At 43.6% G+C, this 288,358-nt stretch overlaps 3 protein-coding genes and 1 long non-coding RNA gene across 11 annotated transcripts; 2 read left to right on the top strand and 2 right to left on the bottom strand.

The window, feature by feature from the left end:
- The first annotated feature begins 46,428 nt into the window (after positions 1-46,428).
- MITF (melanocyte inducing transcription factor) lies at positions 46,429-190,012 on the top strand. Of its 8 annotated transcripts, none has more exons than XM_082210096.1 (10): positions 46,429-46,704; positions 143,373-143,619; positions 169,446-169,673; positions 173,664-173,750; positions 174,715-174,810; positions 177,563-177,680; positions 179,545-179,601; positions 181,120-181,195; positions 182,610-182,757; positions 185,227-190,012. In XM_082210096.1, the coding sequence occupies exons 1-10, from the start codon at positions 46,601-46,603 to the stop codon at positions 185,629-185,631; spliced, it is 1,566 nt and encodes a 521-aa protein (XP_082066222.1). In that variant the 5' UTR covers positions 46,429-46,600; the 3' UTR covers positions 185,632-190,012. The 8 variants fall into 8 exon arrangements, with proteins under 8 accessions (XP_082066222.1, XP_082066221.1, XP_082066220.1 ...); XM_082210095.1 differs by having other exon boundaries at positions 46,430-46,704; positions 143,376-143,619; positions 179,527-179,601; XM_082210094.1 differs by having other exon boundaries at positions 46,430-46,704; positions 179,527-179,601.
- Positions 125,020-135,322, bottom strand: LOC309526315. The gene is made up of 3 exons (XR_014216723.1): positions 134,742-135,322; positions 132,456-132,504; positions 125,020-126,504 (listed from the first exon to the last, which is right to left on the bottom strand). It is a non-coding gene; the product is annotated as an uncharacterized lncRNA (long non-coding RNA).
- A 5,588-nt stretch (positions 190,013-195,600) lies between the features above and the next one.
- Positions 195,601-206,733, bottom strand: LOC309524986 (2-epi-5-epi-valiolone synthase-like). The gene is made up of 5 exons (XM_082210275.1): positions 206,430-206,733; positions 202,805-203,438; positions 201,046-201,279; positions 198,981-199,233; positions 195,601-196,924 (listed from the first exon to the last, which is right to left on the bottom strand). The coding sequence occupies exons 1-5, from the start codon at positions 206,594-206,596 to the stop codon at positions 196,842-196,844; spliced, it is 1,371 nt and encodes a 456-aa protein (XP_082066401.1). The 5' UTR covers positions 206,597-206,733; the 3' UTR covers positions 195,601-196,841.
- A 2,394-nt stretch (positions 206,734-209,127) lies between these two features.
- Positions 209,128-261,972, top strand: LOC309524879 (uncharacterized protein). Its single transcript, XM_082210041.1, has 11 exons — positions 209,128-209,236; positions 212,009-212,168; positions 214,591-214,682; positions 218,287-218,519; positions 225,783-226,019; positions 227,711-227,788; positions 229,557-229,770; positions 235,775-235,983; positions 238,501-238,573; positions 249,292-249,409; positions 261,015-261,972. Exons 1-11 carry the CDS (start codon positions 209,221-209,223, stop codon positions 261,208-261,210), a joined length of 1,626 nt encoding a protein of 541 aa, XP_082066167.1. The 5' UTR covers positions 209,128-209,220; the 3' UTR covers positions 261,211-261,972.
- Positions 261,973-288,358: the final 26,386 nt, after the last annotated feature.

Raw genomic sequence — 288,358 nt, 5'->3', positions numbered from 1 at the left:
TTTTCTATGTTGAAGAGATGTTCTTGGAAGACCTTTGTACCTCTTACTCATGTCAACCATTTGAATTATTTCCAGAGAAATTATTTCTCTATTTCGGCCGCTACCGTTGGAAACTCCTGGAAGAGGACAATAGTATGTAGGAAAGTGTTCGGGACTTTTATTTTAAGGGGAGAGGGTTGTATCCAGTGCTAGTCCCACAAAGAGTAGGCCCATGGTAACTTGGGTCCATTTTTTAAAATGGCTCTACTCTGAATAGAACAGATTATCTTTGCGCCACCTTGGCCACGTACATCTGATCTGAGTTATGGACCCCAACTTTGGGTCAGATTCTATCAATTGCCAATTTCTGCTTATATGTGACAGCTTGAGAGAGGGATCTGCTAACTGAGGGACACTCTAGAACAGCCTTTCTCAGCTTTGGATCTGCAGATGTTTTTGAACTACAACTCCCATCATTGCATACCACTGGTCATGCTGGCTAGGAATGATGGGAGTTGTAGTCCAACAAACATCTTGGGACCCAAGGTTGAGAAAAGGTGCAGAAGCACCATTGTGTTGATAGAATACAAGATGTGCCACTACTCTCTTCCCTTCACCTTCGGAGGGAGGGTTGTCAAGCCTTTGTTCTTCCCATTCCATCATGTGAAATCTACTAGCAAGGAGGTCTAAGTTAGATGCTCTAAGCTTAGACCATGTAGCTTAACCAAACCATCTTTGTGTTTCTATGCGGATAATTCAGAAATTCTCACCACTTTGGAACCTCAGTCTCACTGCCTGTGTTTTCTTACAGCTGTATGGAAAAGCACATGAATTTGACCTTTGAAGAGTTTGTAAGTAAACCATTTTTAATTTACCAAACATGGTCTCTTTCTATGCTAAGGGAAGTGGGGAACCTTGGAAGCAACTTAGAAGGGGATATTTCAAAGGTCTAACAGTCTACATTTCCATACTTAACTTTGCTGCACATTTTGTGATTTTAAATCTCTGCTGTGGTTCTATCACCAAAGAGTACTTGCCCCCAACCTGGATATAGGCATCCAGGGAACTCCTCTTTTATTATTATACCTAGCATTTAACCAAAACACAAAACAAAGACGAACAATTACTTGGCTGGAGAACCGCACTAGAAAATTTGTAGAAGTACATATTTTGAAGGATGCCTGTATTTCAGTTCTTATATTGTTTTGGAAAGTGGAAATTCCATTGGCTTGCCTTTAAATGTGTACTGAATCAAATTTCTCCCCCATCCCTTGTGGCAAGAGGCAATATTTCTCTGGCTCAGGTCACACTCACAGGGAGACCCTCTGGTGACTGGAATCTATTGGGGGAAAGGCACTTTGAGCACAAAGAGAGCACTTTGCCCAAAAGAGCCTGGTACTACAACTCACATGGGAACTTGAGCAGATTGCTAATGCTCCATTGCCTAGAATCTTTACAGGTGCCTTGCCTTGAGGGCTTAAGACACAAACACCATATCCTCCAACATGAAAATACAGTGGTACCTCAGGTTAAGTACTTAATTCGTTCCGGAGGCCCGTTCTTAACATGAAACTGTTCTTAACCTGAAGCACCACCTTGGCTAATGGGGCCTCCTGCTGCCGCTGCACCACCGGAGCACAATTTCTGTTCTCATCCTGAAGCGAAGTTCTTAACCCAAGGTAATATTTCTGGGTTAGCGGAGTCTGTAACCTGAAGCATATGTAACCCGAGGTACAGCTGGAGGGACATCTCTCACTCACTCCCAGATGACCCTCCTTTTGCCCCGTGCAGAGAATTTCAACCACCACTATACCAATGGGACACAGCAAACACCCCCTCCACTGTCCTGAGAAAAGCCCTCAATCCCAATTTTATTTTATTCTTTGGCAGATTTACAAAAAAGAAACACACACACCAACAAACTTTTTTTTTGAAAGGGGCAGACACACAAAGTTTTTCTTTTTAAAAAAATCCAGACTCCTTGTGCTCTGCTTTGCTCCCCCTTTTCTCCCACCCAGGGCAGCCCTGCTCTCTGCCTGCACCTCAGGGCCTCAGCGACACAGCCTCTCCTCTTCCTCACCTGCTCTCCAGAAGCCGCTACGAGTTGCTCAAGAAAGGAGGCCAGTGGCATAGGAGGGGGGTGCGGTGGGTGTGGGTCGCCCCGGGTGTCATCACTGAGGGGTGGTGGTGACAACATGGCAAAAATATGTGTTTTTGAAAAAATAACTCCTGCACCCACCGCATTGCCCTTCCTTCGCCACTGCAGGAGCATGCTCCCTTTGAGTTATTTCCAGAAACCAGAAGCATTGCTGCCTCCAAATTTGCAGGCAGAACACAGCCTTTATGGCTAGTAGCCTTCGACAGCCCTCTCCTCCATGAATCTGCCTAATCCAGAGGCCGGGGGCACTGGGCGTCACACAATGTAGTGTCAGAAAATGCTTCAGCAGTACTATCTACCTGGTAACCTGTCACCATCAGTGTGTCTGCTGGGTTTGCACCAACCAAATTCAGCCTGGTTAATACATCAGCAATTTTCTGTGCTTGGTGTACCAGAAAATTACCTGCTTGGTCCCTCTCCACCTGCAGAGAAAGATAGTTGGATACCTCACTAAGATCCTTCATGTCAAAGTGCTCCTTCAGCTGAGCTAGGGTGCTTTGGTACAAAGCCTGACTCTTCCAAAACAGAAGAAGATCATCAACAAAGCATAAACAATACAGTTTGTTTTGCCCCTCCTCTTTGACAAACACACATGGATCAGCTTTGCCTTGGTGAAAACCTAGAGAAAGCAATGTCTCTGTTAGTTTGGTGTTCCAACACCTGGCACTCTGTTTGAGACCATCTAGGGATTTCTGTAGCTTTCAGACTATTCCCTTCGGTATCTGCACTCCATCAGGTGGAAGCATGTACAGCTCCTCCCCCAGAACCCCGTACAAAAAAGCCGTGTTCGTGTCATGATGTGAAACATGAAGCTTTTCTTCTGCAGCAATCTTGAGCATAAGCGTGTTTCTCCTGAGGTGCCTGCAAGCTCCATGCTGCTTTTTCGAGCTGTGCAGGGCTTATGTCTGCCCCCCGCCTCAGCTGCCCTACAGCTGAGGAGGAGGCTGCAGAGAGGCTCCACACAGAGCGCCCTGCCTTGGCTCGCCCCACCCCCATGGGCAGCTCGCTCCACCCCTGGCTGCAGGGCAAGCGCCTCGCCCCAGGAACCCCAAGCAGCTAGCTACGCCGGTGGCTGTGGCAGGCCTGGAGAGGCCATGGACAGGCAACAGAATGCTTCCTTGCAGCCCCCTCTGCCACAGCAGCTGACAAGTGCTGGCTCATCCTCCTCCCTCAGCTTGGTGGTGGCACTGGTGGGGGAAATAGGGGTCAAATCAGGATCAAATCAGAAAGCCAGATGGCATTTGTAATTCTGGGGTTGTCCCTGGAAAACAGAGACACTTGGAGAGTATGAAATATCCAGCACTCAGTTCCACCCACCCCATGTGATGGCCTGGGAATCTGATTCAGAAGTTGAATCTGAGGAGTCCCAGCCTGCACAGGAGTCCCCGCCTCCAGGGCCGGCTGAGCTGGGGCAGGGGCTTGAATCTGAAGGGCCTGCACCTGTGCCGGATCCTCAGGAGCAGGCACCAGGTGAATCCACTCTGGCTCCGGAGGTGATTGAGGACCCATTTCCTGCAGGTGCGCCTCTCCCAGCCCTGTCAGGGGAAGGTGAAGCTGCTCCTGGGTCCAGTAACCCTCCAGCCTCTCCTGAGCTGCAGAGGCTCAGGGCAGAGAGGCGGAGGGAACTAAGTGCTCCCAGGAGGAGTGCTCGCCTTAAGCCGGGACCGCCCCTGGCCTCAGAGGACATAAAGGCCAGTCAGCCCAGTCCTAGGCTGCGGGAGCAACGATGTTGGAAACCTGTTTCTGCCAGCACCCAGACCTGTTTTTCCGGAGTTCCCGACCACGCCCAGCTTCTTGCTTTGGACCCCGCTTCCCCCTTGGTGGACAGTCTCCACACCCTCGGCCCAGGACCAGACTTTGACCACACCTCACAGTAAACCCCCCCCCCCGTGAACCAGCACACCCCAGCTAGTTGAAAGGTGCTTCTGGGTGCACAGACATACCTTTGGAGTACAATGTAAAATGGCATATTAAAATTGTAATATGCCCTAAGGCCTAGAGGTGGAATGAAATAACTATTGATTTATCCTCATACTTCATGTAAAAACTGGTTAAAAGTTGACTTAGAAACAAAATCATATATCTATATATCTAGTGACACTACCATAAAATAAAAAATACGCCGCAATCGTTGAGTGGTCTAACTAACTATTCGCTTGTTGCATTTGGAAACCAATGAGATTATCACCTGCTCTCCGCGAGAGAGCTTTATTAGAGAGGACTAATGTGACTCTGTTCCTTCACTCCTCGGATCGTATGAAATATCATTAGTATTCTAAAGCAGTCGAGGATAAGTGCCATTAAAATGTGGTGCAACAGACCATATCCAATAAAAAGTATCTCTGGTACATAAAATAAGTTCTATGAGTGTTTTCATTTCAGCAATTTGGATTGTTATCAAAGTCACGTAGGAATAGAGAAAACATAGGGTAGCACTTCAGGCGCTGAATTCAGCAGACCTGGTTCACGAAAGCTTAGAGCCTTAGGCCAGTATAAATTACCCTATTGGCCCGAATATAAGCCGCACCTGAATATAAGCCGTACCTTTAAAATTGGGGGGGGGGGGAGAGAGAGAAAGAAAAAATACCTGAATATAAGCCACTCCATTCCTTGCTGCTCCTGGGGGGGGGGACTGCACTGTGTTGCCAGCGGCCTTTCCCCTTCCTCACTCTCTCCCTTCCTGGCCTTGGGGGAGAGGATGGGGGACTACACATGGGGCAGCCCGGTTTGCCACACTCCTGGTGCTGTTTACGCCATGCTCCTGTTTGCATACCATAAGGTCGCAAATATAAACCACATTTTAACTTTTCATGGTCGTAATTTGGGGGGAAAGTGAGGCTTCTATTCAGGCCAATACGGTAGATAGCCTTCAAATTGCTGCAAGACTATTCATTGTTTGCATGACGGGTGATATCCATGGGTGTTAGTCATAGAGCAAATCTACTGAAATCAATGGGTCTACTAAGTATGGCTTAGTTGGCTATCACCCATAGATCTGGTCCTGGTATCATGGCATTTCAGGGTCCCACAGCAGCACAGTCCTATTTTCTGGCTGTAGATAAGTCTTTCCTCTTCATATACTGTATCTGTTTTCATCTCATTGTCCCTTTTGTCCTAACTGAGGCTCTGTGTTTTGTACAGTTTCTTTAAAATTAAACACGTCACAGGCAGACATGTTGCCTCACCCCATAAAAGGATCTTAAAGGAGTTCAGAATAAATACTAAAATATTATTTATGTTTTACATGAAGTTCTGTAGCAGTCAGGAAGTCTAGGAGGAAGATGCCTACTGAAAACCTATGCCAGAAAGCTGCAGTTAACTGCACCCGTCATGGCTAGTAAACATTGAAAGCCTTGTCCTGCATAAATTTGTCCAAAGTGTGCATTTGATGCATGTTTCCAGATATGTATTGTTACACACGTGCCATAGAACATGTGTGGGCACACATGTACACGAGTCCCTTGAAACATGCTTCCTAGAGAGGTGAGTCCTGTTGTGTGGAGAAACAGCTCTACAAATGTGTGCCAAATAATACCTTTTTACCCAAGGATCTCTCTCACACAGATCTCCATGAAAGATCAGTTTATTACAAGGAAAAGAGCACAGGGAGCTAGATGCACATTAATAGATACAAGCTAACTATATAAAAGATATGTGGGTCAGCACTTATGACTAATGCATTCAACACTTTACTAATTCTGTAAAAATAAGGTGACCTAATCTAAAAGAGGAAAATAAAGCAGGGGAGTTAAAACACTCCTAGAAAATAGAGAAAGGCTGCATATCTTGTGCCTGAAGAAACTTTTTGCAGCTTTAATGGTGTTGTGCACATGTGTAACTGTCAGAGTCAGCAACTTAGGCTAAGGTCTCTATGTCTAGAGTTTCTTTAAGGGGCCCACACTAAACTGTGGTTTGGTCAAACTCCATATTGCCAATCACTATTCTGTTGTAAAGGTAAAGGGACCCCTGACCATTAGGTCCAGTTGTGACCGACTCTGGGGTTGCAGCGATCATCTTGCTTTATTGGCTGAGGGAGCCGGCGTACAGCTTCCGGGTTGTGTGGCCAGCATGACTAAGCCACTTCTGGCGAACCAGAACACCATTTACCTTCTCGCCAGAGACCTATTTATCTACTTGCACTTGACGTGCTTTCGAACTGCTAGGTTGGCAGGAGCAGGGACCGAGCAATGGGAGCTCACCCCATCACTGGGATTTGAACCGCCAACCTTCTGATCGGCAAGTCCTAGGCTCTGTGGTTAAACCCACAGCGCCACCCGTGTCATCACCAGCATTAGCTGCCCCAGAGGAAAGAATGTTGTTGTTGTTGTTGTTTAGTCGTGTCTGACTCTTCGTGACCCCATGGACCAGAGCATGCCAGGCACTTCTGTCCTCCACTGCCTCCCGCAGTTTGATCAAACTCATGCTGGCAGCTTCAAGAACACCATCTGTAATGGGTATGAGTTACTCGTGCGTAAACTGGTGCCTTTCTCGGTTAATTTGCCTTGTTAAAACTTTCTGACTGCGCAGCCCCTTCTCATGGTGGCTGCCTCAGTCACTGGCAGAATCCGTCAGTGGGCGTTTCTTGAACCTCTTCCAACATAAAAGTTGTTTGACACCCAGTCTCCTCCTCCTTTCACTGCGCGGGAGTCTTCTGCGCAGGGAAGGCGTGGGTAGCGGAGGACCTGGGTTCTCCTCACTGATGTCCAGTGAAGCGTCCCTGAGCCCTCTCTCCACTTCCCCCGTCTGCCTCCCTTTATCCCCGGTGTTGCGCTGATTGGCTTCCCCCTCTACTGAGCTGTTTCTCCCCCTGCTGCTGGGTCCTTCGCCCGCATCATCTGGGAGCCTCCCCTTCGCCTCTCGCTCCGATGTCAATTCCCTGACACCATCCAACCATCTCATCCTCTGTCGTCCCCTTCTCCTTGTGCCCTCCATCTTTCCCAACATCAGGGTCTTTTCCAGGGAGTCTTCTCTTCTCATGAGGTGGCCAAAGTACTGGAGCCTCAGCTTCAGGATCTGTCCTTCCAGTGAGCACTCAGGGCTGATTTCCTTAAGAATGGATACGTTTGATCTTCTTGCAGTCCATGGGACTCTCAAGAGTCTCCTCCAGCACCATAATTCAAAAGCATCAATTCTTTGGCGATCAGCCTTCTTTATGGTCCAGCTCTCACTTCTATACATCACTACTGGGAAAACCATAGCTTTAACTATACGGACCTTTGTTGGCAAGGTGACGTCTCTACTCCTTAAGATGCTGTCCAGGTTTGTCATTGCTTTTCTCCCAAGAAGCAGGCGTCTTTTAATTTCATGACTGCTGTCACCATCTGCAGTGATCATGGAGCCCAAGAAAGTAAAATCTCTTACTGCCTCCATTTCTTCCCCTTCTATTTGCCAGGAGGTGATGGGCTCAGTGGCCATGATCTTCGTTTTTTTGATGTTGAGCTTCAGACCATATTTTGCGCTCTCCTCTTTCACCCTCAATAAAAGGTTCTTTAATTCCTCCTCACTTATATCTGAGGTTGTTGATATTTCTTCCAGCAATCTTAATTCCGGTTTCGGATTCATCCACCCCAGCCTTTCACATAATGAATTCTGCATATAAGTTAAATAAGCAGGGAGACAATATACAGCCTTGTCGTACTCCTTTCCCAATTTTGAACCAATCAGTTGTTCCATATCCAGTTCTAACTGTAGCTTCTTGTCCCACATAGAGATTTCTTAGGAGACAGATGAGGTGATCAGGCACTCCCATTTCTTTAAGAACTTTCCATAGTTTGCTGTGGTCGACACAGTCAAAGGTTTTTGCATAGTCAATGAAGCAGAAGTAGATGTCTTTCTGGAACTCTCTAGCTTTCTCCATAATCCAGAGCATGTTTGCAATTTGGTCTCTGGTTCCTCTGCCTCTTCTAAATCCAGCTTGCACTTCTGGGAGTTCTCGGTCCACATACTGCTTGAGCCTTCCTTGTAGAATTTTAAGCATAACCTTGCTAGCGTGTGAAATGAGTGAAATTGTGTGGTAGTTGGAGCATTCTTTGGCACTGCCCTTCTTTGGGATTGGGATGTAGACTGATCTTCTCCAATCCTTTGGCCACTGCTGAGTTTTCCAAACTTGTTGGCATATTGAGTGTAGCACCTTAACAGCATCATCTTTTAAAATTTTAAATAGTTCAGCTGGAATACCATCACTTCCACTGGCCTTGTTATTAGCAGTGCTTTCTAAGGCCCATTTGACTTCACTCTCCAGGATGTCTGGCTTAAGGTCAGCGACCACACTACCTGGGGTGTACGAGACATCCATATCTTTCTGGTTTAATTCCTCTGAGTATTCTTGCCACCTCTTCTTGATGTCTTCTGCTTCTGTTAGGTCCTTACCACTTTTGTCCTTTATTATGGTAATCTTTGTACGAAATGTTCCTTTCATATTTCCGATTTTCTTGAACAGATCTCTGGTTCTTCCCATTCTGTTGTTTTCCTCTATTTCTTTGCATTGCTCGTTTAAGAAGCCCTTCTTGTCTCTCCTTGCTATTCTTTGGAAATCTGCATTCAATTTCCTGTATCTTTCACTATTTCCCTTGCATTTTGCTTGCCTTCTCTCTCCCGCTATTTGTAAGGCCTTGTTGGACAGCCACTTTGCTTTCTTGCATTTCTTTTTCTTTGGGATGGTTTTAGTTGCTGCCTCCTGTATAATGTTGCGAGTTGTAAGCCTCCACCCATAGTTCTTCAGGCACTCTGTCCAGCAAATCTAAATCCTTAAACCTGTTCCTCACTTCCACTGTGTATTCATAAGGGATTTGGTTTAGATTGTATCTCCAACCCAGTGGTTTTTCCTACTTTCTTCAGTTTAAGCTTGAATTTTGCTATAAGAAGCTGATGATCTGAGCCACAGTCAGCTCCAGGTCTTGTTTTCGCTGACTGTATAGAGCTTCTCCATCTTTGGCTGCAGAGAATATAATCAATCTGATTTCGATGTTGCCCATCTGGGGATGTCCATGTGTAGAGTCGTTTCTTGTGTTGTTGGAAAAGCGTGTTTGTGATGACCAGCTTGTTCTCTTGACAGAACTCTATTAGCCTTTGCCCTGCTTCATTTGGATTTCCAAGGCCAAACTTGCCAGTTGTTCCTTTTATCTCTTGATTCCCTACTTTAGCATTCCAATCCCCTATAATGAGAAGAACATCCTTCTTTGGTGTAACTTCTATAAGGTCTTGTAAGTCTTCATAGAATTGGTCAATTTCAGTTTCTTCAGCACCAGTAGTTGGTGCATAAACTTGGATTACTGTGATGTTAAAAGGTCTGCCTTGGATTCGTATTGAGATCATTCTATCATTTTTGAGATTGCATCCCAGTACAGCTTTCACCACTCTTTTGTTGACTATGAGGGCCACTCCATTTCTTTTACGGGTTTCTTGCCCACAGTAGTAGATATGATAGTCATCCGAACTGAATTCGCCCATTCCCGTCTATTTTAGTTCACTGATGCCCAGGATGTCAATATTTATTCTTGCCATCTCATTTTCGACCACATCCAACTTACCCAGGTTCATGGTTCTTACATTCCAGGTTCCTATGCAATATTTTTCTTTACAGCATTGGACTTTCCTTTCGCTTCCAGGCATATCCGCAACTGAGCGTCCTTTCGGCTTTGGCCCAGCCGCTTCATCAGCTCTGGATCTACTTGTACTTGTCCTCCGCTCTTCCCCAGTAACATGTTGGACGCCTTCTGACCTGAGGGGCTCATCTTCCAGCGTCATAACTTTCATATGCCTGTTGTCTTTGTCCATGGAATTTTCTTGGCAGGGATACTGGAGTGGCTTGCTGGTTCCTCCTCCAGGTGGATCACGTTTGGTCAAAACTCTCCACTATGACCTGTCCAGCTTGGGTGGCCCTGCTCGGCATAGTTCATAGCCGGCAAGGCAGTGATTCATGAAGGGGGAGGAAAGAATATCCACCCACTATAAACTTCAATGAAGGCCTGATTCTCCTGTACTTAGAAGCAGGCTCTCTCTCTCTCTCTCTCTCTCTCTCTCTCTCTCTCTGTGTGTGTGTGTGTGTGTACTCATTACTATCATTACCAAAACAAGCTGCAGGTGGGGGTTGTCATGCCCTCTCCCTGAAATATCTCCTTACGTTTATTTTGTATTTTAAGTATCCAGCCCGAGAAAGACTTCTGCATAATTTGGAAACTCCCATGCTCTATCCTAGTACAGATATTATTTTACTGCCCCTGTGATTATTTATTTAGCATTGAGATGGGATATTAGGGTGACTCGTTAGCAACTTCTTGAATGTTTCCTTATATGGTTATGTTCACATCTGTTACCAGTGCATTTTGTGGGAAATTCAATTAAGTTTCCAAGTGGCCATTTGGCTTTTCATGCTCCTTGGCCAAGTTTATTACTGGCAGGGATTCCTTGTCATACAAAAGTGGATTTTTTTTTAATTCTTGGTACATTATTTCCCCTTGAATAATCTTGTTGCTAAATTAAGCCGCAGGTCAACAATGGCTTAGCAAGTACTCTGTATAAAATGATGGTTCAGTTCACAGCATCTCCAGGAATAGAGATACTAGCAACTCCTTTTTCAAAGAATGCCACCAGGCTGATATTTATTCCTTTCCTCCCCTGTGGCTCCTCTGTGTACTATCCTCTGTCAAAATGATGCTAGCCGGTGCTTTTTTTCTAGAAAAATAGGTACTCACCAGGAAGTTGTTAAAATAAGTACCACGCTTTTTAACAACAACAAATAGAAGTGCCGGTACTGCAGCACCCCCATTTTTTAAAAAAGCACTGATGCTACAAATAGAATATATCCAAATGTTGTTGTTTAGTCGTTTGTGACTCTTCGTGACCCCATGGACCAGAGCACGCCAGGCACTCCTGTCTTCCACTGCCTCCCGCAGTTTGGTCAAACTCATGCTGGTAGCTTCGAGAACACTGTCCAACCATCTCGTCCTCTGTCGTCCCCTTCTCTTTGTGACCTCCATCTTTCCAAAGTATTGGAGCCTCAGCTTCAGGATCTGTCCTTCCAGTGAGCACTCAGGGCTGATTTCCTTAAGAATGGATACGTTTGATCTTCTTGCAGTCCATGGGACTCTCAAGAGTCTCCTCCAGCACCATAATTCAAAAGGATCAATTCTTCGGCGATCAGCCTTCTTGATGGTCCAGCTCTCACTTCCATACATCGCTACTGGGAAAACCATGGCTTTAACTATACGGACCTTTGTTGGTAAGGTGATGTCTCTGCTTTTTAAGATGCTGTCTAGATTTGCCATTGCCTTTCTCCCAAGGAGCAGACGTCTTTTAATTTCGTGACTGCTGTCACCGCTGTCACCATCTGCAGTGTATATCCAAATAGCTTTCTATTAATCACACAGAGTAGCCAGCGAATGTTAGTGCAGTGGTACCTCCAGTTACGAACTTAATTCGTTCTGGAGGTCCATTCTTAACCCGAAACCGTTCTTAACCTGAGGTACCACTTTAGCTAATGGGGCCTCCCACTGCCGCTGCACGATTTCTGTTCTCATCCTGAAGCAAAGTTCACAACCTGAGTCAAAATAAAAAAAATTCCTTCCAGTAGCACCATACAGTGCTTCAGATACAGTGTATCTGAAGAAGTGTGCATGCACACGAAAGCTCATACCAAGAACTAACTTAGTTGGTCTTTAAGGTGCTACTGGAAGGAAAAAAATTTTATTTTGACTATGGCAGACCAACACGGCTACCTATCTGTAACATTCACAACCTGAGGTACTGCTTCTGGGTTAGCAGAGTTTGTAACCCAAATTGTTTGTAACCCAAAGCATTTGTAACCTGAGGTACTACTGTAATTGGATGAAATATGATTTGCCTGAATGACTACCATTCCCCTGATAAACATAGAATGGGTTCACTGACTGGAGGAGAAGTTTGGTGCACATGCTCAACTCCATGAGACAGAATGGCAGAGGAGTGGCACTGGCAGCAGCGCTGGTTTCAAGGGAGATCTTGCCAAAATCTCAGGGAGCCCACAAGATCTCATGAGATTTTGGTGAGAACTCACGAGTTCTCGCTGGACACTGCTGTTGTGAGTGCCACTGCACAACCCTAGTAAGGGCAGGGGTGGGTGGGGAGGCACATTCCTGCTTTGTCTCAGGTGGCAAAATAGGCCGCACCACCCCTGCTTAATGCTTCCATTGAATTTAAATCTCAGAGTTTGAAACTGCCTAATCTAGGGCTTCATGATGCCCGAGTCTCCCTCCTCGCAACAAGTTACATATCATAGGTAGACTGCCATGTTCCACTTGGTCATAAAGTGTGGTAACAGTGCTTTTTCCCCTGGGGAGGGGTATGCATAGGGTATGCATACCGCTAAACATTTTGTGAATCTTCGTACTTTTGTCCATTTACTGCATTTATTTTTCCCAATTTGAACTATAAAATAGTGAGTCAAAATGAGAGTACCCCTAAACATTTTTAAAGAAAAATAGCACTGGTGTTAAGTATCCATGATTGTTTATGTTTTTAAAAATGCTGGTTCTTTAGAAAAATATATAAATCATCAACCTTTTTGAAATTTCCTCCTTCCGAAGGATTTGGTAGGCATTCAGAGTCTGTTAAAAGGAACACTGAGTAAAATATCAACTGTTGCTTAAACATGTGGATGTTTAAACCAAGAATACCTTTAACAATTAAAAAAGAAACATGTAGATGTTTACTGGACATACTGGTGAATATATAGGAAGCTGCCTACAGTGGTACCTCTGGATGCGAACGCAACCTGCGTCAATGCATCTGCGCATGCGCAGGTTGCGATTTTCCGCTTCCGTGCATGCGCATGATGTAATTTTGAGCGTCTGCACATGCACGAGCGGCGAAACCCAGAAGTAGCACGCTCCATTACTTCCAGGTTGCCGCAGAGCGCAACCCGAAAAGGCTTAACCTAAAGCAACTTCAACCCGAGGTATGACTGTATTAGAATAAATCAGACCACTAGTCCACCTAGCTCAATATTGTATACACTGATTGGCAGCAGCTGTCTGGGGCCTCAGCAGGAGCCCCTTCCTGGAGATGCCTGGGACTGAACCTGAGAAAACATGTCCTCTGTCTACCACATCTGCTTAGCATTTCCATTGTGGACAATGAGCAGGGCTGGATTTAGGTTTGATGAGGCCCTAAGCTCCTGAAGGTAATGGGGCCCTTTATATGTCCAGCTGTCCCTTGTCAACAACAAATTGTCGCTGTTTTTTGTGTTGAATATATGCTATATGGTAATTTATGGACCTAATAGGTATCTAAAGCCATTTGCACATAACAGTCCATGCAGAATGTAGGCACCCTATATATAGAAATGAGCAAACCAGTGATATTTTAGGGAGGAGGCTAGCAGGCGAGGCCCATTACTTACAACATAGGAGCCAACACAACACTAAACACTGTTGCTGTATGTACGTTTTATTTTATTTGTTTTTTAACTTGTATTTTGGAAATGTACATCCAGGTGTTTTTTTCCTTTAAATTGTTTTGGGCCCCCCAAGAGAATGGGGCCCTAAGCTATAGCTTGTTTAGCTTATACGTAAATCCGGCACTGACAATGAGCAAGGAAAGCGTGACCTGTCCCACCTAGTAGGAAACAGTGTCTAACTACTCACGGGCAGAGCTTGAGCAGCTGCAAGTAGATAAAAGTGTAACCCTCAGGATTTCTCTGGATCAGTGTGGAGCAAGGAGGGCAAAACTGTCCTTAAACAGAGCTTGAATTGTAAACTGGAGTGTAGAAAACAGGCTGCTGGAAAACATCTAACTGATGTTTTGACGCAAACCCCAATACTGCTAAAGATCATTCTACTTCCTCTCAAAATAATTGATATAAATGAAATGGTCCTGAAATGCACCCTTTCCTTTTTCTTCTAAGTTTCTGCTCTTAAGAACCAGAGTCAATCCTAGACCTGCACTGCCACCTGCTGATAGAATTGCCAAATAGCAACTGTCTTCTTTCACTAGGCTGAACGTCAAGCAACGCTAAGCGAGTTCGAGGCTGCAATCTCTTATGCACACTTTCGTGTGAGAGATTCCCACTGCACATAATGGGATATACTCCTGTGCAAGCTTCGTGGATTTCAGAAGAAGACTTCAGCGTGTGCTCCGATCTTTCCTGCTGCAAACAATCTGCCCCAATTCTCTTTACAGTCATAATGCACGCAGGTAACTTGGGTCCGGACTTGGGGTACTCTGTGGCCCTCCAGATGTTGCTGGACTAGAACTCCCACTATCCCAGTCCACCTGAGTTTGATGGGAGCTGGAAACCAACAACATCAGGAGGGTTCTCTAGCCCAGGTTTGGACTCTGGGCCTTAGGGCCTCCTCTTTAGATGGCAAGGTGTACGACTTCCTCAGCCCTGCTGCATCTGAGGGCCTCCCCTGATCAAATGGGGCTCTGGATTTATATCCCCAAGCCCTGCCCTGATGACACAGACCCCAAAGAATGCATGAATTGACTTTCCTTTCTGGTTTAGACCAACACTCTTCCATTCTGTCTCCAACAGCAGTGAGAGAGAGATGTCTCTGAGAAGCTCACAATGAAGAGCGTGAGTGGACATTATAGTGGGGATGGGGGAGCATTATTGGTTTGGTTTGTTCCTGTCCTCATTATGTTACGTTCATTATGTTATTCTTGTTTTCACTATGTTCCTATTTCATTTTGTGTTTTTATCTTGCGTTTTTATCTCGCGAACCACTCTGAGATCTTCAGATGAAGCTTGGCAGAGAAATTTAATAAATAATCCTAACCCTAATATCTCATCTTTGTACCGAGCATCTGATACTCAGAGTATATTGACCTTGAACATGGAGTTTCTATTTGCCCGTCGTGTCTAAGTAGGAATGGTAGATCAATCTTTCCCGAAGATTGTTAGAGACCCATCTTCCCCATCTTTGTTAGAGACCACCACTGAACCTTGTGGTGATGGAGTCCAACACAAACTATGCAGTGTGCGATGAAGAGCTGGAAGGGACCTTGGAGGACATTTAGTCAAACCCTGGCTGGATGCAGGATGGAACTACAGCATCCTTGAAAGATGAGTGGTCCAGCCCCTGCTTAAACACCTTCAGTGAATAAGAGCTTGCCACCTCCCAAGGAAGTCTAACATTCCCATGTGATTTAAACCACGAAGGGGATTAAAAAGCCTGAATAGGACTTACATTGCCCTTCAAGTTGGGCTTCCTTTGGCAGGGAGAAATGTGCTGCCAATCTCCCCCTCCATTTTTAGGATGCAGCACCCTAAGCAAAATTCATATGGTAGGGAAAAAAATATTCATGTGCTTAAATTTACCTTTCCTGCTGTGCCCCATTGCCCAATTTCCCACTGACTCTGCCTAGCAAGTGCAGGCAAACTGTTTCCCATCACTCTGTATGAAAGGAAAATCTTTCCTGGCTAACTTTTTGCATGCCATTCTGCATGGAAACCTTAAAGGTATGTGGATAGCGCCATTATATAGTTTCGTCACTAGGTGGCACTGGCTTTAATTGTAACTGGGTGGACTAGGGAGTCTCCTGTCCATTCTGTACTTGTTGGAAAGATAATCAAGTTCGGGTCTAGCATCCTTGCTGATACTGACGCCAGCAACTCTGCTAGAGAATGCTAAATAAAATTTGAAAAGTCTGAAGAGAGAAAGAGGGAGCACAGAGATGCATTAAGACTCCTCGTGGGGTTCTAAAATACAACATGAATGAGAAACTGCATTTAGTATAACAAACAAGCGCACCTCAGTTTTTGCTATTTTGCCTGAGGGTGTTTCTAAACAGCATGTGATTAAAACACGCCATATGCTCTGCAGTTTTGCATAGTTTTTTTGGCGTCCGGATCTCTATGAATCAAATACACAGGGATATGGGGAAGTCAGGAGCCAGCAAAAGAGGAAGCTGACATTTCACTTATTTGCAGAGTTTGTTTGTTTCTTCACACAAGACACATTTTGCTCATGTCATGTCCCTGGGGATTAGCGTTCGTTGTCAAAGCTCAAAAATGTTTCAAAAGATGACCAAATTGTGTCAAAGATACATACATTTTTAGAATAAAAGAAGCAGTTAAAATAACCCCCAAATTTATATACCTGTGAGACAGCATGATGGACCAGACAATTAAAATGTAACTTAATGGGTGGGTTTAAAGTAGCACTAGAGAGAATGTTCTGTCAGAGCAAGGATTTCTCCTGTGTGATGAAATGTTTCTCCTCTTCCTCCCCCTCTGCCGCCTAAATCTGTTCTGGGGGTGGTTTGGGACACATGTAGGGGAAGTACAGAGGGGAAATCTCATTGCAATAGTGCTAATCCTCCCACATTTGGAGTTATTTTCCTGCTTCTCAGTTGCAGGTTATATAGAATCTCTCTCTCTCTCTCTCTCTCTCTCTCTCTCTCTCTCACACACACACACACACACACTTAATGCTTTGCTAATCTTGTAAGAAAACACTGCAAATCCTCAATAAAGAAGTAAAAATAAAAATACACCGATGTGTATATGGATTCGATGTACGTGCCATATTAGAGTTCATGGTAGGAATATTCACATGTTATATCCAGCGAGTGTACAATCTGCGTACACAAATAGTTGAACTGTACACTCATACGTTTTAACATTCATCAAGTGTGCCGTCTGTATACCTGAGATGAACAAATCAACTGTTGTACATGCTTCCACACGAGCACTTGTATACGTGGTACGTGTACAGGCAGCTTGCCCATGGGCTCCGTGTAACACGTGGACAAGCCCCCTGTATTTAGGGTAATAATAAAAAAAAGAGTTGCTGAAAAAAGGAAGCACAAAGTGTTTATGCTTCCTGTCCCCATGGCACTTCTTCCACACCCAAAACCATTCTCAGTCTTTCTGAGGGAGCACTGGGGACCTCAGCACCCTGCCTCATCTTGCGGAAAGAAAGTAAACTCAAGACCGTATGTGTGAGGGAGATGGTCTAAGTGTGCCACAACCAAAGCACTTGAATAGAAGATGAAAAATAATATCCAGAAACATATATTCTGACCAGAGAGTCAGGGTGGTGTAGTAACTGGAATGTATCCCAGGTTTTAAATTCCCACTCGGCCATGAACCTCAGGATGCCTGTCCCTGTCTCTCAGCCTAATTTACCTCACAGTATTCTTGTGAGGATAAAATGGGGAGGCATGAAACATATATGGTGCCTTAAAAAAAAGAAGAATTCTTTTCCTTCATTCTCATTAAAATATTAAAAAAAACCTTGAACCACAACAAACACAATTAACATTCCTCCTCCTCATACAAATACCCAAATAATATTTCATATAAAACAAAGGAAGTTCAAAATAATTCAAAAAATAATGTTTTTAACCACTTGGTGAAAGGTAATATGGTGTGCACCTTTAAAGGTCAGAATTATTTTCTTTTCCCTTTTATACCACCATGTAATTGGAGGAAAGGTAATGATAATAATTCTTATTATTCCAAATCAGCCATGAATCCCACTAGATCTTACTCTTATTATTATTATTATTATTATTATTAATATTCTGGAGCAGGATCAGATTTGTTAATGGCTGGTTTGCAATAATTTTTTTCTTGCGCATGTGGCGTTCTCCTCAAGTTAAACTAAATGCATTGCCCTTATTTGCTGTGTTGTTGTGGAAGTGCAAGGAATTGTACTGTGTATAAATAGTTGTAAGAGGACAAATAAAAACCCATTTGTTTTATTTACTTCACACCCAAGCCAAATGAAGAGTGCGTTTTGGGAAGATTTCCACCTCACCTATGCAATGAAATTTTCAGGTACTAATTTAGATTCAAGTGTTGTTGATGTTAGAATGACACAGGGGTGTGCTTTTTTCCTTTTTATAAATGAAAGCTATGAATAGACTGTTTGAAAATAGAACTCTAGAGCAGTGTTTCCCAACCTTTTTTGGGCAAAGGCACACTTGTTTCATGAAAAAAATCTCGAGGCACACCACCATTAGAAAATGTTTAAAAAATTAACTCTGTGCCTATATTGACTATATATAAAGTAACTCTCTTTAATAGGAATCAAATAAACACAAAGAAAGTATTTTATAATTACTTTATTATGAAATAGTAAGTAAACAGAAATATGAAAAATTATAAAATACTTTATTCAGTGCGCAACCTGGGCCTGTTTGGCTGAACACAAAGCTGATATTCTGGCTGGAATCGAAGAAAGACACACACGTAGCTCTTCGTCAACAGCTCCCAGTCTCTCTCTGTATTTAGTTTTTATAGCAAATGAAGGAAGAGTAAGCAGGCTGGGGAGGGTTAAGTAAGGGCTGAAAGTGCCTAGATGAAGTGGGGGAAGCTAGAGAGGAGGTACATTCTGACGTTTGAGGATAGACTAGGTTCTTTATGTGAATGATAGGTGAGTTATTTGACAGATCGAACTGAGAGCAAGGTGTGGCTTGTGTAGCTGGGGTGGACATGAATGTTTGGGGTGCAAACCCCAGGCCGGCCAGGTCCGAGGGGGGGCAGGGAGAGACGGGCCTGCCTGCCTCTGCCTGCGCTGTGGTGTGTTTTGCCCCGACCGACGGACGGACCGACCTGCCAGCTGTCTCCGCAGTAGCAGCGCGGACTGGAGCTCCGTCATTCTCCCCGCCGGTGCCCGGGGAGGGGAGTGTGGGGCGGCCGCTGTGGAAGCGACGGCGTGCTCCTCCTCCTCCTCCTCCTCTTGCCGGGCTAGAGCCAGCCGGCTAGCGCTCGCCCCTCCTTGCTCGAGCCGACCCCGCCGCCGGGGGCCTTCCCGTCCTCTCAGCGGCGCCGCCTCGCGTCCCTCGTCCGGGGGTTGGGAGGGGGCTGGGGGGAGGAAGGGGGCAAGGGGGAGCAGCCGCCGCCGCTCCTGAGGAGATTCTGAGGCGGTGGCGGGCGACGCGTGGCGGAAAAGGAGGGGTCCCGCCAGCCCCGCGTTTCTCTCTCTCTCCCTCACGGAAACCTTCCCCTCAGCTTCTGCCGCTTTTTCTCTTCTTTCCCTCTTCCTTTTTTTTTTTTAAAAAAAATGAAAAATCTTTCCTTTCTCTCTTTTCCAGCCCCCCCTCCCCTCTTCACGGAATTTCGCTGCACTCGGGCGCCGCGGCGCGCAGGCGCACTGCTCGCTCCTCTTTCCGCGCAGGCGCCTTCTCTCGCTCTTTTGCCTCCTTTTCTTTCTCTCTCGATGGTCCGCCTACAAAGGAGCGAGGGAGGCGCCCGCCATGTTTGGATTTGCATCCAGCAGGAGATGCCGCCGCCGCCCCGCCTCTCGCCGCCCGACTCGCCCGCCTCCCTCCCACGGAACACAAGGCAACGTTCCACGGCACACTAGTGTGCCGCGGAACACCGGTTGGGAAACACTGCTCTAGAGGGTGATAGGAATACATCTCATTCAAATGGCTGCTGGCGACTTGGTGCTGCTGTGTTGCATTGGGCAATTAGCTTTACTGTTGAGAATGCAAAACGAATTCCTAATTTTGAACCTGCACTGATGCCTTTACCAAGCTAGGAAATACAGTGGAACCCTGGAAGCTGGAAGTCTTTAAACTTGAACGTTTTGGCTCCCAAACAATCAAAAACCGGAAGTGATTGTTCCAGTTTTCAAAGATTCTTTGGAATCCGAACATCCGACACGACTTCTGTGGCTTCCGATTGGCTCCTGCAGCCAATCAGAAGCTGCGCCTTGGTTTCCAGATTCCGTTCAACTTCCAAGGTACCACTGTACTTAAGACAAAAAGGCAGTTTCTCCAACTGCCTATAGGGGGAGGTGTCCTATTTCTGATTTGAGGGCTTCTGCATTGGTCCAAGTCTCCACCAGTGGGATGTGTCTCTGAGGGCCTAAACCAGGTGTGGGAAACCTGTAGTCCCTGAGATATTGCTGGAATATAACTCCCATTATCCATGACTTTTGACCATGCTGGCTGGGACTGATGGGAGCTGGAGTCCAATCTGGAGAGCCATTGGTTGCCCAGGCCTGGCTTAACCATTGCAACATGCCTTCTGGTGGCCAGTTCTACTGCTCTGAACTGGTGGTTGCTGATTTTAAAGGAGAGCTCTTCCCAACTTAGCTCTGGCCCCAATCTCTTGCCACTACTCCTTCCAGATCGCCTCTCTTCTCCTCTTTCATATTGTCTTTATGGTATCCAGTGGTGGCGAACCTTGGCACTCCAGATATTTTGGAACTGCAACTCCCATCATCCTTAGCTAACAGGACCAGTGGTCAGGGATGATGGGAGTTGTAGTTCCAAAACATCTGGAGTGCCAAGGTTTGCCACCACTGGTTGGCAGTGAACCTCTGGCCTACAGGCCTAAGTCAGTCAACCAGGCTTGAGGGGCTGGCCTGCCAGGCTGTTCAGGGCTTTCCATGCTCACTTTTCTCTGGCCTGGTACCAGATGATGTCAGCTGCAGGAAACTTCAAGGAAGACTCTTTCTTTGCACTTGCAGATTGAATTTAAGTGGTGGCTGGCTCTTCCTTTGCAGCAGAAGGAGACAAATCTCAAAAGTACAGGAGCACTCGGAATGAAAATGTGAGATTTACAGCATGTATGGCTTTGAAAGAAAATGTAATGAAGATGATGTGTAGATGGTATTTGACACCTGTAAAGTTAGCTAAAATGTATAGGATGAGAGATAAAGCATGCTGGAAATGTAAAGATTCAGATGGTGATTTTTATCATATGTGATGGACTTGTGATAAAATAAAAACATTTTGGGAGTCGATCTAGAATGAACTAAAGAAGATTTTTAGATATACATTCCCAAAAAAACCGGAAGCATTTTTGCTAGGTTTGATGGGAAATGAGATTGAAAAGGTGGATCAAAGACTATTTATGTATGCCACAGTTGCAGCGAGGACTTTGCTGGCCCAAAAATGGAAGTTACAAGAAATACCTACTATTGCGGAGTGGCAGGCGAAGATGATGGACTTTGCAGAGTTGGCCAAACCGACTTGCAGGATCCGAGACCAGGACGATCAGAAATTCCAAAGAGACTGGAGTAAATTTATTGCATATTTGAATGATAATTGTAAAAACTTGAAGACACTAGCAGGATTGAAATAAATCCTACAATGTGGATATATAGCAAAGATTTAAATTGCACAATTGGATGTGATATGGGATACCTGTTGAAGGGAAGGAAGGAAGTCGTAAGCTCGGCAGAGCAAAAAGGTTGCTTTGTGTTTGTTATTGTAATGTTGGAAATGCTGTTTAAAGAAAAATAATAAAAATTTGGGGGGGGGGAATAAAAGTACAGAAGCACTCTTTCTGGTCCCAATGCTTCCTTGAATTCAAGCAGAGGATGCAAATGATCTTCTTTACAGTCCCAGCTCAACTTTTTTTATTCACAAGGGAGAATAAATACTTGGAAGCATTAATCTGAAGGCTTTGTAAGTGTATTGAACCCTGCACTCCTACACAAACTTACCTGGGAGTAAGACCCACTGAAGTTAAAGAGTTTGCTACCAATATAGGATTGCACTGTGAATGTATTCTTCTTTTTAAAACGTTAAAACAAAATTTCTGTATTTCCCCCCTCACTTTTTGTAAAGTTCCCTGGATGCAAACTTATCTTTTCAACAAATAAATATTGGGTATATTAATGGAAGCGAAGTCTGCTTAGGGGAGAACTGGGGGGGATTAATGTTTTGGAGAGAAATGACTTTTGGAGGAAATCTCTCAGGGAAAGGAATGTTAGCAGAAAAGGATTTTGAAAAGAGAGGAAATGAGGTGAGGAATAATTTTTGAGGAAAATTAATTGTTGGAAAGGGAAATGATTTGGCAGGAGGGTCTGGAAGGGAAATGTGTGAGTGTGTGTGTGTGTGTGTGTGTGTGTGTGTGTGTGTATATATATATATATATGCAGGTTTTGGTGTCTTCGGGTGTCTTCCCGTGTAAGAGTCGGGGTGTCTGTGCGACGTTTCGACGAGGTCTCACTCGTCATCTTCAGGCTGGTGCTTTCGGCTTCTTGTTACTGGAACAGAGCAGAGTCTGGTGTTTGAGTTCCTATAAATACTGTTGAGGGGTGTGGTGTATAGCCTCCAACGTTCTGGGCAGAGAGGAAGTTCCTAGATTAGTGTGCCTTTTCTTCTTTTGTTCCTTAATTACTTGAGGGATATCTTGGGTGATTTCATGAGTGATATTCTGAATATCACTGGGTGGGTCATTAAGTGTAGATTAGTTGCTAAAGCTTTCGTGTCTTGACCTCTTGAGCTTGTGAAGAGTTTTTCTGAGAAGATGGCTGTGCTGCATTTAGTTGTGCTCTGGCTTGGCTTCGTGTATAGGGGCGAGCTATGGTTTTGTGCCTTGTGCCAGCCAGATCTGTGTAGGGATTGCAGGGGGGTGCAGCATCCGGAGGTGCCACTATAGTTTGGCTACTGGATGGAGTCTGTAATATGTCTGTGGAGAGGGTCTGGGTTTGGGTCTGGTGTGGTTGATTGGTGACGGCGTTCTGTGTGCCTCTGGTTCTGGTGTCGGTTTTTGTGGGGAGGGCTAATTTCCAGATGTCTGGCAGGCGGGACGTGTCGTCACGCTTGTTCATGTTGTGAGGGTGTTTCTCTATCTCGATGGCTTCCATGATTATTCTCTTGTGGTGATGTTCCATGTTAAAGAGCAATTTGGAATCTGCAAAATTAATTTCGTGTCCTGTTTCTTTCATGTGTTGGAAAAGAGAGGAAGTTTTTTCTTCTTTTTTGACGGCATTCTTGTGTTCTGCGATACGTGCATTTATTCGTCTGTTTGTTTGTCCAATGTACGTGGCTGGGCAGACTTTGCAGGGTATTTCATAGACCCCTTGGTTTTCCAGCTGGATTTTGTCTTTTGGGTTTCTGAGGATATTGGCTATTTTTTGGTTGGTGCAGAAGGCTGTTTTGATATTGTGTTTATGGAGGATTTTGCTGATTTTGTCTGTAGTGCCCTTGATATAAGGAAGGAGGGCCATGCCATTGTTTTCTTCTGTGTCTTGGTTTTTGGGGGGTGTTTCTTTTTGGATTAGCTTCGTAACCCTGTTTTTCTGGTATCCATTGGCGATTAACACATTTGAGAGATTCTGTAACTCAGTTGTCAAGTGGTCTTTGTCAGCCAGGCGTTTGGTTCTGGAGATGAGAGTCTTGGCTACGGAGTTTATTTGTGCAGGGTGGTGGTGTGATTGTGCATGTAAGTAGCGGTTGGTGTGTGTTTTTTTCCGGTAGATAGTGTGTCCTAGGGAGCCATCAGGTTTTTTGTAGATTAGGACGTCAAGAAAGGGGAGTTGGTTGTTGTCTTCTATTTCCATAGTGAATTGTATTTTGGGGTGTAGGCTGTTGAGATGTGTGAGGAAGCTATCTAGTTTTTCTTTCCCGTGTGGCCAAATTACAAAGGTGTCGTCAACATATCTGAGCCAAAGTTTGGGTTTGTGTTCTGACTTGTCTAAAGCATTGGTTTCAAAGTGTTCCATGTACAAATTTGCGATGACCGGTGAGAGGGGTGATCCCATAGGTGCTCCTTCTATCTGTTTGTATCTTTGTCCATTGTGGATGAAGTACGTGTTGGTTAGGCAGTGGTTGGTCAGGTCCAGGATGTATTTGGGGGGGTTGTATTTGTTTTGAATGGCTGTCAAGGCTTCATTAATGGGCACTTGAGTGAAGAGAGATACAACATCGAAGCTCACAAGTAGGTCATCGGGATGTAGGTATTGTTTCTTTATTGTTTCTATGAACTGGAAGGAGTTAGTAACGTGTGAAGCGATGGATTCTGCATAGGGCTGAAGTTGCTTAGCGAGAAATTTAGCGAGATTTTGTAGAGGTGAGCCTATGGAGCTGACTATTGGTCTGAGTGGTGTTCCTTCTTTGTGTATCTTGGGGAGACCGTAGAGTTTGGGGCATCTGGATGATTTTTCTCTGGGGATGATTCTTAGCTGGATTTCTTCACTGATAGGAGAGGCTTTTATTTTGGATTTGGTGGTTTTTTCCAGATAGGTGGTGGGATCTGTTTTTATAGGTTGGTAGGTAGGGTCTTGGAGTAGATTTGATAGTTTTGCTTGGTAGTCCGATGTGTTCATCACAACAGTGGCGTTGCCTTTGTCTGCTGGGAGAATGATTATGTTGTTGTCTTTCCTTAGGTTGGTGAGTGCTTTCTGTTCTTCTTTGTGTAAATTGCTTCTGGGTGGTTTGCTGGAGCAGAGGATGTTGGTGACTTCAAGTCTGATTTTATTGGCTTCATCTGGGTCGATTTTGGTCAGGCTAGCTTCGACTCCGCATATGATGTTTTCCGTGGGGATGCGTCTCGGGGCGACTGCAAAGTTGAAACCTTTGGAGAGTACTTTGGTTTCAGTTGGGGTGAGGATCCTGTTTGATATGTTATGTACTGTTTGTTTCATGGGTTGTTGTGGAGGGTGGCTGGGCTTCTGGCGTTTCTCTAGTTTGTAGAGTTTGTTGGTGTGTCTGTCTGTCTTATGTGAGGTCTCAGTTTCAGCTCTCCAGACGGCTAGTTGTTTGCATTTGTCCCAGAGTGCAGGGTGGATTTTGTTACATAGTTTGAGGTGAAGAGTGAGCAGATCTTTGTTGGTTTGGTTTAGTAGGTATCTTTTCTTATGTATTTCGTTTCTGATTAGGGATAGTTCAGTTCGTTTCAGGATCCTTTCGGTAGCTGGGGTTTTAGAGTGGAATTTAAGTTGGAAGCATGTGGGAGTTAAGTTGTTGTCTCGGCAGTTGCGTAGGAACAGGAGATCACATAAGATGGTGGCTCTTCGGATTTCTAGTTTCTCGTAGGTTCTTGTCAGCTGGAAGGTTTCCTCCCCGTAGAGGTGAGATATTTGCTTTCGTAGATTTTCACGGGTACAGGAATGCAGGTTTTGGTGTCTTCGGGTGTCTTCCCGTGTAAGAGTCGGGGTGTCTGTGCGACGTTTCGACGAGGTCTCACTCGTCATCTTCAGGCTGGTGCTTTCGGCTTCTTGTTACTGGAACAGAGCAGAGTCTGGTGTTTGAGTTCCTATAAATACTGTTGAGGGGTGTGGTGTATAGCCTCCAACGTTCTGGGCAGAGAGGAAGTTCCTAGATTAGTGTGCCTTTTCTTCTTTTGTTCCTTAATTACTTGAGGGATATCTTGGGTGATTTCATGAGTGATATTCTGAATATCACTGGGTGGGTCATTAAGTGTAGATTAGTTGCTAAAGCTTTCGTGTCTTGACCTCTTGAGCTTGTGAAGAGTTTTTCTGAGAAGATATCCCTCAAGTAATTAAGGAACAAAAGAAGAAAAGGCACACTAATCTAGGAACTTCCTCTCTGCCCAGAACGTTGGAGGCTATACACCACACCCCTCAACAGTATTTATAGGAACTCAAACACCAGACTCTGCTCTGTTCCAGTAACAAGAAGCCGAAAGCACCAGCCTGAAGATGACGAGTGAGACCTCGTCGAAACGTCGCACAGACACCCCGACTCTTACACGGGAAGACACCCGAAGACACCAAAACCTGCATTCCTGTACCCGTGAAAATCTACGAAAGCATATATATATATATATATATATATATGCAGGTCCTGGTGTCCTCGGGTGTCTTCCCGTGTAAGAGTCGGGGTGTCTGTGCGACGTTTCGACGAGGTCTCACTCGTCATCTTCAGGCTGGTGTTTTCGGCTTCTTGTTACTGGAACAGAGCAGAGTCTGGTGTTTGAGTTCCTATAAATACTGTTGAGGGGTGTGGTGTATAGCCTCCAACGTTCTGGGTAGAGAGGAAGTTCCTAGATTAGTGTGCCTTTTCTTCTTTTGTTCCTTAATTACTTGAGGGATATCTTGGGTGATTTCATGAGTGATATTCTGAATATCACTGGGTGGGTCATTAAGTGTAGATTAGATTGCTAAAGCTCTCGTGTCTTGACCTCTTGAGCTTGTGAAGAGTTTTTCTGAGAAGATGGCTGTGCTGCATTTAGTTGTGCTCTGGCTTGGCTTCGTGTATAGGGGCGAGCTATGGTTTTGTGCCTTGTGCCAGCCAGATCTGTGTAGGGATTGCAGGGGGGTGCAGCATCCGGAGGTGCCACTATAGTTTGGTTGCTGGATGGAGTCTGTAATATGTCTGTGGAGAGGGTCTGGGTTTGGGTCTGGTGTGGTTGATTGGTGACGGCGTTCTGTGTGCCTCTGGTTCTGGTGTCGGTTTTTGTGGGGAGGGCTAATTTCCAGATGTCTGGCAGGCGGGACGTGTCGTCACGCTTGTTCATGTTGTGAGGGTGTTTCTCTATCTCGATGGCTTCCATGATTATTCTCTTGTGGTGATGTTCCATGTTAAAGAGCAATTTGGAATCTGCAAAATTAATTTCGTGTCCTGTTTCTTTCATGTGTTGGAAAAGAGAGGAAGTTTTTTCTTCTTTTTTGACGGCATTCTTGTGTTCTGCGATACGTGCATTTATTCGTCTGTTTGTTTGTCCAATGTACGTGGCTGGGCAGACTTTGCAGGGTATTTCATAGACCCCTTGGTTTTCCAGCTGGATTTTGTCTTTTGGGTTTCTGAGGATATTGGCTATTTTTTGGTTGGTGCAGAAGGCTGTTTTGATATTGTGTTTATGGAGGATTTTGCTGATTTTGTCTGTAGTGCCCTTGATATAAGGAAGGAGGGCCATGCCATTGTTTTCTTCTGTGTCTTGGTTTTTGGGGGGTGTTTCTTTTTGGATTAGCTTCGTAACCCTGTTTTTCTGGTATCCATTGGCGATTAACACATTTGAGAGATTCTGTAACTCAGTTGTCAAGTGGTCTTTGTCAGCCAGGCGTTTGGTTCTGGAGATGAGAGTCTTGGCTACGGAGTTTATTTGTGCAGGGTGGTGGTGTGATTGTGCATGTAAGTAACGGTTGGTGTGTGTTTTTTTCCGGTAGATAGTGTGTCCTAGGGAGCCATCAGGTTTTTTGTAGATTAGGACGTCAAGAAAGGGGAGTTGGTTGTTGTCTCTCATCTCCAGAACCAAACGCCTGGCTGACAAAGACCACTTGACAACTGAGTTACAGAATCTCTCAAATGTGTTAATCGCCAATGGATACCAGAAAAACAGGGTTACGAAGCTAATCCAAAAAGAAACACCCCCCAAAAACCAAGACACAGAAGAAAACAATGGCATGGCCCTCCTTCCTTATATCAAGGGCACTACAGACAAAATCAGCAAAATCCTCCATAAACACAATATCAAAACAGCCTTCTGCACCAACCAAAAAATAGCCAATATCCTCAGAAACCCAAAAGACAAAATCCAGCTGGAAAACCAAGGGGTCTATGAAATACCCTGCAAAGTCTGCCCAGCCACGTACATTGGACAAACAAACAGACGAATAAATGCACGTATCGCAGAACACAAGAATGCCGTCAAAAAAGAAGAAAAAACTTCCTCTCTTTTCCAACACATGAAAGAAACAGGACACGAAATTAATTTTGCAGATTCCAAATTGCTCTTTAACATGGAACATCACCACAAGAGAATAATCATGGAAGCCATCGAGATAGAGAAACACCCTCACAACATGAACAAGCGTGACGACACGTCCCGCCTGCCAGACATCTGGAAATTAGCCCTCCCCACAAAAACCGACACCAGAACCAGAGGCACACAGAACGCCGTCACCAATCAACCACACCAGACCCAAACCCAGACCCTCTCCACAGACATATTACAGACTCCATCCAGCAACCAAACTATAGTGGCACCTCCGGATGCTGCACCCCCCTGCAATCCCTACACAGATCTGGCTGGCACAAGGCACAAAACCATAGCTCGCCCCTATACACGAAGCCAAGCCAGAGCACAACTAAATGCAGCACAGCCATCTTCTCAGAAAAACTCTTCACAAGCTCAAGAGGTCAAGACACGAGAGCTTTAGCAATCTAATCTACACTTAATGACCCACCCAGTGATATTCAGAATATCACTCATGAAATCACCCAAGATATCCCTCAAGTAATTAATGACCCACCCAGTGATATTCAGAATATCACTCATGAAATCACCCAAGATATCCCTCAAGTAATTAAGGAACAAAAGAAGAAAAGGCACACTAATCTAGGAACTTCCTCTCTACCCAGAACGTTGGAGGCTATACACCACACCCCTCAACAGTATTTATAGGAACTCAAACACCAGACTCTGCTCTGTTCCAGTAACAAGAAGCCGAAAACACCAGCCTGAAGATGACGAGTGAGACCTCGTCGAAACGTCGCACAGACACCCCGACTCTTACACGGGAAGACACCCGAGGACACCAGGACCTGCATTCCTGTGCCCGTGAAAATCTACGAAAGCAAATATATATATATATATATATATATATATATATATATATATATATATATTCCCCCTGACTACATTCATTATGGAACAGCCAAAGTGTCATTTGTTCCAGATCACTGTGTGCAGATCTGCCAAGAAATACCGCAGAACCTCCTTTGAGATAAATAGTTGTACCCAACTGCCCATTCACAGTAGCAGAAGTTGTCCCTGGTGATGAATGGTGAATCTGTGATTGACAGTTACTTAGACTTGGCTAGAATGCAAGCCCGACGCACCTTCCTTGGGAAAATATGTAAATCAACAGAATATTTACCTTGATCTCAACCAATCAGTGTCTTTTGCGACCAGCATGACGCAGGAGCTAAATCAGCAGTAATGAACGATTTGTACGTGTGGAGTCCCTGGCAATAGAACGCAGCGATTTCTTCTGCAATGGCATCAAAGGAACAATCTTCTGTTTGGTAGATGAAAAGAGGCATTGTTCAGGTTTTTTTTAAAAAAATAAATTACCTAGGAGCCAGATTACCTGGAGTTTCATCCTACCTCTGATACCGATTATTTTTATGGCTCTTGGCAATTCATTTTGCTTCATTTCATTCTTCCTGTAAAATCCCATGGGAATAATGTTTCTGTCCTTGGCAGGCTGAGGGTCTGTTTACACAACTGTTTTAAAAGAACTGATTTGCCAGAGGATTAGCAAATCTTCACGTAACCTTGTGGGATTTAAAAAGTTACAGGAAAAAGATCATTTGTGACAAATAATGCTAGCCACATGCAAATAATTATAATTTTTGCTGGCAGTTTCTAACTGTGGCGATCACACAGGGTCCCCGGACGTTTGACGGTCTTTTGATCCCTGTGCCACCACTGCGATTGCTTCCCTGCTGCCACCAACCCGTTTCTCTCGGGTTCACACAGAGTCCAGACAGTTGTTAACATTAAATCAAATAAGCAAGTTTATTTTATAAGCCTTAACAAGTTTATGGTTTCAGATAATTTTTCTTGTCAGTTTCTTAATCTTAGTTTCTATACCGGCCTATACCTTTCCTAATAACTGCTAACTAATTATCCCAACTGTCTATCTGACTCCTCCTATCAGTTTCTCTCACTCCCTCACAACACAACTCGACCAACCCGCAGACTTATCCTCCCTCTTCCTTCTCCAACTCCCAACTGACTTCCACACAACTCCAACTCTAACTCTAACTCCTCCCCTTGGGTTCCCACTGGCCAATCACTTCACACTCATTTAACCCTTTCCTTATGACCCACCTAGGAGGGCAAACGCCACACTAACCAAGTCAGATCATTGGTCCATATTGCTTAGTTTTGCCAATACAGTCGTACCTTGGATCCCGAACGCCTTGCGAATCGAACGTTTTAGCTCCTGAATGCCGCAAACCCAGAAGTGAGTATTCTGGTCCAACATGGCTTCCATGGCTTCCTATTGGCTGCAGGAGCTTCCTGCAGCAAATCAGAAGCCACGCCTTGGTTTCCTAATGTTTTGGAAGTTGAACGGACTTCTGGAATTGATTCCGTTACCAGCCCTTCCTGGAGATGCCAGGGATTGAACCCAGAACCTTTGGTAAGCAAAACAGTTGCAGATTACCCATAGCTTTTCACAGTAAAAAAGGGTAATTTTTATTTCTGTTTTAGAGCTTGAAGATCCGCAAGTGACTGACAATGATTCATGCATGCAATTCTATGCCCTAGCCCACCCCTTTAAAAGTCCATTTGCAGAAATGTGTACGGCTAGCAGGCTTGCAACTTAGAATAAATTGTGTGGAGGAGCCAGTTGTATGACGTAGAGCCTCCTAGTCTTTAATTGACCAACTGCAATCACACAAATGAAGAAACTGAATCAACAGTCCTTGTATGGAGGACCAGACTGGCAATTCTCACCTGGGCATAGGCCTTTTAGCTGCCCTGAACATTTCCACAGGTGAGGGCTATAGGAAGCCAGGTTATTACAATTTTTAAGAAGTTAAGAAGAATTGCTGGATCAGGCCAAAGGCCCATTTAAGTGCAGCACTCTGTTCTCACAGTAGCCAACCAAACCTGCAATTCCTAGCAATGGGGATTCACAGGCAAATCTAAATCGGGAAAAGATTGAACTCTAAACATGTGTAGACACTATTGTGTAATATTTCCAGGACTTTGCTATGACACTGAAAGAAGGATTTAATTCTGAGCTGGAAACGAGCCCAAACAATGATGAGTTAAGTGCACAGAGTATTTTCATTTATCAAGGTTGGCATTAAAATAAAACAAAATTGTTTGCTGAGACTTGTGAAACTGTTCAGAGGTGTGTGGGTTTTTTTTGGTAGATAATGAAAGGTTATGACATTATAAATGGGTTAATGCTGAATAAACTTTCGTGGTACCTTATTTCCTACATTCCTTTGGGGGAAAGGCAGATCCTATTTTGAAAATTGCAGCAGGACCCCTTGCAACCACCTCAGTCCGGCCTTCCCCCTCTACCTCACCCCACATTCAGTATATGCGGAGAAGGATCCAATCTGCAATACTTGCTTTCCATGGCAATTGGGGCTGCTTTTGGTAGTTTTTGTTTTTTGTTTAAATATCCCACTCGGATTCAGTCGTAATTGCATTTTGCTTACCGACTGGAAAGCTACCTAATTAAAAAAAAAAAAAGTATAAAGCAACGAGCACCTGCTGTAAGAAATAAAGTATTTCAAGTGACTCAGCAATAGCAGCATTTTTAGTTGTTGTTTTTTAATAAAAAAATCCTGATTAGCCAGGTGTGTCCCTCCCAGGCAGGCAATGAAAAGCTGTTGCCAGTATGAAGGTGTAATGCACACCTTGTGCTGCTGTGGAAATGAGGAATGAAATGAACATTTCAGGTCCTAGCTAATGAGGATAGAAAGAGAGAAGCAGCATCTTGCTTTGGCGCCAGCTGCACTGTGTGACATTATGGCAACAACACAGGCAATTTCTATAATGTATTTGAATGCAATCATGAAGATACTTTTGCCTTTGCAGCGGCGGGTGCATTCATATGGAATGTTTCAGGTGACGGTGCTTGGACTTACTGAATGTGGCAATCCAAATTTTGATAAAAATGCCTTCTGCTGAATCAGACCATTGGTCTATCTGACCCAGTATTTTCTGTTTTACTGGCAGGATCTCTCTGCTTTGGGCAGGGCCTGTAGCTGGGGAGGCCAAGGATGTGGGATGTTGCACATGCAGAGCACATGTACCATCATGAGAGCTGTGTGGCCCATCCAAACAGAAAACTTTTTAGTTTTGACTCCCTCAGAGATAGAATATTTGACATAGCATTTAGTTGAACCTCGATTTCAGCTTGGAACACCAACCTTACTGTATGCTTGTGAAACATGGACCACTTATAAACGCCATCTCCAACTCCTCGAAAGATTCCATCAACGGTATCTCCAAAAAGTTTTATACATCACTTGGGAAGACAGGCGAACTAATATCAGTGTACTGGAAGAAGCAAAGATCACCAGTGTTGAAGCAATGATTCTCCAACATCAACTTCGTTGGACTGGTCATGTTGTGTGGCTGCCTGATTATTGTCTTCCAAAGCAACTACTCTATTCCGAACTTAAAAATGGAAAGTGTAATGCTAGTGGTCAACAAAAGAGGTTTAAAGACTGTCTCAAGGAATTTTTTAAAAAATGTACTGTAAACACCAACAATTGGGAAACACTGGCCTGTGAATGCTCCAGTTGGAAAACAGCCTTTACCAAAGGTGTAATGGGCTTTGAAGACACTCGAACTTAGGACGCAAAAGAGAAATGTGCTAGGAGGAAGGTATGCTTGGAAAATCCACACTGTGGTCAACTCCTGCCCGGAAACCAATGTCCCCACTGTGGAAGGACATGTGGATCCATAATTGGTCTCCACAGTCACTTACAGACTCATTGTTAAAACCGTGTTTATGCAAGACAATCTTACTAGGCTACGTGTGATCACTAAAGAAGATTATGACTTTGGAAATGCAGCTTTGGAAAAAGAGCCCCCTGGTACAAATTGGGAAGGCTTCACGGTATAATTAGGGTTACAGGTTGAAGGTTCTTCAGGACCTGTAGCATCACTGAGGTTTACTGTATGAGGACCTTTTCCTGTCTGGAGACATAAATAAATATGCTTCAAACAAACAATATCTAGATATTTAAAGTAAATGCAGGTATATAAATGGAGGAGTGAGGCATTTATGGTTATGGACCCCCCCCCCCCGTGAGAGATCAGTGCCTATTTACTGCTTTTGGATTAGTATAATAAAAGTGTTTGCAGAATTATGTTGGAGTAGGTCTCAGCCAGAGTATCCATGCCTTTACTAGAGTAGCTGCAATGTTGGAACACGTAATGAGAGGCGAGGCTGATAGACCTGCTCATTCCTAGCCCAGAAAAGAAAACTAAGGGCTCCAGCGGACACCTTGGATGTCAAGTGCTGCTGAATATTCCCATACCCTTGTGGTTAGGATGGATTCTGTGGCATGCTAGTGATACCTCATGCGTTGGTGATGGTGGTATTGCTAGCATGCTACAGGCCATGATGATCTACCCTGCTTAATCATTTACACAGAGCTTACAGGTGTTTTTTGGGATCAGTCACAGGGTGGGGAAATGTATTAAACATTTCCTAAGATTATGTTAAATTCTTGCTGGCAACAGTTGTTCTCTGCAGTGCTTAATGCTAACATAAACACTTGATGTCCCTAGAAGCTGAGACTATCCCTCTGCGCTCGTTTTCCTTTCGATTGTGCTTGGGGAAGTTTGTACAGTACTTGGCTGTTTCCTATTCATTTGGGAGCCGGCATCCTTCCACTTTCCACCGTGAGGTATCTGTGAGCTATCAGCAATCACGTCAGCAAGAATCAGTACAGCTCTGAGAATAGCACTGGGTGGCTCACACTATATTGGCAGAATGCTGGCGTGAGGTTGCCTATTTGGCTGTGCAACGTTCAGAACAAGATCCCATTCCCTCAGCATAAAGGAGTAATGGTTTGCTGAGAGAAAAAGCCAAAGGGAAAGTGCTGTAAAGTGGCTAGATGCATTATGCTTTCACAGCATAGAGAGCATTGCAATACACATAGCTGTCAACTTTCAGATTTGAAAATAAGGGACCAGCAGCCTCGAAAATAAGGGATCAGCAGCCAAAATAAGGGATTTTGGTCAACCAGCTGAAATATTAAGTTAAAAGGGACCAGATAATTTTGGAGAGCAGCGTCGGTTTTTAGCCCTTTGTTTCCAGAGGTTGCTGCTCAAGACACCAACTGATGAAACACTGCAATTAAATAACTACAAGCAGCAACCACTTTTCACGCAAAACAAAGTCCAAGCTACGAAGATGCTGCTGCAGTTCTGTATCTTTTCTCTCGTGCTTCATCTGCAGCTCTCAGTTCCATCAGGCAGGGCGGGAGGAAGGGGGGGGGGAATAGTGCCTGAAGTAAACCCGCAGATCAGACCATCTATGCTAGTCTACCACTACAAATCTATGGGAGAAGTGCTTGTGGTCCTTCCTCCGCTTTCCCCCTCTATGGTTAGCCCTTGGAACACCTGCCCGTGCCTCCGCCTCTGCCTCCTCCTCCTCTCTCTGAACTGCTTTCTCTATGGTTGGCCTCGCTCTCCTCTCAAGGCTCCTCAGCAATTCATAGGCCACGCCAGGCTGCCCATCTCATCGGGGTCCTTCGGCGGTGCAGCCACAGTACGGCCTAGCGGGAGCAGCGGCGGTGGCGGTGGGCAGAGGGGAGGCCCCAGGCAGAGACGCTCAGTTCAGCGGCCGTGAGGAGGATGGCGGCGGAAATGCCCGAGGCTCCCGCCAGTCCCGGCGGGGAGGGGCTCCCGGGGGCCGAGGCTGGTGAGAGGAGGCTGGAGGGGGGCGGGCCAGGCAGTCAAGCAATACAGTTGGAACCTTCCTCCTCCTTGGCCGGCAGGGAGGGAGGGAGAGGAGCTGCTTCCTTTGAAACCCGGGAAATTTAAGGAACATCATCAATAAGGGACAGCAGCGGGACACGGCGCTGGGATAAGGGAGTTTCCCACCAAAGAAGGGACGGTTGACAGCTATGGCAAGACATCTACCTTTAAATGAAAGAGTGTAAGTATTTGTTCTACCAGAAGGGAGATGCTGGGGAGCTGATATGTGCCACACAGGTGATCTGTACCTCTAGTTCTGTTTTACAATTTGTTGTTAGTTGTCCTATTGTGACAGCTGAGATATAAATACACTCCCATGTGTTGTTTCAACAAAAATGGTGCAGCTTAGTTAAAAAAACAACAGTCCTCTTGCCTCCTTTGCATCTGGTCACCCCACGTTTGTTCTTGTGAATGCTTGACTGGCAAAGTTCTGTGTGACCCACACATATTGTCAGTTTACCAGCAGATGCAAAATCATGTTGGCAGACTGTAGGAGTGCTTGGAAGTAGAGATGGGTAAGAGGTAGAATAATTTCCTTCTGAAGATGGTCCTGGGAGCCTGGTGGGAACCCAGGTTTGGTGGCCATCTATTTTCCAGGCTAGGAAGGAGATTCCAACATAATAATTGCCCACAATCTGAGAACCACTCCCTGCCCATATTATACCTCTCTCCTAAATCTCAGTTAAGGCCAATTACAAACACATAAAAACACAACAAACAAAAAACTAAACCCTCCCTCAGTTTAAAAGGCCATAGATTGTTTAAATAGCCAAGGGCCTGGAGGAAGAGGAATGTATTTGCCTGGGGCCTAAAGTTATGTAACGAAGGTACCAGGCGAGCTTCCCTGGGGAGAGCATTCCATAAATACGAAACCACCACAGAAAAGGCCTGTTGCCACCCTCCGGACCTCTCATGGAGAGGGCACATGAAAAATGATCATTATCACAGGGTCCTGGCTGGTTCACATGAGGCTTTTTTTCAGCCAGAACTTGCCGAAACTCAGTTCCGGCACCTCTCAGGTGGGCGCCATTGCCATTATAAGAGGATAAGGGAGGCATTCATGGTGAGTTCCAGAAAAATAGCATTGGGGAGAGGCAATGAGGTATTGTGGTCTTGAGCTATTTAAGGCTTTGTAAGTCAAAATCAGCAGTTCAGATTGGGCCTGGAAGCTAGTTGGCAATCAGTGAAGTTGGGCCAGGATTGGTGTTATATGCTCAAACTGTCTTGATCCATTGAGCAGCTTGGCTGCCAAATTCTGCACCAGCTGAAGTTTCTGGACCGTCTTCAGAGGCAGCCCAATGTATAATGCACTGCAGCAATGTTTCCTTGTGATACCTATAGGGTGCAATACCGTGAATAACTCTTCCCCCCCCCCAGGTGGTCCAAAAGATCTAGCAGGTCTAGTCAGGGGCAGGCACACTTAATAAGCTACTGTTCCCAGGTTTCTTTGGAGAGGAAGCCCTGACTGTTAAAGTGGGATAGGTTTCATTTAAACATATGGTGTGGATGTGGCTTCCTTTGCCCTGAATGTCCTATTATGCAACATTTGATGGCTGATGGCTACAAGAAACCCTAAATCTGGAAGACATCAGAAGTATGACAGTGCCTCTATAAATGTATTTACCATATACAAGGCTACTGAAAAACACCCCCACGCACCATTTGCCTCTGGCACGGAAATGTTGAAATCACTTTAATAGGCTGCTTCGAAAACAGTGAAAAATAAAGCAATCTGCCCACAACATTAACAGTGTGATATGGCTTACAGGAGAATTTGTTACCTGTGTGAGCTTTGCTCTTAAGTCTTCCGTGGTGACTTGGTAGTTTGGTTTAGTCTTTCACCAGATGACCTGTTTTATTGAATGTCCATCTTTATTTGCTTGCACACAAAGCCTATGTGGGAGTTGTGCAATGCCCAGTCATTACTGAGCATCCGTACGGATTTGTTTTCAGGGAAGTTATAGGACACTGAGCATTTATCCTGATTTGCTTGCGCAATATTCGTACGTCTTCCCATAAATCCATAGCTTATCCCACACTTTCTAGTGTATTTCCCTGCTACTTTCATAACCAGTAAAGGTGGTTAATCCAGTTAATTTCACAAACCTAAATTTCTCGTATGCAGTTGAATCTCTCCCACAAAATATAGACAGTCTGGAAGCGACCATAGTTCTCTCTGAGGTGGTAAAATGTGCTTGCATATGGAGAAGTGTATAGTCACGTGAGCCACCTGTACTCTAAAGTGGTACAACCTAGGCACAGGTTTATCATCTCTGTGGAGATTAGGCCTTTGCCGGAAAGAAATTGCCTCCAGTTTGCCCTGAAAAGCAAAAATGTATCGCCACGCACAGTTTAACAATAGGTTCCTATTTATGCACCGAACCTATTTCTGGCACAAAATCGTTAACCTACACAAAGCATGCCTGTATGACTATTCTAATAAATCTCATGGGAAAGGAGTAGGAGCTAATAGCTACTTTGTTCCAATCTTTACAAAGGAGCTGCATTCCTATGGAACATTAAATGGTGCTGAAATTCACATTACTGAGGGTTTCTGGTTTTTTTGGTGGGTGCGGGGGGGGGGAGGGAGGTTGGGAATTAATCAGAACTTGGCTTTTGCCATCATATTCATGGCAAAACTTCTTGAGATTCTCCCATATCAACCATCTGCTTTCTACTCAGCAGTGGTTTTTGACATCCAAAGATTATGCAGCAGCAGTCGATATTGGACAGTATCTGACTGCTAGCATGCTGTCACAGCCAGTTTTCCAATGTCTGACACGTATTACTCAACATTTGATGATAGACGACATGTGGCAATCAAGGATTGACGGTTTCTAACAGCTGGCTTGCCGTAGCACTCGGTATTTGCCTGACATGTACCAGTTATCTTTGTGGTAGTTTTTCAACAGCTGACATGCAGAGGTTGTCGACATTAACGGTACCTGGCAGTTGCAGAAGGTATCTGACAGGCAGCAGTCAATATGTGACAATAGGAATACATTCAGAGAAGTGGGAGATAAAGAAATGAAGCCACGAACACTGAAATATTTACTCAGGTGAATCTCCGAATGATTTGCTACTGTATATGTGAACTCGCATTGAATGAAACAGGTCTCAGAATTTAAAATTCACTTTCCATTTATGTAAGTGGAAAGTTGCCCCAAAGTCCAAACCCCGTCATAACTGATTGCAAAAAAGGAAACTTCTCAGAAATAAGGGAATTAATTAAAATGGAAATAGTCAAGGGAAGTAAATGTCGTTTGAAAGTTGTTTAAGACTGAAATAAACAATTATTTCACAGATGAGGAAAGGTGAAACAGTGGGTGTTATTGACCGCATGTCCTGCTTTCAAAGTTCTCAGAAACTTCTGGTTAGTCTCTATGTGAAAACGAGATGTTAGATAAGATGGACCTTTGATCCAACCCAGCAAGAAATACATGCTCCGGTGGAGGAAAACATCTATAACCTCTTACCTTAATAAAGGAAAGAGGAATTGATGTGATTTTTATAGTCCCAAAAGTTACGAGCAATTCAGTGTACAGAGAATCAGAGTGTACCAAATGGTTGGGGTGGTCAGCATGGATGTATTAAAAACAAGCTGTATTCTTAATTTCCTTATTGGATAGAATTACCAATTAAGTGTGTGCTTGTGTGTGTGTGTGCGTGTGTGCATGTGTATGTACATGCGTAAAATCACTAATAGAGGAATGCATCAGCTTTGTGTGTACCCTGAATAATGAGGTGAATGGGATGATTCAGGATAGTCTTCACATTACCGATTGCACTATTAACAAGGAGAGCTGGTTAGGATTGTTGAACCAGGACTTGGAAGACCAGGGTACGAATCCCCACTCAGCCATGAGGTAACCTTGGGCCAGTCACTGCCCCTTGGCCTAATGTACCTCACAGGGTTGTTGTGGGGATTAAATCAGGAGGGGGAGAACTATCTGTGCCACCTTGAGCACCTGCGTGAGGCAGAGGAAAAGGTGCAATCTAAAAGGAAGGAAGGACAGATCAGGTTTTTCCATAAAGTTAAACACATAGGGCTATTCTTCCTCCCTATAGCCATGCCCCCATCCTCCCTGAGAAGTAAAACCCAAACTGAATGAGAAATGCTCAAAGCCTGTGATGGGACAGGGTGTAGAAAGAAGGGAGAGGGTGGAGAGGCTGAGATATTTCATTTTCGCAGACAGGTCTAGCTTTTAATCACGGCAAACTGTTTCCCCAACGCACCCCAGTCACAGTGGTTTGGGGAAAGGAGCTTGGACTACTGCAATGCGCTCTACGTGGGGCTACCTTTGAAGGAGTCCGGGAAACTACAACTAATCCAGAATGCAGCAGCTAGACTGGTGACTGGGAGTGGCTGCCGAGACCACATAACACCGGTCTTGAAAGACCTACATTGGCTCCCAGTACGTTTCCGAGCACAATTCAAAGTGTTGCCACTGACTTTTAAAGCCCTAAACAGCCTTGGCCCAGTATACCTGAAAGAGCGTCTCAACCCCCATTGTTCAGTCCGAACACTGAGGTCCAGTTCTGAGGGTCTTCTGGCGGTTCCCTCCCTGCAAGAAGTGAGGTTACAGGGAACCAGGCAGAGGGCCTTCTCGGTAGTGGCGCCCACCCTGTGGAATGCCCTCCCACCAGATGTCAAAGAGAAAAACATCTATCTGACTTTTAGAAGACATCTGAAGGCAGCTCTGTTTAGGGAGGTTTTTAATGTTTGATGTTTTATTCTGTTTAATATTCTATTGGGAGCTGCCCAGCCAGACGTGTGGGGTATAAATAATGAATTATTATTATTATTATTATTATTATTATTATTATTATTATTATTATTATTAACTTTGGCTGTGAGAGCAGGGAAGACATGGAGTGGTTCTGAAACACATCAGGTTGCTTCCAAACACAGCTACAGCTACAGATCTGCTTACACATACAAGGTGAATTGTTGTGATTGCTGCACACCTCTAACACACATTGAATATTTTTAAACACTGAGTCATACCATTGGACCAACTGGTATTTCTCTGACCTGTTGCCTCCCCCTGAGACATTTTGGATCCGTGTGGTCATAAACTGAAGCTGGAATCTCCTGCACACCACAGAGAGCATCCTAGCTACTAAGAGTGAACTCATTCTCCACGTGTAGATCCTTATGCAACCAAAATAGTGCCACCCACACACAAGAGGAAGGTATCAGCAAGCCTGGGGAAACCCCAAAGGTTTGCAGAAGTACAACAGTTGTGGGAAGGTGGAGAACTTAAGTGTGGGGTGGGGAGGGATGACTCCAAAGGAGCTCAATAAAGATTAAGCATGATCAGCAGGCATGGAATGTTGACTGAAAGGGAGCGGAATGGAGTTTTGCGGCTGGCTGGAACACGGGCCACGAATACTCCACAGTGCAAACTTTTCTTACTGCTGAGCTCTGATGACCATTCGCCAGAGCAAAAGGCTTCTCCTTGCAGTTGAATACATATGGATTTTAATATATAGTTGAATGCCACCCCAATCTCTGAGCCGTGCAGGGTTCCAGGGGTTCCAGATGCTTACCAAGGCTTCATGTTACCTTTTGGAATGAGGCACAGCGGAGACCGCGATGTCTTTAGGATATATGGTTTTATTTACACATTTATACAACCTGAGCCCCCCAAAGCACCTTGTTTCTCCCATAGCCACAGTTTTGGATTCCAGTAGAGATCCAGCATGGCGCTCTCTCTCTTTCTCCCTGCCCCTGCTTGCTGCTTTGCTTCAAAGCCCCTCAAATTCTACTTCAAACTCTGGCTTTGTCTGTTGAGGGAGCCCCCCCCCCACTGAACCCCTTAATCCTTTCTTCTCTTAATGGACCATCACCCAGGCAATCACCTCAACACAGGAAGATAGCCTGGCTTATATTTTAGCACTTGCTATATCCAGGGGTTCAGGAAGCTAAGCTAGCCTGGCTTATATTTCAACACATGCTGGGTCCAGGGGTTACAAGGGGCTAAACTTTCCCCCATCCCAAAACTCATAACGCTATGAAGATTTCATGAGGGTTCCCCACCATTTGACCCCATCCCATGTGACACGTTCCTAAGCGACAGACAGTTTGTCTGCAACACAGAAATGGGAAGCCAATGGCAGCATGACTGCCTCGTGCTTCTTCTTCTCCCACCTCGGCTTATCACGTGGGAAGTGGGGCTTTTTTACATGTAAATAACCCGTCCCCACTTCCCACGTTTAAGCGCAGAAGCAGGGAGACAAGAAGTGCTGAGTCACTCTCCCTGTTCTTTTTGTACTCTCCGCTTCTGCGTGAACATATGAGGATGTGGGAGGTACATGCGGGGCACTCCCCCTTGATAAAAATGTTGGCTATCTCATCCAAGACCAAATCAAATGTGTTCCTCCATATTTCGCACCCTCAGTTTCTTATATTTCTTGCTTGCTTGCTCTTTCTTTCTTCTTGGCTGTAGAGCATTGCATCTGAATTATTCTCTCTCTCTCCCCACCCCCTCGCTGCCAAATGTTAACTAATGAACAATCACAAATTTTTAAATTGGAAAGAGAACATTCATGTTGTATAATCAAAGATGACGGCCTTTTTCGTTGTTATGCAATCTGTTCCACCTGTGTTGTGGCTCATTTGTTTGGGGGAACTCCTTAACATCTTGCACAGCCAAACTTAGTAGGTGGCTGCTGTTCCCTTTCAGAGGAATCATAATTTCATTACCAAGTTGTACAAAACACATTGTCAAAGGCGAAGCTCTGGAAGCAGAACTTGCCTTCAAGCTCATCGAAATGCTATGTCACCATCAGCTCATTATGTGCCTGTTAGCACTCTGGACTGCAAGCTGTTAACTATTAAATCATCGCCATCATCATAATAGTATTACATAGAAGGGAGAGAGCAGGATGGTTGTGCCATTGCATCATAACATTGCAGCGGATGTCAGGAAGCATACCTAAAATATGTAGACATATCCTTTCCCCCTATACAAAACAGTAAAGTGGTATGGTTTACTGAGCCAACATTCATAGACAATTGAGTGTGTATAGATTCAAGTTATTCAAAATGTATTGCTGTACACTCTCCAATCTCTGAGGGTTTGATTTCGTTGGGATGAAAGTCACTGGAGACAGTGATATCTTTAGAACATATGGTTTTATTTATTTACACATGTATACAAACCCCAGCATAAGTTGGAAGGACTCACGGCATACACACTCCAACAGACCTTGCTTCCTCATTAGGTTTCTAGCCAAAGCTTTGGATTTAGCACAGTGAGCAAGTCAAGCCTCTATGTCTTCTCACCTCTAGAGCTTGCTAGACAAAGGCTAGCTCCTGGCCTATAGGAATGAGGTGGCCTCCAGCCAGGTGAGTGCTTGTGAAAATACATCACTAGGCAGTTGTTCCTATGGCAACACATCTGTACTTGACCAAGTCTTTAGCCATGTAAATGGATGCCTAACAGACCCATTAAAAAAGAGGCTTATTTGTCTACTTTACCATTCTCCAACTACAGACTACAAACTTATTGATACAAAATCACAGGCTTGATTGGGACCCAAAGTTATCCATACCAACCCCCCTCAGTCCTATAACTATTGATTTCTCAGCTATGCAGAGTTGCCACAATCTAGTAATGATCAAGGGTGGCAGTTATTATTTATTTTGACATTTTATGGAGTAACATGGTGTTACAGAATTGAGGGGGGGGATGTCCCCCTAAACACTAAAATTAATAAATGCTAGGATTTTAGGTTATTTGTGATATGAAGGGAGAATATAAGCTGCAAAGGAATTCCTGGATAGCCTGGCCAAACTAGGGCCCCTAAGAGAGCCATTGTGGGTCGTTAACAAGACAATGGAACTTCTTGCCCTAGATGTGACCAGAGACTTGAGATTTGGAATGTTGCCAGGAGTTGCCAGAAAGAGGTGTACAAGCATAGCTGTCAACGGTTCCCTTTTTTTAAGGGAAGTTCCCTTATTCCAAATAGGATTCCCTGCAAGAAAAGGGAAAAGTTGACAGCTATGTGTACAAGACGCCATCCAACCATTTTAGGGAGTCCAGATTTTTGTAGGGTTTACTCCTTAGTTAGCCCTTTCTTCTCCCAAAGATATCCCAGAAGGCAGCGGAGACTGAGGATCAGAGTTTTCCTTCTAGATGGGCTACCTTCCCAGGTTGATGAGCCCCATCTGCCCCTCACTTCCCTCTACAGCAAATGCAGAAACCACTTAATTGACCATTGGACCCATTATTGGTCTCATCTACATGCTGGGGAAATCCTCAACTCACTGAGTGTTTGAGTCCCACTGGCTACCACTCAGTCAAAGCGGCTTCCTGGGGCAGGGCTGCTGTCGCATGCTGGCAGCTTCTCGGAAGCACAGGTGAGAGCTGAATGCAAGGGGTGGAAAATGTGGACAAGCTACCCCAGAAGGAGCATGATGTGTCCCCCCACCAGAGGTACTACCCCTACCCTAACACCCCATACGCCCTACGTTTTGTAGCAATACCATCAAATATACTCTTTCTCTTTCGGGGACACCACCACGAACATGGTTTAACCTGTTATGTTCTGTATTTCCTAGGATATTTCTTGAGTCCCCAGCCATTGCAACTGAAAGTCTGCTGCTATCTGCATGCATAGCTGCACCCTAGATTTTGTTTCTGGGCACAATAGAAGTGAGTGGGAATACTGGCATCTGGCTTTTATATGCCTATTACACTCTTTATTATATTGAAGAACACAATAGTGATGCAGAGCAAGTTGTTAGCTTTTCCCATTTTACAGGGGGCAGGGAGGGGGGAGGAGGAATTGAGGCAGCACTGATGTGACTGGCCCCAAACCGTGCAGCATTTTTAGAGCCAGAACTCTACTCCCACCCTACTCACCAGACCACACTTGCCCGATAAGGAAACTCTGTGTAAAATCAAACATTTGCACATGTCATATCCAAATATAAATTATCCCAGTGCAGGATATATTACATCATCTACTTTGAATTCAAAATAAGATTAGTCACTTTGGAGAGACACGGCCACATCACTAAAGAAGTTGTCCCTTGATGAAAACCAGGAGCGTTAAAAGAAATGGAGGGATGGACACTAACTCTTCCCGAAATAAGCTGCTCCTTGAAAATGTTTGTAGAACATCTGAAGCATCATTGTAAACAGGTCAAAATGTTAGCAATGTAAATTCAGCAGTGTAAATTAACCAGAGATACAATGAGAAAGGGAAATTTTAAAAATATGGAGTAATTAGAATTTGCAGTAGTAATAGATAATTAAAATGAACCATGGAAGAGGGAAGGGAAGTCAATGTATGGGTCTAATGGTTAATGTATGAATTTGAAAAAAAATGTAATTGAGAATTAAAAAGAAGTTGTTCCTCCCCCACTGAATCATGACCTCCTGGCTCTGTAACACACACACCTCTCCCGGAGTCTGCTTCATAAAAGAGAGGTTCCAAGTCTCAAAAGCACATGGAAACCACTTCCTGTCATCTACTTATTCTGTCCCATTACTCATTTCATTTGTGTGTTGGATGCCTGTGACCCCATTTAGCTACTCTGTGCTACTTTCTGTAGGATCAGCTTGCCTGGTATCATCTGTTCTGATTGGCAGCAGCTCTCCAGGGTCCTTGGTAGATGTCCTTCCCAGCCCTGATACCTGGGGTCCTTTTGTAACTGGACATGCAGGCTGTGGGATAATAGAAATCTAGAGTTGGAAGGTCATCCAGTTCAACCCCCCTGCAAATGCAGGAATCTCAGCTAAAGCATCCATGACCAACCTCTGCCGCCCAACCTTCAATGTAATGTTAAAATATGTTAAACTGGAACCTTTGTCCCTGCAAGCACACATGTACACTGAGCTGGGTAGTTGGGACTGCTTGTATGAGATGGAAAAAGGGTTTTCAAAAGCTGTTTTGGGAGCAAGGATTTGGAAGAGGAATCAATATTTGACTGAATGGTTTTCTCTCTTAGGGCTCCCCCCCCCCGCTAATGTTCTGTTGTACTTCTGCAAACCTTGAGGCTTCCCCAGTCCTCCTTGTTTTGGGTGGATGGTGCCATTTTGCTGCATAAGGAATGGCAATCACCTCTGGGTATCAGAAATTAGCGGGAGTAACTGCCTGCTTCTAGAACACGCATTACGGATCATTTAACAGTCAGAGCAGGTACATTTTTTTGATCACATTCCAGGGTGCTTAGAAGGATCAATATAGAATCCTACTTATCGAGAGAAAACTTATCATATATTGATATCACCGTGTAGTTATATGGATAATTTTACCCTATTTCCACCCACGGTCAGAAATCTGTAGAAGTGGAAGCTAAATTCTCCCTTGCCAGGAGGATCTGAACAAGTGGTTTGTTGAGCAAGAGGTGAAGTGCAAATTGTAGTAAGTTACTGTGATATGTGGTCATTCGCATTTACCCAAAGAAGGGTTAAAAGGGTGGTTTTGTTTATGCTGGAATAGAAGCATTCTGACCCTTGTTTGATTGTTAAATAGTTCGTGATGATTATTCTGGATTAATCCAAAGTAAAAAGGAGTGAGCTTGCGATCTTTTAAATATGTCAACACACTCATCTATTTTCAGCAAGCAGGATTTAAGCATCAAGCTATGCCAAATCTTTTCAGGAAAAAATCACCTGCAGCCTTTAGCCTGAGTTCACTCTGCTGGAACTAGATAGTCCCAAAAGGTGGGGCAGAGGGGGAAGAGGACACTTTGCAGGACTAGAATTTACAGGCAGGCTTGGCCTGGACTGCAAGCCCATTACCACAAGGTTGAAAAATTCAGGCTAACATGCTAGACATGGAACTAAATGGAAATCCTCCAGTATTTCAAAACAGGCCTTTTTGTAGCATGGTTGGGGAGGTGGTTACAAGTTTGCATTGGACTCCACGCTTGGGCACTGAAAAGCCTTTCTATTCCTAGGCTGGCCAACTTGCTGGGAAATGCATCTGGCCAGAGGACAGAAGCCCCGTTGAGCTCATGAAGCAAGCATTATTCAGTGTGTTCATGGATGCATTTGTGACAAAATAATACCCAAAACGTTTCAGGATGGAGAGCTTTCCCACCCCCACCCAACGGCAGGTCTAAATGCGAACGAAGCAGGGCTTTACCATGCATCCTTTGCTGAGCAACCAACTTTCAGTGCGGACTACACGGCAGACAGTGGCGATCAAAGCGCAGAGCAAGTGTTCACATTGCCATGTGGGAACGCTGCCAGGCAAACAGAAGTGTTTCCAGACAGGCTTTTTGAGCATGACTCCTGACACACCTCACGAAAGTGAAGGTGCCTCTGAGCATTCTTCTTCTTATTTTGTTGTTGTTTAGTCGTGTCCGACTCTTCGTGACCCCATGGACCAGAGCATGCCAGGCACTCCTGGTCTTCCACTGCCTCCCGCAGTTTGGTCAAACTCATGCTGGTAGCTTCGAGAACACTGTCTAACAATCTCGTCCTCTGTCGTTCCCCTTCTCCTTGTGCCCTCCATCTTTCTCAACATCAGGGTCTTTTCCAGGGAGTCTTCTCTTCTCATGAGGTGGCCAAAGTATTGGAGCCTCAGTTTCAGGATCTGTCCTTCCAGTGAGCACCCAGGGCTGATTTCCTTCAGAATGGATACATTTGATCTTCTGGCAGTCCATGGGACTCTCAAGAGTCTCCTCCAGCACCATAATTCAAAAGCATAATTCAAATTATTTACTGAATTTATATACCGCCCTATATCCGGAGGTCTCAGGGCATGTTCAGAGCGCCTTGGCTTTGCCGGTGTGTGAACATGGACCAGCAGCCCGTAGAATGTAGCGAAGGCGAGGGCACGTCTGAGCACGTGCAGAGTGCAAGCACCTCGGGCCCTGAGAACGATGACCGCCGCCGCCGCCAGCCTTGTTCGTGGGAACAAGGCCCGATTGCCCGGCGGGCCTGAGCCCCGGCGCCTCCCGCGTCCGAAGCGGGGCGCTGCCGCCGCCGCGGCCGCCGCTGTACCCTTGGCGAGCGGCTTTCTGCTGACATTGACAGGGCGCGCGCCGGTGCCTCTCCGCGCCCCGCCCTCCCAGGCCTTGCGTCACGGCCGCTCGGCTTTATGGGAGTCGTAGTGCGGCGGGCGATCGGGCTTGGTAGGCAGCGCCCCCGCGAAGAACTACAAATCCCAGGCGGCGCCGGGAGGAAGGTGTGCGCGGAGCTGTGCTGTGGGCAGAGCAGAGCAGAGCCCAGCCGAGTCCATCCAAGCCGGGAGTGTCGGGGCTGGAGAGCTGCTGCCGCTTCTGCGAGCCGCGGGGCGCACAGACAGGGCTCAGGGCTGCGCTGCTTGGGGCGGGCGCGGCTCGCCTCCCTCGCCTCTCCGTCCTTCCCTCGCTCCCTCGCCTCGCCGGAGACATGCAGGCGGAGTCGGGGATCGTGCCGGACTTTGAGGTCGGCGAGGAGTTCCACGAGGAGCCCAAGACCTACTATGAGCTGAAGAGCCAGCCGCTGAAGAACAGGTGAGCGGGGGGGCTCTGCGGTCCGGGGCGCGATCCTCCGTCCGTCGCCACCCCCACCCTTTCCCTCCAATCGTATACAGTATATAGTTATCTTCCTTTGCCCTTCTTGCCAGAGCAGGACCGTCCAGCCTCTTCTCCCCACCCCCTCCCTGCGCCACTCTGGACTAAATCTGGAAGGGCGACCTGGCCCTGCTTGTGTGAACTCGAGGACGCGGGTGCAGATCCGCAGCCCATCGCCAACCTTTCTGGAGGAATTGCGGGTGGGAGAGTGCTACAGCAACCGGGCGCCTTTTTTTTTACTGCCCTAAGCCGCTCCTTTCTCTTTCTCTTTCTCTCTGCAAATTCCCCCTTCCTTCCAACTTTCCTCTCTCTTGCACCTCCCTCTGCCTTTTCCCCATCTTTCCGACGCCCCCCTCCCCTTACAACGCCGTGTCTCCCCATCCCACTCTCCCCACCCCGTCAAATAATCTCCTCTCGCTTCTCCGGGTCGAGGCGCCTCGCCTTCTGCGCAGGACCTCCTGTCCCAGCTGTCATTCAAGCCCCTTGACCGAAGTCGGGGTGTGTTGTTGTTGTTGTTTGCAAACCCGAGCCGTTGCCCGGTGTCCGGGAGTCCCCCTCCCTACGACCCCCTTCTCCTCTTCTGCCTCCGGGGAGAAAGAAGGAGAAACTTCACCGCAGGACGACGACGACAACAACAACAACGCACACGCATGCTTCGCTCACTTGGCGGGTGGGGGAAATGACAGGTCGTCGTTTGCCCTCCGCCCCCTTCCTCCCTGGCAGCGCCTGTGGAGAGTATCCCTCTCCGCCTCTGGCTCCACTTCTTTTGCTCCGACACCTCAGAGCAGTTTGCATAGGCTCCCCCACCTCCCCTTTTGGGTTTTCTTTTCTTTGCAAAGGGGTGTGTGTGTAAGTAATGTGTGTGGGCTGGCACGGCTCCGCAGGGTGCCAAGGCGTCGGCGTCGGCGTCGGCGCACATTTCACTTAGGTGCGAGAAGCGTGCGTGGCAAAACAGAGCGAGGGTGTCAGCAGCTCGTGAGCACGCCTGCTCCCCCCCCCCCGCGTTGGGGCTATTTGTTGGTGTCTCTTTTGGGGGGGATGAAGAGAAGAGGAGGAGGAGAAAAGAGGGGAATGTTACAGAAGAAATATATACCCAGCAACTATGTGCCTGCTGTTTACTTCTGTGCTGCTGAATCAGGCTGTTTGTAAAAGTTTTTTTTTTTTTTTTGCTAAATACATTGAAATGAAACATCTTTTTACAGATTGAAGCTATATAAAGGCAGCCATTTAGCGAGTGGTTCCTGCCATAATAGCAGTTTTGTTTAGTGTGTGTTACTGTTTGGGCGAGGGAGGAGGGGCCAAGCCCTGTGGCTGGTATTATGTAAAGGGTATTGTTAGACATTCTCACCAGAGGCATTATCTGGCCTTGACTAGGAGTTACAGACTTCCACTAATAGTTAAATGGGTATGGAGCAAAGCAGAGTGGAGAAGGAACGGCTCATCTTCCCCCACCCCCCACCCCCTTTCCTTGTAGTGAATGCCCCGGACTGGCTGATTCGGGCAGATTTTTGAATTGCAATAATTTTCTATATTGTTGAATTGTGAGCTTTCCATCCAGGAGTGGCCATGTAAATAAACACTGTGGTTTTTTTGGTTTTTTTTTAGGGGGGTGGGTAAGGCAAGGTTCTGGAATGTTTCAGATGGATGGGCCAGGTTGTATTGTATGAGGATAATGAGCCAGAGCCATGAAACTAAATAGTGCTCTTTACTTTCTTCCAAAGTATGCATTACACTGACTATTACATTTGTGCTCCGTGTAAATGTTGCTAACTCACGGCAGATTGAAAACTAGAAGCGCATGCACTTGCATTATAGGTAGATTGAAGCTCAAGTAAATATAAAGTCAAGCGTTTTAAAACTCTCTTAGAATTGCTGCAAAGCGGAAATAAAAAGGGGCTGGTTAGTCAGCTTCTCTTTTTGTGCAGGTCCACAATAAATATAATAGACCTTATATCTGGTGCATATTTAGATGTTCTGCTGTTGCTGCTCCTATTCCTGTTACTCCGATGTGAATGGAGGGATGTTTGTGGAACTGTTTTGTTTGGCATAATGGAGAGGAGCAACTTTGTATGGCATGGCCACATTCCGTACTGTGCCTGGGAGTATTAGAGGAAGGCCAGGCAAAGCTATGTTACTGGGGAGGGGGCAAACTTTTCCAGCTCAAAGGCTGCATTCCCTCCTGTGCAATCATGGGTACAGGGTACATCCCAGTGGCGGGTACAGAAGTGGTGTGACTTCTATCTCTGTACTGTTACACAAAAGCCACAGGTTTCTATACACACACATTGTATCCAGGCAAGCAATAGGTATTATCGTACTTAAAAGGCACATTCTAGACAGGCAACGCGTTCCAGGAAGGCATGCCCAATTGGTAGTTTGAGCCCCATGTTGGACAAAATATTCTTGCATGGGGGGGGGGTTGGACGAGATGACTCTCGTGGTCCCTTCCAACTCTACAATTCTATAATTCTACTTCAGGCATGTCCAAAGTCTGTTTTGGGGGCCTAATCCGGCCCGCTGGTCGATTTAGTCCAGCCCCTGCGGCAGTATATGTCCTGGGGTAAAATCCTAAAAAAAGCTCAGCAACTTCAATCCTTTAAAAAGTCAACAACTTTGTGGAAAAATTGTAAAAAAAAAAATCAGCAACTTCAGTCCTAAAAAAAGCTCACAACAACTTTGGTCGGCCCTCATGCATGTTCACTTCATGAAATCTGGCCCTCTTTGAAAAATGTTTGGGCACCCCTGTATGCAACCTCTCTTTCCGATGTGTCATCACCTCTCCTTTCCCCACCCTTTTGATCCCGATTTGCATTGGGGATTTTTTTTTTTTTGGTGCCATATGCATGGATCAGGCCTATCTATGGCTTTCGAGTTTGGCTGTTTTGTGATCTCCTCTCCCTGTGCGTTTTACACCTGGCAGTGTCAGTGTGGGTTTGAAGGGTAGTGTTAAGCCCCAGGAGAGTGAAAGCAGTTTCCTCCAGACCAGCTATTGTGCCCAGAGGGATCTGGGACAGGAACGCCTTTGTGGACTTGCAGCCTAACCACCTTGGGGTTAACTTGGATAGGCCTTCTGTGCAGATCTTGAATATGCAGGCCTGGAGGAGCCAACTACCCCATGACACTAAGCCAGGCATGGACTACAATTCCCAGCAACCCTAGCATGTACAGCGCCTATGGCCAATGGTTGGGGTGATATGAGTCAACACCTGAATGCCCTCTTGGTAGCTATCCCTGGCCTACCCCTACTGGCACAGCTCTTTGTGATTCTGGACAAGAATATTTTCCAGCCTTACCTGGAGATGCTATGGATTGAGTTGAGGACTTTTTGTGTGTGTACGCATAAGTTGGTCTACTGCTGGGCAACATTCCTTGAAGAAAGGTGGAACCTGTTTTTGTAATTGTGATCTATTTGCTGAAATTTAAATACAATTATTATTATTATTATTATTATTATTATTATTATTATTATTATTCTGTGAACCACCCTGAGACCTGTGGTTATAGGTTGGTATATGAATTCAATAAAATAAATAAATAAATAAATATAAAATTTATTTTTCAGTTTAACAACAACAATTCTACATAAAACAATACATACATATATACATACATACAGACTGATTTTGACTTCCCTCCTCCCATTGCCTGGTTTCTTGTAAAATCATTTTCAAAACTACATCGCCCCCCTAAATACATTATTAAAACAAAGGATTGAAATAAATGAAATTTACTACCTTCTCTACGAACATGCATGTGTTTCATGTTCTAAGAGCACTATGAAAGGAGGGGGGCCCCTTGTTGAATGTTTCAAGATTCTACTTTGCAGCGTTTTCTTCTTGGCAAGCATGCCGCTTTCAATTGCTTCCTGAATTAAAAGCTGCAGATAGATCTGTCGTGTTCGTGCTGCGCTTGTTTTCCATGGCTTCCTGTTAGATGATCTTGGATAATTCCCCACATATCACTAAACTATGTGCAAAATATTAGGTCCTTTGTAACCAAAGTGTGCTATAGTGTTACATACTGTGTAAAAAAAGAAAGAAAGATTGGGAATGCTTTTTCTTCAAACGCAAAGAAAAATTAAAATACTTTGTAATACTCCTGCAGTATCCTTGGTCTTCTTTTGAAGGAGAGCGATTCTCATGCTGGAGGTTTTTCCTTTGACTGTGTGGTCTGGGGGTTGAGGTGTGTGTGTGGGGGGGGACAATGAGGAAAGGAGGGCTTATGATGAATTTCATTTAGGCCATAGACTGGGGGCCTACAATCTCATGCTAATGTTGGGGAACTGTGATAAGAACTTAAGCTTGTTAGTTTGTGAAACTTCCCTATAAAGCCTGTAACTTCCTAAAGCAGAGATAGAGAATCTGTGGCCATGTGCTTGGGACTGTACTGCCCATCACCACCAGCCAGCATGGCCATTGGTCAGGGATGATGGGAGTTGTAGTCCAACATTTAGAGAGACATGGTTCATCATCTGGAGGTGCCTATCATGGCCCAAAAGCCAAGAAGAGAAATGTGATCTCAGTATGACATATCCAAGTAATGAATAAGATGAGAACAGCAAAGCACTTCGTTTATTTAAAAAAAGTGCTGTAGAAATTAATAACAATGATAAATATGGATCTTTTTTGTTGTCAGCAGTCTCTAAATCTGATCTGAAAGCAAGCCAAGTCGCTATGTTGTTTTTGTAATTACTAACTCTTTTGAAGTATTGCTGTTTCTGGGAGTACGTTTTCAATTAAAAACTGGGTACCTGGGCTACACGAAACTCTTTGAGACAGCAATCTGCTCTCTGAACATTCTGAAAAAGAGCCACACACTGATGATGCTGTATAAATGGAAAATATTGCAGACTTGAATCAATATAAATGCTGACTGACTTAATTTGGCAGTTGTTAAGTAGGCTCACTGTGGGAAACGAACAACTCATCAGAGCTGTACTTTTCACCCACCCCTTCCCCCCAAAATCTCAACTGCATTGGAAATTACAGTGGTACCTTAGGTTAAGTACCTAATTCGTTCCGGAGGTCTGTTCTTAACCTGAAACTGTTCTTAACCTGAAGCACCACTTTAGCTAATGGGGCCTCCCGCTGCTGCCGCGCCGCCAGAGCACGATTTCTGTTCTCATCCTGAAGCAAAGTTCTTAACCCGAGGTACTATTTCAGGGTTAGCGGAGTCTGTAACCTGAAGCATATGTAACCCAAGGTACCACTGTATTATGAAAACACTTGATGTATTCATATTATTAATCAACAAATTTCTGTGAAGCTTTTCTTTGTGCTCAAAGCAGTTTACTTCAAAATAATAAAACACATCAGGACAAAATCAGTGCTGCCAACAACATCAAAACAGCACATTGTTGCTTCTCATAAGAATCTGGTTTGCCACTGCAAGAGACAGGGACCTGGGCTTGTTGAAACTTTTCTCCAGCATGCCTCTCTTAATTTTCTTAGGATTCTAGTGATGCATCGCAGGAGACTTTAAAGTCCCCTGTTTTCAGAACTAAGGGTGGGTTGCTCTTTATCTGAGCTGTTCTCACTGTAGAACAAGAATGGAGAACCTGCGGCCATCTAGAGCTTGCTGGTCTCCAACTCACATCAGCCTCAGCCAACATGGCCAATGGTCAGGGGTTCTGCCCTTGCCCAGGTCGGCAGAATCAAATAGCTAATAGTTTCAGGGATGCAGTCACTGACACTTGTGCTTTGTTTGAGAATTAGAGCATCAGTTGATTTTCAACTGCCCACTCGCACAACCATGTTCAGGGGTTGAAACCTGAATATTCAGTGTCAGTAACATTTAACAATGAGGAGGGTTTTTTTTTTTTGTTAATCAAGGTTTTTTCTTGCTAGAGTTTTGCCTGTGACGCACGCCTGCCATCAAAACCTATCTTTCCTTTCACCTTTCAGAAGCTGCACTGTTCATCTATCAACTGTTGTTTATTGATGGCTTTATTCTGGGAATTGGTGTGCTTGTAAACACTCCATGACATAAACTGAAGCGTAGCCAATGGCTAAAGGGGCTTAGTGGTGGGCCATTTTAGCCAGGCATGCTTCCATGGGGAGAGCATTCAACAAACAGGAAGCCACCGCTGAAAAGGACCATTCTTGTGTCTTCAGCATCAACATCTCCCTTGGTGAAGCCACACAAAGAAAGATCGGGGCCTCAGAGGATGAAAAGCAATGGCCCTGCTGGTCCTGAGCTATATAAGGCTTTATAGGTCAATTTAATTAGTTGGTTTTTGTCATACTCTTTACTCCCCTGTTCCCCAGTAGCCAGAATTACAGCTTTCTACTGCTTTCAGCATGATATATTATTGCTGTCTTCAGCATGAGCATACTCATCTATTGATAGTGCAAAGAGTTGCAAGGCTTCTGCAAAAATCTAAAGTCCCTTAGCCAGTGTAACACAGATGAGGATTACATCTTAATATATTTAACTCATTTATCAATACTAAACTCTCCCTCCCTCCCTCTCTTTGACACACATTGTAAGGGCTTCACCAGAGTTCCAGAAAACTATTGTTGAGCATCTACCATTTTTATTCTTTCTAACTAAATGCTTTTTATTTTCTTCAGTCCTTTGTAAAATGTAAGTCTTGTAGTACAATATAATTCTTATTTCCATTGTGAATATGTTTTTGTGTGCCCAGAAGCAGATTCATGTAACACTGATATGAAGCTCCGATCAGCACATACAATTGGTTCAATATTGAATTCTAAAACATTGCCTATCAGTTTTTCAGAAATTAAAAACAATGTGTTTGAGAATGTGATTTGTGAGAAGGTGAAGTACCATCTTTCATATCTGGATGTTTGAGCCTTGAAGTATCCTTAATCTAAAGCAGTTCTACCCCTTCCAGAAAGACCTTGATAAAGTGTCTTGTTCTATCCATTCTGGAGCCTACTTCTTCATTCATTATCTTCTGCAAAATCTAATATTCATAGTGTTAGGAATTCATGGGTGATAGACCACTGTGATCACCGGATCAAACAAATGTCAGAATATAATTGATACTTTGAGTGTTAAAACTGGGAAATAGCAAAACTCGTGTGTATTAGCCTCATGTGTATTAGGCCAGACCAGTAAGTATCAAACTGTGTGCTAGACAATGGTAACCCTCTGGAATCAGCATGTGTTAAGCCAGGCTGGCTTCCCGTGTGACGTGATAACCTGGGAATGCGGCATTAATAAGAACACAAAGCATCAAAGGGGTGAGGCCCCTTTACAGATAAAGCTAAAGGTTAGAGAAATGGAGAAGATGTGATGTGACAGAGACACCAAGCAGCTGGCAGGGCATGATGGTTGATGTCTGTTTGAATCCAAGGGAGGAGGCAAGACCCTTTTGGAGTGTAATGCTGGGAACCCCTCTGTCATAGGTACAGGTTGTATATATGTGTAAGTAAGCCATATTATCATAAAGACATCACTGTCTCTGCTGTACCTCTTTTTCAAAAGAAAACAAGGACCCTGGGTAGATGCCCCTGGAAGTCCCTGCAATCTCGCACTGCTGTGGAGATTGGGCTGGTATGCAATAATAGTTTAAGATCACTAATGAAAAGTTCTGTCCTCAAAAAGTAACAACAGAAGTAGAAGTTGTTCTGTGAAGTTCTGCTTAAAATTAGCAATAGAAAAGTCCCAAAGATGTCTAAGTGCGATCTTTCAACAATTACGGGCTCTGAAACTTAACCAAGCTACCGTAGTTTAAATTGTTTTACTATGCTAGTGATTAATTGTAATGTGTGATTAGATTTCATAGAATTGCATTTGTTAAATGACATTAGTATAATCAATAATTTGATCTAATGTGATTCCATATATATATATATATGACACACTATCTACCGGAAAAAAACACACACCAACCGCTACTTACATGCACAATCACACCACCACCCTGCACAAATAAACTCCGTAGCCAAGACTCTCATCTCCAGAACCAAACGCCTGGCTGACAAAGACCACTTGACAACTGAGTTACAGAATCTCTCAAATGTGTTAATCGCCAATGGATACCAGAAAAACAGGGTTACGAAGCTAATCCAAAAAGAAACACCCCCCAAAAACCAAGACACAGAAGAAAACAATGGCATGGCCCTCCTTCCTTATATCAAGGGCACTACAGACAAAATCAGCAAAATCCTCCATAAACACAATATCAAAACAGCCTTCTGCACCAACCAAAAAATAGCCAATATCCTCAGAAACCCAAAAGACAAAATCCAGCTGGAAAACCAAGGGGTCTATGAAATACCCTGCAAAGTCTGCCCAGCCACGTACATTGGACAAACAAACAGACGAATAAATGCACGTATCGCAGAACACAAGAATGCCGTCAAAAAAGAAGAAAAAACTTCCTCTCTTTTCCAACACATGAAAGAAACAGGACACGAAATTAATTTTGCAGATTCCAAATTGCTCTTTAACATGGAACATCACCACAAGAGAATAATCATGGAAGCCATCGAGATAGAGAAACACCCTCACAACATGAACAAGCGTGACGACACGTCCCGCCTGCCAGACATCTGGAAATTAGCCCTCCCCACAAAAACCGACACCAGAACCAGAGGCACACAGAACGCCGTCACCAATCAACCACACCAGACCCAAACCCAGACCCTCTCCACAGACATATTACAGACTCCATCCAGTAGCCAAACTATAGTGGCACCTCCGGATGCTGCACCCCCCTGCAATCCCTACACAGATCTGGCTGGCACAAGGCACAAAACCACAGCTTGCCCCTATACACGAAGCCAAACCAGAGCACAACTAAATGCAGCACAGCCATCTTCTCAGAAAAACTCTTCACAAGCTCAAGAGGTCAAGACACAAAAGCTTTAGCAACTAATCTACACTTAATGACCCACCCAGTGGTATTCAGAATATCACTCATGAAATCACTCAAGATATCCCTCAAGTAATTAAGGAACAAAAGAAGAAGAGGCACACTAATCTAGGAACTTCCTCTCTGCCCAGAACGTTGGAGGCTATACACCACACCCCTCAACAGTATTTATAGGAACTCAAACACCAGATTCTGCTCTGTTCCAGTAACAAGAAGCCGAAAGCACCAGCCTGAAGATGACGAGTGAGACCTCGTCGAAACGTCGCACAGACACCCCGACTCTTACACGGGAAGACACCCGAAGACACCAAAACCTGCATTCCTGTACCCGTGAAAATCTACGAAAGCATATATATATATATATATATATATATATATATATATATATATAATTTTTTAAATTGGCCTTGGTGGAGCCTCTTCCTCTTGAGTAGCTTTGCACTGCAGTTTGTCCAGGCTACTGTTTATATCTGTTCCAGTTGTGCAAGAAGTGGAAAATATCCTTTATTTAGAACAGGTCACATGTGCTTTATATTGAGGAACAGAGCCACAGTGTAACAAAATGTGTCTTCGTAAGGGAACAGAAGCAAAAGCTGAGGTCCCCCCCCCAAAAAAAATCCCTTGTTACCATTTAACGTTGTTATAATGAACTCTTTATGAATGCAGTAGTTGGGCAGAAGGGCTATTTAATGAGAAACTTTCTTTATTAGTTACATTAAAGAGAAGTAGTGGCTCCAATACTTTGGCTACCTCTTGAGAAGAAAAGACTCCCTGGAAAAGACCCTGATGTTGGGAAAGATTGAGGATACAAGGAGAAGGGGATGACAGAGGACGAGATGGTTGGGCAGTGTTCTCAAAGCTGCGAACATGAGTTTGACCAAGCTGCAGGAGGCAGTGGAAGACAGGAGTGCCTGGCGTGCTCTGGTCTATGGGGTCATGAAGAGTCAGACACGACTAAACAACTAAACAACAACAACAACAAGTGGCTTATATCTTCAGTGGCAGTAAAATGATGCCTAAAGTGAGCACTCCAGAGCTTCATGGTGTCTAGGAAAATGAATTTCTCTAGATACATGCTGCAGTTACAAATAAAAATGTTGCCATCACCTTTCCTCTGCTGCTGCTTTCATTCTGAATTCAGGGATTGAAAATGTTCTTCTCCTGAGAACTTTTAATGCTCTGCAAGTGGGAAACAGGAATACAGTGGTACCTCGAGTTACATACGCTTCAGGTTACAGACTCTGCTAACCCAGAAATAATACCTCGGGTTAAGAACTTTGCTTCAGGATGAGAACAGAAATTGTGCTCTGGTGGTGCAGCAGCAGCAGCAGGAGGCCCCATTAGCTAAAGTCCTGCTTCAGGTTAAGAACAGTTTCAGGTTAAGAACAGACCTCCGGAATAAATTAAGTACTTTACCCGAGGTACCACTGTACCTGGCTTCTCAAATAAACCCTGATGAATTAGTAGCAAGTAATGTTGGGTGGTGAGACTAGAATGCAGAAATGCAGGAGGCATCAAATCACAGGGCCTGTCTAGTCTGGGGTTTTTTTGGCAGATACATTCTGCAGCATGTTTATTGACACAGTAATAGTGCATTAGTAGTACTGTATATTTATAATGGACAGTCCACACATTCTTTATCATCATCATCATCATCATCATTATTCCACACCTTTTCCCCTGACGGACTCAAGGAAGCCTGCAGATAAAATATTAATAGGAAAAAACCTCCCTACAATCATTAAACAACAATTAAATGTTAATAGAAATAAAACTACATATAAATATAAAATATCTATTAAAAACATACCAATGATTACAATAAAAGCATCACAGTCCTTTCATTAAAAGCAGTCAGTTCCCAAAAACCTGTTTGAACGAGAAGGTCTTCCCCCTGCTGGACAACGGTGGTTCTGTCATGCTTTGCTGATGTTACTACATTATTGATGTCTGGAGGAGCCACTCTTGCACTATAGTACAACAAGAGTTGTAAACAAGAACATGAGTGGTATAAAAGGTTACAGGATTTCAGCAGGAAGGACGTGCACTGATTGGAAATGAAGCAGCGTGTCTGCCCTCAAACCTTTTGCAGGCACAAAGCAATATTGGAAGCATAGCTGCCCGTCGTGAGCACAAATAATCATGAGTGAACAGTGGAAAAAGAATGTGGGGGGACCCTGATTTCTGTTGTGGTGGTTTCACATTCTCCACCCTTTCACACACTTTTAGCAGCAGGGAGGGCGACTGGGTTCCAACACCCTCTCCTTCGCCTTCCAAAGGAAACTCTGTCCCTGGAACTTCTCATTGCTCAGAGCGATAAGATGATGTGATTCAAAGAACTGAGGCAGAAGTTGCTGCAACCAGCTAGCCCATGCACTGAAGGAGGGGGAACTCAAAGAAGCTTGTGCTTCCTCCTCCATGGCTTGAAGAATCACAAGATCGGTGATTAGAAATATTGCGTCTTTCTCGATAGCCCTCCCTCCACCCTGATGTTACAGAGTAGATCACTCATGTGCCTGTGAGCTGGCTTCAGTACTGCACCTCCCAGCTCTAAGCAGAAGTATTTCGTGTGTGCCTCTCTCCAGGGGCTTTTACAGAATCATGGCTTTTGTGTGTGGATGTGTATATTGCAGGAAGGGGAGGGGTGGCCTTCTTAAGCCCAAGAGCCACGTGGCTTTAGGTTGCATGGCAGTGAGAAAGGTTGGAGCCAGCAGTAGGTGGAGCCATTCACCCACTCATGGGGAGCATGCATTTGGGGAGGAGAGGATTAGCAGCCGCACACCCATGCGCCATCCTGCCCATGCACATTCTTCTTCCTCTTGGCCTGTCAAGCGGTGGGATCGTGGGCTGAGTGAGCATGCTTGCGACGGGGCATGTGGCACCTGGGCGAGGGCCATGCTCCATTCTACCTATCGCAGCAGCGCTGCAGAATCCAGCAGCCATGGCAGGAAATGTTCAGGAGCCAGCAAGGAAGATTTGAGGGGAAATATCATTTGCAAAACCATCCGTTAGAAGGATACAATGGTGATATCCTCCTATAAAGAGCAGAGCCACACTTGGGATATCTGCACAAGGGGGATAAGGAACGAGCACAAATCCCAAGTGTGGCTTCCTTCTCTATATTATTCTAAATACTGAAGATGTATTACAGTGCGCAGAAGACAGTAGTGGTTTTCTACCAGTGGTGATTCACAGGGATGGCCCTGTACCAGTGCCACCTACCTCTTTAGTCTGGGCAGCAGATTCCTGTTAGGGAAAAAGGTGTGGGAGTTAGTAATAGTTTCATTCATGTTGCTGAATGCCCCAAGGAGCGCAACTGTTTAATGTTCAATTGTCCCTAATCAACATAGTTCAGTTATTGCTTCATAACAGTGCCTGCTACCCTTAAGAGTATCTGCTTCTGCCTAATATCCCCTTTTCAGTTTCTTAAGCATCCACTCACTTTAAAATCATTTCTTTCCTTTGGGCCTCTGACATAGCTTATAGTTGCTGTGGTTATTTCTAATCCAGAAACTTTGCTAGGTTTTCTTCACATCTCCCTGCATTTCCAGTTGCTCTTCTCTCTCTCTCTCAACCTGCCCATCAAGCATGGAGAGCTTGACTAATTCCACATGTCAATTACCACTTCCGGCATGAGTCAACATAAGTACTTGTTGTGTTGATTGCTTCATTTAAATGTTGATCATAAGAGAATTGCATTCAGTGCACATGCTCTCTTTGGGTACAGCCTTGTGATGGTTTATGCGCATATACATATACATATACATATACATATACATATACATACAGTGGTACCTCAGGTTACAAACACCTCAGCTTACAAACACTTTACCTCAGGATGAGAACAGAAATTGCATGGCGGCGGCAGTGAGAGGTCCCATTAGCTAAAGTGGTACCTCAGGTTAAGAACGGACCTCCAGAACGAATTAAGTTCATAACCAGACGTACCACTGTATATATATGCGCATACATAGGATAACATTCAAGAATTTTAACCCTACTTTTGTGTGTCTGGGCTATATCCGATGAAGTTGTCCTGTTCATGTCAGGACGTCTGTCTGCACAACAGGACTTCCTCTCCCCTAAACCTTCTCCAGAATTTTAGGGGAATCCCCAGAACAGATTGGGGGCACAGAGAGGTGTGGGGGATGGGTAAATTCTTATGCTAACAGGACAACTTTGTTGGGTACAGGGCTTTGTGGCTTTTAGCTCATTATTTATTTTTGATGGTGAATTGCTTCCCATGAGACTTTTTGAAGCAATATATAGCAATAATAAGAATAAAAAACAATAGCCAGCAAAAACACATGCAAAACAGTTTAAAACAGGTATAGGCTGGGATATTTATTTTATTTTATTTTTTCTGAAACAAGCACCTGAAATGCTTGTTGAAAAAGCACGGTCATTAATAATAATTGCTAAAAAGGACCACAGAGGCAGTACCTTTCTGATATGTAATGGGACGGGCGTTCCAAGATTCGGTGCTGCCACAATGAAGGTCCAATTGCCCCATCGCATAGAAGGGAACTCTTGATAAGATGATGTCTGCAGGAGCCCCTCTTCTCTTCTTTTACTGGGAAGGTTTTTTTTTTAATGTTTGGCATTTTATTATGCCTTTATATGTGCTGGGAACCCCCCAGAGTGGCTGGGGAAACCCAGCCAGATGGGTGGGGTATAAATCTAATAGCAATAACAATAATAAATGTGAATATTTTGTTAGCTCTGTTCTTTTGGTAAAGTGACCTGGGAATTTGATAGAAAGATGGTATGGAAATAGGGAGTGTGCTTAAATAACTAAAAGTTGTTCTGTAATAAACTGAAAAAAGACAATTAAAATAAAACCCTGTTCAGAGTGTGTGAAGGGGAGGGAGGTGGGAGGGAAATCAGAATACCTGGTTGGTTCAAGGCATGGTGCAGACAGAAGGTCTTCAAATTTTGTCCAGTTGTCCGATTGTTGCTGCCTTACTGTTAACAGTGATTGAAACTGGAAGCAGATTATACAGGGGGGGGGCCTCTTTGGGGAATCATAGAATCATAGAGTTGGAAGAGACCACAAGGGCCATCGAGTCCAACCCCCTGCCAAGCAGGAAACACCATCAGAGCACTCCTGACATAGGGTTGTCAAGCCTCTGCTTAAAGACCTCCAAAGTAGGAGACTCCACCACACTCCTTGGCAGCAAATTCCACTGTTGAACAGCTCTTACTGTCAGGAAGTTCTTCCTAATGTTTAGGTGGAATCTTCTTTCTTGTAGTTTGGATCCATTGCTCCGTGTCCGCTTCTCTGGAGCAGCAGAAAACAACCTTTCTCCCTCCTCTATGTGACATCCTTTTATATATTTGAACATGGGAAGTTTGATACTGGCGCACGAAACTTATAGGAAGCTTTAATGAGACTCGAGAAAACCCTGATTCACTGGTTCACAGCTCTTTTCTGCCACCTCAGTGAGGCAAGACAGCTATAAATCTGGCTTCCTCAGGCTATTAGGCTTTGTTTACGGCCACACTGAATCATCATAAGAACTAGATAAAGAAACCTCAGACGATAAATATAGAGCGTAGAGCATAAAGCAGCTGAACAAAAGGCAGATGTAAGCATATCCAGATTTCAAAATCCAAAGGGTGTGCACACCCCATCTTCTCAGAAAAAGAGCTGGATGGAGGGGATAGGTCGTGTCATTTAGAAGGGGAGCTCTGTACAGAGTGGGTCGGGTTGCTAGATTTACTGTGGCTTGCTCAGATTCAACGCTGTACATTCCTCAGTGTTACAAGAATGAGCCTGGTGCTTTATCTCCCTCCCTTCCTCCTGTACAGCCGCAAGGAGGAGTTTAGCAGCTTTCCCCTTCCATCTTTGATTAGGTGTAGCTGGTCTCGATGTCCAAACATGGGTGGGTAAACCCCGCTTAATCATAGCTTTGGTTTGTTACGAGAAGCCACTTAGAAGGTTTTGACAATTTATTTGTTAAATAAAAAAATAAGATGAAAAAGAAGCCATAGTTTTACAAAGGATGAGGAGCTCTCTTCAGGCATTCGCCCTGGACATATGAAGGTGGAAGTGTGAAGAGGGATAGGGACATGCCTACAAATGATGGTTTGTTGAGGCTACCTTAGCTTCTCAGGCATTTGGCATGGAACTGTAAGGGCAAAAGCATACAGAGGGTTGGGGGCATGTATGTCGGTTCCACCCCCAATACAGTGGTACCTCGGGTTACAAACACCTCGGGTTACAGACACTTCAGGTTACAGACTCCGCTAACCTGGAAGTAGTACCTTGGGTTAAGAACTTTACCTCAGGATGAGAACAGAAATTGCACGGCGGCAGCGGGAGGCCCCATTAGCCAAAGTGGTACCTCAGGTTAAGAATGGCTTCAGGTTAAGAACAGACCTCCAGAACGAATTAAGTTCGTAACCAGAGGTACCACTGTATTTCATGCATGCTTACTTTATCCTGCACCCCACCTTTGTATATTTGGCGCAGAGGGCTGAAGGCAGCCTTTAAGTACATCCGCCCACCAGTTGTGTATTTGAATCTTCATTGGGAGCTATACTTCTACACGGTTTATTTTGTAAATTGCATTTCTATTCTGCCTTTTCCTCCAAGGAGCTAAAGGTTGGCCTACGTGGTTTCCGCCCCTCCTCATGTAACCCCCACGACAACCCTGTGAGGAGGAGGCTTGTGAGCACCTTCAGGCAAAGGTGTTATCAAACCCTCTACATCCATATCCCTTTACAGCAATTCTATGATTCTTCAGTCTTCACAGGTCTATGTTAAATCCCCGAAGAGGGCTAGGGTTGTCTCAGGAAACCATAGTTAACACTAACAATCATTGAAGGTTTGGATAACATGTTAACCCCACTAAATATAAGGGATCTCTCCCCTCAACCCTCCCCCCCCGAAACTGCAACTCTCAGCCAAAGAGGGGAGGTTTAATTTCTCTGATCTAAACATGGATCCCCTGTGTATTTTTTCCCACTGTTCTCCAGTTTAAGCGCATTATTGACTGCTTTGCCTCTGTTTTAAATTAACATTCAGCGTTGATTCGTTTTGTTTTAAAGCTATATGCAGTGAGGTCTCTGCAACTTGATTATATTGTTCTTTTGTGTGTGTGTCTGAATCGGATCGTCCAGCTGTGCCTGGAACACAGAGCTCCGGGGTCATTGCCTGTTGTTAATAATTATTGAAACTAGCAAATGTATTTTTAATTTCTCTTATTTATTTATTTATTGCTCAAAAAATGTATATGCCGTCCAATCATCCAAGCTTCAGCTTTGTTAACAATACTAATGATTAGCACAATAAAACCCAAACTGGTAAGCAGCAGAATAAAAAAAATAAATTATGCAAAAAGCAGAATACCTTCCACCATGGAATAAGACCAAATTTCGGGTATCACTTAAAAAAGTCTCTGCCTGGTGCTGAAAATGAAAGAGTGATATGATAGGTAGACTCCTGGAAATGGGGTGCAAGGTCTGAAAAGGCCCTCTCTATGTCTCTTATTAGAGCTCTTTTGTAACGCTTTATTTTGAAATCTTTAAGATAATATTAGTTTCTTGTTAGCTATGTTGCTTTGATTTGTATACTTTATCTTTGACTTTCTTCAGCAATGTTTTATTCTGGGTGGTTTTATTCAATGTTTTGATGTGTTGTAAACTGAGACTTTTTATTTACAATATAAAGTGACATAGAAATGAAATGAATAAATAAAAATAAAATCTATAAACTCTAAGAAACTTAAGATCTTGCTGCACAGAGCTGATCCACATTGTGAGTTCATTCATCTCTAAATGGGCTAAAGTACAAGCAGGATTAGGTCCAAAAGCTAAAAATACAAATGCAAATTGCCTGATAATGGGTGTGGATAAGACATTCCTCCTATATATATATAAAAAGTCCCTCTAGTAGACTGACTCATCTCTCCTTGTGGAGCAAGCAAGAAAGCATAGCTGGTGAAAAGTGTGTCTCTGCCTTTGGTGAGTAAATAATCAAATGAGAAATGACTTGATTCCCTTCAATAGCAAGAACCACTCCTACAGACACAGTTAGGTTGTTTCCACTGGCCTTCCAAAAGTGGTGGAAAGGGGATGTAGGGAGGATGCTATGGGGCCCACACAGTTTGGGAGGTTAAAAATAGCTGTGTAATTAATGTGTGAAGTGTCATCGTGAGCACATGGCTTTGACAAGCATGAGTCACCTTGTAGGATTGCATTTAAACTTGGTAATGACTTCCCCTTGGCTTCCTCGGTTGTTGTGGAAGTTATGATAACCTCTGAAATGTAAACTTCATAATCTGTTGCTTAAGTTGCTTCACCTGTTGCAGGTGGAGTTAGTGGAGTTTGCAATATGCTCTGAGTCTGCTCTATAGTTTAATGCATTTCTGGATCAGAGTCAACATCAAAAGTTCCATTGCTCTTGTAGCTAGGACCTAGCTCTCCATACAGAGTGCTGGCAAGAGGTTTCCGTTTCTCCCAGCCACACTTGTTCAAGAAGAAAATGTGGAGGTGCCAAATAACTCGCTAGGATCCTGCATGTACCAGAGATAGCAGACTACTGAGTTTGCAATTGGGTTCAACATTTGTGGCAGAAGCCCTGTGCCTTAAATGGCTGCATGATGGAGACAGCTTCAAATGGTTCACCTTATCATGATTTCCCATAGCGTGAAAAATGCCACAGTTTACCTCTGAAAGTCAGTTGCTGGGGATCAACAGCAGAGAGGCCTTGTGGTCTTCCTGCAGGCAGCACTTATTTTTGTAACTATGGTTCAGTTGCTGATGTTCTGAACGTCAGCAACTGAACCATAGTTACAAAAATAAGTGATTGCTCTCCACAGTGGTGAACCAGATGCTTCTGAGAAGCCCACCAGCTAGACCTGAGCACAATGGCAATGGCCCTTTCATGTTTCTCAACATCTTGTATTCAGAGGGAAATTGTCCCTTGAACCGAGAGAGAGAGAGAGAGAGAGAGAGAGAGAGAGAGAAAGTATGTAACTGTCATGACTTGCATCCGCTGATTGCTTTAAAATGAGCTTAGAAAAATTCAAAGAAGATAAATAGAACTTAGTTTTATCTTCCTTGAATTTTTCTGTCTCTAATGAGCGTAGCAGTGAATCAAATGCTAGCAGAACATTGCCTCATCACTTGCTGACACCTCATCCTCTTCCTGCTCTGACTGGGGAGAATTAGTAACATGCCCTGCAGCCAGGAGCCTGAGATGGGAAGCTCCCATCTCAGGCACCTGTTAGTAAGGTAGACCGGGAGAGCATGGAAGGATTGGGCGGGGAAGGCAAGACTGACAACTTGAAATGTTCCACCAGTCAATTCAGTTGTGACGGTGAGCTCCGGTTTCTGTGAATGTATCGCGCGAGCTTTGATTTATAGCTGTCTTCGTGGTTTTGAAGGTATGTAACGTCTCAGCTTGTCACTTGTATTTATTGTAGTCCTATCCGGACGCATTTAAATGGAAAGAGTCTCTTGGATTGTCTTGGCACCAAACTGAAATCTGATTTATATAAATCCTCCTCCATATGTTACCTGTGAACCAAGATACAGTACTTTTATCTGATTACAGGATGTATGCTTTGTTCAACAAGAATTTCAACGGAGAGGAAAAGGGGAAGGCCTGAGGTGTCCCTAATTGTTTCCAGGGTATTATAATGCTACTGAGCTCTGCTGTACCAGTCTAATACCACGTATTATAGCCAGTCTGGGTAGAACTATATTGCTATAGCATGCCTTTTGTTTCTAACAGCCCCTGCATTTTATCATGGCGGTATATTTCAGTGGGTTATGTTTATCTCAAATATGTATAATGCCTGCTGGCTTTAATATGGTGTAAATCTAGCACGGATGGAGACCCTGTGACTCTCCAGACTTCTCCTCATATGAACCTACTTGCCCCCTGAGATCATCACCTGAGGCCCTTTTTCTTGTGCCTCCTCTACAAGAGGTCCAGAGGATAGCAACATGAGAAAGGGCCCTTTTCTGCAGTGGCTCTCTGTTTGTGGAATACTCTTCCGAAGGCAGCTTGTCTGGCACCTTCATTACATATCTTTAGGTACCAGGCAAAAATGTTTCTCTTTAACCAGACCTTTGGCTTGTTGCATGGCCTTCTAGATGTGTTTGTGGGAAGGGGATTATTTGTTTGTTTTTGTTTTATTATGTATTATGTATTTTTATGTTGTGAATCACCCCGCAATCCTTGGATGAAGAGCAGTGTACCAATTTAATTAATAGTAATAATAGTAATGTTGCTGGACTCCCGCTCTCATCAGTGTCAGCTGGCATGAGCAGTGGTTAGGAATTATGGGAGTTGTAGTCCAGTAACATCTGGAGGGTCACAGATTTCCTAGCCTTGGTGTAGTAGAGAAAGCACAAAGGAGGAAAGCTAATGAGAGGTTTTCAGGACAACTTTGGGTTCAAACAAAACAAAATCTAATACTATTTGGGGCATATCTTAAGTGTAGCACTATTAAGAGATGTATGAATGTACTGTGAATTATAGAGCCATTAAATTTTGATTTATTAAATTATTTAAATGCATATATAAACTGTATAATATGTAAAAATCTCTAAGTCAGTCTTCCTCAACCCTCCAGAGGTTTTGGCCTACAACTCCCATGATCCCTAGCTAGCAGGACCAGTGTTCAGGGATGATGGGAATTGTAGTCTTAAAACATCTGGAGGGCCGAGGTTGAGGAAGCCTGCTCTAAGTGGTGTATATGGTTATTTGGTGTGGTTCTGTGGAGGCCTTCTGAAGATAGATTTGGGTCAATCACTTTAAATCCAGTTCAGAACCAATCACAATGCTGTACCTTTACAATAAATGTAAACTAGACTGTAGAAAGGAAAACTGGTTTGGGGTGGGTTTTTCCCCATCAGTGGACTCTTTCTGTGAGGTAGGATTCTTGTGTTTGTGAATGGTTGTAAAATCTACCTCTGAGCTTGATCGATTGGAAAAGGGAAAGTTGGGTTAGCTTAGTCGGTAGAACATGAGACTCTTAATCTCAGGGTTGTGGGTCTGGGCAAAAGATCCCTGCACTGCAGTGGGTTGGACTAGATGACCCTAATGGTTCCTTCCAACTCTACAATTCTGTGATTCTGTAATATGCCAGAAGCTTCAAACTGGTCTGAATAATGCAATAATGGTCTTAAAAAGTGCTTGGGTTTCATAGTTGCTGTATGCAACTTTTGTTTGGTGTCTGCTTTGAGTGGTTCAGCACCTGGTTTGGTGTTCTGAAGGCTATTGCCGAATGGCTTTTTTTTACTGTTCCTGTGAGAACAAAAATATGGTGGGCTCAGCGCTTGCACTTTGATTTTTCATTTATTTTTTTTGAAAATTCCATCCTCTGCAACATGTTCATATACTGTTTTCTATGGAATGAGAGGAACCATTTGGACATTTCCTGCCTCGCCCCACCCTGCTTTTTGGCTAACAGGCCATGTTTTGTTCTGTCATCATATTTAATTTCCAAATCTGTGAAAGGGAGTATAAGCCCAAAGGTTGGCCTGTTTTCTGGAGCAGTAGAAGCAACTTGCAGGCTTTACAGGCTCTACATTTGGGAAATAATCATATTACTTGCTTTTTGCATACAGAAATTAAATACAGAAAAGTATTTAGTTGGGGGGGGGGCAGAAAATAATAATCTGGCTGTAGAAGAGGAATTGGGAGCCTTTAGGCTACTGTGAAATTGGGGGCAAGTTTTAAACACAGGAGTTGCTAAACAAAAACAGATTGTCTAGGGTGACTGTGGAGAAACTGAAGATCAAGGAGACCTGAACAGGTCTATCTGTTGTGTGATGCTGAGATATTGTGACAGAGCACCCATACCTACTCCTCCAGGTGTTATATTGGATGATAGATAGCCTTGCTACCCATCACCCCATTCTTAAACTTTGATTTCCAAATTAGACTCACACTATTTCCTTTTTTTAAAAAAATGACACACATCCAAAAATTGTAGAGAACTTGGCTTCCTATATGATTGATTTTTCTACTGTCAGATCAGTGGTCCTTTTATCCCAGCCTGGTAGATGCTGACCAAGTCACAGGGCAGGGGTTGAAACGTGGGACCCTGCTTAAGTGGAAATGCCAGGGATGGCTCCTTTTTGCAAGCAAAGCAAGTTGTAGCCTGCACCTGCCATGACCTAGCCCAGGGAACTGGATCTTGAGGAGATAACCCCGTCCTAGGTATCTCTATACACTCCTTAGAAGTAGTTCCACACCCCGTGGACCAGAGGAAATAAGGCTTCATTGGAATTCTGTGAGTAACTTTTGAGAATCAAACCTTTCTGGTTTCCGGTTTTGAAACTTGATGTGGCTGGGTTTCTGTTTCTTTGGCAATAGAAGGTAGGAGGCAGATGGTTATTGAATCACCTGGTTTAATTCAAGGTGTCTGTTCTCCTGATTTCATATGGTGTTGGGAAAAGCTAAACAGTTCTTACTTCATAGTCAGTGTCTGGTGCCTGCTATTTGTAAAACGGGCAAGGAAGTTTATCCCAGGTCCAGTTAGGAGCGGCAGTGTGTTTCCTTTCTCTGCAAGCACATCACTTAGCTTTCTTCTTTGGCACAGTTTATGAAATGCAGGGAAGATAATGCAGTCATTAAGACAATACTTGCCTATCCAGCCTGTTGTTGGTAGCTTTGGAACTCTGTCTGCTTTACGTACTCTGCTCCTTATGCAGAAAAAGAGCACACCATAAATGTTTTGCTAGTACTTCACTGAAGCGAGATGCTTTGGATTCACCAACAAATGTGGCTGTGTTCCCATAGCTTTCTCCTGGAGTGATGGAATCAATGGTCAGGTTGAGGACCTTGTTTTCTGTACAGTACAGTGTATGTATAAACCCTGTGTCCCTTGTGTGGAAGACCATGCTACCAAGTCCTCATAATAATAATAATAATAATAATAATAATAATAATAATAATAATAATAATTTATTATTATTTATACCCCGCCCATCTGGCTGGGCTTCCCCAGCCACTCTGGGCGGCTTCCAAAAGAATATTAAAATACTATAATACATCAAACATTAAAAGCTTCCCGAAACAGGGCTGCCTTCAGATGTCTTCTAAAAGCCTGGTAGTTGTTGTTCTCTTTGACATCTGGTGGGAGGGTGTTCCACAGGGAAGGTGCCACTACCGAGAAGGCCCTCTGCCTGGTTCCCTGTAACTTGGCTTCTTGCAGTGAGGGAACCACCAGAAGGCCCTCGGTGCTGGACCTCAGTGTCTGGGTAGAACGATGGGGGTGGAGACGCTCCTTCAGATATACTGGACCAAGGCCGTTTAGGGCTTTAAAGGTCAGCACCAACACTTTGAATTGTGCTCGGAAACGTACTGGGAGCCAATGTAGGTCTTTCAAGACCGGTGTTATGTGGTCTCGGCAGCCGCTCCCAGTCACCAGTCTAGCTGCCGCATTCTGGATTAGTTGTAGTTTCCGGGTCACCTTCAAAGGTAGCCCCACGTAGAGCGCATTGCAGTAGTCCAAGCGGGAGATAACCAGAGCATGCACCACTCTGGTGAGGCAGTCCGCAGGCAGATAGGGTCTCAGCCTGCGTAGATGGAGCTGGTAAACAGCTGCCCTGGACACAGATTTGACCTGTGCCTCCATGGACAGCTGTGAGTCCAAAATGACTCCCAGGCTGCGCACCTGGTCCTTCAAAGAATGCTTTTATCGATATATTTTGCTTGGAGAAGAGATGTTTAAGAGACCATCTTCTAATATTTCAAGGACTAGGACCTGGACCAAGGGGTTCAAATTTCAAGAAGGAACACTGTAGTTAAACATTAGGAAGAGCTAATGACAAGGGAACGGGCAGCCTTGAAAGGCGATGGGCACTTTCAAAATTTCCTGTATCAGCAAGATGTTCAACCTTTGTGGTCCCTTGTCACTTTACGAACTGTTGAAAGTGTTCTTGGCTTTTCTACTTCTTCCAAAATGGGGGGCGGAATGGAAGGCCGTTTTGGGCTATGGATGTTTTGAGCTCTGTATACTTCATGATGCTTTGCAGTGGGTGGATGAGAGATGTTCAGGATTGGTGTGGTTTTTTTTTAAGGCACGGCCTCACTCTTGAGGTTCTCTTTTGTTTACATTTTTGTGGAGTGACTTGTCCTTGTGGTTGCAACAGTGGAGCTGAGGCTCCTGCTAGGTGTTAATGTCTGGAGCCCAAAGGCAAAATAGCTGTATGACAATATAACCAAAGACTCATCTAGTCCAGCTTCATGTTCCCGCCATAACCAACCAGATGCTTGTGGAAAGGCCGTAAGCAGGATCTCTGTTGGCAGTTCTGGAGGAAGATAAGTGTTGTTATTCAACTGTCCTTCTTTTCTTGCCTGTGCAACATACTCCCTTTCTTGAAGTTCCCAATCACCAGCCCCTATCTATTCTGTAGACACGAGGGCAAAGTGATGCCCATGCTTCCGTAGACATGAGGGAATAGTGATGCGGTCCCATGTTGCACACCTTATCAAGTAAACTGTGCTCCCTTCTTGGGGTTTATATGCTAGTGGTGTTGCCGTTGGCTCCTGAACTGGAGCTGCATGTTCTGATGTTCGTTGGGAACGGAGAAGTCATTTGTAGGTGTCTCAACTGATGGAATAAAAATGGCAGTGTTTTTACTTAAGCATGGCATTACTGTGTTGTATGTGGTGGAACTGAGTTCTGAGTGTCGCTACTCTTCCCGGCACTTCTTCAACTCTCCTTATTTTTGCTCCTTTCTGTGCACTATTGGTATTGTGTTACTGTTCCATCAACGGTACCCAACACCAGGAGAAATCTGCAGCGCCAGGGTAACATTATGTTCAGCCAGTGCAATGGAATGCATTTGGAATTCTATTCTGTTCCCTGCCCAGCAGGTGCCTCTCAATGACAGGCTCTCTGTGTTAGCAGGGTATGCTCAGAAGAACAAATACATGCTTCTGCGATCGCTGCTCCAGTGCCTTTACAATTATTATTATTCATGACATTAGCTTTCTGGCTGAAGTGTGCATCATAATGCAGAGGTGTTAATGAAAGTACTTGAGCTATTTGAGCGAGCACTAACTTGTCTGTTTTAATGGTTCTCAATAGCAAGTGTGTGTGTGTGTGTGTGTATACAGCTATATATATATAGCTATAGCACATAAGCCACAGCAGCATTTCTGTAGCACTGCTGAAATGACTTGACAATAACGTAAGTGTAGCCTTTGGCTTTTTGTATTGCATATTAAGTCTTTTTTTCCCTTTTGAGAGGTACACTGAAGACTCCTTTTGTAAATGGGGAGCCAAATTTTCATAAAGAATGTTTTCATACTTCCATCTCATGCTATAAATCCAAGCAAGGGAGGAGCTCATAAGGCTTTAGGCAACTTTGTGTGCCAGCTCTTAAACTCCATACCCTCTCACTATAAGGACCCTGATGGCTTGTTTTGTAATTATTATTCAGTTTTAGGCAGCATGGAAATAATAAAAATAAATGAAAATGGAACTGCAGGGGCCCTCTTCAAGGTGTGATCATGCAGTGGCCATTGACCTGTTGCTGCCCCCATGGTTATACGTCTTCTCTTGACCCAGTCCTTCATATCAATACATTAGTCATGGGTTAATGCTATAGTCAGTGTTCAAAACTCCCATTGTTCAAAACACTAGGCGCATTTTGCGACAGGGAATTTCATTAGTGTGGGATGTTTCTGAGCTCTGGGCGCAGTACTGCGCCTAAGATTTCAGATTAAAACTGCAGAGTTCAAGGAAAGGAGTTCCTTTTTCTGCCTCCCCACTTCCAGTTACTCTCTGAAGACTGGAGAATAGACCTTCTGAAAAATATTTGGTGGGTGGGCAGGGGAAGGACTAGACTATGTGAAAAAGGAACATAGTATTTTAGTTACAGTTCATTCATTTTCAGCTTTGTATTCTTATTAGAAAGCGTGCCTAGACATTCCATTGTTGCGCCCATAACCTAGGTTTAAGGTGCCATTTAGCTCCTAGCTTTCGTATCTCAGTTTTTAACACTGGCTGTAGCTCAGTGGTAGCTCGTATGCTTTACATGCACTGGGTCTCTCTGGTTCAATTCTCAATTGGCCCTGTTCAGTCCTGAATTCAATCCCTGGCCTCTCCACCTCTGTTCTTCTGAAGTTGTGATTATGCATTTTTACAGTTTGTACTGGTTGGTTGACTGTAATAAATATTTGATTTGCTGCATACAGAACAACATAGGCAACAAGCTAAGAGCTAACAATCATAGAAGGTCTAAGAGATATGGCCACATCCAGACAGACTGCTACCTTAATAATTGTAATAATATTTATACCCATCCCATCTGGCTGGGTTGCATGCAAAGCGCTGAACAATGACTTATTCCTCAAAGCATTTAGAAGAGTGAATGCATTGTCACTTTTTAAAATTTTGCTTTTTTTGTGTTATTAGTATCTGTTATTGTGGTGGTAGTGGTGGTTTTAATGTATATCTTGTGCATGTTAAGAAATATTTTCAACAATGATCTATTAGAAAAAGCTGTGTCATTAGCCCTAATCTTCCATTTTGATCGTTAAGTATTCTGGGTTTTTTTTGACAGTCTGACAGAGAGGGGGAAATCCTTCCACCCTTTTTTCCATTCAAGGTTGGCCACACAATGAAAGCTTCACCTTCAGGCAGGACCTCATCATTGTAGGAACGCTAACTCTCTGCAGCACTTGACTTCATGCAATTAGCTTCTCAGTCTTTGCACTGCTTTAGGCTTTTTAAATTAAGAGTTTTGCTCTCACTTTTATAAACCTGCTGTAGTAATTAGCCTGCCTTTTTATATTAGGTACCAGATTGGTGTGTCAAATCTAATATCGTGAGAATTAAAACATGAAAGCTTTTGGAGATGAGACAGAGTCACAGAGAGGATATGTCTGACATTTGGCCTGTGGTGCAGAGTGGTCAGAAATGAGGCGGGGTTTTTTAAAGTGACTATTAATGACAGCCGGAACAGACTTTCATTTGATAACATGGACTCGTATCTCATTTTTGCACCATTTCATGGTATTTGGAAGCAAGTTAAATAAAGGAGATGGATACTGGAGAGGTATTGGCACACCATCTTCAGACTTCGACATCCAGAATCACATTATTAGTGAATGAGGTTGGACTCGCCTGGGGGTTGTTGGGACGGTGTCTGTAGGGGCTCTTGCACCCATAGAGGTCTTTCCTGGTGCCTTCTGGGTTCCCTCCCCACTGAAATTGGGCTTAAAAGAAGTTTTTGATTGTAGCCAGTAGAACATGTGATATGCCCTTTGTTGCAATGTGTGTTTGGTGCCCATGGCAACTATCCAGTTTGTAAATGTGCCCCTAGGCCCAAAATGTTTGATGACACCAGGACAGTATATGTGAAACTCACTGGGTTACTTTGGGCAGTCATAATTTTTCAGCCCTAGTTACTTCATAGCCCATTATTATTATTATTATTATTATTATTATTATTATTATTATTAACTACTTTTATTTTTACTTGTGTCACATTGCGAATATTAATATCTATACAGTGGTACCTCGGATTAAGAACTTAATTTGTTCTGGAGGTCTGTTCTTAACCTGAAACTGCTCTTAACCTGAAGCACCACTTTAGCTAATGGGGCCTCCCACTGCCACCATGCTGCTGCTGCTGCACGATTTCTGTTCTCATCCTGAAGCAAAGTTCTTAACCCGAGGTAATATTTCTGGGTTAGCGGAGTCTGTAACCTGAAGCATATGTAACCTGAAGCGTATGTACCACTGTATTGATAATACAAGATACCCATAAAAATATTACAATGATGTGAAAGAAGACAAATTAAATATTGACTAAATGTATTCAGATTAATTGTCTGTTCAGTTTAGTACCAAATATATTGCTATAATATTCAGACTGCTAGCCTACATTGCTGTTTAGTGTGGAAGGAGGGAGAGGGGAAAACCATCTCTACAAGATGGCACAACACTCTGTGAAGGGGATTAAATTAAGCAGCCGCAAGTATATTGAGCCACACTTTTCTGGTGAGGGGGGAAGGCAGAGGTGCTGCACTGGGATATAAGAAATGTTGCAGTGTCCGCTCTAGATAAGTCAGTAGATTTTGCTCACAAGCTGCTGCTACAGCCCTGGGTCAAAGGCACTGTGATGTAACCAGGAAAACATTGCCAAGGAAGCAGCCTTATACAAACTTACTTGGGAGTAAGTCCTCTTGAATTCAGGGTGACTATTTCTGAGTAGACACAGCGCGAGTCTTAATTTATCGCACGGATAAGGGTTCCTAATCTTTTTTTGTCACTGACTCGCATTGTTTGCATCAATTTAGGGCTGTGACCTAATTCAATATGCTGTATATTGATTAATTGACTTGAGTCTGAATTTATCTGCCTATGATTAAACAAGAGTGCGCCTCCTCTACGAGGGGTCCGGATGGTGGCAACACGAGAACTGGCCTGTTCCACAGCGGCTCCCCAATTTGTGGAATGTTCTCCCCAGGGAGTTTCATTTGGCATGGCACCTCCATTATATATCTTTAGGCACCAGGCAACAATGTTCCTCTTCAACCAGACCTTTGGCTGATTAATACTCTGTGGTGTTTGGGGAAGCGTTTTTGTTTTCTTTTGGCTATTTATTATGTGCTTTTACCCTGTATTTTTTTATCCTGTGGACCGCTCTGAGATCTCTGGAATGAATGGCAGTATATAAATTTAATTAATTAATTAAACACCAAAATTCTTTGTGGTGCAGGTCCCCATTATCCTCTGGAATGCCCCTCACAAACCTACGCTTCTTCTGATGCCCTTCTCCAAGTCCCACCTCTGAGGGAGGCTTGGAGGGTGATGGCAAGGAAAGAGGACTTTTTCAACTGCGGATTTTCATCTGTGTTAAGCCCATGGGTATAGCCAAGGGGGTGACAGGCGAGGCAGCTGCCCCAAGATCAATTAAAACCATAGAAATACTTCACTAACTGACCACTCCCATCTGTTCTGCCCCCCCTAATAAAAGTGCTGCTCCCCTAATGAAATTCCTGGCTACACCCATGCTGAAAGCCCTCACTAAAACTTTATGTCAACTTGATTCCAATATTTCAAATTTTGTTTGAAGGCATCATGATATCAATATGCTGTCTGCCCACTAGGGGCGGTTAAGTCTGCTTATTCATGCTTCTCAGCAGGTGGTGCCAAAATACTTAGCATGTTATGTCACTGTCTGCATTTTCCTCCAGAACAATTACATCTGAATCTAAAAATTGTTTCAACACAGTGGGGCAGAGATCATGATGTTGCACACTCCAGAATTGTGTTGGTTGAAGATAATTTGTGGCTGAAGAGTTTATTGCTGGCATATAATAAAGCCCTAAACAACTTGGGACCAGCTTTCCCCATTCCCTCTCTGGTTGATCTCTCAGGTCTCCCAGTAAGGCCTTGCTGACTATACCACAGTTGGCAGGATGCCGTCTTGCACCTTCTTAGAAGGGGGGCTTCTCAGTAGCAGCACCCACTCTCTGTTTCATCCTCCCACGTGCTGTTTGTAAGATTCACTACAGTGCTCTGTTCTGTTGTTTGCTGATATTTTACTTAATGTTCTATTTTTATTCTTTAATGTTGTTCGTACACATGTGTTTAATGGTCATTTCTGTTTCATATATACCGTTTTGGCTCTAGGAGGGGAATAGAGGTCTCCTAACAACTGTCGGAACCCTTAACACACTACAGCCCCCACGTTTATTTGGGGGAAGCAATGTCTGCTTAAAGTGGCATCACAGTGCTGTAAATGCATGTTGTGAATGGTGGCCTACAACTCCCATCATTCCAGACCATTGGCTGGTGCTGATGGAAGTTGGAGTCCGACAACATCTGGAGGTCCCTGCAGCTGGAGGCTACCTGTGCTTGATATATTTCAAAACTGCATTGGCAGAGCTATTAGAACTTACATCAAAGCAAGAATGCTTGCATCCTTTTTCTTTTTAAAATCAAACTAACTTGGATGCTGTACATTTCCTGTGATAGTACTTGATTCACAGTGCCAGCATTTAGTGTAGGCTTGCTTGGTGCAAATCAACAACGAAAGAAAACGGGTAAGCATGAGGGTATTGTATATCAAAATTATAAAGTCTCTGAGGCTGTTTGATTGGCTCATCATTGGATGTACGTATACAAGAAAGAAGAAGGTAGCATTTGCGTATGTCTATCAGGACTGGGCAGCCTTCAGGCTTCCAGGATCTACCCAGGTCCACCAACTAGAGCAAGGTGCAAGATAGTGGCTTGGGGTGGGCAATTAAGGAGCAGGGCATCTGTGAGCACATGCTCAATCCAGGAATTTGTTTTCGGTATCAGAACTGAGCTCACAGTCCTGCCCCACTGCTTTCCCTTCAACCTTTCTCTAGCTCAGCAACCTCCTTCATAAAGGGATTTCTTGCTACTGTAGAAAAGGGATCAGAAAGCCTTGCTGATCTGTTGCAAACCATCTGGAGACCTATTGGTTGATGCTGATCTACTTTCTGCTCACCCCAATTCATATCACTTGCATCACATTCTCATTCTCACACATCACATTCTTTTGGAGAGGCGATCCATTGTCATAGCTCCCTTGCCAATATGCTTGCCCAGCTCCTCCATTGTCTCTGAAGACAGACGGGTACCAAATAACAACAACAACAACAACATCTGAGCCTAGGGGTGGCTTCATGAGAGTCTTGGTACCATGACAGAGACACTCTGCCCTTTTTCAGGGAATTATTCTTGGGGAGACTTGCAGCTCGTTTCACTTCAGCCAGCACAAGGAACCCCCACGGGATGGGAAGGCTCACTGGGGAGGCTGCTATCCTATGAATTCATGGGAAGTGACATTACCAGGGTCCTTTCATCTACCAGAAGACAGGAAACTTTTCAGTGTTGAGTTAGAAGCTGCTGAAATGGCACTCAGGGAAGGTGTCACTGGGGTTGAGGAATGTGCGCCTTATAACCTAACTCCCACCCTCCATGGGCTTGTCACAAAGAGAGAGCCTCCTTTAGCAGCCTAAAAGAATAGCCGTCAACACGACGTCTGTGGCTGCCTGCTTATTTTTTCTTCCTTGTTCCATGGCTTCTGCTGCCCTGGCCACCAATTCTCCCTTTAGATAGCCTCATAATGTGCTCTGATTTTTCTCGTATCCCAACCTCTGCTGGATATCTGATGTCTTTCCTCCCCTCCTTTCCAGCTGCCCAGAAAAACAACTCTAGTTAATGAGAAGTATGAGACCATAAAGGGACTTTTTCAGAGCACAAACAAATCCCTGTTTTACCTGTACGCCATCAGGTGGAAGCATATAAAGTGATTCACCTAGAGATCCGTACAAAAACGCTGTATTCACGTCGTGGTGACTAATGTGTAGATTTTCCTCTGTAGCTAGCTTGAGCATAAGCCTAATGCTCTCATATCTCACAGTGGCTGAGTAGGTCTCGTGATAGTCTTCACCCGGTACCTGTGCAAAACCTCTGGCTACCAATCTGGCTTTGTGTCTGACTATCTTGCCATTTTGATCAGTCTTCGCTTTGAAGACCCATTTGCTTCCAAGCAGTTTCATTCCTGGAACTACTGGAACTAGCCCCCAAGTTTTGTTCCTTTCTAAGGAATCAAGCTCAGCCTTCATAGCATTTAACCATGGCTCAGCTTCCTTAGAATCCAAATCCTGGATTTCTTGGAAACTTGAAGGTTCAAAAACCTTCTTGGAGCTTTTAACAGCTGCTACTGCTGTCTTAGCAAATTCATCAGCAAATCTCTTTGGAGGTCTGCCTTTTGTGGCTCTTTGTGACCTGCGAATCAGCCTTTGGTCTTCAACACTCTCCTCTTCCTTCTTAGGAGAAAAGTGACCTATTGTGAACAATGGTTCTTCTAATTCCTGATCAGAGCTTTCAGAGGGTCGCATAGAGGCTTTCGCACTCTTGAAATCCTCTGAATTATCCGATTCAGTTTCAGACTCAGAACCAGAACCTTCATCAGTGGGTGTGGGTTGCTGTTGCTTATCCTCAGTCTCATTACTGTCACCAGGATAACATTGGAAAATTCCCACATTCTCCCCCCACTTGGCATTGTACTCAACACTTCTTGTGAGTTTAATTGTCTTAGAGTCAGTCATCATTATTCTGTAAGAACCTTTCTGATAACCTAGAAAGATACCATGCAATCCACGTTTGCCTAATTTGGAGCTTTGTGGTGAGCGAATCCACATGTCAGAACCAAATATTCTCATGTGTTTGATGTATGGTTTCTTGCCAAACATCTTCTCATAGGGGGTACAACCAATCGCTGAAGATAACCCGCGATTGTAACTGTAAACAAAACACGAGAGAGCTTCAGCCCAATAACTCTCTGGAAGATTGGCATCATGCAGCAAGGTTTTTAACCCTTGAAGCAATGTTTGATTTGCCCTTTCGCAAAGCCCATTCTGCCATGGCGAGCGAGGACTGGACAAATCGTGTTGAATTCCTTTATCAGTCAGAAAAGCTTCAAACTGCTGAGAAGTGAATTCTCCCCCGCGATCTGTGAAAAGAATTTTTATCTTCTTACCATGCACATTTTCCAACCAAGCACAGAATTCCTTGAACCTTGGAAAAGCCTCTGATTTCTGCTTGAGATTATACACATAAATGTACCTGGAAAATGCATCAATGAGAACCATGAAGAACCTATTGCCACCCAAAGAGGGCGATAGTGGACCAACTAAATCAGCATGAACAACCTGGTATGGTTCTGTAGCTTGCCTACTAGACACCTTACCTTTCGCAGCCATTTTCACCTTGTTTGCTGCGCATGCCTTGCACTTCATGTGGTACCTGCAGGGTTTAATAGTCATACCTTCAACCAAGGTAGGCATTTTAGATACTGCCTCAAAATGCAAATGACCAAATTTCCTGTGAAAATCATGAATACATCCTGCATGCAAACTTTTGTTAGAACCTGCAATGCAACAAGTATCATTCTGCACAACATCATCATAATACAAAACAAACAAACGATCAACACATTCAGCATGCAAAACATAATCGTCTTTCTTTGTGATGGTGCATTTCTTGTTCTTGAAGGAAACGTCAATGTTCCGTTCATTCAGCTGCATAACGCTGAGAAGATTGTGTGTGGCATCCGGAACGTAAAGTACATCATGTATCTCTAAGTCCAAACTGTGAAGAACAACAGTTCCGTAGCCTTGACTGGGGATCGTGTGGTCATCCGCCTGGTGAATCGCACCTTCCTGCGGTGTAAAAGACACGAACAGTCTCTTATCGTTGCACATGTGGTGGGTAGCTGCTGAATCAACAACGAAGAAAGATCTAGACGTCTTCTGGACCTTTGCGACGTTTGGAGTGAAGCGTGAGACCATTGCCTTGTGCTGCGTTGTCCTGGACACCGGACCTTTGCCTTTGCTCTGGCCTTTTCCACGCGATGAGCTTCCGCTGCGCTGCTCTGTCTTGGCCCTGGGATATTTGCATTCCCTCTTCATATGGCCTAGACGTCCACACGAGTAGCATTTCACTGCCTTCAAAGCTTTGGCGCCCTCTGGTGGTTCCACTGCACTCTGGGATGACGTCTGTGAAGACTCCCCCTTACCCATGCAGCTAGCACCCCGGCGATCTGCTTCATTCTGGATCACGGCAGTAACATAGGCTACTGTGAGCTGAGCAGTTGGTTGAACAGCAATCTGAGTGGCAACGGACTCCCAACTTGAACCCAAAGAATGTAGTATCATAAAGGAATACACAGCCTCTGGAAAGGTCAGTCCTCTCTGTTGCAACTCATGTCTCAGATTTTGCATCTCCATCAGGTGTTTACGCACATCTCCACCTTCAGCAAGAGCCATATCATGCAGCTTGGCATAGTAGTACATTGAGGAGCCAGCTTCTGTCCTCAAGTGAGCCTCTCTTAAAGTGTCCCAAAATTCTCTGGCTGTGGTCTTTCCACGCAACAGACAGAGCTCTACTGGGGATACTATCAACGTAAGTGTTCCCCGTGCTTTGGAATCCTTAGCAGTCCATTCAGCTGTAATTGGAGCTGGGGGGTTGTCTGTAATAACATTAAACAGACCTTCTTTCCGCAGAATTGCCTCTGCATAAAGTACCCACTCCGTGTAATTTTTCTTATTGAGCTTAGGAATCCCAAAAGCATCAACCAGCTTTGCATTATCCATCATTGCTGCTTTTAATCAAGCTGCGTCACAGTACTGCAGCTTCTTCCAAAAGCACTTTTAAAAAGTACTTTCGCTTTCTCAGCCATTGCCTGTATCGCGGCAAAACGGCTTTAAAAGTTCAAAGTCCAGCCATAAAGCCATAAACTAGAAACTGGCAGGCTGCTCCGGGCAGCATGAGCACATACCTTCATCAATCAAACTTGACGCGCAGAGCAGATAACGCGATCCGTTTCTCTGTTCCTCTGCCGGCATTCCGACTCGGCTTCTCAGTTTGATTTACGTCTTTCTGGGCCCATAACCAAAATGTTGATATTGCAGAGTCCTTTGCACAACGGAATGATGAACAGTACGTGCCACATACTTAATGTTGCTTTATTTTCAGTTCAAAGTTGAGAAATTACAAACATGCATCTTGCCTCTGCGGGAGCAGAGAAGCAACCATCCTTCTCCTCGGAATGAAGAACACCGAGAGATCAGTGAAAAACAGGAAACCAGTGTACGTCACATCCAGCTTCCCATTCCCGTGGGAAAACCCAACAGTGCTCTGACTGTGGAATGTAAACATTGTCTTGTGACAAGCACTTCGCTGTACAGTGAAGGAAGCAGAAACCAACATAAAGCACAGCTGTACCATAGTTTCGCCAGGATGAAACATGCTAATGTGAGTCTTGTGGTCTTTCTTCTGTGTACCAGAAGCAGTGCTGCAGGAGAGGGCAGTTTTCTCTGCAGTTGTGGGAACTGCATTGACATGTGCTCCATGTCTAATGGAAGATGCTACGCAAATTTTGACCTGTTCTCCTCAATTTTTTCCCCTCAATTGGCTCTTAAATAGCTTTTTTATTTAGACCTTGAACAGGGAACGCCTCAGAGCTAGGCTAATGAATCATCCAAATAACTCTAATGTGTTGGCAGGTCCTTGCCAACCTGTTTCACATTCTGTTCTCCCGCCATGAATTAAAGAAACGATGCAAAAGTCTTTCCATGGGTATGAAAACTGATATACAGCTTTCCTGCGATCCAGCCTTGGTGGGTTTTGCTGTTGGGCAGTTACATCATAAACTACATTGCAACTCAGAATGTCTCACTTCAGGTGATGGGAACTCAATACATGCTTTGGGGGGAATTCTTTGGTAAATGAGCAAACAGAATCTTGTTTTGGGTAAAAGATGTTCATACTGTCCCCTCTGGGACTGGCATTAGTCATTACATTCACAGTTGTTATGGCTATTTGTTTCAATTTGGCGCTTGTCTAGGTAGCTCCTGCCAACATTGTCACTTAATATGGTCTTTTACATGCAAGACGAGAATTATTACTACTTGTCCAAGTAGTATTTTTAGCTACTGCCCGTGATGCTATCTTGCATTTTCTTTGGCTAAGAGAGGCTATTTCAATGGAGAGGTTCAAACATTCCAGTTCAGGCGTAATGTCCCTGGCTTAATAGTTTATTAAGTTGGCTGCAAGCACTGAGTTTGCTAACCTCTGCCTTGGCACTTGCTTGACCCTACACCCTACAGTACACTTTGCTTCATCGATACTGATGTGTTTAAACCACAGTTTCCCATTTTTGGATGGAACAGGGGAACTGCAGCTTAAACAGTTCATCTTTGATTCAACTGTGAGTTTAGAACAACCCGTAATCTAAAACCATGGTTTGCTCCTGGCTCGTTCTAGCACTATAGCTTAAATAAACAACAATTTGCAGAATTTCAGTGTATTCCAGGGAACTGTGGTTAGTTTAAAAGAGGAGTGGATGCTCCCAATTCCCTCCTGGTATATGAATGAGAGCAAGGGGAAGAACATGAGTCTGAGTTTCACGACAGTCAGGGCACAAAGAGGGAAGCTACATTGGATCTGGTACGTTGTCTTATTTGTTTATATATAACTATCAATCTGAAAAGGGGTCTCCCTTTTATAATTCAAAGACTTGAGAAGTGAAGGTTGGGTGCATGGCGTAGACAATGGAGAAAGGGTATAGGAAGCTGCCTTGTACCAGATATGCTTATTTGTCCATCTAGCCCATTAGTGTCTACTTAGAATGACCATGGCTGTCCAGGGTCTTGGGCAACTGCTACTTAATCCTTTTGCCTGGCCATGGCAGTGACTGAATCTGAGACCTTGTGCAAATTGTGTGCTCCCCTACTAAATTATGACCCCATCTCTATAACCATAACCATGTCAGGGAGATGCGAGACAAAATGTCTTTCTCAAGGTGTGAGAATTTGACCCCATCTCTATCCAGTCTAAATCCAGTATGCCACACTGGAAGCAGAAGCTCAGTGCACCGGTAGCAGACACTTGATAATGCATGGAGCTTTCATCCCTGTGCCACATCTGTCTGCTTCATTCATGGTACTGTTAGAATGCCAAATATGGCGTTACACGACCTGCCTTCACCTTCTGCGTCAGGTCACTTAGTTGTTGCTGTTGTTTTGCTTGCTGCTGCAATTCTTCTCTTCCCTTTCTTGCCCTGATTTTTCCGGGATCGAGCTACTCGCTTAGGGAAAATGCTCGTGCTAGATTTTATGTGCACCTGTCTCAGAGAGGATCGGTGCCTCCTGGCTTCTATGAATTTGAAATATTATGTCGAACCCAGTCTGCACAGAGCTGGTCTCCGGGCATACTGCTGCTTTTTATAGTACTGCGTTTGGGCCATCTGGGATCCATTTACCAAATGTATTCCTTTTATGTCTTCTGCTTTATCTTTTGAAAATAGTGTTCCTTGCTCAGTTCTCTCCCCCCGCCCCCACCTTGCATTTTGCTATGCAATGGCTTTCTCCATCAGATGGGTCCTTCCCCAATTATACAGTTGAACTGAATGGTCATCCAAGCATGTTTCGCAACCCCACCTTGTTTTATAATCTGTAATAGTGACCTTAAAAAACAAACAAAAAACCCTCTGGGTTGTGGGTGTTCCTGCGCCAACAAAAGCAGAAGTTTGGAACCAAAGGAAGTAGAATACTGCTGTTGGAGTCGTTTGCGGGCAAATCTTTTAACACATCTGCATCTGTGATTCAGAACAATCAAAAAATTTCCACTGAGAATTGGAATGGCAGAGAAACCATGGAAAGAAAGAAGGCTGTGGCAAAGGAACCACTAGGAGTATCCATGCCAGAAAGAATAGAGTGTATTAATGCCTCACTTCTGACTTCTGCAAATCTTGCCCAGCCTTGCTCCTTCCCACACCTTCCATCATTTACAAGCAACTGCAAGGACAGATGCTTTTTAAATTGAGTGCCTACCAGATTTAGATCTCTCACTTGCCTGCTGCCACAGATAGAACGAAATCAAAGGGGAATCAGAATCTAAATTGTGTAGAATTAAATAAGCTTTTGAGAACAAATTCAGCTTAGAGTTAGGGAGGTACTGTAGCCACAAGTGTACATTTCGTTTGCACCAATGGTGCTTGAAGCATTTGTATGCTAATTGTAGTTGTGCTGTGAAAAAAGAACAAAGATGTGCTCTGGTACACGAATGACTTTTCAAATAATGTTTGTTATGCCAGAGTATTGCAACATGTTGCCCTCCAAATGTTGTACTACAAATTCCATCATCCCTGGCCATTGGCCATGGTGGGTGGGGCTGATGGGAGTTGCAGTTAAAAACATCTGGAAGCCACCAGCTTGGGGAAGGTTGCCTTACACCAGTGGCCATTTTGGACATCACATTTTGTTTTTCAATTTGAGCACCTTCTGGTATTTACCAATATACTTCTTCAGACCCCACTGCAGCAAGTAAAACCTTGGGATTGGGATAAAGCCCGAGCCTCCAAGGAATCTCTCAGGAATAAACAATAGCAAAACTTGCCACCCTCTGATAATCCACCCATGAACCTTTCTCACAATTCTGGGGGGGAGTGGGGGGGGGTTGGCAGGTTTGCTATGTCATGATAGCTCTGCTGCCTTCATTTCTGTGTGCTGTAGTGTCAGAAAAGGAGAGAATTAAATCTGTGTTCCATGTCCCTCTCTAAATTTAGACATCCTTAAAAGTTTCAGAGGGGAAAATATCTTCAGTGGCTCCAAAGCTGGTTTTGAAATCGAGGGAAATATACTCGACGTTGCCAGATTTTGCAGTCATCCTGGAGGCTTGTGAAACACAGTTATGCCAAACATTTCAATCTGGAGATGTAACAAAGCTGTTGACATGTGCCTGGGTTATTGAAGGGTATTTCTGACTGTTGCCATGAGGACTGACAAAGCAGGGAACAAAAATATTGTCGCCTTTTTTTTTTTTTTTTTGCAAATAAAGGGTAGTCTTGCGCTGCTATCTTTCTGGCAGAACTCTGGAAGGACGGCAGTAAATGCTGTGGTTACAACGGTTTCCACAGTGGTCTCTGAATGTCAGATGATATAAATCTCTTCGGTTGCGAGCAATAGAAACCAATATTTCACCAGCATCTGTTTTGCTGGTGGAAGAGAAACCCAGCCTCTGTTAATGGTGTGCAGCCACAAATTCATGCACATTGCAAGATTTGTGCCTAAAGCAGGGGGGTTGTTGTGGTGTGTTGTGCTTCGTTTTTCTAGATCGGGCTATGCTACTGGAATACATCAGCCATACAGAAAAGTTAATTATTAAGACGTGATAATAAGACAGTGGGGCACCTCTGTTCAACAGTATCATCCTGACTGCATGCTCTTCTTAACTTGGATTTATTAAGAGCCTTTTTTTTTCTTTCTATCCTCAGGCTCTCAGAGCATCTTACAAAGATAGGTAACAAGACAATCCCTGGGCTCAGTTTTGTGATCTAAAAGATACGACACAAAAGGAAAAGGGATTGGGAAGGAGGAATGGGAGGGGAAGCAAGCTCAGGCACTAATTCTTAGTTATAAAGTTCTTATAATGACCAGCTGGAGCAGAAAGAACTTGAAGGGAGGAGTCGAAAGTTGCCCATCTTTCAGCTGAGCCACTTGAGTGGCCCTGCTTCACTTATTCATTTATTTGCTGGATTTATATCCCCTCTTTCCAGCTCAAGGTGGCATACAGTGGTGTCCCACAAGACGAATGCCTCACAAGACGAAAAACTCGCTAGACGAAAGGGTTTTGTGGTTTTTGAGCTGCTTCGCAAGACGAATTTCCCTATGGGCTTGCTTCTCAAGACGAAAACGTCTTGCGTTTTTTGCAAGTTTGTTTCCTTTTTCTTAACACCGTTAATACAGTTGCGACTTGACTTCGAGGAGCAACTCATAGAACGCGGTGTGGTAGCCTTTTTTGAGGTTTTTGGCGATTTTTGAAGCTTTTCCAAAACTTTTCCGACACCGTGCTTCGCAAGACAATCAATTCGCTAGATGAAAATCTTGCGGAACGAATTAATTTCGTCTTGCGAGGCACCACTGTACATGGTTCTGTAGGGATGCGGGTGGTGCTGCCATCTAAACCACTAAGCCTCTTGGGCTTACTGATCAGAAGTTCGGCGTTTCAAATCTGCAAAACGGGGTGAGCTCCCGTTGCTCTGTCCCAGCTCCTGCCTACCTAGCAGTTTGAAATCATGCCAGTGCAAGTAGATAAATAGGTACCGCTTCTGCGGGAAGGTAAACGGCGTTTCCATGCTCTCTGGTTTCCGTCACAGTGTTCCGTTGTGTCAGAAGGGGTTAAGCAATGCTGGCCACATGACCCGGAAAGCTGTCTGACGACAAACACCAGCTCCTTCGGCCTGAAAGCAAGATGAGCGCTGCAACCCCATAGTCACATTTGACTGGACTTAACCATCCAGGGGTCCTTTACCTTCCCTTTTTACATAGTTCTCCCCCTTCCGGATTTATAGCCCCACAAACAACCCTGCACGGAAGGTTAGGCCGAGAGGCAGCGACTGGCCCAAAGTCACCCAGTGGGGATTTGAACCCTGGGCTCCCACAGTCTTAACCACTACACCACACTACCTCCCCTCTTCATCTGCTGAGTGAGGATGGAGTGGCAGCTACTGCTGCTGGATGACAACTGAGGGAGACAAAAGCCTGCCGGAGCTGGCTTCTTGCTAGAGCTGGGGGGAGCGGTCCGTTTCTCTCCTCTCTTTTGCTGCAGCTGGTTGGCTTTGCCACAGCCTAATGATTACCAGCTTGTATTAACATGGAGGTGGGCTTTTCTACTGGTGGCACCCGTGTTGTGGAATTTCCACTCTGCTAAAATATGAGAGGCTTCATCAGCACTGGCATTTTTTTGGGTCCCAAAGACACACGTGTTTAAGCAAGTGTTGCCCTGAGTGGAACTTGTGGTTTTGTTGTTGTGCTATGCATGTTACTGTTCGATAATTATTATAGATTTTAATTAGGTATGTTTTAATGCCCCGATGGATTTATTATTGTATATTTCCATTATGTATTGGTTTTTAGAGTTGTGAACTGCCATTTTGTCATATAAGCAGTATATCAATTAATTAAAAATATTCATCGTCTCATCCTACTTTTGCCATTTCCTAGGTCCTAGCGATTCCTGTCATGGCCCTGTACCCTGTTTTTAATAGCTTGTCAAAGTTTTGGAAACTTTAGTTGTCCCCCTTACTGAACACAGCCATGCAATGTATGCACTGTATTGTGAAAATATACAACTTACATTTTAGGTATGCCTTTGCACCAGGGTTGCTGGAGCTGTGCTTAAGAATCTCTGATAATGGCAACACGGCTGGCAAGTAGCGATTCCTCTGTTCTTCCAGGTTCTCCCCACCCCGTACCCTGTTCTCTGTTTCCTGTCCTTATTTTTCATCTTTGCTTTCAGAGCTGAAGTTTTGAAAAGAATAATTTTTTAGAATAGGGCTTGCAGTATTTACGAGTGACTCACTGTTTGCTAAAGGTGGGTCATATAGGCTGATTCTGGAAATCTGATCCTCTCTCTGCCCCACAGCTGCCTGTTGTGTTAGGATCAGTATCCCACAGATCCAGGTTTTCTCTCCCCTCATGGCTGAGGCACACACACACACAAAAACGAATATTCAATTGTTCCTGTGAAACTTCCAGCAAAGTGTTTGGTGCCAAGGAAGACAGTCCCCCCCCCCGAGGGGGGGAGGGACAATCCATTGAGATTGCTTTCCTTTAAGTGATGGCGGGTATTTGCTTAAGTGCAGAGGATTATTGGTATTGTACCTATGCTGGGATTGTGGGAAGCCATATCCAAATACCCAACCTAATGTCTCTCGGGTTGGTTGCTTTGGCTGGAAACTTTTGTACAGTGACCAAAATGCACTACTCCTTTGACCAGAATGCTAATGTCCTAGTATTTATTGGGGGCAGAGTTTCAATTTTCATGCCAAAACATAGCACACACTAAGGTTGAATCTTTTGTTAAACTTCTCATCCAGACCACTAAACATGACAGCTTGGATGGGGCTATGCAGAAGCCTGCAAAGAGTAATTCTTATTTTATTTTATTATTTTATTTTACTTCAAGGAACTGTGCGGTCTCTGAACGAACCTTTGTCCACAATTTCCCAAGCTTTGAGAGAAAGGCGGCAGTGAAATTCCTGACTTTGATATAGCTGAGGCCAAATTCCTTTTTACATACTTACTCTCCACAGAGCCCTCTGAACGACCTGTCCCAGCCCTGTCTAGAATTGCATGACTAAGTCATGAAGTTAAGGGTTGCCTTGCTCCTCTCCATGATAGATATACAGATGTGGCCTTTTGTAAAATATATATTGCTGTAAAAAAATATCAATCTTTATGGTGGATGTGAGACTATATGCACTTTTGGGGCTACAGAAAGGAAGTCCCACTCTCACAATGCTGACACTACATTCTGATTCAGATTGGAACTGTATTTTTTTCTTTTTTTGCATTGGTCCTTTGAGGAGTGTCACGGCATTGAACATTCAGAAGATGGAAAAACCACACATTTTTGCTCAGAACATGTTGCACAATATGTTTTCACTGTCTGATTTGCTTACTGATGTTGTAGATTTCATCTCACACAACTGGTAGAGAAGTGTGTGTGTATGCAAAATGTGTATTTTTCTGCACTGTGTTTTGGACTTCACAGCAAGGGCCATTAAGATGCTCCCTGAAGGAGTGTCTCCGCCTCCATCATTCTGCCCGGACACTGAGGTCCAGTTCTGAGGGTCTTCTGGCAGTTCCCTCACTGTGAGAAGTGAAGTTACAGGGGACCAGGCAGAGGGCCTTCTTGGTAGTGGCGCCCACCCTGTGGAACGCCCTCCCATCAGATGTCAAGGAAATAAACAACTATCTGACTTTTAGAAACCCTGTTTAGGGAAGTTTTTAATGCCTGACATTTTATTATTTTGTGTATTTTGCTGGAAGTTGCCCAGAGTGGCTGGGAAACCCATCTGGATGGGCAGGGTATAAAGAATAAAATTTGTTGTTATTATTATTATTTACCGTATTTTTTGCTCTATAAGGCTCACTTTTTCCCTCCTAAAAAGTAAGGGGAAATGTGTGTGCGTCTTATGGAGCGAATTCAGGCTGCGCAGCTATCCCAGAAGCCAGAACAGCAAGAGGGATTGCTGCTTTCGCTGCGCAGCGATCCCTCTTGCTGTTCTGGCTTCTGAGATTCAGAATATATTTTTTCTTGTTTTCCTCCTCCAAAAACTAGGTCCGTCTTGTGGTCTGGTGCGTCTTATAGAGCAAAAAATACGGTACTATATTTATGTATAGCTGCTCTGTCCTTAGTAATAATGCCCTTTCTGCTTTGTCACACAGTTTCTCTTACGTATGTTCTGTTGAATCTGCAATAAATATGAGCAGACAAATAACTGGCCCTGTGTGCATGGTGGCTGGTACAACAGAGAACTCTGAAACTTATGCTGTTTCTTTTAAAACATTTTTTTTTAAAGAACGTCCTTCATTTGTATCGTCTCCCCTGTCAAACAGCTACACTTACTGGCAAGATTAGGAACAGCAGCCTTTTCTTCCTGTTCACTGCCTTAAGTTGTTGCAGCAAAAGCATCAGTGTCTTATGACAGTGTAAAGACAAGGGGTGATCTCCAGCTAAATAATACTTGGGGCAGATCTGTTGAAACCAGTGGACTTGGTTTCATTCATTTAATGTATTTAAGGCTACTTCGTTAGATGGGAAATTTCCTCTGGTCTACTAAGGCTTAGGTCATAGAATCATAGAGTTGGACGGGTCATTTGGTCCAAACCCTGCAATGCAATGTGGGGCTTGAACCCTTGACCCTGAGATTTAAGACTGAGCTATCCTAACTAGTCTTTAAGGTGCCACAAGAATCTTTGTTGCATTCGCTACAGCAGACTATAAAGGCTGCCCATCTGGAAATTAAGTTGCTGCAGTTCTTTGAAATAATAAATTTCTTCCTGTTCTCGTACTACTTGCTAAAAACACATGTTAACTGGCGTTGTCCCTCCCTCCCAACTCTTCTGGCACAAAGCAATATCCTACGGAAACTCTTTGCTATAGAACTTGTTTGCTGTTACCTCAGTGGCTTGAATCTGGAACTTCATCAGCGACAAAGGGCCATATTGGCAATAAAGCCTAAGCTGTGTGTGAAAAGGAGAAACGTGTACAGTGGTAGCTCGGGTTACATACGCTTCAGGTTACAGACTCCGCTAACCCAGAAATAGTACTTCAGGTTAAGAACTTTGCTTCAATATGAGAACAGAAATCGTGCTCTGGCGGCGCGGCGGCAGCGGGAGGCCCCATTAGCTAAAGTGGTGCTTCAGGTTAAGAACAGTTTCAGGTTAAGAACGGACCTCCGGAACGAATTAAGTACGTAACCAGAGGTACCACTGGATGTGCATGTTAAATGACTGAGCAGACAAACACAAATGATTCCCTTTTGGTGAGCCCATTGATAGAATAATGCTATCTTTGCGTAGGATCAAATTAAATCTCGAATTAGGGTTGCCAAATTTTTGGGCCTGTGGGTACATTTGCAAACTGAGGAAGCTGTTTTGGGCACCATATAAACACAGATGCACACACACACTCTCCCTACTTCACTAGTAATGCGCTACAGCTCACCAGTAGTTGGTTGCCATAGAAGGCTTTTTGCAAGCCAAATATATTTTTGTAGAGAGATAGGAGGACGCCGTGGGCACCTGGGAAGAAGTCCTTCATGGCACGTGTTCTGCCACATGGGCAACCCATGTCTTGCATATTTATTTTAAGCATTGATGCACTCATGGCCAATTTTAGTTCAGCCTTTTTTGTAGTGGTTAGATTAGGTGAATGGCAAATGAAACTCATTTTATAATACTGTAACCTGCACATTCTTCAACTGTGGGCGCTTCTTCAGTAGGGTTCAGTAGGGTTCCACAGTGCCCTATGAAGAAAGACAATGGTGAACCCTGAACCTTTTGTTCGTTTTTATTCTATGCAGATGAATCTTCCTTGTGTGTGTGTTTCTTCAGTTTTTTAGCCTGTGGAAATGTACTTGGTTTACTTTTTAAAGAAGTTGCTAGGTACTGAAATAGTGTTTTCCCCTAACATGGCTTAGGTTGGCTGACTTCTTCCATGTACCTGAAATTTGTTTCCTGAATTTGAGGACTTGAACCTAATTTGGTCTTGCCTGTTTCTGGTTGCTTTTTCAACGTGACAGAAAAAAACAAAATGTAGATAGCATCATTGGCAAACATTAATATTAATAGTTTTTAAAAATCATTTTCAGCCTTCAGAGGCTCAAACTTAATTGTCCCATAATCTGGATGGAATAGGATTTGTATGCAGACTTTTGCATAACAAGGGAGCCAATGGGCCACCCAGATCGATTCCTCTCCGAGTTGGAATATCAGTAATAAGTAGGCATTCCAATGATAGTCTTGTTTACGTGCTGCAGGCTCAAGATAATGATTTCAGATGTGAGTATTGCATTAGAAACCGGGTACAAATTTCTCAATTCGAGAAGATCAGCCTTTTGGAGTAGTTTGCTTGATGTGAGTCATGCATTCCTCTTGAAGGCACCTTCCCCATTCCAACCCCCATTTCTTTTAGCATGCCAGAAACATTTAGACCTTTGACTTATAATTTTGATTTCATAGATCTGGCATGGAAGAATTCAAATTATGAAGGGGGTGGGGAGCAAATTCATGCATGCCAGGGTGTGGAGCTGTTCATTCTGCCACAGTAAACCAGCATTTTTAATAGCGGGGGGTACAGGTACGGGACACAAAAATTTATTTGCTGTTGCTGAACAATTGGTAATTTTAAACCATTTCTGAAAAGGCAAAGTTGACACTAGAGTTCATTGGGAAGGGGGATGGAAAATAAAACCACCCATTTATCATAGTACTGTTATATAAAACTATGGCTTGGAGTACTGCAGGCACAGGGAAACTCGGCCCTCCAGATGTTTTGGGACTACAACTCCTATGATCCCTAGCTAACAGGACCAGTGGTCAGGAATGATGGGAATTTTTTCGTCTAGCGAATTTTTCGTCTTGCGAAGCACGGTTTCCCATAGGAATGCATTGAAAATGAATTAATGTGTTCCTATGGTAAAAAAAAGTCCAAACAAAGCCAAATTTGGTACAACAAGAGTTTATTAAGTGCTCTTTAAAGTCACACATACTGTAAAGAGCATTTCAAAATTCAAACCCAGATTTTTTTTAAAAAAACAGCAGAGTGGCCCAATGGTCACAGAAAATCATAAAAATGCAGAAAAAAACAAGCTTCCAGATTCTTGCAAACCCCTCCCCAACACCAAGTCCTTGAATTCCAAACACCCCAACCCAAAATCCAACCCCCCCAAAAAAAAGTTTTAAAAGCTTAACTTACCAAATGGCTGCAAAAGAAGTTTTGGAAAAGCTTCAAAAATCACCAAAGTCTTTAAAAACCTCAAAAAAGGCTACTATGTACACTGCGTTCTATGAGTTGCTCCTCGAAGCCAAGTCGCAACTGTATTAATGGTGTTAAGAAAAAGGAAACAAACTTGCAAGACGTTTTCGTCTTGCGAAGCAAGCCCATAGGGAAATTCGTCTTGCGAAGCAGCTCAAAAACGGAAAACCCTTTCGTCTAGCGAGTTTTCCGTCTTGCGAGGCATTCGCCTTGCGGGGCACCACTGTAAATACATGTTTCTGGCTATCTCCTTTCCCTGCCGGGGGAGCAGGAGCGAGTGGGTGTGCTCTTCCCACGCCGGGAAGTGTCGCCTATCGAGACCTCGCCTGAGCTTGCTGGGGAATGCAGCCAGGGAGGTCACCGGAGACCAAGCCGGGTGCCTGGGAGAGTTGCCAGCTTCTCCCGATAGAGGCTTGATTTCCAACATATTCTACCTCTACTGTCAGAGGGAGCATGCCTTTGAAGAGCAGTTGTTGGAGAAGGCAAGTGGGGGAAATGCTGTTGCACCCAGGCCCTGCTTTTGCGGGTTTCCCATCGGTATCTAGCTGGCCACTGTGAAAACGGAATGCTGAACTAGATAGGCCAATGGCCTGATCCAGCAGATCACTGCTTACGTTCTTGGGTTCAGTCAATGGCTGTGGACGGATACAGTGGTACCTCGGGTTAAGAACTTAATTTGTTCTGGAGGTCTGTTCTTAACCTGAAACTGTTCTTAACCTGAGGTACCACTTCAGCTAATGGGGCCTCGCGCCGCCGCCGCACGATTTCTGTTCTCATCCTGAAGCAAAGTTCTTAACCCAAGGTAGTCTTTCTGGGTTAGTGGAGTCTGTAACCTGAAGCGTCTGTAACCCGAGGTACCACTCTACAGGCAATGGGTTGTGTTGTATTGAACAAAGAGCTGCTGTGGCACATGCCCTTGCCACAAGGCCCTAAGCCAGAGGTTTTCAACCTTGTTGAGTCCACGGCTCCCTTGACCGACTACATTCTTTCTGCGGCAGCCCTGTGGGTCTCAGGAGCCTAGTTATGTTACCCCTTGCCTGCGGAGCTGGCAGCCTCTCACCCTTTTCTGAACACGCTCCCTTGTGGAGTATTCCATCAGCCTCCTCTTTCCCTTCTCCCAGTCTCTGGGCTGCCTCCCCCACCCCAAAGAGAGGTGCCGCCTCACACTGCCCCACAGAGGCCTGGGCCTTGTCTGTCCATTACCAACAGCAAGGGCTGGCGGACTAACTGGCTGGGCTCCCTCGCCCACTTGCTTGCTTACTCTGAGACCACCTCAGCTCCTGGCAACCAGCACCCCCTGGCCAGCCCCAGAGGCACCATTCGCCTGGGGAGCTTGTAGCCAGGGCTGTTACAACAAACAGCCGTGCAAGCCTTTGGGAGGCAGAGACACGAGAGGCCATCAGAGGAGGGAGGGAAGGAAAAAGGGACAGAGACCAGGGTTGCCCGTGGCACCCCGACCATCATTCATTGAAAACCACTGCCCTACGCTGGTCTACTGCCCTCGGGTGCTGAACATGTTTGGTTTGTGCCTCTCTTCCCTTTATAAAAAAACAACGAGGACATTACCTACCTCCTAGGATTGCTGTGAGGAGTAGTAATGAAGTAAGTAAGGACTTAGTGATCAGCTGGTGGTTGATCACAGGATTCTGTAAAGTGACACATTTGGTTTGTTTTAGTTGTTGTTGCTCCTATCCCTATGTACATCTAGCAGTTCCATGGTAATGTTGCTTAATAAAGTTCTGAAGAAATAGACTTGCAATAGCCATGGTATCAAAATTATGCACTTTAGGAGTACATGTTCCTGGGACATGTTGTACTACTTAAATTTTATGTTTTACATGCAAAAGTGCTGTGCCAGGACATATAATTTCCTTTAGCAAAGGTTTCCATTAATAATTGCACTATTTAAGAACTCAAGGAGACACCATGGAACCTTGTTTCTCTTTTAAAATGGGTGGATAATTTTGTTTCTCAGTGGAGGATGGGCCTATATATTGGGAAGTCCCCTTGTTAGAAACTCTGCATCATCAAGGGTGCGCTATACTCTTACTCAATTAAGAGTCTGTATCTGGGCTGCAGAGACAAATATAGTTGCATGTATAATTAAGGGGAAATGTGTGTCAGGCTCCCAGACAGACCTTTTAAGAGACAGTAATGGAAATGCTACCTAATAAAGACCACAGCACACGGAAAACATGAATCATCGATTTATTATTGACTAGTGTAGCTGAAGAGTATGGCTGCATGGATTGGCTGGGTGCTACAAAACTGTATGGAATTAAGCCAACTTTTCAGACCACTCAGAACTGTGAGATCTTTCATTGGAGAGGGGGATTCCCTCCCCTTCCACAAAGAGAAATGTGGACTTATTCCACCCCCCCATCCAATTGAAAATGAAACTATATAAGAGAGCGATGGTTTAAGTTGCTTCTTCTGGAATTTGCTTGGAAGATCACATGTACCTCTTCTCTGCCCAAATTAGGGTGATAATTAAATTGGGACCCAGCAGTGGCTCATAGGGCAGGGGAAGAGGCAGGGGAATGGAGTAGAGGAAGGTGGTGGCAAGGTTGGGAGAGCCCCATAGATTCATGCACACCACTGACAGCTTCTCCAACATCGCTCTCTCTTCTCGTCCCATCATTGTTTTGATGAGTGTAGTGACACTTCTGGGAGGATGCTACTCTTGGCTCTCTTTTCATTTCTCATGAGCCAGTGCTGGGCAGGTTTCCAGATCTAACTGCTGTGGGGCAGGCCATGAGACTGAGACAAATCTACCCCCTAATTCTGGCTCCAGTTTTTTGGGGACCTCTCCCTCTGGGCCCAAGCCACACAACTGCCTAGAGTTCAAGGCATGTGATGGATGCCACACCTGTTCCCTCGCTGTTGTAGCGGACTGGCAAACATCCAGAACGTGCTTTAGAAAATGAGTGAGTCCATGAGTTACAAGGAGGCAGCCATGTGGGATCAATTCTACATAAGGTCTCCGCCCAAGGCATGATAGAGAACAACAACAACTGGGAAAAGACAAACGTAACATTTTACAAGGACAGGAAGAAACATCACAGACAGAATAGTTGCCACACACAGGAAGAACATGGATATAGTTTGAGTGCCTCACTTGCAGTTCTATAAATCATTTAATGTGTCAACACAAATGGAAGTTATTAATATTGAAGCTGTTGTATAAGGGATTATTATTTTGACCGGAATGTAATTGAAATTAATAAGATTTTGGAACGTAGAAATAAAGAAAACCATCAAATCTAGCACATGGGGGGCCATCTAAATTTGGTATTTGAATGATTGGTATTAGTAATTGTATTATAATTTGGTATTGTTATAATGAGGCTATTATTGGATTGTAATTGAAAATTAAAGTATTATATATAAAAAGCTACATAAGGTGACAAAGTTGTAGGTGGATGCCATCCTAAAAACAATGTTGAAATAATTTTTCACTCCTCACTATGCACAAATCACTGAACAGCATGGGTAAGGCTACTTTCAGGAAAGCTGTCGCGGTTCAGAAAGTAATAAACTAATGTTGACTTTCCACACAGCAATATTAAGGGGCTTTGCTACAAAACACATACTGCGTATATATAAATATATATATAAACCAGTGATGGTTTGAGTGAGAAAAATGCCAGAAACTATGCCCCAAACATGGCTTCAGAATGATGTGGCATTTAAACCATGCCACACAACTATTTCAAGCCTATTACATATTTGTTGCCCTACTCATTTCCTATAACTTCCAAGTGTGGAATGTCCAAATTGGATAGATATTTACAAATTGAGATAATAAACAGGAGGCAGCCACACACACACGATAATTGTAGGTCAGCTGCAGAGTCATGTTTTAATTGTACTGGTGTCTGCTTGTTATAAGCAGGCTTCCATGCGAGATCAATTGTATACAGGGTGACAAAAATGCGGCTGGATGCTACTCTAAAAAAAAAGGGGGGGAAACACTGAAAGGCAGGGAAACTTGTATCACAAAGCAATCCCTGCAGAAAAGCAGAGTTGAAGTCAGCACCCATCAGCTGGTGGGCGGTGAGTTCAAGCTTGCTGGATTCACTGTGTGGCAGATTTTCCAGCCAATCCCTGAAGAAAGTAGCTTTGCCAGCCCCATGCTGGGCACTTTTTCTAAGCAGCCAAGAACCAGTTGGCTGTGATGCTGAGCAAGCAACTTTTCTTCTGAGCAAGCGCCTTAGACACTTTGGTTGCCTGACAATCATCTGACGTCAAGTGATTGATAGGTGGGCTGTCCCACCCACCTGTCAAAGTTGACCCACAGGGGCGGGGACTGTTAAGGAGCTGGCTGTCTAAATCAAAGAGGTTCCCCCACGCATGCTATACAGCAAAATGGAGGCAAGGAGCCATGTTGCCAAATATGCCTTTGACAAGTGCTGTGGAGCCCTGAGCCAGACGGCTTCACCATTTTAAGCAATTAAAGCCGCATTATAACTCCCAAAATGATTATACATTCTTTATCAATCTTCTGTGAAAAATACAAAACCTTATGCAAAGGCTAAGCAAATCATTCTCTTAAGCTTAAGCCAAGAAATAGTATTCTCTATGAAATTGGGAGTGTGGTACCTGCAAGCCCCAGTGTGCTGGTCCCGAGGGCTAACTGTGCGGTGAGGTCCGAATCCAGTCCAAGGTCAAGGTATGGAGGCTGTCCGTCAAAGCTGAAGCAGGGCCCAAGGCAGGGAGTTGGGTGAGGTCAGGAACTCTGGCAGAAGAGCAGGACAGGGTGCAGGCAGGAACAGGCTACCAACAATGTTGCTCCCACAACCTGTGACTGGGGCTGGCTGGCTTTTATCTGCCCCGAGGCATAGGGCAGCCCCGGTCCACAGGTGATTGCCTCTCCTGGCCTGGAGGCAAGCACTCCTCCTGCGGGAACTTAGTTCCCTCCGCCTCTCTGCCCTGAGCCTCTGCAGCTCAGGAGAGGTTGGAGGGTTACTGGATCCAGAGGCAACCTCAGCTTCCCCTGGCAGGGCTGAGAGTGGAGCACCGGCAGGCAATGGGCCCTCCATCACCTCAGGGGCCAGAGCAGACTCAGCTGGTGCCTGCACCTGAGGATCCAGCACAGGTGAGGACCCTGTAGGCTCAGGCCCCAGCCCCGGCTCAGCTGGTTCTGGAGGCGGGGACTCCTTTGCAGGCTGGGATTCCTCAGGTTCAGCCTCTGAGTCCGAATCCCAGGCCATCACACCTAGTAAAAGGGCCCCATCAGGGGAGAACGGTGGCCTCTCGATTACTTGGACTGCCAGGGCGAAACAGGTGCAAAACACCGGCACCCTGTCTACAACTTCATTAACTTCCAGTGTGGTGTAGTGGTTAAGAGCGGCAGACTTGTAATCTGGGGAACCGGGTTCGCGTCTCCGCTCCTCCACATGCAGCTGTTGGGTGACCTTGGGCCAGTCACACTTCTCCGAAGTCTCTCAGCCCCACTCACCTCACAGAGTGTTTGTTGTGGGGGAGGAAGGGAAAGGAGAATGTTAGCTGCTTTGAGACTCCTTCGGGTAGTGATAAAGCAGGATATCAAATCCAAACTCCTCTTCTTCTTCTTCTTCTTCTTCTTCTTCTTCTTCTTCTTCTTCTACAACTTCACTAGTGTCTCTCGGTATTGTGAACAACACCGAGCTTACCTTTTGTTGGTATCTTCATGAACTTACCTAAAAAGATAAAGAAAACAAAAGACTGAGTTAAGCACTTGAAAGATCCATTGAAATCAGACATTATAAGTTCATCTTAGGTTGGGTAGTTCGCAAGTCCCTGTGGCTTTGCATAAGGTTTTGTATTTTTCTCAGAAGATTAATAAAGAATGTATAATCATTTTGGTAATTATCGTCTGTATATTAGTCGCCAACGTGTTGCATGAGTCCTACTACTTCTATTAACAGCACAGGTTGCAGTTTTCTAACACTATAACTCCTGGCAATTGGCCAGCATCTCAGCAGATGCCCAACAGTGCTTGCCACTGGAACAGACTGTGCACCTAACCAAAGGTCTGGTGGTGTTTTGAAGCTGGGAGAAGGGCTATCAGCCTAGCCTTAACAAGTGACAAAACAGCCAGTGGCTTCTCAGAGAAGTCGGAACCATCTGCACATATAGTTGCTGACTGCTAGCTTGCAACTAGTTCAAACACTTGCCCAGTTGTGTACCTCTCCATTACTACCATTTACAGATGCTTGTATGTGGGATGTCTCAACTTGCGTGATTTGTCCTCCTCAGAAAAAAAAAAGATGAGGGAGATTATATGTATGGAGCCATCATGTCGTGTGATAAGGCAATTTCTTATCTGTTTTTGTTAAATTTATCTTTTGAAAAGTTGTTTAAAAGCTGCTTGTTGTGCGTCTTATGTCTGTTTTATACTCTACCGCTTGTCTTTGGGAGACTCAAACGAGACGAGAGATAATTAAGACGAGGGTGGCAGGGAACATCAGCAGCTGAGGTTCAAGAGTCAAGAGTTACAGCTTGAAAGAAAAGGGACAGGGAGAGCCCAGGAAGAAGACATATTTGCTGTGAACAAGGTATTGATGAAGAGGAGGAAGAACCTGCCTGAGGACTGGTTGCAATTTTTGTTCCTGGTATGTCTATGCTTCGATTTCCTCTGTGAAAACATACAGAGAGCCCTGCTAGATCAGACCAAAGGCCCCTCTAGTCCAGTGTCCTGATCTCTTGGTGGCAAACCACTTGCCTGTGGGAAGCAGGGCCTGGGTGCGAGAGCACTCCCTCAGCTCACGATCCCCAGCAACTGACACATAATTGGGAATGGGGTTCTGGTTTCCTTCTCCTAATATTTAAGATGATGCTGGATGTTTTGTGAAAGCCTCCTTACATTTCAATGAAGCATGTGATATTTTGGAACCTGGACAAGCTGGATATGGTAGCCTTTCGATGATTTCCTTCTCCCCTATCCCATTATTCCGTATTACATAGATTTCCTGGATCTTGGGAATTTATTTATGTGAATGTCTGATTGTGAAGCTGGGATTGCTTGTGTGCATATTTTGGACTTTTGTGTCTATGAGTTGCGCCTAATGCTGCCGTTCTGCTTGTGCAACATACTTCGGCTTGTGCAACAGAACTTCCCCCTCCTTTCCTTTCCCCTGTAGCCCCCTGTGCAACCTCAAAATATGCTTCTGGGAGTTGCGGGGGGGGGGGGATGCAGGGAGAGGGAAGAGGAAGGGGAAGTCTATTGCATAAGTGAAACTCTGTGGGTCCATTGTTGGATACAGCCCTATGTACACATTCCCCCAAATTCTAATGGATTGCAGCATTCAACATGTACATAAACATATCTTGTAAAATACATATTGTCAGAGCTGCTTGAAGATCCTAGCTCACAGAGGATCACGCTAGCCAGCGATCATTTAGTAAAAGTCTTTATTGAATTACAGTTTCCATTCTCACGCTGCTGCGCGCAACTCTACGTCTAGTAGCTAGATCGACGAAGCTCCGTCTGAGTCTCCGCCCCGTGCGCACCAACTTAATATCCTAGCCCTGCTCCACCTTTTCCGCCTGACTGTCCTCCTCTGGGTCCCTCTACCCCCCGGGGCTTCTTCCTTCCGGGATTCTTCTGACGCTGACCCGGACCCTCCTGCCTCCTTGCGTCGGGCTTTAGGACCTGGCTCCCTTTCCGGGCTGCTTACTGCGCCGCCTTCCTCTGCATTTGAACTTGGCGCGCGCGCCCAACCTTCCACTTTCCTCTTAACCGTTTCTTCGCTCCCCGATGGAGGTGTGGCCACTCCTGACTCATGCCCTCCCTCCTGTGGTGAGCTGCCAGCGCTTGCCCCCTGGCTCCCTTCCTCTTCCCTGCTCTCTGGCGGTGACGCTGGTCCCGATTTCCAACTGCTCTCCTCTGAGTCCCCTCTGGCTCTATCTTCCTGGGGTGCCCCCCTAGACTCCCCCCTTGCCCTGGCCACTGGTGCTCCTTTCTGTGAATCCTCTGATTCACTGGAAAGACTCGGAGATCTCGGGTCGTCGTCATCACTCATCTTTTCTTCTGCCTCCTCCCCTTCGCTCTCTGTTTCCTCCCTTGCCCTTGCCTCTGCTCCTAAACCCCTGACACATATTAAATGTTGAGGGTCTGAGATTTAATAAATAGTAATAAATCTATGGCCTTTTAAACTGTGCGTGTGTAGCAGGGGTTGGTCATTGCTTCTGTTTGCTGCTATGTTATGTATTTTTGTGTTTTTATATTGTAAACCGCTCAGTATGATCCTCAGGTAAAAGGTAGTATAGAAATTCAATAAGCAAATGAATAATAAGCCAGAAGTGCCTTGTGTGCAAATTCTGAAAATTCACCTTTTGTGCTGCATCCCCTAGCAGTGTTGCATAATGGTTAGAGTGTTGGACTATGACCTGGAAGACCAGGGTTCGAACCCCCTTACTTAGTTATGAAGCTCACAGGTCATAACCAACACCATCTGTTAGTCTAACCTCCCTCACAGAGTTGTAGTGAGGATAAATGGGGGGGGGGGAGAGAACCATGTACAGCACACTGAGCTCCTTGGAAGATAAAGCTGGTATATAAACGTAATGAATTAATTCCATAGTACTCTGGAGGGGCCCTGTACCCATCAAGGGCAGATTTTCAGGAGATGCAAGTGGTTACAACACAGGGTGTTAGAAAAGCCCCATTGCAAGAGTGGAATTTTTCTCACACTACCCTGAATCAAACTCAGTAATTGAAAATCCACCCAAGCATATAATAATAATAATAATAATAATAATAATAATAATAATAATAAATAAATTTATTATTTATACTCCGCCCATCTGGCTGGGTAGTTGTTCCTCTCTTTGACATCTGATGGGAGGGCGTTCCACAGGGCGGGTGCCACTACCGAGAAGGCCCTCTGCCTGGTTCCCTGTAACTTGGCTTCTCGCAGTGAGGGAACCGCCAGAAGACCCTTGGTGCTAGACCTCAGTGTCCGGGCAGAACAGTGGGGGTGGAGACGCTCCTTTAGGTATACTGGCTCATGTAATTCATAGGAAAAAGGCTTGGGTATGCAGAGTCTAAGAAGTTTATCTGGCAGCTTGATTTGTATAAAAAACAACAAAAAACAAAACAAAAACCCAACAACAATAGGGAGTGCAGACCTTAAAGCACCTATAAGTTGCAGTCTCCTAAATAATAAACAAATGGCTTTGAAATTCTGGCGTCTTTGATAACAAGTGGTGGCGGTTTTATGTGCTTTGTAGCATGAATGGAACTCTTTATTTTCTTGTGACTGCAGGGCTGGCCCTCCCTTTCATTTCCCCACCCGTTCCAAAAAGGGTGAAACTAATTTTGGGAGGCAGTTTCCTAAACCATTTGCTAGGCCTATTTTCCTAATGTTTTGAAATGTCAAATCAGAATTTGATTATTTGCGCTTCAAAATACTGTGGTGCCTCTTTGTGAATGGAAAAGACCATGGACCCAAGCGGGCAGGGACTTGTGTGCTGTTATGAATTGCACTTGTGTGCTAGATTTTTCATGGAACTCTTTAGAAATTGTGTTTTCTGAAACCGCCGATGCCTACATCAAAGTGCCCTATATGTATTTTTAAAGCCTCTGTTTGATGCCTTTTTTTGCTTTTGTATGTATGTCTGCCTTGAAGAAGTTCCAGGTATCTTTTGAACTCTAGGCAGGACTGGCCCACCCATGAGGCAAGGAGAGGCAACCACCTCAAGGCGGCAAAATCCACAGGGACGGCAGATCCCAATGTAGATTTTTATTCTTCTCTTGTTCGAGATGTAGATCTTCAATCACACCTCCGTCTCTGAAAGGGGATGGGGGCACCATTTTGTGGTTCGCCTCAAGTGCCAAAGTGTCGTGTGGTGGCCCTGACTCTAGGCATTTACTTGAGATGCTGGTGAAATTCTCCAGTTTACACAGCTTCCTCTGTTGCTGCCCCATAACCCCCCACCTCAAGCCACTTCTCTTCATTTGTAAATGGCCGGTGCTGAAGGGCATGCGTTCCCCCATCTTCAAGGGTTTTCACCCCCTCAATAAATTGTGGAATTTTTTATTTATACTGGTGATTGCCAGAACTCCACCTGGAACCTATGGAAATACAGTGGTACCTTGGTTTGCAACTGCTTTGGATTACAATTGCTTTGGATTACAACCACGTCAAACCCGGATGTGTGTGTTCCTTTTTTTGGATTACAACCCACTTTTGGGGTATTACAACCAATTTTTTTTGGGGGGGAGGCCCCATTGGCGAAAGCGCGCCTTGGGTTACAACGTGTTTTGGTTTACAACCGGACCTATGGAATGGATTATGGTTGTAAACCAAGGTACCACTGTGTATTATTTCATACAAGGCCTAAGCTCTGGTAGCTGTAATCCTAAAGCATAACAAGCATTCTCCTCTGGTGGTCTATGATACTGCTAGGCTTGCCATATTTCAAAAAGTAAAATTCCTGACACCCCCAAAGTTGTTGCACTTAGAAAACCACCACAGTTGTTGAGCTTCACACAGATGTTGAGAGAAGGAGGACTTCCCTGTGGTACCCCTGACCAACTGGCAAATCCCACAAGGGCGCCATGGCAACTATTGTCCTAGGCCTTGAGCCTTTGGGGAGAACAACATAAGTCATAATGAAGAGGGTAGTATAAACACGTAAAGGGGCTTGCACAAACCTCTCACCTAGATTTTGATGCATGTTTCAGCCATATCCTCAGTCAATGCATGATCGGCGTTACTGTGGAGTCGGCCCTACGCTTACATGTGTGTAGGGCTCCCACCGAGGAGTACACAAATCCCGGTCAATGGGTTTTTGTATCGTCCGCCGAGGGAGTTCTATGCATGTATATTTACACACCTGTAAGGCTTCAGACAGAAGCCTTTTTCTGAAGTGTTATTTTGTGAAAGCCACAGAAGTTGCGGTTATTTAAAGTCTGGGTCAGATGAAGAAACAGTTTGTGCTCCAGAGGGGAAGTGGGGTATTTCCACGAGTTTTGCAAATACACCGATGTGCAAGCTCATACTTCATTCTGAAAGAGAAACTGAAGTGGGTTAAGTACCTTCCACCATTCCACCTTCGTGCATTCAATTTTTTTCTTCTTCCCCTGACAAGGAGGTCTGTCGCTTGAAGGAATTTTTCAACAGTGAGATTATCGTGGAAGCTACTGACCTGAGACTTCCTTTCTTCCTTTGTAGTTCATGTTTATGGGGTGTCTTACTCTTCATTCCTCAAAAGGACTCCCACTGAAGTTTTAAAAACAAAGAGCAAATGAAAGAAAAAATAAGATCACATTAAAATGAACAATGCAGTGTGATAAATTAAATTAAATAAAAATATAAAATGAATCATTAGCATGATCTGCTGCTGCCTAAGAAATCCCATTTTACACCTGCCCTGTCCTCAAATGCATTGACTTATAAATCCTAAGGAAAGAGTAAGAGCATGTAGGACTGGTGCTTTGCAATGGAATGACTGGGATATCTCTGAAGCCCCAGTGGCTTGGAAGGGCCTGCCCTGGAGGTGCTGCCCCAATGCCATTGGGATCCTTGCACCTATCAGAGTTGCAGTATGGTATTGCGCTTCTATTGCTGCCTCCACCACCAGACGCCTTCTCCCCACTGATGTGGTTCTATGGGGGGCAGTGCTTGTTATTATGAGCTTGGCTCTGTTTGAGGCAGACACCCTGCCATGGTAGATTCTCCAGCATGCAGTGTGTCAGGCACTTCATCTTAGAAAAACTAACATGGCGGTAGCCCTTCAGGGAATGGAGCCACCTATAAATGCCGCTGGCTACAGAGAACACTTAGAATGTCGTGTACAATTCTGGTTGCCACACCTTCAAAAAGGATATTCTGGAGTTGGAAAAGGGCAATCAAATCGGCCAAAGGGATGGAGCCAACTCCCCTTTGAGGAAAGGTTACCATGTTTGGGACTTTTTAGCTTGGAGAAAAGGCAAGTATGAAGCAACGCGAGAAAGGTATATGTAAAATTATGCATGGCATGAATAGGAGAAAGTCCCCTCATCCCCTGTCTCATAACATAAGAACTTGGGGACATTCAATGAAGCTGGGATGTTGGGAGGTCCAGGACAGGTGGATGAAAAGTACTTATTCACACAGTGCGTATTCCCACGAGAGACCACAATGGCCGCCAACTTGGATGGCTTTCAAAGAGGAATAGACAAATTCAGGGAGGGATTCTGTGGCTTCTAAACCTGGGGCTACATTCTACCTCCATTGTGGTTCTGAATGCCAGTTGCTGGGAAGGGCAGAGCGCTATTGCATGCTTGCCATAGCCACCTGTTCAGCCACTGTAAGAACAAGGATGCTGGACTCTATGGACCATCGACCTTGATCCAGCATGCTCGTGTATTGCTTTTATGTTCAGCTACTGATTGATGGATTGTGTGATTGCAGTACATTGTTCATTGCTTTCATTTTATGGATCAATGGTCTCGTTAGATAGTAAAAAAAATATGTTAAATTGCTGTTTTAGGGGTTGTTTTTAAGTCTGGAACGGATTAATCCATTTTGCATTACTTTCTGTGGGAAAGCGCACTTTGGTTTTGGAACGCTTTGGTTTTGGAACGGACTTCTGGAACGGGTTAAGTTTGAGAACCAAGGTACCACTGTAATGCGTTTTCCAGCCCTCTGTCTCCCTCTCCTTAAGTGGTTGCCTAAATATGTCTTGGTACAAACAGTGGTAATGTGGCAGAAATGTTCTGTAGGCCTCATAATTTTAGTGAATAACTCTCTGTTGTAGGAAGGAGTTGAGAAAGTGAATGACCATTTAAAGCCTGTAGACTCAAGTACTGTTCACCTAATTTGAAACACATTTATGTTTTGGACTTCATGACCTTCATGGCCAGCCGCATTGCACTGTTATTGCCCTTTCAAGTCCACTTCTTAGTATTGGCTTTCTCTTCTATTTCATGGTTTCTCATGAATGGAGTTCCCCCACTTTATTGCTGAATCACTTCTGCCTTTTACATCCCTATGCCTTATTTCCTCTGTGCACAGAGATGGGCAAATCTGTCCATTTCAGTTTCTCTCAATCTCTCATTTTTCCAGTCTTAAATTCAGTTCTCCACATTTCCATATCAGTTTACCTTAAAAAAAATCCCCATAAAAATTCTTCAGCATTTTAGTGTCAATTGCTCCTAATATACACATATTTATATGCAATATTGCAGTTTGTGAGGGGCTCAGTAAGCCTCCTGTTTTTGATGCCTGACGGGACTGCAAAAATGGGAGGTTTCTTCTTTCTATCACCTAGTGGTTGTTGGCATCAATCTGTCTCGAGAGACAATCAAGTGTGCCTCCGTAGGCCACCACATATGATGGCAGCATGTTCACCAATTATTGTCAGATATCTGCTTGTTTGGGTTACCAAACAAGTTTGGGTTACCAAAAATAAAATAAAATGGTAAACTAAACCAAAAATGCAAATTCGTACATATTGTCTCTCCAGCCCATGACAGATTTCTGATGTGAGCCATGAGCAAAATATTCCTTTTCCTCCCTTTATTTTGAGTTGCATGTAATCTGACCGCATCCTTGCTGTTGACTTGTTCTGTTTTTAGAAGCAAACGCTTTCCACAGTGGTCCTGTACAGATAGTATGAGTAACAAAATGGGCAGATAATGAATCAGTGTTAGGCGTACTTATAGTGCAATTGCTTTTAAACTCTCCTTTTAAAATGACACAACATCAAATATTTATATTTTGCTGGAAATGTGTGCGCTTAAGAATGTTGAGCACATCAGGGTTTTGTTTTTTTCCTTAGAGCCTATAAAATTGCTTATGTTCTGGTCATTTTCCACATACAATACTATTTTATTCATTCTTAGCTAGCGGATGCTTCCTTTGGCTAGCATCAACAGTTGATTCAAAATATCATGTTCTGTGTTGGAACAGCCAAGTCTGTTTTTTAAAAAAACAAAAATCCAAAATCCTGTGAACCAAACATGCCATGCACAAAACAAAATGGTAACTGTTTGGGGCATTTTATGTGCTTTTGTTCATGTAGCATAACTTATTTGCTTTTGCACGCTTTGTGAAGTATGTAGGATTTAAGGATTCTCATAATTTGGAAGGTATGTGTTGACGGGAAGAGGCAGTTCTGTGAAATTGATGGATCGAAGAACACCAGGAGTTTTGAAGTGGATCAGCTAGTCCAACGAGCACAGAAGTTGTGAAACAGGCTGATCTAGACCAGGCATAGGCAAACTCGGCCCTCCAGATGTTTTGGGACTACAACTCCCATCATCCCTGTTAGCTAGGGATGATGGGAGTTGTAGTCCCAAAACATCTGGAGGGCCGAGTTTGCCTATGCCTGATCTAGACACTGCATCCTCAAAACGTGCATGCAGGTTGTCCTGTTCATTTAAGCATCACTTTTTTTCTTACATCACCAAAGCTGCAATTAATTTCAGTATTGTGGTCTGCACTATGTATGTAGAGGTGAATGGGGGTCCCCTTTGTGGGTGGAGAAGCACTAGGTGTATATTGGGGGGCCTGCAGCTATATCTGGGTAGAGGAAATTCCCACATGCTTCAAATGAGCAACCATGGCAATTAATTTTAAGAAGCAAGGTCTTGGTTTTGAGGGAGAGCTGAGATTCTTCATGGTTAGTCATGCTAAAGGAGGTGAAGGGGATTTTTTTTTTAATAAGATATTTATTAAGATTTTTGTAAGTTATTACAATACAAAATGAAGAAAAAAAAATACAAAATAAAAATGATTAAAAACCACTCCATTTTTCTATTACTTATTTTCCTTAGCTTGTTTCCCAAACCTCCTCATACCTCCCTTTTTTGTATTCCAGTTCAATTTGTTGGCTCAGCAAATCCTTACCCTCTTTGTTTATCCTAATCTTTGGTCTTAAAATAGTAACATTAGATTTTTCCCTATTAACAACCCATTTTTCATATTCCCTTAAAGCATTACAGCTGGAAACCACTTAATTTCTATCCAACATCATTCTAACATTCATTAATTTTACAATATTTCTGTAGATAGTCTTTAAATTTCTTCCAATCTTCTTCCACCGACTCTTCTCCCTGGTCTCGGATTCTGCCAGTCATTTCTGCCAGTTCCATATAGTCCATTAGCTTCATCTGCCATTCTTCCAGAGTGGGTAAATCTTGTGTCTTCCAATACTTTGCAATGAGTATTCTTGCTGCTGTTGTAGCGTACATAAAAAAAGTTCTATCCTTCTTTGGCACCAATTGGCCGACTATGCCCAGGAGGAAGGCCTCTGGTTTCTTCAAGAAGGTATATTTAAATACCTTTTTCAGTTCATTATATATCATTTCCCAGAAAGTCTTAATCCTTGGGCACGTCCACCAAGGGCGAAAGAATGTACCTTCAGTTTCTTTACATTTCCAACATTTATTGTCGGGGAAATGATAGATTTTTGCAAGCTTGACTGGGGTCATGTACCACCTGTAAATCATTTTCATAATATTCTCTCTCAAGGCATTACATGCCGTAAACTTCATACCTGTGGTCCACAATTGTTCCCAGTCAGCAAACATAATGTTATGTCCAACATCTTGTCCTCATTTAATCATAGCAGATTTCACCATTTCATCCTGAGTATTCCATTTCAACAGCAAGTTATACATTTTTGACAAAATCTTAGTTTTAGGTTCTAACAGTTCTGAAGGGGATTTTTAAAGGCCTGAAAACTCTGTTGGTCTGAAGCAGTCGGGTTGCAGCAAGAGAATATACAGCAAGAGTGATTTCCCACCACCACCACCACCACATCAGGAATTACAAAAGAGAAGAGACTTCTCGCTCCTAGTAATACTCCTTTTCCAATTGGTTCTCCTAGCTGGGAGGTGAATGGAGGAATGCAAGTCCCCATCTACAATGTACTCTTGCTTTGCTACGGAAAGGGAGATGGGCAAGGGTGCCAACTTGGCCCTGGCACTGAAATTTGTGGGTGCCCAGCCCCTTCATGGGGAATTTTGTAAATTTTGTATATTGGAGGCTAGTAAGTTCTCTCCCTGGCTTGGAAGTATGAAACCCGTATGAATGATATACGTACTTAGAGTTTTGGTTTTCTTTTTTCTTTCCCTAAAAAATAAAAACATGGTAGTAGCATTTATTGGAGCCATGTTGTGGAAGCCTTGGCCCTTAATCTTAATGGGGGCGTTGGGTGTGCACAATGCATTTGGTCAGAGGATCTCTCAGTATTACCAGTTTCCCAAACTCAGGATATGATCATCAAATGAACTTTGGGACGCATTTTAGCCCCGGTTTGAGCCTAGATTAATCATTTTTTTATATAACAAGGAGGTAGAACATTCATTTCAGCATAAGCTTAGAATGTGAATCCTGATATAAACCGACCTGCAACTTCCAGACTAATGCAGACTAGAGCTTTGTGGTGTGAATGCTCTGACATGGCTCAAAGTGCATTTAGAAATGCATGTGTTGAGATTGACATGCATCTTTAAATTCATGATATTTGTGTGCAGATTAAACACACACACATATATATGTAGAAAAAGGGTTGGGATGGACTTAACAGTGAAGACATGTGAAAGTGATACATAGATTGGAGACAGGCTGGTTCATCCGTGCCTCCTTTAGAAGCTATTACCTAGTTACAATGCATGCTTTCCTTTTTATAATTAAATGCCATATGCAAAAAGGACAGGTTTTTAATGGATTGGATTGTGCTACATGTTATATGTAAATACACCTAATAGTTGCTTAATGGCCGCTTTACTGTTGGAAAAACTTCTGTGTAAGGAAGTGGCTGGGATCTTGAGGACATGTTAGTATTTATCCATCTACTTCTCTTCTTCCAACCATCCCATTCTAAGCCGTTTCCCTGATAGTAAAAAGGGCTGTTGAGCTGCCATTGTACATCTTTGCATCTAATGTGTAGTTTAATGGGAAATTAATCATGAACACCAAATGAAGCCAAGTCTTTTGTTTCACAAGAATTAAGGATCTTAATAGTATATACCAGGGACATCCAACTCGCAATCTATAGTGTGATCTACTCACACTATAAAAAAAAAACTGGCAGTGATCTGCCCATTGTTGTTGGATGGACCAAAGCTGTTGAGCTTCTTTTAGGAGGCCAAAGTTGTTGAGTTTTGTTTTTTGTTTTTGGCTGTGGGGGTGAGGAAATCACTGAGGGGCCTGAGATTTACCAGGAGCTCCCGTTGTTCAGTCCCTGCTCCTGCTAACCTAGCACGTCAAAGTGCAAGTAGATAAATAGGTACCGCTCCAGCGGGAAGATAAACAGTGTTTCCGTGTGCTGCTCTGGTTCGCCAGAAGCGGCTTAGTCATGCTGGCCACATGACCTAGAAGCTGTCTGTGGACAAGCGCCAGCTCCCTCGGCCAGTAAAGCGAGATGAGCGCTGCAACCCCAGAGTCGTCCGCGACTGGTCCCTTTACCTTTACCAGAAGATCATGATCTACCTGTTGGACATGCCTGGTATATACTATTGCCCTTGGTGAGCAGCCAACTTTTTGAGAGTGCTTGGGGTGGAGGGAAATGCTCTTTCGTAGAATCATGGAATTGCATGGTTGATAGGGCATCCATTCCAACCCCCTGCAAGGCAGGAATCTCAGCTAAAGCATCCATGACAGATGGCCACCCAACATCTGCTGAAGAACTTCCAATGAAGGAAAGCCCACCACTTTCCAAGGGAATCCATTCCACTGTCAAACAGCTCTTACTGTCAGAAAGATTTACCTGATGTTTAGTCTGAACCTCCTCTCTTGTTACTTGAAGCCACTGGTTCAATTCCCACCCTCCAGAGAGCCCCTGCTGTTTAGGAAATAACCCCACCCCATCCCAGTGTCTCGTAAGCATGGTAACAATGATCATGACCTTTAAATTCAGGTAGGTAGCCATGTTGGTCTGACGCAGTCGAAATCACCTTTAAAATCACCTATGGCAAAGGCAGCCAAAGGGGTGTCCTCCAGATTTGATAGGACTACAGTTCTGCCTGCCCCCTCCCCATTTGGCATAGGGGAGTTCAAGTACAACAGCAGCAGGCTACTCAGGCACCTAGGGGAATCAATAGTCATGTTGGTGGGAAATAAAAGAAAATAATGTTTTTTTTTAAATTGGATATGTTCATCTTCCAAAAAACCATTCTACTTCTTCATCTGAAGCAGCCATGCCTGTTTTTTGTTTGGTATGGCAAACCAGGACTTCAGTATGGCCTCGTTACAGGTTTCCTCTCAAAGAGGTGAGCTCTCTAGAACAGAGCTGAGGTAGCATCCTGGCCAAGCATTTAAACTTTAGACTTATAAGCCACATTTCTGCAAATTATCGTAACCGGACAATCAGAGTGCATTTACTGAAAAGTCTGCCGCGCTGCATGAATCACACTCTGCTTTTGTGTGAAGAGAGCTTTGCTCATGGTTTTCCAGTGTCTCTCATCCTTACATTCTCATTTCATCCATCACTTTGAACACACACAGATGTTTAGAGAGCCGTTCCTTTTCTGCATTTCCCCCTCCAGTCTTCCTATCAGGAAGCAGAGCCACTTTTGTTAAAAGCACAATCCCTCTTCTTCAATTAGGTTGTGGTCAAAATCAGGCGTGGGAACAGTTTATGCATACAGGTGGCATGTTTCCTTTAAAACATTATTGTGACAAATCCCCAAATTCTGACTTATTTTTGCTTTTCCAGCATTGGGGGACTTTAAAGAGCCATTTGTGGTCACTGAGTGTGGATGCATGGCAAGCAACAGAAATTATTTCGAAATTCTGCTAAAAACGTGGGTGCGTTTGCAACCTGAAACAAGCACAAAAAATCCACAAAAGTTAAAGCTGTGAATCAAACAGGAAATATTAAGCCTGTGTTTCTCTACAGATATTAGTGATACTTTTATGAGTTATGCTTTGTTAGATGTGCTGGAATCCATCTGACTCTGGAGACAGTGGAGGAGTGCGCCATCGGGAGTGAAGTCAAACTGTTGAAACGTTGTAGCACCTGCTGTGGGTATATGGGAGAGACATGTTTTCTTGCAGCTGGAGCGGATAAATGTCCAATGATGATCTGCTTATTTTCAAACACTTCTAGGATGCAAACCAAGCAGTATGGTATATGCAAGCACTGCTGTCTTATAGAGGGCTTATTTGGGGGGGGCAGCGGGGGGGGGAAGGGAAATTGTATTAAGTAGGATTGGAGGAAAGTAGTTAGGCCCTTTTACAGGAAGACGTTTGCACTGCATTACCTCTGCTTTTAAAATGGTAAAAACAGTATATTGAATTAGTGTTTTTTTTTTTAAAAAAAACATACTTGCACACCTGATATTTTGCATTACAGAACGATGCACCAAAGCTGAAATGGCATTTTGAAAAATATGATGTGGTTTACTATTTTGTTAATATGGGTTTCCGAGTCTTTCTTTGGCCAAGGATCAAATAGATAAGGCTTTGTGCTTTTGAAAAGAATATTTTGAGGTCTAATGCATACCCTCCAACATTTCTCCCATGAAAATGGGGACGTCCCATTCCATAATGATAATTTTACTATTTATACCCCACACATCTTACTGGGTTGCCCCAGGTACTCTGGACGGTTTCCAACATATATAAAAAACATAATAAAACATTAAACATTTTTTTTTAAACCTCCCCTATACAGGATTGCTTCAGATGGCTCAGGGGTTGAATAACTCCATACCCTCCAGCGTTTCTCCAACAAAAATAGGGACATCTTAAGGAAAAGTGGGACATTCTGGGATAAAATCAGAAACCAGGATGGCTTCTTTAAATCAGGGACGTCCCTGGAAAACAGGGACACTTGGAGGGTCTGCTAATTGTAAGAATGAAGGACAATTACTAGCACTGAGTTTTCTGAGTTTTTTTTGTTGTGGTTGTAAAGCAGCATGCATTAGTCATCTATTTTCGTTTTGCAGAAGTTCTCTCTTATAGTAACGGAGGTTAAGGGGTGGGCAGTAGGAGCGAGAGCAGACAGTTAGTGGAAGCTAGTGCTTAGTGAGACTTTACAGTGCAGATGCTGGAATTGGGCCATTGGAAACAGAACCACAGGGTCAGAGTTAAGGCTTCCTTGCTGGATTCAAAGAATGGCTTCTCAGGGTAAGTTAGGAAAGAGTTGTATACTGAGTTTGGAAATTAGAGCAGCAATCCTTAAAGCAGGCCTTTCCTTTATATCCCAGCATTCTGTATTTTGTGTTTGTGCTTTCCTATGCATGGGAGGATTTTTTTTTTCAATAGATCTGGCAGCTGGTTAATGGCAATGTTTGTGATGGCAAATCTGTGCTACTTACAGGTCTATGAAATAAGTAATATCCACCAGATTCTATGAAGCTATCGTCCGGAAGACTAGATGATGGACCTTTTTTCAACCTTTTTTATAGAAGGGAGAATTTGTGGGGGGTGGGGGGAGGAATCACAACACATGAGGGGGTGGAGGGTTAACTCTCCCCACCTCATGTACTGCAACTTCCTTCCAAAAATCACCTCTTGGGGAGGCAGTCTTTGTGGAGATGCAGCTGAATGGGGAAGAATTCATGCCTCTCTCCCCATATGCTGAGATTTTCATTGGCTGAGATCACCTTCCTTTGGAAATTAGGTATGGAGGGAAACTTATAGTGCTGTAGATGTTGGGTGCCTGGGCCTCTGTGTATGTATATGTATGTGTGTGTGTGTGTGTGTGTGAGAGAGAGAGAGAGAGAGAGAGAGAATGTGGCACCACCTGTATTTTGTATTGCCCCTACCCTGAATAGTTAGCTCAGGGCCCACAGTGCTTTGTAAGAAAATAATAGTAATTCTCATCCCTAACAAATAGGTAGTTTGTGCTTTATTGAGGGCACCGGTAGAAAGTTTCACTACCACACAGGAAAAAGTATTTCTGCAAACATATGAAACATCTGTTTAGAAACAAAAGTTTGTATGTATACATTTGCCCTTGTATGTATGAAAAAATATTGATATGTGGGTTTGGTTTATTCCCTTTAGCAGTTAAAAAGAATATCTTGCCGTTAGGATCAACCCAAATTGAAAGGATAAATAAGATGCCACTTGAGGCATAAATGGCCTTGTTTCCAAGAATGCCAGTTACCACCTGTGGCTGGTGCACCAACCATGCCCTTTCCTGGGCAGGGAGAGTTTGTCCACAGTGATCCATGCACTGGCAACGTCCCATGTGGATTACTTTGAGATTTTTTTCTAATGCAAGAGGCGAAGAAACATTATTACATAAGTAAATAGAATGATATAACTGGCTATGTTTCACCTGCAGAATGGAAAATGGTAAGCGGAGGTCTGCTACATATAAGGGAACAAAAGTAAAAGAAAATATCTGTTGCGCCCAAGAACAGGACTACATCTATGGGACTTAAATCACAGAAAGGTAGATTTCGGTGGGATAGTAACAGAAATGTTTTCATTTCCCCATATTTCTGCAAAACAGCTTAAAATGCACAGGCATGGCACAGGCTGAACAAACTAACCTCCCATCATTACTAGAAACAGGAGTCCGTGCTGTAGAATTTTTTAATTTGCTTGTTTTCCTCTAAGGAACATGTTTTAATTTTCATAAAGCTGACTCGGTCAAAGTTAACTTTGGCAACAGTACATGTTTGAACAGGATGTGGAACAGGGACTGAGGAATCTCAAAGAAAGATTCCTAAACATCTGAATGTTAATTCACAGCTATGGGATGTGCTAATGACATGTTAATCCACTCGCTAAATATTATGTGTGTATTCAGGGCTTTATTTTCTTTCTTTCTTTTTACCAGCTGATGCTGAGGCCACATTCGCACTATACATTTAAAGCACTATGACGCCACTTTAAGAGTCTGCTTCCCTTGAACATTTCTGGAAGCTATAGTCCAGGCTTCCTCCACCTCGGCCCTCCAGATGTTTTTGGCCTACAACTCCCATGATCCCTAGCTAGCAGGACCAGTGATCAGGGATGATGGGAATTGAAGTCTCAAAACATCTGGAGGACCAAGGTTGAGGAAGCCTGCGATAGTCTGTTAAGTGTGCTGAGAGGAGTTAGGAAATGCTTGTTCCCCTTACACAGCCACAATTTCCAGAGTTCTCTGGGAAGAAGTATTGATTGTTAAACCACTATGGGATATGGCCTGGGAAGTTTGCAGCAAATGGTATTCAGAGGCTTACTGCCTCTAACAATGCTTTGCACCTCAGATTTGTGTGATGGCATTATGGTATTGGCAGTTTTAATTTTGACCCCATTCCTAATGAGTCTTAAGATGGGATTTGCCATTTTCACAGCTGACATGCATCTTGATTGACTTATCCACCACAATCCCAGACACCGTTAGTTGGGAACCCATTAAGGGTATCTATGAAATTAGGGTGGGGTGGGGTTTTTTGCCCCAAAGTGCATTAGTTTACACTTGCTTGTAGCACCCCACAATCCATTTTGTTTAACCACAATTAGGTGCCATCGGCAAACTTGTTTATCTCATCTACCTTGCTGCTCAACTCTAACTCAAGCCATTTGTGTTAGTATTAAACACAGTGCGGTATTAAGTGACATTAGTCCTGTGTTGCTTCAAGAAGCACTGTATTATGGAGCATAAAAACAAACCCATAAAATTTGCACTTGTGATACAGTACCTGTGGCACTAATAGCAATTGCTACATCACTGTGGTATTACGGTTCCTTTAAAATCAGCACTGGTGCCTGAAACTCGTATGAGAGGGATATTGGCCCCTTGTCCTCTGCCAATCTCTTCTGCTGTCTCATCTTTCCTTCCCAGCTTCCACTGGACTCCCTTCACCGTATCTGTTACCGTAGATCATAGGAGCCAACTCCAGGGGGCCGTGGGTGCTTGGGCACTCGCAATAATATAATTGTGGGGGCGGGCATCCACAAAGTCAATGAAAAAAGCTAGCAGACGACAGCGGTGTGGCATCTGAGAGAGAAGCAGTTCAGCCAGTTTCTGTGGGATGTGGCTCAGAGGCAGAGCTCCTCTCCACGGAAAAGGGGGCCTCGCTGGCTGTAGATAGGAGGAAGAGGAGTCACTGTTGCGGATGTGTGATGTCATATGCACATGCCTGTAAATTACCGTGCAAGCCTGTGTGTGTGTGTGTGTGTGTGTGTGTGTGTGTGTGTGTGACATCGCATGTCCACGTTGCAGTGGTGGGCACCTACAATCCTGAGGGTGAGATGGCGCCCCTGCCATAGATGCTATGTTTCATAAATTGCAATGCAAAACCATGGCGTTCTCCCTCCCCCTGCCAATCCCCTCTGTTGTATTCCCTATTCTTGCTCCCCAGAAGATTGGCAGATAAAACAATTAGTAAAAAATAGTGTAGATAGCCCTTTAACAACTGTGCATCTCCTTTTTAATCACACCAGGTCTTTAAAGGATTAGTAAATGAGACATTGCAGTGACAATAGTAACAGGGGATAGTCTGCTGCAGGTAACTTGCGGTAAAGGAACAGAGCTAGCGAGAAAGTGGAATGTTACTTGCCCTAAGGGAGTTGTAAATTGCATGGGTGGTGTAAAGTAATGAATAAAAACAATTGCAAGAGATCATCTCTTGTTCCATAAGATTATTAGTTTGTACTCCCTACCAACTTCTTTTGGCACAAGCTATCTTCTGAGGAAATCTAAAACTTCAGCAAGCTTGATTTAAATAGAAATTAATAACTATTTATTTTGCAAGTGGTGTAACATCTAATGCTTCCAGATGTTTGAGTTTCAGTTAATACTTGTCCAAGCATGACACCCTGAAGACTAACAGAACCACCCAAACACTCATCAGATACTGAATCAATACGGGATGTTGGGTTATGTTTTAAAACATACCATTGTTGCTGATTTTGTGTGTTAATCTCTGTTTTGAAACGGTTTATTGTTTTATAGGATTATTCTGCTGCAGTTGATGTATGATTTTTGGGAATGGTGGTTTTGAATTAGTTTTTAATTGATTCATAGAATCACAGAATTGCAGAGTTGGAAGGGTTCCTGAGGGTCATCTAGTCCAACCCCTTGCAATGCAGAAATCTCAACTAGGATCCAGTACAGATGGCCTGCTTAGAAACCTCCATGAAAGGAGACTCCCCCACCTTCTGAGAGAGTCCATTTCACTGCCAGAAAGCTCTTACCATCAGACAGTTCCTCCTGGTGTTTAGTCAGAATCTCCTTTCTTGTAACTTGTATCCAGTGCTTTTCCCCTAAAAATATGTTTAGGGGTACTCTTATTTTCCTACTCATATTGAAATACTGCCCCTCAATGAGGCCAAACTTAGATTCACAAAATGTGACCAATGCTTGTATCCATTGGTTTGAGTCCCTCTTCCATGTGACAATCCTAGACATACTTGAAGATGGCTATCATATCTCCTCTCAGTCTCCTCTTTTCCAGGCTAAACATACCCAGTTCCCTCAATCGTTCCTCATAAGGCTTGGTTTCCAGGTCTTTTATCTTCTTGGGCGCCCTCCTCTGTACACATTCCAGCTTGTTGATATCCTTAACTTGTGGTGTCCAGAACTGGACACAGTACTCAAAAAGCAGAATAGAGCGGTGCGATCTGGATGCTATATTGCTGTTGACGCAACCTAGAATAGCATTAGCTTTTTTTTGTTGCTGCATCACACTGTGTAGTCAGGTTAAGCCTGTGGTCCACTAAGATCCCTAGATCCTTTTCACATACCGCCCAGAGAGCTTTAGTTACTGCTAAATGCCATAATTAAAAAATGATGGGTGTTAGTATGTGTGCATTAATAAAGCAGATGTCCAACAAATTGATTTACCTTATGATTAGCTTTGTTATTCTGTGGCAGTTGGGAGTGTCAATTTATTTATTTATTTATAATTTTGTAGCAATTTATCATGAACGTATGTACAAATTAATCACATAACCATGCAAACAGTAACAGAACTATACCGGGAGTGTATCCCGTGTTAAAAAGCAAAATTAAAAACGGTGATGCAGTTACATACAGTGGTACCTCAGGTTACATACGCTTCAGGTTACATACGCTTCAGGTTACAGACTCCGCTAACCCAGAAATAATACCTCAGGTTAAGAACTTTGCTTCAGGATGAGAACAGAAATCGTGCTCCGGTGGCACGGCAGCAGCAGGAGGCCCCATTAGCTAAAGTGGTACTTCAGGTTAAGAACAGTTTCAGGTTAAGAACGGACCTCTGGAACAAATTAAGTACTTAACCTGAGGTACCACTGTATAGCCAAGATTATAAAATGAGTCTATGTAGCTCATCTACAACAAGGAATGAGTCATGGGAGGAATGAGTCAGAGGACCCTGACCAAAGGCCTTCTACCTCCTCTATTCACTCGTACCTTGGATCCTGAACGTCTTGGTACTTGGACTTTTTGGCTCCCGAACACCGCAAACCCAGAAGTGAGTGTTCTGCTTTTCAAACGTTCTTTGGCACCCAAATGTCCAGCGGGGCTTCCGTGGCTTCTGATTGGCTGCAGGACCTTCCTGCAGCCAATCAGAAGCCGCGCTTTGGTTTCTGAACATTTTGGAAGTCAAACAGACTTCCAGAATGGATTCCGTTCGACTTCCAAGGTACAACTGTATCTGCCAGTGTATTGGCCTATATTTATGTGCCAGTGAGAGCTAACAGAATGTTCATTGTCTGGCCTATCAGAACTTGACTTGGGTATTTCCCCATCTTGTATAAATGTAAATTGACAAGGACTTACCTGTGAACCACTAAGACCTATAAGGTTTTCCTTATTAAGTGTAGCAACAGCAGGCTGCTCACGTAAAGACTTCCATAAAAAGTAACAGTTAAGCTTATAATTAGAGATAACCGTTTCACCTCTCACTTGTTACCCAGTTATAATCACAATAATACTACATTTCACCTTCTGGTTCTTATATTTACCTTACATATATGCAATATTTGATCTTGGACTTTGTTGATTCTCCACAAGGACTAAATGATTAAGATGGCCATTTTCAAATGGATTACTCAGGAGCAATCACCCAGAACAAAAATCTTGAGGATGTGATCAGGAAAATCAGAGCCTCATATTTCTGAAATAAATATATCTAATAATTGCTGAAACAACTTACGCCAGAGTCACTTGCATTGTTAATGCAGGTGTATTATCCATCTTCCCATTCTATATATAAATGGCAAAAATCACAGGTGTAGTATTTTTTCCAGTGGAGGGAGTCTAAAGAAAAAGCAGAATCAGCCAAAATGTGATTTACGTACAGTCATTAGTAATGCTCATGCGGAAAAGTGGACTCCTAAGGTTTGTATAAAATAGAATAGGCGCAAGGGGTGACATTAGAGACCTCTCTTTAATTAAGTTAGATTTCCTGGAATATTGATTCACATCGGCATGTTTTGAATGTTTGACATTTTACAATTAGCCATATTGAGCAGCATTTCATGGAAAGGCATAATGGATACGCAAGGATTTAATTTAGTTCACATATCAAAGTGAACCAAACTTAGTCACACACCCCAAACTCATGTGTGGAACATAGTGCGAGAGACTACAGAACTTCTCTGAATTTTGTGCTATGATTCTTGCTTCAGTAATGCAGCAAAAATAATTAAAAACGTTAAAACTTAAAGGTAAGTTTAAAAAGACAGAAAAATATGCAGAAGTCTATTAAAATATGTATTTTATACTGTAAGATTTGTTCAGTCAAAGGAGTTGTCTGCTGGCAGCATTGTGTTCCATGTCTTAACTTTAAGGTCTTTGCTCGCGCTCAGACATCACTCTAAACCAGGGGTCAGGAAACTTTTTTAGCAGGGGGCCGGTCCCCTGTCACTCAGACCTTGTGGGGGGCCAGACTATATTCCTATGCCTCACAAATAACCCAGAGGTGCATTTTAAATAAAAGGACACATTCTACTCATGTAAAAACACGCTGATCCCCGGACCATCCACGGGCCGGATTTAGAAGGCGATGGGGCCTGATCTGGCCCCCGGGCCTTAGTTTGCCTACCCATGCTCTAAACAATGGCTTAGTGAGACATGAATGTGCCTAGCCATTTCCTCTCCCCATGGGCAAGAAGATGCCTTCAGCCATGTGCTTCCTCCCCATGTGCACAGCTCTGATAGTTTAGTCCTTTTCACAAGCATTTGAATTAATTATTAGAATATACCAGATCAGACCATTGGTCCCTCTAACTCAGTATTGTCTACACTGACTATTGAAGGCTCTCCAGGGTTTCAGTCAGGACTCTTTCCCAGCCTTCCCTGGCTATAGCAAAGATTGAACCCGCTACCTCCTGCATGCAGAGCAGATATCACTGAGCCTACAGCCTTGTCCATGATCTTACCAAGACTTTTGCTCAATGACTTTTCTGTAGAGGGGAGGTAAAGTGTCACATGAACATAAATACTTCAGTAGTACCCATTGAAGAAGAAGAAGAAGAAGAAGAGGAGGAGGAGGAGTTTGGATTTGATATCCTGCTTTATCACTACCTGAAGGAGTCTCAAAGCGCCTAACATTCTCCTTTCCCTTCCTCCCCCACAACAAACACTCTGTGAGGTGAGTGAGGCTGAGAGACTTCAGAGAAGTGTGACTAGCCCAAGGTCACCCAGCAGCTGCATGTGGAGGAGCAGAGACATGAACCCGGTTCGCCAGATTGCGAGTCCACCGCTCTTAACCGCTACACCACTCTGGCTCTCTCTCAGAAGTTAAAAATCTTTTGTCAGGATAACTTTTATCAAACTGCATTAGGACCCGAAGCTTTTTCTTAACATATATATTTTTTTGAAGGTCACTCTTTTGAGTTATTTTGATGCTACGCCCCTCCCCTTTTTTGTATTTCAGTGTAATGCATAATACTCTGTATCACACCACCACCAGAAGATGCCCCTAGGAATATCTGACGCAGGCATAAATATCTCACCAGGGCTGGGCGTTCCTGGAGGCATCCATTTCTTGGCATGCATGGGAACTCTCTAAGTCATCAGGAGCTTCCACATGAAAAGCAGCACTGTACATCGAATTCCCTCCCACAGGCTGGGATCAGTGCCGGATTTACATATAAGCTAAACAAGCTATAGCTTAGGGCACCACTCTCTTGGGGGCCCCAAAAAAGTTTAAAGGGGGGGAACTGGATGTACCTTTCCAAAATATAAGATAAAAAACAAATAAAAGCCCCCCTACATGCAGCAACAGTGTTTTGTGTTGTGTAGGCTCCTATGATGTAAGTAATGGACCTCCAATCATTTTAAGTTAGAGCTTAATAATTATTTCACTATTAATATACTTGCTCTGGTCCATGGGGTCATGAAGAGTCGGACACAACTAAACAACAATTAATATACTTCTTCTTAATGTATTTCAGTTCAAAAATTACTTTGATAAAATACATACAGTAATCTCTTATGGGTAAATGGCTTTAGATACCTATTAGGTCCATAAATGTAGCATATATTCAACACAAAAAACAGCGACAATTTGTTGTTGACGAAGGACAGCTGGACATATAAAGGGGCCCATTACCTTCAGTATCTTAAGGCCTCATCAAACCTTAATCCGGCCCTGGCTGGGATGCAAGCAATGGGGTGGGGGGGGGCGGGACCCTAGCCTTCACATATTAAGATAATATTTTTTTGTTTTGTTTTAGACCAAATTTTTTAGTTGCAGTATAAATCAAGTGTATGGTATATTTCCTCTTCCTCCGCCCGACTGTTGTTTTTCCAGACTTTATTGCCTGCTAAAAATACTCCTATTATCATTCTTGTATAATTCAAACTAGGTACATGATATGCTAGCGGGACAGAACGCCCGCTAGCAAGATGCAAAGACGCTCTCCCTTTCTCCTCCTCCTCCTCCAAAGGTCGCAAGTCACAGCTGCCCTCTTGGCGATTTACGTAGCAGCTAACGCAAATTCGCCACGGCTCTGGCAAAGCTATATAAGGGGGAACAATTTCTCCAGTGTTTAGGCCACAAAAAGGCTTTTCATCATTGCCATATGCGAATTGTTCCAACTAGGCCTCTCTTTTTAAAAACAACTAAAGAAGTAAAAACAATTCCGTGTAGACTGTTACACTCCGCCCCGGAGGGAAGCAGGAGAAGGCTCATTGAAATCCATCATTTTCAGACCCCCCCCCCCTTTGGAAACCAAGTGACAAAAAGCATATTTAGAGCTGATCCATCATGTGGCTCCTGCAGTAGTAGCAACACTGGTTTTGCAACTTAACTAAACCAGTTGAACTACCACCATTGTGGATAGCATTGGCTGAAAGGCTGCGCTGGTTCCTTCATCGTGGGAAAAGGAGAGGTGGTGGGAAGCTCTACTGCTCAGCCTAGAGGGCATGATTTGCGCTTACGTGGAAATTGCCTGTAGACTTCCGTCTAATGTCATCGCAAATATCCAAATGATGTGTCGTAAGCACTCCGAGTTAGGTAAGCTATGAGGCTCCCACTTGTAGGGGAATCTGTAGCCCTCCAGAAGCTCTGGGATCACAACTCCCATCATTCCTCATCACCATGCTGGGGATGATGGGAGTTGGGACTCCAGTAATGTCGGTGGAGGGGGCACAGTTTCCTCACCACTGCTTTAAAGATTAGATTGCCAGGCTGTCCCCCCACCTTTCCTCCCCCCGCCCAGCTCTGAAGGGTGTGGTGTCCCCAAACTGTACTTTGAGGCTAAAAAGAGATTTCCAACTATCAAAGTATTTTGTTACAGCCCTCTCTGTTCATTTACAGTAATCAAGGAGGCAATACCACAATTCCTCTAAAAATAAAAATAAAAACAGGCCAGGCACTGGACTGCTAGTTGATGCTGTTCAATGATCCAGTCCGATTAGATAGCCACTCATTTCGTATGAACCAAGAGCCCTTACTTTTGCCTTAAAGAATTTTTGGAGCATGCAGAGCAAAAGTTTCTGATAGCCCAGTGGAAATTTCAGTAGCCTTTGCTATATATGCCCAATGAAAATGGCCAGTTGTGTTTCAATAACAGGGCAAACACCCAGTGCTTTTAATGATGATGATGATGATGATGACGACGACGATGTTTAGGGGTACTCTTATTTTCCTACTCATATTGAAATACTCCCCCTCAATGAGGCCAAACTTAGATTCACAAAATGTTTAGGGGTATGCGTACCTTCAGAAAAAAAAGCACTGAGTGCACCCATGATCAAACTTCTCAACCTTGTTTTAACTTAAAGCTTCAGGGAACTTTGATTCTGGACCAAATCTGTGACACTGGGGAGAAAGGCATTTTCTAACCCTTTCCTGATTGAAATTGCTTTCTGGAAAAGCTGTCATTAGTTCCGGCAGGGGGTAAATGAGAATCCTGATGCCAGTACCTGACTTGTTTTGCCTAACTGTGACTTGCCACAGTTTCAGAGAAGCTGTTTCAATTTGTGCCCACTTCCCTGTTTGCAGTGTCCATACAGAGTTGCATATGTTTGAGTAAACATGAGCAGGCTCGCTGTAACTGATTTATTGTGGTGTGGATTTTCATATTTTTGTCAGCTGTGTGCATTGTGCTGAGGATGGGCTTGCGTGTGCAAGTATTGATACAGATATATAGATACTCGGTTGGAAACGCAGTGGAAGATAAAACAAACGACACATTTCTTAAAAACTAAAGATAACAGCAATCCAAAAATGTATTCTAACAGCTGTAGTAATAAATGCATGATGTAACCGTTTGCTGGAAACATCAAAGTATGAATGGAAGAGAATGGCTGTAAAAAAACCAATGGATGCTAATTGCTTTGCTTTGAAGAGAACAGTACTACTCTCAATGAGTCAATATAATCTCTGCAACAGAATGCGAAAAGTTCTAATTTTGAGTGGGCCTCTGAGGCTTTAAGGCCCTTGTACTCCAAGACAAATCTATACTTTCTTTCCTGGTGATATTTCCATTATTGGTCATTTCTGATTTGCGCAGAGCTAAATTGGCAATATAGAATATAAACAGTGACATATAAAATGATGTTCAATTTCTAGCTAAAAAAAGCTTTTTTAGTGCGTCTTGCTGTTCTGTTCAGGTAGCCTTTGAAGAAATGGACAGTCACTCTTGGAAAAATGCTTCCTTCCTCCCTAGCAGTGACATTAGGCTTTTCTGAACTGTACATAAAAACTATGGGGAGGAAGCTTGCTTTAAAAAAGGCCTTTGAAGCAGAGATTGTATGATGTATCCCTTCAGATGGAACAAGCGACCACATCGGTTTATGAAACAGCACCATTGTTTGAGAATTTCCTTTGCATTTAAAAAAAGATAACCTTGTTATTTTAAGGACTTGCATAAATTAAAAGATGGGGTGGCCTTTACTAAAGCTCATTTAATTCTGATGCATTCAGTTGTTTTAGCAAGGAATGCTCAAGAGTGTGCCATACTTTGACTGTACCTGTCCTTGTGGTTTAAACCTAGATATTGTAAATATTATAGTATCACATTCTTTATATAAGTCATCAAGAGAGCAATACTGAGTCTATACTGTTTGTGCTGGGTGAATTTTCTATTTGCAATAACCGATTAAAGGAGACAGTACTTGAGGGGATGCTGCCTGGCCAGGCAGATTCAGAAGTTTGTTTTAGTCATTCAGGCTTTATTCAGGTTTGCGTACATTCATTCAGTTTCTTCCCATTTTATTTTAACATTGCATTTTAATATTTGTTAAAAGAGGAATACTCTTTCCTTTTAAAAAGCGGCAGGCTTTGATCTGCCAGAGAAATACAGCATTTTAAGCTTATTTATGTTGTAGTTTATTTGGGTCTGAGTTAACTTCTCTTGATGCTACCCTGTGTTACTTTCATCCTGTTAGTCAAATCCCTTGTAATAAGGCTGTTTTACAACCAGATTCTTCTCCGTCCTCCTCCAGCCATGACAACACTTCTCCCCCACACCAGCAAATTTAGTGTTACAGGCACTAAAATGCACAAAGATAATTTGGGCTTGGCAACAGGATTATACTGTACAGATTTCTGTTTGATTATAAGGAAGTCATTTTATATACGGTTCTTTGAAATTTGGCAGCTCCACCTACTGAGGAAGGTTGGCTACCTCCTTGGCCTAGACTAGAAAAATAAAAGAATCGACTTCTCCCGCTTTGCCAAGACCCTCCACCTGTGGGTACCCAGATGTTGTTGGACTACAACTCCCATCATCCCTGAGCTCTGGCCTTGCTAGCTAGGGGTGATGGGAGTTGTAGTTCAACAACGTCTGGGGACCCACAGGTTGAGAAAGGCTGCTCCAGAGTATGGATTGGGGATACAAATAATTATTAATGTTTGCAAGAACTCTCAAGATTCATTAACCAACAATCAAGGGTTATAGCTTAATATAGCATTTCCACAAAATGCAGTGAGATCCGCAGCCATGTCGCAATAATTGGGCTACCATAAATTAAACTGGGTTCTTAAAGCACTGCTTGCAGGAATTGTGAGAACAAAACCCCAGTGTCTTGTGTGAATACTGTGCTGGTATCTATTTGGTCTTGCTGCACTGAAGCACAGGTGAATGCAGTAAAATGCTGACCCGTGTTTTTCAGATGTTATCTCTCTTTCACCCACGTTGCTAAAGTCAATTGATTTTTAAGAAGTCCTGAGTAGTGTACGCCTAGCTGCTTCACACCTGGGTTGTCACTGTATGGTCTGGATGACTGACATCTTTGGGTCTCTCTCTTTATGGTGAGAGAGAGAGAGAGAGAGAGAGAGAGAGAGAGAGAGAGATGATAGATGATCTCTCTCTCTCTCTCTCTCTCTCTCTCACACACACACACACACACACACACACACACACACGTACCTCGGGTTACAGACGCTTCAGGTTACAGACTCCTCTAACCCAGAAATAGTACCTCGGGTTAAGAACTTTGCTTCAGGATGAGAACAGAAATCGCGGGAGGCTCCATTAGCTAAAGTGGTACATCGGGTTAAGAACAGTTTCAGGTTAAGAACGGATCTCCAGAACAAATTAAGTTCTTAACCCAAGGTACCAGTGTGTGTGTGTGTGTGTGTGTGTGTGTGTGTGTGTGTGTGTCACATCACCATAAAGAGACCCAAGGATATCAGTCATCCAGATGCTATATATTGTGCAGTGGCTCAGGAGAACAAAACAAGCAGCTGAAATAGCGTCCTGTCTTCAGCAGGATGCCTTCTCACTTCTACAAGTTCCTTCGCTTTCTCTCCCCAAGCCAACATCTCCCTCCACTGGTAAAACGAAGTGCGCTCTCTCTCTCTCTCTGTCTCATATTATTCAGGTAGGTGCTGGATTAAACAGGTCTGCTAATGCAGAGACACCAGGGCACCATTTCAGCACTGAGCTGTGTTTGGATTGGAGTTGCCATGGCCTTTATCAAGAGCCACCCCTAGTGACACATCCAGTGCCAGGACTTGCTTTGACTTTGACTCTTCTCCAAGGGCTTTGCAGAGCACCTTAAGCAGGAAGGGGGGGAAGATGGAAGCTCTTAGAATCCCGATGTTCATTCCTTGCTCCTTTCAAAGCCGCTATCTGTAAGTGACACTTCATTTGAGGGGGGCAAAGAGCTCTCTGTTTTAACATGGTGATAAGTTTATATACATATATATATGTACATACACATAAAAAAGAACATTATGAGAGATTAAACCTACTGTTGCTGCTTCAGCTTCTTGCTATCTAAAAGGCACAGCAGCTGTGTCTGCCTGAGCAAGATAATGATAATAACTTAAAATGCGGAGAACAGATAAGTGATATATCTTCTTCGTGGCTTTCTTGTTGTTAAAGTAATATGAATTTACAGCCCAGACAAAATACTGAATTTGAAACACATTGTGGACTTTCTGATGTCAAATGCATCTCCTTTAGGAGTTGTGTGAATATATATTTTCTGGAAGAGGAAGACTACAGAATAATACGGTTTTATTTTTAATTTGAGATATTTTTAGCTGCAAAATCTTTTTTCTTAAAAAACACACACACAATTGCAGTTGGCATTGCTTTGTTGCAGTTAACATATCTATTACCACTGGTGTAACAGACAAAAAGTAAAGCAGTGGCACATTTCATTATGAGGTTTGGAAGCAGAGGAGTCTCAGACTCTTAGGGTCTGATCTTCGGGGCTCTCTGTCCAGTGCTGCTCTTGAACCACCTTTTGTGGTTCAAGAAATAAACTTCTGAGTGGTAGCTCAATGTATGGGGCTGTAAAAACAGTGGGGGAAACAGCAAAGTTGTTGGTGGATTGCTTACCAGTCAGTAGGAAAGTAATCTCCTACAGGTCTGGCTAGTAGGAATTTTTCAGTGGTTGCTTGTTGTTCACCTCTTGGGTGATACGTATCCCTCCAGTCCTGAAAAGAGAATGAAGCATTGAAGCAAATCAACCTGCAGCCTTTTATTGAATTGCGACTTGGGGAAAAAAACAAACCAAACCCACACCTCCAGAGTTTAATAATTATTTAGTGAACATTCTTGGGTCATGAGGAAGGCTCTCATTAGAGTAGCAAAAGCTTTATTGCTTAGCAGCTTGTGAAGGTGTGTTTTGAAGGCAGGAAGGAGGGGAAATGGAAAAATACTAAATGCTTGCAATTGTTTAGCAGATGGTAGATTATTTTATTTTTTAAAAAATAGCTTTAAATGCCACGGGGGCATTCACAGGGTGTTGTGAGTGTGTGACTGTGCATGCACATATAAACACACTGGTTGGTTACACAAACTGGATTCGTGACCAGCGGTTCAACTGATACATTGGCACCCTGTTTGCAAAATTTAACAATTCCAAAGTACAGGTGCTCTTTCACTTATGCAAGATTAAATGTGCTGCCTTCAGCTGTACTTGAGGGTCGATTTCAAAAAATTCCGCTTGAAACATACATTTGTGCCATGTGTAGGTGGCAGTACTGAATCAGTAGCTCGTGTGCTTCTAGCTTGTGCTCCTTCTAAATATTCGAGGAGTGAGGTTATTACCGCTCTACACACATATAAAAAAACTGTGAAAATGCTTTTTTTTATAAAAGGTTTTGAAAAAATACATTGAATTTGGCATAGCACACTATCGCCATCTGGTGTCACATTTGTATGATTGGACATTAAAACATATTTAAAACTTTTATTTGTAGCTGTATAGTCACAGGTCGCTCAACCATTGCTCCTGTGTTCTTTCTTCCACCAGATCGAGATAATCAGGTGACAGCAAAAACTGCAAAAAAGGGGGGGATTAGAACCTTTGGAATGTATTTTGTATAGTTAAGTTTTTACCTCCATCTTCAGTACATTTTTATTTTATTTTATTTTATTGCTATGGCTAGTGGCTGATGCAGATAAAGATTCTTCTGATTCTGGTCAATGGTTCAAAGTTGGCTTGTCTTGAAACTGGATAGAGTTTGTCTCAGGTCAATATTCTAGGACTGGATGACACACCAAGGTGATGTGTCAGAGCAGAACCCTCCAGAGCAGATTTAGTGGGTGGAGAGATGAAGAAAAGAGCACTGTTGCGCAAGCAGATCTCATTCTGTGCATGCAACAATCATAGAATTGTAGAAAACGTGTTCTCCCTAGCAGAGAGCGCATGTTGCGGTGGGGGATACAAGCCACCCCATTGTTGCTGGGCGGATTTGTGGAGGGATCCAGGCAGTGAATTGGTTAATCGGGTCGCTGGGGAGAACTGCTTGTGGCCAATTTTGAAGGAGGGGTCAGAGGTTTTAAATACTGGTTGCCCAACTTTGAGCGTTCTCTTGGCTGCTTGCACCGGATCACCCGCCCACCCTCTCTGTATGGGGGGGGGGTTGTTCGCTTGACCTTGCTATGCCTGTCATGGGGTCGTCTGCTTTGAGGAAGGGGCCTGGTAGGAATTTGTCCATTTGGCTGATTGGCTGGTGCCATTTGGTTTTGCCTACTGCGTAGCAAATCGTCACAACTTGTAAGGTTGGCGGTTAGGCATTGGTTCAAATTGGTTGGTGGAGGGGTAAGTGCCTACCCCTCCAATGGTGGTGCGGAAAGGGAATTCCGTTAAAGGAATCCAGGGGCTTGCCATTCTTTTCGTCCTTGTCCCTGGCATCGGACTGGGCCGTGCAAGCCACCAGGAGCATGAGGGTGAGAAGTGAGGGACTGAGGCCCAGCTTCATTTTCTCCCCAAAATTTGTTTCCCGGACTGGCTTTCGCTGGAATCCGGAAGTCCAGTTCTGTCCCCTGGGCAAGGACAGATAGTTGGAACCAATGCCTAAGCAACCACTCACTTAGATGTATTTAAATAAAGTTGTGGCCAAATTCGTGCCAAAAACCCAAACCAAAATTGATGTGTGAGTTATTGGGGGGTGGCTTGGGGACCTCGACACGCAATTGGTCAACTCGTCCAACCCCTGCAAAGCAAGATCACAGCTAAATGGCAGGTGACCATTCAACTCTCCAGTGAAGGAGAGTTTGACACCTTCTGAGATATTCTATTCCACTGTTGAACAGCTCTTACTGTCAGAAAGGTCTTCCTAATATTTAGTTTCCCAGTACGTTTCTGAGCACAATTCAAAGTGTTGGTGCTGACCTTTAAAGCCCTAAATGGCCTTGGTCAGGTATACCTGAAGGAGCGTCTCCACCCCCATCGTTCTGCCCGGACACTGAGGTCCAGTGCCAAGGGCCTTCTGGCGGTTCCCTCGCTGCGAGAATCCAGGTTACAGGGAACCAGGCAGAGGGCCTTCTTGGTAGTGGCACCTGCCCTGTGGAACACCCTTACACCAGATGTCAAAGAGAAGAACAACTACCAGACTTTCAGAAGACATCTGAAAGCAGCCCTGTTTAGGGAAGCTTTTAATGTTTAATAGATTATTGTATTTTAATATTCTGTTGGAAGCCGCCCAGAGTGGCTGGGGAAATTACTACTACTACTACTACTACTACTACTATAGTTGGAATCTCCTTTCATGTAATTTGAATCCATTGGCTTGGGTCCTACCCTCTGGTGGAGGAGGAGATAAGCTTGCACTGTCTTCCATGTGACAACCCTTTAGATATTTGAAGATGGCTAACATATCACTTCAGTCTGCTCTTCTCCATGCTTATCATGCCCAACTCCCTCAACTGTTCTTCTTAAGGCTTGGTTGGTTTCTAGACCCTTGATCATCTTGGTTGCCCTCTTCTGTACACGTTCTAGCTTTTCAATATCCTTCTTAAACTGTAGTGCCCAGAACTGAACACAGTAGTCCAGGTGTGGTCTGACCAAGACAGAAGACAGCGAAATAAGCCTAAAATAACATTAATTTTTGATTTTTGCTGCAGCATCATACTGCTGATTCATACTAAGCTTGTTGAATTCTGTTCAAAGTTCTTTCAGTGTGAAACTATTCTCTCCAAATGGCATCTGTTAAAACTAGCATATAAAACAAAATTCAGCAAAAACTTCCTGCTGTTGGAGATGACCTCTTGTTTGTCATAAGCAGCCTAGCAAGTGACTATTTACACATGAGCTCATTTTCATGTTTTGGGGAAACAGATGGGTTGTAACATGCTAAAAATTATAAACATAATAAAAAGTATCACTACTAACTAGGGATGGATCTGTTTTAAGTTCATCTCTTTTTGTATCAGTTTGCGATTTATTAATTTCTGTATCAGTTTGTGATTTATTTCTTTTTAAAAAGTGAAAATTCATCAGTTTAGTACAGATTTCTCTGAATACACACACACACATTTTTGCATATAGCTTTTCTTAATGTGCACATTTTTTACAAGCAATTTCTTTGAACATTTATGTTATTTTCACTATTATGTGCATTTTTATGCAGAGTTTTCACATATGGGTACATATTTTTGTACACATTTTCGACTTGGAGAGCTGCGCAACAAAAGCTGGAAGACCGTGAATATAGAAGGGATAGCTGTGTTTCATTTCACATAGTGTTTGCGTAGGTGAGGTACGCATTTAAATCCTAAACAAAACAAAGTCCTCCTTCACCCCTAGTACCTCCCACTCGAATGAGATGATGAAGGATGCAGACCTGTACATGAAGAGCACATTGTTTTGATCTATCCTTTTCAAAAGAAATACCCTGTCCAGACTTCCGGGTTAGCGCCACCGGTAATGGCGGATTTCCTCTGATCAGGATGAATCCGCTCCATGGAAACCAGGGTCTGGACCGCCACGGCGAGGCGGAGACCCATTAAAAACCACAGGCAGGAGAAGCCTGTGGACATGGGATTCGGCTGGCACCTTCTGCGCCTCCCCTACTCGCGGGGAAACCCGGTTCCTGGGTTCCGGAGTGACGTGGGGTGAGTGGCGCGGTGCTTTGAATCGACTGCTTTTTTCACGGAGTGAAGCCGCATTGCTGTTGCAGGAGAGCGCTGACTTTTTCCTGTGGACAATTGGATTTTAAACAACTACCCGTGAGTAGAACGGAAAATTGGATTTTTAAACATCGTAATTTGGCATCGAAACGGGAAGGTTTCAAACAGGAAGTCCACCTTCCCCTTTTGTATATAGATTAAAGCAAAGACGTTGCAAACTAAAGTCTGGAAAGCCTTTTGTAAAGGATTAAATCTCCATCGGTTAAAACTACTAAACCCCCCTTGGAAGCAGGAGAAGAGGGGGGAAATTTTCAGACTGCCTAAGCCTGCAGGAGAGAGAGTGAAGGAAGATAAATTACCACTGCCTTGAACCTGGGAACAGGCTGTCAGTAAGATCGATCATTGACTGTGAATAACGTATGTTGACCGATAGCTAAATAAGAGAAATATATTGTTTCCATTGTTTCCTTTTGCACTTGAAAAGAAGCAAATGTAACTGAAAATTGATCCAACTTTGTTGCTGGATTTTTGCTTAAAAGGACGGATACAAACAGAAACTGTTTCCTCTAGAGGGAGTTTTTGAAACTGTTGCAGGAGTGGATCTGGGGAATTTTCCAGCTGCAGAGATTAAAGACCGTGGGAAATTGAGATTGACCTTGGACAAGAATGTTGACAGAAGAAGCCCTAGTGATTGCATTTTGCAAGACAAGTGCTTTATTGGAACAGCTTCATAAGAAGACGGATGTGATGATTATTAAAATTGACAATATGGGACAAAAAATGACTGAGTTGGGACTAAAAGTGAATACCTATACAGAAATAACTCAGGATTTGATTCAGGAATCTGTTTTGACATTGCAAGCTGTGGAGAAAAAGAAGAAGAAAGTTGTTGTTGAACCTCAAGTAATTCAAGTGGACAGAGCCCTGGCCTTACAGAGGCAATTTGATGAACATAAGCTGTTGCCATTTACGATTGAATGCAGAGAAAGCCAGATTTGGAGGGATGGAGTCCCGTTTGGATTGGAGAAGGAAAGTTGGATAGATCCCCTTATGCAGGTTTGGGATCTGGATTTGGGTCAGGGGGAGATTGGAGTTGTGGGGGCCTTTAGCTTTGGAGGTACTTTGAAACACGCTCTGAAATATCGTTTGGACTTTAGTTTGGACTATGGAGAATGGGCTGACCTGTCAAGAAGGAATAATGATATTGTTAGGTTGGAGTTTCCCTGAGACCCACTCCTCAGTGCCAAAGGAAGGAAACTAAGAACAAGATCAGCAGAAGACAAAGTGAAGCTCATGTATAGATATGAAGAAGACCTGCAGAAGGGACATGGAAAAGAGTTAAGAGCCCCAGATAGAAGATCACCAGGTTGATGGACCATATGGAATTGATAGAAAGGACTGACAGAATCCGAGTCCAGGGAGAAGAGACAGTGGAAGAAGATTGGAAAAAAGTTTTAAAAATTTATTTAGAGAAATATTGTTAAATTAATGAGTGTTAGAAAAATTGTTGGAATGAAATTATACGGCTTTAGTAGAAATGTTATAAGGAGTTAAGTAAACATAAGTTTTAGGATTTTAATGGTAAGATAAGGTTAAAATAAATTAAGACAATTAAATGACAGAAAATAGTAAAAGATGGAAAGGATTTGATGGCTTTAGCAGAAATGTTATAAAAAACTAAGTAAAAATAGATTGTTAACGGATCAAAGTTGAAAATTTAAGGTTAGACTGTCTTAAGTTAAATTTTAGAATGAAAATTGAGAAAGATGGAAAGGACTTGCTGAAATAGCTAATTGAACTAGAATACAAAGAAGGGAGGTGTGAGGAGGTCGATGAAACAAGTATATGAAAAGTAAAGACCTGGAAAGGTTGGATGTGTTTTTAAATGTTTTTGTTCTTTTTTATCGTTGTTTTATTGCATTGTTTTTTCTTTTTGTTTTTTTATGTATTGTAAGGTTTTGTTTTGTTTAATTTTCTATTGTTCTTTTTCTTTTTCTGTAACTTTCAAACTCTTAATAAATATCATTTTAAAAAAACCAAAAGAAATACCCTGTCCATCACTTGCACATCACAAATCTTCTTTTTTTTTTTAACTAAGAGAAGCCACAAAGCATCTTGATTCCTGGCCCTTAATCTCTAAAATGAAAGTCTTGTTATGCATTCCAGTCCTGCATGCTATATACTCAGGTCTGGGTCATTTTTGCCTTAAAGTCTAGCTGAGTGGAAATAACAGTTGGATTTCCTTGCTGCGGTCTCATTTTGGGGCACCTATTGCAATTCTGCAAAAACTTTATCTTGGCATGAAGGCTGAGGCCTGTGATTTTTTTATCCTAACTGTTGAGGCTTTCCAGAGCACCTGGGTTATTCTATCAGGTGTTTTGATCCTATATGCTGTGGGACACTTGCAGCGCAACAGCTATTATCCATAGTGCATGTATTTATCAATCCGTGTATAAAAACAATTTTTGCCAGGTTTATTGTTCTATCCGTGGCAGCAAAGGACAAAGTTGAATGCAAAGTTGCTGTTTTCTAAATGGCTCTAGTTTAGATCATGCCAGCTAACAGGACAGTTGAATCCAGTTTCAGTACAGCCTGCAATCAATTGTTAAGTTTAGGAATGAAGCACAAAATGTTACAATAGATATAAGAAGAAAAACACTGGTGTGTGTTGTTGTGTATTGTTGACTACAAATGTATTGACTCTTCTAAACTGCTTCCATTATTATGTTTTACAGGGTATTCCATGGGTATTCCAACAGTAGACACTAGTAATAATATTTACACTTAGTGCACAATTTACAAATCAGGGTTTGTTACATTTCTGGTTAAAAGGGGCAGGAATGAATAGTAGGTAATGATTCTGAAGTATGTACTTACCAGTGGGAGGACTTGCTCCTTACAACCATTTAAAACTTCATTTCTGCCTCTACGAACAATGAAACAATGAAACGCTATTAAAGGGTTATAATTTCATGTAGAATCAAGCTAGCGATCCATTTATTAAGAAGGATTCCAGGCTGAACATATGGGAAGCCACTTTATACAGAGTCAGACCATTGGTCATAGAATCATAGAATCATAGATCATAGTGTTGGAATAGTCCACAAGGGCCATCGAGTCCAACCCCCTGCCAAGCAGGAAACACCATCAGAGCACTCCTGACATATGGTTGTCAAGCCTCTGCTTAAAGACCTCCAAAGTAGGAGACTCCACCACACTCCTTGGCAGCAAATTCCACTGTCAAACAGCTCTTACTGTCAGGAAGTTCTTCCTAATGTTTAGGTGGAATCTTCTTTCTTGTAGTTTGGATCCATTGCTCCGTGTCCGCTTCTCTGGAGCAGCAGAAAACAACCTTTCTCCCTCCTTTCTGACATCCTTTTATATATTTGAACATGGCTATCATATCACCTCTTAACCTCCTCTTCTCCAGGCTAAACATGCCCAGCTCCCTTAGCCGTTCCTCATAAGGCATCGTTTCCAGGCCTTTGACCATTTTGGTTGCCCTCCTCTGGACACGTTCCAGTTTGTCAGTGTCTTTCTTGAACTGTCGTGCCCAGAACTGGACACAGTACTCCAGGTGAGGTCTGACCAGAGCAGAATACAGTGGCACTATTACTTCCCTTGATCTAGATGCTATACTCCTATTGATGCAGCCCAGAATTGCATTGGCTTTTTTAGCTACCGCGTCACACTGTTGGCTCATGTCAAGTTTGTGGTCAACCAGACGCCTAGATCCTTTTCATGGTCCATATAGCTCGGTGCTGTATTGCCTGTAGTGATTAAGGTTGCCATATTTCAGAAAGTGAAAATACAGTGGTACCTCAGGTTAAGAACTTAATTCATTCCGGAGGTCTGTTCTTAACCTGAAACTGTTCTTAACCTGAAACACCACTTTAGCTAATGGGGCCTCCTGCTGCCGCTGTGCCACCACCGCACGTTTTCTGTTCTCAACCTGAAGCAAAGTTCTTAACCTGAGGTACTATTTCTGGGTTAGTGGAGTCCGTAACCTGAAGCGTATGTAACCTGAGGCACCACTGTATGAACAAAAAAGTCATTGAGCTTTTTTAAGTAAAGTGGTCCTCTCGTGAAGAGGAGAAGGGGTGGCAGAGTTGAAGGCAACCAAAGTTCTACACAGTGTGATTAGATCTGGGATCTTCTCTTGCCCCTGCCCGCCCCATGGCCCTGCGAAGTTACCAGGGGTTGTACCAGGGGCATTCTGCATTCAAAGCATATGGTCTACTCCTGAGTGGTGGCCCTTCTAAGCTCAGTGCAGTTATTGGGAAGTGACAAAGTTGTGAACTGTGCAACATGGTTCACTCTTTGAGGGACGTATCCATGGAGGTGGGCATCTGAGAATGTTTTTGGAAAGCAGCATCAGTGGAGATTTGCCCTAGATCCATCATTCCTTCCAAATTACTCATTAGAAAACACATTAGAAAACAGTTTGGAAAGAGCAATTCTGAACACATTCAAGGAGGGGAGATTTAAGCAGTCTCTTCCAAATCTACCTTCCTCTGCTCAGGCTTGCAGAATGCTCAAGCTCCTCTTGCTTAAGAGAAAAGAATTATAGAGCTCCCATCTTATCATTGGGTAGTTTGATCCCTGTGTCTTCATATGGATTCCTTCACTCACAAAATAGATTGTTTATATGATGCAGAAGGTTTAATAAACCCTAAACAAATTCAAATTGGTTGGATTTAACTGCATTCAACTATGCCATAGTTTTTCACTGGGACATAGTATAAACTTCTAATTTTACTTGGATTGCACCCTCTCTCTGTGTGTGGACTGTGTGTAACTGCAGCCCCTTTCCATCCCAACAAATATGAATCAGTTAGCAGATACGTTAAAAGTTTTTTTACTTCACTTACCACTGGACTTCTTAGACAGCTGCCTTTAATCAGAAGATTATTTAGGCCGTGTTATGCTGTTCCCAGACACTTAAAACATTTGACTGGTGTCTCATCTTGGCTGAATAATGCTGCTTCATTAATTTTAGCGAGAGGGGTGCATTGCTCAACTCTTGAAAGCTCTGTTATTACTATTTCAACTTGCCCTGCACCATCCGTTCACCATTTTGTCCTCCTCCTACCTTTAGTAAAACAGCAGTGACTAAACCCTCAGGTGGAGTTTACCTTAAGTGGTGTTTGATAAGTTGCTTACCTCAGAAAACCCCCAACAGAGTTCAGTTGAAGGCACCATATTGATGTCTACTAGGTAGCTGAGATACGTTCTTTCAGTATGAGGTACAGCAGGAGAGCCATCACGTTATTCGTCCCATTCAAGGCTCTGTCCTCGATCTTTTGCACGTGAAGATGAACAGGGCTTTCAGGATTCAGCTGTGCTGGTGCACCAGGCTTTCAGGACAGAATTCTTCCCCAGTGCCACTTGCTTGACTACTAATCAGTGGTTCATATTTTCCTGTTGCTTGTTTGAAGCATAAATGGCGAAAGCTTTGGAAACTCAAAGCAGTAGCCTGAAGATTAGCTTTAGATTGGCTGGATATTGGGGGGGGGGGTAGAGAGGAACAGAAGGGCGCCTTTTAATCCTTTCACCCCTTCACATTCCAACCTAATCTAGTTCTTTCGTACACTAGATGTAACAATAGACATGTCTATGGCACATCAAGCCAAATAGGTTAACACACACACACACACCCCTTCAAGCAACACAGAGATAAATCTTCCTTAGTGAAAGCTTTCGGCTTTTGTTCAGAGCTGGGAATGCAATTCAGACCTTTACTTTTTGGGGGAGCAGGATGTTTACGTTAATGCGTCCTATGACAGACTTGCTTTCTTGTAACTGTGGCTGGAAGGTTTTAATTTACTCAGACTTTTTTCCTCTTTCTTTCTTTTTGACTAACTTGAAGGCCGCAGTATAACCCCCAGATGGAAGGAAAAGTGAGTGGAATATGTAATTGCAGAACAGATACTTTTAGAACAACATACCACCCCAATAATTATTGTTTATTCCTAGGGCACATTATATACTTTTAAAAGAAGCAGACAGATCTTTTAGTAGTGCAGTGCAGTATTTCCTGAGGTTCATCATTGCTTCTTGTCTTTTGTCCCCTCCCCACCCAGTTTAGCCAGTAACAGGTGCCATAGATCAGCATAATACTGTGGTGTTACTAGAATGCTTAATGTCAGAGGGTTTGATTGACATGAGAGTCCCAAGCTCTGCCAGTTCCCTAGCAAACCTGTTACTGCTATGGCTTTCTTTATCCAAATATTGGCAAAAGGTTTGATGTGTAATGCAGATGGTATTTTTTATATATATAATTGATCTCTTAATTTCAAACTTAAAGACTCTATTTTTTTTCTGGCCAGGAGATTATACAATGCAAGTGTGCAGCTTTTATTAGGACATATGAATACAGTCCTGGTTTATTCGAATCTGCTTTGCTTGCCAAAGGAGGCCTGGCTTGAACCGGGAATGTTTTAGCCCAAAATTAATTTTTGAGGTGGGTGGAGCAGTGCCGGGGGGACTGTTGGCAGTAGCTGGAAAAAGGAATGGGAACGGAATGTCTCTCCACTTTGGAGTTTCACACGTAATAAATGCTCTTTATGCCCGCGTGGTAACGGAATACTCCACATTATGTGCATGAATAAAAGCAACATTATGCTTATCTCAAATTCTGTCTGTGCTAAATCTGTTTCTGGCTCTTTCCTTACTACCAAAGATGAGCAGAACATTTTATAATCAACTTAGTCTCTCCCCGGTTGCCAGTTTACTCTCCAGGTCTGTGATTTTGATGATGAGAGGCATGTGTGCTCAGGCACATGCACTTATGTGTGTTAAAACAGTTGCATAATACAGCTTTTTGCATGCACGGAAGATCTTGAAAAAAGTGCAACCTCCAGTCAAAATACAAGGTCTTAAGAATGTGTTGCAACCTGATGCCCTGGTTTAGCATATGTCTGTCTGACTATCTAGAGCTTTTTAAATTTTTTAGTCCTGGAGGCTTCAGGCGGCGCTTTGAGTTGAAGTACAGTTGGCCCACCACTTATGCAAGGGTTTGGTTCTGGGGCTCTGTGCACAAAAGCAAAATGGTGGGACGCCCCCCTCCCCACAAGGTGAAGGGCTGTGTATTAGGCTCGGGAAAGGTTGTGGGACACACCCAGAGCCCTTGCACCTCCTTCCCAGAGCCCTGTAAGCAAAGAAAACCCAATGGGTGTGCAGGTAGAACCCTAAAATTGTAGAGTTGGGAGGGATCTAGTCCAGCGTTCTTCAATGAAAGAATATGCGGCTGTCCCATACGGAGACTGAACCTTATAATATTAATAAAAAAATATTATTTATACCCCACCCACCTGTCTGGGTTTCCCCAGCCACTCTGGGCAGCTTACAGCATATATTAAAGGTAAAGGTAAAGGGACCCCTGACCGTTAGGTCCAGTCGCGGATTACTCTAGGGTTGCGGTGCTCACCCCGCTTTACTGGCTGAAGGAGCCAGCGTACAGCTGGTCATGTGGCCAGCACGACAGCCGCTTCTGGCGAACCAGAGCAGCGCATGGAAACACCATTTACCTTCCTGCCGGAGTGGTACCTATTTATCTCTTGCACTGTGTGCTTTCAAACTGCAAGGTTGGCAGGAGCAGGGACCGAGCATCCCCTGTCACAGGGATTCGAACCGTTGACCTTCTGATCGGCAAGCTCTAGGCTCTGTGGTTTAACCCACAGCATCACCCGCGTCCCTACAGCATATATTAAAACATAGTAAAACATCAAGCATTAAAAACTTCCCGGTACAGGCAGCGGCGTAGCGTGAGTTGTCAGCACCCGGGGCAACGCAAGTAATTTGCGCCCCCTAACCCGGGGCAAGGCAAGTAATTTGCGCCCCCCCCTAACCCCTAACCTGCGAGTTGCCGCTGGCACTGCCGCCCAAACGACGCCGCTTGCCCGGAGGAGGAGGGGGGCAGAGAGGCAAGGAAAATGCAACGGCCCAGCAGCTGCAGCAGCACCGGTGGAGGCGGGGCTGTGAGGAGGGGCTGCCTGGCACGTCCTCCGCGGCGAGCGCTGAGAGCCGCTGCCTGCCGGGCGCCTTCAGCCCAGACGCGCGCACAGCTCGTCGGTTCCGCGAGACATGCGGCTCTGCTACAGCCTGCGCCCGAGGCTCTTCGGCGACTCCGGAGGCAGCGAGCGCGCCCCCCCCCCAGATGTTGCGCCCGGTGCGGCCGGCACCCCTGGCACCCCCCACGCTATGCCACTGGGTACAGGGCTGCCTTGAGATGTCTTCTAAAAGTTGTGTGGTTCTTTATCTCCTTGGCATCTGAAGGGAGGGTTTTCCACAGGGAAGGTGCCATGACCTTGGCATTATCAGCACCATACTCTAACCAACTGAGTGATGTGAGGAAAATAAATAATTGGAGAGCAGGCAATGGTGGGTTTTCCCCACTCTCCATTTATTTACCTACACAGAAACACACCTGCCCCACACATTAAGGTTGTGATCATGTATGTAAAGTGAGCGTAAGTTGTGGGCCCACCATATTACAGAACACACACTTAACAGGGAGGGTAGCAATCATAAAATCTTATATGTAGGGTTAAAAACCTGAGGCCTCTTGCGCATTGATGCTTGCCGCTGATCCCCAGCCTCAATAACTACAGCGCATAACTCAGCGTGTGCAGTGTATTCTGACAAATCCCAAATCCTGAACTGAAGTGGGGCACCTTAGAGGGATTCTGCGCTTGTCCAAGGTGAAGCAGGGTTGGTTCAAGGGTCCCCAGTTCTGAAATTTGTCAGGATCCATCTTCTCGGAAGGGGGCTAACACACCTTCAAATTCAATACCATTCTGCCGAAGTTATAGATGGTTCTTTTATGTATTTATTCATTAAAATATGTCTAGCAAAATAATTTGGGGCTTATTTGTGTGGCAGGCTGTGAGGGCTATTATGTCTGTAAATTTCACCCAGTTCTGTGAAAAAGGGGGTGGGGGGGGAGACGGGAAGTTGCAGCTGTCACCCCCCCCCCATAATACTAGTTAATGGGGTAAGTAGAAAGATTCATTTTTACAAAGCGGATTCACACACGGAACCTGATCCAAATTGGACAGGTTCTAAAAATTATTTGGACTGCAGCATACTGGTTTTTTTGAAGTGCCAGATCTGGATCCAAATGGAATCTTGGTGCCCATTCTTTCTCAGTTCTTGGAGTTTGAGTCACCAAAGGATAGCAGCACCTAATGTAGCAACCACCACCACAATGCTTTAATTGGAGCAATGATGGCACTACTTACACCTGAAAATAATAATAATAGAATTGCATTTGGAGCTGATAACCCTTTGCTGAGGACCACTGCCCCATTGAACTTGTTGTGACTGACTTCTGTGTAAACCTGCTTTAGGGATCATGTAGGAAAAGAGGAGACGTAAGCAAGGTTCAGTTTTTGGACAGGTTTAGCTCAATCAATAAAATATGAAACTCTGAATCTCAGGGTTGTGGGTTTGAGCAGCACGTTGGGCAAAAGATCCCTGCATTTCAGGGGATGTGGTGTGATTCTATGAAAGGGCGCTGAGAGTCACCTACTCCAACCTCCTGCAATCTCAGCTAAAGCATTCATGACAGGTGGCCATCCAACCTCTGCTTAAGAACCTCTCCAATGAAGGAAAGCGTACCAACTTCCAAGGGAGTCTATTCCACTGACAGTAGAATGTGAAATCTGGTAGTATTTACCTGCAATTTATGGAAGGGCAATTTATCTTTCTTGGGTATTCAGTTCGGCACCAACCACCTAAACATCTGCCATAGGTTTGGGAAGTGTTGAAGCTAGTTTCCATATTATTATATTTACCCTACTGTATATATTATATATTTACCTTATGGAAGCTAAATTCATTTAGCTTTCATAGGGTGATATCATGCTGTTTGCCCACTAATGGAAGGAACCTGACAGCAGAATGGAGAGCAGGGCCAATTTTTACCATTGCAGCCCCCTTTCCCCCCTCTCTAAATTTGCTCTGGAGCATTCCCTAAATATGAAACTGGTTCTGATGTTACAAGTTTGCCTAGAATCTTGAATTTCCCTTTCATACTCTGTGTTTAAATGTTTTGGAGGTTGTCCTTGGACAAGGGATCAGTTTATGAATCTTTCAAGGTGCAACAGTCAAAATGTTAGATTACTAGAATCATAGAATCATAGAGCTGGAAGAGACCACAAGGGCCATCGAGTCCAACCCCCTGCCAAGCAGGAAACACCATCAGAGCACTCCTGACATATGGTTGTCAAGCCTCTGCTTAAAGACCTCCAAAGTAGGAGACTCCACCACACTCCTTGGCAGCAAATTCCACTGTCGAACAGCTCTTACTGTCAGGAAGTTCTTCCTAATGTTTAGGTGGAATCTTCTTTCTTGTAGTTTGGATCCATTGCTCCGTGTCCGCTTCTCTGGAGCAGCAGAAAACAACCTTTCTCCCTCCTCTATATGACATCCTTTTATATATTTGAACATTGCTATCATATCACCCCTTAACCTCCTCTTCTCCAGGCTAAACATGCCCAGCTCCCTTAGCCGTTCCTCATAAGACATTGTTTCCAGGCCTTTGACCATTTTGATTGCCCTCCTCTGGACACGTTCCTGTTTGTCAATAAATACTGTTACAGTATTTATTTATTCAACCTTTGTGTCTATCAACTTTGCAAAACTGCCTCAACGTGTCACATTCTTACAGTCTTCTGCTCCTGAAGTTGTTATATAAAACACAGATTTTTGAAAGGGAGTATGGTAGGTTTTGAAATTGCTTGAGGGAGATCTTCAACTTAATTAATGGTGAATAGCTAGGCCAGCCTTTCTCAACCTTGGGCCCGCCACTGTTGTTGTACTACAACTCCCATCTTCTCTAGCTAGCAGAACCAGTGGGCAGGGCTGATGGGAGTTATAGTCCAACACCCAAAGTTGGGAAAGGCTGAGCTAGGTGATGATGCTAGATCTGTCACTCTGTAAACATTAACGTAAAATTAAGCAACACTTTTTTCTCCCCACCCCGCCCTGGGCTGGATACAAGAAGATGGTACTTGTTGGGGGATTTGTGGTACCTCGGGTTAAGTACTTAATTTGTTCCGGAGGTCCGTTCTTAGCCTGAAACTGTTCTTAACCTGAAGCACCACTTTAGCTAATGGGGCCTCCTGCTGCCGCTGCACCGCCGGAGCACGATTTCTGTTCTCATCCTGAAGCAAAGTTCTTAACCTGAGGTAATATTTCTGGGTTAGCAGAGTCTGTAACCTGAAGCGTATGTAACCTGAAGCGTATGTAACCTGAGGTACCACTGTATAGCATTCTCTGTTCTAATTCTTTCCTTTTGATGAAAATCAGTAGCTGTTTTACCTAAGGTATGAACTTTCCCACTAAAAAGTTAGGGATTCCCTGTGATGCATTGTAGGATATGAGAACACTTCGCCCTTAATTGAAAGTATTCCCTTTTCTCTGTGAGTATCACAGTCAGTGACTTCTCTTGAGCAGCTAATTAGTGCGATTATTCCGCAGCTGCATTAGTTTCACTGCAAAGGTTTTTTCTCTTGTTTTATCAAAAGGATCAGTCTCCCTGGGAATGTTTCAACCTGACAGGCCTGAAACAGCAAGATGGTCATCATTCCCCACCCCTACCCCCATCCATTTGGGCGGCATGTTGGAGGGGGAAAAATAGTTCGGTCTGAAATGTAGGTTTAAACTTTTTTTGGTCTTGAAATACTCACATTTCAAACTACAGATTATTGACGCGAAGAATGGAAATATGCTTATTTAGATATGTTAATGTACAGCTCTGGATGTTAATTGGGGAGGATGAGACTTTGCTCTGTTTGTCTATCTTTTATGTCAAGTGGGGCACTCTTAACAATTTCTGTCCCTATTTGGGGGTTTTCTCAAAACATACACAACTTTTCCCTCCTAGAAATGAATCCTAATTTGTTTTCAATAGCAAAATCTATAGGGATAGAATCCATGGAGGTCCTTAATATTACCTACCTTTGCTGAGAAATTTGTATGGTTCCCAGAAAGTAATTACAGTGGTACCTCGGGTTAAGTACTTAATTCTTTCCAGAGGTCCGTTGTAAACCTGAAACTGTCCTTAACCTGAGGTACCACGTTAGCTAATGGGGCCTCCCGCTGCCGCAGCGCTGTCGGTGCACAATTTCTGTTCTCATCCTGAAGCAAAGTTCTTAACCCAAGGTACTGTTTCTGGGTTAGCAGAGTCTGTAACCTAAAGCGTCTTTAACCTGAGGTACCACTGTACTGATTAAAAGGGAACCATAGGCTGAACTTCATTTTTTGCAGAGGTGGAAATGCTCACTTAATGTTCACTTCTGAAAACTCCCTTATTTAAATTTCTATTTTAATTACATATATATATATTAGGGGTGGGCAGTATATCGATACTTTATCTCTTATCGGTATGAGCTCCAGACCGCAATAAAGGTTTCTCATACACACACACACACACACACACACACACACACAAAGTCAAACCTTGGTTGTTGAACGTAATCCGTTCCGGAAGCCCATTTGGCTTCCAAAATTTTCGACAACCGAGGCATGGCTTCTGATTGGCTGCAGGAGCTTCCTGCACTCAAGTGGAAGCCGTGTCAGACTTTTGGCTTCCAAAAAATGTTTGGAAACCGTAACACTTACTTTCGGGTTTGCGGCATTCAGGAGCCAAAACGTTCCAAAACAGAGGCATTTGGGAACCAAGGTTTGACTGCAGACTTAAACTCACTTTCCAGTTCAGTGAGCGAAAAGTCACCCCACAACTTCTCCCCTTCACATAAGTGGCAATCAGCTTCTTTGATTACATGCTGTGGAATCAACGTGTGGTACTGGGTTACTTCCATTTTTATATGCTTTGATGCAATATGCCAGCAGATTAAATTTAGACCAGAATGCACTTGTGTGCTTGTTTGCTGGAGGTCTTTTCAGAGATTTAGGGTGAAATATTTACAGTAGTCCTAAGATTGTGTTGTTGTTTAAGAAGTATCTGAAGGTCAAAAATATGCTCATGGTGATTGGCCATGACCCAGAAATACATGCAGAGTCCATGTGCACTGTGGCTTTCTCAGGCAATAACTCCCTTGCAGAATATTAATAATAAAAAAGCAGTTTCCATGTTTGTCATTTTATCAGCTGTGAGGGTGCATTTCTGCCTCACTATATGAAATCAATCAAAACAAGGGACCCAGAATGGTAATTTAGGGTGCAGTCCTATACCCAATTTCCTTTGAAATCAAACCTTTTTTTTAGTAGTAGACATGTATAGGGATTGCACAGTTGATTTGATTGTTTTGAAATGGTTAGCTCCACCACCAGACTTTTTGACAAAAAGGAACCTTGTTTGAAAGGAGAGAAAAATAGAACTTATGTATATATATGTCATGGATGCTTTAGCTGAGATTCCTGCATCGCAGAGGATTGGGCTGGAGGGCTCTCAGGGTCCCTTCCAACTCTACAATTCTAATGATTCTATGAGACATGCACCTAAACTATAGTGGTTATAAAATCATTTGAGTGCTTATCATGCAGCAGTATTTAACTATGCATATCAGAGCTGTGCGTTAAGTTTTGAACGATTCATTCAGAGTTGAACTTGAAAGGGAAAAGTATGAATTTTACATAACCAGGCTGCTAAGACCCACTGACCGAGCAACTAGTTAAAAATCTTAGCCCTTGCTATTTATGCTTTGACAAAAATTCCCTTCCCCTGGCGCATGTGGTCTCCCCCACCCCCAGTGCAAGTCTACCGAGTCCAGCCAATGCAATTGATGAGTAATGGAACTATCTGTGTCTTCTGGTCTTTTCCCCCAGCAGCTCTGAGCACCCTGGAGCTTCGAAGCCCCCACTAAGCTCCTCCAGTATGACATCACGGATTTTGCTACGACAGCAGCTCATGCGTGAGCAGATGCAGGAGCAGGAGCGCCGAGAGCAGCAACAGAAACAGCAAGCAGCCCAGTTCATGCAGCAGAGAGTGGCGCTGAGTCAGACACCAGCCATCAACGTCAGCCTCCCAGCCAGTCTCCCTCCTGCTACTCAAGTGCCAATGGAAGTCCTCAAGGTATGTGAAGTTTCCAACGTGGGGCTCTGGAGCTCCATTAAGAAGGTTGTCTCTCTCTATACAATTAGCATGAGTGTTTCTAAAAGTGGTTCACCTATAACAGTGTGATCAATTTCATCGCCCGTCCCCTTTTTGCAGCTGCTGTGCTTTTCCCCAGGTAAGTCTAACCAGGGCCGGGAAATGAAAGCTACGTTTTAGAAAAAGAAAAGCATTTAAGAACAAAAAGGGGGAGTTTTTCTTCAGTTGAAAAAATGGATGTGAAACACACGGTTTTAAAAACTGCCCCCCAAATTTCAGACATTTAAAAAAGAAGGACTTACCCGAATTCTTGCATTTTCAGATTTCCTGGTTTCTGTGCAATAAGCGTTAAGAAAGAATACCGGCGAATAGCTTTGTTCAGAAACTTAGGAAAGATCCCGCACAAAGGATTGTTTCAGAAAGCCTTAATCTGGAATACGGTCTTTTGCTGTTTGCCACTAGTAATCCTTTTTTGCTCAAATGACTTCATTTCTTTTTGTAGCTTTTGTGCTCTTTCCTCGTCCAGTGTCCTAATTACTGGGGAGAATCTGTATCTGGAACAGACAGAAATGCAGACTTCTTCACTTCCCCGCAGTTGGGTTAGACCAGCTACCGCAGAGTAGCGCAATTACTTTTAAGCGACACTCAGAATTTGAAAATAATTTATGTAACTCCAAAATTCAGAAGAGATGCTGCAATTGGGTGTTAGTTTTATCTCCCCCCCCCTGCTTTTGCACCTGTGACATATATAAACCGTATTTTCCCCACTTAAATTGATGGTTGGGTAATTTTCACTGCTGTGTGTCCACATGTGTGCTGCAATATAGCAGTGCCTATGGCTCTCCAACAATATAGTTAATTGGGTACTTTAAAAGTAAAGCTTAGTTTGCAAATGCAGAGAGACTACTTCAGTTAAAGCAGGGGTAGGAGAACCTGTGGCTCTCCAGTTGTTACTGAAATACAACTCCCATCAGCCCCAGCAAGTATCATTAGTGGCCAAGCATGATGGGGATTGTAGTTCAGTATCATCTGGAACACACACGTTTCCCACCCCCAACTTAAAGCACATTAACAAATATTAGCAATGGCTGTTGTGGTGGCATTGGTTATGTTAGGTGGCTAAGCAAGGTCACAGGTGAATTTGCAGGAGTCGACCCTACATGTCTTTGTAGAATTAGGTCTGAGAAGGTGGCTGCACAGGATCATATTCTTGGAACGTGAGATGTGTGGGATAAGATTTTGATGGAATGCAAGGCAAGACCATTGTCTAGAAACTGCATAGAACATATGTACTGCATCTAATACACAACCTGATCTTTTGTCTTGTTCCTTGTTGGGTAAAGCACTCTGAGAAGGTTTTCTCATCTTTTGTGAACTCGGATGGAAGTAAATGACTCCAATGAAAAGAAATGGGCATGTGGATATATGAAGCAGCCTCATTCTGAGGCAGACCTTTGCCAGTTCTGCTCACTGATAGGGGGATCTGCCAAATGTGCCCCTTTTTGTAAACCAGGGATCACCAATAGGCAAACTTGGAATTTTGAGGGAATGCTGTGACTGCTCTGAAAAAATGCTGCCCCAGAGGGTGTCCATTCACAAAATGGCTACCTCCCTAATAAATTAACATAAAAAATGAAGCTGTTTTATACAGTGTCAGACCATAGGTCTACTTAGGTCAGTGTTGCACTCCACAGGGTCTCCAGAGACTAATAATAAAAATACAAATATAAATACAAATTCAAGTCTTGCTATCCAAAATCCTTTTAACTAAAGAGGCCAGATATTGGATTGGGGACTTGTTGCATATAGGTTATGAGCTTGACCATTGATTTCCATTCCATGTGTGGTCTGTATGTGCTGTGTCCGTTTCTTGTAGTGAAGTGACGGCAACTAATGACTATTTATTTATTTATGAGAATTATATGCTGCCCTTCATCAATAGATCTCGGGGCAGTTCACAGAGTAAAATACAGGATAAAAACAAGAAAATGAGTAAAACAAAAGCAGCAAAACAATAACCCCCCTGGAGCATGAGTCTGAAATTAAAACTTTTAGAGGGTGTGAATATTTTTGTGCATAAGTGAACAACCTCAGTGCGTGAGATTTAAAGCTTTGCAGTACATTTGTTTAGAGTTGGAAAATAGTTACCATAAAGTCTTTGTGCAGAAGCTATAATTAGACGCTTTAGATTAATGTAGGTTTTAATTCTATACCGTAAAATCCTGCGGTTAATCCTTGAACTCTCTTGAATTCAGCAGGGGCCTGCCTGTCAGTTCTGATCTGAAATGGTTTGTCATCTCTTTCTCCATCAGTCTGATCTTGACTATGACAGATCTTATGCCAAAGTAGGGACTGAAAGAAATGTTGTAAATTCTTGCTGAGTAAGAGTAAATTGTAACTGACGAGACCACCAAGTGATTTGTCTATCCAATAAGCAATATGTCCACCCAGCATGAATTTAATATTGAAACACTACAGGGAGGTCCTATGCATGTCTACCAAGAAATAAGTCCTATTGAATTCAATAGAACTTGCTTCCAGGTAATCATGTGTGTTGGATTGTATCCTATGCAACTAGAAGGAGTGCTAATTTATGGACATGTGCAATTTAGAATTAGATCTGAGCCAAAACGTTTTCCTAATTTTATCTCCCTAGTTTACAGGCTCCAGAACTTAGGGCACTTTCGGCTATTTGGGAAGGATACAAAAAGTGGTGAAATTTGCAGTGAACATCAGTAGCAATGGTGCACCACAACATTGCTATGGTTGGTTGTTGGCCACCATGTTTGCTTTTCATGGATTACTGGCGTGAACATTCCTGAGGACAATTATTCCTGCTCTCTGAGAATCCTGAGAACAGAAACACAGTAACCTCCAGCCACTAAGATGTCGGGGAGCAAAATTGTAGCTCCCAAATCTTGAAACAGATGGTGGCTGCAATAGACAATATGAGGTTTAGGGGTCATATTTCACTCCCCAAGGTCCACCATAGTTTGAACTTAATAATTCTTTTAATAGAATTTCGTATTGGCTCTAATTCTAATAATTACAATGAAAATCTTCGCAAGAGGCAGGATTGTTGCAAGGGGGGAGCTGAGTCTGAGAGAGTGGGGCTTCATCGTCTGAACTGGGGACTTCATAGCCAAGACATTTTGGCACCTGAGGCAGGCCCCAAAATGACACCCTCCTCCCCGCCAGGGAAGAAAGGGTGAGGGAAGATCTACATCAGGAACAAGGGAGGAAAGAAAGATGGACATCAGGATCTGCTACTCTGGTGGATCCTGCTGCCTGAGGCAGTTGCCTCATCTTGTCTCATGGGTGGGCCGGCCCTCTTCCGGGATCATAACCTTTTCCCCCCTTCAATTTTTTTTAATGATTTTCACAAAATTATAAACACACAAACAAATAAAGAAACAAGCAAACATAAAACATAACCCTATTAAAGCTAATCTTATTAACATTGTTAAGTGACTTCCTCATATCCCCCTAGTCGAATTTCAATGCATATCATTTTAACAGTTTTCCAAATCAAAGTTCTTATAAATTTAACTTAATCACTTAACATCATTCTATCTTACCAATTCAGCATTAAACATATTAATTCACCACATAACTTGTTTAAATCCTAAGCCTATCTGGTAATTGCAAGTTTTTTCCAATTAATTTAACTTAATGTATATAACTAAATAATCATTAAATTTCATCCATTCTTCCTGGTACTCCTCCTCCTTCTGGTCGCGGACTCTTCCGGTCAGGTCGGCTAGCTCCAAAAAATCCATCATCTTCATCTGCCATTCTTTCACAGTTGGTACTTCTTGCATTTTCTGCTTCTTAGCTAATAAAACTCGAGCAGCAGTTGTGGCATACAAAAATAATTTAACATCTTTCTTGGGCAATTCCAAACCTGTTATTCCAAGAAGAAAGGCCTCTGGTTTCTTTATAAATGTATATTTCAATTTTTTTTCCAATTCATTATAAATCTTTTCCCAAAAGTCCTTCACCTTGGGGCAGGTCCACCACATGTGATAAAAAGTACCTTCTTTTTCTTTACATTTCCAACATAGATTATCACAATTATGATACATCTTTGCTAGTTTAACAGGGGTCAAATACCATCTATACATCATTTTCATTATATTTTTCTTTAACATTGTACATGCAGTGAACTTAACCCCTTTCTTCCACAATCTTTCCCAATCCTCAAACATTATGTAATGTCATACATCTCTTGCCCAATCTATCATCACTGATTTAACTTGTTCATCCTTTGTATGCCACTCCATCCTGGATCATAACCTTAGCCACTATATAGCTGAATTAATTAACACACTCTGAAAGTCAAGTGAGATCAAATGCTAATGCCTAGTTCCTCCAACAAAAAGTATGTGTTCCAACAGTGCAATAGGAAACTGGTTTTGAAACCCAATGGGTGAACTGTTTGTAAGGGCCCAAGAATAACATAATGAGTTAGATTGCTGAAGCTAAGCTGCATATCTTGTCTGTGTGTATGTAATGTTAATATATTAAGTTAGTGCTGCATGCAGTTTTAAAAATGAATTTCCCAAATTAATTTAGGAAACTAAATTTCCTATGCTAAACTAAAATTGTTATCAGTGGAGGAAGTTAAAAAGATTCCAGTTACAGTGTATTCCCATCCAGTAGTCTCCTTAAAAAGGTAAAGGTACCCCTGCCCGTACGGTCCAGTCGCGTCCGACTCTAGGGTTGCGCGCCCATCTCACTTAAGAGGCCGGGGGCCAGCGCTGTCCGCAGACACTTACAGGTCACGTGGCCAGAGTGACAAGCTGCATCTGGCGAGCCAGCACAGCACACGGAAACGCCGTTTACCTTCCCGCTAGTAAGCGGTCCCTATTTAGCTACTTGCACCCGGGGGTGCTTTCGAACTGCTAGGTTGGCAAGCGCTGGGACCGAGCAACGGGAGCGCACCCCGCCGCGGGGATTCAAACCGCCGACCTGACAATCGGCAAGTCCTAGGCGCTGAGGTTTTACCCACAGCGCCACCTGCGTCAAAGTAGTCTCCTTATCACATGTCAAATAGTTTTGCTGCCATAAACACTAGAAACTTGACTTTTGAAACTGGAGAACTTCTGAAAATGTCAAGAAAGTCTTATGGATCTTGCAGCTGAAGATTCTTAGGGCCACAAATTGCTTGCATCGTCTGGAACTACCTGTTCTGTGTACCCCTTCACTATGGGTGAAATCCTACCTGTTCTGTGTACCCCTTCACTATGGGTGAAATCCAGTGTTTGGAACAACTTGATCCAGCAGAGATATCCACTAACATGGATGGGTGGGGGGGGGGAGACGAAAAACAAACAAACTAACGCTGTATTGTTGTGGCTGAATTCTGAGTCAGGGATGTCTGGGCTAGGGAAAGGGGGCCGCTGGTATTTGAGTTTGTATTTTTATTTTCTGGTTAGTGAGTGGGAGTATTGTATGGTGGTTTGTAGCAGAGCACCTGCTGTTCAACTGGAAGGTCCCAGGTTTAATCCCTATCATCTCAGGTAGGACTAGGAAATACCCCTATTGGAAACCCTGGAGAAGCCATTTCCAGTCAGTGTAGACCAGTGATGGTCAAACTTGGCCCTCCAGCTGTTTTGGGACTACAATTCCCATCATCCCTGACCACTGGTCCTGTTAGCTAGGGATGATGGGAGTTGTAGTCCCAAAACATCTGGAGGGCCAGGTTTGGCCATCACTGGTGTAGACAGGCATGAGCTAGATGGACTCGTTACCGTCTGACTCAGTATAAGACAGTTTCCTATGTTCCTATATTGGTGTGGTTTTGGGTGGAGGTTTTGGTTTGTTTGTCACCATGCTGCCAATGTAGTTATCGCTGTTATGGAATGGGGGCTGTTACTTATTTTTGTTTTCTAACATGCCGTATGAAATGTTTTCATTTGATTTTTCTTTTCTATTGTATTTATGCATGTGTCATTCAATGTCAGTTGTTTGGGGACTGCTTAGGTGACTAGTAAGTTAACAACAACAGCAACATTTGCTGATTTGCACTGTGACCCACTCCCCAGATCTTTTTCAGAGGTTTGCTGTGGAACCAGTGTGGAAGGTGACGTGGGGTGCTGGGAAAATTGTCTCCTTTCCTCTTACATTAGCAGGCACTTCTGCTGGATCAAGAGCCACTCCGCAAGTGGAGCAGCAGCAGCAGCAGGGGGTTTCATGTATAGCACATCGTGGTCCTTCTCCTGTGCTCCACCTCTTTGGCATCTTAGTCTTCCTTGTAATGTATAATGCAGGTTACTACCATGTTTCTGTAGATCAAGTGTGTGCAGAGTGTGTACAACCTAGCTTTCCTGTCTCTGGGATTCATACAATTAATGCCAAACTAGGTTTACCATGATTTCATCCTGGAAGACATCCCAGCATCTTCAGGTAGGGCTTTGAATGTCCCCTGTCTGAAACCCTGGCAAGCTTCTGCCAGTCAGTGTAGTCAAATACTAAGCTAGATTTGATACCAGGCAGAATTATTGAGCACAGATTAGCTATATCTTCACTGGTAAGAGATTGTGTCTGTGTGTCTGTGTGTGTGTGTGTGTGTGTGTGTGTGTGTGTGTACACACACACACATGTGCTCTTGCTTTGTAAATTAAAAAACAAACAAACCTGGATAGTTAAAACAAATAATTATGAATAATGAAATTTAGATGTTGAAAGAGTGTCCAGCACACCCTTGACTTAAAGCTATAGCTGAATTTGGGCTTGGATTTTGACAAAGTTGAAAGCGCTCTCTCTTTTTTAGCTGAGAACGTTTTCAAAAATGTGTGTAAGGAGCGAAGCTTTCTCCCCCTCAGGCCCCAGGCTGTGGCTCCTGTGCCAGAATGTCTTCAATTGTGATCCCTGGTGGTGGTTTTTTTAAAAAAAATAAAAAAGCACTGTTCTGTTTTGAAAGACAGAAGATTAGCAAAGAGATTTGTGAGCTGCCTTAAATCTCATCAGGAAGCAAATTAATGTCTCTATCAACTTTGGGACTGTTTGGTAGGAAAACCTGACTTTATCCCAGTTACAGAGGTGGTTACATCATGCCAAGAATGCAAGCATGTGGAACGTAGTGTTCCCCCCCTTAAAAAAAAGATATGCAGGGATTATGGAAAGGTATGTTAATGAGGCTATGCTATGCCAGCTAGAGTATTTATAGAGAACGCTGTTGTACAACTAGCAACACTGTGCCAAGAACAAGGCGCACACACATACACATTTGATTTTCCACTGGCCTCTCATTCCTGTTGAAACCCCCAGTATGGTCTGGGGGACCCAGACATGATACGAAGAAGGTGCAAATTTCTTACCTTTTCCAGGGACTAATTCCATTGGGTCAGAAGTCAGGAGTTTCCAACCCTGTTCCCAGCTCTCAAATCAGTGCAGTGCAAGAGGCTATGCGATGGATACCCTAGCTCAGTCGGTCCCATTCATCCAAGCCCTGATGGTTGCCTACAGTCTATAGCAGGCATGGCCAGACCTTGCCCTCCAGCTGTTTTAGGACTACAATTCCCATCATCCCTGACCACTGGTCCTGTTAGCTAGGGTTGATGGGAGTTGTAGTGCAAAAACAGCTGGAGGGCCAAGTTTGGCCATGCCTGGTCTACAGGCTTATCGTTTACCTGATAACGTACTTTATAACATGGTGAAGTACAAGCCCGTATCCTATGCCAAGCTCTGTGCTAAGAATGGTTTGCTAATCAACACCCATTGCACATATTGTGCAAATGGTTAAATTATTCAGTTCCAGTGTCAATGTTTCCAACTGTGATCATTTCAAATAGGGTCAGTACGTTAAAATGAGTCCTAGTTGAGAGATGCCCAATACTTAATTCAGAAAAGTGTTGAATGTTCCCTTGAGGCAACCACTCCTTCTTATGAGGAGGTCCAGGTTCTTGAGAAAGATACCAGTAATCATCTGTGTCAGATCCTTAAGCAGCCTCAGTACGACTGTAGAGTACAGTAGAACCTTGGTTCTTGAACGTAATCCATTCCGGGAGTTCCCTCGACTTCCAAAACGGTTCGGAAACCAAGGCGCGTCTTCCGATTGGCTGTAGGAGCTTCCTGCACTTAGTCAGAAGCCATGGAAGCCACGCCGGACTATCGGCTTCTGAAAAAGTTTGCAAACTGGAACACTCACTTCCAGGTTTGCGGCGTTTGGGAACCCATTTGTTAGGGAGCCAAGCTGTTTGGGTACCAAGGTACCATTGTACTGAATTGGAGGCACAATCAGTGGGACTTTGTGTTGACATTTCTCTGTGGGAGCAGCTAGAGAGCAATACAGAGCCAGGCATATCTAAGACTTTTGATGATGATTATATTTATTTATACCCCACCTTTTTCCCTGACAGGGAGCCAAGGCGGTTTACAGATAAAAATGAGAACAGCTCATTTCTGTGCTGAAATAACACTGAAGCAGTTTGTTAACAAAATCTGGCTAATGGGGAGTTATTTATTTCGGAGGAGGTCTGCATGCTTCTCCTCTTAGTAGCGAAACAGGCTTCTTCCCTCAATAACAAAAGCAGAAGAACTGGGGGATTGCGCAAGGAGCGCCATGTGACAGGAACAGCCAGGGGTGAAGTGAAAATGGGTGGGTCTGTTGCCGTGACGAAAACATGGACAACTCATGTGGGGCCCAACTGGCAGGTAGAGGGCTGGTGACAATGTGTCATCAGCAAATAGCATTTGAAACTCTCTGCAGTGTCCTAAACAGTTGAACTATTGATTTCAGAAAATCACATTTCCAAGGGATCCCAGGAAGGCAGCATAGATATCTCATTAAACATGAAATGATAGTTCTGAACACCTGGCTTTCTTCCTGTTTCTCAAAAAAAGAGAGCTGCCAATGGAAATAGAGCAATAGTTGGGTTGTTTTTGCCCCACAGTCATGATCCTTGAAATTGATGTTAGAAGCTACTAGAATGCTCTGGAAACACTGCTGTGTTTGGAACTGGAATTGAAATTACTCACGTATCATGTATCTCAATACTGTAATTGTGAGTCCATATTCTACAAAGCTGGTATAATTCATGATCTTTTAAATCTATTTTTTTCATATTTCACTTGTCCCTCAAGTTGCTCAGAATATGGTATACAGTAGTGCCCCGCAAGACGAATGCCTCGCAAGACGAAAAACTCGCGGTTTTTGAGCTGCTTCGCAAGACGAATTTCCCTATGGGCTTGCTTCACAAGACAAAAACGTCTTGCAAGTTTGTTTCCTTTTTCTTAACACCATTAATAAGTTGCGACTTGACTTCGAGGAGCAACTCATAGAACGCGGTGTGGTAGCCTTTTTTGAGGTTTTTGGTGATTTTTGAAGCTTTTCTAAAACTTTTCCGACACCGTGCTTCGCAAGACGAAAAATTCGCTAGACGAAAAAACTCGTGGAATGAATTACCGTATTTTTCGCTCTATAACACGCACCCAACCATAACACGCACGTAGTTTTTAGAGGAGGAAAATCTGTAGGCATGCCACCCATAGGCATTTCCTCCATAACGCGCACAGATATTTCCCCTTACTTTCTAGGAGGAAAAAAGTGAGTGTTATGGTGCAAAAAATACGGTAATTTCGTCTTGCGAGGCACCACTGTACATGGTTATCTCCCTTTTATCCTCACAACACCTCTGTGAGGTAGGCTAGAGTGACAGGCCAAATATCACCCACTGTGTTTTGTAGGGATTCGTTCTGGATTTCTCTCAGCTCCAGTCCAGCCCTCTAACCACTACCCACACTGCCTCTTAGAACTAAATGCAGCTCAGATATCCTCTGCTGCTACATCTTCTTTTTAATTATTATTATTTTTCAGATAGCCGCTTTGGGGAACATTATTTTCTTCGGAGCTTAACCTGTAGAATGACTGGATTGAAAGTGACAAGCCAGAGACATTCCTGCCATTCAGGAGAGGCTTAAGGAATTTCTTATTGGCTAAATTACAAATATGTAGCATTTTGCCCAGTACTACATGGCGATTTCAGCCTGCTTGACCGTGACAAGATTAGCGTTCTCGCTCTCTACCCCCAACCCCTTCGTAATGGTTGTGTAAAAAAAGAAAGAAAAGAAAAGATTAAGTTGTACCAGGCAGAGATGCAGAAAGTGTGTAAAACCCAGGTCTTTACCTTGAATGATTCTCTCTTTCATTCATTTGGGGCCTTAATTAGCCCCCATGTCCTTTAACCTCCTGAGAAATAAATAAGGGGTTAGATTTGGGTGGGGTGGGGGAGAGGGATCAACACACACACTGCTTTTACCACACACCACTAGATAATACATCAAGGAATGTTTGCAATTAGCCCAACCTCTCCCATTTCAGCTTCATTTCATAAAATTGGCTGCTTGAAAATAATGACCGCTCGACTGTGATTGAGGTGTTTCATAGGCATAGTTGAGCTCTTATACTACAGTGCATTTATAAACCAGACTTTAGTGCTGCAATATTCTCCCTATAAGAGTGGCTTCTTATGAATAATTACCCCCTCCCTGTGTTTGTGGTCTTTCTCGCTCTTCTCTTCTTCTACACCAGAAATGGAAACCTTTGGCCTTCCTGGGATTCAACTCTCATCACCTCAGATTTCTGACCATGTGTGGTATGGCTATGGAAATTGAACGATTCTCCAGTTGGAGAGACATAGAAAGTGGAGTCCTCGCTTAATCGGTATTGGGACCTTTGGTTTTTAACTGTAGTTTGCTGTCCTGGCCTCCTTGGGGACAGAAATTCAATAAAATAAATAAAACCTGTTCATAAAAAATCTAGAATTGGGGATGAGCAGTGAGGTGGCTAAGTTTGCTGACAACACTAAATTGTTCTGGCTCATTAAAACAGGAAGTTTGCAATGAAGTACTTTCCCCACCCTGCTGGCCACTGAATCCCCTTGACCAGGAAGGTACATAAAATGGCTTCTTGTCCCAATTGAGCCTTTTGCCCAAGCAGCACTCTCTTCCTGTGCTGTTGGTGCCTTTCTCTATCCTTTTCCAGGCCTGGCATTCTGGTTTGTTCCTTTATCCTGTGTTGTAGTTTTTCCTCCAGAGCTGACTTGCTCTTTAGTTCCGACTCATGGCTTTGTCCCTTAATGCTGATGCAACTCCTCTTGGCAGCCAATTGACAGCAATTGACAAGTCTTCCCATTTGAGTTTCTAGAAGTTTCTCCTTTGTTCCAGTCTTTTTAGGTCAGTTCACCAAATCTCTGCATCAGTTTGCATTAAAAAAAAAGAAAAGTCCTCATGAAAACACCATTTTGGTGCAAACTTCTCCAAATATAGACATTTTTCTGTATCATTTTTGCAACCAGTTTTTCCTAATGTAATACATTTTTGTATGCTATTTTTGCTAATATATGCATTTTTATATAGAGTAATCATTAGTTCTCTAACAACAAAAGAGGTACCAAAACATGCACGTATTAGGGCCTAATATGTGCCCTTTTTGGCATTTATTTGTTTTTTGCAAACTTCATTGCAAAATTTGGGAAAGTACAAATCTCAAAAGGATAGCTGTGTTTTGGTTTCAAATATTGTTTTGGCAAGTTCAAATTAGGTTGGCTCACATTAAAATGTGAACTGAACTGAATCGCCCCCCTGCCCTCGTCCCTAGATGACCTTAAAAGAAACAAAACAAAACACTGAAAAGTGTGCATCACAGCAATTTGAGTTGTGAAACCCTGTTATATAGGCACCTTTGCTCTCAAAGGCTACTAAACATTAACTCCTGATCTGTAGTCAGTTTAGCACTTGTTAGGTCATGCAAAGTCTCTCTTGAATACCAGACAATAGTATTTCCTGAAGTAGTCGGCAGATGGTGATAGTGCTTCCTAGAGATGCTGTTTCTTAAACTGTTAATTTGATTTATTAAGTGTTTTGAAACGTAGCATTTCCCACTTACTGCCGATAAAACACATAAAAGCATTTTAAGAACGCTTTTACACTTTTTTAATACTGTTTTGATTCTGCATTTTGATATCTGTTACGATAGGACAAAAAGCAACTTTATGCTTAAAACATGAAATGAAAGTGACAGGTGGCCATTGATGCTTTTGTTGCTCTGTAATACAGCTGAGGATTTTAAAGTTTTGGAGGTTTTTTTGTTTACAGGCTTTAACAGTACACCACTAAGTTTTTTTGTGTGTATAAAAAATACAAGTTTCAAAGCAAGTATGCAGCCCCGATGCACTATATTGCAAACATTCCTTCCAGTAGCACCTTAAAGACCAGTATCTGAAGAAGTGTGCTTGCACACGAAAGCTCATACCAAGAACTAACTTAGTTGGTCTTTAAGGTGCTACTGGAAGGAATTTTTTTATGGCAGACCAACACTGCTACCTATCTGTATATTGCAAACAATTTGTTACATGGCCAGCGATGTGGGGTTTTCAGAAAATTTGCAAATGAGAGGAATTTCATGTAGGAAAAAAATCAGGTTGTGATGGAAGTTGTTCCGATGCCCTGGAGAGGGATTTTAAGTTAGCATGTTTATTCTGCATGTATTTAGTAAACAAAATCAAAAGCTTTGAAGCTGCCAAGCTGGCCACATTATTAGCACTTGCCGTCCTTTGATTATTATGAATTGCATGTGGTTGTGGGTTTTTCCCATGGAAAAAGAAAGCACTGGAAAAAATTCTGTCAATGTATATGCATGGTGTACTGGTTAGAGTGCTGGACTAGGACATGGGAGATGAATCAGTCAGTGTCAGCCTGACCTGATAATAGTGATGAGAATAAAATGAGGAGAAATGTGTTCTCTACCTTGAGCTCCTTGGAGGGAAGGTGGGGTGTAAATGCAACCAACCAACCAAAATAAAATGAAACATGACTGTTGGATTTGTAGAAAGTTTCTGGGATGAGGAGAACTCCTTAGGACTGGGGACGGCTCTTTTGTATGCCACACTAAACGGCCTCTTCGCCTCTTGATGATAGGCTTGTGGTGCATTTTCATTGCAGGAATCATCCGCTTGCTGCTTTCAGGGTGCACTGGTACAAGTCAGCTTGCCATTGCATCCCTTTTCATATCTTTAGGACTGATGTAGCAGCAGTTTCACAGTGTGCTTTTCAAATCTTTTATCTCCTGCATACGCTCAGTGGTCAGTTGATTAGTCATTTATGCTCATTACCGTATTTTTCCATGTACAGTGGTACCTCAGGTTAAGTACTTAATTCGTTCCGGAGGTCTGTTCTTAACCTGAAACTGTTCTTAACCTGGGGTACCACTTTAGCTAATGGGGCCTCCTGCTGCCACCACGCCGCCAGAGCACAATTTCTGTTCTCATCCTGAAGCAAAGTTCTTAACCTGGGTTAGTGGAGTGTGTAACCTGAAGCGTATGTAACCCGAGGTACCACTGTATAAGACACACCCCATGTATTTTGGGGGACTGAAATTTAAGAAAATGGGGGGGAGATGGTACAGAGTTGTTGAGGGGTTGTTGAGCTCTTTTTAGGGGGGGTTGCTGAAAATTGCTCACCTGCACGCATCACAAAATCCGCCTCTCGTCTGTCCCCTTGCCAGCAGAAGCTGCCAATTGACTGCCCTTTTGCCACAACGACAGCCAATCAACACTAGTCCTTAACGCAGCCACCAATAACATGCCCAATAGCCACTGACAGCCACAGAGGCAACCAATCAAATGTCCACACTATGCGCTATCCATGTATAAGACGACCCCCACTTTTTAGCACAATTTTTAAAGGAAAAAAAAACTAGTCTTATACATACACGGAAAACTACAGTATCTCATTTCTAGATGCATTTCCACGGCTAGAAAGTTTTGTACAGTTACACCAAACCTAACAGGATAATTAAAAACAGCAACCTCAAAAGCAGATTGTTTCCTTCCAAGATATTAAATACAATGTTGAGGTGCCATAGATGGTGGGTGGGAAGGAAGGAGATGGGAAGTGAAAAGGAGATAGCCTGCACAAGACCTCTAACAGTTTATTGCAGTTATTCCACAGGGCGGGGGGATTAGGGCTGAAGGAAAAGGACATTGTAGATGGTTTAAAAACTAAAAAAGCAAACAACCCCCCCCCAAAAAAAAAATTTGCTGTATACTTATTTGACAGTGATCTCCTCAAGCCCAGTGGGGCTTACTATTTGAGTAACCTGCACAGGATTGGGAATTTTAACTTGAGGAAGCCGTGGTGAAAATTATTATTAAGTAACTATAAGTATCTCTTGTGTTTGTTTTCCCCCATCCCTAGTTTAAAACATGAGTGTTTCTTTGTTGAATTGTCAGAGTGAGTCTAGAAAGTGTTGTATCCAGTAAGTAATATATGAAAAACTTGTCATTGAGGGCGGGGGGGGGAGCACGTGGCTGCTCAGTGATGTAAAGCTGAAGACCGATCCTTTGTACTATTAAAAAAAAGTTCACTTAGGCTTGAAGACCTTGGAAGACCCTAAAGCTGCCATTAGCTGTGGGGTGGGGAACAAATAGCTTCAGACGGCAACTTTTTTGTTATTGACTTCTTCGGAATCTGCGTCGTGTCTTGAAAAGGAGCATATTGAAGGGTTCTTCTGTGTGCTTTAAACAAACCAAGATATAAAAGCGACAGAGGTCCCTCGCCCCCGACTGCCGTGGGGCAATGTACTTTACGTTTGTAAGCTTCTCTCGTTCAGCTGCTGCTGCTGCTGTTTTCTAGCTATTCTGAGGATTCTACAGCCCTAAAGACTGTGATCCTTTGACATCTTTGAAACCAATCCCATTTTTGCTAAAATCCAGGCGTCCTAAAAACATATATAAATTCAGAACTTTGTACTATGAATAGAGAAGCTTCATTTAGAATGCTGTGCCCTTGCTCTTTTTTTAGTAATTGTGGAGTGTTTCAAATAGGGTGATGAAGATTTAATGGGAAGAATGGGTTTTTAGAAGAGGGATGAGTTTTCTATTTTGTTACTTTTGACTTTCTGAAATGGTGGTTGTTGCTGGCATCTGTCTGTCTTGGGAAACAATGGAGTGGGTCTCTGGTGGTGAAGTCAAACTGTGAGAGAATCACAGCGCCTGCTGTGGCGGCAGAGACGCAGCGGCCTCCTGTGTTGTTTTTGCTGCGTTAGCAGCACGCAAGTGAACTCTCTGGGGCGCAAGCCTGGGCACTGTGTATGGAGGTCCTGGGCTACCCAGAAGACAAGACCTCCCTCTTGGCCTTGCTGATCTGGTCCAAAGGAAAGCAGAGCAATAGGCTTTGCAACAGCTTGACTGCAGGTGTTGCTAGAAGGTGGCGTACAAGGTGCCATCCAATCGCCTTAGGGATTCCACTCCGGATTTATGTAGGGTTTTCTCCTTAGCTTTTCTTCTCCCAAAGACATCCTGCAAGGCACTGAAAGTTTAGGATCAGAGTTTTCCTTCTCCTGGATGGGCTGCCTTTTCAGGTTGAAGAGCCCCATCTGCCCCTTACTTCCTACTTCAGCACGTGCAGAAACTGCCTTCTTGACTGCTGAACCCACTATTGCTCTCTTCCCCTCAATCTGCCAGAGCCTGTCTTCACATGCAGGGGAAATCCCTAATTCACTGAGGGTTTGAGACTCATCGGCTACCCTCACCTGGTTTAGCCAGCCAGCTGAAACTGTTTCCTGAGGTGTTGCCGCTGTCACATGCTGACAGCTTCTAGGAGCCACAGGTGAGAACAGAGTGCAGGGTGGGGAGCAAAGGTGGACAAACTCCCAGCAGGGGAGGAAGCCACTTGGGCGCCTGGGGCGGCATGCCCAGGGGCGAGGCGATCCGCCCATAGGGGCGGGGCCTCTGGAGTCTGCCTGCCTCCTCCCACTAAGCTGCCCTTCAGCTGGGGGGGGGAGGCAGTGGGTGGAGCCTTTGCACACCCAAGCCACTGTGTCTGTCCCAGGAGAGACGCGTGGCTCAGGCTTGCTGCAGGCCCCATGGTGAGTGCCGCCCGGCATTTTGTCACCCCCCTCAGTGGTGACACCCAAGGTGGACTGCACCCACCGCACCCCCTTCCTCTGCCCCTGAAACTCCCCCAGAAGGAGCACGATGTGTTGCCCACCAGAGATACTACCCCTCCCCTAACACCCCATACAGATATTATTATTATTCATTTCATTTTTATACTACTTTTTTATTTTTAAGGGGGGGCAATCCAAACAGTTTACAACCTACATTAAAATACCGAATAAAACAATTCAGAATAAAGCATCGCTGAGGAAAGTCAAATATAAAGTATACATTCAAAGCAACATAATTAACAGGGAATTAAAATGGTACTTTAAAACATTACAAAGGTAAACTACAGAATGCACATTTAACACAGCAAAGTTAACAAAATAATAATAATAATAATAATCCTCTGGGCGGCTTCCAACAAAACACTAAAATACAATAACCTATTAAACATTAAAAGCTTCCCTAAACAGGGCTGCCTTTAGATATCTTCTAAAAGTTTGGTAGTTATTTTTCTCTTTGACATCTGGTGGAAGGGCGTTCCACAGGGCGGGTGCCATTTGAAATGTCTTCAGAAATGTTTAAGGTGAACAATTGCTCGCCTTAAACATTTCAGAAGAAAACGTCGCTGAAGGAAGTCAAAAATTAAAAAAACCCCACATCTAAAAGAGCGTAATTAGCAAGAAATATCATAAGCATAGTATATTGCTGCTGTTGCTGCCAATCGCACCCATGGTTGTTCATGGCGGACAGCAGCTGTGGAAGCTCAGACTTGATGATCTGAGTCTGCACTAAGAGACAGTCAAGATGGTCCCTGGCGTCGACAGCAGCCTCAGCTTTTGGAGCTGGAGTCAGTCAGGGACCTGGTGGAAAAAAGGCCTGCAAGGCAGAGAGCAGGTCTTTCCTGTCTCACTGCCAAGATGGTCAGCCATTCATTTTGTTTTCTAAGCAGCTGCTGAAGATATATTCCACAGATCTGCAGTTTATACATGGCCTCTGCTTATTGATTAATTATGCTACATTACATCTCTTTTCATGTTCTTACATACAAAGAAAACTTTTTTATTATTGCTTTTTATGCTTTGAAACCAGCTGCCAGTTTGTTTCCAGGCCCGACAAAGTGCTCACATGGGTGTTTAAATCCCTAAATGACTTAGACCCCCAATATCTGAAAGACCACCCCCTTCACTATAGGCACTCTTGAATGTTAAGATCAGCAGAGGTGGTCCTCTTGGTAGTTCCGCTGCCCTCAGAGGTTCAGGTGATAGTTACCTGAGAAGAGGGCATTCTGTGTGATAGCACCTAGATATGGAATTCCCTCCCCACAGAGGTGTGTCTGGCACCTTCATTATACAGTTTTTGTTGTATGATGAAAACAAACCTGTCTGCCCCAACCTTTGACACCAGAGATAGGTGTCTTATGGAATCACTGTATTCCTGTGGATTTGTTTTTTTAACTGCTTTTAATATTCCATTTTAGATTGTTATTACAAGACTTGGAACCTATTGCAGAAGGGCAATAACCAAATAAATAAATGAATTTGATGCATTGGGCAGCAAAAGTTAATAAACTGCATATCAGCCGGAACTTAACTAATTTCCCTGAAACAACAAAGAGTCTTAGAGACTAAACACTTATTATGACATAAGTGTTTGTGGCCTGCAGCCCGCTTCATCTGAAGCATGAAGTATTTAGTATCCTTGATTTATCTTGAAGTGCTATCTCATTCAGGATAACAGCTCATGCACTTGATGAAGTGGACTGCAGTCCATGAACGTTCATGTGTAATAAGGGGCTACAAGTCTCTGTGTCTTTCCTGTAAGAGACTAATGCCTGGGAATGAATTCTCTTTGACTGCAGCATTCTACTTCATTTACCGCTGCGGTGGGAAGGTAAACAACGTTTCTGTGCATTCTGGTTTCTGTCACAGTGTTCCATTGCACCAGAAGTGGTTTCTTGATGCTGGCCACATGATCTGAAGAGCTGTCTGTGAACAAACGCCGGGTCCCTCGGCCTGCAACCCCATAGTCGCCTTTGACAGGACTTAACTGTCCAGGGGTCCTTTACCTTTTTACCTTTTATTCCTCTCCTGACTAAACAATCCCTGTAATTATTCTAGTTTCTCTTATTGTCTTTGTTCCAATTAGAATTAATTATTCCTGCTTGAAACTAGATGCTATTTTAAATGAAATGCTGCTCATTTAAGCTTGCGCCAATAATTCCCCATCTTTGAAATTCTCTTGTGTTAGTATGATATGCTTGGCTTAAAACTGAAACCAATGGAAACCTCTTTGCTCTCACCCTCAGAAATGTGACCAAATGTCTTACTTAAGGGTTTAATGTCAGCAAGGCATCCAAGTTGCTTTATATTCAGAATCACACAAGCAAGCGTGTAATGAGGATTTCCTCCTACTTAAGAGGTTCCTGGCTGTTAACAGCAAAGTGAGAAGTCGCTGTTTTGTTTGCCTGTGCTAGAAAGTCAAACACACACAGAGAGAAATCTAGCTGAAGCCTAATAATTCATCAGCCATCCTTTGAAAAACAAGCTCTGGTTTCCTTCCTACTGAATTAATATCAAAACATATCCTGCGTAATATGATCTTCTCACATAACACCTTTTGCAAAACTGCCTTCAGTAATTTCTCAGTTTACTTTACTAAACCTTTCTTTTTGTAATGGTTTGGAACATCACTCCGACATATTTTGTTCTCAGATATGACTTGTGGGCTGTATTGTCAGAGCATACATAGGAAACATTCACACAACAAGGAAAAATGACTCTGTTTATTTTAGTGACTTGCTGTCTTTTTTTTATGGAATTGCAAACTTGGTGGATCAGGGAAATGCTGTGGACATAGTGTATCTTGATTTCAGTAAGGCTTTTGACAAAGTCCCCCATGATATTCTCGCAAGGAAGCTGGCAAAGTGTGGGCTGAACAACGTGGATTTGTAGGTGGATTTGTAGCTGGTTGACTGACTGAACCCAAAGAGTAATCATAAATGGTACCTCATCATCCTGGAAAAAAGTGACAAGTGGGATGCCACAGGGTTCTTTGTCGTTCAACATCTTTATAAATGACTTGGATGAAGGAATGGAGGGGATGCTCATCAAATTTGCAGACGACACCAAACTGGGAGAGGTAGCTAATGCTGCAGAAGACAGAACCAGAATTCAAAATGACCTTAACAGATTGGAGAACTGGGCACAAGCTAACAAAATGAAATTCAATTGGGATAAATGTAAGGTTCTGCACTTAGGCAGGAAGAACCAGATGCACAAATATAGGATGGGGGACACCTGACTTACTACCAGTACATGTGAAATGAATCTAGGGGTCTTACGAGGAACGTTTGAAGGAACTGGGTGTGTTTAGTCTGGAAAAAAGGGAGACTGTGAGGAGATATGATAGCCATCTTCAAATATCTTAAGGGCTGTCACATTGAGGAGGGAGCATGCTTGTTTTCTCCTGCTCTTGAGGGTAGGACTCGAGGCAATGGCTTCAAGTTACAAGGAGATTTTGACTTAACATTCAGAAAAACTTTCTGACAGTAAGAGCTGTTCGGCGGTGGAACAGACTCCCACGAGAGGTGGTGGACTCTCCTTCTGTGGAGGTTTCTAAGCAGAGGTTGGATGGTCATCTGTCATGGATGCTTTATCTGAGAGTCCTGCATTGCAGGGGATCGGAGTAGATGACCCTTAGGGTCCTTTCCAACTCTTAAGATTCTATTATTCTACTCTGAAATTATGGATCGACTTTATTTCCTGGTGTACAAGAGGTCATTTTACTATTGTGTTAATTGTCATGATACACAAATTCCTCAGGTCTCATATGGGAATTTGAATAGCTACTAAGGGAATTTTTTCATAGTATTTCAGCAGCACATGCAGTTTACCGTGCTGAGTAGGTTTGGAGGGTTTTTGTTTGTAGGACTGAGGTGAAACCTAAAGGGTTTCATATTTCTTCACCTCCACGAATCACACCCCTCCCCATGTTGGCAATTGTTTTGGCAGTAAAATGGGGCAAAAATTGTTGCCTATTCAGAGTAAGTACAGGAAATATTGCCCTCAGTTTGATTTGGCTTCATGATGCTGTCACACCATGAATTACAGCTAGGTAATATCATGGTGATGTCACACTGCTTGTATTATCACCCATTGGCTGGGTTCATTTTATGAAGATGACCTGGCTGCTGTTTTCTAAAAATAATAACACTGGACCCATAGGGCAGAAAAAGAGGCAGGAACAAGAAGTAAGGAAGAAGAATTGTGATATACCAACCCAGAAGACCCTTCATAGACATCAAGGTGTTGCTCATATATCACAGATGGGACAATGTAAAATTCAAAATGGTGACTTAATAATTGATCTCTGCTTCTATCTAAGTGGAAACCTCTGTTCTGTAGCAGCTCATTCATGAATTCAAGCCATTATCTCATGAGATTTGCTGCTGTTGAAAATAAAGGCCTGCAAAGCAACCTATTCATCACATTTCTTCGCTTTATTAAGCAACTATGCAATGTACAAAACAAGGCTTTACAGCTGAAAATAGATTCTGCTCAATCATTATTCAAAAACATTTACTCCAGTATCTAGTAAAGAGAGGTGAATATTTTAAGTGGCTCAGTACTGCTTTGCCTGACCCTCAGTTGAACTATTGCTATTAACTTGGCTTTTTTAGGCTTGGGCCAAAAAAGGGAATCGGCCATTCCTTGCTTGATGGAATTTGGGAGATTCCAGAACATAGCACACAGTATGCTAGCTGCCACAAACATAGATAATGCAAAAACTAATCTGCAACTGTGTACAGCCAGTAATTTCTTTAGATAGCAATATGGGTCAGAACTCCATTTTCTGTAGGCCAGCTGACTCAAGCCATTGAAGCTGAGTGCTTCTTCACTCCCTTTAATCCTTTTGCAAAGTGTTTTCCTGTTTATTTACTATATTTCCATGATGCAAGTACTTCTGAGGCTGTTATTTCATTCAGCAGATGAAACAGATCGGCTGAGTTTCCATGAAGGTGACTGCGATAATCCTGCACTTAGTGCTTGATCATCAAGTTCAGCGATGTATCCAAAAGTATTTTATTATAATTCAGTGGGCTCAGTATGCACATAAATAACACCACAGCTCATTTAAGCAGAGAAATAAAACCAAGCAATTCAGTAGGAAACCATTGTACATGCTCGCCGTAAAATACCGGTAGCATTTTTTAAAAAATAAAAAAGGTAATCTCTTAATGATTATGTTAATCGTGTGATAAAATGAAAGCCTTTAAATTGTTTTTTTGTGCTACTGCTTATCCAACCTTCTCGGTATTGATGCTGACATAAAAGCTATTACAGGCTGCAGGCAACGAAGGGTAGATTCTGGCTTGCTTTATTTTTATTATTAACTATGATGTCTAATAGCTAAAGTCATTTAAGTGGCACAAAACTGTTTTGAATTAACAAAATCTCCCATTCTTTGCCAAATTGTTCCCGTGGCACTTAATATTCACTGCAAAAGCATGTAGCGTGAAAACATGGTCATACTGATAAAACAAGTGGTCTTTTGTGCTGTGGACAGTACTGGAAAAATAAAAAAATAAAAATGCTGCATTAAGAACTATAATGGTGGCTTTTATTATTCAAATGCACATGGATTATTTTGTCTGTGGATGGCTACCTGATCCTAAACAGCATCTCAAAGCAGCATTAGTTTTTTCTCATTGTGTGATGCTGCAAAATGTGATGACTGGTTGTCATTTGTTGTTGTTGCACCTTCCAGATCCTATCATAAAACATGGAGAGTAGCTGATTGGTTTAGGGTATTGTTGTAGTAATGAGTTTGTTGTGGAGTATTGTTGTAGTTATGAGTTTGCGCCTTGACTCCCCTACATTCCTGGGTCTAGTGGGTGTTGGCGTTTAATCAGTGCTTGGAGTGTTAAGATGGGCTGCCAGACACTGAATTTAACAGTCTCAAAATACAGGCCAAACCAGGAAATCGCCTGGGAGAAGAGCCGTCATGTCCCCATGATCCAGGCTGTGAGCGTCTTTGTAAAGCATATCCCATCCAAGGAACCTGACATCCCTTCCTCCACCTCACCATCAGATTTTTGATCTGAGCCAGAGAAGATTCCCCCCCCCGAAAACGTTTTCCTTTGAAGTGAACTTCTATGAATCCCCAGAGTTCTTTGTATGACCCTTTATTAGAAGACCTTAGATTAGAAGACCGTTATTAGAAGCTCCTAAAAGTTAGAGCCAGGCGCCCTTCAGATTTGGAGACTCGGAATTGTATCCATTGCTGCACATGTCTACTTATGCAATGGGACACGCCTTTCCTCTCCCCATCTGCACCCTCAGAATCTGCTCTGGAGGGTCCATCACCCCTCTGGAAGTGATTTTAAGGGTGTGTGATGGGGTTGCAGGGGAGAGAATGGGAAAGTTCCTTTGCTCAGACCAAAGTCTAGCAAAACAGCAGCATTGGAGCAGCCTACTTATTGTCATGAAATTCTATTCAGTGTTGATCCAGATCAGATTCCAATGTATAGTTAGCAGAGTAAAAACTTACACACATTGCAGGATTCCCCCAAAAACAGACCAAAGGCAATTGTATTTCACCCAGCAGAGTTTTACTGCTACTGAAGGCAAATGAGCATAATGGTCACAAATCCAATACATTCAGGATTGGCACTGTCCATAAGGAATCCAGTTGCAGCCGACTTAAATTTACAATAACTTATAATAAGACTAAACCTTACAATTAAGTATAAAGGTAAAGGTAAAGGGACCCCTGACCATTAGGTCCAGTCGTGACCGACTCTGGGGTTGCAGCGCTCATCTCACTTTATTGGCTGAGGGAGCCGGCGTACAGCTTCTGGGTCATGTGGCCACACCATTAAGTATACTATGTATGAAACACCACACCAGAAGGAAGAGAGATAGAAAGAGAAAGTGAAGACCCAGGCTCCTTCTGGCCTATTATTATAGTCAGCATGACCTTGACAGAAGAGATAACAGAACCAGTTTAAGCCAGCTGTACTCAGCTTCTCTGAAGGAATAACCCAAACACCATGAACCTTGTGCTTGCTTCTTTCACACAGAGAAGCTTCCAGGACCCTCTTGAATTAATTAGAATAGCAAATCTCTACACATCGGATCAATACTTTTTGTACTAAGAAATGCAAACTGGCCAGGACCATGAATTGTTAGACTGGTCACCAAGCATGGAGTCAAAACTACAGGACCATTTAGAGGCTTCCTTTCTGCATTTCTAGAAACTAAAAGCCACTTTAATGTGGGTTGAAGCCTTGTTTCGAAGTCCTGTTTCCGGACTGAGTTCCGTCTCGCTGACTGGACTGGTTTTCTAATGAAATTGGCCTAACCCTAAAGGCACTGCATAGTTCATGAAATGTTTTTAGTTGATGTGGGTTGGTGGGGCTTGTGTTTTTGCATCATTAATTGTTAGAAACCTAAATTTTTAACCTTTTCTTTTATATCCCATGACATTTTGAAACAAAAGTTCCATTGAAATGAGAGCAAAGGCTAAAAAAGTATTTTATTTTTTTATTTTTTTTATAATCGCAAATCCCAGTTCCTAGGGCAATATTAATAGGAACAAAAGGTCATTATTATAAACATCCTCCCTTTGAATACGTGTCTTACTTGAAATCTGATATGTTTTTCTGACCATGTTTGCCCCTATTAGCTAAATTACATATGAAGCAAGAAACTTGGTTGGGCTTTATAAGTGAGGTTTTTCCTCACTTTGGTTTATAGGTACATCTATCTAAATAATTGTCTTGATTTTTTAGAATTACCTTATGTAGAAAGTAGAGGCAGAACATCACTTGCTGATTCAAAAATACAGGGTTAATTCTAAATAGTGCTATACTCCTAGCATCAGGAAACAATTTAAAAATTCGTTCTTTCCTTTTACTTTGTTTTAGTCTGTTCTGTGGTGGTTTTAACTTTTGAAATAAAGTCACAATAAATCACTCCCTATACAAGCTCAGTAGGGCACACTTTAAATACAGGTTGAGCTGGTTTTTGTGAATTTTCACATTTACAGTTGAATGAGGCTGGCTTACATTGCATCCTGAAGATCTCTGTATGCACAGGGAGTTAGATTCTCTTCTGTGGCTGAAGTGTAAAAAGAGTGGAGAAATAATGCAAACAAAGCCAAAACACATTTTTAGTAGAGTACTATCAGCAGCTTTTGGGTATGCTACCATGTATGGCCAAGTATCTTTTTAAAGAGTGGAATTCTGCTAACACAGAATAAGGTGGGCTTTCTCCCAGCTCTCCACGGTTTCCAGTGGTGTCCTGAATGGATCACGCAAGTTAAATGTGCGCGAGTTGCAATCCTACCGTAGCCGCATTCTGTCCAGAGTAAGAATGCAGTAAGCCCAACAAACGATTGTGGAAACTCAGAGACAGCTAGCACCGTCCGACAGGAGGTTGCAGCGATCCCTAGCTGTAGCGTGCATAGTGGACAAACTCGCCTAGTGGTTTTCCTGCAGTGTCGTCTTTAGCGGCAGACACACAACAAGTAATGGTACTGCCAAAGAAAAATCCCATTGTCTGCTAGTATGACTGGAACGAAAGCTGAATGGCAAATTGGCCTTAAGCAAACTATCAATCTGACTTTGATAACCCATCACTTTAAAAGGCCCTTTCATGTTTATGAAAAAGCATGACGTCAAAAGCCGTGGAAAAAAATCATGAATCCCAAAAATGTCAGGCTAAAGTTGCACAGCCTCCCAAAAAGCCCCCTGTGTGAACAGTTTCTCTACATGCATAACTAATTAGTTTAGGTTATTATAAGCCTGAGCTGTTATACCCTAGTTGCTTGTGCCATTTTGGGGATAACTTGTTTACAGTACGTCCGTGGATGAGCCTTTGAACTGGAGTAGGAGAAAAATAAAGGAAAGCTGTAAACTGGTTGTCTAGTTTTCTAGGAGTATATAAATGTCATGCTGGAAATGCTTGAGTATAATCATTACCAGGTGAGTTACCATATTTATTTGTTTTTAAAAAAATCTCTGCACAGTTGCATATGCCTAAACCCAGTTACTTCCTTGGGGCTATGGGTACATGCATACCCTCCTGCATTATAATGTTTGTAATCTTAGAGTTATAGCCAACTAATTAAGACTCAGACCTCTTGAAATTAATGGGCACGACTCACCTAGGTTTGTTGATTTCAGTGTGTCTACTCGGAGTGTGACTTCATTCAATACAACTTTTACCGTAAAGTAGAATAGTAAGGGAGACATACTGTAATACGCTTTTTCCTATTTGTGCCTATATAGTTTATTTAATGGAATGAGCATTTTCTTTGTGTTTCGCTTCATTATTCAGCTGAAAGCCAACATAAACAATTGAATCAAATAAAGCCCATTTTTAAACGATTGAGCCTAAGTCTCTACGTATACATGGTGCAGTTACTATATGAGCTTTAATGTTTGTTAAGTTCATTTTTCTGCTATAAGAACCAACATAAATAATTGTGGATAAGTCAAATATTTCTTGTATTCCTTGTCAACATAATTTTCTATTAATGTCTTAAGTGTGATGATGCTTGATACAGATTTTGTCTACTTTCCAACAATTTGAGGAAGGAAAGTTGAACTTTCTGGTTGACTTAATTCATCTTTATTTTCCCGCTACCTAAGTTCAATACGTTCCTGACATTTTGAAATTCTTACTTCGTAGGATTCCGCCTGTCGCCTTTTACAAAACCTGCCTTTGATTTTTATTTATAAGCGATGTGTTTGCCTTCGTTTACATGCATTTCTTTTTAACATCTGAACTTGCAAATGAGCTGTATTTCCAGGCGCAACCTAAGAATTTTCAGCGCTAGATGAATGTACAGAAACTGATGTTGAAATGATGAACGCTAACTAGGTGCCACCACCTTTTTATTATGCCTTTGCAGGTGCAGACTCACCTGGAAAACCCTACCAAGTACCACATCCAACAAGCTCAACGGCAGCAAGTCAAGCAGTACCTCTCTACTACATTAGGAAACAAGCACACCAACCAGGCGCTAAGCTTACCGTGCCCAAATCAGCCAGGGGATCATATTATACCACCTGGCACTGGAAGCAGCGCACCAAACAGCCCGATGGCCATGCTTACGCTCAACTCCAACTGTGAAAAGGAGGTAAGGAAGATTTTACGTTTTCTATTTGTGTTATCACCCCTCCTCCATCTAAACATGCAGATATTTATGTCATAGCAGTGGTTCACACACCATGCATCCTGATTTATTACAGCCGGGCAATCTCTGGTCAGCATCAAACAGCGACTCACAGCTTCAGAAGCCTTCAGAAGCTTGAGCACGCTCTAATCAGCAGAGTGAATAACACGCAAAAGAAGTGACAGATAGAGGCTGTGTAAAGCGTATTTACAGGCAGTTTATTCAGCATCAGGACGAAGGGAAAAACATGTCTTCTCCCCTTCGTGTCCAAGCAAACAGCACAAGCAAAAGCTATACACAAATGGAAGTTCCCAGCAAGCTGTGCTGTGCGGGAGTGTAAACAGGCATGTGACGTACAACAATCATGCCTGGAATGGAATATTCTACCAAAATGCTCCCACTTCACTCCTTCCATTTGCCGTTACATTGAAACCAGGAACCATGACTTGTTTCACTCAAACCAACCATGGTTTGTACACCTGGAACAAACACTAAGCAAGTGATCATTGTTTGTTGCTCCCGCTCACGCAAGGGGAGGAGTTAAGCAGGAGCCCTCTGTGTATTCCTTACAATGCGTGAATGCTGCTTTTTAATTTACTCTTGTTAACAGCTAATTATGTAACTCATTTTTTAAGAAGGCAGAAAAAGTCGCGGTATTAATGTGAATGTGTCTGGCGTAAAAATATGCATTGCTTAACAACAACCAAAAAAAACCCCCTGTGCCAACCCTTAGCGAAATTATTTAGATTTTCTTTGTGTTGTGTTAGCATACACTGTGTGGAAGGATGCAACTGACCTTTTAGCATACAATGTCCTTCTTGTTTCTTTCAAAACTTTCTGGGATAAATGTTATTGTGACTCGGGGTGGATTCAGATGGCAGGATTCCACCACACAGTGACATTTTTGAATTGCTTGCCAGGGCACATACTTGGAACATAAGAAAAGACTTGTTATATGTGACTGTGGGTCTGTAGAGAATGACATCCTATTTCATACAGTGACTAACCAGATTTTCTGTTGTTCATCTCCCATGAACTAGCAATCAGTGGCATGCTTCCTCCAAACACAGAGATTCCATTTAGCTGTTTGCTGATAGGGAGGGAGGGGCCAATTCATTTGGTTTGCATTTTTAAGCGAACTTCCCGAACAAATACATAAACTGAAACATTGCTATCCTTTGAAATTTGCTTCTGTAATACTGTACAACATTTGGTTTTAAAAAACTATTTTCAAAAACTCTTATGCTAGGGGCAAGCGTACACAAAAATGCATACAAAATTCATTAAATCGTGGGGAACTGCTTCCAAATATTCCAAAATCTATACCGCAATGTATACAAATTATTTTAGTTTGTGATTTTTGGAATGTAAGATATAGGAATGCAAAACATACAAAGAATCTGCTTTTGTAATAATAAATATTACAACTAATTTTTACTTAGAGTAGACCCTACGGAGATAAATTAGTCATGCTCATTAATACCAATGGGTCTGCTCTGAGTAGGACTAGCATTAGGTAAATAAATGATATTTATTTATATATGATAAATAAATGCGTGTGGGTTGTTTTTTTTAAAAGGTGTATATTAAGAGAAGCGCACATGAAATTATGTACAAGTTATTGTGTGGGCTGTTTTTAAAAATCACCAACGTGAAGAAATGGGATGAATGAAGTTAAGAAAAACGAGGAACAGTGTAGCTAAAACTGACAAGCCATTCATCCCTACCCTCTAATAAACCTATCTTTGAATTTCTCTAATCCCCTATTGAAGCAAACTAAGCCAATGGTAATTTCTGCATCTTATAATGGCAAATTCTGTAAGTTAATTCTGATATGCCAAAGTATTTTGCATATTGTTATTATAGTTTTGATGCTTGCAAACCACTCTGGAATCTATCCTGATGAAAAACATATAAATGTTTTAAATAAATGATACACACTTTTCTGCCTTTAACAAATTGTCTGGTTGCTAGTTTCATTAGGTGACCCAGCATTGTAATTTCATGATAATTACCCACTCACGCTCCAGTGTCTATGTGGACTGCCATATATTCCTTAACTTGCTGCTTGGTATGTCCAACCATTCCATTATTTATACACCCATTGGTTTTAACTATTAAAATCTGTTTTAAATACCCTATTGTTGCCGACCTTCTGTACTAACGACTGCTTGCATATTTAACATTGCTTCCCTGTATTATTGTTTTCATTTAATGGATCTGTATGCCACTAGTCCAAATATTTTAATATACAAACATTTAAAAAATCCCTATAACATATCAAATGGCACAGCATTAATAACAGAAGCAGCAAAACACATTTCACTTTATCTAATCCAGTTCCATCACCCACCCACTGCCGCACCGAAACAGAAGCCCCTATGTGAACAAAAAGTTTTTTTAGAGCCCACCTAAATGATAGCATAGGGACGCGGGTGGCACTGTGGTCTAAACCACTGAGCCTTGGGCTTGCCGATCAAAAGGTCGGCGGTTCGAATTCCCGCGATGGGGTGAGCTCCCGTTGTTCAGTCCCAGCTCCTGCCAACCTAGCAGTTTGAAAGTACGTCACAGTGCAAGTAGATAAATAGGTACCGCTCCGGCAGAAAGGTAAACGGCGTTTCCGTGCACTGCTCTGGCTTTGCTAGATGTGACTTAGTCATGCTGGCCACATGACCCAAAAAAACTGTCTGTGGACAAACGTCGGCTCCCTCGGCCACTAAAGCGAGATGAGCGCCGCAAGCCCAGAGTCGTCTGTGACTGGACTTAACTATCAGGGGTCCTTTACCTTTACCTTTTAAATGATAGCATGGAATGGGCCGATCCTCTTTCTTAGGGCAGTGAATTTCACGGTGGTGGGGCCACCATGGAAAAGGCCAGATTCCTCCGGCCTGTCAGCCTTTCTGTCTCCCTAGTTGATCTTCAGTCTGTGGCAGCCCTTTGAATAACTTGGTATGAAGCTAAATAAGACTTGAAAAGTCTAGAACAGCACTGTAAAGCCAACTTGGCTCCTATGGGAGCAAGTTCCATAGCTTAACTATAAGCTATATGAATAAGTACTTCCTATTATCTGCCTTTGCACTTGTGCATATTAGCCTATACCTGAGTTATTTTGTGGAACTGAACCACACACAAAAAAAGGTAGATGTTGTGAGATTTCATAACATTGGGGGGGGAGGATATTTGCTTTTAGGATTCCTTGTTAACAAAGAAAGGAATCGGTGGGTGCATGAAGGAGAAACTTAGCAGAAGCTGCAGTCAAAATGAGCACCTACCTTGGAATTTAGATGAATGGTCTTAAACAACAAAACTTCCTTTGGGTCAAATTGTTGGCATCCTTCCGCCGATGGAGACAATGGAGGAATACACCTTTGTGGGCGAAATCTAACTGTTGAAAGGTCACAGCACCTGCTGTGGCTGTAGAGACTGATACGAGAGAGACATGTTTTGTTGCAGCTGGGGCGTATAAAGGCATCCAGTTGTGCTACGACAGATGCACCATGGAGTTTCTTCTCACTGCACTCCTCCCAGCAGTCATTCCTCCTCTAGTCACTGCTGTGGATGCACAACCTGACTGTCTTTCTCCAGGCACTATGGTTGTCTGCAAGGGATTCCCATATGGCGGGATTGATGTTGCCAGCCTTCATGTCACATTTAGGGCTGTGCATATTAGTCCATTTCCACATAGCTGTAATGCATTCAGCACATAATTGGTACAGAGAATAGGAATAGCTGCTATATGTCAAGTCAATTGCAGAATTGGCATTCAGGGTGAGCCTGGATGGGCCTGGCCTACCTAGTTATTTTAAACTGTGGTTCATAGTTCTCTAGTTATTATTCTGGCATTTGGTATGTTCACGACACCAGCGATTCTAAGGAAGACCGACCCGCTTAACTGTAAACCCCCGCACGTGTCTAGCCTCTTCTCCTTATATTTGTCATTTTTCATGTTTACAGGGATTTTATAAATTTGAAGAGCAAAGCAACAGGGTGGAGAATGAATGCCAGACTCTCAACACACATTCTCGAGCATCTTGCATGCAGGTACTAATTGACAAAGAGAGGCGGGTGGTGCTGTGGCCTAAACCACTGAGCCTCTTGGGCTTGCCGATCAGAAGGTTGGCGGTTCAAATCTGCTCTGCGGTGGTGAGCTCCCATTGCTCTGTCCCAGCTTCTGCCAACCAGAAGTTTGAAAGCACGCCAGTGCAAGTAGATAAATAGATACCGCTGTGGCAGGAAGGTAAACAGAGTTTCCGTGTGCCCTGGCACTCATCATGGTGTTCCATTGCACTGGAAGCGGTTTAGTCCTGCTGGCCACATGACCTGGAAAGCTATCTGTTGACAAACGCCGGCTTCCTCAGCCTGAAGTGAGATGAGCGCCGCACCCCATAGTCTCCTTTGACTGGACTTAACCGTCCAGAGATCCTTTACCTTTACTATTTGACAAAGGAGCAGGAAAAAGGATGGTAGATACAAAGTCTCCTTGCAATCAGAAATAACAGCATCCATTCCAGACACTCTCTTTTTTTTAATGTACACCTAAAAGTGTGAAATGTGACTGTTGCAGTCAGGCATAAAGCACAGACCATACATATCGCAGAACTGGTTGCAAATTGGCTAAGGTTTTCTGCCAAACAAACAATCAGTGGGTTTTGTTGCTGTTAGTGTGTTAATGACTAGGAGTGCCTGTAGTATTTCACTAATATACCTTTCGGTACAAGGGGCTTGTTCCTTCTGTTACTCTATTTTAAAAGGACAAGGAGAAAACTGTGCATGTACTTTTGACTCTGAATTTAAGGGTACAGTTCCCCCTCCCTTGTAGCTCTTCCTCCCTACCCACCCCTACACTGCCACCAGTTATGCAATTAATGCTCTAGCCACTAAATGGGGAGTAGCTAAAGTTCTGGGCATCTTGCTGGTTAGTGTTTCTCTTTTCACATTGGTAGATTAGTACGCCTCCTCTTGAACATAGTTCCTATTTCTTACATGTCCCACTTTTCCATTACAGATGGATGATGTAATTGACGACATTATCAGTTTGGAGTCAAGTTATAATGAAGAAATATTTGGTTTAATGGATCCTGCCCTACAAATAGCAAATACGGTACTTGTGTTTATATTCTGTGTTTTGGTGGGGTGTTTCGTTTGTTTTGCTGTTGTATTATTCAGCACCTCTATTTCAGAGTGCCTGTAAGGATGAAAGTTGAGTTTATTTGTTTGTTTAAATGTGGCATGTTTTAACTAGCTGCCTTCCCCAGCCGAAAGAGTAATCAGTAATTCAGTCTAATCTAAAATAAATAACAATGCCTGTTTACTGCAAGCAACCATATTGTTGCAAAAGTTGGGAGCCCCTATCCCTCCGCTGGTCGGTAGCAAGATTCCAGGGGGTTCCAGGCGTTGACCCAGGGTCTCTGTTTCTTTGAGACTCAAGACACAGTGGAGGCTGTTGTAGCTTTAAGAAATAGAATTATTCACATGTTTACATCTGAGTTTGGATGGCCATCTCAAGAGGGGCTTGTTCCCCACAGCTGTGCAGCACTGCAGCCCAAGGCATCTTTCGCAGCCTCTCTTCACCCAGTCTGCTAAGATGGTTCTCTCTTCGTCCTCCCGCTCCTTCTTCTTCCCAGCACACCTTGCTAAAAACACTCTTTTCCTGTCACTTCAAACACACAACACCCCAACCCCTTGGCAACCTCTGTCTGCCCAGACCAGTGGATTTCTCTTAAAAGGCCACCAACCCCTTTTGTCATGTTAATGAACTGGCTTATCCCTGGCTAGCTATGTGAAGATGCCTGGGCTTTCTGATCCTAAATGGAATGCAACAGCACTTGGCTTAGTTTTAATTAGCCAGCCTTTGCTTGCTTCATGAATTTATGAGTTTGCTCAAATTTCAGCTCTGACCCTAGAGATTGTGGCGAGCCTGCTCCTCCCCATTCCCATAACACTATTTATTTATTTGATAGAATTCTAGTGACTCTCTTGTGGTTCTCTGATCATAGGGCCATTGTCTAGAACCAGTTTCTAGACACATCCTTGAAATCTGTGGCTTCCCCTTTTCCTGTTATTTTGGAAAGGTGCTTTTGTTATTTTGGAAATGTTTTTGACAAGGCACTGCCTCTGGATTTGGGTGAAGAAAAGCATTGGATTAGGCATTTCCCAACCATTTCACCGCTATCAACATGCACATGAGAGAAGTAGTTGTAGTTAAACAGTTTTATGTGTTCCTTCTGTTTTCCTATCCACAAAATGGTAGGTGAAACAACAATGTCTAGGACAGGCCTTGATGAGCTATTGACTAGGAATACTGGCCCTGTGTGCAATAAGTAGAAGGGACTGGATTCAAGAGTAACGCCAAGTCTTAGTAAGCTTCAACCTCTAGAAACACACAGCCACAATTCATGCAGTGTTTTGCCTGAAACAAGTTGTAATATCCAGGATAAGTTAACCTTGCTTTGGACGTTCAGTGCCTTTCCCTAAGAGCTGTTTGCATTCTCAGTCTTAACATTATCAGTGGTAAGATGTCTGGGCTCCTAAACAGGAGGTATGCAAAATCCCTGCAGAGGAAGTAGCTTGCCTGCAGCCTATAAATAGTTCTACACTCAGAGAGAAAGAACAAAGATTCTGTTGTTTTGCAGCAAAGGTTTAGCCCCTGTTTGTTACATTGCAAGCTGTGCTCAATTGCTACTCAAGCATCTATAGAGATAATTAAAGTGCCATTTACACTAGGAGCATGAAATGCGAGCATTATATACTTCTGCACTGGCCCTTCATCTCTGTCATAAATCTCATTTAAGGTCACAAGTGGCTGCACGGAGACATCACATTAAACCATGTTTTTTCATGATTGGAACCAGACAAAGTGTGTGTATGGGGGGCTGCATAGGAGCCAACTCATAGAGACCGAGTGGGCTTTGTCCTACCCAATAAAATATTTGAGGGGGCCACCCCCCAAAGTCGATGGGCATTGCCATTGAAGTGGTGTGCGTGTACCACATCATGTGATCGATTATTCAGTGTGGGGCTTGCCTGCCTGCCTCCTCCAATATTTTATTCAAGTTGGCACTCTTGGGTGAGTGGAGATTGGAAACTTTCACTTCTGTTTTTGATTAACCATGGTTTAGTGTTATGCCGGAAACCTAAAATGTGGATAAGTTTAACTAGTGGTTTGCTGGAACCTTCCTTCCAATTTCCCGGAAAATTTATTCTCCTCCAAAATTTGCATCTATTCCCCCTGTCCATTTCTTTGGGCACCCACCTTTACAATTTTGGTGGGTGCATGCTCGCCTTATTCTTGAGAGGTGGCTGTGGGTGGTGTGGGTGTTTTTCTTTTCATTGAATGTGACCCCTGTGCCTCAAGCCACGTAGAACCATTTAGACCTTTATAGAACAAACACAGCACATTGAATTGTGTCCAGAAACCCAAGGGAAGCCAGTGAAGTTTGCACTCTGAGCAGCCCACTCTTAAACTGTGTTCTGAACCAGCTGCTGTTTCTGAGCATGCATCCAGTATCTCCTTATCCATACGTAGTATGGATCAGGGCTGGCCCAAAATGTTTTGTCACCTGAGGCAAATCACAATGTGGCACCCACTAGGGAAGAATAGGCGATTGAAGTTCTATATCAGAAACAAGGCGGGGAATGGGGATCTGCTGCCCCTATGGACCCTGCCGCCTGAGCCCGTTGCCTCACCTTGCCTCATGGGAGGGCCGGCCCTGGTGTGTGTCCTATGCAGAATTGCATTAGCAAGTGGCCAACAGCGCAAAAAGTGTTAGCTGTCATTTTGCTTCAGCTTTCTGCATCCAAGGGTCTCATATGGGACACTGGAAATAATCCATACCCTCCATTGTCTCCCCCAGTTACCTGTCTCCGGCAATCTTGTGGACCTCTATGGCAATCAAGGCATGCCTCCCCCCGGACTCAACATCAGCAACTCTTGTCCTGCCAACCTTCCTAATATAAAAAGGGAACTCACAGGTAACTTAGAACAGTATGTTTCAAAATGTGCATTTTCTGATAAAGGTGCTCCTAGGAACTTAAGAATTCTGCTGAACCTATAAATTACCAGTAATACATTTATACCAGGAACATTGGATGCTGAATCAGGCCAGTGGTTTACCTCGCTCAGCATGGCCTACTCTGACTGGCAACAGCTTTCCAAAGTTTCCGTGTTTTCTAGCCTCACCTGGAGATCCCATTTATTGAGCCGCCTGCACGGAAAGCAAATGTTCTGCCACTGAGCTACAGCCCTTTCCAAATCAGAACCCTGCTGGACCGGACAGCTTAGCATCCTTTTCCCAGGTGTTAAAAGTGCTTCAAGTTAGTTGGTGCTTTGAATATACACATCAGGCACATTTTTAATCCATAATGTATGAAGCACCACAAGGATGCAGATGTCTATAAGCTGCGGATTCCAGCTTTTAAGAAGAACATTGGTTGCGATGGGAAAGAATTGGGCTGCTGCTTAATGTATATTTCAAAGGAGAAAAGACCAGCATTGCGCACATGTCATTTTATTTTAGGGTATCGAAGTACAAAGCATCTCAGGAGGCATCTCTTAAGTCCAAATCACTCGCCACAGGATGCTGTGTAACAGAGTGGACACTTAGGGGTGCTGTCTACCAATCTGCCACAAAAGTGTAATTGCAGTGGGGATGCAGTGAGCACGGTCAAGGCGAAGGAAATCTGCTCGTTAATCTTTTGGAGCAAGCATACATTGGGGGGCGGGCAGGAATTAAGGGAATAAGGAGAAACTTTGATAATAAAACTTATTTTGTTGTTGGGCTCGCTATGGCTGGCCTTAATGGTTGCCATTCTTACTTCTGCCATTCATACTACATAGCGGTGGAAAGACTCGATGATTGTAGATCATTGAATCTGTGAAGACGTTGCTGGTCAGACCCATGGCAAATGGGCGGTTAGACGCTTGCCTTTTAAAATAATCTTTTAAGTTGCTCAAGGTTAGACCGTATCCCGAAGCAGTTCACATAGTGTACTCTGAAAATAAATGATCCTGTGTTGAAACGTGAAATGTCAAGCTCTCTCAGAAAGTTCATTGTACCAGTCACATTGTACCGAGCTGCAGTTGCATCTATGAATGGATGGGACAAGTCATGAGTGCAGAGCGGCGCTTCCATAATGTCTACCATTTGCCTGTTTTATTTAACGAAGGAAAAATAACAAGACTCGCAGCAGGCAGAGATAATGCACCATTGTGTTGTATGCAGCATCAGCAAGGAAGATGCTGCTTTTGTTCATTATTTTGTTTTTATAATAAAGGGCCCTGTATTGCACTAACTTGGAACATAAACTAAAAGTGGCCTACACAAAAGATGTACTATATGTTTTGTGTGCCTGACCTTCATAAACTTGTTAACTCCTGCATATGTAGCCCTTTCTAGTTTGGTTTTCATATTTAGGCGCAAGAGATGTTGGCTTTATTTCACTGCAGAAAGCAATGGCTTCCATGGAAAAGGACAAGAGCTTTAATACCCCTGGTTTCACTGCTGTCTAAAGGGAAAATGTTACTTCAGTACCTTGTCCACTTGGAAAACTTATTCACCAACGACTAGTAGCCATGTGCCTGGCCCTGAAAGTTTATGTTCCAAACTTGTTAATCTTACAGCCTGCACCAATATTTAGGATGGGGCGTACTAAATAGTACTGCGTGATAATATTCTGTGATAGTAAACAAGAAGCATTGCAAGGGTCTTGTGCTGATGCTGCATGCAAAAAGTGCATGTGAAATGTGTGAATGTTTTCTTGGCTTAGCGCTGCCTTTCTTACATATCTCTAATTCTAATTACTTCGTTAACATGCATAGCATGTGTATTTCCAACAGAGTCAGAGGCGAGAGCGCTGGCCAAAGAGAGACAAAAGAAAGACAATCACAATTTGAGTAAGTTTCTTGTTTTTCATTATTTAATTTGTGAAAATAGAGGTTTAATATTCGCACATCATGTTCTGGAATTACCTTTACCACACAGTCCATATTGAAATAGGTTAGATTTGCCCTCTTAATTCCTGGGTACTTCCAGATTAGTGTATATTGTAAGAACAGTGCTCATCAGCCATGCAGGGTTTTTTTTTGGGGGGGGGGTTGCAGCAACATGACATACCTTCCTCTATTCTCCCCTACCCTTCAATTTGGATTTTCCCTTTCCAGGGAAAATCGAGTAAGTTTAAAATAACCAAAACTCTTTGCAGATTAGGCCCCCATCTAGAAGCAAAACTCACCCATTTCCCCAATGCTTCTGCAGTTGAAATTCCAGTGCCTTGTACTTCGCACCATTTTTGGTCAGCCAAGTGCCTTGCTGAAGACGATGTAATTCTGAAGGATCTTCAAATGCAAGTCACAGAAGCCTTAGAATCAGCGGTTCTCAACCTGTGGGACTCCAGATGTTGCTGGACTACAACTTCCATCATCCCTGTGCTCTGGCCTTGCTAGCTAAGGGTGATGGGAGTTGTAGTTCAACAACATCTGGGGACCCACAGGTTGAGAAAGGCTGCCTTAGATGCTACCTGGAGATCCTTGAAGAATTTGGATGCAAACTGACCTCACAGATCAGTGTGCAAATCAGACCTTGGCAAACCACTGGTGCTCGTACTTCCCAAATGTCCCAACACAGTTCTCAGCTCAAAAACCATATCAAAAGTGAGGATTCTTGCAGAAAAATGGCATAACAGACCTGGGCTTGGTTCAATAATTCCTCCGATTTCCACTCATAGGAGGCTTCTGCAGGAAGAAGGAATAAAATATTAGGAGGGGCTATGGGGCACTATAGAGGGAAGGGATTATCAATGAACTGCATCCTCCTGTCCTCATGTGGGGGCCTCTGCTGGATCTCAGTCATTTCTAGGAATGGAAACAACCCTTCCATTCATGGAATGGACACCAACCTCCTGACTGGGAAAAACAGAATTTGATAGGACCAAGTTTGAATTTAGACAATGCTTGGGGATGTGTAATCTTACCAGAAAAGAGGGTCTGTGGTTTAGGAAAACATTGGGTGGGTATGTGGCTAAAGCAAAACAAGATTAGTCTTGTTCATCTTTAGTCATAGATTAGAAACCAGTAAAGGATAATAAGCATGTGCTAGTAAGTTCTAAAAGATTTCCTCCAATACCCTTCCTAGGTCACTCAGATTAATCAGCAGAACTTTCCACTAACTTCCCATGGGGGAGTTGGATGATGTGCTTGGAAAACAGATGTGGCCTCAGACTTTTGTGGCAATTAAAAAAAGAGCAGAATGAGGTTTCTTCCTTTCTTCCTGCTCTTTAATCAATGCATCTCTGTGTCCCATCTCTACTTAAGTAAAATTCTTATATCTGCAGTTGTATTTTGCAAGATGCTTTTGACAATTATGTTACCTTTTGGACTGTCGCTGATTACTAATTTGTTTTGATTCCTTAAAAGTTGAACGAAGACGACGATTCAATATTAACGATCGTATAAAAGAACTTGGCACTTTGATACCCAAGTCGAACGACCCGTAAGTACTGTCAGTGTCCTAGAACGGGTTATCAAATGCAAGGGGTGAAATTCTTTTGAGAAATTAGTGGATGTTCCTTAAGCTCTGGAATACTGTTGTGACATAGGACATTTAATCCAGCTGCATTTAATCCAACTGCATTGCCAGTTCTATGAACATGTTTAACTAATAAACATAACCTGGGTTCCTCAAAACTTACAGGGAAAGGCAACATCAGCCACCCAACAAAATAGTGGATAGTAGTCAAAGTTTTGCTCAGAGTAGAGCTATTGAAATTAATGGAACTAACTTAGTCCAAAGCTGAGATCCACCAGGATAAGCAAGTTAATATGCATTGGATTTCCTGCTCAGCCGACCAACTCCCAGTGCAGCCAAGTTATGCTCACCTTGGCTCATCCCTGCAGAGCCAGGCTAGTGGCCTTTATGCTGACGTGAGCCCTGAAAAATGGGCATTGCAGGGCAGGGGCAGGGGGGCTTAGGTTGGATCCTAACTTGGCAGAAGTTCTCCCCTGGAAAAAGGGTGGTGTAAGTCAAACTCTGTTTTAAATTCTTGCTTTCCTTCTGCCAGGCTTTGGTGGGCTCAACTGGCAGCAGCACTGCTCCTGAATGGAGTTTGGATCTGCTGGCTTAACTTTAAGTGGCATAAATTACACTGGCTTCCTATACCTAGGATGGCTCCTTAAACCATGTTCATTAGTTTCAGTGGGTCTACTCTGAGTTAGTTGAATACCATTGCCTGCTGCTGCTTTACATACCAAGCATAAAAGCAATGTAAAGGTAAGGTAAAGGGACCCCTGACCGTTGGGTCCAGTCGTGACCGACTCTGGGGTTGCGGCGCTCATCTTACTTTATTGGCCGAGGGAGCTGGCGTACAGCTTCCGGGTCATGTGGCCAGCATGACTAAGCCGCTTCTGGCGAACTAGAGCAGCGTATGGAAACGCTGTTTACCTTCCCGCTGGAGCGGTACCTATTTATCTACTTGCACTTTGGCTGCTTTCGAACTGCTAGGTTGGCAGGAGCAGGGACTGAGCAACGGGAGCTCACCCCGTTGCAGGGATTCAAACCGCCAACCTTCTGATCGGCAAGTCCTAGGCTCTGTGGTTTAACCCACAGCGCCAACCGTGTCCCTTCAAAAGCAATGTAGGTCCGCCTAAAAGAACAGAAGGCGACTTTCCTATGAGAAACCATTGATTAGCCCCTCTTCCCAGCAAAAACCAAAAAAGTAGGCTTTGTTATTATGTTGTTTGAGTGCAAACCTATTAAATCCTCCCTTTTTTAAAAAAAAAGAAAGATGGATTACACTAAAATGGATCTTATTAATGTAAATGCATTTTCTGTATTACAAATGTCTCCCCCTGCCATCCCCTCAATGTTGCTTCTTTCCAGATTTGATTATTCACATTCCATCTTGCAGGGACATGCGTTGGAATAAGGGAACTATTTTAAAGGCCTCTGTGGACTACATCCGCAAGTTGCAAAGAGAACAGCAACGTACAAAAGAACTAGAGAACAGACAAAAGAAACTGGAACATGCCAACAGGCACCTTTTGCTCAGAATACAGGTTTGCTGATTAATGCATAAATATAATGGCACTTCAGATGTGTGTGTGTTTTCCAGATTGCTCCCTTAATATTAGTCTGCCCTGAAACAGCAATCATAAGAACTACATTCAAATGATCATATTTCAGGCAATGTAGGATGAGCCTTTTGCTTGGGCATCCATCTCTTTCTCCTCTCCCATTGTGACACAGCAGAATGAAATGAAGACATTTCAATTAGCCATAGTTTCCTGTTTCGTCCAAACTGGAAACGATGGTCACCACTTTCAGAACAAGCCAGGGGTTGAGCCACATCTTGCATGGTTAAGACACGGTATGACCATCCAGGTGCAGTCAGCAAGGCAACATGGAAATAGCTTCCAGAAGGCAGAATATGTGCTTTATAAATGGATACAGTATTCAGGACCAGCATGGCCTGTGGTCAGGATTCCTCTCAGGAATGAGGAATGGCTTGTGGTCAGGATTCCTCTCAGGAATGATGGGAGTTGGCAAGAGCGCCAGTTTGGCCGTGGGTGCCTGGGGCCATGGGTTTTGTGGGTGCCTAGCCCCTTCATGGGGAATTTTGTGGGTGCTCAGGCACCCAGGGCTCCAGCGAGCCAGCACCTATGGGGGTTGGAGTTCGACAGCGTCTGGAGGGCACTACATTACAGATACGGAACATCTTAATAAACCACCAACACATAAAGCAGAATCCTTGCAGGAAAAAGTTGCCCTGCTGAATGATTTCACAAAATAAAGAGATCTAAAAGGGTTTAGATAGAACTGTGGCTCAGGGGAAGAGAGCAACTTCAGTGAAGGGGCGTTTCCCTCATTCCCACTTCCTCTCACGTGCACTGTGTTCTGTAACCAAGGAGATAGAAGCCATGGCCTCATTCTCTGCGACACCAGGCAGTGCTCCAGAAGCGCAAGTGTGGGAAGCAATGTGTACTTCCCTATACCTGAATGGTAAAGGAGGTCTCGGATTATTTATTTACATTTTGTTTATATATTAAACATGCTTAGGCTCATCCTTCTACCTAGAGATCAGAATGGGCTACAATGCAGGAGATCATAACAAGTGTACTGTAGGATATGAATGGGTGGACCTGTCAGTTCTGGTTTCTCTCCATTTCCCCCACATCAGTTGGTCATTTAAAGCACACACACACACACACACACCCTCATGAAAATTCACCAGCCTTTTTGTGCCTCTTTCTCCTAATAGACACATTTTTGTACACAACTCTGCCTAATATATACACATTTTGGCAAAACAGCTTCTCTAATAAACTGGATGTTTGTATGTTGTTTTCACTATATATGCATATCCAGGCACATGTTACCCTAGTTATATGCAATTTGTACACATTACTTGGCACTGCAAAATTCAGAGAAGGGAAGATTTCGAAGGATGACTTTGTTTTGGTTTGTGCGTCATTTTGCAAAGTGTGACTTAGGTAGATGTGCCTTTAAATGTGAACTGAACAGAACTTCTCCCCCGTTTGTATCACAAAAGTGTCAGGAACATTAAAAAAAGGCAATAGTGTGCATATTAGCTCCACTTTGAGGCCATTGTGTCAATCCGTAACGCAGAAGGTTGAATCCAGCCAAGTCACAGTGGAAGCAACTTCCTCTGCCTCCAAGCCTCCCTACCTCAAGCTAAGATCTAGAGGGTTGTGGCTGCATCCAGTGTAGATTTGGGGGGCAGGCACACAGGAGGAGAAGAGGGAGGGCACGTTCCATTGTGTGGTCATTCCACTTGTGCCATGACTTTGTAGGATGTAGAATATGGCAGTAAGCAACAGTGGCGAATAGCCACTGGCAACATGGCAAACCTTTGCAAAGTAAATCAAGCCAAGCTTCTCCTTTTTCAGCAGAGTGAAACTTATACAACAAAAATTGCAAATACCGGTGCAAATACCAGCTTCTAGGGGCAGTTTTGTGTTTGTGTGGTAGTCTGGTTCCCAGCCTGGTTGCCCTCCCCACCACTCACACACACAGAACAGGTCTTTAAAAACAAGCAGATACATTAAACATAACATGATGTCGGGAACTGGACTGAGGAGGAATGGTGGGGACGCCCCCCTTCCTGAACCTCCTCGAGAAGAGGAGGACGGTATAGAATTACAACAGTGGTTTGCAGAAGGTCATAGCACAGAGGGGAGACACTGGGAAATATTGGGAGAGCAGCAGGAAGAAGAAACCAGGGGAGAGACAGCTGACAGACTCAGTGACTTTAGACAGCATTCCTGACACACACACCCTTCTCAGGACCTGGCGTGCTTTGAGAGTAGTAGAACAAAAAACTCAGAGGCAGAAAGCACAGGTAAGCCGGTGCAGGGATGACGTAGAATAGGAGAGATTCCCTGAAGCCTGACACATGGATTTAATGGTCTATTTTGCAGGGAAGTGCCCATTTCCAGAGTTGCCATTTCTTAATTCATAATTGTTCTTCAAACACGTTTATTGTTCTGCATGGTTCTCCACCACAGGAACTTGAGATGCAGGCTCGAGCCCACGGACTCTCTATCGTGCCGTCCACAGGCCTTTGCTCGCCCGAGATGGTGAACCGGCTCATCAAGCAGGAGCCTGCCGTCGACAACTGCAGCCAAGAGGTCCTGCAGCGCCACCCCGACCTGTCTTGCACAACCACTCTTGACCTTACCGACGGCACCATCACTTTCAACGACAGCCTGGCCAATGTGACTGAGTCAGCTGCCGGCACTTATGCTGTCCCTACGAAAATGGGCTCCAAACTGGAAGACATCTTGATGGACGATACCCTCTCTCCTGTCGGGGTGACCGACCCGCTCCTTTCCTCATTGTCTCCCGGGGCGTCGAAAACAAGTAGCCGAAGGAGCAGTGTGAGCATGGAGGAATCTGACCACGCTTGCTAGTGAATGCAAATTAGAAAGGCTCTTCGTGGACTTCTTTGTTTCTTGATCAGTAGATTAAGTAATTTGCTCTGTTTTCTTAATAACTATCTTTTAATATAAACCTTCAAATAGCCCAGTGTATGTGACTTTTTTAATGTTTGCAGAGACTTGTATATTTTATTTTAAAACTACCAATGCTTCCAAAGTATTGTACTGCATCTGTGAACCAGATTCGCCAAGAGCTCCAAAGTGAGCTCATGTCTACTTGAAAGCAATAGAGTTAGACTGATCGCCAAGTCCATGATCCACAAAAGGTGAAACTTCCTGTATAACTGTAAATGATACCCATTGACGTGGAAATGAAACGTAGAAGAATGTAAAGAAACCAAAAAAAGGACTAGCTTTGTAAAACTATTTTTTTGTGTTGACTTAATAGTGCCTCCTTTTAAAGATACATTACTTGTTAATCCAATTTAATCTTTCCCAAGGCATTAACTATAATATGTATGTCAGCGGGTCACCTGTACAGAAACTAACTCACGGTGATCTCGAACAAAGTACAAGCTAGAATGAAGTAGGGTGAGACGCAGAGAGATATTTAATGACATTGGCATGTGGTTATTTTTTTCTGGTCTCCGGTAAGTGGACAACCTTCTAAATCATGGTTCAGGGTGTGTGTTTTTAAGAAATCACTTTTAATCATGGTAAGAAATCTATACTGGTATTTTAACAATGCAAGACTGGTGAATATTTCAAGCTCTTAACAAAAAAATCTTAGTACCCTCTGTCAATTGGATATAACCAATTGGATTTTGGTTTTTTTTAATTGCATTGTACAGTTACCTGATTTGCATGGATTTTTCACTTTTTTTCTCATTCTGAGTACATTTGTATTTTATTTGTAAGAAAATGCCTCTAGTTATCGCAATGATTTTATTTTTAACATTTTAAAACCCCACAAAGGGGGTTGTTCTGCATTCTTTGTACACACTTCAAAGTAAGCTTTTGTGCAGGTTCCTGTCTTTTCAAGAGTGGTTTTGTGACTATTTTATATATTACAGTCTCACTTGGAAGAAATGTTTTGACACCGACAGAGCTCTAAATCATAGTACAGATTTAGGTCTAGTTAACAAGACGATGCTCTGCGTTTAAAAAAACATAAAAGGAAAAAGGAAAAAAAAAACCCAAACTTAACGTATTTATTTTTAGTGATACAGGACAAATAGAAATATGCTTGAGAAACACGGTTGCTATATCCTTTAGTGCGCTGTTAGATTTTTCAGGTTGAAAGAGGATTTTACTATATCTGCAGGTATTAACTGTTACTTGATCCCAACGTTGTCAAGTTTAACCATGCAACAGTGTTGTCGTGAGAGCATGTTCCGTGCATTATCTTCTCCAGCGTAGTCCTATGCAATAACAGTAGTGATACTTGTATGATTGTCATGCCTAAATATTTTATACAGTGGCTGTGTGGTCTTACCAGTTGAGCAAGTGATTGGCTTCCCGCCCTAGCAGCCACCCAGCTGACTTGCAAATAGCAGGGAAGCATATCTCATTCAGAGTGAAGTGCCTTAAATTTAGCCGTGGTCTCCGTGAACTAGCACTGACTGAAGTGTGCGACCCAAGACGGTTTGGGAGGAGGGGATTGCTGATGGTGGCTGATGGGTGGGGCACAGCGCTCGTGACGTGAAGCAAGAGCACCCAACTCTTTCCCCCAAGCCTGTACGAATTCTGACACTACTTCTAGGACTTCTTTTCTGCTCCAGCTTTGTATCTGCGCTTTGGAAACCCAAGCTATAGGCAGCTGATAGTTCTTCGGAACGCTAGGGTGAAAGCATGGCGACAATCAGGATATGTTAAGGTAGACGAGTCTCAAAAGCAAACAGCTGCTGTGTAGTTTGGTTAAACATCTGTGAAACCACTAAGGCCAAATCATGCTCCTTTGTAAGTGCACCACTAACTTGGGGGAGCAAGACCTGGGCCTCATCTTTGCATCGCCAAGAATCCACATAGACCTGCCTTCCCTAAGTTGGCTACCTCCAGGTGTTTTGGACTACAACTTGCATCAACCAGCATGGAGTTGTAGTCTAAAACACCTGGGGCGCACCAGATTGGGAAAGGCCATGGTAGACAAAAAAAGAGAGAAATAACCAGAGGTGGGAAGTCTAGTTTGAAGGATCAGGAAGGCATTTTCTCCTAACCTCAAAATATCTTCCAACTCAATAATTACATGTGGTAGGGGTCCCCCCCTCCATTTTGACTATTATCTGGCCAGTGATAATGGTCTCAGGTGACTGTTAATGTAGGAGTCAAAATTTGAACTGCCTTAGTGCTGACAGCACAATCCTAACCATGCCTGCTTGGAAGTAAATCCAACTGAATGGGGCTTACTCCCAGGTAAGCGTGATTGGGATTGCAGTGTTAGCTTTCACAGCGAGTTAAGAATCCTGACCTCTTTCTTTCTTCTTTCTTTCTTTGGCGATCACTCGTAGCCGAGAAAGATTGTCTTCCATAAACACGGTTTTAACAATGAGTCCGTAAGTGACTGTGGAGGCAAGCGGGTGTTTGGCCCATCATTAGCAATGTGGTGCAAGTTACAGCTCATGAAAGGTTTGTTGCCATCTACAAGCGATGGAGTACCTGTGGTCTTCTAGATGTTCCATCTTACTGGACCTCTAGCCATGCTAATGGAGCTGGAATCTAAGAACATCTGGAGGACTGCAGGTTCCCAATCCCTAAGGCATACTAGCAGCTGGAAGCTAGTTAGAATTTCATTGTGGAAAGGAAGCTTATTTTTCCCCCTGATATGGGAAAACTGGGTTCAAATTTTATCCCAGTCTGCTTCAGTGAAGTCTTGATCCTTAACAATGCAAGTGGCCTGTATCTTTAGAAGTAAAAAGTAGAGAACTACAGCTGTGTGTACCCTGTACATATTAGCTTTTCTAGATATTGGCTTCTTTTTTTACTTCAATGCAAACCATGTAAAATAGGCACATTAGGCAAGCTTACATATTTGCTTGTTTTGCACAATCTATTATGTTTCATTTGTCATTGGGACAAGGTGTCTACTTTAAGTGGGCATGTTGAAGCTCAGACCTACCCCCAGCCCTGTTCCTCAGAACACTGGACATCCTTTCTCAGGCTTCAGGCATTATTTATTTTTTCACACTGTCAAGCCTGTCTTTGCACAGCAAGGACTAGAAACCTGCTTTTAACAACGATAACAACAGCAGCCTAAGATTTTATAGGGTGCTTTGTATCATGTTTAGGTACCATATTTTGTGATTGCAAATACAAAGCCCTGATTAGTAATAACAAATGAGACATAGTGCAACTGTTCAGTTAAGAAAAGCTTTTTTGCCAGGGTTCAACTCAGCAGTGTTTTTGGATCAAGAAATAAAGGTTTAGTGTACCACTTGGGTCCTGATAAAATTGAGCCCTACTCTGTGACTGAATTGCAAGCGTGCTTTGCCATGGCACATTGGGAAATGCAAACTTCCTAGTCTGTTTCTCTTGGATCAGATTTATGGCTCTTTTCAGCTGGATCATGCGTTTCCAAAATCCCTTGGGCTTTCTCAACATTCTCCTTGGTCACTTGGTTTTTTTCTCTCCTCAAATTATGTTTGGAGCCCCTCTGTTTTTAAGGTGGAGTTTTCATATCACCGACATTGAAATCTCTTGGAGTGAGTAGGACTTCCAGAATTGCAAGCTTGGAATTAAGGTCTTGAATGAAGCCGTTTTATTTGTTTTATTTTGAACCAAGAGCTGCGGAACTGTTAGGCCTTAAAGTGTGGTGCTTCTACAGGGGAAGAGATGCTGGAGTCACTTGCCAAGTGGTAGGAAATCATGGAGCGTGTGGCTGTTCTGATATTTCTTCAAACCACAATGATTACACAAGCCCAGATGCCAAAACCGGGGAGCGAGTCATGACACGGCTAGCTAGGTAACACAGAATACCAAGCAATTTTAACTGTTGCCAAAACCATGCAAGATATATTAGTGCCATGAACATGTTCCTTACTACTTTTAGATAGATAGATAGATAGATAGATAGATAGATAAAGCAATATTAACTCTGATGCCTATAAAGCCTTTAGGAAGCATATATGGAGAAAAATAAACAAAGCAAAGCACAAAATAATGCACTTACCATTTTTATTTTTATTTTTTTGGACATAAAATGCACTGGTGAAAAATGGAAATTGATGGTATCAAAGGCCTCTGTATCTTGAAAAAGTGACATAAATGACTGCCTCTTGTTCTGGATGCTTAGTACCATGCTGTTAGTGATCTTTTCACCTGCTGTCGGCCACAGCAATAAGTTGTGTATGGTCCATCGCACTGTAAATTATGGATCAATATTAATGTAAGCCAATTAAATAATTTGAACTGTTCCTAATAGATGGATTAAAGTGTTTGGTTTTTCGCACAACGGCTACATAATTTGTGCACGGTGCAAATGAAATACTTAGCATTGTGTGAACCAATGGACTGTGTTTCCAGCTTTGTGTGAGTTTGTGTGACAAAGGAAGCGTCGGGCTGAAGAAGAAGGGACCAGCTTTTGTTCCTGCACCATCTTTCCTGTGACTTCTTGACACTGTCTCTTCGGCATCCATTTAGTCTTCCCTTGGATCCATTTAACTGACAACTCAGCACACCGTGCAGAACCTTTCTCTCGCAATCCTTTTTATATATAATATTTGAATGCAGTATATGCTGGTAACGCTTTTAAAGTTCACACTTGAGTTTGCGGTGTGTGAGGGTGATAGCTTTCTGCCTAAGCAGCTGCTTGCACCCCTCCCACTCCCAAATTATCCAGACCCTTCAAGTATCCTGATTTAGTTGGGACATCACGGATGGGCAGAAGCCGCCCCAGCTTCTGTTCCCAATCCTGAATGTCCTGATTTTGGTCCCTCACACTGGTTGTGCCAGAGCAAGGGACCAAAAGACGGGAGGCGGCTGGCCTGCTAGAAGGTTGGCCTGGCCTGCCGTCTTCTCCCGACATGGCACAGGCTGGGTGCTGCGGAGGAGGACAACTAGAAAAAGGAGGGAGGGAGCGGGTGAGTGAGGAAGGGGTTGGTGGCAGGGAGGGAAGAAGAAGAGGAGGAGTTTGGATTTGATATTCCGCTTTATCACTACCCTCAGGAGTCTCAAAGCGGCTAACAATCTCCTTTCATTTCCTCCCCCACAACAAACACTCTGTGTGGTGAGTGAGGCTGAGAGACTTCAGAGAAGTGTGACTAGCCCAAGGTCACCCAGCAGCTGCATGTGGAGGAGCGGGGAAGCGAACCCGGTTCACCAGATTATGAGTCCACTGCCCTTAACCACTATATCACACTGGTATACACGAGGAACAGGTTGGGGGCTGCTCCAAATTGCCCTCCCAAAATGTTGGAGTGGGGTATGAATTATCCCATTGTTTCAAGCACCCAGACTGAATTCAGATGGGCTTACTTCTGAGTAGACAAATGAAGCCTTGCAGACAAGGCCTGAGTAGACAAATGAAGCTTTATAGTCTTCTCCCCTTCCCTGAAGTGCTGCTTGTTTTGCATCGAGCTAAGAGACGAGGCCTTTCCACATTTTATTCTCTTGAACTGCAGGGTTTTTTCACTGCTCCGTGTTTGTTGTTGTTGAGCCGTTTAGTTGTGTCCGACTCTTCATGACCCCTGTGTTTAACAGCTTCCAAATCATTCCCAGGCCACCCCCTCTCTCTACAGACCACCCTCTGCTTATTGGCTCTGCTTTGCAACACCAAATGGTTTTGGCTGCCCAGAATGGGTCCTTGAACTCTGGTAATACCTCATGCATTTTGGGGGTGGAGGATAGCTGTGTGTGTGTGTGTGTGTGTGTGTGTGTGTGTGTGTGTTAGCCTACTGTAAAAAGGTAATAATTTGCACCCATTGCTCTTGTCAACCTTTGCTTGTGGCCCTGGCTGCCACTTGGATGTGGCCCTCACAAGGCTGTCCAGAAGAGAATGTGGCCCTCAGGCTGCACAAATTTTCCCACTTCTGAGGTCTACCATGTCCAGATGCAAGAGGGCAGGGCTGCTGCTCTTATAACAATTGTGTAGAAGAGAGGTGCTCTTATAACAATTGTGTAGAAGAGAGGGACGCAGGTGGCACTGTGGTCTATAAAACAGAGCCTAAGGCTTGCCGATCAGAAGGTCAGTGGTTCAAATGCCCGCGACAGGGTGAGCTCCCGTTGCTCGGTCCCTGCTCCTGCCAACCTAGCAGTTCGAAAGCACGTCAAAGTGCAAGTAGATAAATAGGTACCGCTCTGGCTGGAAGGTAAACGGTGTTTCTGTGTGCTGCTCTGGTTCGCCAGAAGCAGCTTAGACATGCTGGCCACATGACCCAGAAGCTGTCTACGGACAAACGCCGGCTCCCTCGGCCTATAGAGCGAGATGAGCACCACAACCCCAGAGTCGTCCGTGACTGGACCTAACGGTCAGGGGTCCCTTTACCCTGTCCCTGCATCTCCTGGGCTAAAGAACTCCTAGACACAGAGACATGGTCAAGAAACAACAAAATAAGTAAATCATTCAAGGATCCAGGTTACCCAGTTCGTTGAGGGTTCCTCATGTAACTTCATGCCAACAATTGAATCCCAAAGTGATTTCTAATACTTGAGTGTACTAGAATTACCTCAAATAATTCCATAGATGTGATTCCAAAACTGAAATCGAGTCTGCCTAAAAATAAGAAAGCCATCTTGCTGCTAATGCACATTTTATTTGTTTCACGTAGGTTCATTTGTGCCATCTGGTGGGCTCAGGCCAGTATTACAGATGCATGGTGCGAAATGTTGGGCAAAGCGAGAAATGTGTACAACCTTTTTAACCATATAAAATACATCCAGGAGACCCAAATCTTGGTTCAGAAACTGCTCATTTTTATGGGTTTGAAAAAGCCCCATGGCACAAACCAACTGCCATTTTCCAGAGCGCCTTATAAGATAGAGAAACATAATTATTCATAATTTTGTTCCACTAAACAACTAGTGGAAACTAGTGTTGGCTGTGTAATCTAACACTGACTAATGATACAATTCTATTCAAACTGACGCACAATTTAAAATGCCATCATCTTGCTTGGAGGACATTAAAAATAAACTGTGAAATAGGCACACAAACCTGAATTGAGTAATTTGAGAAGAACAATGAGCAGTATGTTGAGTACATATGAGCAGTAGGTTGGTGACTTCTGACATAAATGGCGGCTGTATATGTAACAGCCGGGGGGGGGGAGCAATATAGCAAGCGTCTAACAACTGAGTTCATTCAGAGTGTCAAATCCCTCCACGTCATCATATATGAGTGTATCAGAGAAGGCCAGTTTGAACCAGCTGGTTTCTCATTTCATTTTCCTGCCTTTTCCTCCCAGTGGAATACCCAAAGCCACCTGCATACTACTTATGTCTTTATTGATTGCTTGGTTGCAGTCATGTCCCACATTTTCTCCAAGGAGTTCGAGGTGAGGTCCATGGTTCTCCCTGTTTCTCATTTAATCCCCATAAGAACCCTGTGAGTTAGGTTAGGCTGAGAGGCAGCGACTGGCCCAAGGTCCCCCAGTAAGTGGGGATTTGAACCCTGGCCTCTCTGGTTGAAGTCTGGCATTCCACACACTGGCTCTCTACTTGGAGAAAGGATGCAAATTTTCACAATACGCACAGCTCAAGGTACAGCCAAGCTTTTATTGGAGGGAAGTCAGACGGGGAGTAGGAATGACCGTGGGTGGCAGGTAACTGTCATGCCTGAGGCTTTAGTTGAAGGTAGTTCTGTGTTCGCGGGCTTGGCCCAGCATGCCAGATTTGTTATTTCTGTTGCACGTTGCGGCTTTGCATAATTTCTCTGACAAATGCAGAACTAATGTGACATCCACACACCACATTAGATTAGTTCCATATGATCAGTTCTAATCCAATGAAGACCCAATGAAATTCATGTTGCTCTAATGCGAATCGTGATTTAATACTCCAATTTGTAAGTACTTTTGTCTGGATGTAGCATGTAATTTGCATCACCGGCAGCCTCGGCTCAAGACAGACAGTGGCTGAACACTGAGGACAAGACTGCCTGATATATATCTGTCTGGAAGAACAGTGAGGGGTAGTGGTTTTTGACAATCCCCCCTCTCCTTGACGGCTCCCTTAAAAGCTGCTCTAGGGGTTGGGAACACCACCACCACCCCTTGAACAGTGTGGGAGAGGCTAGAGCTGCAACACTAAAGGCCCAATTTCTAATCCAGACCAAGAGCACATGTGGGAACTCTAGCAGTGCCCTGCCTGAGGAGCACAATTGACTGCTATGGATATATGGAATGAGGCACTTCCTTAAGGTAATCTGATTTATACCAGATTTTGTGAACTGTTTGAAAGTACAGTGGTGCCTCGCAAGACGAAAATAATCCGTTCCGTGAGTCTCTTCGTCTAGCGGTTTTTTCGTCTTGCGAAGCAACCCTATTAGCGGATTAGCGGATTAGCGCTATTTGCGGTTTAGCGGCTATTAAAGGCTTAACGGCTTAGCGGCTAAAAGGCTATTAGCGGCTTAGCGGCTTAGAAAAAGGGGGGAGCGAAAAAAATCGCAAGACTCGCAAGACGTTTTCGTCTTACGAAGCAAGCCCATAGGGAAATTCATCTTGCGAAGCGCATCGAAAAACGGAAAACCCTTTCGTCTAGCGGGTTTTTCGTCTTGCGAGGCGTTCGTCTTGCGGGGCACCACTGTACTCCTAATAATTTTATCCTCTGCTGCTGATTTTACCGTATCCTACTTCTCTGCCAAATGGTCTTCAGTTCATTACACTGGTACCCCGGGTTACATACGCTTCAGGTTACAGACTCCGCTAACCCAGAAATAGTACCTTGGGTTAAAAACTTTGCTTCAGGATGAGAACAGAAATCGTGCTCCGGCAGCGCAGCAGCAGCAGCGGGAGGCCCCTTTAGCTAAAGTGGTCTTCACGTTAAGAACAGTTTCAGGTTAAGAGCGGACCTCCGGAACGAATTAAGTACTTAACCCAAGGTACCACTGTATATCAATCACCCCCTCAGTCCTTATCTCTTTTGTTGTTGTTGTTTAGTCATTTAGTCGTGTCCGACTCTTCACGATCCCATGGACCAGAGCACGCCAGGCACTCCTGTCTTCCACTGCCTCCCGCTGTTTGGTCAAACTCATTTTAGAAGCTTCGAGAACACTGTTCAGCCATCTCGTCCTCTGTCGTCCCCTTCTCCTCCTTATCTCTTAGTCATGAATTATCCACTTTGCCTTGTCCCTGGGCTCTGTTCCCCCTCTCTGTGCTATTAGGAAGACTTCACACCATCCTTCCTGCACCCCCTCTCTCCCCATGGGATCACTTCAGCATTCTAGCAGGAGAAGAGTGAAGCTGCCCCTATCTGCTGGCTTAGATTTCAAGCCAAGAAAGGAGCAGCCCCCCTCCAACCCTGCTGAACTACTTCAGATTTATGGCAGAGTTGGTTGAACCTCCCCATCTCCTCTCCTTTCCTCCAGAGAAAGGTAGAATCTCAAATCTCAGTAGCATTTCAGGCTGAAAGGTTAACAGGAGTAATAAGAATAAAAAAATTCCTTCCAGTAGCACCTAGTAGTCATTATACATGACTAAGCCATTTTTCACCTTCTCACCCCTTGTCTTTTCCTGTAAGACCTATTGCAGTCGTTAAGAGTCGTCAACAGGCTCATCTCAGCTATCTGCCAATCTCCCATTCCCACCACCCTTCTGAGTAATACCCCTCCCCACCTTCTCACTATATAGAAGGATCTGGCAACTTCTGTTTCAGTGTATCTGAAGAAGTGTGCATGCACACGAAAGCTCATACCAAGAACTAACTTAGTTGGTCTTTCAGGTGCTACTGGAAGGAATTTTTTTATTTTGACTATGGCAGACCAACACGGCTACCTATCTGTAACAGGAGTAATAAGATAAGTTTGCTTCCTTAATACTCTCAGACGAGTTTGTCAAATGAACTCCTTAAACCTCAGACAACCTTTGGAGATTTAATGAAAGCTACAAAATACAATACAGTACAATGCACATAAGAAGCAGCATTCGTGGAGGGGGGAAAATGCATACAATCAGCCACCTGACTCTCGTATCTCAGCATGTTAAAAGAAGCTCATCAGAAAAAGTGCCACAAACATCACCCAGGCTGCTTGCTCTCTTTACTTTGAAGCGCATAAGCTATCGATGCAGGGGGGGGGCGGGCGGTCTGTACGCATCTTCTACACAAATCACCAGTTACAGGAAAACACACAAAAAATGCCTCGAAATGGAAATGCTTCCTTGCTACAAAATCAGATTAATCGCATTCCTCAGGGCAAATCTGCACTCCCAAGTTGACAAGCCGCCTGTTAGATGTCAAACTTTTGCTTGTGAAGACTTGCATGGTGAATTGGGTTGAACTGAATAGCAGTTCACATAATAACTCTGAGATAGACTGCGAGGTGTGGAACAAAAATTGGAAGAAAGACAGCAAAAAACTATAAACGAAACTATAAACGAAAAGAAAAGATGGAGTCTACATTGCTAATCTAAAAACATTATTTAACTAATTAGTTCTTCAGTTGATGGTTTGTTGTGAAAGTTTGGGAGTGGCCCAAGCAGTATTCAGTGAGTAGAGATTTTTTTTGCCAATTCTGTCATATGGGAGGAAGACTATCTGAGGCAGGTAGATGACATGGTTCTTTCCATGCTACAGTGGTACCTCGGGTTACGAACTTAAGTCGTTTCAGAGGTCCATTCTTAACCCGAAACCATTCTTAACCTGAGGCGTGCTTTCGCTAATGGGGCCTCCTGCTGCTGCCGCGCGATTTCCGTTCTCATCCTGGGGCAAAGTTCTCAACCCAAGGTACTCCTTCCAGGTTAGCGGAGTTTGTAACCCGAAGTGTTTGTAACCCAAGGTACCACTGTATTGGCATTGCTTCTCTCAGGAAGTCTCCCCATTTAACCTGATCAGATGGGGACTACAACCAACCATACTACAGAGATAGTATAAGGACTAGTCCTAAGAGCCATCTTGGAGAAGGAGGAACAAGGAGTGGCTGGTGGTATTTCATTCTGGATTCATGTTGTTTGCCATTCTTCATGTAGACAGGTATTGGGATTTTGCCAAATGGTTGGTCCTTCAAAAGTGCCCATTGGCTGTTTATCTGAATTCCCAATTTGCCTGTTGCTCTGGTGGTAATTTATTGTTTTCATCTGCTTCCATTGTATTCATGCTTATGCAGAGATGTTTTTGCATTCACTGGTCCAGAGAATGTAAGCCCTCTCCAGGGTTTCCTCGCTGATGTCGTTGAATATATCTGGAAAGCAAAAGTTCCAATCAGTAATCCAAAATAGTGCCAAACTAAGATTTGTCCAGTTATCTAGTTTCTTTTTGTTTCTGGAAAATTGAGCAGTTGTTTTGTTGTGCTTAAGTTCTATATTTGCGTTTTGAGTGTGTGCATTTTTGCCTTGAGTAAACGTTTTGTGAATGCTTAATTAACCATACGATATATATCATTATTTAATCCATGGTCTGCAGCTAGGTTTGTTCACTTCCTTGAGTGCTGCTTGGCTATGTGTGCATTTTGTGTTCTGCCCATGGATTCACTGGTGATCCTTGGACTCTCCTCAGTATTGCCCACTGTGGTTAAATGTCTTCTGAATGCTTATTTCCTTTCAAAAAACCAGAGAGCTATGCATGTGACTTGATGGGCAGTCTGCAGATAGACTTGTCCTGTTTACATCTTCTTTGTAAATGCTCTGAGTTCTTGCTTTGTGCTCGTGACATGGTACCTAAGTAGAGCTAAGGTGGCCTCAGGGTTGGGTGCTATCACTTGATGGCAAGAGACTCGCAACCATCTGCAGTGCTTGTACATCTTTGAACAGGCATGGGGAACCTGTGGTCCTCCTTGTCTACAACTCCATCATCCCTGATCATTGGCCATTCTGGCCGAGGCTAATGGGAGTTGGGACCTAGAGAGCCACAGACTCCTCTCCCTGTCTTAGATGAAGAAAGCATTTTCTGTCAGCTGTTCTTCCTGGCTCTTTCAGATTGCCCACTATCAGAATCTTAGTCTTTCCAGACTTGGTTGCCTTAATCCCAAGTAAGTGTGAGCAGGGTTGGAGCCTAAGTCTGGTTTTGTAATGGGAATTACACATGCTGCTTGAATGCTTTTGATACCCGCTAAGCTTTACAAAGGGAATTAGTCAACCCTAATGCAATTACTTGAAGTTGCCTGTTTAATTACATCTTGGAGGTTGTATAATAATTCTGGTGGTTGTATAATATCTGAAGGAAATGCTTTGTCATAGTTTATTAAAAGGTTGTAATTAAAAGGGAAACCCAATTAAAACTATAAGCATGGAACTGCAAATTGTGTGGCAGGCATGCTAATGTATTATCCTACATCCCTTTTGTGGGCCTGCAATGGTTGAGATTTCAGGTGCAGAGGTTTCTCCCCACCCCACTATTTCCCTCTTCCCACAAACACTGCCAGTGTCAAATAAGAACCAAGATTAGAACTCTGTTGGAACTGCTCTGGAGTGAGTGGTTTCAAGACTACAACCAGAGTTCCAGGAGAAAAGGTCTGGCAAGAGCTTATTCATATATCTGCTAAATGTATGAATGAACTCATTGTGCAGAGCATCGAAAAGTTCCTTGTGAGCAGGGCTGGCTCCAGGTTTGAGAGGGCTTCTTTGGGGGCGGGGGCTTTCCTCCCTCATTGGGCATGTGTGGGTGGTACTGGGCCCACACATTCTCCACGTTGACCCAGGCACATCCTGGATGGAAGATAACAGTGAGACATCTACTCTATCTATCTAAAAAAAGGGGGGAGGTAAAGGACCCCTGGACGATTAAGTCCAGTCAAAGGCAAACTATGGGGTTGCAGCGCTCATCTCGCTTTCAGGCCGAGGGAGCTGACGTTTGTCCACAGACAGCATTCTGGATCATGTGGCCAGCATGACTAAACTGCTTCTGGCACAACGGAACACCGTAACGGAAACCAGAGCGCACAGAAACTCCATTTACCTTCCCACCACAGCGGTACCTATTTATCTACTTGCACTGGTGTGCTTTGGAACTGCTAGGTAGGCAGGAGCTGGGACAGAGCAACAGGAGCTCACCCCATTGTGCTCTATCATCTATCTATCATCTATCTATCTATCTATCTATCTATCTATCTATCTATCTATCTATCTATCTATCATCTATCATCTATTTTACATATTGCTTTTCACTCTGTTGCTCCACATCCTGAGCCTTTAGGATGGTCTAGACTTCAGAATGAAATACAAACAATATTGTGTTTTAGAAAGAAGCACAACACCATTCTCAACTTGCCCTTAAAGCGGATGACCCCAGCAATGACGCACCTGCTGTTCCTAGTCCAGTTGGAAGAGGCATTCTCATGTGCCCAGCACTGTGCTTCAATCTTTCCGTCAAGGCCTTTTTGATAAGATGCCATGTGCATTTCTTGTGCCACACTGGGAGCTCCAAAGCGACCATGCACTGAATGATGTGAGCCTTCTCACTGTCACTCAAAAATCCCTTCACGTGGGACAGGTAAGTCATGAAAGCCATATCAATATTCACAGCTTCTCCATGCATCAGCGTTGGTAAAACTCTCTGAAATGAAGGACACACAAGCATTTATTATATTGTATAGCATATACGCAGATGGCGCTCTGGTGTAAACCACAGAGCCTAGGGCTTGCCGATCAGAAGGTCGGGGGTTCGAATCCCCGCAATGGGGTGAGCTCCCATTGTTCGGTCCCAGCTCCTGCCCACCTAGCAGTTCAAAAGCACGTCAAAGTGCAAGTTGATAAATAAGTACCGCTCCGGTGGCAAGGTAAACGGCGTTTCCGTGCGCTGCTCTGGTTTGCCAGAAGCGGCTTAGTCATGCTGGCCACATGACCCGAAAGCTGTCTGCAGACAAACACGGGCTCCCTTGGCCTATAGAGCAACCCCAGAGTCGTCTGCGACTGGACCTAATGGTCAACGATACCTTTACCTTTATAACATACCAATATTGTTGTGAGATTGGGAATTTAGACAGGAGAGGTTTCATGAGGCCAGAAGGATTGCAATAGTTCTTTGATAACTCAGAGGCAACATTGCTAGATATGTAATGTCTCAAGGAGGAGAGGAAATGGCCAGAGAATAAGACTCACTCATATTCCCTCCCCTTGCCAGGGGGACATGGCAAGCTAGAGAGTGGCGAACAAAAAAATGCAGTTGTGATCTGGAGAAGGTGACTCCAAGAGTTGAGTTTGGACTCTGTAAGCTAGCAATGTTGGAGGGCTATGTTTCATCTCTCTGGAGATTTGATGTGGGAACAGTGGACTTGCCTATTGGTGTGTTTAACCTGTGTCTCCACCTATGCTCAATCTGTACATTTGTATATGAGCCCAAACATGTCAAAATATCATAAACCTCCTTCCCAAGGAAACCAATGTTTGTGATATTAAGGGAGAAGGCAGGAAATGCTAACCCAGCCCCCTGTCAAACACCTCACATGATGATTGCATCTGTGGGGGACGTGGGGCTGTGGCTCCCATCAGATGTCAAACAGACCCTTGAAGCCCTGCATTGGGAAGTTTTTAATGTTTGACATTGTACTGTGGTTTTATTATGCTGAAAGCAGCCCAGAGTGGCTGGGGCAACCCAGTCAGATGGGTGGTGTATAAGTTGTTAATAAAAATAATAAAAATAATAATAATACAACAATAACAATAATTCATTTGTACATGTGAGTATCATGTGAAGAGTGCTTCCTGCTTAATTTTGGGTTATATAAAAGCAAAGGGTTGGGTTCAGCTAAATAGTTGCACTAGCGGGAGCTAGAGCTAGGACTTCGGCTCTGCCCCCTCCCCTCCCCTTGTGCCCCCACAACTAGCTCCCAGAGCCAGTGTGGTGTAGTGGTTAAGAGCGGTAGTCACGTAATCTGGGTAACCGGGTTCGCGTCTCCGCTCCTCCACATGCAGCTGCTGGGTGACCTTGGGCCAGTCACACTTCTGTGAAGTCTCTCAGCCCCACTCACCTCACAGAGTGTTTGTTGTGGGGGAGGAAGGGAAAGGAGAATGTTAGCCGCTTTGAGACTCCTGAAGGGGAGTGAAAGGCGGGATATCAAATCCAAACTCTTCTTCTTCTTCTTCTCCCGGAGGGGGCTCAGGAGAACCCCCAAAATAGTGCACCGGGGAGGCAAGGGGGGATCTTTTCACCTGGCAAGCAGAAATCCGTGCGCTTACAGAACAATCATAATAGTTTGTGACACTAAATTCCACCCAATATCATCACACACTTCTGGGTACAAGTAGTGATATGTCACAAGCTGAAAATGCGGAAGCATGCAATTAAGATATTATTATTGTAAGCCCATTGGGTGGAAAGATGGGATAGAAATGTTGTTCAACAATAAATATGCTATCTCCTCCTCACCATTTCCAGTTCTGGGCTTATAAGGTGGCCAAAATCCACCAGCCTGTTCAGATCATCTTCCCACAGATTTGGGGCAAGCTCTTCCAGCATGGTTTCTATGGCAATTCTGGTCGTCTTCAGTGCTGCGTCACCATGGTCAGCTAAGCTGCTGTGTGACTGGAACTTGGTATCCAGTAAGAATTTCCCATGACTTTTCAGCAAGTCAAACAGGCCCTTGTGTTTCATTAGTGCCATCTTGAACAGAATGAAAGAAAGAAGGGTTTGCAGTGGACTGAATGAGGGTTGCACAATAATGCCAGGAAGAGGCTTGCTTTGAAAGCATGGACCTCACACTGTACACATAAAACAAGAGACTGAGTAGATCTCAGAGATGATCATAGGCAATTTGAGCGGCTTTAGCATGCACACGAAGTTGATATTTTGGGAGTGAAACTCAGTCACAGGGGAAAAGGAAGCAACAGCTTTGTCCTGTAGATGTTTCACCCAAAAAGACCACATAATAGATGTGGTACATGAGCCACAAGAGAAGACAGGTGTGCATGCAGTGAAAGCTATTGTGAATAGGATATATGAAACAAATGCTAAGACATTGGACAGAGTTTGATTAAGAAACAACAAAGGTACAGATAGAGGAAGGAAGGGAAATGGTCTCTCTGTGTAACAGTTGCATGCAGTGATCCAGGAAAGTGAATGGAGTGGGTTTTGTGGGGAGACTCTGAATATGTAAAAGATAAGCAATGAATACAAGAAGGGAGAAGATGTTTCCAATACAGTGGTACCTTGGGTTACATACGCTTCAGGTTACATACGCTTCAGGTTACAGACTCCGCTAACCCAGAAATAGTGCTTCAGGTTAAGAACTTTGCTTCAGGATGAGAACAGAAATCGTTAAGAACAGTTTCAGGTTAAGTACGGACCTCTGGAATGGATTAAGTACTTAACCAGAGGTACCACTGTACAGGGAATAGGATATAATAGCAAGGTAGCGGCATTGAGAGTGACTCTGGATATGCAAGAATTGGGGAGGACAAGATCAGGAAGACTTGTGCCATAGCTAAGTGGTACAGTGCATAGTTGGCATGCTTAAGGTTCTAAATTTAATCCCTGGCATGCCCAGGCAAAGAAGCCCAGGTAAGAAGGCTGGGAAAAACCCAAACCTGAAGCCTTGGATTGCTATTGCCAAGTAGTTGATGGGGTGGAGACACTCACCGGTCTTCCTGTCACCTGTATCAGTGCTGCTTACTGGGAGGTAGAGGAGGAGTGAAAAGACAGTGGGGAAGTTGTTGCAGTGCAAACACACTGGGGGAGTCAACCTGGTGTTTCTGCTGGTGTGTTTGCACCACACTAACCTCACTGCTGCCTCTCCCTACCTTGTATACCTCCTGGAAAGCAGCAGCAATGTGCATGATGGGAGGTCAGGTGAGCACCCCTCCTGTTACCCTCTTTTGGGCTAAAGAGATAACCAGTCAGCATAAGGCAGCTCCATGGGACTACTCGTTTCCATGTGTAGAGGGATGTGCACAGGAAGGGGTAACAGGTGTTGTAAGTACCACTTTAGGAGTCTCAGAGAGATGCAGAAACAATAAATGAAAGAGGCCTGTCCTTCCAGTTTCCTCTTGAAGAGCCACATAGCAAAAATCACTGTGAGAGAAATAAATAAACAGGGAGCATCTGTGGAAATGAGCTTGCAAGGAGCAGAGAGTGTGTGGAAGCAGTTGGTGAAAGTGAGGAAGGAGTCCATGCAGCAAAACCATCATACCTTTAAAATTTCCCCAAGTCCATTGGAGATGTGCTGGCGGGGGACTGTTTTGAGGAAGGCTCTGTCAAGGAAAGTGGCAACAGGAGGAACGTAGCTCCCGAGCTTGTTTTTGCACTGAAGGAAATTGACGCCATTCTTTGCTCCAACACTGGCATCCACGTAGGACAGGAGGGTGGTGGGGACCCGAATGTAAGGGGTGCGCCTCCTGTAAAGCGAGGCTGCCAGCCCCACAATATCCAGGCAAGCCCCTCCTCCAATTGCTATAATAGGCTCAGCGCGCCTGTCGATGCCAAAGATTTGCACTTCCTGCAAGATATCAAGCACCAAATCCATGGATTTGGTCTCTTCTGTGGTGGTCAGGGAAAGGATTTTATACTGAACCAAGTTTGCTTCAAAATATTCTCTGACTGCGGTGCCATACAAGTCATCGACCGTCTTATCAATTACAATGAAACGCCTCTGGGCCTCTTTGTTGTGAAGGGCTCTCTCCAGTTCCTTTGGATCTCTGATGTGCCCGTACAGCAATGTCTTGTTGGAGGGATCCAGAAGACCGCGTGTTTCCACCACCTTATAGCAAAGGTAGATAGGTGCTTCCACTGTCCAGGATATCTCTCCATCTGAGACAGTTTCAGATCTGTTGGGAATTATGAGGGTGGGGGGTGAGTAGTATGGAATATACATTAGTTTTGTCTATGGCTGAGCCAAAATGCCCTCCACAGTTTTCACTCTCACATTTGCACGTGAAATGCAGAGTCCATTTGATGGAGACCCTGCTGAAAATCAGACCCACTCTTATCTTCAGTGACAGCATCATCATTTCCTTTTAATCTTTTTGAAAAGCTATTCTCACTGCCCTCTCAATGTCACCTTGGAGCTCTTCCTGGTAGAGAGGACCCTCTTCTGGCTGCCATTTTCTCTCCCTTGGAATGCACCTAGCATTATGAAACATCTAGATGTGGTGTCCTTCTAAAGGACAGAGGCACTTCTTTTTGGGAGGGGGGATGAACAAATGAGGGGTTGCCATTTCCCCCAATAAGCTCTCTTAGATATCTCTTCAGTCTTCTGTATTTTGTTCTCTCCTCTGCTAATTCTTTCTGTGGCTTTTCTAAAGCCTGTGGGTTTTTCTAAAGCCTTGGGTTCTCCGTGGGGTGTACAAAATCATGTACAGAGGAGGTAACATCATTCACAGGGGTATGCTGAGGAGAACAAAATGGTAACCTCTAGCTACCGTGAAAAGAAATACCTGATTTACCACAGCCACAAATTGTAAGAAGGAACCCCACCACCATTCCCCTCACAGAGCTACAGTTCTCAGTGGTTTAACAATCAATCCCTCTTCCCAGGGAACTCTGGGGAATCGTAACTCTGTGAGAGGAATGAGGGCTACTTAATAATTCTCAGCACCCTTAGCAAGCAAGAGTTTCCCCCACATTCTTTGGGGGAAGCCATGTTTGTTTAAAGTGGTCTGCCTTAAATGTGTGCCGCTGATGGGGCCTCAGTGTGATCTTAATTATTATTTTTTACTTTTCAGTTCAAATGTAGCACTTTCTGAACTCGATGTCTTTTTCTGTCGCTATGCAGGGCAACAAAAGAAGGTGCCAACTTTTAAAAAGGCTGAAGTCAAGCAGCAGCTGGAAGGAATGACTTGTTTTCTTTTGAATTTAGTGTCTCAGTTTTTTCCTGCCTTGCTCCTGATGCTGTGTGTTGTCAGACGATGGACAGGTGAGCTTGGTTTGGGCTAAACCATGTCACAAGACCAACTGGGGAGGCCTGGTGGGCCTGATTAGGTGCAGTGTAGTGGTTAGTGTGTCAGACTTGGAAGTGGAGAAAAGCCTAAGAACCCAGCAGTGAAAAATTCACTGAGTGGTTGTGAGCCGGTCACCACCTCTCAGACTACCTTACCTCGCAAGGTTGTTGTAAGGATAAAATTGCAAGTTGGCAGGGGACGAGGGGAATCAAACACATTATTTCTGTCATAAATTCTGTGCAACAGTCAAAGAATGTCTGTAGTTCACTCACACTGTTGCTGGCAAGGTTATCAGAGTCATTGCACTGCTAGAACTTGCCAGCTCCACAGTGGCTCGGAATGAACAGGAACCGAAGTGTGTTTCTACCTTTGTAAAATGCAGCCTAAAAATCTGTAACCGTTGATGGTCTACACCAAAATTCATCTTGATTCTACAAAGATGATTATGATCTTTACACAACTGCAAATATTGTGGAAATCTGCAATATGTGAAGTAATACAACATGGTTAATATTTAATGGTCACAAATGTGTTCTGTTGCAAGAAGAAGGAAATTGTCCTACACTCAAAGGTTAATTAACTGGAGAGATGACTTTCCTGCACAGAAAGCAACGTTTGTCCTTAGGGGGAAACTTGTCAGACATTCACCCATCTGTGACTTTTTCCCCTTTAATGTTGCTGCAGGATGCAAACTTCACTTGAAGTTTATGACAAATGCATTATGCTTTTTGATCAAGCTGATGGTTTTTAGTATCACTGTATTTGTTTTCCCCCATCTCTGGAGTTCATTACCCGTGTCTGTGAATTTGGAAATGTCTGCTATCGAAAATCCCTTCTCTGTTCAATTCCCAACCCCAATCAAATTCCATTTTAGCTCAAAAGACTTTCCAAGCATTAGAGAAAGCTTCAGCACAACAATGAGAGAGGCAACGTCATTAAGTCATGCCACTGCAGTCTCCTTTTTTTTGTGCCTCAGTACTTATGCTCAACTGAAACTGGTTTGTTTCTTATTCTGACTGGGCTGCAGATCTGACCACAGGCTGCTTCAACCCTGTTGAATTCAAAAGCTTGTCTCCAACTTCAGCCATACTTGGATGGCTAAGAGACCTATGTACTCTAAGCCTCGAAGGATAAATAGCTACCACTTATTACACAGTTGTCTGAGAACCTTACCACCTTGGCTAAATTAAAGCATATTACATATAGGCATCAATAGTGCGTGGATACCGACTCGGACACATGGAGGGCTTATAATGTATGTTTAATTTTAATATTTGTGTGCTGAAGGCCAATGTATCCGCAGTGTGAGCTGGTGACAATCTACCCATATTATCAGCATTGTTTGCATATTTTTGTTTCTTTCCATTTCTCTCTCTCCTTTAATTAATTATATTTTATCTTTTATCCTTTTCCTTGTTAAATTTGCAAATACAATATATATATATATATATATATAAATATCAACAAGAAGAAAGCCCAGTACAATACTTACATTGAAATAAGCCCCAATGACCACAGGGAGACTTCCTTCTGAGTAAACATGCCTAGGATTGGGCTGCATGTCAATATTGATATTAAATTTGAAAGCTTAGCAATGACACTCGTCAGGACAATATTTGAGAACAAATAATCTAGGCATCAACATCTAATACCTCCATGATTTACCATTCCAGAGACCATGAATGATTACTTAACCCAAATAAGAGGAACAGTGTCTCTGTTGCTTCACATCACAGAGTTTTGTACAAATAAAATGCTTGACGTTTTATTATGTTTTTATATTTTGCTGGAAGCTGCCCAGAGTATCTGGGGAAAGCCAGTCAGATGGGCAGGGTATAAATAATAAAATTATTATTATTAGTAACCTCATCTACTTACATTTTAGCCTGGGAGACCACGATCTCATTCTCAGCATCATGAATGGTTTCATCTTTCTTGATTCGGCACCAAGTATTTTTGACCCGCACTAGCTGGAAGTCTGTTTGCTTGGAACCCTGTGTTCCAGATTTTGTATCAGCCAAGAAGATCTCTTTGGACTGTGGCATGGTTGCAATGTCTAGTTCAAGAGGTGTCTGGTAAGAGGGGGACTTGCTGTTTGCTTATAAAAGCTCCACGGGGACCATTGTTTGGAATGGGAGGTGTTCCTCACCTGGTGGAGTGAAAAGGTTGGGCTGGGGGGGGGAATTACAAAACTATCATTACTTAATCTCTACACATGAAAGAGGGGTGGTCACATCACCCGGACCTGCGTGCTCACGTGTGCATACACACACGTACAATGAAAATGCAGAGCCTAGGGTTGTATAACTCAATAGTTTTATAATGATCAAAAAGTACAATTAGAGTGCACTTAACTTCTAACAGGAGGCCCTGCAACGAAACGGCAGTGATTAATGTTGAATCATTTCTATGCCATAAAAAGGAGGATTCCAGGAATTTATCTCAACTTCCTGACCCTTTTGATTATAACACAACTTTATGTAAGCCTTGATGGTATTTGAGATAGAGCCACATAATATTGTTAGAACTGGATACTAAGGCCCTGCTGAATTGTGTGTTTTATATTTGTTTTTATGGGCTTCTGTGCTCCTGTTTTGTTGGTTTTATGTTGTGTTTTTTAAGCATATCATTTGTTTTATGTTGTGCACTTCTAGAGAATTTTTTTTAAAAAATATGAAGCTGTTTGTAAATGCAGTACATAAAATAAATGCATGAGACCATCTTCAAGACAATTCTCAATCTCTGTTTTCTCCTCATCTCTGTCACATTTGTAGCTCACTTGTCCTTAGTGCAGCCCAGAGTAATACACCTCTGCCTCCCCCACCTCATTTTATTGATGTAACAGCCCAATGAAATAAACATGGCTGAAACTAATTGCCTCAAGGTCATGCAAGGTCATGTCTAAGCAGTGATTTGAGGGCAGGTCTTCCCATCCAAATTGCAGCACTATCCACTATGTTATACTGTCACATAGCTGCTGATGCCACGTTGTCTTCTAGTCCAAAGCATCTCAAAAAACAAAGTGTGCTTTTAAAATATTCAGTCTTCCATTCTAATCTAGAGTTATGAGTGATCAGCCAGTGTGGTGTAGTGGTTAAGAGCGGTAGACTCGTAATCTGGTGAACCGGGTTTGTGTTTCCGCTCCTCCACATGCAGCTGCTGGGTGACCTTGGGCTAGACACACTTCTTTGAGGTCTCTCAGCCCCACTCACCTCACAGAGTGTTTGTTGTGGGGGAGGAAGGGAAAGGAGATTGTTAGCCGTTTTGAGACTCCTTAGGGTAGTGATAAAGCGGGATATCAAATCCAAACTCTTCTTCTTCTTCTTCTTCTTCAGGGCTCCTGCATGATTTCTCTCTCCTATACAAGTATGCAATATATTTCCACAGACACAGAACATGGGCCAAGATGCGCCACCTTCCCAAAGCCCTGGGGTTGCCAGTGTGGTACCTTGGGTGGACTGCTGCCCTTGAGGACTTCCCTTGAACCCCACTCATAGTCCCCTTTATCATGAAATGGTGAGGGTGGTTATCTTTGCCCCTTCCTCTGAACAATACACAGAGTGGAAGCAGGCCTTTTTTTTCAGCCAGAACATGCTGCAACTCACTTCCAGCACCTCTCAGGTGGGCGCCATTGCCATTATAAGAGAAAAGGGAAGCGTTCGTGGTGAGTTCCAGCAGCTCTTTTTCTAGAAAAATAGCACTGAGTGAAAGGAGGAAGTCCAAAGAGTGGCACTCTTTGTCACTTCCTCTTTCAGCTCTGTGGGCTTTTCAAGGCACACCCCAAATGAAACAACAACAACAACAACAACAACAACAACAACAACAACAACAACAACAACAACAATAATAATAATAATAATAATAATAATAATAATAATAATAATAATAATATTAATAATAATATTTGTACCCCACCCATTTGACTGGTTTGCCCCAGCCACCCTGGGTGGTTTCCAACATATAACAAGCTAGCAACTTGTTGAGCGAACCCTGTACACCTTATAAAACCCATGCTTTCTTGTTTCCTTTTAAATCACATGTGGAGCAGTTACCATCTTTATAAAGGTAATGCATGTGTAGGATCCAAAGTTCTCAGCATTCGTAAGACAAAAGCAAAAGCACTGACATTGCACTAGGTCAGATCAAAGCTTTGTTGTGACTACTACTATCTCTGGCCAGTCTCTTGCAGCCCCCGAGAATCTTACAAGCAACCCATCAGTTTCCAGCTGTAATTAATCTGCATGTCCTGCCTCACGACGCCCAGTATAATGGTCTCATTTTGCATTCAGTGCACCTGCTGGCCCCTCCCTCAGATTCCAGGCACACATCTTGTTCGACGAGAGCCCCCTCTCCAAGACCGACTTATATCAGCTTATATAAAGCAAACAAAGCACATGTGCTGCTGCCGCTGCTGCCGTGTGATACTGTCAGAAGTCCTTATACTCCTTAGCCAAAGAGCAAATTTTGAAAATGCCCCAGGGCGGCAGAAAGTCTTGCTGATCTTGCACCTCAGCCAAGTCGTTCTGTAAGAGGGCCCACAGGCTCCAACGTGCTGGCATAATTGGCCCTGCCCGTCACGTGGACAAAAAGATATGCACCCCTCCCCAGCTCTGCAAAACTCGTACAATCAGCCGCAACATCTCCAGAAGCCTGGGTGAAGGGTACCACAATGCCACACTTTGCAGGTAACCCTTTACTTCTGAGCAACTTCCTTGTGTTTCACTTTTTTTTTTCCTTTTTGAGAGGTGTCTTTCAACCTCAAAACTGAGTCTGCATCACGAAAGGGGGCAGGAGAAGACATTTTGTTGTGACACGTTAAGTTGGTTAAACTGTTTATTTTATTTGAACCCTTGTTGTTTTGTTTTGGTTTGTTTCTCTGTCCAGGAGCGGTGGGAAAGGATGGAGTTGTGGACTGGGAGGAGATGAGTGTATTGGTAATGGTGCCTTTTCTCTGGGCATGATTTTCAACAGTGTTATTAGTCCGTCTTTTAACCGTTATTTGCAGTCACAGACTTTGATCTCGTTGTTGGTTGTTTTAGGTAAGGGCAGGGCCTGACAAGTACCTGGGTGATCAAAAGGGAAAAAAGTAATTCTTGGTTCATTGAGGCTTCTAGAGGGATGTATGATATTGGAGGTAAGACTAGTTATGTAAGGAGAGGGGCTTTAGACATTTGGAAGCTATTGCCCTTTTCTGGTCCTTCTCCCACCCAACAAGATTTAGGCTCTTATGTTAGCCTTCCTAATTGTGTTTTATTTATCCAAATTCCACTTTATCATAAAAAGGTATCACAGCAATTTACAACTACATGAAAACATAAAACCAGACAATAAATCATAAAAAGTTTAAAGCAAGGGAAAATAAAAAAAAGAAATTAGAAATTAGAACATCAATAGACCATTGTATGTGGGACATGTGTGTGCTGATCCTGAACACTAGGTCATCCCATAATAAAACATCAGTCATCCACAATTTGGTTGTGGATGAAGCAGCAGCCCAAGTCTGTATTACTGAGACCTTCAGGGGGCGGGCAGGGGGGCATGAGGCTGACCTGACCCACATTTGCCTATCCTTAATACCTTGTTAATAGGGATGCTGGTGGCGCTGTGGCCACTGAGCCTCTTGGGCTTGCTGATCAGAAGGTTGGCGGTTCAAATCCCTGCCATGGGGTGAGCTCCCGTTGTTTTGTCTCAGCTCCTGCCAACCTAACAGTTCGAAAGCATACCAGTGCAAGTAAAGGTAAAGGTACCCCTGACCATTAGATCCAGTCGCGGACGACTCTGGGGTTGCAGCGCTCATCTTGCTTTATTGGCCGAGGGAGCCGGCGTACAGCTTCCGGGTCATGTGGCCAGCATAACTAAGCCGCTTCTGGCGTACCAGAGCAGCGCACGGAAACGGCGTTTACCTTTCTGCCGGAGCGGTACCTATTTATCTACTTGCACTTCATGCTTTCGAACTGCTAGGTGGGCAGGAGCTGGGACCGAACAACGGGAGCTCACCCCGTCACGGGGATTCGAACCACCGACCTTCCGCTCGGCAAGCCCTAGGCTCTGTGGCCCTAGGCTCAGCGCCACCCACATCCCACCAGTGCAAGTAAATAATAATAATAATAATAATAATAATAATAATAATAATAATAATAATAATAATAATTTCTTTATATCCCACCCTCCCCAGCCGAAGGCGGGCTCAGAGCGGCTAACAACAGTAAATAGGTACCACTCCGGTGGGAAGGTAAACGGCATTTCCATGCACTGCTCTGGTTTCGCCGGAAGTGGCTTAGTCATGCTGGCCACATGACCCAGAAAAATTGTCTGTGGACAAACGTCGGCTCCTTTGGCCAGTAAAGTGAGATGAGCGCCGCAACCCCAGAGTCATTTGCGAGTGGACTTAACTGTCAGGGGTCCTTTACCTTTAATACTAAAAATAAATGCACCTTGGGGTTTTTTGCAAGAAATATTTCATGTTGGGGAAATATGACTTTGTGACAAAGATTGCTGATAAAACATTGCCGCCTAAAAGATTTGTAATAAAACATTGTTTTCTCTTAGAATGTCCTCTAGTCTTCATTGCTCTGGGCGTATAAATATTATACATTCATGCTTTATATTCCATGTACTGTCAGAAATCTGAATTGCTAACGTTTATTGCATGATTGTGTCACTCTTGTTTGAATAATAGCTTCCTACTTCCAAGATGCTCCTAGTTATTGCAAAAGAGCTGTCTTCTGAAACAAGCTAGACATGATCTCCCCTCTCAAAACAACTGAATGCACCTGATAATGGAACTTTCAGGGCTTGTTAATAGATATATTAACAAATGTTTGCATAAATTCTTGTCTAGATAAGGTCCCATTTGAACACGTTGTCTGGGGATGCCTCAGTGGCTCATGTTTATGGGCTTGCATAAAGAAACGCATCGTTGTTGCCTAGTGTTAGGATGTGGTGCCCTATTGACTTCTGCACGTGTAATATCCATTATGAATGCCATATTGAATATATAAATGCCATGTTCACTTCTGATCTTATTATGCAGTCAAGCATGATGCTTGACAGTCATCATTCCCACACCATGTTAGAGACCTGCATTTGGTGTTATAACCCATAAGGGTGGAGTTGGGTTATAAAACTACAGATGCCAGGGCCATAATTCATGGGCAGCAAGGCACGGTTAGCAATTAGCTGTGCTTTTGTAGGTAAATTATGTAAATCACTGATTTTAAAGGAAACACTTTTGTCCCCGTTCTTCTTTCTTTTTTTAAACTGAAACTTAGAAAATGTCAATCTGCAATAGGTAAACCTATATTATTTTGCCAACTCCTTTCTACAAATCTATTTTTTCCTTCAAAAATCACACCAAGTTTTTCGTCTTCATCACCATCACCCGTAGGTGCCTGAGCAATGGAGATGTCTCACAGAATTTCATTTCAAAACCTCTTGCCTTCCGTCTTTTGTTTTAGAATTATCCATTGGGTCTATAGTTGAGAACCTCAAGAAAGCGAGAGAGATAGCACATGGTCGCTCTGGAATTCCTGAAGAGCTAGGATGTTACCTGCAGAAAGCTCTTGATGCAGCAGGAGGCTTGGACCTTTACCTGACAAGAGAGGCAAGTTCTAACAGGTAACACATTTATCATCTGGCTGTGACAGAAAGTGCGTCAAATTATCTTGTGCTACCTTCTCTACATTGTGAATGTATAGTTCAGTCTATTGTTATGTGTTGGCTCTCTTACTGCCATGAGTGGGATTATCACAAATGTTTTGATGGAAATCTGGAAAAAAATTAATATTTCTTAATGGCCCATGATGGTTAGGTGATTTCTCTTCATGGAATCTAATTGTTAGAAACTGTTTTCTTGATAGTCTCTGTTGGGATTGTTTTGCAACGAGAGAAGAATCAGAGTTTGGTGAGAGCGACACTTCTGACCTACCCCTAGTAAAAGGCTGGTGTGTTTGTGTACATGTCTGTTTGTGTCTGAAGGAACAAAAGAAACTATTTTGGATATTACAGCTCCCCTCCCATGCCAAATTGCAGCATTGAGAGGGCAGTTATATTCCTCAGCTCAAGCAAGAATTATTTAGGGGAGCTCATAATGACAAACTTAAACCAACTCGTATCATATAACGATGCAAATAATAAGACATGCAAGTAAAATTGTTACTCACGTGCCTCTCAAGCCAAGCAATGGAGATCAGGAAAAGATGGAGATCAGAAAGCTTAATGGGTGAAGCATGGCTCTTATTTCATACTTTGAAAAAGTATGCAAAACAAATACGCAGTATATGTGGGCCCACTCCAGTTATTCAATTATTTTAGGCTACAATATTACACAGGTTGCAATTGTAACCTATTGAATCAGGCTTACTCCCAGATACATGGGGTTTGGATTTCAGCCTTATCTTGGGAATAAATTTCCATTAAACACTTAGACACTTCTAAGATTGTGCTTTTAGATGCACCAGAGCTTGGGTCTTCAAATAACTTACTCTGTGAGCATTAATTAATCTGCTAACTAAATTGCTTTAGTAACTAAACTAATTAATTAAGCTAATTTTAGGTATCATTAATTCAGCAGCCTGACTGGGACTGTCATTATTCCTTTCTCGGCTATAACAATAATACCTGGGTTGCTAAGTAGTTCCCATTTATCAGCATATATTCTGCTATGGGGGGAAGAGAAAAAAGTTTGTTCATTTCTTAGGAGCTACCAATGTGTAAACTGTTCCAGTCTGTAGGTTATAGGAAAACTGAGTGTTGGTTCTGTTGCTGAAATAATAGTCGGTAGTTGTCTGACTAACGCTTGCTGGTGATAATAGCTATACATTATCTTATTAAAGTTGTTCAAGCACTGGCGAGGGGCAGCAAAGAGGTTACCCAAAATGTCTTACTCTTCCAGTCTTGGAGTAGCTGAGCATATCTGTTATGGGTTATGAATTTTTTCTTATATTATGGAAGACTGTGTGGGGAGCAGAACAGGAACAGATGATGTCTATTTCAAATGCTGGCCTGGAGGTATTCATACCTAAGCCTTCTGGGGTTCTGCTTTCTTCCACTGAGAGAGATCTCATTTCTTTGAAAGGAGGAGGAATGCTTGGCTATTCGAACATTGCAGCTGATGTTGCGACCCCCTTAAAAAACAGCTGCATAGAGTGATACTAATTATCTACATTGATTGATTAATTGATTGCATTTATGCCCAGCCTTTTCTCTCTGAGGTGCTCAAGGTGGTGTGCATGGTTCTTCCCCTCCTCATTTATTCCCCACAACAACCCTATGAGTTAGGTTAGTCAGGGATGCAGGCCGGCACTCTAACCATGACACCACACTAGCTCAGTGTGGAATAAATGCATGTAAAATTGTCAAGCATTGCCAATTAGGTGGCCCAAAACGACCAACTACACAAGATGGTTCCTCAATGCTCTGCTTCAGCAGGGTGATCCCACCGAAATGTACAAACCACTGATCTAGAGCTTACAGTTTCTTTGGGGGTTCATCATTCTGATGTCTGTTGTGCCTGGACAATGACTATTCTTATACATGGGTGGCCACAGTCATATAAGCAGTGCCTTGCTGGATCAGGCCAGAGTTCTATGCAACAACGTATTATTGCTCAACAACAGCAAACTAGGTGGCTCTGAGAAGCCACCTAGAAGTAGGACTTGAAGATCATGGTCATCTTCTATTACAGGAGTGGGAAGTCTTTGGCCCTCCAGATGTTGCTGAACTACAACTCCCACCAGCCCTTGCAAGCATAGGCAATGGCCAGGGATGATGGATGTTCAGCAACATCTGGAAACTCAAAGGTTCCTCACACCTGTTCTATTAGTTGCTCCTGGCACCTGAAAACCAGAAGTATCCATGAAGAGATCTGTCCTTCACAAATTTATCTAAAGCAAGCTAAGCTTGTGTTCATCAAGATATATTGAGGTAGCAAATGAATTTTTTTAAACACTAGGGTCATAGCCTAAGGATTTCTTAGAAAGGGGTACAAAAAAATCTGTTTCCAATGAGTTGGTCCTTTTCTTCTTTTTCCATTTATTAGGACAACATCATCCAAGGATTGCCTTTTGAATGTCCAATTCAGTGAAATGAAGGTCAAGACTAATGAAGAGCAGCTCTCAAACTATGCAGAAGGTGAGTCTTTTGCATTATGAAATAACTATGTTTTGCACATTGATGATGGAGTTTAGGCTTTGCATGCAGGTAAAATTTGGCATACCTCAACAAAGGCTTCATCTAATCCTATATGTTTACTCACAAAGCATATATGGATTTCCAAATCCTGGGTAGAACCAAGGAACCATGAGATGCATACCTGCAAGCATAGATATGTGATCACATGTTTTATAATTTTGCACTATTTATTTATACCCAAGAGTAGACTAGCTTTATGCCAGGGTAGTTTGTATTTATTACAATATCATGTAGTGTATAGGCTGCAACAACTATTTCTTGTGGAATGTTGCAGACATCTAGAGAGCCAGTGTGGTGTAGTGGTTAAGAGCGGTAGTCTCGTAATCTGGGGAACCGGGTTCGCATCTCCGCTCCTCCACATGCAGCTGTTGGGTGACCTTGGGCCAGTCACGCTTCTCTGAAGTCTCTGAGCCCCACTCACCTCACAGAGTGTTTGTTGTGGGGGAGGAAGGGAAAGGAGAATGTTAGCCGCTTTGAGACTCCTTAAAGGGAGTGAAAGGCGGGATATCAAATCCAAACTCTTCTTCATCATCATCTAGTGAATGTTGTGAATGTTGACTGCCTGCCTGCCTGCCTGATTCATTCATTCATTTGTTAAAATACTGATATCCTGCCTTTCCATTTTATGGATTCTATAAGTTAGCTGGCTAATACTGAAAAAAAAACATTTCACATTATAATACACAATAAAAACTAAAACAAATAAACACAACACCAACATCAAGCACACACAACAGAATCAATAAAGCACAATAGAGAAAGCCCTAGCCTCTTCATAAAAAATGGGATAAATGGAGCAGGGAATTTAAGAAAGATCTCAATGTGTGGGAAGGTTCACTTGGAAGAAAATGGTCCTCAGTGTATCCCAGACCTAGACCACTTATGACAACCTTCTCCAAGTTGGTGCCCTCCAGATTTTTGGGACTATAATTCCCACCCACCCAGGCTGGCTGGGGGTGATGGGAGTTTTAGTCTGAAACTTTTTGTGAAAACCAGTACAGTGGTACCTTGGGTTATGAACCTAATTCATTCCGGAGGTCCGTTCTTAGCCCGAAACCGTTCTTAACCTGAGGCGCTCTTTCACTAATGGGGCCTCCCACTGCTGGCGCGCCACTGGCATGCAATTTCCATTCTCATCCTGGGGCAAAGTTTGTAACCCGGAATACTACTTCTGGGTTAGTGGAGTTTATAACCCGAAGCGTTTGTAACCCGAAGCATTTTTAACCCAAGGTACCACTGTACTTTGAATTGGGTCCAGAAACCAACTAGAAGCTAGCATATGTAAAAGAAGCATTTGGTTTGCACAGTTAGCCACCTGGCAGCTGTAGTCCCATTGAAAGCCACACCCTGCCTAAAGTGTGTTACTAAAGTGTCTAGTCTAGTGGATGTCACCAAATCATGACTTACTTGTACTAACTTGTTTCTATTTAAAAAAAGCGTAAAAATGGTGAACTAAAGCTGGTGAAAAGCACGCTTGCCAACTGAGCATTCTGGGTACTGCTTATGGCAACATCTAAACAGCAGTTTTGAAGGTGGTCAGTTGTATGGATCATACACAGCAGAAACCACAGTTTTTGTACAATTGAGTCCACAGTTCTCTTTCTCCTCCCTTCCTATCCTTGCCACAAAAGGAGGCAATCCTACACCCTGGCAGACGAAGGTGGGGGTGGGGGGAACAGTCTGCCCCAGGTGCCATCACGGGGGGGTGACATCACAACCGCCCCCGCCCCCGGGATGCTCGCCGCTCATGCCCTGGGATGCACACCGCTTGCCACGCTCATGCCCGACACGTGCCACACCCCCGTGGGCGGCACGCCACACCCTCTGGGACGCACGCCAGCCACGCCCCTGGATGTACGCTGCTCCCGGTGCCGGAGCAGGTAGCTCCGCCACAGATCCTACAACCTGTAATGGTTGCACATTCTACGTAGTAGCAGTCATACTTCCATTTTAGAAAAGAGGTACCGGTACTTTCCCACAGATATTTCCATGATTTGCATCAACACGCTGAAAATTATAAGTATGCAGTCTCAGAGGAGGGCTTGCAATCTATTACAGTTCATAGGTACTCTAATTTTTTTGTACCCCACAAAGAGATAAAACATAATAGGTGTGCACACCCACAGGCTGAAGACAAGCTTCAACAAGCTTCCATGTATAAATTCAAAATCATGCAAATGGGAGATAAAGATGTGGAGATATAGGGTTGTATACAACAAAGTTTTAATGGGCCTAGGTTACTCGTGTCCATTAATTTTAATGTGTCTACTCTGAGTAGGATTAACATTGGATCCAACCCATTGTTGCCATCACACCAGTAGCAACCTATTCCGTTCCTGAAGAATGCACAGTCCAAGCATTTGATATGAGTGAACAGCCTTTCCCCCTCAAGCCATCTTTACTTATTTTGCTGGCAGTAAGGATATTAAATTAATGAAGGAGGAGTCAAATTTTTATTCCTGCAAAAATCTGGGTGTTTTTATAGAGGATGATTTGTCAGGGATGAATACTGGTCCATTTCAGATTATTTCAACACTCAGTGCCTTTGCTCCTCTGTGAAGTTATTACGCTAAATCGCCAGGTTCGTGCATCCCAGATGTTGCCATCTTTTGAGTAATACATCATCGAAACAAAGTGCCCTGGAAACGTATAGCAGGAATACATTGTTCAAAGGGCAGCAGCGATGATAAATCTCTTAAATGATGTTGCTGTCTGGGGATAATGACTTTAAGAGCAAATGCAAGGTAATCTCGTGATTCTCAAACCCCCCACCGACTTAACATGTCCCAGGAACATGATATGTGAAACATCTTGAAGCCTTTTTCACAGGGGCTGATATTCAAATATTTAGCAGTTCAGGCCCTGCTTTAGAACAATGCTAGCTGGCATTTATCAAAAAGGCTTTTAACATTTTAAATGATTGCCTGTTACTTCCTGAAGCTCCATGTTGATGCTGTCACTTTGTGGTTATAGTCCCAATTCTGAAATGTTCTTGTACCTTTGCTTGCCATTTGAGTACGTCTTGAGTGAAACTCTGGCCCCAGCTACATTGTAGATCGACAGGAATACCAAGTTTAACAGACATGGCTTCTCCCCCACAAAAAACTCCCTGGGAACCATAATTTATAACTTACGGTATGTTGGGGTCTCTATAAGCTGCGGAAGCACAACGACAAAATGTAACATAACAAAACAATCCAATATTAGAAATTTACAACAGAGGTCACAAGTTGCTCACCGCAAAACAATATCTGTGAAAGCCCTACACAGACCTGAACCATTTTAAAGCCTTTTTCAGATACTAAGCACACATCCCACAATATTCCCCAAGACCTCCACTGCAAGGGCTAGAAGAGTGTTTTGTTTTCATGGAAATTGCCAATCTAAGAATCACAGCTCCCCCCCCCCCCCCCCCGGCAGCTTCTAGTCAGTTTGTATAAATAGAAAAGTCTCATGCTTTGGACATTGCCAGTGGTACTCGTGTATGTGAAATCAAAATGGTAGAAATGTGATGTATTTGCATCCTGTTTTCCTTTCTGCCCAGGGCAACTTCACAGGATGCTGGTGCGTATGACAGGAGCCAAAACGATTTTGATAATAGGAAGGCTAAAAGTCCCATCCATTTTGGCTATGGCTGAACTGGTGCCAGAAGATAGCAGCATGACCATATGTGCCATACAGCCCCATTTTGGAGAATCCAGCCAGGAGGCCTTTGATTTCTCAGCTCATGGCAACAAAATGAGGGAACAAATAGGACCAATAATGGACTCCTTGGAGGTACGGTTTTGCTTTAAGAACTGTTTGTTGAATCTAAGTGACAAACACTGTTAATTATTGCAAAACTTCACATACACCTGTATTCTAAATTCCCTTACTGCTTCATTAGACCCACCGAAGATTGACTCCATGAACGAAGGTCATACAAATTAGACTAGGCTCATGAGATTACCCCACCCTTGCAATTAACAAGTTGCCTGGTGCAGAATACTGCTGCAAAATACTGAGGGTCTTATCTGGGCAGGGGAGGGGGGAAATGTATGTATTAATCATCTTGTTCATGAGCTTCCAGGTGATTTACATAAAATGCAGGGAAGGAAAGAGGAAATTGGCCTTCTAGACCTTGACCTTCATATTAACCTGGAGTAGAATTAGGATCAGAAAGATGCACATTTTGTGGTTGTAAAGGTCACCTATCTGTGCTACACAGGGAGGGAGGTTTGAGAGTCGAAAGGAAAAGGGTGCTATTTGCTTTCCCCCCAGTCCTCAGATTTCCCCATGCTGCTTGCCTTAAATCTGAACTCTTGAGTATCACCATATATAGAAATATAGGAGTTCAGGAGGAGGATATAAAGTTGTTCTGGTGGGCTTGCTAGAGATCAGGCCTCCCAGTCAACGATACAGCTTGAAAAAGGCCCAACATTTCACTACCCAGCTGGGCTTTAGTTAGGGCTAACTGAGTTCCTTATATGCTCTTCCTGCTCTTCCTCACTGCAGCCTTCTTTTGCATTATTTCTGCTGCCTTCCCTTTGGTTCTCAGTTAAACGGTTGCAAGTTTCTCAGACTCTTTTGTCGCTGTGTGCTTAACAGGAAATAAATATGTACACCTCGATACAATGATTTTGGCAGATACACTTAGCAGTGTGGGGGTGTGGGGAGAGAACGTTACAGATCACCTGCAATGGTGCAAGGTTTTAAAAATCCTTTTGGCTCCCTGCAAAGAGTGTGAAATTAATTGAATTGCTGTTGCTCTCTAGTGCTCATTCAGTGTAACTGACTGTGAATAAAAATATCTAGAGGCAAGCAGAGTACATGCAGTGTGAAGATTAAAGAAGGGCCCTGGATGGGAGCGAAGACATGAAAATGGAACCTTTAAAGGAGAGCGCTGCGGTTGATTTTCCGATGGCGTGCTGTAAACAGCCCTTGCGAAAGGCTAAGTGATCTAGATTGTCAAACACGGCCAGAAGGCAGCACGTTTTCAATACCTCCAAAGTGGGGTTAAGTTGGAAAGAGTCACAACTCTTTGTAGCACATTTAGCACTGCTGCTTTTCTCTCAGCCCTGAACATCCAGAATGAGGGAACAGAGGCTCCCAAAGATGGAGGGTGGGAAGAGAGAGAGACCGGGAAATGCCAAAAGAGGAATACATATTTAACCACATGTCTTACCCATGGTGGTCATTGTCCACCAAACATACAGTGGTACCTCAGGTTACATACACTTCAGGTTACATACGCTTCAGGTTACAGACTCCACTAACCCAGAAATAGTGCTTCAGGTTAAGAACTTTGCTTCAGGATGAGAACAGAAATCGTGCTCTGGCGGCGCGGCGGCAGCAGGAGGCCCCAGTAGCTAAAGTGGTGCTTCAGGTTAAGAACAGTTTCAGGTTAAGAACGGATCTCTGGAACGAATTAAGTACTTAACCCGAGGTACCACTGTATTGCATTCAGGAATCTCTCTCTCTCTCTCTCTCTCTCTCTCTCTCTCTCTCTCACACACACACACACACACACACACACACACATACACACACACACTGATCAACTGAAAATATTCTTGCCCACTTTTGAGCTCTTGTTGTGATTGGTTCCACCTTGGACATCGATTACATCTGAGCTCTTGAAGGTCTTGTGATAGTGGACCTTGCTGGGATCTGAACCACCTTTCATGTGGTTGGGCAGCGGGGAGAGGCTGCAGCCACATCCTTTCAGGTGGCAACCCTCTTCGTGTAGAAATTCAGCAGAATGTTCATAGGATCTCCTTGTTAGTAGCTGTGCATTGGATCAGATTGATGGAGCATTAGAGACAACATTCCCTGTCCTCCTATTGCCCCTTTCTGGTTTATCCCATATCTGTGGTTAGCTTTCATTCATGATCATTAAAGCACTGAAACTCCTGCAAACACAGGGTTTACTAATCTGTATGCATTGGAGCAAGCACATCCTCTCTAGTGCAGAGAGGTTTCCTGGTGCCTGAAGGTGCGCCCATTCAAGGGAGAAAAGGGCTTCTTCAGACTGAAGACGAGCTGCAGTAAGCACTCTGGTTAGATGGGCCAAGAAGATTACAATACTGAATGAGGGATGGAGTTGCTCTCAGAGAGTGAAGAGAGAGAGTGAGTGTGTGTAGAGCCATCTTCTCAAATAAGTGCCATATGGAGGTGCCTTATGTGTTCTGCCTGCTTGCCAGATTTGTTCCTTGCCAGTTTGTGTGTGCGTGTGTGTGTGTGGAGGGGAGGGTTGTTTAAGATGACAAAGCCAAAAGACTGAAAAATAATTCATCACATAGAGGCAAATGAGGCCTGGGACATTAAAGCAAAACTGAGGCAACTCCAGGGCAGACACTTACCCATCGCAAAAAAAATTGGTACAGTTTGCATAAATTTTGTGTATATGCTAATTTATTTGCATAGATGTGCAAATTTAGAAATAGCTCCTGCGATTTCCTCGCCATAGTGGGAAGGCCTGTGAACAGGTGACGCAGGTGGCCTCTTCAGCCTGCTGCGGTGTCCTAACTGTTTTGGGGCAACTGCAAAAGGCCTCTTAGAGTTCTTTACCTTTAAACTGGACTTGGGCTAGGCAACACTTTAAATAGAAGACTCCTTCAAGAGAACTGCCTGCCATGGCCACACTAGGACTGGAACCAAGAGCAGGAGCCTTCTCTCTCCTTCTGTTGCTCAGCCCCCAAAATAAGAAGCACCTGGAAGCTCTTGTATGGGCCTGTCCATTTTAGGCGACTGCTCTGGCCAGCTTGTTCAAGATCTCTTTCTAGGATCATTAACACACAGTTGTCTTGCTGCATGTTTTTTTTTTTTGGTGCTTATAGCTTTTTAAAAAGTTAATACAAGGAATTATTTTTAGATGTTTAGAATTATTATTTTTTTGCTACCCTGGGCTTCTTTAGGAGGAAGGGCAAGATATTAATTGATCAAATAGAAGAAGCATATAGTGTAGGGCGCATAGGCTGATATGGAGATCTCACCACTTCTCCTAAGGCTCTCAACACCCTGGCACTAAGATTTGTCAAGCTAAAGCTTTGGTTGAAGTGGAAGGGATCCTATGAAAGCACAAAGGCATGGCATAAGAGGATGGTACATAACTTGGCATGCTTTTGATGCTTACTAAGTGGGAATAGTAGCATTTGCAGTTATGGGTCAGCACAGCACTAAGCACAGTATTTGGCAGCCAAGAACTGGAGAGAGGGGGGGAGGGAGGAGTCACAGTCCCCCCTCCTCAGCTGTTCCATGCAGGGTGGCTGCCTTATCTCTACTTATTAAATAACTTATCTGATGGGAGGGATCCATCTGCATCTCTGTCGGGCTTCGGAGCCCCACTCATCCCAGTGTTATGTCTATTATACTCCTCCCCTTTTGTTCAAGGGTGTCAATTTGAATAAAATATCGAGGAGGCCCAGGTAAGCCCTGCCTTGCATAATCATTCACAAGATGTAGCCCTCACACACCATTTGAATGGCAATGCCCATCAACTTGGGGCAGCAGCCCCCTCAAATATTTTATGGGGGGGAGAGAGAGAAAGGGACCTCATCCCCCAGGAGTTGGGACCTATGCTTTTGGCCAAAATTGGTGAGATCTTGGGAGGACCAGATCAGGCCCCTGCAGTGTGGAGTAGCCACCTGTGTAACAGTAATGGGAGACTCTGACTGAAATTGGTCACAGTCTTCCAACACAGATTTCATGGCTTTAGCACCAAGGCAGTTCCTCCCCCCTCTCCCATGCTTTGCTCAACATCCAGCCTGCAAAAGACTTCTTGCTCACCCTTTTGTGACAGTAGGCTGGCTCATAAGGGTGTTCCCCTGCTATGGAGTTCAGCATTTTTCTAAGGAGTTCAACATGGCCCTCTGCCCAAACAGTGCTATGCTGCCTGAGATAAGGCCATGTTTGTTTCTAGACTCTAGAAACAAGAGCAAAAAAAGAGGACGCCATGGTGGCCATTCAAAGCAAATAAATGCAATTTGTTGTAAAATTTTTCCCCCTGAGAAAGAGGACGTATCCTGGAAAAAGAGGACACATGGCAACCCTATGCAAGATGGCTTTACTAAATGGGGAATAAGAAAGTAGTGTTCAAAGAAAGCCACTAGTATTTATTTGTTTCGCTTCTACCCCCACATTTTTCTCCAATGATTCATAGAATCATGGAATTGACGAGTTGGAAGGGACCCCAAGGGACATCTAGTCCAACCTCCTGCAATGCAGGAATCCTGCCCACAGGCATCGCTGTGTGGGCTCGAACCACCAGTCTTCAGGTTGACAGCCCTGGAAGATAGGCTAGGTTGAGAGGCAGTGACTGGCCCAAGGAGTCTGAGGGGGGAATTTGAACCCTAGTCTGCTAGGTTCTAGTCCGAGACACTAACCACTACACCACACTGGCTGTGTATAAAAGATGGCATGGTGCAGAAGGAAGAGATGTGTCATCCCCCCGGGGAGCTAGGAAGATGCTGTCCCATTGCCAGCGTTAAAGCAAGATTCACTTGCCAGTCTGGTCGGTTTCTGTACCTGGAATAGGAGAGGGCACTGTCTTCTCCTTTGCTGCCTTAGGCATCAAAATGTTTCGGGCCAGCCCCTGTTGAGCTTATATGAGACTTGGCTACGTGGAGCTTTTCATTGTCTCGCATGGACGCGCCAATAAGCTAAAGCCAAAGATTTCCTGTGCGGATATGCTTTGCAGAAGGTCAAAGGAGGCAAGCTCTAATTCATGCCGCAGATCATAGACTGAAGGATAGGGCAGCCCACAGGTTGCCTAGGTGCCCCAGTAGGGATTTGGGTACACAAGGCAGGGAATTAGCAGATGGTTGTGCACACAGGGCGGACCTACTCTCGCACGTTCCCCAATCCCTTTGCAGATGCTGTTCTGAACAGCTGCCAAGCAAAATTATCCCGTAGCCTCCTGCTGCACAGGCTTTCTCTGCTTGCTTGGATGCTGGGCAGAACATATGCGACGGCCTTCCGTGAATGCTCTCCTTTCTCTTTAAGACACCCAGGCCATGTTAAAGGAGCTGCTGATATAGCCAGACTCTTGATATCCTGTGGTGGCCACAGGGGTCTTGCGTTTCCTTTGCCTTGTATCTTAATTCCTCGCCCATAAAGGGAGACAATTGCCTCATAATAAAAGGATAATGAGAATAAACACAACAACAACAACAACCACTCAACGTTTTGAGTGTTTGATACCCCTCATGTTGATTATGGCAGAAACCATACATTATCGTCCTGGTGCCATGCCACAGGGTTCCCATCGTGTAAGGCACCGTTGTAACATGTTATTTATTTATCTAGCGGGTTTGGAACTTTTCCATCATGCCCTCCAGGCTTATTATTATTTTGATGGAGGCGCAGTTTCAGATCGCTCCGTTTGAAAGCCTTAACCAGATAATACCGGGAAGTAATAAGGACGCATTTGCAAAAGCTGCTGGTAATTGCAGCGCCGCTGTGGACGTGCGCGAGGGACTTTGCTGCCTTTGTCATCCCCTCCTCTCGTTTCTTCGACAGGCTAGGTGAAGAGGTTGAAGCGCAGATCTCATTTCCCCCTGTTTGGCTGCTTGTGAAGTCTGCCAACAGAATCCACCTTGACAAAGTCAAGGACTCCACGTTTAATGTTGAGCTGAGTGAATAAATTATGCATGAAATTGTGTCGGAGTCTCTAGTGTGCAGAATTGCTCCTTTTGATATGAAAGGTTAATTCAGAAAGGAGTCCAAAATAGCTGGAAATTGTGGGGATAAGTGGATAGTATTCACTGTTGTGAGCTGTTATTACTAGAAATTGCATTCCCTCTCTAGCTTCCCCCGAGATTTAGCTTTGCCAGTGAATATAAACTGTACTCAATAGAATAGCATCCAGAAGCAACAAGAGTAGATGTCCACATACAGTGAAATATTCCAATGGTGTTTTTAAAAGGGCCGTGTGCTTCCGCCCAGGTATATTAGGTGCCCCTGGGGTAGCCAATGAGGTGCAACTCACATCATCCCTGAGTATTGGCCATAGCTGATTGGACCTATAGCTCAACAACATCTGTAGTGCACTTTCTTGGCTACCTGGGCCATATCCTATATATTCTACAGTGTAGAAGAATTGCAACCTCATTTAGGTCAAGAACAAGGTGCATCACTGGAAATCACCAAGGTGTACCAGCGCCGTATGAAGACAGACTCTCTATATGTGGGCAACCGCAGGTGGAGGGCCTCTTGCCCTATTTACTATACTGCCCGCTATACATTGGACCCAGGAGGTGATTTCTCACCCTGCCATCTGTACAGGAAAGATGTCTCTCCCCACAGCAGAGAAGGTCCTGTGGCTTCTTAGCGATGTAAACGCTTCCTTGACTCATAAAGTCACCCTTTTTTCCTCTGGCAGCCAAAAAGATCAGAAAGAAGACCCTGGACAATACAGCATTATTGAACTGTAAGGGAGATGCAGAGATCTAAATAGAGACTATTATTTGCGGCACGGCATCCCTTTATGTGTATTTGTTTTTTTATTCAGATTTGTCATGGCCGGCGACTAGTACGGAAAAGTTATTTGGATTGTGTGCCAGTGGGTTTGAAGTGCCTTCCCTTAGAATCCATCCTTTGTCTGTTCGTTTTAAAGGAAACCAGATAGCCATATTTGAAAGTGTCTGATTGGGCTGTTGGGCGATGTCCAGATTCCCATTTGAATACTCAAAGCACGGCAGGTCTCTTTTCCTTAGGTGTCTCTGCAATACCAGCTTGAACGCCGTTCTTGTCTTTGCACCAGCCACTGCCAGCCATTGTCAACTAGCAGTGCAGGGTGAAGCCCACTGTGTATTAAGTTTGCCAAGCTTAGAAATGCTAGCTCAGGTCATGTTGAGCCACAAAGTGAGAGTTGTAAGAACATGTCTAGACCTGACCAGAACTATCCGGCAGCTGGATTTTATTATGTATTTTTTTAAAAGCAAGCAGGCAAGACATTTGCTTGTTTAAAAGCAAGGACACCTGACTTGTTTTGGCCTCGGGGCCAAATAACACATAGCTATGATGTTTCCTTTGACATGGTTATAATATTTTTGATTCCAGGAGTTAGCAGCCGTGGGGAAAGATTTTGATATAGTCTTTATTGATGCCGATCAAAGGAACCCTGCAGAGTACTATCGCTTTGTCATGGAGAACCATTTGCTGAGGATGGATGGGACGCTCTGCATAGAGAACGCCCTCATGAAAGGAGCGGCCTACCTGGAGAATACGGCAGATGAAAATGTATTAGGTGTCAAAAAACTGAATCAAGTAATTAATTCAGATCCTTACACGGAGCAGGTTAGTGCGATACAATTAAGGGTGACATCAATATTATAATAGCTTTCTGCATGTTTCGGGGTGGAAGTGCTATGTTTGTTTAGGTGCTTCTGCTTGCTCCCTTCCATTTGACATAAACATACTGATTATCTTTATATAAGCTTCCCTCGCTAATAGGAATATATTATAATCACATTAAGGTGAGGTGGGTGGTGACTGAGGACTGAGCCTTCTTTGTTTGTCTCTCTCCCCCCACCCCTGACTTTGAAACGCTCTGCCTGGTGCCTTGGTGCCAGGTAAAAACAAATTTATTTGCCCGGGCCTTTTGATTTGGTATATGTGCTCTAGTTTTTAAAGTATGTTTGGTACTTTTAGTGCTTATTCAAAGTATGCCTGCTGCTCTCTTTTGCTGCTACAATGGAATCTCGGATTACAAACACCTTGGGTTACAGACACTTCGGGTTACAAGCTCCACTAAACCGGAAGTAGTACCTCGGGTTAAGAACTTTACCTCAGGATGAGAACAGAAATCGCACAGCGGCAGCGGGAGACCCCATTAGCTAAAGTGGTACCTCAGGTTAAGAACAGTTTCAGGTTAAGAACGGTCCTCCAGAATGAATTGAGTTCATAACCCAAGGTGCCTCTGTATAAGACTCTCTCTCCCTCTCCCTCCCCCCCTCTCTCTCTCTCTCTGTGTGTGTGTAAAAAAAGAGTGGTAGGAAACCTCTGGTGGGATTCACTGTAAAACTAAATAATAAATACATCAAGAGCTGCTTATTTTCTCTCTCTGCCGGATCCACAAGTTTCAAGATAGCTGAGATGCCTGCCTCATTGGGCAGGGGGAGACTAGATGAAATCAGATAAAAGTTATCACCGTAGCTTTTCACTGTAAGTTTCTTAGTGTGGCACTAATGAGATGGAGCTGTCAATCTGGCTTTCCTACATATCAGATAGTTATAGGCCTGTGAAATTGTATTGGGTTTCTGGTGGGTCCCAGGGTTTTTCCTTGAGTCTGACACAGACAGGGTCTAATGCTGGTGCTTCTGGGCAAAAGACGAATTTGAGAGAAAGGGTAAGTCTGGCAAAGAAATTCCTCGCTCATCACTGAGGGAATGTCCCTCATGCTGTCACTGGGCATCCTTCCACACTGTTCACAGGTGTGAAATAGGGAAGGAAGGAAGATAGGGAAGGAAGGGTGCTCTCTGTCTCAAGTCAAGAGCAGACACAGGTGTGCTGTTGCCCAGCAGGACTGCCTGCCTTAGACTCCAGACACTTCAGGTAAACTCAAACATGCACAGCTTTAGGAGAGCCCTGCTTACTCTTAGGTCTCCAGGCCCACACTGGCTTCTTCTCCCCACTCACCTCTATGTTCCCTCTTCAAGCTGTCAGAAGCCAGGAAATTGTGAAGTCTTGTATTCCAAGACCACAGACCCAGTTCAGGCAAACACACTAGTTTCCGCCACCAAGATAGAAGAAAACCTTCCACTGACCCCTTTCAAAACTGACGTTGCTGTATCTAAAGGTGGTTTGATGAAGTAACAAGTGTTTTCTGAGACCACGGCGGGAGGGAAGGACCCCTGTTACTGGGAGAGGAAGGGGCATTGCGAATGTTTTTGACACTCCTCTCTGAAATAGTTGCCATGACTGGGGTCAAAGTGAATGGATGAGGTTTTATCTGAAATGTTTCATGAAGTGTGTTTTCATTTATCAAGGTGGTCCTCCCTGTGGAAGGTGGCTTGATTCTTCTCCAAAGGAGTCGGATATGTGCCGATGAGGAGACTAACCTAGGAGTATGTATTTGCCTCTCTCTCTCTCTAAAGGGATTTGTGTGCATTTCAAACTTGAAAGAAAGAAACAAAAAAACATCTGGCCAGTTTCTCCCCTCACGCCATTGACTTGCCAGTAAGGTTGGCCTCACACATTTGCATCCCTCCCAGTCAGAACTTTGCTCCCCCAGTTGATGGCCTCTGATTTTTAATTTGTATTTTTTATTATATATGTCTATAATCCTAAAAGAATTTTGATAGTGTTGTGATATAGTGGCATATAAATATTTTTTTTAAATAAACAAATAAAACAAAACATGAATCTACCCTAAGGAAATAAAGTCAAACTTCCTAACCAGCAATCCTGAGCCACACAGTCCTGAGTACCCAGTGGCCACTGGCCACTAATCACGATAGCGCCATATTATCTTGAGAAGTAGTCATACATGTGATGGGGTAGCACTAAGGAGTCTGCCTCATAACAGCGGCATTGCTGCAGCTAGTTAGAACTGGGGAAGGGCAGTAGTGAAGTTGCAGCTGTTTTGGCACACCTCTGTGGTTGCAACAGTGAGCTCCTGCCCGTGTTCCCTTATAAAACTGCTAGCATATTTGCAAAGCCAAGCCAGATCTGACATGTCTTCAGATTGGTTGGAGGGGAGGAACCAACCGTATGTTGAGATTCCTGTATTGCAGGGGGTTCAGCTAGCTTTCCCTCGAGGTCCCTTCTAACTCTACAATTCTATGATTCTGGGACTGGCATTCAAGGCACTTTCTCAAAACTCGAAATGTGCCCACTGCGTCAAAAATGTTGTCAACCCATGCATACAAGTTGTGTGTGTGCTCTATTCACAAATATGAGTGAGTGCATATATTGAAAGATTCTGGGCAGAAGGTAACGGAAACCAGTGCTTTCCCCCCCCCCTAAAAAAATGTTTAGGGGTACTCTCATTTTGACTCAAGAAAATCACCATTTTATAGTTCAAGTCGGGGAAAATAAATACAGTAAATGGACAAAATACAAAGATTCACAAAATGGTTAGGGGTATGCGTCCCCCTGAGTCCCCCTAGGGGAAAAAAGCACTGATGGAAACTATCAACAGAACTGTACAGAACAACCTTGCACTTACAGAGCAAAATATCCTTTTGAATTATATGCCCAGCACATGGAACCTTACAAAAGGACAATATGACTGGACTCTCTGTGCCCTTACCACAGCAAAAAGACTGATACTGATGAATTGGAAAAGTAAGAATGTGGCTCCCTTCTACGATTGGATTGAAGACTTACACAAATTTGCAACATATGAACAACTTGCACATAAACACAGACTTGCCATGGATAAATTCAATGATATTTGGAATCCAATCTTGCAATTCCTGTAATAGGTTAAGATCTGGTGAAGTGCAATAACAACTTTGTAAAGAAAAAAAAAGCTTGAGCAAGTGCATAAAGTTTGGGAGAAAGGCACAGTCCTGCTCCTCATTTAAATGTTGATTATCCATTGCAATTGTTGAGCTAATTCTGATTACGCTTCCTGGGGGTCGGACTGGCGGAATCCTTCCTAAAGCTTGCAGCAGCAAATGCAATTCTTTCTAAGCACGGAAAAATGTCCATGCTAGAAATCCACGTCTTATCCATATGGGGGCACTATGTATACACTCATTAACGGTGAAAGGCTTGCCAAGCTTCCTGATCGCAAGCTCTTTAAAGTGAGAGTGTGTCGGCTCATCTTTACATGTCACGCTTGCTTCCTTCGTGCCTCAGCGAACTCCTCTGTCTTGGTTACAAAAGGGCGTTGTGAAAGACGACGTGTTTTGGGGCCACCGTGGCCGCCGCATCCTTGACCGCCTGCAGCTGGACGGCAAAGTCGCCTATGTCACCGGAGGAGGCCAGGGGATCGGCCGAGCCTTTTGCCATGCGCTGGGGGAAGCAGGGGCGAAAGTAGCTGTGGCGGACCTGGTGCTTGCCAAAGCAGAAGCAGTAGCATGTGAGCTGAGGCTCAAAGGTATGAAACACAGATAGCAACAGGAGAACATCTGCTTTTTGTGCTGAAGTTCCAGGCTCAATCCTTGGCATCTCCAGTGGTGCAGCTAAGGCTGCGTTGGGGGCACGGTCCCTATCCTATGGTCCCTAGCCAATGGCACCCAGAAACAGCAGATGCAGAAGGCAACAGCAAACAGGGAGGTTTGGCTGGTGCCTTTATTATACACCTTTAGGCACCAGGTGAAAATATTCCTCTTCACCCAGGCCTTTGGCTGATTGACATCCAATGGCCTTTTAAATGTGTTGTGGGAGGGGGAATTATTGGTTTGTTTATATTGTAATTTTATCTTGCAAACCCTCCTGGAATCTGCGGGTGAAGGGCAGTGCACAAATTTAATAAAAAGCAGGGGCCCAGCTATGTAATTGGGTATATATGCTCACTTTAATATATTTTTCCTGTTAAAAATATGGATCATCCTTTCCTTGGAATAGTGCCTATTCCAAGCAAGTACGTTCTTAGCACCATGACAGTAGAAACAAAACTCTTTACGGTGCTATGATTGAAGCAAGCTTAAAATGTGAAACAACACATGTTCAGAGTAACTTTTTAAAAACAAACAAACAAACAAACAAACAAACAAACAGGCTTGTCTTTTGTTGCTGTAGTTGTTCTAACACAGGGTTTCCCAAACTTGGGTCTCCAGCTGTTTTGGGACTACAATTCCCATCACTCCTGACGACTGGTCCTGCTAGCTAGGGATGATGGGATTTGTAGTCCAAAAAAAACAGCTGGAGACCCAAGTTTGGGAAACCCTGTTCTAATGTATCTGGACATCTAGAAGTAGTTGTAAAGCATGGTAGGAGGAAGGAAAATGCTGTGTTTCACAACTGAAGGGCCACCCAAAGAGCAGGAGCAGAAGACATTTAAATCCAGGGTCTAAATTTACCCAGTTGCACACTAGGCATCTCAAGACAGAGATCTGTGCCTGAAGCCCTGGACAACTGCTGCCAGTCAGTGTTAATTAAACTGAGCTAGATAGAGCATTCCTCTGACAGTATAATCTTCTATGCCCCCAATGTTCTGGACACCATTCAGAACAATTATGCACTTTATTTAAATTTTACTTTTCTACTCTATTCTTTCTCAAAGGAGCTCTGGCTAGCATACATTGCTCCCCACTATTTTGTTCTCAAAACAGCCCTGCGAGGGAGAATAGCATATGAAACAGTGAGTGCCAAAAGTCACTGACCCAAATCCAACGCAGCATCTTTTACACAACTCTGACTTTTTAGCGTGTACCTGGACATCAACATTTGCCGTCAGCGCTGGTTCCTGTAAATGCAATTGTATGGACCTTGTGCAACCCAGCAAGGCAAAGGCAGCCCAGCAGGCATTGCTTGCCTTGACAAACCTCTCATTGTCTTTGGCTAGAACATTTGTTAGCACAGACCAGCAATTGCCAGTAACACCCTAAGTCCGGGATGCAACGATTCTGCTCTTGCCGTCTGCCGCCTCGAGCTTTCCCGGTGTCATTTGGCAAGTTTACATATTTCAGTTCTCAAGCATGGCTCTTGTACAAAGGCGTTGCATATGTTTCTTCTTAGAACAGCAATGGAAAGGTCAGAGGTGGGATGTTCACAAGTGGGACACTGCAACAAAATGTTGCAGCGCAGTGGGTTGCCGGTCAGCGTGTCAGCCACTCCAGTCAAATCCATTCCGTTTCCCCAACTTCCTTTTGCTCTCTCCAACAGCTAGTCGATATATTGTGGCCACTGAGATTGTTCAGTCCTCATTGGGCTTTTTTTTTTTTTTTTTTTTTGCTTTCTCATACCCTCAGTTACAGGTTTTTATCCCAAAGATTTTCTGTCCTGCTGCAAACAGTCAGGTTTCTCTAAGGCTACATAAAGTGATGGCACTCACCTTGCAGGTGAGAGACTGGGGGTGGCGGGTGAATCCCTACATGTGGGCGGGTGTGTGTGACCTGCGGCTTAAGAGATATTCCGTCCAAGGGGATTGTTTTGAACAATAAAGCAAGTTCTTTAAAGCTACTGCCTCAACTCTTTGTTGGTAAACAAGGACTAACTTAGCTTAGCCGGATCCTTGTTGCCTAGCAGAGATGATTCAACCAGGAAAGCAAATTACCCTATATAGAATTCTTCATTGGGGTACTTGAAGGAAAAATAACATACAATGAGGCATGACTGACGGGAACAGAGGAGAGCAATCTTTTGTTAACCGGTTCTATATAATACACATCAATCAGCCAGCAAAAGAAGGTGTTCCATACAATAAATCATGTGTCAGCTGTGGCATTTAAGATTTTTCCCTAACAAAGTGGAGCCAAACAGCAGCTATTGCTCTCCCTGCTCTTTATGCTACCAGAGAACACATCCGCTGCATAGCCACAACAAATTAGGGCCAGTTCTGATCAAACGCCGTCCAGGGCTCTTTATTTCCTTCATGTGCAAATTGTTGCGGGCGCATCGCACACGGTAAAATGGTTGCCGGATCAGAAATGCTGGCTCAGCTCCACTAGGGGGGCATTAATAAATCAGGTTGCTTCCATGGGATCCAGACCTGCCACCTCTCTCATACTGAGAGGACACCTGATAGTAAGAGAGAGCCTCTGGCTTTGAAATTCAGTCTGACCTTGCCTCTCTTCCCACACCCCTAGCCCAGTCAACACCATCTTCATTCAGGCTTTAAAAGCAATGTCATTAAAGCCATCTCCCCAATCATTTGCTTGCTCATGAAAATGAGCACCTGAGAAGCTGCACTGTTGGGTGAAGGCAGACATTTGTGCAAGACTTGAGCTCCTTTGCAAGGAAAACTCTGCAAGAAGACCTTGAGGAACCTGAGCTCCTTTGCTCCCATAGCTAGTGAAAGAGCATTGCTTGATAGCTATCCCAGGGTTAGTCCTTGACTCCTCCAGTTACATCAGGCATCCTCAACCTGCGGCCCTCCAGATGTTTGGCCTACAACTCCCATGATCCCTAGCTAACAGGACCAGTGGTCAGGGATGATGGGAATTGTAGTCCAAAACACCTGGAGGGCCGAGGTTGAGGAAGCCTGACCTAGAGAGCTGCTGCCCAGTGGCGTAGCGTGGGGGTGCAGGGGGGGCCGGCCGCACCGGGCGCAACATCTGGGGGTTAGGGTTAGGGGGCGCAAATCCACGGGTTAGGGGGTGCAAATTACTTGCCTTGCCCCGGGTGCTGACAACCCACGCTACGCCACTGCTTCTGCCAAACGGAGTTGGAAAGGATTGGGCCAGATGGACCAGCAGTTGAACTTGGTTTAAGTTTGGTTTCAAATACGTAAATGTCTTCAGATGAAATCAATACAAGTGAATAAGGATTTAGGACAGCAATCTGATTCAGACTTACTTGGGAGTCAGCCCCATTCAATTCAGCAGGGCTTACTTCAGAGAAGACATAGAGAGGATGGTTATTCTTCCCTATAACAAGGCAAAAGGCTTGTTTTCCCATTCCAGTGTGGTCCCTACCTTCTCTCTCTGCCTTGTGGGGTAGATTGGCTTTGGGAAACATGTAATATAATATTACGAAGATCCTTCAAAAAGTGCACTTCTCCAAATTCTGCAGAGCAAATCTGCAGCCAAATAATGCTTATATTAGGGTAAAGTGCGGATAAAAATGTGCATCTAGTAAAAACAACAAACATGCATTATAGCAGTAGGGAATTTGCTTTTCAAAAAGATGTATATTAGGCAAAGCTGCATACAAAAATGCATATATTAGGAGAAACATACTCTAAAGCAGTTATGGATTTCCTTGAGGGGAAAAGTATATATATTCACAAACAGATGTGGAAATGTGGAGAATTGAAAGGGCAAAATGAGAAACTGAGTGAAACCAAAACTGACAGTTTTTTCCACCTTAATCTAGAGGCCAACATAATGATAAATGTATTGGAAAATGGTCCTATACAAGATGTTTCAATACAATATTCAATTTAGCTTTGAGGGTGTGGTTGTTGTTACATTGTAATTATGTTTACATTTTATTTATTTAATCAGTTACACTTTCAATACTATTGCTCTGTATCTGTGCTTTCTTTCTCTTTCTCTTTCCCATTCATCCCCACTCTTTTCTTTTTTCTAACTCTCTGTAGAGATTTGTTTCATGTAGGAATATGTGAAGAAATATTATTATTATTATTATTATTATTATTATTATTATTATTATTATCAAAATGTGAGCATTTCACCCTTATAAGCCCTGCTTTAGTTTAACTAGCTCAATGTTGAAATGTGTTGTAGTTGGCCATTGGATCAGCTGCCCAGGCCTGTGTCGATCAGGAAGCCAGGAAACCCGGGCTTCCCAATCTCTTCTTTTAAAATCCTGGAGCAGCTATCTGCTTGTTACAGTTTGATAAGAATGAGCCAGTTTAATGATCTCAGAGCCCGACTTAGCTGGCTGACCCTAGAATGGGCACAATATGCAACCAGCAAAATTATGATCAACTATAGGGCACTTTTGAGATGCACTTTTAAAATCCTTACCTAATTTCGTTCTTGCAACTACCTTGTGGGGCCCATTTTTCACAGGGGTCAATTGTAGATGATAAAGAGAAGGGTTTGAGCATTACTGACAGGTGAGTAAGGAGCTCAGCCAGGATTGACTGTGGATTCAGCAAGCAGTTAATGCCCCAATACAACATTACCTCAATAAATCATGGTGGGGTCTGTGTTTGGCGGCAACAGTACCCAACCGTATTCATAGTTGTTAGGTGCATTTACACATACCTGGAAGTTGGGAAGTGAAATAAAGCAAATACCTTGGGGAAGTAGCTGTCTTCTTTGTTTACTGTCAGAAAAGGGGCGTGTGAGGGACAGGGGAGATTCAGTTCACATGTAAATATGGACCTACAAAATGCACAAACCGAAACACAGCCATTCTTTGACATTCACACTTCTCTGAATTTTGCAGTGCAGAAATAGAGGGAGGCTGAAATCGTCAGATTTCACCATCCCCAATCACGCGAAAGGCATTTTCCAGACTGAGCCTGCAAAAAGCAGCATAGCGTGAGCAGAGAGCAGCAACTGCCAAATGTAAATCCTGGCTGAAGGGTGGGCCAATTAATCTGACCCTTGTCCAACTACGTTGCAAAAGTACCCTAAGAAAAGGTAAAGGTCACTTCCCACATTGCAGTTTTCAAGACATAAGGGAAGTTCAGGCCTCCAACCTTGTTTCTAATAAATTGAAATAAGTGCAAATGGACAATCTGAATGGCATTCCCCAAACTTCTTCCCTCGAACACAGAACCTGAAAGCTGCGAGTCTCCTTCTGGAATCGCAGTGTCCATAGCTCTGGTTCCTGAGGCAGCTGTGGGTACTGGCATTCTCAGATATATTTGCAGCCAAGAGACAACCCCACCCCACCCACCAAATACAGTGAATTGCATTCTAAAATTGAAGAGGGGTGAGAAGGAGACGCAAATAAAGATTTCAACAACCGACAGCAGCATCTCAAACGTTTCAGTAGAAGAGTTGCAGTTGAAATCCTTTGCCAGTAGATGGCGGGGTATTCAAAGCTTCGGCCAAAATCCAAAAGCCTTGCAAGGGGTTGATTGCGCTTAGCCCTTTTGAAATGTTACTTTAAAAAAAACCACATACAGTGGTACCTCAGGTTACAAACGTTTGAGGTTACAGACTCCACTAACTCAGAAATAGTACCTTGGGTTAAGAACTTTGCTTCAGGATGAGAACAGAAATCGCACGGCGGCAGCGGGAGGCCCCATTAGCTAAAGTGGTACCTCAGGTTAAGAACAGTTTCAGGTTAAGAACAGACCTCCAGAATGAATTAAGTTCTTAACCCGAGGTACCAGTGTACACAGTTGAAAATGGTTTTGCTTCTTTGAAAATTATACATCTGCAAATTATTACCACTACTGTATTAATTGCAATGACACACAGTAATTAAGAGGGTTGAAAGAGCAAACCAATGACAACATCAACAAAACCGCAAGCAAGTCAGATGTTTTCTGTTTGTTTTGCTTCTTCATTTAGGGATAAAAAGCATTGCTATAGCAGCAGACGTAAGCAGACCGGAAGATGTGCAGAGGATGCTTGGTACGATCGTAGATAAGTGGGGCACAGTCCATATTGCATGTAACAATGCAGGGATCAACATGAATTCACCAAGTGAAGCTACCTCCCTGGAAGAATGGGACAAAACTTTCAATGTGAATTTGCGAGGCTTGTTTTTGTGTTGCCAGGTGAGTATTGGACCCTGCAATGCTTTACATAAAACATGTTTCCCATTTTTAAGCGTTCAAAACAATATTTATCAGCTATTTGCTAGCACTATCCTGACTACTTTACAAGGTTCTAGCAATAATAATTTGCCGAAACTATATTTACTAAGGCGTTTCTTGATGGAAGTTACGGTATATCTTGTAATTGAGTTGCTCGGATCTCAATTTTTCTTTGTGCACAATTGACATGTGAGGGCCCCCCCCCTCTCTCTCTCTCACACACACACGGCCATAATGCTGTTTCCATGGGTGATCCTTGGTAGAATGTTTCTGTGATTTGTGTTCTGAAACTTCCCCTCAGTAGCAACTGCTTATCTTTCCACTATACACTACTTTCCTGATCTGCAGATGTGCAGACAATTTTTATATCTGTCTGTGCAGGAAGTGTGCAAAAGAGCCCAAGAGAAACATCACCACCCATTAATTATCAAGTTTCTCAATGGGCACAATGGATGGTTGTGCTATTTTTTAGGGGTTTAATTAAAAAACAACACACATTTTTTTTAGTAATTAATTTATTTGATTTGTTACATGCCCTAAGGTCTCAGGGTAGTTTAAAACAATTTTTAAAATAACAATAAAAACTGTTTATAACAAATTACAGTCACAGGAATAGGGCAGGTCATAAAAATAGGCTCCTCAAGTGTCAAAGGCTAGGGAAAGGAGGAAAGAGAGATCTTGCACAAGTCTGATATTTAGCTGGAATGAAATTCTGATAAAATAGGTCTTGCACAAGGCCTCTGACTTAATTTTTTTTTAAAGGTCCTGATGTATGTACCACAACTACAGGCTGTTACCTTGTATTAACACAAGGATAGCTTAAGTTGGTTAGAGCATGGTACTGATAACATCAAGGTTGCTAGGTTGACCCCCATAAGGGACAGCTCTCCTCGTGTGCCCTTCATCCTCTCCAGATTCGCTCTGGAGGGTTGCAGTAACCCCCAGAACAGATTTATAGGATGATTGAGGGAGAGGGAGGGAAAGTAGATTCTGTTGTACAGCCAGAAATCTGTGAGCTGACAGAATTGGATATTGACCACAATATGCAACATAGTCTCTCTCAATGTGCTGAGATTTGGATAGAATAGCTCCTCCTGTCTGAGTGGCTGAAACTCTGAAATGCCTTTGGTATGTGGCAATTGGTGGAGGGAGGCATGCTTGCATCATTTGGGTCACTAAAAACAAAATGGCTGGCTGTGCTCAGGTGAGGCACAAGCAAAAATACGGATGTGACTATAGAGACCACTCACCAAAATGTCACCAACCAAAAACTGCTCTATTGTTACTTACCAGTTTTTCAAAGAAGAACTCTAGATTAAATGTTAAACAAATAAAAAAAAATCAGGCTGGCATTGTGATTATGATGTCATGTGGACAATGCAAGAACAGCGCCGATTCCACAATAAACTTCCGTCTGTAATCGCCTCTTGTTAGCATTCAGTAATATCACAATCATCTTATTGGATCAGACCAGCCACCTAGGTGTCACCATATTCTATCCACTAGAGCAGAAGCGTACAGAAGCACAGACCAGTAACAGAACATCCCACTGCTATGGGTCAGCTTCTGGAGGTTTTAAGATCTACAGTCCAAGCTACAAACATAGAAAGCAAGGACTAGACATGTAAGGAATTGCCGTGGAACTCTCATTCAGAGATTGAAAACATTCATTGAAGAGTGGGTGATAAACACTTCAAAATTAAATTAAATTATGGCTTTTCTTGATTTCTCTTTCCTAAATCCATGAGAATATCGAATTCAATATAGCAAAATATAAAACTTAAGCATCAGTGGCAGCAATGTAGACAATCATTTTAGCACAATTTAAAAGAACAGCCAAACAATATCAGAACTCAAAAACTCTCCCTTTAGGGCCAGCTCTTTTGAAAGGCTTTAATTATAAAAGGCAGATTTAAAGAGGTGTATTTTATACATCCATTTAACACTTGGGAATGAGACCATTCACAGCTCAATGAGAAGGTAGTTCTATAGTCTCCTTAAAAGGGGCGGGTAGCCCTTCATATCATGTGGCCTACAAACATTTCAGGTTTTTAAAGTCAAAACCAGCAAGTTGAATTGGGCTTGCAACCAGTGCAATGGGTACAGATTTTTTTTTTGGGGGGGGTGCTTCATTCATCTTGCATTTACTAATGATACAAAAACTCAAGCTAATACAGGGTGAGTCCTTTAAAAGAGGCCCCGTATTTTCAGCATCGGGTCTAAGGACTTAAAGCAGAGACTCCAAATTTGCTGACGGCTTTTGGGAGCCACACTTTGGGAGTGCACTAAAATGGCTACGTAAACTTTCCCGCATTAACCATTTCCCCCATATCAAGTTTTTACATCAAGCACTTTAGAGAAGGGGAAAATTAGTTAGCACATAAACTCTTCTGAAAAGTGAGTACTAATTTATTATCATGTCATTATTAGCGGAATCACAAAAGGGGTCACTGGTCTTTCCTTTAATTTCTATCACAGGCTGCAGGCCGCATTATGCTGAATCAAGGATATGGGAAGATAATTAACACAGCATCTATGGCAAGTTTAATAGGTGAGTGATGAGAGCTAACAGTTGTGCTTCAGAATCCATATTTTAATTACTGCCGATGCTATTTGAATCAATTAAACCTGTATTGCGCAGAAGTAAATCACTGACATTTTGTATTAGGGAAAATGTACTACAAAAATTTTATTGATATCATTTTTCAACATTTATCTGTCCTCTCCATTTTAGAGCACTTATTACTCCTATAAGGAGGTGGGGTTAAAGCCCTCTGAAGCTGACACATTTTATTATGTAAGAAAGGTGTTGGGTGTAATCTACATTCACCCTCAGAGTGAAAGGCGTGTTAATCCTTTCGCCATTTATATACAGGACCAGAACTCAAGTCCCTTGCCTTGGTTGGTGGATGTTTCCACCTCACGATGCACCCGGGAAGCTCACAGCCAATCTACCCATTATGCAGAAGGATGTGGTAAATGGTAGGATTCTGAACAGCAGCACTTGAGGCTGCAGGTAGGATAGGTATAGTTGTTTTTAGTAAAAAAAAAAGTTATCCCATGTGAGAAGCTTCCTGCAAGAGTATGGAATGAGCATGACAGTGTAGAGTTCTGCCTAATGTGCTGTTTTCATGGCACTTGGAGAGTTTTTTATGCAGTATAAGAAGTGAAGTCATACAAGCATGGGGTTTTTGTTTTGTTTTGTTTTGTTTTGTTTTGTTTTGTTTTGTTTTGTTTCAGCTACCTCTTTTGTGCTTCTATCCTGTCTTTTTATCTTGTGAATCGCCTCGAGAACTTGAGGGTAGTATATAAATTAAATACATAATACGGTCATACCTCAGAAGTTGAATGGAATCTGTTCTGGAAGTCCGTTCAACTTCAAAAACATTCAGAAACCAAGGTGCGGCTTCCGATTGGCTGCAGGAAGCTCCTGCAGCCAATTGGAACCCGCTTCAGATGTTTGGGTTCCAAAGAATGTTCGCAAACTAGAACACTCACTTCCGGGTTTGCAGCGTTCGGGAGCCAAAACATTCGACTAGCAAGGCGTTCATCAACCAAGGTACGACTAATAATAATAATAATAATAATAATAATAATAATAATACTTTAACACCCACCTTAAAGCTGACATGGTGGAATCCATAGTTCTACCACTGCATTCTATATAGTGGGGAGAACAGCCCTGAAATACTGCAGGTGGAGAGCCACCTTGTACAGTGGTACCTCTGGTTACATACTCTTCAGGTTACATACTCTTCAGGTTACACACTCTGCTAACCCAGAAATAGTGTTTCAGGTTAAGAACTTTGCTTCAGGATGAGAACAGGAATCGGGCTCCGGCGGCGCGGTGGCAGCAGGAGGCCCCATTAGCTAAAGTGATGCTTCAGGTTAAGAACAGTTTCAGGTTAAGAACGGACCTCCAGAACGAATTAAGTACTTAATCCGAGGTACCACTGTATATGGAAATTGAGCTCTGACTGGTCTCCAGCATCGTCCTTTGAATTGCTCAGACAATTTGATGCATCCTTAGACCAGCTCCTGGTTCCAGAAGGAGAAGAGCCTTGGTTCAGTGACAGGACATTTTGCATTCAGTAGGTACCAGGTTCAATCCCCGACATCCCCAGGCAAGGCTGGGACTATCCCCTGCCTGAAACCCAGTAGAGTCTCTGCCAATCAATGTGGACAATATTGAGCTAGATGGACCCAGTGGTCTGACTCATCATACGGCAGCCTCCTGACTTATTCCAGGTGTGACGTGCGCAGGCTGTGCATCAGAGCTACCTCAGCTTTAGCTCTTAGAGCCAAATTGGGCCACACTTGCCTCTGCTGATTCACACCCATGTCTGTACCCACCCTCTGCCCTGTTGCCTTGTCTATCCAGGCCCATTTGGCCTTGGAAGATGGTCTTTGTTTGTTATTGGCAATGACCTTTCCGCTCCCAGCCTTGGGCCCATGCCTGTGAGTGTACCCTAGTGTGCCAGCTGGGCTCTCTTGCCTCTGCTCTAATACCAATTGTTCTATTTGATGCTTCTTGCCAACAGGTGTCTCCCCACTTGCGCTGTTGTATCAGCCACGTCGTCAAGGAGCCAATAAACTATTGCAACATATGGAATGAAATCCCAACTGCAGAGCTAATCTGGAAGGCAGTTACATGCTGGTGAACTGAGGCCCATGTAACAAAAATTGATCAATTACACAAATTAAGCGTAGCCCTTTAGGAATTTGTTTTATTGGTCTGGACATCTGTTGCAGGATTGTCCAAATCCAAAAATCAAATGGTGCCTGTGGGCTGCCAAGTTAGGCAAAAAAAAGAAAGAGAGAGAGAGAGAGAGAGAGAGAGAGAGAAATCCAGTAGCTATAGAAGTGCAACTGAAAAGCTCGATATTAATATCATGTCCATCTGCTGAATGTTACATAAATATGCAGTCTTTTTATTTTCCTTGGGAATAACATTTATTTTTACTGTGCCCAGTTTGACATTCTATGACATTCTGTTCAGTTTATTACTTAGTAACTTTAACTGTTTCTTCAGGGGGAAAAAATGCATTTATAATGTTGCTGTTAATTTTTTTTTCAAGTGCTTTTACCAGCTGTTTCTCTTACGGTTTTTAATACCAGAGATGTCGCTCTTGCCCAAGTGGAAAGCATTCTCTGCAAACAAAACCAAAAAAAAAAAGATTTTATTTTTTTTTAATAAGGGGAGGAAAATACTGGTCTCAGTTTAGGACAATAACAAGTCCTGTAGGGATTAAAGTAAAAAAATAAATAAATGCATTCCCTGTATTGTTTATTGTTCAGTGGTAATGTACAATAAACAGTGATCTCTCCAATACCTGACCCAGAACACGTGGTGGAAAGCGAAGGCTGAGGTCTACAGTGCACCAGATTTGAATATGGCTTTTGTAGAAGTCCTATTTGAATTAATGGGATTGTGATAGTTAGGGCTGGTTTCCATGCCACCTTTCAGCCAAAAAGGTTCCCAAGGCAGCTCACAAAGGTTCACACACGAGAATAAAATTCAAATAGGGGAAATATACTCTTCCAAAGTTTAAGACAACAAAATGCAAACCTTTTTAATGTATTTTTTTAAAAAAAAATACTAAAGTCCAAATAAATCCATGGTCCTGGCAAAGGCCAGTCCCCACAAACATGTCAGAGAGAGCAGGAGTAAATCCTTAGGGAGCAGTTCCTCCTTTTAAGTGTCTCAGGAAGAGGGTAGGGGCAGGGCAGGTATAAAACATGACCCCTTGATGGTCTAGCACAGTCTCTTCCCTGCACCAATGTCTGCAGGAATTAAAGTAAGGATTTTAGAGTTGAAAGGGATCTTGTACTGTCATCGGTTCCAACATCCTGCAGGATCAGCAATGCAGTTGCATGGTCCACAGTTAGATGGTCATCCAGCTTCTGCTTAAGTGCCCCCAGTGAAGGAGAGCCCCAAGGCACTGTGTTCCCACTCTTACTTTTGGGAGAACCCACAAACATAGGAGGAACCTGCAGGATCAGGCCAGCGGCCCTTCTAATTCAGCCTCCTGTTCTCCCAGTGCCCACCCAGATGCCTGTGGGAAACCCAAAAGCAGGGCCCAAGCTGCCTCGAGCTCTGGAGGTAGAGCCTTGCCATCATAGTTAATAGTCACTGATAGTCTCATCCTTCATGAATTTGTCCATCGCTGGCCATCGCTGGCTCCTCCACTCATTGGTCCTTTGGAGCAAGCGAGAGCAAACACACTCCATCTTCTATACTAGCTCCCCTTCAGCTATTTCAAGACAGCTATCAGGAATTCTGGGAAGGCAAAACAGATTAGGGTAATAGAGAGATGTTTTCAAACACCATTATTTTTCACGAAAGCGGCAAAGCGGCACTCCTCTGAGCTGAACCGACATGTTCAGAGTAATCCACTGCTGCTGAAAAATCATTTCCAGAAACAATTTCCTGATATCATTGTTGCCATAATACGACTGGATTAGAGATCCTGTTAATAATATTAAAAACGCGAGAAGGGCATTTTCAGCACTGTGATTCATTGATCTCTTTTCGACTCTGCTCTGAAATGTTTAATTTAAAAGTACGCTTCTGCCTAAATTTGCAGCACTGAAAAGATTAGCACTGGAAACGGGTTCACTGTTCGGCTGGAAAACAAACAGCAATTCAAGTTTGCAATAAATTCAAGCCTTTGGGTCCTGCTTGGGGGCAGTGGCGGAGCCTCATGCTCTGGCACCGGGGGGCGGAGAGCAGGTGGGGTGGGGTGGGGCTGGCGCGCGTCCCGGGGGCGTGGTGCACATCCTGGGGGCGTGATACGCCGCCTGCAGGGGTGTGACATGCGTCCTGGGGGTGTGGCACACCACCTGCGGGGGCATGGCGCCCAGTGCGGGTGGGGGACAGCCACGTTGCCACCCCACCGGGATCGCGCTGCCGGGGGCGGTGCGCTCCCCCCGCACTCCTCTTCCTCCGCCAGTGCTTGGGGGCATCCTATAGGGATCTAGATGCTGAACTAGACGGGCCTTTGGCCTGATCCCACAAGGCTTTTCTTATCTTCTTAATGTCATATCTCTGCAAGAGTGGGTTCTCAGATATCAACCCTGACAAAATACTACTCAGAAATGCATGTAGTATGCCACAAGTGTTGCTATGTGGAGTGTAGAGGTCAGGATTCCATCCTCTCCCTTTCATTCCCTTCGTTTTCTGTTCCCTGCCTCAGCCAGTTTGAAGTCCAGGGCCGGCCCACCCATTAGGAATAGTGAGGCCAATGCCTCAAGCAGCGGAAACCCTTGAGGAGGCAACGCTGTGGGTAGGCCTTAGGATGAGGCGGAGAAGTGACACCGACATTGGTGCTGATTTCGGGCAAGATCTCGTCATCATTGCACGGGAGCTTGCAGAGTGCATGAGCTCCCGTGTGATTTGGGGAGAGATCTCACCCCAAACAGGCAACCTGAAACCGGCACGGTCCCCAACTCCAGCTCAGCCAACGATATGACAGCATCACAGGCTCATCCCAGGTGAGCCAAATCTGGCTTAGTTGAGCCTGGTGTTAAGTCCCTAAAAGGGGCTGTTCGTGGGCCATGGGGATACTTTCTCCTTGGTCACATGACCAGTATCAAATATGGCTTTAAAAAGGCTTGTTTTCCCTTTGCCAGGCTTAGGCAGAGCAGCAGGTGCTCCACTGCTGAACAGGGTTTGGTATATCTGGTGTATCTTTACACTGGCTTAACTTACATTGGCTTGCTTTATGCCCTTACATATGGGATTTGGTGAGCTTTGCCCACATTGGACTGCCTCTTGCACAGAGTGCCTGCTTATGTCTGAGCCACCTGCAAACTGTCGGTTTCTTTGTTTGTTTTTGAAGTCTGACTATTTAAATATTCTTATTCTTATGTTTTTGTTTTTACCCCCACCCATCTGACTGGGTGCCCCAGTCACTCTGGCACATTATATGGGGAATTATATGCTAACTACGGTCAGGGGTTCCTTTACCTTTATATGCTAACTACATCTCTTATTTATTTGTTTATTAGGAAAGATTTGTAAGACACTTAATTAAAACGAAAACAACCCTCTAAATGCATAAAACCATTAACAGTAACACATAGGTAAAATAGCATACGTTAAAATACAAGTCTAAATTATGTATTTGGGTAGGCTTCTTCAAATAAAAAAAGTTTTCTAGGAGGCATCTAAGACAGTTTAATACGGGTACCTGCAGAGAGTATAAAAAGTATGAAATAGTCAAACCACATGTGGTATTATATTTCTGCAGCGTTAAGGAATTAATCCTTAAGTATTTTTATAGGCATTGTTGTATATATTTACTTATGTGCTGCTTACTTTAGGAAAACCGGGGTGGTATATGTATGAAATATGTGTGTAATATTATATTTATAATGATACACATAGTAATGCATATAATGTTTGTATTTTTAAAGGACCCAGGGAGGAATAATTCCCTTGTAATTGAGATCAAGCTGTGAGATGAGAATTAAGAAAAGAATCCATGCAGACAATCATAACATTGAGATTTTTGGAAAGTCCCACCCCTAAATTCAATCCTCATTGGGATGTTTTAGGATGTTCCCGCCATGAGGACTTTTCCTCCCCCTAAACCTCAAGATTCCTCCAAGTCTCCTGGTACCTCCTTCTTTTATGTTCATGATGCCATTTGGGCTATATAAACGGCACTCCCAGCACAAGCATCATAAATAGTGAGAATGACTTAAGCATGGCTGTTTCCCAAAAAGTAGGCTGCCTCAGATCGGATCATATTAGCTGGCTGTCTATGAAAGTACTGACCACTCTGACAAGTTGGAGCCAGTGTGGTGTAGTGGTTAAGAGCGGTGGACTCGTAATCTGGTGAACGGGGTTCGATTCCCCACTCCTCCACATGCAGCTGCTGGGTGACCTTGGGGTAGTCACACTTCTCTGAAGTCTCTCAGCCCCACTCACCTCACAGAGTGTTTGTTGTAGGGGAGGAAGGGAAAGGAAAATGTTAGCTGCTTTGAGACTCCTTAGGGTAGTGATAAAGCGGGATATCAAATCCAAACTCTTCTTCTTGTTGTTGTTGTGGTTCTCCAGGACCCCAGGCAGAATTCTTTCGCTTTACCTGCTATCTGATCCTTTCGACTGGAGATAGGATTTGGGACCTTCTGCACGGTCCTTCTTCCCAATTTGCAGTTTCGTTCTGCAAGCTGCTCAGCTTGAAGCATACACACAATCTCACTCAACAAGGAGAGATTTCCTTTCATAGCTCCCCCCCCCCGACTGTATCACTGATAATAATTGATGCGGTGTAAGAGCAAACCTCCCAAATTTGCAATTTCTAAAATGCTACATGAATGGAAACAAAACCGTCCTTCGAAATTTGCACTTCTCTGAATTTTGCAACGCGGTTTTCCAGACAAGTAATGTGTGCAAAAAATGTGTATGTTGTTGAAAAGAAAATATAGAATGCATTATATCAGGGGAGATTGCTTGCACAAATGTCAGGCAAAGTTACCTACAGAAATGTGTATATTCATAGAATGCTATTGAATGAGGATTTAAAAATAAATAAATAAGCAAAGTGATGCAGAAATGTCGAAAAGAGAATGAACTTAAGACTGAAAACATGAGAAATGGAAATTGACAAATTTGTCCATTTCTATAACAAACGTTTATGCTGTCAAGGGTGGGATGAAGTAGGAAGAAGTCACAAAAGTTTCTCCTATAAAGTGTATGATAAGCATTGCAGGAAGCCACCTGATAGGTCTGTTCAGAATTAGAGGTCAGAGAACTGCCTGAATAAATAAATAAGTTTCTGCTTTTCTGGAAACAAAGACTCTCAGATGGGAAAGATGCAAAAGTCTTTGGCCCCTTTAAGCAAACATGCAGTAATTTATCATAAACAGGCATATTTGGAAACTTTAGCAGGTGCTACTTTTGCAAGGGCGATGGGGTTAACTACCAAAGTTGTATGTAACTTGGATCTTGAGTAGAGTAATTAATCAAGAAATTAGATTCCTCTCCTCTTCTCCAGCCCACATGGAGTGCTGCTTGCCGGTATGCCAGACCAAACAACAGCAAAAAGAGGGAAAATATTTGTAATGAAAGCTTATTGAATAAATATGTTGGGTCTGTAAAAATGATTTCTCTGTTGTAAAGCAAAGGGATTCTTTTTTAAAAATCGTTATTAATCAAGTTTTATTATGCAGTGGAAAAAGGGAGGCAACGGCTGGCTAGGATTACAGTCTTATGTCTATTTAAGTGATTTCAAGATGTGGTATGTTTTTACATGCTTTTGTACAATTCAACAAAAACGTTCTTTTCCACCGTGTTGATTTTAAGAAACCGGCGAGAAAGCAGGCAGGCAAGCAAAATACATGAATTGGAAGGATAAATCTGCTACAGCCTTTCAAAATGTTGTTTTACTAAGTTAGTTTATTTGGTCAAATTCTCCTGACTTTGTTATAGGACTGCTCCCAATTAAATGAAAACCACTCTGACATGCAGTAATAATTTAATTCTTGATTTCTGGGGCTTTTTTGTTTTCTTTTTATTTGTATTTTCTTATTCTTTCTAGAAATAAAAAATCCTAAATCTTACCACACTTCCAACCATTTAAGCATATTATTATTACTGTAATTAAAAAAAGAAAAACTGAAAAAAGAAAATTTGCAAGAGTGTTTCGTGGCCTGATATGGAACTTCTGGGGAATGTAGTGATGCAAGGATCTGGCTGAGCACTATTGGAGATTATGGTTAAACTCCACAGACTTGTGATCTGTGGCAGAATTGCACCCACCCCAATAATTATCGAAAGAACAATTAAACAAAAATATGTCTTATACTTGTTGCCATTCTGAAACTGATTTAATTGTTTTAGCTGAGTTGCAATGATATGTTGCTCACCTGTGTATTATTCAAAGCACTGCTGTCTTAAGCCACTGTTCTTAATGATTTTTATGACAGTTTTATTTAAGTTGCCTTGCAAGGGCTTGGCCCTAAAAAGTCAGCATGGAAATACTGAAGCAAATGAATGAACGCCAGAATAAAATTGAGGGGAAGGGAATAAAAATAGCTCAGATGAAGAATAGATTACTAAAAAGGGTATTTCTGGGTGGAATGATGGTCTGAACTTTGAAAAGTTCTGTATGTGCATTACAAAAAAATGGGTCTAAAATACATCCTTGTCAACAAATTCATGTTAATTAAGAAATTGACCTATACAGTGGTGCCTCGCAAGACGAAATTAATTCGTTTCGCAAGTCTCTTCGTCTTGCGAGTTTTTCGTCTTGCGATGCACGGTTTCCCATAGGAATGCATTGAAAATCAATTAATGCGTTCCTAGGGAAACCGCCTTCAGACCAGGTCTGGGGACAGGCTGTCCCCGGACCTCTTCTGAAGGCTGGGGGGGGGACAAGGGCTTTTCTTCCCACCCACAGCATTTTAAAAACCCCGGGACAGCGGAGGACTTCTCCGCTGTCCGGGCGATCTTAAAATGCTGGCGGGCGGCATTTTAAAATCGCCCCGGGACAGCGGAGGACTTCTCCGCTGTCCGGGGCGATTTAAAAGCCCCTGGGAAGGCGGGCGGGGGGCGCCCCCCGCCCCGCTTCGGAGCAGCGTTCCGAAGCGGGGCGGCTGGGGCAGGTGTTCCCACCCCCCCCGCCCCGCTTCGGAGCAGCGTTCCAAAGCGGGGCGGCTGGGGCAGGTGTTCCCGCCCCCCCACCCCACTTCGGAGCAGCGTTCCAAAGCGGGGTGGCTGGGGCAGGTGTTCCCGCCCCCCCACCCCGCTTCGGAGCAGCGTTCCGAAGCGGGGCATCTGGGGCAGGTGTTCCCGCCCCCCCCCCCGCCTGGCTTCGGAGCACCGGAAAAAGCGATCTCCCCGCAGTCCCTTGCTTCAAAAGAGGTCCGGGGGCAGTGGGAAGCACTTCCCGCTGTCCCCGGACCTGGGGCTGCGGGGAGAAGATCACTTCTCCCCGCCGCCCCTTGCTTCAAAAGAGAAGACCCGCTGTCCCCGGGGCAAGCTTCGTTTTGCGAAGCAAGCCCATAGGGAAATTCGTCTTGCGAGGCAACTCGAAAACGAAAAAACCTTTCGTTTTGCGAGTTTTTCGTCTCGCGAGGCGTTCGTCTTGCGGGGTACCACTGTAATATGGTCCTATTTCCCTCTCAGGGAAAAATATTTTTAATAATAATAATAATAATAATAATAATAATAATAATAATAAATTATTTATATCCTGCCCTTCCCAGCCGAAGCCGGGCTCAGAGTGGCTAACAACAATAAAAGTAACACAGTTTACATAAAATCTCAATCAATTAATTGAAATGCATTCTAAAATCAATTCATAGGCACTTTTCATAGATACTGCCTGGTGGGGTCTAAACTCTGTTTTAAAATGTCACGAGAATGGTTTGGTTGCTAAAAATAAGCTGTCTTTTTGCAGGTATATCAGCTTAAGGAAAGGGGCAAGGAGGAGGAGAATATACCAAAGTCGCTTGTAAGCGTGAACGTTATAATTAACAAAGCTGATCATTTTAGTTTCTGACTGACATGTGACATGTGTGCATTCCCCCCCCCACACACACACATCCAAAGCATCCAACCAGTCAAGTTGCTTTGAGAGATTGGCGTTTCCGGGACAGAAGTGTACCAATATCTGCTTAAATGTCTGATCTTCTATAACAGGGGTCAGCAAAGCTTTTCAGCAGGGGGCTGGTCCACTGTCCCTCAGACCATGTGGTGGGCCAGACTATATTTTGAAGGGGAAAAAATGAACCAATTCCTATGCCCCCAAAATAACCCAGAGATGTATTTTAAATAAAAGGGCACATTCTACTGATGTAAAAACATGCTGACTCCCAGACCATCCGCGGGCCGGATTTAGAAGGCGATGGGGCCGGATCCAGACCCCAGGCTTTAGTTTGCCTACCCATGCTCTATAACTTTGTGCTTGTTTGCCTTTTTATAGGTTGAGTTTTAATTTTAATAAGCATCTGCAGGTATAATAAGTTTTAGGCTGGCATATGATACACACACTTACATGGGAATAGTAAGTCTTACTGAACGCAGTGGCAGTTTCTTTTAAATAGCATATAGGTTTGCTATATGTAACATTAAAATGTAGGTACTTACGAGGGTCTGTTTGCAGTTGTTCCATTTTCCATATGTTGATCCAAAAGTCAGGATAATACAATGGAAAGGTATGCCTGCCTCTACAAATAACTGTTTCAGTTTTTATTTACTCTTTCTCTGTCAGGAAGTAAAAATTAAATTTCTATGTCTCTCCCTTCCCAACCACCCAGTTCCTCACCCACAGAAGCAATTAGCTTACAATGCTTCAAAAGCCGGGGTTGTAAAGTTAACTCAGACGTTGGGGACGGAGTGGATTGATAGAGGAGTGAGAGTGAACTGCATTTCTCCGTAAGTAACATGTAGGGGTTTTTTGGGGGGGTGGTGGAGGAAATAAGGCATTAATGTAATGAAGTTCTCAAGTTAAGAAAATGTAAGAAAGCAAAGTTGTTAGCTAGCAAAACTTCAGTTCCTTAAATAAGGGGGGGAATACTCTCAAGCATAACACAAATGCCAAGTGTGTAGCAAAAAGTCGTCTCTATTGCTGTATATGTTCTGTGATTTTTGAAAAGATTATGCCATTTGATAACAGGTTTTCTAATTTTGTGAAGGGTGGTTTTTAACATTTCTTTCCCAGGTGAAATATTTCCTTGCTACTGTCCAAGTCGTCTGTGGTGAAAGAAAAGGCGTTTGACACTTAACAGACAATACTTAACCCCCCTTCCAGTCCCCCCCCACCCTTCTTTTTACCTCAGACAAATATACAGGCACTTTAAAAGGGGCGTCATTATACTACTATCATTGAAATTCCATTCGGCGGTAGCAATTATAAGTCAGCTTGGTATAATTTTTGTTTTTTATGAAATATATTCATTATCAATTGCATTTTACCTAATTTTTGAAGGCTTAAAGGTGGGAATTTCTGAAAAGGAAATATACAAGACTTGTGTGCATGTGTGTGTGTGTGTGTGTGCGCGCGCGCACACACACACACACACATTTCTTGTCCACACTGAGTACCTGAGCTGTGTGTGTCACACTACGTGCCCTGGGCTCCCCCTAAGCTCCCCCTGTAGCCCTCCAGTATGTTGGAGGACATTGTCTTGTCATCAGTGTAAAGTAAAATTCAACTGTGACTCTGGTGGGCTTCTAGATATTTTTGGAGTGGGAGGGGCACCATCTTCTCCTTTGCCTGAGGCAGGAAAAAAGCCTTGGACTGACCCCCCCCCAGGGCAGCATCTACTGTCCGCCTTTTATTCTCCCAACATCCCCGTCAGCTAGATTAGGCTGAGAGACTGTGGCTGGATCTACACATGGGGGGGGGGGGAGCCCTGCTATAAATAAGTCAGAAATTAAATGGTTATAACCAGTGCTTTTTTTCTAAAAAAAATGTTTAAGGGTGCTCTCATTTTGACTCAAGAAAACCACAATTTTATAGTTCGAATCAGGAAAAATAAATACAGTAAATGGACAAAAGTACAAAGATTCACAAATGTTTAGGGGTATGTATACCTCTGTGTACCCCCCCCCCCCAGAAAAAAGCACTGGTTATAACGAAAAGGGGGGGGGAATTCTATGGAAAATCGCATAGGCAAAGTTTTGGGCTCTACAGTGCCATCTGGTGTTGCATGTTTATAACACAGTTATAGCGTTGCACCATGAGTAATGTAGCTGACTCCACAGGACTGGCTGAAAGTTATCCAGCCAGCTTTGCAGCTGAGTTGGGATTTGAACTTGGGTCTTTTCTAGTCTAAGGCCGAGGCACTGATCATTACACTGCACACTAACTTTCTAATGGACTCCCTGGGCTCCAAAGAGAGCAACTGCACCCAAACAATGCTCCTGGCCACACACATCTCTTTGCTTCACCAACTTCAAATTGGCAACCACCTTACTTTCTTACGCAGACACACACATTGCAGAAGGCTCGTCTCAGACCCCAGCACAGTAGTTGAAATAACCATCCAGTAAAGCTTCATCCATGGATATTGAGAGGTATTAGTATTATCTTGCAAGTCCCTCACTGCCCCTGAAGTGACGTCTAGACAAATCATGGCTGCTTAGACGTACACAACACTGGTATTGCCTTGAATCTAGAACATGTAGAAGTAAAAATAGATGCTAGTTGATTCTGATGAATAACAACCATTGCTACTGAATTTGGGCAAAAAGCAATAATAAGAAGAATATGTTACAATTATGTAACCTAAACTTTTCATCCTATTCAGTGAGGAAAGATGTACTTCCCTTTAAAGGGAAGTGGGCTCTTGACTGTGAAATGTGAGCAGTGGATCTTCAGAGTAAGTGTCAGCTATATATTTTTTTATATATATATATAAATTTTATTATTTATACCCTGCCCATCTGGCTGGGTTTTTCCAGCCACTCTGGGTGGCTCCCAACAGAGAATGAAACTTCAGACATTAAAAACTTCCCTAAACAGGGCTGCCTTCAGAAGTCTTCTAAAAGTCAGATAGTTGTCTATTTCCTTGACATCTGATGGGAGGGTGTTCCACAGGGCGGGCGCCACTACCGAGAAGGCCCTCTGCCGGGTACTACTTCAAAACAAGGCCTGATTATTTTTTATTGATTTGCCTGCATAGTTTTGGGCCACTTACCCCACTCAGAGGCCTTCACAGCATCTAATACAGTGTATCAGAAACATAATAAACTATAAGATCAAACAATGTAGCCAACATGAATACAAATAATAGCACAAGGAGCTACAGAACAACCCCCTACTTCAAAATATAGCGGTGAGACAGAAAGAATATCTTTTTTAAAAAAATCTTTTATTTTCATTCTCCTCTGAATATTTATTGAATTTTATAACAATTAATTCATCATGTCATTTACAATTATTCTCCCTCCCCTCCTATGGTCTTCCCTCCACTCCCCCTCTGCTGAGTTATTTAGTTTTATTTATCGTATCCTGCTTTTCCTACACAAAAATAAAATCCCTTATCATTTCTCTAAAATGTCTGTTACTCAAAGAAAGTTGTGAAAGTTTATTCAAATCCTGCCAGTGAATCCAGTCCATTCTATTGGTTCTGCAAGTAAACTGTAAATGGTTCCCAGACTCTTCTGAAGTCCTTTTTGTCCTCTCATAGTTTGTCTGTTAGCTTAGCCAGTTCTGCATAGCTCATCAGCTTTTCTTGCCATTGTTCCTTTGATGGTATTCCTTCCATCTTCCAATATTGTGCAATCAAGATTCTTGCCGCTATTGTAGCATACATAAATAATGTCCATTTTTCTTTTGGTAGCTCTTGATTTGAGATACCTAACAAAAAGGCTTCAGGGTGTTTGACAAAATTCAATTTAAACATTTTTTTTCAATTCATAGTATATCATTTCCCAATATTTTTTAATGCATTTGCATTTCCACCACATTTGTCTACCTGTTAGAAACCCCGCTTGGTCTCTATGAATATATTTCAAATTTACAAACAACCTTCAAGCAAATAAATATTCCCCCCCATTAATTCCCATAGACTTCCCCCCTCCCCTTTGTGGGTCCTTATGTTAATTTTTTCTCCTGCATCTTTTCTGTTAATACAATTGTATTAAATCTCCATTACAACCAAAGTCTAACATTTAACTACAAGCATCATTTCAATCCTACTAATAATTTTAATAGCTTGCAGTGATTTTAAAGGTAAATTATATAGTTTCCCCATTCCTTCTTAAAATGTTGGTCTTCCTGATTCCTAATTCTTCCGGTCAGTTTTGCCATTTCTGCACAGTCCCATCAGCTTAATCTGCCATTCTTCTCTGGTAGGCACTGTCTCTTCTTTCCATCTCTGTGCTAATATTATCCGGATACTAGGAGACAGAAAGAATATCAACTAGGACCAAACATTTGCAAATTCGGGAATTTTCCTATAGGTCAACATGGCCACCTTTATGTGACTTGGAAAAAAACAACAACTGAAGTGAGGTGTTCAACAGCAGAATCCTAAACTAGAGAAGGAGGGTTTTACTTCTGAGGAAACCTTCTCTACAAAGGCTCGGTGAAGCCATCCAGTTTGGCTTCTGACAATTTCTTTTTGGCTTAGCACACCACTTAAAATTAATGTCCACTTTTGCTGATATGAAGACCATCCAGTTTTTCTTGAGTCATGTTTTCCACCTATCTAGGAACCTGTATGTTCCACCTCAGGATGGAGGCGGATTTAGGTGGCAGGGATACCCCATGTACCTGATTTCTTATCAGTGGAGTCTCTGACGCTCATCAGAAGAGGGGGCAAGGCATTATGGAGGCCGGTGCTGTGCAAGCACACTGGAGGAGCTGAACTACACTCGCACCAGTGCACCCATACACCCTAAGCACCACCATTCCCTCCCAGTAAGTCACAGCGACTCCTCTGTGGGAAAGCTAGTATTGCAGCTCTGCCCCACCAGGTGAACCCCTTATGCCAGCAGAGCCTAGGTGTAACCTGATAAGCACAAAGGTCCAAAAGAACCTCATCGAACGTCTGTGATCTCCTGTTGTTTCCCCACCACCACCACCACCCCAAGTGCTCTGTTTGCCATCTAGCCTGATTAAGAGACCTGTCAAACTCAAAAGCTTGCACAGTTGTTGCCATCTGGTCTAATAAAGGTGTCACCCTAAGATGAGTTTTGGAATTTTACATATGGGCCAACATGCCTACTTGTATTTTTTTTTAAAAAAAAGATTGTTGTGTTCCTGTTGATGGGCCTCCATTATTTACCAGGCAATAAGCACCCTCAGATATGCAGATGACACAACTTTGATGCCAGAAAGTGAGGAAGAATTAAAGAACCTCTTAATAAGGGTGAAAGAGGAGAGTGCAAAATATGATCTGAAGCTCAACAACAACAAAACTAAGATCATGGCCACTGGTCCCATCACCTCCTGGCAAACAGAAGGGGAAGAAATAGAGGCAGTGAGAGATTTTACTTTCTTGGGCTCCATGATCACTGCAGATGGTGACAGCAGTCATGAAATTAAAAGATGCCTGCTTCTTGGGAGAAAAGTGATGACAAACCTAGGCAGCATCTTAAAAAGCAGAGACATCACCTTGCTGACAAAGGTCCGTATAGTTAAAGCTATGGTTTTCCCAGTAGTGATGTATGGAAGTGAGAGCTGGACCATAAAGAAGGTTGATCGCTGAAGAATTGATGCTTTTGAATTATGGTGCTGGAGGAGACTCTTGAGAGTCCCATGGACTGCAAGAAGATCAAACCTATCCATTCTTAAGGAAATCAGCCCTGAGTGCTCACTGGAAGGACAGATCCTGAAGCTGAGGCTCCAATACTTTGGCCACCTCATGAGAAGAGAAGACTCCCTGGAAAAGACCTTGATGTTGGGAAAGATGGAGGGCACAAGGAGAAGGGGACGACAGAGGACGAGATGGTTGGGCAGTGTTCTCAAAGCTACCAGCATGAGTTTGACCAAACTGTGGGAGGCAGTGGAAGCCAGGAGTGCCTGGCGTGCTCTGGTCCATAGGATCACGAAGAGTTGGACACGACTAAACAACAACAACAAGCACTTTGAAGTGATTAGCTCTTTTACCTTGACTGTAATAGCTATATTGGCAGAAGCTTTGACACGTTTCACAGTTTTGTATTATCTAAGTGAATACATGAGCCCCGCATGCACTATTCCCTATGTGTTACATTTTTTTAAAGCTCTACAGGGTTTTAGCAAGAAGTATACAGGCTCCAGCTCCACAAGGAAATGCGTTCCTGAACTATATTTTTTACAAGAGAATCCATATTTATAGCTGTCGGTGCCTAAGGCTTCCTTTAGTAATATCTAATTGCCAGAATTATTGCAGTATGAAAGTGCTAATGCATATATCTTAACTAATGCATATCTGCTTGTGCATTTATGTTTTGTTTCCAGTTATGCATAAAACAACAGAAATGTCCTAATATACGGCACACAATTAGTGGTAGATACAGTGCAGGGATGAGGGAAGACTGGACAAGCTGTTAAAGAGGAAATCATGGGGTCACTTTTACAACAATAGGGCCTCCCAAACTAAACAACCAGGCTGATGAGGAGGAGGATTAATCACTTATACCCCACCCATCTGACTGGGTTGCCCCAGCCACTCTGGGCAGCTTCCAACATAATCAAAAGCACATCAAAACATTAAAAACTTCCTGATACAGGGCTGCTTCAGATGGGTCAGTTGTGTAGTTGCTGATCAGTTTGACATTGGATGGGAAGGCGTTCCACAGGGAGGGTGCCACTACTGAGAAGGCCCTTTGCCTGGTTCCCTGTAACTTCACTTCTTGCAATAAGAGCACCGCCAGAAGGCCCTTGGAGCTGGACCTCGGTGTCTGGGCTTAAAAATGAGGGTGGAGACGCTCCTTCAGTTATACAGGGCCAAAGCCATTTAGGACTTTAAAGGTCAGCACCAACACTTTGAATTTGGGTTTCCTAGGATCCCCAGAAGGATGGGTGAATGTGGCGTAAAGAGGATATTGTGCAGTTTTTGTTTGGGCTAGGCAGTTAGCTTCACAACCCAGAAAATTTGAGCCAGGGGCTCTCCAGATGTTGGTTTGGACTCCAACTCCCATCAGCACGGCAAGTGGTCAGGTACGATGGCCGTGTTAGTCCAACAACATCTGGAGTGATACAGGTCTCCCATTCCTGGTCTGAGAGAAATCTGGGTTTGGGAGTTGGAAGGAGATTGGTTTGTGGGCATGAATAACTTTGTAGGAGGAATGCATGATATGGAGGCTGCCCACTCAATCACACCTCCAGGAAACCAACCGCATTTCCTCACTATGGTTCTGTGATCAAACCAGCTTCTGTGCTCTTGTGAACCACTGACTGTGGTCTCCATCATTGGTAACATCTGCTGCTTTTTTTCTCACCACAGTTAGCCCATGATCATGCCCAAAGGGAATTCAATCACACCATAATGTTCAGTGCCCCCACAGCTCTCTCTCTCTTTTTTACACTTTCTTTTTCTTTTATTTCAAGATTCAAACTTACATTTTTATCACTCAGCAGTTATAATGCTTATTCCAAAATACTCACCCATCCTCAATTTGTATAATCACAGTTATTTACGACTGTGTCTTAAAAATCCATCATATCCAGTTTCTTCCTCTTTAACAGGTATCTTAGTATATTCTATTTTTTCCCCTTAAACTTCAAACCCTGCTGTGGACTTCACATATGGAAATTTAAAAAAAAAATATAGAAAAAGTTTATAGTCCTCCTTGAAAGATTCTAAATGCGTCTCTTATCAGAGCCGTCAGTTTTGCCATCTCTGCATATTCCATGATTTTTATCAGCCATTCTTCCTTTGAGGGTATTCTTTCCTCTTTCCACTTCTGTGCATAAAGATCCCTTGCTGCTGTGGTTAGGTACATACATAAATACAGCTGAAGCTTCCTTTGGAAGCGCACCTTCGGTTCTTGTGTTAACATGTGAATGACAAGGCCAACTGAGAACAGCTGGATTGCGAACGATTATTCTAGCAATCCAAACACTGCTCTCCAATCTGGATCAACAAAATCTGCAAGAGATCTGGAATGCTAAAGTTTTCAGGGTAGGATGAAGCATCTTCACACTGACGGGGGGGGGGCAATAAGTTTTTGTGCCTACAATGGAACCTCTGCTCCCAAACAAACGAAAACCAGAAGTAATTGTTCTGGTTTTTGAATGTTCTTTGGAAGCCGAACGCCTGGCTTCTGATTGGCTGCAAAAAAGCTGCTGCAGCCAATCAGAAGCCGCGCCATGGTTCCGGAACTGTTTCGGGAATCAAACAGACTCCCGGAATGGATTAAGTTCGGGAACCAAGGTTCCACTGTATATGGAACTGGCATAAAAGGACACCAGAGGGAAGAACCAAGGAAAGCCCTATCACTTAAAGGCATCCCAATTAACCAGCATTACCATCCCCATTAAGCAACAGCAGTTGCTCTTAAATATCTCTGGGCTTTTATGTAGTTTCTTGGGAGATGTCCCAATTAAGTGGGTTTTACTGATTAAACACTTCCTGAGTAATTGAAGTGTACTTAAATCATTCAAATTAATAACTCATCTGAAAGAAATCAACTTATACACAGATGGAAACCCCTTTCTCCAAAACACACAAATGCACACACTTTGGGAGAAGAACTCTTGCAACCATTCTAAGGGAGCAGCTGATAAACAGGGCACTCAAAGACCAACATATCCACTGGCATAAAGTGTGGGATCGTTTGGGGGCTACTTGAGTCTTAAATCAACCCGCCATCAGCAGCGAAATGTCAGTTCTGCATCTCCCGTGAAGGGAACCTAGATAGTGTGATAAGCCATTGTTATGCAACAGCATTGCATTCCAGATGAGGCAGAGAATTAACGCCTTGGCACTTGTCACCGCTCAGAATGGTTAAGAGCCAACGCACATTTGCCTAAAAGGGTTTTTCCATCTCCAGCATTAAATTGCCCATCTTGGCACCGAGCCTCTCCCAGAAGATGTGCTGTATACTGGGGCATATCTAATATTTGTATAAGAACCCAAAAGCGTGCTTACAAGCCACTATGTTGTTGTTGTTATTATTTTTCTCGTTTGCTTATTTTTCCAAACCAGAACCGTCCTAAATTATGCTGTCTTTAGAATAAAACGTTCAATTTCCTCCCACCGCCAGCATAATTAAACGAAAGGCCTAAGTTCTACTATGTGGTACTGTGCTCTATAATTTATGAATATCGTAATTAACTTCAGAAATTTCAGTTTTGCTGGGTTTTATTTGCCTGGAGACATTGGCTGCAGCGCTATCCCCAGGACATCTATATGCTCAGAAGGGGTTCCGAGGCCTTCCTTTCAGGAAGCTGGTTGTTGTCCTGCTATTAAGGACGAAATTGAATTTTGTGTTTATTTTACTAAGAAATCCACATATTTTAATCCACATATTTTGAACCAATGTGTGAACCAAACACAGCTATCCTTCAAAAAGCACGCTTGTCTGAATTTTGTGAGGCAGTTCGACAACCAAGCAATAAATATTGATATTCTATTCTAAAAATGCATATCGCAGTGAAAACAACGCATTAAAAGGCAGTATAATAAGAAGAACTGCTTGCAAAAATGTGTACATTTTTCAAAACTGCATACAAAAAAATGTGTTTATTGGGAATAATTCACACTAAAATGCTGATGAACGTTCATGAGGATTTTTTTTTAAAAAAAACAAAACCTTGTGGAAATGTGGAGAACTGAATTTAAGATTGGAAAAGGAGAAATTTAGAGGACTATAATGGATAGGTTTGACGATCCTTTTAGCCTGTTAAATGGAGAGAGGTGGAAAGGTTCATTCAAGCAGTCCTACTTCATCCTATTTTGTTCCCTAGTGGAGAATTGCAAAGATCTTACTGCAGAAACCTCCCGCTCTGTATTGTTTGTTGTGGGGAGAAGCTAAGCTTGCTCTCCCTTCTCCCCACTATACATACTGCTGGGTAGACAGACTTGTCAGAGATGACTGTGCCTCTCCCCCCAGCAAGGGTGCCATTGGACTTTCAGGCAGACGTTCAGGGCCATACTCAGCAGAATTAATAGGAGCTCTTCCCCTTGATTCCAGAGTCTAAAATTACCAAACTGCATCACTGCACACATATACACCCCACCAAATATCTCTGTGTGGTTATTCCTCATTTGAATAAACCCATTCATTTATTTTACTTTTTAAAAAACCTTTTGTATGGTGAAAAGGTAAAGAAACTGAGTAATCTATCTATTTGTTACGCAATTGGTTATTGAATATATCTCCACATAGAAAGAGATGTTGCTTGGATCTGGTTTAAATGATCAAAGCCAGACTGTTTATCTAGTTTCTAATGAATAGAAAATAAAATGATATAGCATGAAGCCTGAGGCCACACCCTGCTAACATTTGCAAATAAAACTGGCACTGAATTGTAATCAGAGATTCACAGGAAATGCTTGAAAAAATGGGATTGGTGTTCCGCCCCCCCCCCCCGCCCCCGTCTCCAAATGTCTACTAAAAGTAAAATAAAATAAAATGGCTGGCCTTCTTTGGATCATCCATCACTACCCCTAGAGCACCTAGCACATTATGATAATTATTATTATTGTTGTTATTCTCATTATTATCAGTGTGATCCAAGCCTAGTATTGTTTCATATTTTGTGTGTGTGTGCATGTGTCTAATATATATGGGGGGAAATGTTGTTGAGTAACAGTAAATGATAAGCCTGTTGATATTCTTTTGCAACTGAAAAATCAAATTGTTTTCGTAGAAAACATGTGCTCGAGTCAAGGGGTTGAGAAGACTGGGATAGGGAACTACTTAGGGAAAATAATATTGTGATTATAATATTACTTTGGAATGCAGGATAGTGCCAGAGGTCAACCGTGTTGCCCTTGTGTGGTATTATTTCTGAATAGCTATCCTGTTTATTGTCAGTTTCAGACTGAAAAGAAAGTCGGATTGTGGAAGAGTGCCCCGGTTAAGCAAAAAAATTAAAACATGTATATGAGAAAGAGAGCAAAGTCTGAACCACATCCATTAAACAATATCGCAAGAGTTTCTTTTAAAACAAAAGTACAAGGCGGGGGTTTCTCGTTCCCAGAATTCAGTGTTTCTAAACCCTGTTTCTTTGGAAGCATAAATTGGGATGAGGATGAAGTTTGAGAACAAAACGGCATTTCGAGACTTTGTTCATTTCATATTTATCACTAGCTTGTTTGCTAATTTTCATTTGCAAGAGGCAATTCTTCCAGCTAACTGGCTGCCTCAATGGGCCACTGATTTCTTTGAAGTGACAGTCTGTAAATATGCATAAAAAAGAGATGCAATTAGCGCGTGTGTGGTTCAGTGCAGTCTGATTTCATTGGCAAGTTTACCCACAGTGTTGATAAGCTACATTATCTAGAAAATTGGCCGCTGAAAAACAGCACCTCTGATTGCCAGCAAAGGTTCCAGATAACAGGGTGCTGAAGAGAAATATAATTGAGGTTGAATATGTTAACCAAGGTGTCACATGTTCCTTAGAAGCACTAATTTATCAGCATGTTGGAATTTTTATTAACATTTGGAATGCATTTCTACCACACTAATGAAGTGGAATTGGCAGCTCAGGTTTTAGTTATTGTCATTTCTGAGAAGTTAAATGTAATTTCTTGTTAGGCCCAGTTATGTAAATATATTTATACAGGGACTGGGGGGGGGGGAGAATTATAACATTTCTCAAAATACAAATATGTTGCTAAGGAGGAGGGTGACAAATCAGTTATTGTTAAAGCCCTAAACACTCACCAAATGTTTATGGAGTGCTGTGGATTCTTTGCCTCTCATTCATATATATTTTTGGGGATATATATATATATATGCAAACATTTCCTGATAAATTCTCTGTCATATTGCAGAGAAGGTGTCTAAGCTGGAAGATATTAGGAGCCAGTTCCTTCAAGCTTTTTACTAACTGACATTTTCTTTTCGGGAAAAGTCCTAGTGAAGGTGAACTTTTATTCTAAAATTAGAAAAGAAAGAAAGAATGGTTATGCCTTCCTCTTGAAATGATAGCACGTGAACCGCCTGCATTCGCTGAACATATTGTAGACCCCCTTTCGCAGTGTCTCCTAATGAATAGAATAATTGCTATGTCCAGTTCCAAAAAATCTATTTGTAGGTAAACGCTCGCAAGTCACTTTCAATTTAGATGATGTGATTGTTTGTGAGGCAAATCTTTCAATTGGGACGTTATGCTAAATAATGTATCGCTAATGTGGAAATAAATGAAGGAGGCAATGATGATACATAAAAACTATATTAGAAAGACATTTAACAGGAATCATGTTTGAAGTTTCTGGTGGCTTTTAGCCAGGGAGGTTTGGAATCTTTCTCATCCTTCGTTTGAAAAGTACCCCCAGGGCTATTTTTGTATTGTTGCAATTTTGTGCTGCAAAAGAAAGAAAGAAAGAAAGTAGCCATAACAAGCCAGTTTGTCTCTTATATGTTTATACAGAGGGATTGTCGAAACACCGCTCATCCATTCTAAGGAGCTGAAACCTCTTGTGCAGTGCTGGCTCACGGACATCCCAGCCGGAAGGCTGGCTCGAGTGACAGACTTGCAAGCTGCCGTCGTATACTTGGCATCTGAAGCTTCAGATTATATGACTGGCCACAACTTAGTCATTGAAGGAGGGCAAAGCTTATGGTAGAAAAGGAATGGAAACGCTCTTTCAATGCATACAGAGGAATGACAGGCACACAGGAAAGACTCCCCTGATCACATTGCAGTTCTGTACGAGTTACGAGTGATCAGCTTCTCTCTTGACATTGTCCATTAATTCCTTCCTCCAAAAAATAGAGCTTTTAATTTCCAAACTGCTATTTTAGACCCAATCTATAGCAGCTCTTGTCTTAACAAAAGTCAGCATGTAGAGGTTTGCTTATTTTAAAAAAATAATCTGCCCTAGACTGAATGCTATACTAGTACACACACACACACACACACACACTGATTTTCCCTCTATCGACACATTCAGTTCAGTAGAGTAAACAGATTGCCACTATGCAAATAATTTTGTACTGAAAAAAATAAAAATAAAGTAGGATCCTATATTTTAGCCAACAGAGAAGACATCCTGTTGCCAGCTTGAATGTTGTGTTTGAATCTTTGCTAAATTACTGCTTCAATTAATCAAGAAAATTTGTTGATACTTCTACTGCAGCTGTAATGTCAAATATAGGGGGGGGGATTGCACAGGGGGTGGGAAGAGAAATGCTTGAAATGCTAAGTTATTCTTGCAGCAGGATTTTGTCTTGAGAAAGTAAACTGAGGATTGACAGTCAATGTTTGTCGGTTTGTGTTGTAGCCCCCGCCCCCCCCAGCTTTAAATGGAAATGATTCCAGCAATTGCTCTAAAAGGTGTTGGGATTGCATTCTGCACTACAAAATTAAAATCTCTTTTCCTTATTCATTTTTGATATTGTTTGTTATTTGCTCTGGTGGTGCTCCATGCTCAGACCACATTTTGTAAGCAGTGGCACGCTTTCCCTTGCACCATAATGCAGAGATAGGCAGTGGAAGAACTGTGTGCTGTCTTCTGTCTTCTTGCCCATGCATCCCATTTTAAAAAACACTGCACAAAGTTTGCATTTTAAATACACATTTTTAAACATAGTGTCTCTCAAAACACACATTTTAAAGTGTAGCTCTGATTTTTGCAGGTGTGCTGAGAACTGCAGCAAAATATTTAGGAAGGCTGATAGCTGGGGGATAAACTAATTTCTAGTCCGGATTTCAGGCCAGGAAGTGAGGATGAGAACGATTGCATTGCAAGGTCGAATTCCTCAAGCATCCTTACTTGTGATGCACCTGTAGGCTGGCAACAGCTCTTGAAATGGTGGGGGAAGCTGTCCATCTGCAGGGCACAGTGGCCCTTCCATTGCCCTTTACTGCTATAAATGTGGAGTTTATATTTTCTTTGCATAAAGTGTTGTATATCTGACAAATCTATGGATGCAGTCCTATGCAAACACCAACATTCATCTGGGATACTAATTTTTGCTCTCAGCAAATGCTGATATGGAGCGGGGCAGATGAGCTGTATTCTTAGCCTAATTTTCCACCCACCTTCATGACTTTCTACTGCCCATCACAAGCTGAGTTGGCTGTTTTTCCTTCCCTGACCCGTTTCTTCTTCCAAACATTACAGTGTGGCCTCTGGAGTCAACAACCTCTTAGTAATTCTTCAAGTGGAACCATTAAAAACTTAAAGCTTTTTCATTGTTTTTCTGGGCTCACGAAACATTTTTCTGTGAGCCCCGTACACTTCCATCAAATTGTGTCATGCTTTGGAAAACTTGGTTTGATTCTCACATGACTGTGGCTGGCCTTTCATCCCAAGGTTAATGTACAAACAGGAGTGAACTCATCAGGAGTTCTTCCAACTAATTCTAGGGGGACTTGTATACTGTGGCTGGACCTCTTGTGAACAGCTTGTTTTAGACCCTACCTAAGAGGGAAAAATAACAAACTTCAGCTAATTTGAAACATAAGCCACCATTTGCAATTGGCATAATAATAACAAGAAGAAAAAAAGCCTTATTTTTTTCCAGACCTAGTGGAAAGACTATGGAGTAAGCAGACTGCGAACCAACCTTTTATGTCCAATAATGACTTCTCCGACTTTCAAACTGGAAACATCTGGGGCAAAATTATGATATGAATCACATTGTAGTCATAAGACCATATAATTTAGTCCTCCTGTTCAAATCCATGGTGCTTCTCCCTTCCTCCACCAACAATATCATTTGAGTATATACTTCTTCATAGTAATGGCGGGTAAAGTGGTATTGGTTAGTAATCTTTTGGACTAGCTCCCTGAGCTATAAATATGCCAACAGGTCTGTAACACCACAGCATTTTCTGAACTAAGTAGAAACGATCGTACTGCAGTCTACAAGGGGCTTCCGAATCCCCAAATCGTGGCTTATAGATCATAAACCTTGGTGTAAAGGATCAACCTCATGGGTACAGGAGAGGGGCATACCCTCACCAATAGGTCAGAGTAGCCTGGAAAATAATCAGTTCTTGTAATGGAGGGATGTACGAAGCAGGGTTCTCCAAAGCTCTGCACTGGGATTGATTCCTTTTGGACTGGTGTTAATAATATGGAGTTATTGCTGATGACACCAAGTTGTTCCAAAAAAATAATAATCCCCAAACCAGGCATTAAAATGTTAAAGGTGGTTCATTGTAATCAAGCATTGGGGAGGGAGTAGAATTCCTTTCTTCACATACCACAACCACAACTACTTATTTAAGAAGGCTAAAGGGGCATTGCTTTGGCAGGGGGGTTTTCCCTTTGTCCCTTCACAGTAAATGCTGTCATCCAGCACCAAGGGTTGAGCCAGCATCTCGCTATTTAATTCTACTCTCTGCTTACTGTTCTTTAACCAGCTACCAGTCCTTTGCAGGATTTGTCCACTCACTCCACAGATATCTGATGTAAGTTTTTCCCGACCCCTGTCCAAGTCATTTGAGATCAGTGTTTCAGGGATGTCACATGAATTCACTTGCAAAAGTGAGCGCACTTGTTCAACTGGATGCGAGCAAGAGTGAGGTGATTGAAGCTCAGGATCCTGGGAGGGCCTGCCTCCTCTTCCACAACGACCTTTACCCTTCCTAGTCCCCAGAGCAAGCTAAAATAATACGACAGTCAATAGCAGCAGGCAAAACAACAGAAACAAAACAGTGCAATTCAGTGTTAAAGGTGTCATGGGAAATAAAGAACCCTTTGCCTGGCACTGAAAAGACATCTATATAGGTGCCAGGTGAGCGGTCCCAGAAGGAATATCAGAAGCTGGGTGTCACAACCAGGAAGTTTCTGTCTCAGTCACCACCCATCTCACCTAAGGCTGGATGGTGCTGGAACTCACCATGAACCCTTGTTTTCTTATAATGGCAATGGTGCCCAACAGAGAGGTGCCAGGACTGAGTTCCAGCTGGAAAAAAAGCCCTGCTTTAGTGGGATGCCAGCAAAATTTACACATCGCGTTGATACAAGAAGAATCAATCTAAGGCCGCAAAAATGCCACCAAAAAAGTGAGCAAGTTTTTGAGTTCATCAGAGCTCTTCGCCAAGTTGGTTGTCCAGTAAAACTGAGAGGGGATGTGGTAAAATGTAAAGGATTGCCTTACTCTGGGTTGCTGAAAGGAAATTACTTGATTACAGATATCAGGATGCCTACATGACAGATTCATCCGTATTTCACGGTTTGTTTGTTTTTACGAATCTACAAGACAAAGCAATACTCTGACCAGAGTTTATGTTTTTGCCAATTTTAAAATCTGAATTCATGTATTAACCGAAATGCTACAGGATTTTCCAAATATTACCTCTAGGGGGAAACCTCAACCTGTCTATGTTCATGTCAACTTGCTTTCTGGTTTTATCTATTCAACTTTTTTTTTATATTGTATCTAAGTTCATACTTTTGATATTTCTAATTTTTTTTTTTAGCATTTATGTAGAACACCACATAATTGCAGAAAAGATAATAGTCACATACCCTAGGGTCTAGTGTACACTTATGTTAAAAGTACAGCTTTTATTGGCAACTAAAGTAATAACCTTTCCATGTCAAATTGCTTTAAATTAAACTTTAAAAAAAATACTGCCTGATACCCACATTTAGTAATTGTCAAACATTAGCATAACATCAAATCCTAATGCTGCCTAAATCTTAGGTTTAAAAATAATTATTTACTTAGGTAAATTCTGTATTCAGAAGCATAACATTAGATTTAAGGGTAGGGGGTAGGAGGGAAAGCAGCCTCCTTGCATATGTAAAGAGCTGTATCCGTAAACTTGACATGAAAGTGGGATTTGAACTTACGCCTGCCTTAGAGAGAGAAAAGGAGGATATTTGCTTCATACCCAGATCATCCATCCATCAATGGCCACATTTAAAAACAAGTGTCAAGCTGACACTTTAGATGGCAGTCAGCATCCTGGGTGATGTTCTGTGATCCAGGACTCCTATCCCTTGTGCTAAGCGGGCACGCAAGCACAATTTCCAGCCATTTTAGACACACTGAGATCTGGTGTGGATATACGTGTGTGCAAACCTGAGAGGAAATGGGCCAAGCTAATGTTTAATGTGGATAAATTCCACTTTTCTTGTTTTAGCTCGTTCTGTAAGAATAAGAGAGTAACCTCTTTAAGATCGCGGCAGAGAAGGGAATGGGCAGAAGGAGGCCTTTAGCAGGGTGTACACAGCGTTAGGGCCTGTTTGGCATCCAAAGGGAAAATCTAAAACGATTCCACCACAGTCCTTCCCCAATAGGGGAGATACGAGGCCAGATGACCTCTTTTCACTCAAGCTGCATCATGAAGGAATGTCAGCCTGTAATGGTACTTTTGGAACACACACACATACACCCATTTCCACGAAGGACCTTTGCTGCTTCCAACATATCTGTTTCCTCCTTCAATTTGGAAGCCCTTTCCGTTAACCCCTGATGTTTGAAGAGTTTGTGCAAATGGAGCTCTTGTTCCCATCCCACATAAAAGGCTTCTCAGTGACTGGGTGGTGCTGGTGGTGAGCATCCTGAAGGGAGCAAGAGCTCAGCGAGAAGGAAAAGGTAAAAGGTAAAGGACCCCTGGACGGTGAAGTCCAGTCAAAGGTAACTATGGGGTGTGGCGCTCATCTCGCTTTCAGGCCGAGGGAGCCGGCGTTTGTCCACAGACAGCTTTCCGGGTCATGTGGCCATCATGACTAAATCGCTTCTGGAGCAATAGAACACTGTGATGGAAACCAGAGAGCACGGAAATGCTGTTTACCTTCCTGCTGCAGTGATTCCTATTTATCTACTTGCACTTGCATGCTTTCAAACTGCTAGGTTGGCAGGAGCTGGGACAGAGCAGTGGGAGCTCACCATGTCGCATGGATTCGAACCACCGACCTTCTGATTGAAGAGGCTCAATGGTTTAGACCAAAGCACCACCCACGTCCCTTTACAGAAAGGCAGGCCTTAATTTGCATCAGGGCTCAGACTTGGCCATTGCTTTCAATGCCAAGGTATTGAAACTGTATGGGCAATAATACCACAATCAAGTGCACAGGTCATTTCCCTTATGACTGATTGCGTCTCTAGCTACGTCTGTGAAAAGCTTCTGCACGAAACCCTGGAGAACCACTGCCAGTCAGAGAAGACAATACTGAGCTATATGAGACAATGGTCTGACTCCATGTAAGGCTGCCCGGGGTTCAAGCAGAAGCTTGAAAGAAGCTGGAGACAGATGCTTTGCCACTGAACTATGTGAAGTTAAGTACTGACTTCTGTGTCCTTTTTCTGAGCGATACTTGCCACCATCAAACTGGCAATCACAGACAGCTCAAAACAGTGCCAGCTCCAGGACTCAGACAGAGTGCAACCTGTGGACTAGAGTAGCCATGTGTCTTAGTCCTCTATTTGAAGGAATCCTTTGTTTCAGTGTCCCTCGATGTTGGCTCCCCAGATGTTGGACTACAACTCCCATCGTCCATGACCCACTGGCTAAGCTGTCTGGGGATGATGGGCATTGTAGTGCAACGACATCTGATGCACTATGTTTGAAGGGCTGCCCTGCCCAATTCCAGCTCAAAGAGCCATAAGGAGGAAAGAGAGCAGCGGTCTTGCAGTTGGAACCTGAAGAGCAGGCCAAGCAGGCCTTTCAGACTGTGTTGAGATGTATCACATTTCTAACTAAATTATAATTATTTCTGAATTTGCATGTGCAGTCATAAATCAGTGGGTGCAAATCCTAGTCAAATCTCTGGCTTCCTTTACCACCTTCTCTTTTGCAGTTGCCTAAGTGGGTATCCTACCTTCCACCTTGAGGCCAACGTGCTAGAGACCCAGGGGAAAAGGCCTGAAATGCAAAACATGAAGACTCTAGCAACCCATGTTAACAACCCAAGAGCAAAAACAGATTCATAGCAATAGGAATCATGAAGCAGAGCACATTCCTGGTAGATCAGGACAGTTGGAGCATATGCATGCTAACACCTTGAGATAGCAAGGGCTTACCAAAATAAACGAGTGCAAGTCATAGGGATCTGGTTGTGGGAATCTACCTTTCAGAAACTTACCTGGCCAGATGTTGGAAAACCGGTGATGGGCTGAACATTGATTCCTGGTATAGCAGAGTATGGTCGATAGCACTGGCTGAGAAACGAACATGCCAGGTGAGAGCGGCAAAGGGCAAACACAATCCATATTCCTTTTATAACATATGGCAAATGTTGATTGAATACACACATTGTTCAGACTGTGGCAGGAATCCGCTCAGCACTCATGGGAAAATGTGGCGTGATCTCTTGCAGCCTTTCTCAACCTGTGGGTCCCCAGATGTTGTTGAACTACAACTCCCATCATCCCTAGCTAGCAAGGCCAGAGCTCAGGGATGATGGGAGTTGTAGTCCAACAATACCTGGGGACCCACAGGTTGAGAACCACTGTTAGAGTAATCAAATGAAACTTTAACACATGGCGTGATAAATGTGTAATTTTATCAGGACAAGTTATTTGTCGTTTACTGTTGTAACAATGGTTTTCTCAGAATTTATCTTCCGTACCATGAAAGTAAATAAAAACAGTATTAAAAAAAGAAAAGAAAAAGAAACTTACCTGTGCTTTCCCAGTTGCCATGTCCTCTCCTGCATCAAAACTCCTGGTGTATCCTTTCAACCATTGTCTGCAATTTTTTTCTGAGGAGTTCAAATTTATCCTTTACAATTCCTATATTATTTGGGCTACATATATGCGCCATGTGGTTTTACAATTCTTATTAATCGTATTGGCGGGGCTGGGCGTGTTGTTTGATAGGCTCTAACCGTTTCTAGAGGAGCTATTAAACTTGCCAATATGTAATTTTTCCACACTTTAATAAAAAAAAAAAACCCTGTTGTAATTTTTTAAAAAACAAGTGGGCTTTTTTTTTAGAAACTTTGAGGAAATACAGATGTATAAACTGTGGCACAAATGATATATTGATGTGGAAGTGAGTTTATTTGCTAGGGACTGTTCAGAATGCTTTAATTACACTTCTGATTAAAACAATGTTTTGTTAGAAAAGAACTGAAAGGAACATTTTAGACTCCTTCTTTATACATATCTTCATATGAAGAAGTAATTACACTGTCTCTAGCTCCCAGTTAGAAAGCACTCATTATACTTAATCCATACACATTTTGTTCCCAAACAGTGCACAGACTGATCTGTGGGACTCATTGCTCTGAGATGTTGTAGCATGGTGCCATAATGTTGGAAGGCAAACGGTCCTGCAGAAATATCCCTCTTGGGTGGATACGGGTTTCTGTCTCTGTTGAAACCCGTGTTTTCATATCCTGTTGTGGTATGATGGGTGTAAGCTAGCCAGCTGCTGATTCACATACAGTATTCTGGTTCCTGATTAGCTAGGAAGCAAAGGTTCCAGCCTTTTATTTAAGGGAGTCAATTAGGCAACAATGGAGTTGACAGGGAAACTCGTCTTGTTAGGTCTTAACTTAAGCACAACTAATTTTTTGTGGGATTGAGCCTAGAAGGGGCCTTGGCCAACTCTACAAAGTTTGTTCTGCTAAGTACAATTAGTGGCTCGAATAATTATGTTAAATGATTGCTTATCTTAGTCCTCGAGCAATTCTTTGCAGGGAACAGGGAAAACGTACTTTGAAAAACAAAACAAAAATTCAGTATTGGGTGTAATTAAGCCTAGAGTGGAGAGACATTATGAACAGCGCACTTCTTGTTAGTTTAATCCTTCACAAACAGAAATGCCATGCAGAAGCAAACTGTGTTCCAGATCTTATCACTAAGTCCCTCTACTTCATTTTTAAAGGGTGAAATATTTGTTTCCGTAAACAACCACCGGATTTTTCTTACTTAAAAACAGTTTAAAAGAAAAATACAATCACTTATTTAAATATATATTTACTGCCACCACACAACCTGTTTTCTCCATTTCCCTGTGCTGCTCTGCCTCCACGGTTGAAAGCAGTTATGCTTCTGAATGATAATAATAATAATAATAATAATAATAATAATAATAATAATAATAATAATAAATTTTATTTATACCCCTCCCTCCCCAGCCAAGACCGGGCTCAGGGTGACTAACACCAAATATAAAAACAATTGATTGAAATACAGCTTAAGAAACAAGATGACCCCTGTGAGAATAGGAGGCTGGACTAGATGGGCTATTGTAGAGGAGCCAACTCCTAGGGGCTGAGGTGTCTCCAGCCTCCCCAATAAAATATTGGAGGGGGCTGACCCCCCCAAAAAAACTGGTGGGCATTGCCATTCAGATGGTGTGGGTGAGCCCCACAATGTGATTGATTATGCAGGGCAGGGCTTAGCTGTGCCCCCCCCATATTTTCTTCAAGTTGGCACGCCTGGGCTATTGGTCTAATCCAGCAGACTCTTCTTATCAATGGGTGATACAGAACTACAGCTTACTTTCTACATTGTTTTGAAATTGCCCTCTATATTTCTGCTTCATTAAAAGATGTCAACTGAGATATCCATTCACTTTTCTGCCGTTTTCACCATGATCCTACTCTCCCAACAGGACTGATGCTAACTGCAGCCAGCTCTCCCCAAATAGGGGCACCCCATTACAACCAATGACTGACGTGCGGTTGTGTAAATGATTCAAGGGCCAGCAGAACTGAGCCCAGTCAGGAATGGATCGTGCTCACGGGGCTGCACCCATCCAACTAAGCCTGACTCATTGCAAACCCATCAAACTTAATGGACTTGAGTTAGTCATGTCCATTACTTTCAATGAGTCTGCTGCGCTGAGTAAGACTAACATTGATATAACCCACAGTCTGCAAGTTATTTAGGAGGACTAGTATTGTTCTGCAATAAAAAGTCTCGGTTATATAATGTTAGAATTTTAAGAACAATGCTGTGTATTGTCGTTGGGAGCCGGTGCCTGATAGTATTACCTAAAAACTAAATAAGACTAAATAAAGACCTAAACTTTATTTAAACTAAGTAAGATTTAAGCATTCATTTCAGTGAATTCTCCAAAAACAAAATCTATAGTCCAAATGTGAACATTTCAAAATCTGCATCTTTCACAAAAAAATAATAAATAATGGGGGAGGGAAGAGCCATTTTTCAAATCTGTGCCAAATTTCCCATTGTAGTAAATTTCCATGAAAACAGGCTTCTGGGAGCCTTCTTTCCTTGCTTTGGTATCCTGTCACTGTTAGTATCTCAGCTCACAGTCAGAGGTACCTGGCCTCCCCCGAGGCAATTGAATGAGATACTGTGTTTACCTTCCGTCTGCAACTCCCGGCAGGCTAGGTAGACATCCTGGCGATTCTTCTCATTAGACGTGAGAAAGAACACACCCTCTGCTTCTCTGCTACTCTCCCTCCCTGCATTCTCCCCAGGGAGGGGAAATGAGACAGACAGGAGTCCTATTTACATGTTTTATTCCTGTCATTCAGCAGTACATAGAAATGCGACTGCACCCTTCAGTCTCCATCAGAAGAGTCACAACTCCACCCCTGTACTTCCAGCACAGGTCACATGACACTCTGAGCTAACATCCGGTGCTCAGTACAGAAAATAGGCTCCACCTTTTCTCCAACAGTACATCTGCAAAACATAACATCCTGTTTTGCATTCAAGCCATCTGGAGCTGGCTTTTCCCTTGGTGCTTTTTCCTGACAGTCACTTGCTCCAAAGGCACATATTCTGCAAGGGGATCTGTAAAAAGATCTTCCTTCACCATGATGTACTCGCTGCAGAGAAACTGAAGGCCGTCTGGAGATTATCATTATTATCTACATTTTACATGGGGAAAGGCCATAGCTCAGTGGCAGGCCTCCTTCTTTCAGGGCCGGCCCACTCATGAGGTAAGTTGAGGCGACCACTTCAGGCAGCAGTATCCACAGGGTCAGCAGATCGGAATGCACTGCACACTGCTGCTGCTGCTGCTGTTGCTGCTACAGTGGTCTCGATGGCTGTGACATGCTCCTTGGAGGCTGGATCTGCCTTCTCCTTGGCAGCCTCCTACCAATTCCACCTCTACAGCAGCCTCTCAGGGAATACACTGGGCTCTCCTAGGCTTCGCAACTGCCGGGTGTGATTTAGAGAGGATCTCTTCCATCCTTCCACGATGGCTTCTTATTCCCACTTCAACTGCTGGGAAAGGCTAAATTGATTTCCCCACCCTTGTTCCCAATGTAGATCTTCACTCAGCCCCCTGTCCCTTGTCAAGGCGGGAGGACACACCATTGTGTGGTTTGCCTCAGGTGTCAAAATGTCTTGGGCCACCATCATCTCCTTTACATTTAGAGGAACACTGGTTCAATCCCCAGCATCTGCAGGTACGGCTGGGAATCTCCCTTGCCTAAAAACCATTGGATACTGCTGCCAGTACTGAGCTAGGTGGACCGACTGTCTGAATCAGTGCAAGACAACGTCCTATTAGTAGTTAACTTTTCTCTCTATCTTAAAAATAGAGTATTTATATGTAAATTTGTCTCCTGTGTATCAATCTTTCTTTATTTCTTTTTTTGAAAATGAACTCTTGAGCTGAATAAAGTGCCCTGGAATAGGCTGCATTCATTTCTCTATTTTAAAAAAATCTGCTGTAAAGTGATCTATTTATTTACATGAAAGAAAAGGATACCTCTTCCTAGCCACAATGTGCTTTCCACCAAACTTCCCCTGAAAGCTGGCGGCCTTTTCGTATTCATTCTCTGAATGGAGAAAGCAGTGTTGCTTCTTTCTGGTTGCTGGCAGATGAATGAGCATCGCCCATGAATAAACCTGTTTGAATGACCGCTTGTATTTTGTTATGAAAGTGTATTAAAAGGTAGAAAGGAAACCCCAAAGAGGAGCTCTGTAAGCTAGTGTAGAAAGCTCTCCCGACAAGAAAATGCAGCCCCTTTGGCAAAAGCGTCTCACTACAAAGGCCAGCGGAAATATTCACAGAAACAGAAAGACTGTGTTCTCACTGAATGGTTTTTGTTCTCTAAACTGAGAAATTATTGTCCAAAACAAACGATAACGCTTTGACCTCTTTGGACTCGTGGACCCAACAACATATTGGAGAAAAGGTAGTGGGTGCCATCTGCACAACACCACCTTTTCTGCTGGCTTTAATGGAAGGCTTCTTTCAAGCCTAATTTTACCGAGGAAGGAGACCTTGAGGGTGCCAGAGAAGGTATTGCCGGGCTCATATATATTCACCTGCAGGTGACCCTGGCTATTGTTGTTGTTTAGTCGTGTCCGACTCTTCGTGACCCCATGGACCAGAGCACGCCAGGCACTCCTATCTTCCACTACCTCCCGCAGTTTGGTCAGACTCATGTTTGTAGCTTTGAGAACACTGTCCAACCATCTCTTCCTCTGTCATCCCCTTCTCCTTGTGCCCTCCATCTTTCCCAGCATCAGGGTCTTTTCCAGGGAGTCTTCTCTTCTCATGATGTGGCCAAAATATTGGAGCCTCAGCTTCACGATCTGTCCTTCCAGTGAGCACTCAGGGCTGATTTCCTTAAGAATGGATACGTTTGATCTTCTTGCAGTCCATGGGACTCTCAAGAGTCTCCTCCAGCACCATAATTCAAAAGCATCAATTCTTCGGCGATCAGCCTTCTTTATGGTCCAGCTCTCACTTCCATACATCACTACTGGGAAAACCATGGCTTTAACTACACGGACCTTTGTTGGTAAGGTGATGTCTCTGCTTTTTAAGATGCTGTCTAGGTTTGCCATCGCCTTTCTCCCAAGGAGCAGGCGTCTTTTAATTTCGTGACTGCTGTCACCATCTGCAGTGATCATGGAGCCCAAGAAAGTAAAATCTCTCACTGCCTCCATTTCTTCCCCTTCTATTTGCCAGGAGGTGATGGGACCAGTGGCCATGATCTTAGTTTGTTTTTTTTACCCCGGCTATACACACTTACTTTTTGAAGTTAATAGGACTCCCTTCTGAATAGACATGTGTAGGACTGTGCTGATAGCATGTGATAGTCATGGGGAAGTTCTCCCAAACTCTCAAGAGTACCTCACGTACATTGCCTAAGTAACTTCCATGAACATCCTCTAAACCAGTCTGGATTTGCACTGTATATTAATGATGGGAGGCCTGAGTTCATGCATGAGCTGAGGTTCTGCTCAAGAGGTTCCAATCACCATGAAAGGAAAAGAAGAAACAGGTTCATATGGCTTGGGGGCAATATGTTTCCAACCCTGATCAGAACAGTGGCAAGATGAAAATGGCTTATATTTCATATTCTAAACTCCTGTGCGATGTCAGTGCCTGCTAAGTGTCAGCCTATTTCTTAGAAGAGGTGAACAGCCTAATACAAGCTACCCCCAGTGTTACTGTTTCCTCAAACTGAACCGTTTTTCTGATATCTATTTGTTGTTTACTGGGAAACCGATCCAATCAAAAACAGGCATAATAATTGCATTAACCTCACTCCCTCTGGGCATATTTATTTACTAAAAACATTTATACTCCACTTTGCCTTCAAGGCAGCTTAGAATGATAATAAATACAATTAAAAAGCAGCAGTCTATGGAGAGGTACAGACAACAATATGTGCCAGCAATAAGACATATTTAAAACAATTTCAGCAAGAAATGCCATAAGCAAAACAGAAGATAATAATAATAATAATAATAATAATAATAATAATAATAATAATAATAATAGCTGAAGGATCACTTACATTTATGGTAGGCAAGCAATAAAAGCCACTCTCCAAGCAGAGGGCCTGTGACTGGCTACCGAGATACTGTTGGACTCCAACTAACATCAGTCTGGCCAACAGTGAGGGATGATGGGAGTTGTAGTCCAGCAACATCAGGAGGACCGCAGGCTCTAGAGGCCAATGCACTACAGCAGGTAGTGATGGATAAAACAGTAGTTTGTAGTTCAGCCAGTTTCATTTCCCACAAAGGGCTTCTATCAGTTTTCTGAGACCTGGCAAAGAGGAAATGCTTGCATTGTCAAGCAAGAATAGATACCAGCAGTATGATCCTACCCATGTGTACTTGCAGGTAGGTCCACCTGAGTTCACCAAGACTTACTTTCAGTTAAATGGGTATACAATTGCAGCCTTGGACTGCTATCCTATGCAAACTTACATGGCAGTAGGCTGCAATGAACTGAGTGAGACCTTTGTTTAAGTATCAATATACCGTATTTGCTTTAAAAAAAAAAAGGTGAAAATTGGGTGTCGTCTTATACACAGATAGTGAATGCAGAGGGGAGACGTGTGCTTAATGGCAGCAAGCAGGAGATTGGCAGCGGCGAGTGGGTGGGTGATTGGTGGCTGCGGCAAGGCCTGCTGCTGATTGGCTGTGGCTGTGGCAATTGGGCAGGTGATTGGCGGTTGTGGTGAGGCAGGCAGGCAGGCAATTAGCAGCTGCAGCAAGTGGGCGGGTGGGCTGTTGGTGGCGGTGAGCAGGCAGACAATTGGCGGCTGTGGAGATGTATACGATCAGCAGTGGCTGTGGCAAGCAATCGGCAGTGGCAGGCAGGTGGGTGAGCAATTGGTGGAAGTGACCTTTCCACCCCCACCCCTAAAGCTAAACAACTTAATCTTTTAATTTTGGGTTAAAAAAAATAGGGGTCGTCTTATACATGGGGGCATCTTATACACAGAAAAATACAGTAGATACAGGCTGGAATTCAATATTGTGCTGTCTCTCGCATTGATTTTGCTACCATTGCAGCACTGAAGTGACCTTTCTAGGGCACAAGCCTGGACAGTGTCTATGGAAATCCTGGGCTGCCCAGATGACAAGACGACACCCCCCCCTCGGCCTCACTGATGTGATCCAAAGGAAAGCAGAGCAATAGGTTTGCTACCAGCTTGGCTGCAGGAGTTGCCGGAAGGAGGCGTACAAGCTGCCATCCAACTGCCTTAGGGGCTCCAGTCTGGATTTGTGTTGTGTTGACTCCTTGGCCTTTTCTTCTCCCAAAGATGTCCTGAAAGGTAGTGAATATGGATTGTTCCTCAGGGTTTACTTTGAAAGCCTTCCTCACAAATGAGCACAGTGGTACCTCGGGTTACATACGCTTCAGGTTACATACGCTTCAGGTTACAGACTCCGCTAACGCAGAAATATTACCTCAGGTTAAGAACTTTGCTTCAGGATGAGAACAGAAATTGTGCTCTGGAGGCGCAGCAGCAGCAGGAGGCCCCATTAACTAAAGTGGTGCTTCAGGTTAAGAACAGTTTCAGGTTAAGAACAGACCTTCAGAATGAATTAAGTATTTAACCCAAGGTACCACTGCAATAGATGCAGTGAGGTTTTCTTTCTCCTTCATGGGCTACCTTCCCAGATTGGGGAGCCCTCATTTCCCTCAACAGCACATGCAGAAGCTGCCTGCTTGACCCTTGGACCCACTATCAGCCTCGTCCCCTCAGTCTGTTGGAACTTGTCCTCGCATGCAGGCGATAGACAAGTCTCTAACTCACCAATGATTTAAGGCCCATCGGCTACCCTCACTGGGTTTAGCCAACCAATCGAAGCCCTTTTCTGGGATGTGGCCTCTGTGACACGCTGACAGGTTCTATGTGCCACTGGTGAGAACTGAGTGCAGGGTAGGGACCAAAGGTGGGTTAACTACCCAGAAGGAACATGATAGATCCCTCACAAGAGTTACTGCCCCTCCTCTAACACACCATACACACCAATAAACAAAGGAGGCATCACTATTTGTTTTTTTTTGTTTTGTTTTTTAATCCATGGTGAGAAGCTGAAGAGTAAATTACAGAGTGACACATCCACCCGGTTCCAGGAGCTGCTGCGATATAAATAAGTGAATCAGCTGGTATACAAGCTAGCATGGATGTGGGATCCAGAAAAGGATAATCATCCATTTAAAAGGCATGAATTCACCCTTAAGTAATTTGCTCAGTTATGAAAAGCTATTTGTTTATGCTTTGTTGTGCACATATTCCAACCCTCAAAGAAGAAAAAGGAAAATACAGCCACCCCTCCCTAGACATTTTAAATGCAACGCAATCTGAGATACCATTAATAACTGTCCAGTGGAGAGAGGTTGGTTTTTTTTTTTAATTTCCTTCATCTGATCTGGGTCTTTGATAAATACTACAGACAAACTGAGTGCTGCAGGATCAATCTTGACAGTTCTTCAATAAAAGGCTGTGTGGTTCTTCATCAGCGTCTTCCTTTCAGTGACAGCTGCTTTGTTCTTCTTCCGTCAGATTTTCTAGTTAACACATCAAAAGTGTATCTGTGTACACGCAGCGCTGAGAAAACAGTTCAAATAGGCAGAGGCTTCACTTTTAACTCTTCCCTGCATCTCCGCCACACTCGTCGTGGAAGGCAGAGCTGTTCCGCCGAGTGTCAGAATGTGTTAAGCGGTTCTCCGTGGAGCACGTTGAAGTGCAGTACGTGGGGGAATTATCATCTTAAAACACAAATTGGTCAGTCAATCCACTTACTGTCCAAAATTAGCTTTCTTCTGAGCTAAATGATATCATTAAGTGATATGAAATGCTCAGTTCTTTAACAACCAGGCTCTCATATCTGGCTCGTGGTAGTGGGGCGGGGGGAAGGCTTATGGTTGATTCCATGTACAAAACTGGGCAGAAATGGGTGTAACGATGAAGTCAATCCACTTAGGGTCCAAAAAGCCTTATCTGATACTGGTCAGGGCTGATGGGAGTTGGGAATCTGGAGTAAAGAGGAACGAGGGGGAGGAGGGAAATATCCAGCCACATTTCATAAGTAAAGTTTCACAGTTCGTGAAAATCATTATCTGTTCTTGGTATCAGATAAGGCTTTCAGTTCATGGTTTTGCTATTTTCTGTCACGGGGGGGGGGGGAGCTGCATCTCTCCAGATATGTTGGACTCCAGCTCCCATCATCCCTAACCATTGGTCATGGTGGCTGAGGCTGATGGGAGTGGGAGTCCATCCTTAGTTTTGGTGTTCCTTATTGGGTAGGAAAGCTTATTGGGTAGGAAAGCTGGACCATAAAGAAGGCTGATTGCCGAAGAATTGATGCTTTTGAATTATGGTGCTGGAGGAGACTCTTGAGAGTCCCATGGACTGCAAGATGGTCAAACCTATCCATTCTTAAGGAAATCAGCCCTGAGTGCTCACTGGAAGGGCAGATCGTGAAGCTGAGGCTCCAATACTTTGGCCACCTCATGAGAAGAGAAGACTCCCTGGAAAAGACCCTGATGTTGGGAAAGATGGAGGGCACAAGGAGAAGGGGACGACAGGACGAGATGGTTGGATAGTGTCTTTGAAGCTACCAGCATGAGTTTGACCAAACTGCGGGAGACAGTGGAAGACAGGAGTGCCTGGCATGCTCTGGTCCATGGGGTCACAAAGAGTCAGACACGACTAAACGACTAAACAACAACATTGGGTAAGAAGAGTAGTCATGTTATGTCACTGGTGATTCTTCCATAGGGATAAATACTTTTAGTATATATGTTTTGTTTTAATGTACTTTTGTTTTATATTCTGTTTTGAATGTTATCATTACACATAGCATATATAAATCGCTTTGAGATGCCTGGCAATGTGAAGGGATACATCAACTGAACTGAACTGAAATGGAATCTCTTGAAGGCCCCACATTAGCTATGCCTGCCAGAGACTTTCCAGCAGGGCTACTTTAGATGGTTATTTTATTAAAAGCATTTGGTTTGCCATAAAATCTAACCCTGATGAATCAGGAAACAGATATTTTAAATGGTTAATTATTTGAATCCAATAAATGAATGAAAACCTGTGGGCGCTTTCTGAGACGAGGCATTCCTCTGGTTTACCGGATGCCACTTCTAAGGGTTTGCTTGCCTCTGATACCTGTCTATTATCTAAAGGCATTTTGTCTTAAATAGAGATCTGCAGATCTGCTCACTGGCAATCACGTTAAGGAATAAATTCTCCTGAGCTAGGTAAATGTGCCTGGGGACTAAGGAGGATGCTTCACAACCAAGGAAATAATTGACTTTTTATGCTTGATTTTATTGTTATTTACGCTTTATACCATATTTTATGCTGGTGTTTTTTTTTTTGTAGCATTAATTAAGTGTTTTAAATTTGTTGTTAGCTGCCCTGAGCCTAGTTTCCTGAACCGGGAAGGGTGGGGTATAAATAAAAAATTATTATTATTTATTATTACTGCAGAAAACTTTTTTGAGAGTCACCCTCCAAACCTCTGGAAGGGATCGCAGCTGGAAAAAAGACCACAGAGGAAGACGGAACATTCTTCTGGCAAAGGAAATTAAAATAAGGCCTTTAAAAGACAACAACAACCCACCTCTAAGGAAAACTAGCCATAGTTAGTGTCAGGGAACTGACATCGGAGGAAAGGGAAGTGGCAGGGCTCCCAGAGACTGGGAGAGAGTCAACAGCTAAAGCAGGGACCAGTAGGGGGAGCGCGGGGTCTCTGGAGGAGGATCTCAGTAATGCTGAGAGTGACGCAGCAGCCCAGGCAGGAAGCAGAAGGGGAGAGAAAGGGGTGAGAGACACTTCGAGCGAAAATAGCGGGGAGGTGTCAGAAGCAACTGCAGGGAGACCTATGCTTCGCCGGAAGCTGTCACGTCGTGAGTCCAGGAGACGCGTTTCCGTTAAGGAACTTCTTTGCTGGAGGCGCTTCCGCAGACAGCCACTGTCGGACTCTACAAGTGACTAGAGCAGACATGTCTGAGGAGCTCTGTCACACACAGAGGTTTGTGGGGTCGCACAAACTCTGAAGGGGCACTATTTTAAGCACAAGCAGCTAATCATCCCTTGATAGCAGTCCGACAGTCTCTGTACGCTGCCTGTGCAGGAGAAGGCATCATGAGCGACCCAGCAGGAGCCGGAACCGCAGGGGTTGGAGCTGGTCCAAGCTTGGAAGACAGATACCGAGCATTGGAGGTCCAACTGGCGCTGCAGACGGCGAGGCTCGAGGAGAGGAGGGCTCAAGATGCAGACAAGAAGGGGAGAACCACTCAGTTCCCCAGAAAGGTACCAGGATTAGTGCAGAAGTTTGGGGGGGACCCCAAGGATTACCATGCCTTTAGGACTGAAATGCAATATGCCCTGAATGTGCAGTTTGATGAGTTCCCTGATGAGGAATCCCGAGTTGCTTTCGTAATTGGGCATCTTGAGAAGGGGGCGCGGGACTGGGTTCGACCCCTGATGGCAACGCACAACGATATCCTGAAGGACGCTATGAAATTCTTTCGGGCAATGGATATCATGTTCTCCAGCGATATTGAGGAGGGGGGAGTGCGCAGACAGCTAATGGCTTGCAAGCAGGGAAGCAGATCTGTCCGTGAGTACTGGACTGAATTTACCATGCTGATTCACAGATTGGGGTGGGATTTATCGGCAGCACCCATTCAGATGCTATTTGAAGAAGGTCTTTCTTCAGCTGTGAAAGACGAGCTGGCCAGGAGCCCCAGGGCGGTGTCTATGGATCAGCTGACCAAATCTGCGCTGACCATTGGAGCGCGCCAGGAGGCAAGAGCCTTGGAGAGGCGGGAAGGGAGAGGGGAACGTTGGAAGGAGTTACGCATTCCAGACATTCCTGAGCCAGCTTTCCCGCCGGCAGAGCCGATGGAAATCGGAACAGCCCGCGCGCGCGCAGTTTCAAAGCCCAGTGAGGGGGCGAAGAAGGAGGGAAAGGGATCCCGGAAATGCTATCTCTGCCAACAGCCAGGCCACTTTGCCAGAGTCTGCCCCCAGAGGAAGGAATGGCAAGGGATGGTGGGAACTGTTGAGGGGGAAGAGCAGGGAGAAACGGAGCAGGTAAAAGCCAACGCCTGGTTGCCAGCAGGGCACTGCAGCCAGGCCAAAGAGCAGTGAAAGTGCCCCTTTCCCAAGTGCCAGTGCCAGAAGCTCCTCGACCTGCTCTAGTGATTGAAGTGTCGCTAGAGTTGCAAAATGGACACCCCCTAAAAATAAAGGCGCTGTTGGACTCAGGCAGCTCCTGCAATTTCATGAGCAAGGAGTTTGCGGCTGAACACCAGATACAGACTATCCCCTTAAGCAACCCCCTGCAGGTGACCACGATCGATGGCAGAGAACTGTTGGGAGGAGGTGTCAGCTTGCAGACCATCCCAATGATAATGAGGGTGGCAAGGCACACAGAACTGATAGCGTTTAATGTGGCCACCTTGGGAGGCGCTCCCATTATTTTGGGAATGAGCTGGCTAGCCCTACATGATCCGCTGGTGGGCTGGCATCAAAGAGTGGTTTCCTTCGGTTCCGCACATTGCTTAGAACACTGCAGGGGGGAAAAGGGGTCAGCAGGGGCCCAAGCCACCCTAGCAGGGACGGAAGTGATGGAGAAGGGGAAGGTGCCATCACAGTATGCTGATCTCAGCGACGTGTTCAGCGAGAAGGAAGCTGACCAACTACCCCCGCATAGGCCCTTTGATTGCCAGATCAATTTACTCCCTGGAGCACAGCTTCCTGTAGGCAGGTTGTATGCCATGTCAGACAGGGAGATGCAGGAGTTGCGAGCGTTCATTGACAAGAACCTGAAGAGAGGCTTCATCAGAGAGTCCAAGGCAGCGGGGGGTAGCCCAGTGTTTTTTGTGGATAAAAAGAACACGGACAAGCCGAGACTGGTATGTGACTTTCGGGCCCTAAATGCAGTGACTGAGCCGGTGGCTTTTCCTATGCCCAGGATTGATGATATTTTGACCAGGGTGCGAAAAGGAAAGATTTTTACAAAGCTGGACCTAAGGGGGGCGTACAACCTGATACGTATAAGGAAAGGGGATGAATGGAAGACCACCATGTTCACCCCTTTGGGGGCATTTGAATATCTCGTTATGCCTTTTGGATTACAAGCAGGCTCCGCGTGTTTTCAAGCCTATATGAACCATGTACTGGGGCCTTTGCTCTACAAGAATTGCGTGGCCTTCTTAGATGACGTGTTGGTGTATTCGGAGAATGAGGAGCAACATGTGAGAGACGTCAGAGAAGTGTTGAGCAGGCTGCATGCCAACAGACTGTGGGTGAAACTGGAGAAGTGTCAGTTTCATACCAAGGAGGTGGAATTCCTGGGGTACCGCTTGTCAGACAAGGGGTTGGCCATGGACCCCGGCAAGGTTCAGGCGGTGCTGGAATGGAAAACCCCCAAGACTAAGAAGGATGTGCAGAGGTTCCTAGGGTTTGGAAACTTTTATCGTAAGTTCATCCGAAACTTCGCTCACCTGACGGCGCCCATCACGGACTGTCTCAGCAGCAAAAAGAAGTTTGTTTGGACGGGGGAGGCGGAGCGAGCGTTTGAGGAACTGAAAAAGGCCTTCGCCTCTGACGAACAACTTCTACATGTGGATTTACAAAAAAAGCTGAGGGTCGAAACAGACGCTTCTGACAGAGCCATAGGGGCGGTGCTTCTTCTGCAGCCAGGGAAGGAGGGGTCCGAGTGGCGACCATGTGCCTTCTTTTCGCGAAAGCTGAACAAATCGGAGAGAAACTACACGGTGTATGACCGGGAACTTCTTGCGATTTATGAGGCCTTCCGGAGATGGAGGCACCTACTAATTGGTGCACAACAGAAGGTGCAAGTACGCACGGACCATAAGAATCTAGAGTATTGGAGAACTGCGCGAGTGCTCAACCAACGGCAGTTGAGATGGGCCCAGGAGTTCTCCAAATTTAACTTTGAGATTTGTTACGTACCAGGCCAGGAGAACGTTAGGGCGGACGCTCTATCACGCAAACCTGAATATTTGGAGGGAGGGGGTGCACCCGAAGAGACCCATGTCATTCCCGAGGATCGCTGGGTGTGTGGGGCGGCACTGGTGGGGCTAAGGGAACTGATAGAGGGAACGGTGCAGGATGAATATGCCCAGGACAAACTCAGGGGTCTCAGGAGGGAGGGAGACAAACCCGGGGGTTTTGAGGAGAGAAACGGGGCGTTGTACTACAAGGGAGCGTTATACGTACCTGAAGGAGAATTGAGGGAAAAGGTACTCAAGCAACTGCACGATAGCCCCACAGCAGGGCATTTTGGGCAACACAAAACCATGTGGCTGGTTACCAGGGAATTCTGGTGGCCCAAGGTCAGGGAAGATGTGCGGGAGTATGTGAGAGGGTGTGACCGATGTCAACGAGCCAAGGGGGAGAGGCGGGCACCGGCAGGTTTATTAGAACCACTACCCACGCCGGAAAGACCATGGGAGGCAGTGGCAATAGATTTTATGACTGATCTGCCCAGGTCCAAAGGGAAGACAGCCATCATGGTTGTGGTAGACCTGTTAACCAAGATGGCCCACTTTATAGCCTGCTCACATGCGGTCACAGCAGAAGAAACCGCTAAATTGTTTGTGGAAAATGTGTTTAGATTGCATGGTGCCCCCTTGAGGGTGGTTTCGGACCGAGGGAAACAATTTACTTCCAGGTTCTGGAGGAAGCTCATGAGCTTATTGCATGTAGAGGTGAATTTCTCAACTGCCCGTCATCCAGAAACCAACGGGCAGGCGGAAAGAGCTAATGGTGTCCTCCAGCAATATTTGAGGTGTTATGTGAATGACAGAGAGAATGATTGGGTGGAGAAGCTGGCGTTGGCAGAATTTGCCTATAACAATGCGGAGAACGTGTCCACGGGAATGAGCCCTTTTTTGGCCAATCACGGGTGTCATCCCCGAGCCTTCCCAGGGGGGGAGGGGGAGAACTGGAGCGTTCCAGCCGCAGAACAGTTCGTGGAAGAAATGGAAGCGATCCATCGCCAGCTCCAACTTAATTTAAACAGGGCGAAGGAGGAATATAAGAGGCAGGCAGACAAAACCAGAAGGGAAGGAGAAAGCATTAGGGTGGGGGATCAGGTGTGGTTGTCCACCCAAGGGTTACCATTTAAAGGAGGTTGTAAGAAGTTAAGACCCAAAAGACTGGGCCCATTTGAAGTCACGCAACAGGTCAACCCAGTGGCTTTCAGACTCCGGTTACCTAACCACATGAAGTTGCACCCAGTGTTCCACAGATCATTGCTGTCACCGTATATAGGGGACAGAGAGGGGAGGGTCAATAGGGGACCAGCTATGGAGGAAAAAGAACACAGCTACCATGTAGCGGAGATTCTCGATTCCAGGTGGAGGGGAGAGCAAGTAGAGTATTTGGTAATGTGGGAAGGGGAGCCGGAGTCGGAAAACACCTGGGTCAGGGCAGAGGATGTAGATGACGAGGTTTTGATTGAAACTTTTCATCAGAGATTCCCTCGGAAACCCCAGCCAGTGGCGAGGTTCCGGAGGGAATACTTCGCCACCACCGACGAAGAAGAAGAGTTGGAGGGGTTCGCTGATTCCGAGGTGGAGGAGGATTCAGCGAGTCGGAACGAAGACCGATGGAGGGAAATGTTCGAGACGTCGGAAGATGAGGAGGATTCTTTTAGGGGTTTCAGCTCCTCACCGCCCAGAGGAGAGAGTAGGGGCGGGGGAGAGGGGGGCCCTGGAGGGGAGGTGGATGTCAGGGAACTGACATCGGAGGAAAGGGAAGTGGCAGGGCTCCCAGAGACTGGGAGAGAGTCAACAGCTAAAGCAGGGACCAGTAGGGGGAGCGCGGGGTCTCTGGAGGAGGATCTCAGTAATGCTGAGAGTGACGCAGCAGCCCAGGCAGGAAGCAGAAGGGGAGAGAAAGGGGTGAGAGACACTTCGAGCGAAAATAGCGGGGAGGTGTCAGAAGCAACTGCAGGGAGACCTATGCTTCGCCGGAAGCTGTCACGTCGTGAGTCCAGGAGACGCGTTTCCGTTAAGGAACTTCTTTGCTGGAGGCGCTTCCGCAGACAGCCACTGTCGGACTCTACAAGTGACTAGAGCAGACATGTCTGAGGAGCTCTGTCACACACAGAGGTTTGTGGGGTCGCACAAACTCTGAAGGGGCACTATTTTAAGCACAAGCAGCTAATCATCCCTTGATAGTTAGTGAGGAAAATGCACTCGTAACTGTTACGAGGCACAAATTAAGTTGCCATACACTGAGGCCAGCTATAAGTGCATCTTGACCAGTGCTGCCTACCCATGTTGGCAGCATCACAACACACACACACACACACACACACACACACACACACCCCTCCAGCTTGAGCAGCAGTTTTGACTCTGACCTAGATGAGGAGGGCCCAGCCACATAAGAAGGATTCACAGTGAAGGCCTTTGGAGGGTCAGAGCAAGACAAAAGCCCTGACACTGAGACAGATCACCAAGAGACCTTCACATGGAGATCTCCTCATTGCCAGGTCACCAATAAAGGCAACATGCCAGGGGGAAAGCTAATAGACAGAATGCTAAGCCCCAGAGAAAAGTGGTTCACTACACTAGCTTCCCAGGTGATGGATCACAGTAGCTTAATGGGAAGGTAAGAGGGACGAGAAAGAAATTGGGAAGGTTGACACAGAGCAGAAGCCTAGAAGCACCAGCACTGGTGACTCAACTGCTGGGAAGCGTATTGGTTCAACAACCCCTAGAAAGTCACTTCCTGCTCCAGACTAGGAGGCTAGCTCTTTGAGCTCACCATTGTCCAGGAAAGACAAAGTGGCAGCTGGGCTGAGTAGCATATACCCTCCAACATTTATCTGATGAAAAGAGGGACGTCCTATTCCATAATGATAATTTTTCTATTTATACCCCGCACATCTTACTGGGTTGCATCAGTCACACTGGCCAGCTTCCAACATATATAAAAACATAATAAAACATTAAACTTTATACTGTACAGGATTGCCTTCAGATGGCTCAGGGGTCAGATAACTCCACACCCTCCAAAATTTCTCTGAGGAAAATAGGGACATCCTACTATACCTTCTAATATTTCTCCGATGAAAATAGGGACATCCTAAGGAAAAAGCAGGACATCCCAGGATCAAGTCAGAAACCAGGACAGCTTCTTTAAATCAGGGATGTCCCTGGAAAATAAGCACACTTGTAGGGTCTGGTAGCGTAAAAGGCCTCCTTTGGACCCCAGACCTTGTTGAAGCAAACTGACCAGCTCTGCAGTTCTGCAACTCTGGCCTGTCTCACTCTGTGGGCTTCTGTGGCAGGCTGCATCGTCCTGCTGTATGAACTCTTTAAGGCTCAGGTCTTTTCCAGCATACTTTTAAACAGATGCCAGGGACGTTTTCCATATCTGATGTTCAGCAAGGGTCCTCTCATGTACCTCTCCTCACTGGCTCCCAGGAAGACCCCATCCTCTCCCTTCCACTAAAGGGCGAGTTTCTCAAAAGCAGAAAAAGATGTGTCAATCATTTGCTTCCATGCTCCTTTAGCAAAAATCACACACACACACACACACACACACACACACACACAGTGTTGTGTAAGTCTGCAAATGAAATAAAGCTGGTTTTGATTACGAGCTACCTGGGGGATGCGAGGACACACATTTCATTCATATTATCACTCTCTGTTACTCTCACTGAGGTCTAAGGTAAAGGTTTGGGCTCTTTCCGGTCCATAAAATATAGATTGCTATTTTCAAGCTGCATCAGTGCCGTTAATGGCCATTCCCATTAGTCAGTCATATAATACCATTACGCCGCTATGAAATATCGACAGAATGAGCAGCATGACCAAGAGGTTACTGATAGCACATGAAGCCTTATTGACAAACAAATGCACACTTGGAAATGTGCTCCTCCAGTCACCTTTTCCAACCCTGATTAACAGCCCATAAACTTTTAGGACAAGTTAAGCAGCTCCCCCTTGCATGTTCCTACTCGGGACCAATGGGAAGATGTTTTCTCCATAACTGCTTACAATGTGCAATGAGCCACACCAAAACACACGCACTGACATGCACATATTGGACAGCATCTAGTATCCTGTTGGCATTTTGCATTCCTCTTAAATGCATATCCCACCCTGCAACGGCCAATTGGTAATTGCTCCAGTGTGGCTTACAAAAGAGAAAAATATGTGGAAGTGAACAGGGAGCCAATGAGGTTGTTTCAAAAGAGGTGTGATCATGATTCCACCTATGAAAAACATAAGACAAACTCTGCTGGATCAAGCCAAGGGACTCTGTAGTCTAGCATCGTGTTCTCCCAGTGGCCAACCAGATGCCTCTGACAGCCTGCAAGAGGGACACAAGTGCATCAGTGCTCTCCCTACTTGTGATACAAAACAACTGACAGTCAAAGGCGCATCTCCTCCGACAGTAGAAGAAGAAGAGTTTGCATTTGATGTCCCACTTTATCACTACCCGAAGGAGTCTCAAAGCGGCTAACAATCTCCTTTCCCTTCCTCCCCCCACAACAAACACTCTGTGAGGTGAGTGGGGCTGAGAGACTTCAGAGAAGGGTGACTAGCCCAGGGTCACCCAGCAGCTGCATGGGAAGCGAACCCGGTTCACCAGATTATGAGTCTACCTCTCTTAACTACCACACCACACTGGCTCTCAGTAAGGGGAGAATATAGCCATCATGGCTAGTAGCTGTTGAAAACCTTGGTTTGTATCCACTACCTTTTACTCAGAATTAAGCCACTGAATTTGATGGACCTAAGTGAGTCGTGGCTATTAATGTAAATGGGTCTCCCCTGAGTAAATGTTAGTTGAATATGTCACACTGAATGTGCTCTTAGACATTCAACAAGGGGACCTTATGGTGAAAGGCATAAATACATTCCTGCCAGTGGTTTTCTTCTGGTGGGATGCAGAGGTACACATACCCCTAAACATTTTGTGAATCTAACAGGAGAATTTTTTTTAAAAAAATTAGTTTCTTCTCTAGCATGGTGAATCGTTGGTTCCACTGAATAGCATGGTGAATTGTCAGTTTCATTGTTACCACCTCCAATGGCGGCTTCATTTCATATCCAGGTGTTTCCTGAGCCTCAGATAGAAGCGAGCGTTTAATGTGTGAAGCAGTGTGGAATGTGGATGTATGGTGTAACCTCATAGCAATGTGGAAGTTACGGTGAGCTGTCAGCTGCGCAATATGAGGTAATGCATGTTCTTTGTACTTTTGTCCATTTACTGTATTTATTTTCCCCAATTTGAATCATAAAATGGGGTTTTTCTTGAGTCAAAATGAGAGTACCCCTAAACATTTTTTTAGAAAAAAGCACTGATTACTGCTACTATTACTGACACCCCGCTAATTATATCATCTGTGTACCATATTCAGTCCTTAGGTGCACAAAGAGAGAGACGTTCTTCATAACTGACCCACAATTATGCAGCTGCCTGTTACTTGGCAGACTCACCAAAATCCAAGTCTGAACACCTCACAGAAATGTGAGGTGCCCGGGCTGGTCTTTGAACCCAGGGCTAATCAAGAAAAGTTTTAGATTGATAGATGATATAAGAACATATGGAGCATTCTAAAGCCCTGGCTTTAACATATATTTGGGGGAAGCCACACTTTAGCAGGAAAGGCATACATAAGAATGGATGTCTCAGGTAAGCCAAAATGGATATATCATGTATTAAGCCTTCTCTCTGCCTAATATCTCTGAACTCACCAGTAACGTATATTGAAAGGGTTGACTGGCACTTTTCACCAAACCATCCCATTAAAATGTTTTAGCATTTTCCTTTAGCCTTCATTATCATTACACAATGTGCAGTATTGATTATACAGGCTAGCCATGCTGTGATGGACAGCAAATTGGCCTATTATGCTAAAATGTTAATGAATAAGCTGCCTCTTTGTTATCCTGATGAAACCTGTAGAATGACATATAGTAGCCGTGGGGAAGCTAGAACTGAAGAAAGTGCATTTTCATTGATTCGTATTCTGACTCAGTCCACCCTCAAAATCCCTTTTAAGACTGAACTTGGGTGTTTCAGTACCAGCGAAATGCACCGCCGCAAAACTAGGTCGTGGATTCTGTACAATTTGGGAATTTCCAAA

Source organism: Podarcis vaucheri (assembly GCF_965113315.1).
Source record: "Podarcis vaucheri genome assembly, chromosome: 2".
In the NCBI taxonomy this organism is placed as follows: Eukaryota; Metazoa; Chordata; class Lepidosauria; order Squamata; family Lacertidae; genus Podarcis; species Podarcis vaucheri.
This window is presented reverse-complemented; position numbering and strand designations above follow the sequence as displayed.

What these genes read in the sequence shown, in the direction of transcription:
- MITF (XM_082210094.1), top strand. Translation starts at nt 46,601, where the DNA reads ATGCAGGCGGAGTCGGGGATCGTGCCGGACTTTGAGGTCGGCGAGGAG. An exon ending in CCCTACAAATAGCAAATACG is followed by an intron (nt 174,811 to 177,562) that starts GTACTTGTGTTT and finishes TGTCTCCCCCAG; the next exon opens with TTACCTGTCTCCGGCAATCT. An exon ending in GAAAGACAATCACAATTTGA is followed by an intron (nt 179,602 to 181,119) that starts GTAAGTTTCTTG and finishes ATTCCTTAAAAG; the next exon opens with TTGAACGAAGACGACGATTC.
- LOC309524986 (XM_082210275.1), bottom strand. Translation starts at nt 206,596, where the DNA reads ATGCCACAGTCCAAAGAGATCTTCTTGGCTGATACAAAATCTGGAACA. An exon ending in GACTTGGGGAAATTTTAAAG is followed by an intron (nt 201,280 to 202,804) that starts GTATGATGGTTT and finishes ATTCTGTTCAAG; the next exon opens with ATGGCACTAATGAAACACAA. An exon ending in TAAGCCCAGAACTGGAAATG is followed by an intron (nt 199,234 to 201,045) that starts GTGAGGAGGAGA and finishes CCTTCATTTCAG; the next exon opens with AGAGTTTTACCAACGCTGAT.
- LOC309524879 (XM_082210041.1), top strand. An exon ending in ATGTGAGCTGAGGCTCAAAG is followed by an intron (nt 229,771 to 235,774) that starts GTATGAAACACA and finishes TTCTTCATTTAG; the next exon opens with GGATAAAAAGCATTGCTATA. An exon ending in ATCTATGGCAAGTTTAATAG is followed by an intron (nt 238,574 to 249,291) that starts GTGAGTGATGAG and finishes CCAACCACCCAG; the next exon opens with TTCCTCACCCACAGAAGCAA.